At 35.9% G+C, this 244,118-nt stretch overlaps 15 protein-coding genes and 2 long non-coding RNA genes across 19 annotated transcripts; 7 read left to right on the top strand and 10 right to left on the bottom strand.

The window, feature by feature from the left end:
- The first annotated feature begins 806 nt into the window (after positions 1-806).
- On the top strand, positions 807-8,469 carry LOC125658724 (ankyrin repeat domain-containing protein 53-like). Its single transcript, XM_048890111.2, has 5 exons — positions 807-1,144; positions 2,902-3,101; positions 3,404-3,568; positions 4,727-4,895; positions 6,285-8,469. The coding sequence occupies exons 1-5, from the start codon at positions 959-961 to the stop codon at positions 7,170-7,172; spliced, it is 1,608 nt and encodes a 535-aa protein (XP_048746068.1). The 5' UTR covers positions 807-958; the 3' UTR covers positions 7,173-8,469.
- A 1,141-nt stretch (positions 8,470-9,610) lies between these two features.
- Positions 9,611-13,520, bottom strand: LOC125658730 (neuropeptide Y receptor type 2-like). The gene is made up of 3 exons (XM_048890120.2): positions 12,745-13,520; positions 10,669-10,736; positions 9,611-10,575 (listed from the first exon to the last, which is right to left on the bottom strand). The coding sequence occupies exons 1-3, from the start codon at positions 12,821-12,823 to the stop codon at positions 9,697-9,699; spliced, it is 1,026 nt and encodes a 341-aa protein (XP_048746077.2). The 5' UTR covers positions 12,824-13,520; the 3' UTR covers positions 9,611-9,696.
- Positions 13,521-16,343: 2,823 nt separating this feature from the next.
- Positions 16,344-22,790, bottom strand: LOC125658729 (uncharacterized). 2 transcript variants are annotated; one of them, XM_048890118.2, is made up of 3 exons: positions 22,541-22,790; positions 21,627-21,972; positions 16,344-18,420 (listed from the first exon to the last, which is right to left on the bottom strand). In XM_048890118.2, the coding sequence occupies exons 1-3, from the start codon at positions 22,631-22,633 to the stop codon at positions 17,738-17,740; spliced, it is 1,122 nt and encodes a 373-aa protein (XP_048746075.2). In that variant the 5' UTR covers positions 22,634-22,790; the 3' UTR covers positions 16,344-17,737. The 2 variants fall into 2 exon arrangements, with proteins under 2 accessions (XP_048746075.2, XP_048746076.1); XM_048890119.2 differs by having other exon boundaries at positions 22,460-22,658.
- Positions 22,791-28,355: 5,565 nt separating this feature from the next.
- Positions 28,356-59,419, top strand: LOC125658721 (uncharacterized). Its single transcript, XM_048890107.2, has 19 exons — positions 28,356-28,432; positions 30,877-31,114; positions 31,299-31,387; positions 36,104-36,210; positions 37,139-37,344; positions 37,710-37,893; positions 38,212-38,337; positions 39,130-39,265; positions 43,576-43,718; positions 43,816-43,932; positions 45,898-45,979; positions 47,307-47,422; positions 50,241-50,342; positions 50,539-50,655; positions 50,940-51,031; positions 51,165-51,324; positions 51,526-51,667; positions 56,190-56,299; positions 56,406-59,419. The coding sequence occupies exons 2-19, from the start codon at positions 30,924-30,926 to the stop codon at positions 56,658-56,660; spliced, it is 2,475 nt and encodes an 824-aa protein (XP_048746064.2). The 5' UTR covers positions 28,356-28,432; positions 30,877-30,923; the 3' UTR covers positions 56,661-59,419.
- A 2,352-nt stretch (positions 59,420-61,771) lies between these two features.
- On the bottom strand, positions 61,772-86,467 carry LOC125658722 (TATA box-binding protein-associated factor RNA polymerase I subunit B-like). Its single transcript, XM_056148454.1, has 15 exons — positions 86,315-86,467; positions 84,894-85,011; positions 82,779-82,882; positions 82,540-82,646; positions 81,776-81,884; positions 70,687-70,836; positions 70,415-70,530; positions 68,758-68,857; positions 68,293-68,422; positions 67,783-67,939; positions 67,486-67,532; positions 66,951-67,041; positions 64,672-64,763; positions 64,272-64,409; positions 61,772-62,539 (listed from the first exon to the last, which is right to left on the bottom strand). The coding sequence occupies exons 1-15, from the start codon at positions 86,399-86,401 to the stop codon at positions 61,929-61,931; spliced, it is 2,157 nt and encodes a 718-aa protein (XP_056004429.1). The 5' UTR covers positions 86,402-86,467; the 3' UTR covers positions 61,772-61,928.
- Positions 86,468-86,963: 496 nt separating this feature from the next.
- Positions 86,964-89,802, top strand: LOC125658739 (uncharacterized). The gene is made up of 4 exons (XR_007363787.2): positions 86,964-87,524; positions 88,124-88,284; positions 88,451-88,561; positions 88,752-89,802. It is a non-coding gene; the product is annotated as an uncharacterized LOC125658739 (long non-coding RNA).
- LOC125658738 (uncharacterized) lies at positions 89,710-91,543 on the bottom strand. The gene is made up of 4 exons (XR_007363786.2): positions 91,293-91,543; positions 90,860-90,993; positions 90,380-90,605; positions 89,710-90,036 (listed from the first exon to the last, which is right to left on the bottom strand). It is a non-coding gene; the product is annotated as an uncharacterized LOC125658738 (long non-coding RNA).
- Positions 91,544-91,595: 52 nt separating this feature from the next.
- Positions 91,596-105,943, top strand: LOC125658727 (ADP-ribosylhydrolase ARH3-like). The gene is made up of 7 exons (XM_056148459.1): positions 91,596-91,952; positions 93,418-93,544; positions 95,918-96,131; positions 97,550-97,773; positions 97,882-97,988; positions 103,357-103,439; positions 105,280-105,943. The coding sequence occupies exons 1-7, from the start codon at positions 91,787-91,789 to the stop codon at positions 105,484-105,486; spliced, it is 1,128 nt and encodes a 375-aa protein (XP_056004434.1). The 5' UTR covers positions 91,596-91,786; the 3' UTR covers positions 105,487-105,943.
- LOC125677965 (U4/U6.U5 small nuclear ribonucleoprotein 27 kDa protein-like) lies at positions 105,592-129,555 on the bottom strand. The gene is made up of 8 exons (XM_056148461.1): positions 129,527-129,555; positions 112,377-112,642; positions 111,839-111,871; positions 110,503-110,593; positions 108,837-108,913; positions 106,739-106,818; positions 106,596-106,657; positions 105,592-106,183 (listed from the first exon to the last, which is right to left on the bottom strand). Exons 2-8 carry the CDS (start codon positions 112,417-112,419, stop codon positions 106,129-106,131), a joined length of 441 nt encoding a protein of 146 aa, XP_056004436.1. The 5' UTR covers positions 112,420-112,642; positions 129,527-129,555; the 3' UTR covers positions 105,592-106,128.
- Positions 123,478-129,550, bottom strand: LOC125658720 (uncharacterized). The gene has a single exon (XM_048890106.2). It carries the CDS (start codon positions 126,750-126,752, stop codon positions 123,576-123,578), a length of 3,177 nt encoding a protein of 1,058 aa, XP_048746063.1. The 5' UTR covers positions 126,753-129,550; the 3' UTR covers positions 123,478-123,575.
- Positions 129,556-140,224: 10,669 nt separating the features above from the next.
- LOC125658732 (testis-expressed protein 36-like) lies at positions 140,225-150,346 on the top strand. 2 transcript variants are annotated; one of them, XM_048890123.2, is made up of 4 exons: positions 140,225-140,523; positions 142,943-143,083; positions 148,505-148,585; positions 149,339-150,346. In XM_048890123.2, the coding sequence occupies exons 1-4, from the start codon at positions 140,473-140,475 to the stop codon at positions 149,780-149,782; spliced, it is 717 nt and encodes a 238-aa protein (XP_048746080.1). In that variant the 5' UTR covers positions 140,225-140,472; the 3' UTR covers positions 149,783-150,346. The 2 variants fall into 2 exon arrangements, with proteins under 2 accessions (XP_048746080.1, XP_048746081.1); XM_048890124.2 differs by lacking the exons at positions 140,225-140,523; positions 142,943-143,083 and adding an exon at positions 145,129-148,406.
- Positions 150,347-153,332: 2,986 nt separating this feature from the next.
- Positions 153,333-168,855, bottom strand: LOC125658731 (lys-63-specific deubiquitinase BRCC36-like). Its single transcript, XM_056148460.1, has 7 exons — positions 168,616-168,855; positions 168,194-168,313; positions 165,120-165,207; positions 163,616-163,704; positions 157,906-157,970; positions 156,173-156,348; positions 153,333-153,587 (listed from the first exon to the last, which is right to left on the bottom strand). The coding sequence occupies exons 1-7, from the start codon at positions 168,718-168,720 to the stop codon at positions 153,439-153,441; spliced, it is 792 nt and encodes a 263-aa protein (XP_056004435.1). The 5' UTR covers positions 168,721-168,855; the 3' UTR covers positions 153,333-153,438.
- A 2,971-nt stretch (positions 168,856-171,826) lies between these two features.
- On the top strand, positions 171,827-181,504 carry LOC125658733 (ras-related protein Rap-2c-like). The gene is made up of 2 exons (XM_048890125.2): positions 171,827-172,636; positions 177,959-181,504. Exon 1 carries the CDS (start codon positions 172,086-172,088, stop codon positions 172,629-172,631), a length of 546 nt encoding a protein of 181 aa, XP_048746082.1. The 5' UTR covers positions 171,827-172,085; the 3' UTR covers positions 172,632-172,636; positions 177,959-181,504.
- A 7,576-nt stretch (positions 181,505-189,080) lies between these two features.
- LOC125658723 (uncharacterized) lies at positions 189,081-192,072 on the bottom strand. Its single transcript, XM_048890110.2, has one exon. It carries the CDS (start codon positions 191,539-191,541, stop codon positions 189,622-189,624), a length of 1,920 nt encoding a protein of 639 aa, XP_048746067.2. The 5' UTR covers positions 191,542-192,072; the 3' UTR covers positions 189,081-189,621.
- A 15,955-nt stretch (positions 192,073-208,027) lies between these two features.
- On the bottom strand, positions 208,028-213,086 carry LOC125660017 (glucans biosynthesis glucosyltransferase H-like). Its single transcript, XM_048891862.2, has 2 exons — positions 212,493-213,086; positions 208,028-212,309 (listed from the first exon to the last, which is right to left on the bottom strand). Exon 2 carries the CDS (start codon positions 212,277-212,279, stop codon positions 210,294-210,296), a length of 1,986 nt encoding a protein of 661 aa, XP_048747819.2. The 5' UTR covers positions 212,280-212,309; positions 212,493-213,086; the 3' UTR covers positions 208,028-210,293.
- Positions 213,087-237,839: 24,753 nt separating this feature from the next.
- LOC130049951 (uncharacterized protein F54H12.2-like) lies at positions 237,840-239,243 on the top strand. Its single transcript, XM_056148205.1, has 2 exons — positions 237,840-238,874; positions 239,004-239,243. Exons 1-2 carry the CDS (start codon positions 237,840-237,842, stop codon positions 239,241-239,243), a joined length of 1,275 nt encoding a protein of 424 aa, XP_056004180.1.
- Positions 239,244-241,464: 2,221 nt separating this feature from the next.
- LOC125651356 (uncharacterized) lies at positions 241,465-242,253 on the bottom strand. Its single transcript, XM_056148204.1, has one exon. It carries the CDS (start codon positions 242,251-242,253, stop codon positions 241,465-241,467), a length of 789 nt encoding a protein of 262 aa, XP_056004179.1.
- Between the last annotated feature and the right edge of the window lie 1,865 nt (positions 242,254-244,118).

Below are 244,118 nucleotides of genomic sequence, written 5' to 3'. Positions count from 1 at the left end.
ATAATTTTTCGACATTGAATGTGTTTTTATAAGGAATGAAAGTAACACTATCTAATTAAAATCTGATCGTTACTTGGCTAGCCTATACACCGGGTTTTTCCAGTGTAACGGTTATACAATTTTAATTAGATTGGGAATGAAAGTAATTTCTACATTTTGATTCGAAATGAATATTAGTTGAGACAGTTTTCATGGTTTAGGATCCTTTAATAATTATGAGTTGGGCTAAATATAAAACGTATAAAATGGGCCCAACGCACTAAATTAGGCCTATATGGTATAAATTGAGTAGAAACTATTTTCATTCCTTCTTTGTATCTATAATACTTCGAGAGCATGGATAGAATTTATCCTAGGCCTAACATAGGCGCAGCTTGGGTTCGAATATTACCGAGGTAGGGGGTCTGGGGGGCGCAGCCCCCCAGAAGCTATCGACATTTTAACAACGTAAAAGGTGGTTTTTTTTACCGAGGCAGCTGCCTCGGTTGCCTCAATGGAAGCTACGCCACTGCCTAATCCATTTTAAAAAAGAAAAGAAAAAGAATTTATGAAACAGGGCTGCGTTCAAGATCGTAGCGGCTAGTCTAGCTGCTAGGCTAGATATCTAGGTATGTATGAATTAACGCTTGTTATCCCTACATAGGGCTAGCCTAGCATATCGTTCAAAATCGTAGCGCTATAGAGCCCTACGTAGCCGCTACGATCTTGAACGCAGCCAATGCACTTTCCAAGTAAAAGTTCCATCGTTAGAATTTCCCGCGCTATACAATTCTTTACATTGATTGATAAATCCCGAGAACGACTTTCGGTCACTCAGGGCACCTACTGTAAACAATATGGCCGCCGATAGAAAGTGAATTTTTTCTGATAAGAATCAAACTTTTATAGAAGTGGTATGTAAACGTTTAGTATGGAGCCATTATATGTAAACGCGTGAGAAAGTTATTGTTCGGTAAAAATGTCAGGTGGAGATAAGGGTCAAGTCAGTGCAGACTCGCCACGGCCTCTAAGGAAACGACGAACTCGCATGGCGAACGACAAACGAATTGCGGATGACGAATTCATGGCAGCTGCCATTGGAGACGTGGAATGGCTAAGACAGAGTCTTAAGGAACAAAAAGGAAAAATTAATTTTGATAAAAATGTAAGTAAATCTCCCATATATGCTTGGCTAAAGGGTTGTCAAGTTCATGGGCATGTTTACAACCCGAATTTTCTCAGTCATTTACTTGTCAATGCTAAATTATATCGTGCTATTTTTCATCAATATTAGATATATTTGTTGTTGAAAATTACATTGCCAAATGATAATACATGCAAACTATTCATCATGTATATTTTCAAAATATTACTAGAATTTGCCACATGTGATATGAAGTTATATAGGCCTATATTGTAGTTATTTAAAGTACTTATTTATATACAACCATACACCAAATATTTGACACATACCTGTTTATCATATGAATCATGTGTAAAAATAATGAAAGCATAGTTTTCACATCATTCCTTGAAAGGAATGTACCGGTAAATCCTTTATTTAAAAAGTACTTTTATAAAATATATATAATTATAGATAAATGATGCATTTTCCATGATTTGTACATGTACTGATTATTCGTCATATTTTTAATTCTGTGTCATGGTATAAAATTAATTATACATAATCGTCAGTGATGATTCGTTATGCATTTAATTATGTAAGTCTAAGGACTTTTTTATACTCTACAAAACATTTGCAATGAGAAGGCAACATCAACTTAATTACTTTTTGGTAAAGTCTTTTGAGCTGTTGACATATATTAGGTTAATCTGATAAATTTCAGGAGAAAATTACTCACAATTAAAGAATATTTGTGACGTTAAATGTAAATGCCTGACCTTTGTATTCTTAATTCACTGCAAGTTAAATGAGTTAAATGCCAATTAGTAACATATGGGAGTTTTTATTAAATTGTTTTGAGAAATAAAGACAGTTTAGTGGTTCAGTTAACAATGCTATGTCAAATACTGTTAACCTCTGGTTCTTTAAATATTGTGTATGTAAACCTTTTGTGTGTCAATAAAACAAAACAATTCATTAAATAATAATTGTTTGCCACACGGGAGACCAGACAGTTCCTTGCTAATAGTTAAGTGTTTATCTTTTACATAGCAATCTACAGATAGTAATCAAAATTATGCTTGATGGATGTTAAAACATTCCTTATTTGATATACCTGCAGATCAATATAATTAGGACATTCATCTCTTGGTGTTAAGGGGGAGTAACACACCAGAGAAATTTGAGATGAATGAAAAGTGGAGGATATGTACAATAATATTTTGAAATTGAAAACTTTCAAATTTACTTTATTTAGTCAAAAATAAAAATGCAGTTTTAGTAGAAAATAATTTTTTTTAAATTTCAAACCCCTTCTGACTTTAAATTGTGATCTACCGACCAGTACTTGACATGTTAACTGACTTTCAGAGCTACCCAGCTAGGCATTCATATTTTAAAAAGAATATAAAAATATTGCTGATGTTTATATTTTCATTCATGTTTTAAAAGGAAGTCAGGCATTATGACAATTTAGTTATACCTCCTTAAAGATATTATTCTAACTGACTAATATTGTAGGTTAGTATATGTTAAATTTTATAATACGATTTTGAAGTTTTTGATATATGCTGTGTATTGTTGAGTTTTCATCAATGTATAGATACCTAATTAAGCTCTGCTGTAATCATGAGTGGAGGCTGAATGTCAAACATTTACTAGGAGCTTAAAGCTTATGTTCTGAAATTTGTCTGACTCATGTCTATGTGGTCTTTCATTTCTGGACTTCACCACATGCAAAAAAGAAAAAGGAGAAAAATGAAATATTGGGTCACTTATATATACATTTATGTAAACAGGGCTTGTCGGCAATTCATCTCGCTGCCATTCACGGACGGCTGGACTGTCTAAAACTGCTCATAGAGAAATACAAAGTTAACATCAACTTGTCAAGTACCACTGGCTGGCGAGCCATCCACTTATGTATCAGTAATCAGACAGGGAAGAGGGCCCTGCAGTGTCTGCAGTACCTCATAAACAAGCATGCTGACCCCTCCATGTAAGGTTTTACTCAGTCATTGTGAAGTTGTTAAAATTGAAAATGGTGTGATGTTTCTGGTTAAAGTAACCTGACAATTTACATTATTGTTTTTGGATGATCAAATGCATGTACAATGTACATAGAAATGTCCTGAACTATCATGTAATTTTGTGAACTTGCATCTGTATATGTATAATGTTGAAAATCAGATACTATTTGAAAACTGTACAAAATGCTACATGAATGTATATATCTGCATGTACAAGTATTCTGGAATGTTAATATATTCTTGTTATTGGATGGTATGGTTTGATTTGTAGTCCAAACAATGATGGAATAACACCCGTACACCAAGCAGCATCCGAAGGTCATGTTCAGTGCCTTAAACTTCTGATAGAAATTGGAGCCAAAATTGATGGACAAGATATTCGAGGCCACACCCCACTAGATCTTGCCAAACTCTGGGGACACAAGAAATGTGCAAGGTACTTAACTGTTTCCATTGAACTCTCTGTTTTATCCACCAAATACAAGATGGTCACCTTAATGCAAAAAATTGTATTATGTCTTCCCTCTCCGCATGGTTGCTTTATATTTGAGCATTATAGGTTGGTTTGACATTATCATGGCACATGGCAATCATACAGTTTGCCCTCTGACAACGACTACATATAAAAAATTCAAGATCCCCCCCCCCCTGAACTGATTCATATTTTCAAAATATGACATCACAAAGTTGTTGATGATTTTTTTTTTTTTTTTTTTTTTTTTTTAATTTTCCTCAAAAATTTACATAAATATAAGCTTTTCAGATTGTTTCTCAATTAGAAATGATGGGAACATATGCTGATAACTATTTAACTATTATCATATGTATGTAAGATTAAGGTATGATTATTGACATATACAGTATCTTAATTTGATCATGCGGGGTCAACACAAAAGACGAATTTGGCAAGACGAAGGAAAATGTTAGAAAATGCACATATTTGTCACTGTACAATTCATCATAAATATGAAATCTTTGAACGTTTGCATTGTGACATGAGATATTGAAGTTAAATGAACAGTACCATGTCCTGGCAAATTTGGTCAGTTGCTGAAGAATGAAGTAGAAGAAGAGTGTAGTTACAATCCACCTTGAAATAATTGTTATATTTTGGCTCTCTCTCCCATCATTTATTTATGTTTTCCCAAATAGTACTATACATATACCACTGTTTAAGAAGGCAATTTATGTCCCTATATTTATACCGTATAAGTAGCATTTTTAGCAACGATTTAATTTTGGTATTATTAGCGAAAGTGTTGAAATTGCTAAACTTGAATGTCACTAATATTTATTCCATATCAGAGGTAATGGCTATCTTTCTTGAAATTATAAAATCACTAAAGTCTCGCTAAATATATATCCCCATCATTTATGGACAAATCACTAAATTTGTGTCTCGGTAAAAAACCACTTATACACTACAGTATATGAAATGTACTACTTTGGAGGCAAGGAATCAAACTGAGGTTGATTATGCCTATTGCTGATTATGCCTATATATGATTATGTCTGTATATGATTATGTCTGTATATGATTATGTCTGTTGCTGATTATGTCTGTTGCTGATTATGTCTGTTGCTGATTCCACAGAATACTAGCTGCTGAACTGTGGCACCAAGACAAAGACAATGTTGCCAAGGAACTGGGACAGCTGAAGAAACTAAAAATGAAGCAAGTGCTAAAAGAGATGGAAGAACAGGATGAATTTAAGGCAGCCCAGGAGTACTACGGGGAGAAGGCTTACCAGGAGTGGATGCAGGTAAATATACTCACCTGTAATAGGACCCATTTGTTTACTTTTTGTGGATGCAGGTAAATATACTCACCTGTAATAGGACCCATTTGTTTACTTTTTGTGGATGCAGGTAAATATACTAACCTGTAATAGGACCCATTTGTTTACTTTTTGTGGATGTAGGTAAATATACTCACCTGTAATAGGACCCATTTGTTTACTTTTTGTGGATGCAGGTAAATATACTCACCTGTAATAGGACTCATTTGTTACTTTTTATGGATGTAGGTAAATATACTCACCTGTGATAGGACCTGTTTGTTACTTGAATCTCTTTATGTCGGGAAACTTTCATGTAAATTTCAAATTTTATGGTCCCCACCTTATTTGTGCCTTTTCTTGATTGTCTCCCCTTTGGAGGGAGCATGGTCCTTCATTTAAATAAACTTGAATCCCCTTTTGTGACGTTTGATTTAAATTAACCCAGTGGTTCTTGAGATGATTTTTAAAAGACACCACAAACTTTTGTCTAATTCTTGATCATCTCTTGGAAAAAAGTGTTAATTAAACTTGAATCCCCATTAGTATGCTTTGTAGCAAGTTTGGTTGAAATAAGCCCAGTGGTTCTTGAGAAAAAGACAAAGATGTGAAAAGTTTATGGATGGACATGTACAGTGCATATAGATAACCTGCATAGTCATAATTCTGAAATCAGGGCCGATCACTCTTACGGAGGTGTGCAGTGTACCAGTTCTCATCAAAAACATTCAACAAATATAAATTAATGGACTTTAATCCTCAATATTTTATTTATTTACCTATGTATATGAGGTAACTCTGTTGTTATAGATATTTATGCAAAACTTTAAGAAGGTTTAAATAAAATTGTAAGTAAATTTTTGATCAAATAATTATTGAATGCCTACTCATTTATGTGCAAGTGTTTAAGAATAATAGTATACACTTAATAGTAATATGAAACTGGTTTTTGTTTTTGTTTTTTATAAAAAATTAAAATTCTATTGCTTATTCTATATGTATGAGAAAGAAAAGGTAACTCATGTTACTGTCAACATAGAAAGGAAAGATAACTCATGTAATAGCAACAAAAAAGAAAGTTTTAAAAAAAGAAACAAACACAAAAAATAAAAAACCAAAGTTAAAAAGAACAACAACAACAAAAGAACAGCCTGCCTCATCAAAATTTGTATTTTTTGGCATGAGAAACCACTTGTTATGTTTTTTGGGTGTTTTTTTTTCCTCTAATGATTCATTTTATTTGTAATGAATGAGGAAAAGTATTCAACTTGAAATTGAATTTCCTTTCAGTAAATATATGTTTATTGGTTTTTGTTTTTGTAAGACATGCATATACTAATTATATATATACAAATGTATGCTTTTGATTGGCAGAAAAAGGGTCTTACAAAGTCACCAGACGATGGGAACAAAGACGAGACTGCAAAGTCAGAAGCTAATCAAAAGGGGAAACAAGGCGAGTCACTGATGAAACCCAACAGTAAAGTCCAACAGCCCAATGGAAAAAGGAGTGCCTCGGATAAAAGTAACATACATGTGGCTTTCCGCGATGACAGAACACCTTCTCCGTACAGTGGACGACGACAGACTGATGTTTCAGATGATCACGGTGCAGAGGATACCAATAAAGAAAACCAGACCGACTCAGAGGGGAAACCGAAGTTTCAGAGCTTTCTTAACCCTGACCCATGGAAGCTGGCACTTCACCCTCCAAAATCAGAGTATATCACCGACCTAAAGGACGAGTATCCAAGGGATGAGTACACCATGATGCCGCGAACCAAATCGGCTTATAAGTATTTTGATGGTAAGTTTGCTGGTGGAGAAAACACAGCAGAGGGTGATTTGAAAAACAAGAAACTGAAAAAAGATTTGCGGCAGCCTAATTTACCCAAAGATGTCATTAAACAGGGTCTATCCAAAGATCCAACACGCAATCAGCGACCAGTTCTATTCAAACCTGTCCACATGTTTGATGTCACTATGAAGAAGAAATATGGTGATGGGGTGAAGGGGAAAAGTGAAGTGTCGTTACACTTGTGTGATGACTTCTCATCAGTTGTGTATCAGAACAGTCTTCAGAGAGCAAATACTATTGATGTACTCACACCTCGGTCTGTGACATCCGACTGGCTCAGTGCCAGGTTTCCAAAGGACAAAGTTATACATACCCTCAAAAATATGAAAAATCCCACAATGTTCCCAAATATACGAGGAGAGGAATATGACATTAATTATGGAGATATTGCGACTTTCAATTAGAGTCTGGTCAGACATTAGTTTCAAAGTTAATAGACCTGCTAGCCACGGTAACGTGTATGCTGCGAAAAGTTGGATGTATGTCCATTGCTTCAATCTATTTAACCAAGACAAAATCTGTTGATTTGTAAATTATATTAATGTGAAAATATTGCCTGAATTATCAGTTTGTTCCCTCTTGCCTGTGGAGCCTCACAATACAATGTATTGTCTAACATGCTTGTATAGAATTATAGAGAAATTGTTAACATTCCAATATGTCCCTCCCTTCCCCTGCAGAAAAGGTTGTTCGAACTACATATAGGTATGTCAACAGTTTACCCTTGTTTACTTTCATGTAGCACGCGGGTATGTGCTGAATGTGGATAAAAAATCAGTAAGAAAAAACCAAAATCGAAAAAGACAGACTTCTTTTTCTTCTGAGAAACAGCAATAAAAACTTTATCTAGTTTGAACTTTTTTTCAGATTTCATGATAAAGGGAAACAAACTGCACATTAATTTGAGCCTTATCACAAGTATATAACTGTATAAATAATGAAAATATACATTCTACCAATGATTACGTTTATAAACCAAACCACTGTTGAAAACTTGTGGTTACGATTAATGCTATGTGTTTTGTGCCTTGGATGTACGTGTATTTACGTGTTCTAGATGCTGACATTGTGTCCACTTCAAAGTCTTTAAAAGGTTTATATTTATGTACTCTGTCAATAATTCTGTTTTTAAAGTTAAGTATCTCGAATGTGTCAGTGACCTAGCAGGTTGATTATAAATTACCCATCTTTAATTTAAGAGGTCATAAGTGTGATTCCGGAGGTCGCTCTCTTTCCTATGTTTATAAAAGGTATACTCTTCATGAGAAGATGGTAGTTATTATTTTATTTATTACAAGCCATGGATATGATTATTCATTCCAAGCAAATGCATATTTCGTATTTTGAAAAGGTACTGGTACACATGTTTGAATGAAATGTACATTTTTAAAAGTATATATTGCAGTACAAATGTATATGTTTGTTTTGTCTTGAATTTACTGTATTTTTGTTTGTTGTTTGTTGAAGCATTACAGATTTATTAGAGTGTTTTGAAGTTTTACTTGTACATGGTATATAATCGTTAAATTCTCAATGCAATGTAAAATATAAATGTTGCTTGATCAATTTTTAGCCATGATGTTCTTCTGTCTGCAAACTGTTACACATCTCTGAGGTTTTAAGTTTCACTCTTTCATAAGTGCAATTAAAACAAAGCAAAGTTAATTTGTTTCCATAGCTTTATTAAAACAGAGTAGTAAATTATTAGTTTGAAGATGTTTTATTGTAAAATCATTTAAGAAATAAATTTCATTTTTGAAAATACATGAGGGTATGAACTGCAACGCTTCACGCCGGCGTACGTCACGTGTTAGCCGGCGTACGTCACGTGTTAGCTAACTTGCTTCATGAAAAGTATGCTGGCGTGAAGCATAGCCGTGCATACCCCCATGTACATTGTACTTTCAAAAATGAAATTAATTTCTTATATTTTAAACCTGTCGGATTTCCCAGTCGTCAAAATAGACGTACTATAGTCTATATCTATCAATTAAAATTAGTACGCGCATTGTTCACATTTGCAACGCATTCCCGAGGACATATAATACAATTTGTAAAGGTATCGAGGGGAAAACGTTGGAAATGTAAATATTTACAATGGGATACGATCACAAGTTACAACAATTTACAACCTCTTCCTGAAAAAAACACCAAAAAACAACAACTTGTAAACTGGTTATATCAGTGTATGACAGGGCTTGAAACTAACTTTTTATGTCATCAGTCCAGCCTGATTGATGGGGTATAATTTCAACCAGTCTGCAGAAAATTTACCAGTCCACCAGAATTTTCCAGAAATAAACATTTTGTTAATGTTATTAAAATGAAATATGTAATTTAACTCAATATGCCTCAGACAATATTGTAATACTTATGTGAGATTTATATTTACTAATCAGGTGCGCCTGATATCTACAGAGGAATGCCAAATGCGCATTTAAGATTCATAAGTATATTTTCCAGAATGACGTTTTAGAAAATTGACCAGTCCCATCGGACTGACTATAACAAATGTCAGCCAGACTTTTAGCCACTCATAGACTGACGGGCATATGTTAATTTTGAGTCCTGTATGATGCGTAGTGTTTTAAGATTTTCACATATATATGCATGACCAAAATATATATAAACTAATACGGTATTACCTATTAGAGCTAGAGTCTCATTTAATACGTCCGTAACTCTTGCTTTCAAACTCAACAACCGACATGTGATTAATGTCAGCCATAACATGGTCACACATCACGACAGTGATCAACTTTTGATTGTTGTACATAATTAATATTATAACGGAGCAGATTCTCTATCAATATTCCAATAAATAAATAAGGATCCATAGATATACATTGTACCTGCATTTATTTACATCGTACAGCTCGTGGCACAGAATCGAATACTTTAATAATATAAACGGGAACAATGCTCTGACTACTTAGAACTTGAAAAAGTTCCATTGATAGTACCATCGTCCCGGTCAATTTTGTACGTGGTGGACGAATCATAATGCTCAATAAAACAACTGCACATATTTCGAAATTCGCGCTGAAACTTTGTGTTAAAGAACCCGTATATGAAGGGGTTCTGGCTTGTATTGGCCGATGCGAGGATGATGGTGACCGTGAATTGGGTGGATGTTATTTGTTTGAGGTAGACAGCCAGAAAACTGACGACAAAAAACGGCAACCACATCAGAACAAAAATGCACACTATGGCTATGAACATTTTAGTCAGGCGCACTTGTTTTTCGGCCCGCTTGTCCGCTCGCACATTTCTTGTTCGGGTAGAGGCAGATTTCATGACTCTGAAAATTTTGATGTAATTGTATAAAATGACGGCAAGAGGTAGAACAAAAAATAAACACACCATACACCCGAGATAAATGTTGACGTGAAACGATTCTGGCCACGACAAACCGCAGAATGTGTAGGTTAAGTTATTGAGTCTGAAAGTCATCTCTGATTGAGCAATGGCAACGGGTACCGGAAAAGCCACCGAGAAAATCCAGATAATGACTATAAGAATTACAGAGATATTCAGTGTGATTCTTTTGTCGGGGAGTGAACAAACATAATTATGTCTCTCTATGCTGATCATCATCATCGTTAAAATAGAACTGGTTCCGCAGACAAATTGTACGTAGGTCACCAGTTTACAAATTGCGTGACCGAATACCCACTGGTGGGTTATCCGTGTGATGAGAATAAATGGAATCCAAGCTGCGAATAGCAGATCAGCAACTGCAAGATTCACAATAAAATAATTTGTTGGTCGTCTCATCTTCTTGTTTTTGAAAACTGCCCACACTACCTGTAGAAATAATACTCATTTGTAAGTGTGTTCGAGAAACTTTCTGGTAAGCTCAATTAAACCATAAAAATTCTCACTATATTTAGTAATTACCATTGTATTGCCTGCCACCGCTACGACGAGGATGATAATGAGTATTGTAGCTTCTATTCCGGATTGTCCTGAAACAAATAATTATAGAAGTTAAACTGTGACATGCAATGAAACAAATTGAATCGATGGTGTGAGGTTTTCACAACTGCTCATAGAATAGCGTGATCCCTAGCTCGTCAAATCACTCGAGGACTGGTCAATTCTCTCAGTCAAATGGACGTCGAGTCCCTTGAGCAAAGTAAAACGAGGCAGCATTCGCCAATTTCAGATGATCACGGAAGAGGCATTGAAATATACTGCAATGCAGATGTACTAGAGTTGTAGAAAACGATTTTCAATTTATATCTTAGTACATTGTAGGATGACATATTTGAACATTTTGACAGATTTTCCAATATTTTGTCAAATCAAAATCTACAATATTGCTGTTCTGAATTAAAAAACAAAACAAAAAAAAAACAACAACAAACAAACAAACCAAATATAGATAAATAAATAAACTGAACAAAATGAAAAATGAGGGGAACGGCAACGTGACTAGAACTATCAATCAAAAACATTTTGATACACGAATTCTCTAACCAAACCCCATAATGCACTGAAACAATTTTTATCACATCTCGTCAGTATACAATTTCCATTCAATCAGAGACACAATCACACATTTCCCTGAAGGAGTTCTGTGTTTCTGAATTCTCTCCCGCACTTAATATTTACAACCTAACCCAAAGCGAGAATAGACAGACACTTTCTGTGTAAACAATGACGTACGAACTATATCGTATCTGATATAACAGAAGTGGGATAGGGAAAGTGTAAAATGGCCAAACTGTGTGTGGTTTTATGATCATCTCGTACAGATAGACACTCAGAGAATGAGATATGTTAACTTAACATCAAACAATATGGTTTGATAAACTTGTCAAGACTATGTGCATTGTAAAAGTTATTGTAGATTTGTGGAGGGAGATGTTCATTAAGGGAGATAGATCTGTGAATCCTGGTCACTTCCATGACGCCTGCTGCATGAATACAATGTAAAATTGGTCCACTCTAATTGTTTAAATTGGACATAAATTTTATGGGACACAATAAAATCTGAAGCTGTTAGGCGACAGATGAAATGCTAATTCTGACTCGTTGTTAGATATGACAGACGGTCATGTCGCGTGTACTATAGACATGTTTAATTATAGCAGGGTTCTGAAACTACACAATATTGTTATAGTTCGCGTAGATATTGAAATACAAATAGCATGTTACAAATAAAGACAAATATGTCTCTGGCACTGAATTTTATTTTTAAAAAAAATAAATGTCTAGTTTGTAGGTAAGTAATTCATCATAATGATGCGGATTAAGTCATTTTAAATAAAAATATAATTGAAAAATAAATTTCAATTCACATCCTGCTTGACGGAACAATGTGTCACTTTTAAGTATAGTGTTGTACTTTGGTATGTCAGAATATATGCCAATACTAAGAATTATGAATGTGAGATCAAAACTTTTCCTTGAAGTTCATATTTGGTTTCCCATTTCGTGAGCATTTTAAGTTTTTAAAAAAAAATATCCTACCGTAAGTTACTATTCACGTTTATGGGGGGTTGGGGTTGGAGTTAGTTAAATTGTAAATATACAGATATTCTTTCTATATATTCTTCGACCGTTATATAAAGGAAAATATCATATATATTTTAAAATTTCATTTTGGCGAAACCGATTATGCAGAATTAAATCCATGTTTACTTTGTTTTTCCATCTTTTTACATGTAATTATGTTGAATGCTCTTTTAGATATTTAAAAGTTGATAAGTTTATACATGAACAGAGAAAATATCAACGGTTTATCACAGACAAGACATTTGAAAATGCAAATACTGAATTTTTAGGAGTCAACATTTTTTTTTTTTTTTTTTTTTAAATCAAATCATGACGAAATCGACAACACACAACAAGTAGGCCTTGCATGTAATAAAATGATAAACGAAAAACTTACTTTTTATAAGTGGAAACAAATGAGCAATAAGATATACATTATTAGATATTGGTGTAAAATAATTAAAAAGTACTCACCTGACCAAGTTCTGTTGAATTCCGAAAAGAAAGTAAAAACAGATTCATTGGTCTTGGGGTCAATAAACGATAAATCCATGTCTTGGTTATTATTTTCAAAAATTTACAATTCACTTTTCAAAAATTATCAGAAGTAGAGGAGGAGCGAGTCAGCTTCCATTACTCGCTCCTGTCACTGCGGCCGTGTAGCGGTAACTGTGGTGATGGAACAAACAGCGAATACAATCTCATTTCCACAAATGATCCATTGATTTTGGAATATGACTGTCTTATAAATATTGTCCGAAGGCATTATTATTTGAGCTAATAAAGTAAAGGTTTACGAGGTTAATATTTAATCCTTGAATCCATATGTATGCTTAGTGTAAATAATTACCTTTAGATTAATTTATTGTTATTCAGAAAATTACCTTCAAACTCTACAAAAATTTACAAAGGTTACTAAAGATAATCTCCACAGACTTGGTTTTATACATCGGATGTACAAGGGCGTCAAATTAAACCAAAACCACGACTTCACCATGGAAACTTCCTGAATTAGCAAAAACATGTGATTATGATAAAATACATGTAATATTGAATAGAGTTACAAAAGTATCGCAATCTAAAAAGAAATTAAACTGTGTAGGTTTTTCTATTTTATTTACATGTATGTCCTACAACTTAATTTGCAGGCTCACAACAGTGGCGGATCTAGACCTTTCTGTGGGGTGTTTTGAGGCCGGAAAGGAGGGGTATGGGAGGGGGGAACCCCCTGCCATTGGGGGGGGGGGGTGTTCGGAGGGGGGGGGGGGGCTTCCCCGGGAAAAATTTTTAAGTGACTGATTCAAAGTGATGCATTCTAATGCATGTTCGACTGAAATTCTTGTTCTTTCTTCCTTTCATTTAAATAGTTATCATATTCTTTGTAAAATTTAAACAAACTTGACTTATTTATTCAAAATAATTCATTTTAATGCATTTCAGACTGAAATCCTGATTCCTTCTTGCTTTGATGCACAGTTATCGCTATAAAAAAAGAGCGGAGTGAGGGGGGGGGGGGTGCCGGACCCCCACCCCCACCCCTCAATCCGCCACTGCACAAGTAAAATTGAATTTATATTCTGTCAGTAAATCACCTGGACATTCGGAATAAAAGGGCAATATAATTCTCTCACCCTTTGTCACTTGTTTGTCCAAATCTTAAAAAAAATATAATTAGTCCGATTGTTCAAGCGAATCAATACTTCGTTAAGGAGTTTGACCTAACACGGTACCTTAAACACAAACCAAGAGTAAACAACGGTACGGACACCACCCGTCACATATTACATATTTGTAATATCAATATTTGATAACTTTAATTGCCTTTTATTGTTCCAGAACGAATGATTAAGCGGGTCACTTTGTCTGAAAGTTTGTATTATGCCAGCCATTGCCTGGGATGTTTTGCAACAGTTTACATAGCTCCATCCTCTTACTTATCAATATTAATGGTTGAAATTTAAAGTGGGAAAACTGTATTAATTTCCACTCAATATAGTTTAATTTAATTAATAATCAAAGAAAACGTGTATGTTGTCACCTTTTGTAAGATGTCAGACATAAAAAAAAAAAACCCAGATGTATAGATCAACAATGAACATCAGAAAATCACACATTTTCGTTAAAGAGAATGATAAAAATACATTTTAAAAAATGTTGAAATGACAAATCTTAAATGTCAGCAGCTTTAAAAAACTGCTAGTTCATAAATATGTATAAATTAATTTTGAATATTAGGGGAATCATTGTATAATAGACATGCAGTGAGGCAATCTCTCACCAGAAGGCGTATTACGCTGCGCTAGCGGGAACGATAACTCTGGGTAGAGATTGGCAGTGAGGAAATTCCAGCGTAAGAGTCATTGCCCTTGACAACATCTTTCAAATTATAAATAATTGAAATAAAACTTATAGAACTTTTTCAGTATCAATAGTTCACCAGATTTTTTATTTTATCCAGTGAATAAAATTTCCCTGAAAGATATATTTCTACCATGCGCAAAGTTTAATTAGATAAAGATTTTACAAAAAACTATGACATCACATGAGGATCGATCAACCTCAACAGCTACGAAAGGGACACCCCCCCCCCCCCCCGACTAAAAATTGATTGAAGATACATGTAGAAGAAAACTGAAAGCTGCCATAACACTAAAATCCTGCTGTCACAGATTCTAAATTTCATTTCTCGGCAGAATTTTTAAAGGTACAAATTAACTTTAAATTTTAATACAAAATTATGTTCAGCAAACGTCCAATCTAATTAAAATTAGATGTTGGATCCGCTTGCATACTCGCTACACAAACATCTAAAAACATCCCGTAGAGGGTCACGTCAGAGGTCAAATTCGGTATCACTCTAGACTTATCGACTTCAACAAACATTCAATGATTTTGCCAGCGGTGATTTCATTGGTCAATCGAATTTGACCTCTGACGTGACCCTCTACGGGATGTTGTTAGATGTTTGTGTAGCGAGTATGCAAGCGGATCCAACATCTAATTTCAATTAGATTGGCAAACGTCTTGATTAAAATATATTCAATTACTTCAGTATATGTTAATTTCGTGCTCCATAGATTTGGGTATCTCAATGTGCAATCAAAATTCAGATATCACCATCGAGGAAATCACATATGTATATACTTGTACCTTTAAATGAAGAAACACAGAAATTTCAAGATCTTACAGAGGTGCGTATGATCATGCACAGGGGTTAAGTCCGTTTTGGTATCACGAGTATGGGCCCAAAACAGGCATAGCCCCTGTGTGTATGACAAGATGTGGTTTTTTGCATCTCGGTATACCACTACTTTTCAGATGTCTCGCTTACGAAAATCATGAAAATAACCCAAAGTTTAAAGTTTTTGTGAAATTCTCCTGAAGCTGTGTGCGTTACATGTAGATATATGGGTGGGGAGAACCATGGAATTCAGGTTTTTCGTGAAAACCTTTAAGAGCTGTGTGTCGGTATCAAAGAAGTACTTTCTTTTGAACAATTTCTAAAAGTAGCCGAATTCCTCAAGGGAAGAGTGGTAGCATATATTGAATAATCAAAATTACTCCTTGTTGTGGGTTATTTTTTCATCAATGGAAACACTCGGCTACTTAAGTTTAATAATTTCCTGCCTTAAAATAATGATGACAATTGCATTCATGCATAAGTATTTATATAAAAGTGTTGATGGAATTTGTATATTAATCATACTGAAACCTAGAGTGTCCATGTATGTAATACTTTCTTTAGCCTATAATTCTGAAACTTAAAGGCTCACTGAGCCATTTAGGACTGAGCAAGTACTCTGACTATTTTGATTTTTAACACACCACTGACCCTTGCAATCACTGGCCTTGGTCTGTTTTTGTAACATTAAACGAAGTAAACAAGTTTTACTCTTAACCTTGAGAATCAAATAGGACCTCAAATCAAGGTGAGATTTCTTTAAAATCATCCAGTTTAAGCAAAGTTGAACACACAACAAACCCCTGATAAATATGGGTGTAAATTCAATAAACTTGTATACACAGGCGAAATAATAATCCCCGAACATACAAAAACACAAGAAACAATTTAATTAAATATGATTTTTTTATGAAATATTAATAATAATATTAAAGAACAATCAAGCTGTTGATTTCACAGCATGAACATTTCAAATGAGACAGATATATATTATATTGAATAATTATATAAACATGTGTATTTTAATAGACTCTGCCCTTATTTGATAATGATGATATACAACGGCCTATTCCGTTTAGTACATCTTTACCTATGTAAATGCATACATATATCATATTTCTGTGGTGTACAGCAACAGAGACAAGGGAGGTAACTTTCAAGTTTTTGAAATCCACATGTTACAATTTTATGAGATTATGAAAGCAACAAGTGATTAATTACATCAGATGTTCACCGCCCATAAATGTGACAAATGACATATTCAAATAACTCATCAAGTAAGGTTCTTTATAACATGTTTTGAGAACAAATAATGGTAGTCTGTTTTGTGAAACAGTCATTATACATACGGAATTTATAATTCTGATAATACAAATCAATGCTGACAACACCACTCACAAGGCTTTACACCAAACCTATATTTCCCAATATGAATCTACACTGAAATACCTTGTAATTCTTTATAAATGACAGTTTCAATATGGAAATACAAACTTATTCACTAACACCCACTTAGTGTTCACAACAGACTGGACCTAATACTGGTACTAACATGACTAAGAGGTAACCTGACATCTGTATTGGATCACGTGGCAGTGACTAACTGCACAACATAATCACATCCACATACAGAAACACATGTACATTGGAGAACACAGCATAACACAGTAAAATCAGAACTAATGTGAATTCGACTTAAATCAACTAGCTCAGAAGTTGGATAAGTCTTACTATGAAATCTCCTTTCCAGTACTAAAGTGTACAAAACAAGAAATGCATCAAATGATGATAATGAAGAGAATGACAATGAGTTTTCACACAATGAGAGGAAAATGTTATATTAATGTACATCTTCAAATGTAAATAGGACTAGAGTTTTGTCTATGTATCAAAAGAAAATCGAATATCCCACATAAAAGTTATTCTGAAACTGGAACTCCCTCAAGTTTTACATGCAGGCTTTAAAAAGATCAGACACAAAATATATCTACATTGTACAAAATATTTAAATATGAAGGACAGAATGCAATACTTCTACACAGGTCTGATTAATGTACGAATTCCATCAACACTTTTATATAAATACTTGTGCATGTATGCGATTGCCATCATTATTTTAAGGTAGGAAATTATTAAACTTAAATATGGCAAAATAAAAAATATAATTCAGTAGTATGAATTTATGAGTGATAACTTTTCAAAGAACCAATAGTCATACAAATAACTTTTCGATAATCATTTAAAAATCAGATTATTAAACAGTTCACTGTTAACAAAACATAAAAACTAAAATCCTCCAGGTGCCCAAGCATTGATGTCTTTATTTGTAATTTTCACTTGTGAAGTAGTTCCCCATTTATGAAATTTAGTGAACAGAGATTCTGAGCTTCGGGAGAATGTAGTCCTGTCACTGTGTTCTAGAGTCCTAGATTCAGTGGGTTTAACAGTGTCTTTAAAAGCACTTCTTTCCTTTTTCACAACAGGGACCAAGTCATAATCATGCTTAATCAAAGCATTGTCGCTACTGTTCTGCATTGTGGCACTCTCCTTTATTTTGTCAGGAACACTTCGCAGATGGTGCAGGGTTGAAGCCGAAGAAGCTCGTCGCAACTGTTTTGGTGACCCGGCAGGGGTTGGTGGAAGGGAAGTTGAAGATGAGCCAGAATTCTTTCTTTCCCGAAAAGAATCCTCCAAGAAGTCAACTTCTGTCAACGAATTTGCTTTCCTAAGGGTGTAGCTGTCCAAATGTCCTCTTTCAAGAGATTTGAATACTTCATTTGAATTCAGTAGATCAGAAAAGTTAGAAAACTGGGCACCAGTTAATTGTTGTCTCATGACCTCCGCAGAGAGGCTGCTCCCGGGCTTAGCTTTGTATTTGGAGCCTGACGACATAGGTTCTAAGACAGTGCCATCTTCTTTCAGTGGTAAGGGTGAAGGAGGTGCTATTGGGATGGTTGGTTCTGATAAACCTGATTTAAAATAAAAGAATAAGTAGAAAAGTGTATCTGAAGCAAGTGACCACACTATAAATAACACCAATGATGATAATTATGGCTACCCCAAGTAAAGACACATGCATGTACATGTATGTATTAACACGCATGTATTCATACTATCATTGGATACCTATCTCTGCCCAAATCAGGATTTGAACTCTGGACCACAGAATCTCTCTTTAGTCTATTTTGATATGAAGGCCAGCATGTTAACCCACTTGACCATCAATTATTTATTAAGCCACATCATGACATGAAATAACCTAGGCTACTTCAGAGTAGTAGCGAGACACATATATATATCAAACTGGATCAACAGTTAATTAATTCAGCACCTGCTTACTGGTATCTCACCTTTACTGGCATAAACAATGTACAATTATATTTATATATAAATAAGAACCTATGCATGTAAGTACATGACCTTAACTTTAATATAGTACGTACAATAACTAAATACTGTGCAGGAAGACAGTCGTGATTTCCTGGCATGAGTCATGGAATACTCAACACATTCATTATTCATCAATTTCAACTTGCTATTACTCGAGTACGTCATGTACCATTATATATATATACATACATACATCTATATATATATATATATATATATATATATCTATATCTATCGAATCAAACATTCAATCAATTACAAAATTTAATGTTCTCATTAGCAAATATCTCATTTTACTTCTCTGAAACTGTAAATCAAAGTGCAGCTATTTGAAGGTGGGCATTTTAACCACTAGATTAAAACATGATTATGTACATCACACATGCATAAACACATCTTGTTTTAGAATTCCTATACACGTAAAATATAAATTCCTTCATTACTGTGGCCCTTCATAAAGCCCAAGGAACATGGTTTTGAACAAACACATGTACACAACATGAAGATGCTTTAAGCTTGCATATCAAATTGACAAATGTACTACTCTAAACTTTAACCCACCCCACCCTCTCCCCCCAATTGTGGCCCCATCCTGGTCCCAAGGAGTGGCATACTTATATGATAAATAATGTGCATTCGTGTTCTTGAGAAGAATATCTTCTCACATATTTTGTCCCTATGCTATAGAATATAAGACGGACACAGGTTCAGACAGATTGACAAATAAACACAATTATTCTCCTCTGTGGAAATCACTATCAATTTCACAATTAAGTTATCATTGCTAAAATTAATATTACAAACAAGAAAACAATCAAAATAAATATATCACAAATAATTACTTGAATAAATTATTTTCATATTACACTGTACCTGCATATGATGATGCAATCCTTTATATTAAGTAGAAAATCCACAAGTGTGTAACCATTACAACTTCACCATTCAATAAACTAAACAACACAGATCAGATCATGATATAGTTGTGTCTGTTTACAAGTGTGAATAAAAAAAAACAACCCAACTACGCAATGATCTACGATGAACAGTTAAAAACTGGGGCAATGCCAAGGTCATTCCAGCAATGAGCATATATTATAGCATAAAAAATACTAGTAAATAGGGCATTTAAATTTTTACTACGTCAATGCAATAGATTAATTAAATGATGTTGGAATACTTAATTCCTGTTGTTTTTCTTTCCATTTATAAATTTGTAATTTAATTATTTTTCTCTACTTAGCTGTAGCCCGATGAACAGATCAATACAATATATTACAATCGTAAATGATACCACTAGTAATGATCGAGTACTTCTCATTTCATGGAATTCAGTCAAGCTATTAAATGGCTTTAATAGTTTACAACTTAACAATAATATTGTGATCGAATTGTAAATCATATATATATATATAATATATTTAGAATATGAAAATTTTTAGAATATATAATTTGCCCAAATTAGACCAAAAAAGTGTTGCATTTTCATTATCACCCATGTCAAAATTTGGATATAGGTCGATCGGTAGGAAGCAAATCTTACTTTTTCTCAAATTTTATCAGAGTACACAAAGAAAGATTCTGATCACAATTTCCATTTATTTGCAGGTACATGTATATTAACATGTACTGAGGGGCTCATTTTTCACTTAATGCAACTTTTAAATGCTTTGATACAAATCATCCACGAAGTATCAACTCAAATATGTCCAAAAAATGTTTCTTCAATGACCTCTTGATCAATTAAAAATTTTTTTAGGGTAGGAGGTTTAGGGTCAGTCGGGTAACCTGGGCTAGTAGAAACACAGCCATTTTTATTTAGGGTAAGCCTGGTTTGATCGCCGGTGGCCAGTTAGCTCAGCTGGTAGAGCATCTGACTAAAGATTCAGGTGGGCCAGGTTCAAATCCCAGTCTGGTTCATTGAGTTTCTCCCTTCCTGTTACAGTTATATAACAGCCATAGAATAATGAAAGCAAATGAAAACAGGCTGATGTGGCTTGGGGACTGCCTTCAAACATTAAATGGGTCCCCAATGAGGCCCAGGGACCAAAAATCGACCCTTGATGCTGGTGAACTTTAGATATTTCAAACATCTAGAATTTGATTTAAAGAAAACATGTTGAATTCTTTAATTTCATCACATTTCTACAAGGTGTCAAAATTAAATTAAGAATCATTTATTGCAAAATTTCAGTGCAGCCTAATTAATAACTTTTAACATATATGTACATGTACCAGCTAAAATGTTGTAAAAGTCTTAATTTACTCAAACTAAATGAGATTCATGTCTCCTAAAAAAATTCATATTCTAAATACCATCATATGCCAGACATGTAAATTGAGTTAATGAGAATTTTAGCTTCCTTTTCTGAATAATGAAGCGTATCAATGTATCGATCCATCTAGTTAAAAAAATTCAAGTTTAGTGAAGGCCAAATTTAAGTTCTGTGGACAGATAGAAGAACTAGTCTAGTAGTAGTACGACTTCGACTGTCAAACAGACCAGAACAAGATTTGCCCTATAAAAACCAAAAATGGACAAGCAGTGAAATATCAGCTCCCTAATTCAAGGTTGATATTGTAGTATATATAGGAGAGAGGAGAAAATCTTTGGCTGGACCGGGAATCGAACCCGGGACCCCTGCATTACTAGTCAGGTGCTCTAACCAATGAGCTATCCAGGCCGATATCCACAATCCGTATAGCCCTAATTACAACATTATCAATACAACATCGTCATCCAATCGACAAGCTTCAGATGCAGCATCACACAACACATACTTACCATTTGTACTGACTTTGGCACCTTCGAGCTCTTCATCCGATTCAGGAATGGTCGGTGAATTGTAGAAATTAAAAAAGTTCCAGTGATACTTGTTTCTCCTTAAACCTTCATCTGTCTGGTCAGGAGAACGGACATTTTGGACTTCTAACTGAGAACTGGAGATCGACTCCTGACACTCAGCAACAGACTTGGTCATTTTGGTTGATGCATATGCCATATTGTCATCAAATGGCATGAACCCTGTCCGCGAACAGTCGAGGGAGCTGTTCCCATGGTCCACGGAAAGTTCTGCCATGGTAAATTTTTCTAACGATTTGTCCTTTTCTGCACAATAATCATCCGCCTTCTGAAATTCATATTCATCATATAATAAATCTAAGGCATCAAATTGATGCGAACTTTCACACAAGTTACAGTTTAATCACTAGCGGCTCGTCACCATCTGTATTGATCATATTCTCTTTGTAAATACAGAATAGTCGGTATCATATTATTAAAAATTTAAGACAAAAATTTCGTGATGAGTTAGCCCATGTGGTTTCATATTAGATATATATATACATGTACATGTTCATTTTTAATAATTATAATTTTAGAACCAATACGGTTTCATTTCATTTCATTTTATTCAGATATAAAATATCACAGAATGTGATACATGTAGGATACTCTAAAGTGAAAGTAACACAGTGAGCATGGCCTATATCGTACGTAGAATTAATTGCCAAGCGGCCATGATAAAGGTCTAGAACATGCAATTTAATTGTCTCCACTTGAATTCAGACAGTCACGATTCATGACAAGTTACAACTAAATATATCTTATAATCTTACCTTAGTTTATTGGTTATATAAGGAGTAATCAAACCATTAATGACCAGTTAAGAAAAGGCTAGAAAATTCGCTGGACATTACCTTCACAATACACAACAGCTGATTAACACTACTGGGTCGGTCAAGTCGTTTTGGGGGCCACTTAGGGGAAAACCAAAAATGACTTCGGGTCATATCTCGAATTTTCAAAACGTTCTAGTTGCGCTACAACACCTGACATCGACTATGTATACTTGTAGAATACTGAGACTATCGAGTCTGGGAAGGGCAAGTGATTCGACGACTAAAAATACCCACCCTTTCTTCTCCTCAAATAAACAAGTTGAAGGTTGAGTTCGTGGGGTGATCCACGCGTCTTGTGTTAGTGACCTTATGGGGCTAAAGAATTACTCTAAGCCCAACACATTTATTATTATTATTTTTTTTTTTAAAAGATCTATGATGTAGGCCTAGTTATGCGACATTGAAGTTGGAACAACTGTAAGCATGCTAACTGCAGTAAATACAATTTTGTTAATTCCAGAACATGAATTAATCTTCAATCTTCTCCCTATTTTAAATTAAGACCCCCCCCCCCCCCCTTGTAACACTTTTTCATATCTATCATAGACCTAAAGTCTATGCATCCACTAGGCGGATCTATTTCACAGGGGGCGACCTAAACACCCCCCCCCCCCTTCCCCCGCCCCCTTCCTCTGCCAAGTGGGTTTGTGTTGAAAGCACCTCCAAACAGAGTCCTTATTTCTTAGTACATATAAGTTCATTATATGAATTAAATACGTTGAATTATTCACATATGGTCTGTTTTAGGGATTTATTTCAATATATACATAATATTTTTGGTGTTCGGCTGTGTCTGGCGGTAAAAATACCTACCGTTATTTCTTACCATAAATGGAACAGGGTCGCAATGGGGGAATAAACAATTCTATTCAAGGCGTTCTCCGCTTATCACTCTTTAATCTCCTATTCAAGGACACTGTCGGCCAGAGACATAAACAGTTCGGACAGTTCCAGGTACATTGGCCGAGGCTCAAGGCCAAGGCCCTGTGCAATAATTGCAAAGATTTGTCTTTGTTGCATAACTCAGAGGGCATCAAGGTTAAGATACGGTAAGGCTATTCACATGGGTATAATATCTGCATTGTCTGCCATACAAAATATCTGTTCCGAATTCATCAGATGAAGTATGCAATTATGTTTCTAAGATCTTCTCAGTATATTTTCATATTTTTGATCAATCATGTACTTAAGAGACATGTATAATTTCTTGACCAAAAGTTGCACGTACATACAGCATGGGTGGAAGAGAGAGTGAAACATTTATTACTAATATTGAATAATAATATAGCACTGCTATATATTCGAACCAAGTCCTTCAGTTCAAAAGGGGTGCGGATCAGAAACCATCGACTTGGGAAGATGACATTATACATGGAGTAGAAATCTGTAAAGGATTTGTCATAATGCATGTAATTTTTACGCTATTTATTATTCTTTTCTCCCCCCCCCCCCGATCTTTCAAGTAAAAACATTAATCCCCCCTCCACACACACACACGTACTCTTATTCCTTGCACCACACACTAGTAACTGCATTCTCTCACCAGAGTCATTTGTACTACCAGGGTATTTTCTATCATTTTCAATAAGGTGAAATTAATAAAATGACGCAAATTTTAAGGGGTTTTTGGGGGAAAAAAGTTTTCCCAATAAAGTAATTCAAGAAATCAAAAGATTTTGTCATTTATTTCTCCGGGAGTGTAAGAAATTATTGCTTCTTTTATCGTTTAGTACATTTTTCTAAACAAGATACGACGATTTGCCTTAAATTTGAAATCTATGAGTTGATGCTCACGTCTAGATACAAAATGAAAATCAGATTCGGAAGAGACTCAAAAATTGTATGTAAATTTTAATCAGTAATCAGATTGTCTGTCCAGACACGTCACGCTTCATGAGCATTCCTTGTGTAAGGGCCATTTGCAAATATGTATCATGGTTATATTTATGATACCATGTCATAGTAGAAGACACTTCATTGTCCAGTCCTTTGTCAGAACCAGAAGAAGGTACATGTATACTGGCAAAAAGGAGAAAAATTGTTACAGTAATACATGAAAATTCTAATTCAACAGTTGAATACAACGAATAATAATCTGATGTGTGTGTGTGTGTGGGGGGGGGGGGGGGGGTCTTAGAATACACGGCCCCGGGTTGCTACAAAACTTAGAAAGTGAGATTCTTCGTATATAATCCTGAAAGTGATCTCGTGTACGTTCTATAGACCTGGACACTATTCTATTTGAACCATGCATGGATTCCCTTATATATTTCGGATTCAGATTGCATGTACGTATTTGTTTTGTTTTGAACACATTTTATTGATAAAATCAAAAGGATTGGGAACAAGTTCTAACAACTTACAAGTCCCTCTCCTAAAATATTACAATTAATGTCATGCAAGGTTATAATTAAATGTACAATGATTAAACGAATCTACAAGTTTCTTCTATAAATTTATGAACAACTGAAAAAATATTTATATTAATTTGCAGAGGCAAATTGACATCACCGCATAATAACAATTTTGTATCAATATTAACCACGTCAAGCATGAAAAGGCGATTAAAAAGATTATAACTCTAGCTCTATAGTAATTTTTACAAGTAAAAAAGATACGATATACAGGACAGTTTTTAATGAACTAGATATGGAAATTAGTTCAAATTACCGAGAAAGAAATATCCGAAGCTAATGATCAATTAAAACGGGGGAAATATCATGGTTTGGACTATATTTTGAATGAGTATTTCATGGAATTTAGAGAATTTTTTGTACCATATTTGCATATTATTTTTAATCGAATCTTATCATCAGGATTTTTTCCAACACAATGGTCTGACGCTGTTATTGTGCCTGTTTTCAAAAAAGGTGACCTTCTGATCCAGATAATTACAGAGGAATAATTCTTGTTAGTTGTTTCTGCAAATTGTTTACTTCCATACTAAACAGAAGACTCGTCTCATGGGCAGCCTCGTATGATATTATTTCAGATGCACAATTTGCATGGTTTTCAACCCAAGCTAGGTACTACGGAGGCAATTTTTGCGCTTCATTGTCTTATAACACAATCACGCCAATAAAAAATAAAAAAAAAAACGATTATAGTGTTACTTCGTGGATTATAAGAAGGCATTCGATTCAGTTAAGCTGCTTACTATTGTTCTCTCCATATATGGTAGGATTAGAACCTGTGTAAAATCCTCTGGTCACATTTCACAATTTGTTGAAAATCACATTGGTCAAAGGCCGAGCGTGTTCCGATTGCTTTAAATTTTGATGTAGGCTGATGACATAGTGTTGCTTGCAGAATCGGTTATTGAACTACAAAATATGTTAAATACACTGCAAAGTTACACAGATGAATGGGATTTAGTTGTTAATGTAGCAAAAACTAAAATTGTTGTATTTAGAAATGGTGGAATGATTCGCACAGATGAGAAATGGGTGTATAAAGATGAAAGTATAGAAGTATTAGATCAATTTGTTTACTTGGGCGTTTTATTTAATTTTAATGGTAAATTTTTGGTAACGCAGAAACAGTTAGCATCACAAGGTCGCAAAGCATTATTTGCCCTTAAATCAACTCTAAAACAGTTGTATTTAAATCATTGTACCTTATTCTCCCTTTTCGATACCTATGTCTGTAGTATTTTGAATTACGGATGTGAAGTGTGGGAATTACATAAAGGACCTGACATTGAAAAGGTTCACCTGGATTTTTATCAAAATTTGCACTTGGTGTTCGTAAAAACACTAATACAACCATGGTATATTTTGAAACAGGACGTTTACCATTGTATCATGTTCGTATTTTGAGAATGTTCAAGTTTTGGTTTAAAGTATTGCAGTCTGAAAATTGTATACTTAATGCTGCATATGAATGTTTATACGATATCTGTGAAAATACAAAGCATACAAGTCGTAACTGGGCTACTTTTATCAAGGAACAACTTGATTGTTTGGGACTTAGTTATATGTGGCATGATCAAAATAACTTAAATAGCCATGTTTGTTTGCCAATAATACAACAAAGATTGAAGGATCATTTTATTCAAAATTTACATAGCAACATGCAGTATGAATCAAAATGCACTATTTACAAACATTTGGTTGATAATTTTTGCTTGTAATATTACCTAGAAAAATCGATTCCTAAATTGTACAAAAAGGGTATCTCCAAAATAAGGTTATCATCACATAATTTATCCATAGAAACTGGTAGACATAAAAATGTACCACGTGAAAAAAAGGTTTTGTAAACCATGTATAACTGAAATTGAGGATGAATACCACTTTTTGTTAGTCTGTCCTGTATATTGTCAGATTAGAGCTACATTAGTGAAAAAGTATTACTGGAGTAAACCCTCCATGCTCAAATTTATACAACTTTTAAGTGTGAACAATGTTAAAGAACTTCGTAACTTAGGAAAATTTATTTGTAAAGCTCTTGAACTAGGAACAGTCCATACTATGTAAATTGTATCGTCATTCTCCTTTTTTTTACTGTCATTATACTATTGTATTTACATCTGCTAGATGTCTTTGTAAAAATTGGCCGTTTATTTACAGCTTTGTAATTATTATCCATGTTCAATTTTGTTATAATGCTATAAGATGTATGTCTTTCGCAATAAAGTTATTTATTTTACATCTTCATTAATATGTCCATATGTACTTATGCTTTGCATTGATTTCAGTCAATATATTCCCTCTAATTTGATATATCGCTCTCTAATTTCTATGCAAGACAGTTTATAGTATCTACTGCAATGGGATAATTTGCAATGTAGGCACCGCTATGTATATGCATATAATGTACACGACAAAAAGCAATGTACGATATGCTGCAATATTTAATAGGATTATGCTATCACATATTTCGCACAAATAATTAAATTCATATCTAGATGCAATCATTATTATCATTCCATCATATATTAGAATCATTTTACTATACACTGCACCATTTACTGCAGAATTTCTCAGAAATTTTATTGTACAAGTGCCAGTATAAATTATCTTTTCTCACTGGGTATTTATAAACTTTATTTTATTCATTCATCCAATTCGACCCGGGCCCTATCGGGCATAGAAACATAAAAATGACAAAGAAAAAGACAAAAATAATGATTTGAAATAACAAAGTTGATTACATGTATATAAGTAAGCTGTTTAAGGTGGCTCACTACATCCTGAAATAGTTTCCCTAATCAGTACGAATTGATTTAATTATAAAAGATATGATGATATACAATAATTAAGTACCTGTACATAACCATATGCCAAAATGGCAAAAAATATACAAATTACTTTAGATAAAAATGCTTTCCCCCCTCTCTTTTATTGATTAACATTTAAATCACAGACTAATCATCAGTTACAATCACATTTAAAACACTTTGTGTCTAAAATATGAACAATAATATTTCCTCTGTTTCTTTCTATGTAAGAAAAACTTTTTAAATGTACATGTTACATTAGACTGTAATTATGCAATTTAGTATTGTATATATAATATTAGTGATATAATTATAGTACTCTACTTTTGTTGCGCAATTCAAAACATTGAAGTAAAAATTCACATAATCTTCTAGCATGAACAGCATTGACAGTTGCATAGTACTTTATAAATAACTTATAAAAGTGAAAAATAAATCTTTACAGGTTAGAAATAGTAAATAAATAGGATAGTAATAATATAGATATCTAAGTTTACCATAATCTAATTTTTTTCTTTCAGTTTTGATTTGCTACGTATTCAAACCGCTAGTACTTAGACCGTTTTTTCGGCTTTTAGTCGATTCCATCGCCAAAGTTCATTTGTAACGGGACTTCCGGTAGAGGTGGGAAATTCGATTTCGTTGTAATGCCACATGTCGACATGGCAAGTGATTTGTTTACAGTGAATGTAAGTACTTGTAATGTCTTTGGTTTTCCAACAGTTTTTCTCCTATAGATCCGGCAAACAAAGAGTAACTCTTTTAGTCTTAGCTGTTCAGTACAGCATTAGAAACCGGGCCGAGGATAGACTTTCATTTTCAATTAGAGACCCCGCTTGTATATTGTGTGTTGTTAGTGTGTTGTATGTCCTTTGATATGAGACTTCACCAGCTGTAGGCTAAGGACTACATATATAGACCTATACATGTCACTGGCCACTCACTCAGTACTACTACTAGGAGAACTACCTATATTCCGATAAAATGACAAGTTTTTTCTCCGAGAGAATTCGTACCCAGATTTTTTATAAAATTGACAAAGTTTTTCTCTGGAACTCGTACTCACATTTCTATTTGTTTAAATGACAAAGTTTTTCTCCAGGAGAACTTGTACCCAGATATTGATTGGTATGACTTAATTCGAGTTAGCTAGTCGGACCCGGGTATGACTTCTTCAGGAGAACTCGTACCCAAATTTTTGGGAACACTTCTAGTATACCGGTCCCCAAAATATGGCGCTAAAATGTGTGCTGCCGAAGGTGGTTTAGTATGTATATATACGATCGCGTTAGCGATCAGTAAAATTGCTAAAATGGAAAAAAATCACAAAAATAACCCCAAATTCGAATTCCTTGTTAAAAATGAAGTTTAAAAAACTGTTTTTTAAATCAGTTTTTTAAATCCGAAATGAAAAATAATGCAATAAGACGTACATTTTTTGTTCCAAAATAAATGGAAAAGGGTCACGTGCGCTTTGTATACGTAATTCTCATGAATATTTGTATGATACGACGTCACTGGTGTTGATGTAAACAAACTGAACAGCTGATTTGCGATGAAAATGCCTCTAAAACTGAATTTTTTTTTTATTTGTGCTGATGCAAGAGAGCTGATTCACTAGGATTATCAGTTTTGATAAATTTGGATGGCAAAATCTGTGGCAGCTGTGGCAACGGGAAATTTGGATTAAAGGATTTGTCATATTCAAGCGACGGATTTATATGGAGATGTTCTAACCAAAATTTCCATCAGGACTGGTAGCTAGTTTGAAAAGCACAAATTAACGCTGGATAAAGTTCTGTTAATAACATATATCTGGGTATACAAAGCTAGTAAAAGTTTCGTGAGACACGAACTTGAAATTGCAAGTCAAATTGTTGTTGATTGGTATAATTATTCCAGAGAAGTGCATGCATATTTAAGAGAAGAATTCAGAAAAAATAGGAGGAGTGGGAATTTTTTTGTTGTTGAAATTGACGAAATTTGGTAAAAAAAAAAATTCACAAGGAACGGAAAGTAGACGGTGTCAGGGTTTTTGGTGGCACTGAAAGGGAGACGAAAAGGTGCTTTTTTACAACAGTGGTAGATCGAACACGAGAAACTCTGCTTGAAATAATAAAAACCAAGATACAGCCCGGTACAACTATAATTATAAACGTTGTAGATCCCGATACAGGGGCACACACCAATACTATAGAATCTACTTAGCGTGCATTAAAAAAGTCATTACCGGTCAGCAGCACAGTTAAATCTCTGTACGATACTTATTTTAGTCAGTACTGCATCCGAAAAAAATATCTTGCAGACTGCCAAGATTCATTCCTTAAATTTCTAGAACTCATTAAATCTGTATATGACCCTCTCGATACTCGTACCCAACCTTACTTCGGAACCCTTGATTGCCAAACAACGACTAGTTCTTCAACCCCTCGATCTGATTAATGCAAACAACAGCTTATAGATGATTTTATGTTGTAAGGTAAGACAATTTTAACTACATTTGACTTGTCGGGGGCTGCCGCCCCCAAGCCCCCGCTTAGTATACTCAAACGCCGTCGGGCTTTTATTTTTATCGCACGATTTTCATTGCTCAGCATCCGAGGCGAAAATGCAAATGGCGGCGTGTTTACATTCCGCTTAGCAACGGCAAGGGAAAGAACTGTTCATGCACAGTCGCGTGCTTCTGGGGATCGGTATACTAGAAACTTCCCAATTTTTGGGTACAAGTTCTCCAGAAGTTCTTTATCATGCATGGTTTCATCCAAAAGACCTGTGACTCTCACTTCTAAATGCTGAACATTTGGCGAGGGAGCAATGTCGGATGTATATCTGCATCTTATGTTTGACTCGAACAATCTAATTATTTAAAATCAGATCTTCTCAAACCGTTGCACCTTCTCCGGTGTAACAGTTAGACAGAAGATCTGATTTTTTATTAGATTGACTCGAACAATGGCTTTTACATATTGATCACTTAATATGTGCACAGGTCATTTTAAGATATAAGACAATTTTCTTAAAAGATGTACTATTATAACTTTAATTCATGAATATGTCAATTTTCTGACTCTATGAGCAGACTTGATAAGCACACACCAGAAATTGCCTAAAACAGGCTGATTAAATTTTGTAGAAGTGATGGAGTCTACATCTCTCAAGTGATGAACAGCATAGGCAGTTATGGACACAGACTACATATTATTGGGAGTCATCCTAAAGGGGCATAACTCTGCACAGGATGACAGATGCCTGGGAGCTGTGAAGATCTTCACCTCGCAGATCAAGGAAATGACCTTGGGGCAGTTTAGGGATATTATCAAGAAACAGCTTGCCTATTTTCTGGAAAATCTTCAATTTTGCACCAAAGAAGGGTAAATTTTCTAGCACAAATTGAATTCCTCTTCTGTTACAGTTTTATTAAAAATGTATTCTTCCAGAGTAAGAGTCCATTTTTGGACTAGGTTGTATATATGACGAGGGTCGTAATTATTAGATCTCTTTTAGGTTATAATTGCACAAAATTGTATTTTCTGTATTTGTTGTGTGATGGTGTAGGTGGAGTATTAAACTTGATTTGGAGAACAGTTTGAAAATTCAGGATGTTTTAACAGATGAGAAAACTATTCTAGTACAAAGAAATCAAGGTAAGTTCTACATTTTATGTGTATCTGAACACAGATGTTTTATGTTACAGTGATTAAATATGCACCAGTTGAAGAATGTTACCGTACATTAATTTATTTCATAAACATTTTTACTTCACATGACTAATTAGGTCACCTGTGTCAATCAAGTGACCTATTGCCATCTGTTTTTGTCCATCGTCATGCATCAGTCGTAAACTTTTGAACATTTTCAGCTTTTTCTCTGGGATGGTTGAACCAATTTCAACCAATATTGGTATATAACATTTATGGGTCTAGGGGAATAAAAATTATGAATTTCATAGACTGGAGCCAGAGGCATGTGACTAAAGCCATAAAATGTTTTGTAATTTTCAAAAAATTTATGCCCCCCCCCTTTCAAAGAAGAGGGGCATATTGCTTTGCACCTTTCGGTTGGTCGGTAGACTACATGTTGTCTGCTCAATATCTTGAGAACCATTCACTTGATCATAATGGTATTTCATATGTGGATTGGTTATGAGTAGAAGAGGACCCTATTGTTTTTCAGGTCAAAGGTCAAGGATTAATCTAGTCTGCACATAGGAAGACACTGTTCACTTAATATCTTGAGGACCCTTTGCTTGACAGACATCAAACTTGGTACACTAGTACATCTTCAGGAGAAGATGACCCCTATTGATTTTGGGGTCACATGGTCAAGGGTCAAACTGGACATAGGAATATACTTTCCACTCAATATCTTGAGAACCCTTTGCTTACCAACATCAAAGTTGGTACACTGGTACATCTGCTTCTGTCCAAATTGCAAAATCTTCCATACCAAAACGGAAATTTAATAGGGAATGGTTGAGCTACGACTCTAAATTGGGCTTGATGTTTTGTGACATCTGCGGGCAATGTACACAATGTTTTCACTGAGGGGTGTAGCATCATGAAGTATATATTTATATTATTTATTATCTGATTTTTGATTTCCCTAATAGAATTTATCAAACAAATCAACTTATTATTTTAGAAAGAAGTGTTTAGGTATGGTAGCTGGATATGATTAAGTAATGTAACTGATTCAAAATGCTAAAATCAGTGTAATGAATAAAATAATATGATGGAAATAATTGTAAAGCATGAGATTATTTGCGCCGCGCCGCACCCCGAAAAAGTGGCGAAAGGGAATTTTGGTCCAGTGGGAGCACTGTGCACTGCACTGGTACAGCATAAGGAGTAGATGACCCCTATTGATTTTTAGGTCACATGGTCAATCCACTCTTGACATAGGAAGATACTATCTGCTCAATATTTGAATTAGTAATATTACTATGAATGAAATGATGCATGTGTATAGCCCTTTTCAATTTTGTACCATGGGGGGCATATATGTTTTACAAACATCTCTTGTCTTCATTATTTGTGGACGTGAAACTGTTGACATGATAGCAATGAGCTTATACTAAAACTGTGAAATTCATGGTCCCTGGGTTCAGGGTTCATGCCCTAGGATGGAGCTAAGTTGGTCATTTTGATTTATTGTAAATTAAAATATGTTATCTATAAAAAAAAAATTCTTTACTTCTGCACATCAAACAGTCAAACTACAGTTGGCATGGTTATTATGAACACTGAATCCACTTTGAAAACTGTAAAAACTCATTTGCCTTTTCAGAACTTTAAATAGAAAATTGCATTTTACTGTGATGTGATAAAACTTACTCTTCCATAAAAGAATTTTGAATAATCAATTGTGTGTGATAGTTACATACCAATATACATGTATGTATCACCTAGTACAAAGTATAAAGATGGAGATGAATAAAAACACACAGGTAACACAATCATTTCTAATGACCACAAATTCTCATACTCAGGTGACTGTTAAGGCCCATGGGTGTCTTGTTTTCATAAATAGAATAAATTTGATTAATTACCATTACAAGAATGGTAAAATATGTGACTGATATTTTACAGCAATATATTATTTTTAAAAAAAGAAATTTGTTAATCTGTGTTAAATATTAGTGCTATGCGTCAATTGAATTGTTTGAGACATGTAATTTATGCATTGAAACACAAGTTTTTAAAACCATTTTTGAAGTTTCGTGGTGAGTATTTCATTGGTGAACTTTCAAATTTACACACATTGTATATTACACCATAATATTAACAAGTCATAGGTGATGGAAAGGTGTTGTGTATTAAAGCAGAATGTGAAACTGCACTATTCACATGTTGAGGAATTATGGGTAAAGGACACTGTGTCTGAGAATTTTATGTGATGGTAGCATGATCGACAAATTGGAATTTTGGTGATACATTTATTCAGAATATTTTCTTACTGAAATTCATCCATTTCATCCTGTTCTCGCAAAGGTAAAGCTTATTTGTCACACTGTGTATCACGAGAACTTTATTTTTGCATGAATCTGTGTGGTTGCCACGAAGGAAAAATAAGCAGTCTGATTAAAATCATACCCCTTACACATTGTCATATCAATGAGTAAGGGGTCTGATTTGAATCGTATTGGAAAGGAATGAATTTGTATGTATATACATAATGACAGATTGAAATTTTGTGAAAATTATGTGGTTCTGATAAATCTGACAAAGTAAGGTCATGAAAATAAAGTCTCTTGAATTATAAGTGATTTACCGTTCAATATTCTGTCATGGGATATGATAATGAGAGGTGTTTTATACTCGTTATCATTGTATTAGTACAGTTGAAGTTTGGTATCTCGAATACTAATATCTTGAATACCATGTATATGTCAAAGTGATTCGGAAGTCCCAACTACTTATTCTCTAAGTATTTTACCCTTGATATCTCGAATTCTCGGGTATCTCAGTTTTTTTCTCGGTCCAATTGAGTTCAAGGTAACAAGGTTTCACTGTATTACATGTTTTCATGCATTCTGCTTACCGCACTTGTTATTTTGTATTCATTCACTGCTATATTCTGTCAGAGTATAGATAGGACAACACGCCCACTCAGTAAGCATGTCTGGTACTAATTTTGTTATTAACTTCTCACCTTTTACTTGCATACATCTAATGCTGTAGTAGATCACCAAATGGACATTAATTTTTGACAGCCTGCATTCCTTTGATATACACTGTACATGTACATTCATTTGGCATCTTGCATGCCTTAAATAAAAAAATTAAGTGTACTCAACATTGTATCATAACAAGCTATTGTAGACTATCAAGCAAGTTTAATGAAAAGCTGCTGTTTGTTTGGCTTCATTCACTGCATGTTTCACCATCATGGCTATGAGAATGATGCCATATATCAGTAAATTTCATTTACAGTAACAAAGAACATATCTGTGAATTTAATTGTATTAGGTATAGAACCATGGACATGATGGATCTTCAGCACCCCTTGCTTGTCGTAAAAGACAACTAAATGGGGCGGTCCTTCGGATGAGACCGCAAAAACTGAGGCCCCATGTCACAGCAGGTGTGGTATAATAAAGATCCCTCACTGCTCAAAGGCTCTAAGTGCTGAGCATAGGCCTAAATTTTGCAACCCTTCGCCGGCAATGGTGATGTCTCCATATGAGTGAAAAATTCTCAAGTGGGATGTTAAACAATATACAATCAATTAATCTATAAGATTTAAAAGACATCTGTGCAAAAATTTATTATACTAATGTATTTACATGAATATCATTAAAAGAACATTGGCGTGAATGCTAAATGTCATGCTATCTATTGAATCTAAATGTTGATTTTGCTACTAATTTATTCACACTGAACTTGAGATCCTTGTATCTTTTGTTCATACAACTGAATTAATTAATCTAATCACATAGCTAATTGGTAGTAAATAAATGAATTAGACATATGAATGAGTGAATTTAAAATGAATCCTTTTGATATGATTTTATTTAGGTAGACATGTGCAAATACCTATTTTTCCTTCACACACTTGTTCTCAGTTTGACACAGATGCCGTGTGTTAATTTTCAGTAATTACAAATTAGTCATTCAATAAGTGACTGTTTGACAAGTCAACAAACACATTCTTGTTGTCAAGTCAACAAACACACTCTCGTTGTCAAGTCAACAAACACACTCTCGTTGTCGAGTCAACAAACACACTCTCGTTGTCAAGTCAACAAACACACTCTCGTTGTCAAGTTAACAAACACTCTTGTTGTCAAGTCAACAAACACACTCTCGTTGTCAAGTCAACAAACACACTCTCGTTGTCAAGTCAACAAACACACCCTCGTTGAGTCAAAGTGACAGAATCAAGTTGGGTAAAAGTTTTATTTCATTTTGATTATTGAACACCAAGCGTACGTGTATTATATCTTTTCTTCATTTATTCATATTTACAATTTCCAATGATTTAATGATAGTCATTTCCTCATGAATGTGAACAATGTGCATATGAATCTTGATAAATTTTAACAGCTGGGAATTCTTCAACAGAAATGAAAATAGAATGTAAATATAAGAAATATATTTTATCTTTGAAAATACATGAGGGTGAGAAAAGCAACATTTCACACTAGCATATTTTTCATGAAGCACTAATGCGCTTCATGGAGTACGCAGACGTAAAGCATCACAGTTCATACCCTCATGTATATTTCAAAAAATGAAATTTATTTCTTATATATATATATATATATATTAGGGGTTCTTGTTAAACTGTGTTGGGGTCAGTTTGAGCTGTAGGGACCCGTGACCTTTATTCCTTTTACAGTCGTGTTGTAATATTTTCAGATGAACCTAAGATAGCTATACAGGGCACCAGTGGGGAAGTGATCGGTTTCGTGTTCTGTGCTGTGCAATCCAAACTTGATGTTTTGAGATCTTTGATTGTAGATGAGGTTAGTCATAGGTAGATTTTAGATTTATTGAGTACTGTAAATTTCTAAATATACGTGAGGAATTATTATTGTGTAATTTTGCGAGAAGCATCACTCGCGAATTAAAATTCCTCGCTTTTATTTTTATATAGGTAAAATACATGTAATGACTTGATCAACAGAGCACTCGTGAATTTATGTTCTCAAGATTTGACATATATACGAGTCATTTCGCGATGTTAGGTACTTGCGTAAAATAAAGATCTACAGTATTAGAAATGTATAATAAGTTGACAACAGTACCGTTAGGGTGAGTGCAGCTATGTATACATGCATGGATCCATAAATCCTTTCTAGGGGTCCATCTTATACTAGGGACCAACTTTGTTTCTTACATTCTACAACTGAAGTGCATCAGCTGCATGAATTAATGATCCCCCTGAAATGGGGGAGGGTGCGTGGGTGTGGCATCTCTCCTTTGTCAAAAGAACCACTTAGTCTATATAATACTGCTTCCTCTTCCACTCACCACCCTCCCCTTGCAATACCAATGTAGTTTTAGATTACGCATGTAGGAATCATCATAGTCACCTTCCTTTCTGTCTCCCACTCCATATATTGTAAAAGAGAAATGTTCAGCACACTAATGACATGAAGATTCATGATGACCAGATGGTGTGCCATGACCTTTATCCAAGGTCATTTTTCATTTTATCCAAGGTCATTTTTCAAAGATAAACATAAAGACGAGGTTTGAAATTTTTGTTTGAGTTACAATTCTGGAATGAGTTAGTGCAATGTGGCCCCCCTGAGTAAGGTTTTTATTTCATTAAAACAGCATTTTATTGGTTATAATGTGAGCACAAATGTACTTGAATTTTAATTGATTATGATTTCCACATCAAGTGAAATGAAACATTTAAGATCAATTACATCTTATATTATATAGATATTAGATGAAGGAAATGCTTCCCTCCCAGAATTTCAGTTTGTGGAGCAGAATGGCTGGCCAGTCAGTTCCAGACAGGAAAGCAGTCTCTCTGTCATTGATATCTGGACTGGAAAACATGTGACCATCAGTAGATCTCCACCAGCCAGAGTCTCTATACGCTGTAGGACTGATAACCCACCATTCAAGGCCAGGACTGGTAATCGGTAAGTATCGCAGTCATTGCAAGAAAGTGTGCCAAGATATGTGGCTGTAGATGCTTGTGATACATGTACTTGTGATTGATAGCAATACTTTTATGAATATTGAAAGAAAGAAATGTGAAACAATAGAAAATGTGTAGAAATTTTATCACTGTCCAAATTATATGAATATGTCCTCACATTTAGAAAAATTGATTTTCTGGAAAAATGAATGGCTGGGTTACATGATCAAAATTATCAAGAAGCAGGAGGGTATCATGTACCAACCCAGTTCATTTCTCGGTCAAATATTTTGATAAATATATCTTGGATATTAGACTTTATGTATCTGTTGTCATTTCTTTGTAATACACTGAGATGATTTGTAGCAAGCGCCACCTGTCATTCCGGTCCAGCAAAGACCTAGAGAGAGTCTCCCCGGCAGACTCCAGCGTGGGAGATTTAACGGGGTCAGTCAAGCAGATCCTTATCAGCTATGTCAGGGCAGAGGCTGCACAACATGCGCTGAGGCTTAAACAGGAGTTATCTGCTCTTGGATTCAGTGTGTACTTGGTGTGTATTTAAGAGTTGAGAGACAACAAACTTTGAATTATTCGTGAACACAAAATGAAATTTGAAATGGATACTTATGCATTATTTGAATTCTTAGGTCACTTGAGTGACTCGGGCAACCTATTTCGGTTGGTGATTGTAAATTGTTGTCAACATTTGGGCACAATCAATTTCTTCTCTAACAGTGATGACCATTTTTCATCAGTGGCAAGTGGCTGCTGCATTATTCATTAAGTTAGCTGTCAGATTTAAACAATTTGCTGTCAGATTCTGAAAGTAAATGTAGTGCTGAATACATCGGGGTCCATCTTGTTTTAGGACGTCCACGAGATTCGGTCAGGCCTGGACTGGCAGGATTCTCTGAATTACGCTGTCAGTAACTGTGAATTCTTTGTTCCTCTGGTCACACCAAAGTATGGAGAAACACAGTGGACAAACAGGGAGGCAAGTGATAAAACTACACTCCACTTTAAGTATCAAAATGAAATGCATTATGAAACACCCTCTGAAATTAAGTGTATTGAAAACAGGCAAAATTACAACCAAGTTCAATCCTGTATTTCATATTGTTAATCAGCTTTAGTTTGTAGCACTTTTTACTCATGATCTTCCAGTAGGAAAACCCCTGACATTCTCTTTCATGAATTATGTCTGATACAATGAGTCTGACTGATATTCTTATTGTTGAATTTTTTTTTTAATAATACAATACCTTATATTTGGACCAATTACAGTTGATTCACTTTTTAATATGATGACTTAGTCCTACTTAGGGGCGATATCTAAAGATCGATGTCGGATAAAAATCTAAATTCAAATAGTTAGGGGGAGGGGGGATAAAATCTCCCTAAGTTTCTGTCATCCGACATCGATTACACTCGAAATATTGGAAAAAGAAAAAAGACAAGCAACTGTTAAAAATCACATAATGATATTACATTTTAATGAAGATTTATACAGAGTGTTATCTATACTTGTATGTTTTTAGTTGTTAATCGATTAGTTTCAGCAGTCATCATATTTAGTTTTAAGGGGGGGGGGGGGGGGGTCTTTGTGAAAACTGTAAATTTAGTTTTTTGTCAGACATTGAACTTTTGATCTCGCCTCTTATATGTATGATTTTCATAGCACAGTCATGAATTAGTTCTCTTTCTTCACCACTAAAGCAGTTATAACATGGACCCTGCAAGAATACATCAGTACTTTTAAAACATGTTTGAATTGATTTTAAAACAGATCAAACTAGCTGATGTTTTAGGAAAGTTCATTATTCCAGTAAGCTTTCTGGAAAGCTGGCCACCCAAATGTTTAGCGATACAGTTTGCCACCACACAATACATTGATTGGAAGCCACAGAGCCAGATCACTGCTGGTAGGTCAAAAGGTTAGGGTACTGAGAGGTCACTTCTGAGACTTATACTATCATTTCCGATACTGTGTGTCTTTTCATGTGGAGAACCGTGTGTAAATCCCACTCATGAATTGTAATATCACTCACTGATTGTTTTGTTTTAATAAAAGTGTGTTTAGTTGACCATGCTATGCCATTCTATCAGTGATGATTGGTCACTAAGAACAAAAGTAAAACCTGTTTCATTGAAATGTACGAGAAGCCAAGAAATTGCATGACTGACCAATCAAAATGACACACTGTTATTGGACTGATAGTATGTGTCATACTTGTTTCTCATGAAACTAGACACTTTAGATATCATTTTGTATGGTGTCTGTCTATCCGTCTGTTTAGATTCAGTGATTGGGAAGGTCAGTGTGGTCCCACTAATTTTGATGGGTCATTTTCCAGATGAATGGTCTGTCTATATATTTTGAAGGGCTATTTTGTTGCAACACTACACATGACATTTATATTATAAGGAAATCTTATCTAACAACAATGCATTGCAGCACATTCAATATCAGCAATAGTGTAGCTTTTCTGTTATTACCATGTTGACATTAAAAATTGGAAGGACCACATTGATTAATGATATTCTTCATGATCACATGGCTTATTGTGTCGCCTGCGTTATGCAGTGGCGACATATAGGGATCACTATCCGTCATCCTGCGTCGTCGTCTGGCGGCGTCGTCACAAAAAATTTCTGTCACAGTTTTCTCAAGAACCACATGGGGCAACTCCCTGATATTTGGCACAGAGCATCAGTGTGGCCAACTGTATTGTGTAAGACATTTTCGAATCTGTCGCTTATCAACTTCCTGTTTACCGGGACTTCGAATTTTTTACAGCAAAAAAATTTCTGTCACAGTTTTCTCAAGAACCACATGGGGCAACTCCCTGATATTTGGCACAGAGCATCAGTGTGGCCAACTGTATTGTGTAAGACATTTTCGAATCTGTCGCTTATCAACTTCCTGTTTGCCGGGACTTAGAATTTTTTACAGCAAAAAAATTTCTGTCACAGTTTTCTCAAGAACCACATGGGGCAACTCCCTGATATTTGGCACAGAGCATCAGTGTGGCCATCTGTATTGTGTAAGACATTTTCGAATCTGTCGCTTATCAACTTCCTGTTTGCCGGGACTTAGAATTTTTTACAGCAAAAAAATTTCTGTCACAGTTTTCTCAAGAACCACATGGGACAACTCCCTGATATTTGGCACAGAGCATCAGTGTGGCCATCTGTATTGTGTAAGACATTTTCGAATCTGTCGCTTATCAACTTCCTGTTTGCCGGGACTTAGAATTTTTTACAGCAAAAAAAATTCTGTCACAGTTTTCTCAAGAACCACATGGGGCAACTTCCTGATATTTGGCACAGAGCATCAGTGTGGCCAACTGTATTGTGTAAGACATTTTCGAATCTGTTGCTTATCAACTTCCTGTTTGCCGGGACTTAGAATTTTTTACAGCAAAAAAATTTCTGTCACAGTTTTCTCAAGAACCACATGGGGCAACTCCCTGATATTTGGCACAGAGCATCAGTGTGGCCAACTGTATTGTGTAAGACATTTTCGAATCTGTCGCTTATCAACTTCCTGTTTAGTGACAAATACCATTTCAATAATTTACTTTTTCAACATTATACGTGATATATTACATATAGAATGAACTAGCAGGCGACACATGTCTTCCGGGGAAGACTTAATACTGCGTCCTTTCTGACTTGTACCCGACATTGAAACTTTGCAATTTTTGTTTGGGATCTATTTTTAGCCATTCGTGTAACCTTGACGGTATTCGGTCTTTACTGCATATTGATGGATGAGAAAAAAGTACATGTATATTAGGCCATATTTAAAAATATGTTTGTTTCCCCTCCACCGACCCTAAATTTCAGAGTAGAATACACTGTAGGTAGGTAAGTAAAAAGTTTTTTTTAGCCAGTAGAATTTTATTTTAGTATGAAATTCCCATGACCTTTAACAAAGACTGACACCAAAACGGCATGAAGCACATTATTCCATGTTTCCTCATCAAACTTGTAAAGTCAGTTATGATTTAGCAATTAGGGGAAGGTGTGAATATTTCAGACAGTACTCCATGTATTTTGGAAATGCTCGTTATCTAACCATTGAATATAGACATAGTGTACATTTATAACTGGACAAACACTCGGGTTTCATATTAAGATTTTTTCTGCTATTTATGCCACATATTTGAAACACTTAGATAAAGTTGGGTAAAATGTTGTAACTATGGACAATGGTGTTGTTATTTCGGACACATGGTGATACAACTTCTGACATTTAGTAAATTTGGTTGCTACCTTTTATATTGTGGTTCATTGGCATTTTATGTTTTTGTTTTTTGCACATTATGTTGATTTATATTTTGTAGTGATTTTTATTTCATTTATAATTTTTTAATCATATCGGTAACTTCTACCAGAAAAATAGTTTCAATGGAACTTAAATTTGCCGATCAAAGAAAATGGATGCTGGCATCTTTTACAGCAATGTTAGTGAAGGTCATATATTTATATCAACCAATCAGAGCTGAGTTACGCACGTGCATATAATTAGGTGTTTACCAGTTTGTAAATATATCAAGTTCGGAAATAAGTTTAGATTGAGAACAAATAACAATAGAAATGTAGGTATAATGCTTTCTTATTGACTGTCGAAAATATCACACCTTTCCAAAATCTCAACACTTTCCCTACTGAAGAACACAACTTGCACACCTGGATGCCCCGGAGTCTCTTGTCTCCCCACTCCTTGTGCAGACAACATTTCTCCATGTCGAAATAGCAGACCGCCTCTTTTCATATTATTTTGATTTTAGACGGAAACTACTGAAGATATAGAAACTTCTGGTAATTTTAGAATACTTATCTGTACCTGAAACAACCCAGAAATAAAAAAAAAAATCACCAAAATGACGGAGTAAAAACTTTGGGTCGGTGGGACTTTCTCAGACTTGGTCAGGCGAGGGGAAACAAACAATTTTTCTTTATTTTGGCCTTGGTAGTCTAATTTTATTTAACAGTTTTAAACCAATGTAATTTATGTATCAAATTACCACATCTAAAACGAAAGTTAAACAATTAGACAAGTCATACATAAATGTATTTCCAACAAACATCGTAACTGATTTTGCATTTTGTTGCAGAGAAGAATAGATTTATATGCCATTTTAAACTTCAATGCAACTATGGTACATGGTGTAAGCCCTTCCTGGTCACTATAGATGACATCAGTCTTTTACAACAACAAATTTGTTCAGTGGAAAATACTTGTGTAATCAGTAAAAGATGAATAAAAGATTATACATGTTTATGCTCTGTACATGTATTATAAAATGAATATATACGCAAATAATTATAAAATTGTATTTGTAATTAAAAAATTTATTTATTATACTTTCATGTAAAATACTCGAATCTGATTGGTCGAGAAGCATTTGAAAAAACATTGTTACCCTCTGAGAACAGAAAGCATGCACTCCCGGGTGATAGTATCTAGCAACGGGTAACAGCACTTGACAACGGGTGATATTATAAAAATTATCACATGTGTCAAATTTATGCGCGTACGGTTTGACGTAGATTGTTAGACGACGTCGTTTGAGCATTTGTAATAAACAAGAATATCCATATCGATTTACGAAATATCGCATGACAGTGATTGATCAAATGTCAACAAATGTAAGTTTTCTGCTTTGTTGTTTATATAACATTCAATATAATAAAACAAATATTGTATGTAGTGGAGGGTAACATTGAAAATTTTCACCCCTCGAGAAACCATTGTCAACCTTGGCTACGCCTCGGTTGTCAATCATTTTCTCGGGGTGAAAATTTTCAATGTTACATGTACCCTCAACTACATGCAATATTTATATAATAGCGCCCTATCAACATTAGTTCTCTGAAGTGCTTTACAAATGTGAGAGAAAAGATAATATAAAATCGATGTGCACATGTGAATAAAATATTCATAGTGTCAGAATCAAAATGCATAATTATTATTATTAATATATAGTGCCTAACGTAATGATATAATTACCCCAAAACATATAAAATAATTTAAAACAACCCTTAGGAATAATTAAATACATAGAAAGGACATAAGTATAATAACAAACTACAGTTCAAATAGCAAATGAAGGTGTTTTTTAAAAAAAAAAAAAAAAAAAAAAAAATATATCACACATTAAAAGCTAATCTAAAGTGATCTATGTTTGACTGTTTTAGTTGATGTGTAATATTTCATCCATAGAAATTGCAGAGGGACTAACTACCGCCACAGATATCAACATATGGGAACAACGACAGATCAGACAGGTGGCTTGTAGAATTAAAGATCATCTCAATAAAGCCAAAGAAAAAGCATTGTACAAGAAAATGTCCTTAGTTAAAAGGGTAATTTATTCAGTTATTAAAACCTGACCATGATTTTATTAGATTTTTTTTTGAATAATGGAATTTAATGTAAATGCAAATAAAAATTATTTTCTAGAAAACAGTAGTTAAGAGCTGTACGTTGGTTGAAGAAAACAATGATCAGGCCTCGCTGTATAACCGAGAGGGATGTCCACTGGTTGTTGTGTGTGTACACGTAAACCAAGGTCAGCTGGTAAGTTTGTGTTCACGTTCACTCCAGTACCACTGTTATAATGTCACAGGGGTAAGTTTGTGTTCACTTTCACTCCAATACCACTGTTATAATGTCACAGGGGTAAGTTTGTGTTCACTTTCACTCCAATACCACTGTTATAATGTCACAGGGGTAAGTTTGTGTTCACTTTCACTCCAATACCACTGTTATAATGTCACAGGGGTAAGTTTGTGTTCACTTTCACTCCAATACCACTGTTATAATGTCACAGGGGTAAGTTTGTGTTCACTCCAATGCCACTGTTATAATGTCACAGGGGTAAGTTTGTGTTCACGTTCACTCCAGCACCACTGTTATAATGTCACAGGGGTAAGTTTGTGTTCACTTTCACTCCAATACCACTGTTATAATGTCACAGGGGTAAGTTTGTGTTCACGTTTACTCCAATACCACTGTTATAATGTCACAGGGGTAAGTTTGTGTTCACGTTCACTCCAATACCACTGTTATAATGTCACAGGGGTTAGTTTACAATGTACCATACATTTTCAGATTTAGCTAAATGTTATCACATTCTCTGTTCAAAAGAAACTGATTGTTCTCTGTATAATGGAGAGTACTGATGTACCAGCCTTCCCAAGCGGAGGTTTGTTTTGCTCTTCCATCCTTCACACATTCTGTTTCTTTGGAGGGGGGGGGGGGTAGAATTACTCTACACAAATCATGTTTGATACTTAGCTATATCAAATTTGTTAGGTTCTTTGTGAGACACTTGAAAATCAGTGTTTGAAACTCACTCTAAAGTTAGTTAGACATGCAGGGCTAACTGCTTGTAAATATTGTAAGCCCTGCCAAGGACCTACTAGCCCTGAGGAAGTAACTGCCAATTTTAAAAGAATTAATCTGTCTTTTATCAAAGCAATTATGTGACTAGGACTCAGTTCTCATAACTTTGATTCGGATCATATATGATTTTATAAAATTGACGAGGTCTGCTCCTTGGCTTGTTATAACTTTGTTACCAGTATGATAAGTAAATTTGATACATCTAAATTTTAATTAGCAGAAATTTAATAAGTCCAACCAAGTGTCAAGATACAAAGAAATTTATTCACCCATGGCAAATTTATGCATCTGGGGTAGTTGGGCATACTGTTATTTCAAACACTGTTTTAGATTTTCATAAATGCAAGTGTCCTTTATATTTGGATTTTTATCGCAACCTCTCAGCAACAACCCCTTGCCCTTGGCTCGGTTTGTTTGATGTCATAACCTCCCATTAAGGAGCTTATTACTGTATGCCTAGTGACACATTTGCAGATACCGGTATTTCATCATCTAATTTCAGTTTGCTGAACATGTAATGTACATTGTAGGGTGAATTTGAATGAGACAAAATCGTTTTTATTGTATTTGGGCAAAAAATAATACTGGGAAGGGGGATTTAGATCTGTTTTTATATGATGATAAGAGAGGTTCATTGTAGGACACTTTAAATCTTCTCATTTAAATCTGTATTTCTGGCCTGAAGCTTTCGGTACATTCATTTTGTATGATTATGAGGTAACAACACACCAGTTATAAAGGGCATGAACTGGGAAAGGGATAATAACCATTTCTTTCTCAAAATCTCTCAATGGCATAGGAATGTATATTAATGACTAATAAAAACAATTAGTGTGTGCAAAATCAAGAGATACCCTAATAAGACTATGTTGATAACATATTTTAGTGTAAAGAAATACATAAGGAAGAATTATTGTCTTGCAAGACAATAATTATTTAATCACCAAAATTACATATTCATGCACCTGCATTAAGGCTAAAAAGTGTTTGAAATAACTAAATACTGGTGTTATTACTGAAATGTATAATATAGAGCAATTTTCATTGAATTCAATTTGTTGGGGAGAAAATGACAGCTAGTGCCTCTTTAAGATTACTGAATTGATTTCATATTTTGGAATTGGTTGTTATTTACAGAGTGCTGAATTAGCAGACTTCATAAGACATTTGGGTTATGAAGTATGGTGTACGAACACTGATAAAACAGAACCCAGGCATGGTAAGACAATGTTCATATGTACACATAGTAATTTTGTGTTCAGTTATACACATAGTAATTTAGTGTTCAGTTGTACACAGACATAGTAATTTAGTGTTCAGTTGTATACATAGTGATTTAGTATTCAGTTGTACACAGACATAGTAATTTAGTGTTCAGTTATACACAGACATAGTAATTTAGTGTTCAGTTGTACACAGACATAGTAATTTTGTGTTCAGTTATACACATAGTAATTTAGTGTTCAGTTATACACATAGTAATTTAGTGTTCAGTTGTACACAGACTTAGTAATTTAATGTTCAGTTGTACACAGACTTAGTAATTTAATGTTCAGTTATACACAGACATAGTAATTTAGTGTTCAGTTGTACACAGACATAGTAATTTTGTCTTCAGTTATACACATAGTAATTTAGTGTTCAGTTATACACTTAGTAATTTAGTGTTCAGTTATACACATAGTAATTTAGTGTTCAGTTGTACACAGACTTAGTAATTTAATGTTCAGTTGTACACAGACTTAGTAATTTAATGTTCAGTTGTACACAGACATAGTAATTTAATGTTCAGTTGTACACAGACATAGTAATTTAGTGTTCAGTTGTACACAGACATAGTAATTTTGTGTTCAGTTATACACATAGTAATTTAGTGTTCAGTTATACACATAGTAATTTAGTGTTCAGTTATACACAGACTTAGTAATTTAGTGTTCAGTTGTACACAGACTTAGTAATTTAATGTTCAATTGTATACAGACTTAGTAATTTAGTGTTCAGTTGTACACAGACTTAGTAATTTAGTGTTCACTTATACACATAGTAATTTAGTGTTCAGTTATACACATAGTAATTTAGTGTTCAGTTGTACACAGACTTAGTAATTTAATGTTCAGTTGTACACAGACATAGTAATTTAGTGTTCAGTTATACACAGACTTAGTAATTTAGTGTTCAGTTGTACACAGACATAGTAATTTAGTGTTCAGTTATACACAGACTTAGTAATTTAATGTTCAGTTGTACACAGACTTAGTAATTTAGTGTTCAGTTATACACAGACTTAGTAATTTAGTGTTCAGTTGTACACAGACATAGTAATTTAGTGTTCAGTTGTACACTTAGTAATTTAGTGTTCAGTTATACACTTAGTAATTTAGTGTTCAGTTGTATACAGACATAGTAATTTAGTGTTCAGTTATACACAGACATAGTAATTTAGTGTTCAGTTGTACACAGACATAGTAATTTAGTGTTCAGTTATACACAGACATAATAATTTAGTGTTCAGTTGTACACGTAGTAATTTAGTGTTCATTTGTTAGATGATGGCTGGGGTGTAGAGGAACGGGAGACTTTTCAGGAGAATGCTGATGATGCTGGGGTCATCATTGCCGTGCTGTCATCTGACTTTATTCACTCCAGGACCTGTCAACAGCAGGTATAAAGGGAATCAACAATTCTAACATTGGCATGCACTTTTGCAACACTTAGCCACTGGTTGCAGCCTTTTCCACTCCTCCTCTTGAAGCCAACACTTAAAAACAAATTGATTTCTCATCACTCATAAAATATCAAATTGTTATTATACACCAGATGAATGGGTCAGAAAGTATGGATAAATGGAATCATACAGTGTAATTATTATTAAAGTATAGAATAAGGATAAGCATGTGGTGGAATATAATGGAATTTGTAAAGATAAGTGAGGTATGAATTTGTGAAGATAAGTGAGGTATTAATTTGTGAAGATAAGTGAGGTATTAATTTGTGAAGATAAGTGAGGTATTAATTTGTAAAGATAAGTGAGGTATTAATTTGTAAATATCAAAAGACCTCATCTACAAAAATACTCAAATGAGAACAGGTACACATATTTCAATAAAAGAATCTTTGCTTTATATATGTCAGAAAAAATTTGATATACATTAAATGTAAAATGCCCTTTTACTACTAGTTAAACTGTTACAATTGTGAACAGAGAAAGGAGATGGTACCTCATTGTTAGGTTATATGATACAGTTGTACTACTGTGAACAGAGAAAGGAGGTGGTACCTCATTGTTAGGTTATATGATAGTTGTACTACTGTGAACAGAGAAAGGAGGAGGTACCTCATTGTTAGGTTATATGTTACAGTTGTACTACTGTAAACAGAGGAAGGAGGTGGTACCTCATTGTTAGGTTATATGTTACAGTTGTACTACTGTGAACAGAGGAAGAAGGTGGTACCTCATTGTTAGGTTATATGTTACAGTTGTACTACTGTAAACAGAGGAAGGAGGTGGTACCTCATTGTTAGGATATATGTTACAGTTGTACTACTGTGAACAGAGGAAGGAGATGACACCTCATTGTTAGGTTATATGTTACAATTGTACTACTGTAAACAGAGAAAGGAGGTGGTACCTCATTGTTAGGTTATATGCTACAGTTGTACTACTGTAAACAGAGGAAGGAGATGACACCTCATTGTTAGGTTATATGTTACAATTGTACTACTGTAAACAGAGGTAGGAGGTGGTACCTCATTGTTAGGATATATGTTATAGTTGTACTACTGTGAACAGAGAATGGAGGCGGTACCTCATTGTTAGGTTATATGTTACAGTTGTACTACTGTGAACAGAGGAAGAAGGTGGTACCTCATTGTTAGGTTATATGTTATAGTTGTACTATTGTGAACAGAGAAAGGAGATGGTCCCTCATTGTTAGGTTATATGTTACAGTTGTACTACTGTAAACAGAGGAAGGAGGTGGTACCTCATTGTTAGGATATATGTTACAGTTGTACTACTGTGAACAGAGGTAGGAGGTGGTACCTCATTGTTAGGATATATGTTATAGTTGTACTACTGTGAACAGAGAAAGGAGATGGTACCTCATTGTTAGGTTATATGTTACAGTTGTACTACTGTGAACAGAGGAAGAAGGTGGTACCTCATTGTTAGGTTATATGTTACAATTGTACTACTGTAAACAGAGAAAGGAGGCGGTACCACATTGTTAGATTATATGATACAGTTGTACTACTGTGAACAGAGGTAGGAGGTGGTACCTCATTGTTAGGATATATGTTATAGTTGTACTACTGTGAACAGAGAAAGGAGATGGTACCTCATTGTTAGGTTATATGTTACAGTTGTACTACTGTGAACAGAGGAAGAAGGTGGTACCTCATTGTTAGGTTATATGTTATAGTTGTACTATTGTGAACAGAGAAAGGAGGTGGTACCTCATTGTTAGGTTATATGTTACAGTTGTACTACTGTAAACAGAGAAAGGAGGTGGTACCTCATTGTTAGATTATATGTTACAGTTGTACTACTGTGAACAGAGGAAGGAGGTGGTACCTCATTGTTAGGTTATATATTATAGTTGTACTACTGTAAACAGAGGAAGGAGGTGGTACCTCATTGTTAGGTTATATGTTACAGTTGTACTACTGTAAACAGAGAAAGGAGATGGTACCTCATTGTTAGGATATATGTTACAGTTGTACTACTGTAAACAGAGGAAGGAGGCGGTACCTCATTGTTAGGTTATATGTTACAGTTGTACTATTGTAAACAGAGGAAGGAGGTGGTACCTCATTGTTAGGTTATATGTTACAGTTGTACTTCTGTGAACAGAAAAAGGAGGTGGTACCTCATTGTTAGGTTATATGTTACAGTTGTACTACTGTAAACAGAGGAAGGAGGTGGTACCTCATTGTTAGGATATATGTTACAGTTGTACTACTGTGAACAGAGGAAGGAGATGACACCTCATTGTTAGGTTATATGTTACAGTTGTACTACTGTAAACAGAGGAAGGAGGTGGTACCTCATTGTTAGGATATATGTTACAGTTGTACTACTGTGAACAGAGAAAGGAGGTGGTACCTCATTGTTAGGTTATATGTTACAGTTGTACTACTGTAAACAGAGGAAGGAGGTGGTACCTCATTGTTAGGTTATATGTTATAGTTGTACTACTGTAAACAGAGAAAGGAGGTGGTACCTCATTGTTAGGTTATATGTTACAGTTGTACTACTGTGAACAGAGAAAGGAGGTGGTACCTCATTGTTAGGTTATATGCTACAGTTGTACTACTGTGAACAGAGGAAGGAGGTGGTACCTCATTGTTAGGTTATATGCTACAGTTGTACTACTGTGAACAGAGGAAGGAGGTGGTACCTCATTGTTAATTTATATGTTATAGTTGTACTACTGTAAACAGAGAAAGGTGGCACCTCATTGTTAGGTTATATGTTACAGTTGTACTACTGTGAACAGAGGAAGAAGGTGGTTCCCTTGCTGATGGACGGTGTACAGATCCCAAGCTGGCTGGAGATGATGCTGCAGTCCAATAATTATACAGTAAGTGACACAATAATTATACCGTAAGTGACACAATAATTATACAGTAAGTGACACAATAATTATACCGTAAGTGACACAATAATTATACAGTAAGTGACATTTAGATAATCAATACATACTTTACATATAGGTAAGAAAGGATAACTTCATTTGCATCTCTGAAAATTTGTGTATATAAGTTTATGTATTTTAGTGTGTTGAAAAGAAGGATCATAAAGATAGCTTACCAAAATTACTACAAAAATTGTTGGACCCAAATGCAATACAAAGCTGTAGTGCAGAACTTCATGATGCCAGGGTGTCATATGCTGTAAGTTGTCTTTGTGTCACACTACAATCAATTCTTTATTCTCCTAACCAATAGTACAAAGGTAGTGAGGAAATACATATAAGTATTCATACAAATATACAATATGATGTATTCACAATATATACATACGGCAATGTAAACAAAGTTATTATAGAGGGGACAGAGTATAATGGATAGCTTTTAAGAATTTACTTAATTTTACACACACTGTTTATGAACCAGCTATTAATTTCATAACATGCTAGAGGTGGATGTTTTCTCATTGTGTTTAGATATAATCTTAGGTAAAGCAGTTAAATAAACTGTTGAAGAGCAGCCTGTGTGTCTACACGTGTGGTCAGTCTGCCTGCAGCACAGTCAACACGGATCTACTGAAGTATGAAATACTTTTCTGAAAAATCTAAATTTGAACAGATAATTGTTCTATCTTTGTTTCATATTCACCATTTATTCACTGACACTCTTAACTTATAGATATAGTACATGTATTACAATTATCTGTTACATAGAGTCCTGGGAAAGGTTCTCAGTGAGTTTGATGATGTTACCATGGTAACGGGAGGTGGGTACAATACAGAATACCTAGTTGGCCATGCTTTTCTGGAGGAAACTCGACGGAAACTCAAACCTCATCAAGTTTGGCATGTTCTCCCGGAGAGGGATAAAGGGGTTGGTGTTTTGCATATTGCGTATAATTAAATCATTCTGTTTAATGTATTAAAAAGCTATATACAACTTGAATAGAAACTTGCATAAAAAACATACCTACATGTAATTAAAACGGAGTCGAAAATTATCAAAGTGTATGGCAGTAATTATATTGTAATTCCAGTGTATGTGTAAGATACAATTATATTTATGACACCACAGGACAGGAGCAAAAATTACCCACAGAACAGTGATGGATCCTTTCAGGTGATCTCATTTGGTCACACATATTTCTGTGGTAATAGTCTAGAGGAGAGAGATCTCATCATTTCTAAAGCTGTTGAGGTCTGCTTGATAATTATAGGTAAGTTTTGTAGGAGGGGGAAAACTGAGAAAATTTCAAATACATAGACTTGTTGTTTTTGAGTGGATGCATTTTGTCATGTACTTGATTATAATGCATTTGTTCAATATTGTTAACTTTGCTTTTATACGCCTGCATAAAAATGTGGGCATATTATGCTATACTGTTGTCGTCCGTCTGTCCCTTTAACTTTGTCTTTGCAACTCCTCCTAAATCCTTTTGGGTGATTTTGATGAAACATGGTACAAAGAAAGATCACAATTTGGAGCTGTGCATATTGCAAGGGGAATGCTGTCCAATGATTTTTAGCTCACCTGAACCAAAGGTTCAAGTGAGCTTTTCTGATCGCTTTTTGTCCGTCATCTGTCTGTCTGTCCGTCTGTCTGTTAAACTTTTCACATTTTCGACTTCTTCTCCAGAACCACTGGGCCAATTTCAACCAAACATGGCCAAAAGCATCCTTGGGTGAAGGGCTTTCAAGTTTGTTCAATTAAAGGGCCATGTCCCTTTCAAAGGGGAGATAATCACAAAAATGCAAAAATAGGATGGGGCCACAAGGGGGGATCAAAGTTTTACATACAAATATATAGGGAAAAACTTTAAAAATCTTCTTCTCAAGAACCACTAAGCCAGAAAAGCTGAGATTTACATGAAAGCTTCCTGACATAATGCAGATTCAAGTTTGTTCAAATCATGGGCCCCTGGGGTTGGATGGGGCCACAATAGAGGATCAAAGTTTTACATACAAATATATAGGAAAAATCTTTAAAAATCTTCTTCTCAAGAACCACTGAGCCAGAAAAGCTGATTTTTACATGAAAACTTTCTGACATAGTGCAGATTCAAGTTTGTTCAAATCATGGCCCCCGGGGATAAGATGGGGCCCCAAGGGGGGATCAAAGTTTTACACACAAATATATTGGGAAAAACTTAAAATCTTCTTCTCAAGAACCACTAAGCCAGAAAAGCTGAGATTTACATGAAAGCTTCCTGACATAATGCAGATTCAAGTTTGTTCAAATCATGGGCTCCGGGGGTAGGATGGGGCCACAATAGAGGATCAAAGTTTTACATACAAATATATAGGAAAAATCTTTAAAAATCTTCTTCTCAAGAACCACTGAGCCAGAAAAGCTGAGATTTACATGAAAGCTTCCTGACATAATGCAGATTCAAGTTTGTTCAAATCATGGGCTCCGGGGGTAGGATGGGGCCACAATAGAGGATCAAAGTTTTACATACAAATAAATAGTTAAAATCTTTTTCTCAATAACCACCGAGTCAGAAAAGCTGATATTTACAAGAAAACTTTCTGACATAGTGCAGATTCAAGTTTGTTCAAATCATGTCCCCCGGGGGGTAGGATGGGGCCACAAGTGGGGGGGGGGGGGGGGTCAAAGTTTTACATACAAATATAGGAAAAAGCTTTAAAAATCTTCTTCTCAAGAACCATTGGGCCAAAGAAGTTGACATTTACGTAAAAGCTTTCTGACATAGTGTAGATTCAAGTTTGCAAAGGGTAGTTTGGGCCATAATAGGGACTAAGGTTTTACATGCAAATATATATGGAAAGTCTTCAGATATGGGCCGCTTGTTAAAGGAGTTGTGGTCCTTGGACTTAATTTTTTCTATTCAAAATACTTGGTCTTTGCAACTTCTCCTAAACCCTTTGGGTGATTTTAATGAATTTTGGTACAAAGAAAGATCACAATGTGGAGGTGTGCATACTGCAAGGGTAATGCTGTCCAATGTTTTTGAAAGGAGTTGCAGCTCGTGGACTTGTTTTAGCTCTTCTGAGCCGAAGGCTCAAAGAGCTAATCATATGTCCATATGTCTGGCGTGCAGTGTGCGTCAACTTTTTGGAAAAAGGGCTATATCTCAAGAACCCCTTGGCCAATTTTTGTCAAATTTGTCACAGGGTATCCTTGGCCCAAGGGCTTTCATTTGTACTAAAACTAGGGTTGTGACCCTTTAACAAGGGGAGATAATTAGGAAACTGCAAACAAAAGTAGTGGTTGCTAAAAAATCTTCCTTTCAAGAACCACTGGGCAAATTATCACCAAACTTATGCACAAGGATGAGGATAGGATGTAGATAAAAAATTGTTCAAGGCATCATCCTTGGGCAAAGGGTGTGGTCTCAAGGTCACTTCAAAGTTGACCTTAAATTTTGTTTTGTTAAAACTTTGATATTTTGCTTAGTATAAGGACTAAGATCATCAAATTTTGTCAGTTGATGCATCTTAGGAACTTATATCATGTTGTCTCAAAAGTAGGTCATGGTGACCTACTTTTTGAATTTTGCAGCTAATTATTATTAAATGGATTTTGATGTATATATCTTGGACACTTTTGAGCCTATGATCATCAAAAGTTGTCAGTTGATAGATCATGGGACCTTGAAGTGCATCATGTGAAAAGTATGTCACCATGACCAACTTTCTGAATTTTATGGCTAATCATTTATGAATACATATTAGGTTGTTATTTCAGATACTGAGAGGTTCAGAATCATCAAACCTTGTAAGTTGATGCATTTAGAGGCCTCGAAACATATTTATTAAATAAAAGTAGGTCACAGTGACTTAGTTTTTGAATTTTGCAGACATTCAAATTTCACATTTTCAATTTTAGATGCATATTTTGGACACTATGAAAGCTAGGATCATCAAACTTTGTCAGTTGATGCATGTTGAATCTTCAGAGTGTGTTGACTAAAAAGTAGGTCACTGTGACCTATTTTTGGATTTTGATGGCTATATTTGAATATTTCAGATACTATTTGACTTACAATCATCAAACTTTGTCAGTTGATGCATCTTGAGTCTTTGGAGTGTATCGACCAAAAAGTAGGTCACTATGGCCTTCTTTTGGAATTTGACGGCTATATTTGAATACTATTTGACTTGTCAGTTGATGCATCTTGAGTCTTCAGTGTGTCGACCAAAAGTAGGTCACCATGATCTACTTTTGGATAGTTACATTTAAATTTTCATGTACTATTTAACTTAACATCATCAAACTTTGTTAATTGATGAATCTAGGTTAATGAGAATTTTTGCCTGTTCTACAATGTATCAGAAGAGCGATTTTAGGCCCATGGGCCTCTTTGTTTTTTTTTCTATTCAAAATACTTTGTTTTTACAACCCCTCCCAAACCCTTTAGGGGATTTTGATGAAACTTGGTACAAAGAAAGATCTCAATGTGGAGATGTGCATATTACAAGGGGAATGCTGCACCACTATTTTTGAAGGAGTTAGGCCCCTTGGACTTGGACTTGGATTTATTTTATGCAAGTACCTTGTCTTCGCAACTTTTCTTAAGCCCTTTGGGGGATTTCAATGAAACTTATTACAGAGGAAGATCACAATGCGTAGATGCAGGGTTCGAAATTCACTTTATCAAGCACTAGTCCATACGGACTAGTCACTATTGATGTTCACTAGTCCGCAAAGCATTTCACTAGTCCATCCAGTATGAAAGGTGAATGTAACGAAGTAATCAATCTCATAACTCTTATACAAAGCAATACAAAATAGATAATTGGGCAAACAAGTATATCATATTAAATGATCTTCATTTTATTCAATAGTATTTAATGAAATCAAACACATCACAGTTGCAAGCAATTCAGTTTCTGACACCTACAGAAGAAAAATACCATCATACTTTATTTTGCATTCAAGATCTTCAGAAGCATACAGTAACCTTAGAGTTAATCCTTTTATAAACATCCATAAGTGCGTTCGAGGTTGACGTTCCCAAGTTCGAAATTTTTATCAATAATGACCAAGCCATGAGCTATAGTGTTACAAACTCCTGTGTTAGAGTCGCGAATGACGAAAACGTGTGCACAAACGTGCTTGTTCTTAGATCGCACTACTTGCAGTTCTTGCACCTCGAACCCGTTCTCGTGATGCGTACTCGGAGTTCGGAATTGGCAGGAATTTGTGCTCATTCAAAGAACGACGGTCTCGAACGCACTCCATGTGTTTGGAAGATCATAGTCACGCAAACACTTAACCATGCAGGTAATCGACCATAAGTTCAAACACCTAAGAGACTCAAACAAATCTTGCTAAAATCTTAACCAATTCAAGATTGATTTCTGGATTTTCACTAGTCCGTACGGACTAGTGCTATAGAGAGTTTACTAGTCCGACACGTTTTTTACTAGTCTCGGACTTACGGACATGAGGTAATTTCGAACCCTGTAGATGTGCATATTACAAGGGTAATGCTATCCCACTATTTTTGAAGGAGTTACAGCCCTTGGACTTGGATTTATTTAATGCAAAATACATTGTTATTGCAACTCCGACGAAATCATTTTGTGGATGATCCTTTCTTACTTGTTCAAATTCCTGGGTCAATAATGTATGCGGGCGTATCATGTATCGGTTTAGCGGTGCCCTATTTTTTCAACACAAATTAAAACATAATAAGAGTGCACCATGCACAATATCTAAGATATTACACTGACAACAAAATAAGCTGTCAATCACTTGTTGATTTATGACAGGTGACACAGATGTGAATTATGTAAAGCTGGCACAGAAGTTTTCATGGAGTGACCACTACGTGATACCATTTGTAATGAATATGGAAGTGGATGCTGGTTTTATTGAACAGGTACTTTATTACATATTTAAAGTAGTTTTTATATATTCAAATTAGCTTGATTTAATATACACTGTATGCATGAAACAACACTAGTTCAGTGCATTTTTTTCACCAGCTCTCCCATGGAATTTCCTGTGAAGATTGTCAGACCCTGAACAACACTGGACAGACACTAGAAACAAGAGCCTCTATATTGCATGATATTCTGACAAGAATTCAGCAGAGCTTGGATATGGAGCACACCGAGGAGGCAAGTCAAGAGATGGAAATGTGCCCTCCCCGAAAAATACCCAGGAATTCAAAGGACAGTGACACTGGCAGTCGGACAAAAACCTCACTGAAGAGTCTGAACACAATTATTCTGCAATGATACTTGTATATTTCTTACAAACTCAAATGACACATCTGGTGCTATAATAGCAGGTTGATATAACAGTTTGTGATTGTTTAATGGGTATATACTGTAGAAATAATGCTATTTAGTGTGTGTGAAATACACACAACAGTATGGCAATATGAGAAATTAGTTCCATTGTAGTGATACTGAGCCTTGTTAATTATTTCCAAAAAATCCTCTTACACATTACATACTGTATATTGATATCGTGTCTATGCAAATATACTTTGACATTCCTTTCTTTTTTTATTATTGTATGTCCATCTTTGGACATGAGGTACATGTACATATATGTATTATGGAGTTGTAATAGTTTCTAGGTTTGAGGGTTGATTTTTAAAATACAGTTGAAAGACCGACTAATTTGCATATTATTATGTCAGGTTCTCATGTTACATAGAATATACATGTACCAAATAGCGACGTATTAAAATTGTATTTGATCGTTTTGTGATTAGCAGTTCTAGATTGTTACCTCAATTTTACTGGGTTTTTTTTTTTTAAAAAAGTCATTGACCATATATATACATGTACTGTGTCACTGTTTTATAGATACAAACATACATATATCTAATATTTTTATCATGCGTAATTTTGCAATGATTTACACTTATTTATCACAAATTATGATTTATGAGTTAACTTTATTTTTAACAACACTATGATGATTGTGTACTGCATGTATCCGATAGCATACCAATATTGACATGTTCTGAAGTTAGTAATAAATCTGTTAATATTTTGCTACAAGGTTGTAATACATGTGGCACATTATTCAATTCCAATGTAATTTGTTGACCAGTGTAATATTTTTATGTACTACCCTCTCACTTGTTAAATGTTTAAGAGTGGGATTTACATATTAGCTTACTTGTTTTTGTATTCCTTAAATGTAGAATTTATTCAAAAAGTTCTGCACAAGAACTCTTACTGTGGCCTTCAACTGGACATTAAGATACATAAAAGATTTTCGTCTATTACATGTATATCAATCATTTTTATTCACCTGTGGATTCAATATATCCCAACGATCTTAAAAAGAAAAGTCTTCCACATCTGCTATACACTTTCTTCATATTTGGATGTTTTACAGAACGTACACTGTAGACTACACTAACAAATCAACTTAATGACAGGATGACCTCAGGTTCTCCATCATCAACTGTCTATATTTACATGCATGTAGGAATGTTCCATTATTACTTGCATATGTTGTTTATGTCTTCTAATTGATTCAATACGTGAGAGAGCATGTTTTGCATATAATCAATTTTTAAACTGAGGCAGGCTACTGAAGTTACAGGAGTTTCAACAGTCTTGTTTAGAGTCAGCATTTTGCAAAGTCTGTGGTTGTATATTGATCTTATTTGGAAATCTAACCTGTTGTTAAGCGAAATCTTTCATACACATTGATCAAATGCAGAAACCTGCATTTTATTTATTACATCATGTTCAACAAGAGAAACCTGCATTTTATTTATTACATCATGTTCAGTAAGAGAAATGTGCATACTATTTATTATATCATGTTCAACAAGACAAATGTGCATCTTATTACATCATGTTCAGCAAAAGATACGCACATCTTCATTACAAGTCACATACGAAGGTTGTTCCAAAAAGACGTAGACAGTGTTGATCATTTTCAAAATATACATCAGATCCAAAAGATTCTTTACATGAGAAAACTTTTACTTATTCTAAGCAAAAAATTTAAAATTTGAAATAAGAATTAAAAGAGGTAATTTAAAATGAGATGTTACTGAATAAAAAGGTATCCATCTACATTGTTGACTCACGAACAAAAATAAGTAGATATTTTCTTTGTACCATTCAATTAGATGACAGCCAATAGTTTCATATTAATTAAATATATCACATTCAAATTCATATCTATGGAATCGGTGATGTTTTTCATGTAATAAACTGGTTTGACAATCGCAGGACGTCGTAAACGGCAGAGATGTGATGTCATTTTTAAATGTACCTGTAATGAAATTTGCATGATATGACAACTTCAACAGCATTCTTGGCGCACGAGAAATCATAAAATATTATGTAGGCCGTGATTTGGGACAACCCTTGTACATCTTCAATGAAATACACTTAGATAAGGGTTTTTTAATATAGGATATATGGTTTTTTTTACCTATATGAAAAGATGCACTTTTTACAACTTGCATGAATCTAATGTGGGCCCATTACTCTTAGCAATTGAAATGCATACTTGCAATATGTTTAGTCATGGAGTGTCTATTTGATTGTTTGTGGGTTTTTTATTTTATTCAAATGTTTAAAAATTGTTTTAGTCAGTATTGTTGTTGACTGTTTTATGGATTCTGCTCTCATACCCTTGGCAATAAGATGTAAATTATTTTAATTATGTTTGGAATCAAATGCACCCAAGTCAGTATTGGGGTATGAATTCCGAGTTTGTATTTTTAAACCCAACATGTATTTTATCGCAGCATTACCACCAAACCATGTCTGGTGAGGGTAAATACAACACGACGGCTAAACGATTCATGACAATTGTGATGAATGACTAGGAGATTAAAACAATATTTCAGAAAAACTTGTGTTGCATGCATTTAATTGTTGCTTAAAATGCTTGAGGGTTTATTCTTATAGCACAGACAAAAGTAGAGATTGTTGAGAGAGTGCATATAAAATTTCTAACTATCTGTAGGGGGTGTAATTAATAATATACTGGAGTTCTTGGAGTATGAAATTCATTCTTGCACACCAATCTCTGAATATGTCATAGTCCATTTCTATATGCCCGTCTTTAGACGGGAAATATTATGGTACAGCGATGTCTGTACGTACATCCATTCAGGGTTTTCTGTTTCTAATTTCATTTTTCTGTCACATCAAGCTGAAACTTGCTATGTAGCTTCTTTGTGGATCACTCTAGGTCTTGTTGCAATTTTGATCCATTTCGACCTCTCTTGCAGGAGTTTTGCCCCTTTATTTGAAAATTATTGTTATATGGCGGGTACATAATTTGTCTGGCTAACTCCTCCCACAATTTTCAAGTGAGGACCATCTTGTTTTACAGAGTGTTTGTATGGATATCGGAGATGTGCAGGTGGCAAGGATTTTGATTTCCTTCAATTTTTGAGAAAATTACAGGTTGTTGAACTTGGACCATTTTGAGAAAATATTGCAAAGAGAGTACATGATTTGTTCAGTGAACTCCCATTTTCAAGTGAGAACCTTCTTATTTTACAGAGTGTTTATATAGGTAATGGTATTGAAGATATGCATAAGGCAAGGATTTTAATTTCCTTTAATTTTTGAGACAATTGCAGGTGGTTGAACTTAGTCCTTTTAAGGAAATATTCATATTATGCAAAGAAAGTATGTCACAGGCTGATGATGGCTGACACTACCTGAGGCAAAGTTCTACAAATGGCTTGAGAAAAACACCCTACGTGAACATTTTCACGGGCGTATGATGTACTATTTGTGGTATTCTTGTTAAGTCATTTCCCCAGATACCAAAGAACAGAGATTGGAAATTTAAATAAGAATTCTAGATGTAGTCCTTGGCCTGTACAAGACTAGTATTTTTGCCTAGTTAGAGGATGGGGCAAAAATACACAGATATCTAACCTTAATTAATCCAGGGTCAATGTCATTTTTTTGCAGTAAAACTATGGGGAGAAAATTACACCAATTAATTGCAGTTCTAATGCTATAAATTGTAGCATGTAGCGGTCAGCTGGGTTCGATCACCAGTGGCAGGATAGCTCAGTTGGTAGAGCAAAAATATCTCCAAATAATTGGTAAGAGATATATGAATTTATTTGGAGATATTTAATTCATGCAGTCCCTGATTTAAAAATTCAATTAAGCAACTCTTTCAAAATTGATTATGCAGTTTCTGAATGAAAACTCCTGACCATGATAATGTCGACACTGAATAAAAACTCATACTCGATTTTGTCCTGCTAATTGCTTTGGAGCAACATGTATCATTCTCCAACTGAGCTGGAGCTACATGTATTTTCTGATTCCAATTAGAGCTATACATGCATCAAACACTGAATTTAGAGTGCATTCTATTTCAACTCGAGAGAGCAATGCTGTAAAGGGGAAATATTCGCTTGTGTTTTATTTTCGCTATATTCACGATTATATTAACAATCGTAAAGCCATCGCTAAGTGCTGTATTTGGGGGTACAAGTTCATACATGAGAAGGGATTTATCTGGAAAATTTAAATCGTCGTGAAAATTACCAAATGATAAAAATTGCAAATTTCAGCACTGCGAAATTAAAACCCTTTGCAATAATTCAACTAGAGACAGTATTTAATCCACTTACCCAGTACATGTACTTGTATCAATAATTGAATTATTGCTCTCTAAATTAATCAAAAGGTAAGTCTAATTCAAAAGAGTTTGCTTTAACACAATTAGAATATACTCTTAATAAATTTAGAGAGAGTATAAATTTGGTGAATATCTCCAAATGAACAAAGGATCTTTCCAACTTTGCAGATCCTGTGCTCTGTACTATACATTAAATCTTTAAATTTTTTAAATGATATTTTGCATTACTTGAGTTCAGGAAAATTAACTTTATATGTGTTTTACAGTGTATATCTGATCTGACTTTAACATTTACAACATATCCTCTACCTCAAGGCTATGTGTATAAAGGGAGATAACTTGTACTAATCTGTTTACAGGGAAACTTTCAATAGTACTAGTGTGGGCAATTCCACCCCAAAACTATGAATTCTTGTACAATGGAGTCCTAGTACATATTGGAGCAACTTAACCTGCAATTTAATATAGGATAAAACATTCTTTTTGAAGAATTTATCGATGTGTAAACTCCGGACATTTTACTCATAAACTGAATAAAAGTGCAAAGCACTTTTATGTTAAGTTTGTGAGTAAAATGTCCGGCGTTTACACATCAATAAAATCTTCAAAAAGACTGTTTGATTCTTATAATTCAAATTCATTCACTTTATCAAAGATTGGAAAAATTTGAATAGCTTCCCCGCACTATGTTATTTGTTTTCAGGCGTGTATGAATACATCGCGTTTTCGGATTTATTGATGTATAAACTCTTGTTCAGCTTTATTTCTGTCCAATCAAAACAATTGTAATACATGTAAATAACATTGGAATTATTATAAAGAAAACGTGCTACTTTAACAATGTTTCTCAATGAATAATTCTTGCACAATTTTATTACATGTATTTCAAACAACCCGGGCCATTACTGATTTGCAATATTCTGCAGGAAGTCCCTACGATTTGCATTAGATTCCTCTGTATCAAACATTGAAGTCTGGAATTTCACCAGTTCAGATCTGAGACTTTCTAACGAACACTGAATAACTTCTGCACAGACTTGTATTAACCACTGAAGAGAAGCACTCTGATTGATTAGTATATGCATCGGATCAACCAATGGAAAACTTTCTTGCACACTCATCACAAGGTCTGAAATGTTTGATAATTTTTGCATATCAAATTTTCTGCTTCTTGACTTGCCAAGATTAATTATTGTTGACAATTTCTGCCTCATTTCTGATTTTTCTTCCCTTTGTTTCCTCTTCCATATCTCGGAGAATTCTTTGGAATTCTCATGGTAGGGATCATTCTCAAAGTCTTCCTGGAGTTCCTCATCAGAGCTTTCCAAGAGGGAACTGTTGATAGTGCTGTCATCTAAACCACAATTTTCTAGTTCTTTGACAAACGATCTGGGCTGAGTGATGTACTTCAGACTGTAGGATTTAAATGACACATTCTCTTGTTCAGCGTTTTCCCCGATTCCGTCGTCGTATGCCCCCATCACATATCCGAGTGGATCCTCCTCGCAGTACTCTACAAATGACAAATACCTATAGTATATTTAAGAAACAAATTTTACTTTTGAAAGCACATGATGGTATGGACTGCAGCACTTCACACCGGCATACTTCATAAAGTGCATAAGCATAGCTTCATAGTGTGATATGTACCTTTTTTTCGGTATTGATATTGTTGAACTTCAGTGACATTAAACTATATAACTATCGGGCAGGAAATGGCTGTTAATGCACCTAATCCTTCATACACAACAGCCATATCCAGTCCTGATAGTTCGATATTCTTTATCTTCACTGAGATTTAATATCAATGTTGAAATACATGCATCATGAAACGGGTATGAAAATTTATTTTCCCCAAAACTGATTCCAATTTTCAAATATGATGTCACAAAAGTGATACACTGTTCTGACGATATCACTGAATGTTGTACACATGTAATTGCTCATAAAAACTGCAAAATGTGTCTCAAGCCAGCAAAATCAAACCTGCATAGTTCAGAAAGAGTGTGTGCCTGAATGTTGCTTAAAGGTAGAATAGTCTCCTGCTAGATGAAATACAACAATAAGAGAATCTGAATTTTCAAGAGGAACATTTTCTGTTAAAACATCAGTAGATTAATTCACAGAGAGATTTGTTTGCCTCGGCACTGTTTTTATTGGTATAAAAGACACATGGGGGCATTATCTAAAGTTCTTGCTTTTATGAGTAAATTCTGTTGAAAGGATTCGATCCACAAACCACCAAATAGGTCCTAGTCTTAAAAATGATTGATTTTGATATGAAATATTACCAAGGATTTGTGCTATTTGTAGTCGTTTTTCTTTTCTTTATATATTCCATAGTATTCAAATACCATGTCTTCAAAATTAGGGTATTTCTGTCACTTTCTTCAATGTAAGGTCAAAGTTATGTAAGTGCTGATCTCTTTCATTATATCAGTATGTAATATACAGCACCTCACATATACAAAATAATTAAACAGCACATTAAGTATAAAAGAATTGAAGGTTTTTCCTGATAACATTTTGAATGTTATGTTCAACTTGAGTGTGCCAGTGAAAGTGCTAATTTTAGGAACTGCTACAATAATATCTAAAACATCTAAAATCAAAATAACACTCTAGATGAAAGCTTTGTCAAAGTGCTATGCCAATCTAATTAAAATCAGACTTCTTAGATCCGCACCATGTACTCTTACGCAGAGTAAATGGCACAGATCTAAGAAGTCTGATTTTAATTAGATTGAATGCTACATGTATGCAAGACTGCTATATTTTTATCACTTTAGACATTTTATGGTAAGGAGAATATGGACACAGAATGTTTTTATCACTTTAGACATTTTATGGTATTAAGGAGAATATGGACACAGAATGTTTTTATCACTTTAGACATTTCACGGTAAAGACTGATTTATTTTTATCACTTTAAGACATTTTATGGTAAGGAGAATATGGACACAGAATGTTTTTATCACTTTAGACATTTCACAGTAAGGAGAATATGACACAGAATGTTTTTGTGCATTACATATAATAATAGGAAGAGTAATGATCAATGTTGCTGGATAGGGAATCAGATCTGGGACTCCCGCATTTTCAGGTGCCCCACTCACTGACCTATCCACCAATACATGTATCCACTAACCACCGGCCACCTCACACCGTCACTTTTACAGTAAGATTTCGGATAGTGAACAAACGATATATATCAAAATAGGAAATCCATTTCACGATTTTCTCACTTGAAAACAGGAGATCCTTGTCACTCAGTGGTTTGGATTTCTTCGGACAATGCTTTTGAATTTCTTCGTCCAGTAAGTAGATCGGCCTCCTAATGGCTGCTACAGTGTCTTCCTGTTCTATTTTGTTTTCAGTACGGCCTATAGAACACAATAAAGAAGCCTATCTCTATCAGAAAGATGGTTCACAAACGGGATCAATTGTTTAACTTAAACCAAATTGACACTTATGTCTCAGAAGCAAACTCTCTACAACCTTATCATAATATTATCTCTTATTATCTAAATTCAGCTAAAAGCAACCAAAACAAAAAAATATAGATATATTTTTTTTTTACAATTCAATTCTTTGAAGGAACTTCTTGCATATTTGACCTTACTACAGTACGCAACAAAAGCTTACTTCTTGTATCTTTGGACATCTTCCTGACATTCAGCTTCAAAGATTTCACTTCCTTTACATAACTCTGTACATCCTTAACTGATCTTGGGTCACTGAAGACAATAGAGATCGATAACATTTATTGGTAATTTGATTTACAAAATTTATCAATTCAACTTACCACTCTTAGTAACTAAGACCTTAATATTGGAAGTGGTGACAGGCCAATCAATAGGGATTTTTGATACAGATACACCTGATAAGTACTATGGGGCACCAACTTTAACATAAACTCATATGATTGAAGATATCATCAATTCTTAGGTGGGCACACTTTGGAGGGATTGTTCTCTGTTCTGACATTGTGAGAATTACTTCCCATAACACACACCTAAGATCAATAAGTCTGTTGTTTGTTTTTTTCTCCTCAATCTTTATGAATGAATATAGCTTCTGAATGCTTTCATACACAGACACAAACAGCTGTTCTGCCAACTCACTTGTATCTACTTTAAGCAAAAGGAGTTTGCTCTCTTGACATTATGCAATTATTGTGTGAAACAATTGAATTGATCACGCATCTAATCAATTATTGTTCTCATCAATTGAATTGATACGTGCATAATTCAAATGATGAGAGCAATAATTGATTTCATATGCACATTAATTTAAATGATGAGAGCAATAATTGATTCGATGTGTACATTAATTCAAATGATGAGAGCAATAATTGATTCGATGTGTACATTAATTCAAATGATGAGAGCAATAATTGATTCGATGTGTACATTAATTCAAATGATGAAAACAAATTTAATTGATTTGATGCATGCATCAATGTGGTAGAATTATTGCTCACAAAATTTAATTTGGAGCTCGGTATAAATGATCTGATGATCTCTTTAATTCAATTGAAGAATGTTTTTGAGTATAACGAATTAATGCACACATCAATTCTTTTAAAGAGAGCAACAATTCAATTAAAGAAATAATTAATTCAATTGTTGATATGTTGAATTGAAGATAGACTGTATCTATAATTATATACAGTAGTTGCTCTCAGTAAGGCAATTATTGCACATATCAGTTGAATCTATATCATTAATTGAAGAGAGCAATTATTTAATTATTGCGTACATTACCATTATTTCGTCTCCGATTCCGTCCTGGTTTTAATATTTAGTATGTTCAACAAGATCACATTTTCTGCATTAACTTGGGCAACTTTTCAGTAAACAAGCACATTACTAACAGATATAGTGAATCCAGGCACATTTTAGCACCGTTTTTTAAAGTTGAGGGGTTGGAAACAAATGAAGAAAAAAGTGCTGTTATATTGATATGAAAAATCTTAGTTAGCAAGAAAAGCAATTCTGCTCAAACCCCGAAATCGTAAAAGGGGGAGGGGGGCTACATGTTGCATGTTGCTGCAAGTATATGTACGTTTCCGGAGATCGATTTATAAATAATTTATTGTGATTAATTATATCATTTCATAGCGGTCGGTTGTTTTAATGACTCTAGAAAATCTCATAAAGTAAATATCTAAATGCATATGGTGTAGGAAATAAACTTTTTCTTTTGTTTTATCTGCTATCAAACATCAGAAATTTAATCCAATAACTCATGTTTTAGTACAAGTACATTCACTTGCAACATTCTGAAAAATAATCTTTAAACCAGGCATATATTTATATATCAGAAATGAGTCGTCTTTAGCCATCACTAATTTGTATACAAGAGTTGCCCAAGTGACGCATAATTTTTGCCCAAGTGATGCATAATTTTCGTAACTTCTTTTTCTGAAGAGTTCCAAAATTTTCTAGTTCCGATATCCCGTATTGAATTGATGTGCACTACAATTCAATTGAACAGAGCAATAATTCAATTATTGCATGCATTTATTGAATTGGTGTGCACATTAATTCAATTATTGCTCTCTTCTATTGAATTCTAGTACGACCACATTAATTCAATTGATGATATCATCCATTCATTTGAGCAACTGTACAATTCAATCATAGTGCTTATCAATTCAGGAGAATAATTAATGCATTATCAATTCAGGAGAATAATTAATGCAATCAACTAAAACGTGCAATAATTCAGAATTGAAGATATCATTCATTATTTGAGGATATCTCTTATTAAATTGTTGCATGAATCAAATGAATTTATGATATCTTCAAATAATTTTAAAGATTTCTAATTCAATTAGAGCTTATGTTAATTTGGTGCCCCATAGAATACCCAGGTACTTTTCATTTTTGATTCTCGGTTTCTATCAATTTTCCACTTACAATTGGTTAGTGAGCACATTGGAATATGTCCCGTTTAGTTTGTGTAGACTTGTGTAAGACACCCACTGCTCCCAGCAAAACAGAGTGTGATCTGAAAAACATGGCAGACACACACATATATTAATGTTTTAGTGTGTATTTCAATAACTGTTCAATATTTGCATTTTATACAATGGCATGTACTGTAAATAACATGTTTTTTGCAAGAACACTATTTATGTATAATTTAAAATTTTATTTCTCGCGAATAAATTCTTAAAAATACATTGTAGAAGATTTAAGCAATAACTAATGATTCATAAAATTTGTCTTGGGGAAAAAATACATCATTGTATCCAAGCAAAAGTAAGGTATCACGAAATACAAGTGATCAACAGTAATCTGTTTTCAGAAGACAAAACTTTTGATGTTAGTGATCACGTTACAGTTTTCCAGCATTCAGTATTTACCATAAGTCAATAGATATCACCTGAAGTATTTACAATACATGTACATGTCAAAATATCTACTTCATCCTTTCTCTATGGCCACTCACCAAACCCTGGTAACTCCATTAACTCTTTTGCACATTTTGAAAGTTCCCTGCAAGAAAAACATGAGCTCTTACAAAAACATTGAATGAATCTTCATGACATTATATTTCCCCCCGAATATGCATCCAAATACACACGATACATGGGCTCTGTACAAGTTCATGTTCTCTTGTGTTGGATGAAAGACCTAACCCTCCCCTTCTTTTGTTTTCTGTGTATTCTACTGAATATAGATTTTCTAACTGCCTAAGGAGCGTGCTTGGGGAAATACAAAACTGAAGCACCGAACTGAGTCTCACCATTCCATCCTGTCATTCAGTCCCAGCAGCAGTTGAAGAGTCATAATAATACATGTCATAGCGATGATCTCGTTGTTTTCACTACACTTCTCCCCGTTCTCATCAATGTGGTCAGCTCTCATGAGATGTAATCGCTGAACAAAGCTATGGAGTTCAGCTGAAAAAATTGTCTGTTGTACACTTACACGTAATAAATGCACACACACACACGCACACAAAACTAAAAACTTCAACGTTGTTCCTAAGACACAGGAGCTGGGGGTTTTCTCTAATATTCTGATGTTAATCTCGTCAAATTAAGACTTTCATTCAGTGACATAAAAAGTGTAAAGGACCCCAGATCCCTTATCGCTACCTAAATATTACTGTCAACTTCAAATAATAAGGGCAATCCTGCATGCACAATGTGTGTAAAGATCCAGTGATAGAATTTCGTACAACATGCATTTAAAAATTCCTCTGTATATACTATGTACATCGTATTTGCTTTTCCTCAGCCATTGTAGGTACCTGGTAGATTTAGAAGAACTATAAACTTGCTGATCAGGATGGACGTCGGGACTAATATCATGATATCGTCTACACGAAGGAATTCTAGCAGTCTTTGAGCTGTTTTGTATATTTCTTCCACAGTAGGCACCTATAAGAGTAAATCCTCGCAATCTGTAGACTATTGTGTGTTAACATGTCCGGAGAATAATGTTTTCCAGATGAGTCAACATAATCCATATTGTATATGTGGACTTTCTGCCCATTTTACTTTTGCCCTCATCCTGAATGACCGGGCAAATCTAAATGTATTGATTAGTTACAAGAAAGTTGATACAAATGCTTTGGGGCAAATTTTAAGCAGAATAAAATCATTTTAAAATGTGTCTTGGTAAATATCGTTTGAGGCCAAAATTTCCGGTATACAGTATCCTTTTTTTTTTTTACAGAAACAGTACACATGTACCAAACTTATAAAATCAGTACCTTTGTAGTGAAAGTTTTGTTGTCGCAGGAGGAAAATTTCATATCGTGTGGCAGAGTCCTGGTGGCTTGCAGATAAGGTATGATCCCTTGTTTGACCCACCTATAGTTTGTAAAATCAATGTTACTTACGGTAAACAGACATAATAATAAAGTGCACTGCTAGGTTAAATGATATGCCCATCTGGAACTCCATGTACAGGATGCACATCTACATGTATGTTTGCACACTTGGAGTCACAAGCCAACATATGCAACAACACCATAATAAAATGAATATGGTAACAGACTTGAAGTTCTCTCTCAGTAGTCCAGGTTTGATGGAGCTACATGTAGGCCTTGTAGTGTGTAAGATACAATTTAAATATATATAGCCATTAAATTCCAAAATTAGGCCACTGTGACCTACTTTTGGGTTGCAACACACCTTCTTCTCAAGATGCATCAACTGATCAGATTTTATAGACCAAGTCTCAGAGTGCAAGATATGATCTGGACACAATTTGAGTATGTATAGCCATAAAATTTCAAAATGAGGCCGCAATGACTTATTTTTGTGTCATGACACACCTTTTCCCCAAGGTGCATCAGCTGACCCTGTTTGATAGTCTATGCCTCACATTGGGAAAGAGGTGACCTGGAAACAGAAAGCTAACAGACAGACAGACAGACGGACGGACGGAAAGGGAAAGTCCATACCATAATACAGACCATCAAAAGACGGGTGTATGAAAAATCAGGTGACATTATAAATTAAGTGTGACATTATAAATTTTTCATCAAGTTCAAACTGACTGGAAGACATACATGTACCTCATTAATAAATTCATGATTTGTGTAGTTATTTACTTGAAAAATTCTCAAGCTGATAAAGTCTTAAAGCAACACAAGCTGTAACTGACGGCATTTTTTCAACTATCCAATTATGCATCAATTAACCGCCATTGGTATAACTAATATAATCCCCGAGATGTGAAGAAAAATTCAGCAAAATAAACAAGGGAATATTGTTTGAGAGCACACCTACAATGAGCGTTTCGTATAAACCGCCATTGCGTCGTATACAGGGACATGGGAACGATGATTGCCGAACATAATCGTGTTGCTGAGACCGAGGTCATACATGTATACACAAAGATGGAAACTGACGTGAGTAACTACACGTTTTGTTTGTTTAAAATATTAATCGTTTCATGAATGACAAGAAGTACTATAAGTGTAAGAAAGAAACAATTACACAAATGTGCCACTGAAATGAAGGTTTGATAGTGAATTTTCTATAAAATTGGCATGTTAAATTGTTTATAATCTGACACGTGCTCAGTGCCTCTCTTTCGCTTTTTTCCGAACTAGTGAACTCCAAGGTCAATGCACATCGGAGTTTACGAGCAGGAATTACTGACAGGATGACAATGATTCATGAATTAACATTTTTTGCTAATTTGACGGGTTTATTGTTTGAGATTCACCCTGATTCTATTAAGATATATGTACATGTATTCAATCACATATATGTCAAATAGTTGTTCTTTTATTTTTCAATTTATTTACCATCAGTTACAGCTTGTATTGCTTTAAAAACTCAAACTGAATTCAATTTGTATCAGAAGTAGATTACAGTATTATAGGAAAATCTTGCAGCACTTCTTCTGATATTTACCTGACAATATCTGAAGCTGTGACCATACACTTCATTTTCCTCAAACCGAGTAAACAAAAGCCCAAAGTCCTGTTCATTCCCATCCACTGAATGTTCTTTCTTACGCTGTCCTCTTGCTAGGAATGTATGTATTGGTTTAAAATAAAAATATCTTTGGTAAAAATGTTATCAATTTACAAGATTGGTGCACATATATTGGTAATTTACTTGTGTATTTTATAATAAATTACACGTATTCTTATAGTAAAAGTGTTCCTTTCTATTGAACCTACAATCATGTTGCTTCTGTTTTCTGCGGTCCTAACATAATCCTCTGCATCCTCCTCCTCGATGATTGAGGAGACTGAGGAATCGTCCTCTAGAGGGTTATCTCCCTCATAGAACTCCTCATCTTTTAGGGCCTCCATCATCTCCTGTTTCTCCTTGAATAAAACCATAAATTAATCAAGTTCCATTTATACAAGTCACAACTTTCTTTGAAAATATCAGGTATCCAATATCAGTATTTTTTCATCTTTGAATTTGCATTGGCAACAAAGCTGTATAGTTGTGTATTCCAGACAGGGTAACACATGTGTGTTGTAAATTGAATACAAATTCAAGATTTAAGCCAAAGTGAACTAGTTCTAATTGTAACGGGGACCGTTACATATGTTCCCCAAACCTCCCCCAATTAAAAAGTGATGTCCTTGTGAATCTATAGCAAAAAATCATTTTATTTTAGCCTTTAATTACATGTAGTACGTTCAATATGGTCATTTCAGTACCAAAAAAAATGAAAGAAAGCGTTGCACGCGCATACACGCGCACGCGTGTATGATTCCGAATTTTTGTTGATGTCGTTCAACAGGCATTTGTATCATATACCCACAGTGTGAATTTCATAACGTTTCCACCAAATACAAGGAAGTTATAGCGATTTTAAAATCGTCCAATCAGAATTCAGCACACGTGCATGCACGTGCTGAGCAGTAATTCTAACCACAACAATTTGTAAGGAGTAACAAGACACATCTAAACCATTAATATCAATAGAATTTGATGAAAAACAAAAACGTTATCGTCCTTTAAAAATTGCAAATTTAAAAACGTTGCACGCGCATGCGCGTGTGCGTTGGCATTTTTTTCTTACACCATTATATAGATACACATATTGTCTACATATGCTGTGAATATCATCTCATTCACTTCATAAACAAGATAGTTACAAACGTTTTAGTATTATCCAATCAAAATGAAGCGCACGTGCATGCGCGTGCAAATTGGTAATTTTGACCATGCAAATCAGTTAAGAGTCTCAATATCTACCTATGATATGAATTTCAAGCCATTTCAATGAACAACAAAAAAGTTAGACTGATTCCAAAGTTAGCGTACAAATTTTGTAATGCGCGTGCACGCGCATGCGTGCACGTGCTGACAAAATAAATATTATTTTTCATATGTACAAATGATATACTATCATCCTATTTAGGTTTTATATCGCTTCCTTCAATATTCTGATTTTCCATTTTTTGTACCAAAATTGCAATGCACGTGCGCGCGCGTGCATGCACGTGCAGACAAAATGACTATCACTATGCACATCTACAAACGCTATACTATCATCCTGGAAAGTTTCATATCGATCCCTTTTGTAGTTTCTGAGAACACTACCGGACAAAAAAGTACCGGAGAAAAAGAATAATAATAATAATAACTAGTAATGAGTAGGTCTTCCGTTAGACCATTTCCGGTAAAGAGCTTTCTATTCCTATGAAAACCAGTTAAATGTATCAGAAAATGTGCCTTGACAATTAATGAGAAATGTATTATCGAATTTTTTACTCCTTTCTCGTAACTTCCGGTGACGACCGGAAGTACTATTCAGATGCTTTTTCCTATAAAAGACAGTGACTCTTTACTGTCTATATTCCCTGAAAATTTCACTTCTCTATCTGAAAGAGTTCTCAACAAAAAGAAGTAGACTAAAGAAAGAAAAAGTAGCAGGTTACTACCGACCGGAAGTCAATTTTAAAAAACAAATTATCAAAACTCTAGAAGTTGATACTTTTTAAGACATGTGAAAATCATATGAATGACTTCAAATATAAGCGAGATTTATGGGGACAAAGAGACGAAAAGTAAAAGGTGTTTTATCAAGAAACCGGAAGTAGTTGTTTTGACTATCAACAGACTCAAAATTCTTTTGACACTTTCAAAGAGAGTTAATAAACTAGTATAGGTTTCAATTTAAAAGAAAAAGTTTGAAATTTGCGATTCTTTCAATCACTTCCGGTGACGACATGAAGTGACGGTCGACATGTTCAACCCCCTACTGCACGCTTATAAACGGAGATTGATCATCCTTGAATATTTGATGAACCTATATTTGACCTTTTCCAAGAAAAATGCTGGACAAAATTCCTTTTGAGAGACAGAATATCGGCCATATTTTCCGACCGGAAGTGAATTTTGTAAAAACAAAAATAATTATAGCAAGGTCATTTCATAAAACATTATTCCTGAAAATTTCAAGAAAATATATCCAGCCATCTCTGACAAATCACTCGAAGAAATCGGAAAATCGACATTTTTTTTAAAAACTTCCGGTATAGACCGGAAGTGACGGACGAAAAAATTGAATGTATGTGTACAATGGACTAATGTTAGTTCATCAACTCGACAAGTTTCAAGCGTCTATCTATATTCATTATTGAGAAACTGAAAAAACAAGGCTTCAATATATCCACCCCATATCTCACGACCGGAAGTGAATTTTACAAAAATATTTAAATTTACTCTAGACATTTATAGTGTCTATAACATATGTAAAATTCAAATCATTAACTTGTTTTATGACCGAGATTTATGGGACTAAAAAATGAGAGAATGAATAGTCTTTCTTTGATATAACCGGAAGTTGGAGATTCAACTTCCGGTGGGGTCAACATTTTTTGAGAATTAGAACGAGATCTAGTAAACCGATATAGGTTTCAATTTGAAAAAAAAAAGTTTGAAATTGATGATTCATTTAATCACTTCCGGTGACGACCGGAAGTGACGGTCGACATTATCAACCCCCTACTGCACGCCTACAAAGTAAGATCTATCAACTCTGAAAATTTGATGACTGTATCTTTTACCGTTTCTGAGAAAAACGCTGTACAACGAAAACAGCTAATAAGCCGTATTTGCCGACCGGAAGTGAATTTTACAAAAATATTTGACCTTACTCTAGACATTTATAGTGACTATAATATATGTAAAACTCAACTCATTAACTGGTTTCATGACCGAGATTTATGGCACTGAAAAATGAGAGAATAAATAGTCTTTCTTTGATATAACCGGAAGTTGGAGATTCAACTTCCAGTGGGATGAACATTTTTTGAGAATAAGAACTAGACCTAGTAAACCGATATAGGTTTCAATTTGAAAGAAAAAAGTTTGAAATTGATGATTTATTTAATCACTTCCGGTGACGACCGGAAGTGACGGCGACAAAAAATACTACGTGCATGCACCATAGATAAGATAGATCTATCATCCCTGAAAGTTTCATTCGATTATCTTTTGTGGTTTTCAAGTTTACCCCCGGACAAAGTTTCTTTCAAAAACCGGAAAATCGGACGTATCTCACGAACGGAAGTGAATTTTCAAAAAATGAAAAAAATGCCTCGAGGTACCATCGTTGTCTATAATCTGTGAAAGTTTCAGGAAAATCCATCTAACGGTCTCGGAGACGAAAGGGAAAAAAAAAATAATAATAATAATAAACAGTAGAATCACTAGAAGGTCTTCCGTTGGAAACGGAAGACCTTAATAACTAGATGCAATCTCGTTGCGAGCAACGAGTGGGTCTTCCGTCCAATTTTAGATGTGAGGAGATAAGAATTTGACTGAGATTTTCGTTCATAAATAATGATACAAATATATTGTCTAGACGTACAATTTAGCTTCGGTAATGTTTTACAAATATTGATCATTTAAGTGCTATGAATTAAAGAATCTCTGCCGTGCTCGGCCACTAATGAAAGGGGTCAGCCTTTTTTTCGACAAAAAAGTTAATAATGTTATTTACTGCGATACAAACTCGACTGATCAGGCGAGTCATGTCGCCCGGAGGCCTTTTTTTTTTATCATTCTAGATATACCTCGCAAAACTGAACAAATTTTGTTCTACATGTCCTATTAAAATTTTCTTGAGAAAAAAGTTATTGATTGCGACATTTATGAGACTGTTAAGGCGAGTCATAAGGCCCGTGGGCCTTTTTCTTGATATCGTTTGAAAGATCTTGCAAAACTGAACAACTTTTGTTCTACATGTCTTATCAAAAGTTTTTCGAGAAAAAAGTTATTGATTGTGACACTAATCAAACTGTTCAGGCGAGCCATGAGGCCCGTTCGCCTTTTTCATGATGTTGTTCGAAAGATCTTGCAAAACTGAACAACTTTTGTTCTAGATGTCTTATTAAAAGTTTCTTGACAAAAATGTTATAGCTTGCAATAATAACCCAACTGTTCAGGTGAGCCATGAGACCTGCAGGCCTATTTATTAACATCGTTAGTTAACGCTTGCGAAACTGAACAACTTTTGTTCTACATGTCTTGTCAAAAGTTTCTCGAGAAAAAAGTTATTAATGTTATTAATTGTGATACAAATTCGACTGTTCAGGCGAGCCATGACGCCCTGAGGCCTAGTTTTTGATATCATTAGATAGATCTTGCAAAACTGAACAACTTTTATTCTACATGTCTTATCAAAAGTTTCGTGAGAAAAAAGTTAATCATTGTAATAGAAATGCAATGGTTCAGGCGAGCCATGAGGCCTATGGGCCCATTTCTTGATATGACACGAAAGATCTCAATAAACTGTACAACCTTTGTTATATATGTCTAAGCAAAATATTTACGAGTAAAAAGTTATGATTTAAAACGTGGAAAAAAAATGGACACTTTTTAAAACTCCATTTTCGACCCCTACCGAGCTTCCATACTAGGCACTTCCGGAAATTTTTAAAACCGATGTGCACAACTACAACATGTCGTCTAACATCACTGAAAATTTCAGCACTCTAGCTTTTATCGTTTTTGAGATTTTGGCTGGACAAAATGGTCATCTGAAAATCGATAAAAGGGGGATAACTTCCAACCGGAAGTGAATTTTCAAAAATTCAAAAAAAGATATAAACTTCAAATAGCAATGCATCAACCCTGAAAATTTGAAGTAAATCGGTCAAGCCATCTCTGAGAAATCCTCTGCACAAAATCGGTAAGGAAAAAAAAAAAGAATAAAAATAATAATAACTAGACACGATCTCGTTGCGAGCAACGAGTAGGTCTTCCGTCCGATTTGTTGATGCACTCGGAGTTAAAAAAAAAAAGAAAAGACAAATGAGTCCCAATTTAGTTTCCGACTTTAAGACACTTTAGATATAATCAATTTTTCATATCATAAGCTTCTGAAGCAAAGTTGCGGTGAAATTCGTTTGAAATTCGACTCTCCAGGCGAGCCATAAGGCCCGCGGGCCTATTTCTTGATGTCATTTGTTAGCCCTCTATAGACTCAACAACTTTAGTTCTATATGTCTTTACAAAATATTTACCTGTAAAAAGTTATTGAGATCGACCGATATCGACAAAAAATCGACTCTACAGGCGAGCCATTAGGACCATAGGCCTATTTCTTGATATCAATCGATAGATCTCGATAAACTGTACAACTTTTGTTCAATATGTCCTTACAAAATATTTACCAGTTACAAGTTTTTGAAATCGACTGATATCGACAAAAATCGACTCTACAGGCGAGCCATGAGGCCCACAGACCCATTTTTTGATATTGATCGATAGGTTATGACACATTGAACAACTTTTGTTCAATAATGCTTTTCAAAAAATATGTCGTTTTAAAGATATGAGGCGTCAAATATTTACGATTTTGGCCCTTAAAATCTCTAATTACGTAACATATGACCTACTTTTTGATTTGATAAGATCAAGCTCGTTGAGATGAACATTTCCGCTTCTACAACTTATTATAAAATATTAATAGTTTCTGAGACATTCTCAAAAACATTTGGACCCTTCTGAACCCCTAATTTAAAGGGCCAGCCCGTTTTGCTTGATATCGTAAGAAAGGCCTTGTCATTTTAAACATTTTTTGCTCAACAAGTATTTAGAAATTCTTTACCGTTCTCGAGTTATCTCTACAAGAAATATTTAGGGGCCAAACTGTAGCTCCCTAACGGGGCCACATAGGGAAAAAACGAAATGTACATATTGTTTAGATTATCATTCTGAACAACTTTTGTTCAATAATGCTTTTCAAAATATTTGTCGTTTTCAAGATATGAGGCGTCAATTATTTAGGATTTTGGCCCTTAAAATCCCTTATTACGTAACATATGACCTACTTTTGGATTTGATAAGAACAAGCTCGTTTAGATGAACATTTCCGCTTCAATGACTTATTACAAAATATTAATAGTTTCTGAGATATTCTCATAAACCTTTGGACCCTTCTGGGCCCCTAATTTAAAGGGTCAGCCCTTTTTGCTTGATATCGTAAGAAAGGTCATGACATTTCAAACATTTTTTGTTCAACAAGTATTTAGAAATTCTTTACCGTTCTCGAGTTATTTCTAGAAGTAATTTTTAGGGGCCAAACTGTAGCTCCCTAACGGGGCCAAATAGGGTAAAAACGAAATATGCATATTGTTCAGATCATCATTCTGAACAACTTTTGTTCTTTATTGCTTTTCAAAATATTTGTCGTTTTCGAGATACAAGGGGTAAAAAATTTATGGTTTTGGCCCTTAAAATCCCTTATTACGTAACATATGACCTAAATTTTTATATGAATAGATTTGGATTGTTGAGATGAACATATTTTGTTCTTTGACTTATACCAAAATATTAACGATTTTTGAGATATTTGATCTAGACTTTGAGCCCTTCTAGATCCCTAATTGAAGGGGCTAGCCCCTAAATCTTGATATTTTCGAAAAGATCTCGTAAATGTGCACAACTTTTGTTCTACATGTCTTAACAAAATATTTGCAAGAAAAAAGATATTGGAGATCAAAGGTCAAAAATCGCTGAAATCGGCGAACAATTTTGGCATCCATTTTTTCAGGTCCAGGCGAGCGTTTAGGCAAATCGCCTCCGGTAAAATCGAATCCCCCACAAATCTTCTAAAATGTTTACTCTAACTTGTGTAGAAATTTCAAGACTCTAGCTTCAAAACTAACGGAGGAGATGCGTGGACAACAAGGCCCTTCAAAAAGTCACTAAAAGAGAGATAATTCCTGACCGGAAGTGACGTGAAGCACGAAATTTTGCAAGCAAAGTCTCGTCACCAAAAGACATCTTTCCTGAAAATTTCGTGAAAATCGATCGAGAAATGGCTGAGAAAAACGCGTGTACTACCAAGGAAAATAATAATAATAATAATAATAATAATAATAATAATAATGAAGAAGAAGAACGCGAACAATAATAGTAAGGTCTTCCGCAGGAGACGGAAGACCTTAATAATAACTAGACACGATCTCGTTGCGAGCAACGAGTAGGTCTTCCGTCCGATTTGTTGATGCACTCGGAGTTAAAAAAAAAAAAAAAAGACAAATGAGTCCCAATTTAGTTTCCGACTTTAAGACACTTTAGATATAATCAATTTTTCATATCATAAGCTTCTGAAGCAAAGTTGCGGTGAAATTCGTTTGAAATTCGACTCTCCAGGCGAGCCATAAGGCCCGCGGGCCTATTTCTTGATGTCATTTGTTAGCCCTCTATAGACTCAACAACTTTAGTTCTATATGTCTTTACAAAATATTTACCTGTAAAAAGTTATTGAGATCGACCGATATCGACAAAAAATCGACTCTACAGGCGAGCCATTAGGACCATAGGCCTATTTCTTGATATCAATCGATAGATCTCGATAAACTGAACAACTTTTGTTCAATATGTCCTTACAAAATATTTACCAGTTACAAGTTTTTGAAATCGACTGATATCGACAAAAATCGACTCTACAGGCGAGCCATGAGGCCCACAGACCCATTTTTTGATATTGATCGATAGGTTATGACACATTGAACAACTTTTGTTCAATAATGCTTTTCAAAAAATATGTCGTTTTAAAGATATGAGGCGTCAAATATTTACGATTTTGGCCCTTAAAATCTCTAATTACGTAACATATGACCTACGTTTTGATTTGATAAGATCAAGCTCGTTGAGATGAACATTTCCGCTTCTACAACTTATTATAAAATATTAATAGTTTCTGAGATATTCTCAAAAACATTTGGACCCTTCTGAACCCCTAATTTAAAGGGCCAGCCCGTTTTGCTTGATATCGTAAGAAAGGCCTTGTCATTTTAAACATTTTTTGCTCAACAAGTATTTAGAAATTCTTTACCGTTCTCGAGTTATCTCTACAAGAAATATTTAGGGGCCAAACTGTAGCTCCCTAACGGGGCCACATAGGGAAAAAACGAAATGTACATATTGTTTAGATTATCATTCTGAACAACTTTTGTTCAATAATGCTTTTCAAAATATTTGTCGTTTTCAAGATATGAGGCGTCAATTATTTAGGATTTTGGCCCTTAAAATCCCTTATTACGTAACATATGACCTACTTTTGGATTTGATAAGAACAAGCTCGTTTAGATGAACATTCGGTTTCAATGACTTATTACAAAATATTAATAGTTTCTAAGATATTCTCATAAACCTTTGGACCCTTCTGGGCCCCTAATTTAAAGGGTCAGCCCTTTTGCTTGATATCGTAAGAAAGGTCATGACATTTCAAACATTTTTTGTTCAACAAGTATTTAGAAATTCTTTACCGTTCTCGAGTTATTTCTAGAAGTAATTTTTAGGGGCCAAACTGTAGCTCCCTAACGGGGCCACATAGGGTAAAAACGAAATATGCATATTGTTCAGATCATCATTCTGAACAACTTTTGTTCTTTATTGCTTTTCAAAATATTTGTCGTTTTCGAGATACAAGGGGTAAAAAATTTATGGTTTTGGCCCTTAAAATCCCTTATTATGTAACATATGACCTAAATTTTTATATGAATAGATTTGGATTGTTGAGATGAACATTTTTTGTTCTTTGACTTATACCAAAATATGAACGATTTTTGAGATATTTGATCTAGACTTTGAGCCCTTCTAGATCCCTAATTGAAGGGGCTAGCCCCTAAATCTTGATATTTTCAAAAAGATCTCGTAAATGTGCACAACTTTTGTTCTACATGTCTTAACAAAATATTTGCAAGAAAAAAGATATTGGAGATCAAAGGTCAAAAATTGCCGAAATCGGCGAAAAATTTTGGCATCCATTTTTTCAGGTCCAGGCGAGCTCTTAGGCAAATCGCCTCCAGTAAAATCGAATCCCCCACAAATCTTCTAAAATGTTTACTCTATCTTGTGTAGAAATTTCAAGACTCTAGCTTCAAAACTAACGGAGGAGATGTGTGGACAACAAGGCCCTTCAAAAAGTCACTAAAAGAGAGATAATTCCTGACCGGAAGTGACGTCAAGCACAAAATTTTGCAAGCAAAGTCTCGTCACCAAAAGACATCTTTCCTGAAAATTTCGTGAAAATCGATCGAGAAATGGCTGAGAAAAACGCGTGTACTACCAAGGAAAATAATAATAATAATAATGAAGAAGAAGAACGCGAACAATAATAGTAAGGTCTTCCGCAGGAGACGGAAGACCTTAATTAATAAGAAAAGTTAAAAATCAACAATAGAATAATAGAAGGTTCTTCCGCTGAAGACGGAAGACCCTAATAATAATAATAATAATAATAAGAAACAGAGTAAAAACAATATGTTCCCAAACTTTGTTTGGGGAACATAAATATTTCAATCAGCAATACCAATATTCTCACCAAGAAATTGCTATATGGGAAATACATATACAGTACAAGAGACTCTCGATAACTCGAAGTTCAAGTGACCTTAAATAAAATTCGAGAGATCGAGAGTTCAAGAGATTAAAATTCAGAAATTGAAGGTCCGACCGTATGGTTTAGATTTTACAGTAACCGGAAATGTTTACCAGCAAGATTATGGGATCGTTTTGACACATTTTCCTTCATATCTGTCAGGTAGTTAATTTGATTTTTTAAATAAAGAACCTTGTTTTGCATTACTAAAAAGATTTCAAAGTTTCTGTATTTATCTGTTCTTTCCTCATGCTAAGATAGGCGTACAAAACTTTCGATAAAGCTTTACTGTCGCTAACTAAACAGAGCACAATCTTATGCTAAGACAGGCGTACAAAACTTCCGATAAAGCTTTACTGTCGCTAACTAAACAGAGCACAATCTTATGCTAAGACAGGCGTACAAAACTTCCGATAAAGCTTTACTGTCGCTAACTAAACAGAGCACAATTTTATGCCGCTTTACACAAAGCAAAACTTCTAATACTAATAAATGAGTAAAACAAAATTATTAAAGTAACTTTACACAAAGAATAAAATCGAGAAATTTAACAAAATTTAACAGTCTGTAGATCTCTAAATTTTTGTCTCTAAATTAATGTCTCAAACTTACTCTCTCATTGTCAAGTCAAAACAAATTCTAGATTTTATTCAAGAGTCGAATTATATACACATTTAAATGGACATGAGACTCAGGCTATTATAGGGTGAAAACTGACCAATTAATCAATTACATAATCTAGTGTCCACCTCCTCAAAAAAGCAGGGGTGAAGTATCCCCTATGTGAACACCTAATTACCACAACCACACTAGTCTCCAGCATTCAACAAAATCCAGGTAAGGTCCAATCGGAAATTATGACACGCTTGGGTAACGGTGTGTATAAGCTACCACCACTTCAAGAGACCAAGAGTGAAAAACAATGAAACAATGAAATTTTTTACGGGACCCAACTTTACTTGGAAAGATTGAATGTTTGAGAGATTTGCTTAGTTATAAAGAGAGAAAAAATCGAAAACATGATTTCACTTCGAGAAATCGAAGTTCAAGCCATCGAGAGTCACCTGTAGTGTGTATCAAGTGAATATTACAAGTACATAACCACCATAATTTTTTTCTCAGTTTACAGTCCACACATTACTGTCTAACTGAAGTATATCATTTTCCAACTGAAGGGGCTGTACACAATTTGATTGACAGGTATCCTAATGCACCCAAGGTTTGTGATTGTACAGAACTTGTGTTTTGGATACAACAATTATCCAAAAGGCTGAAGTGTGTTTCTATCTATACCCAAGTCTTAGCAAGGGAATAAAAAACTGCACAATAAGTAGTCCTATGAAAATCAGATTGAATCACAGATACATGGAAGGTTCTGTCTATCATGTGTTTTTAAATCTTACTTGTTTCTTTTTTGATTTCTTCACAGACAACCCAAATTTCTGGAGATGAGTTAATCTGTATTTTACTGGAGCAATGATAGGGCATTTTATGGTGGCGGGATGTACTTCTCTGAAAAACAGAATTATCATATTATTCTTGTGATCTGTCCTAAATTTAGTCGAGTAAAACATCTGTCAGGCAAGCAACAGACTCGCCTGTACACTGTACAGAAACATAACAGATTTTATTGTGTAAACATACAAAAGGATGAGAGTAAAATACAATATGTACAGTCAAACCTCATTATCTCAAAATCAATAGGGCCAAAAAAAAAAGATATCTGAGGGTTTAAGATATTGATATATAAAATGCAGTTGGTATTTCCAATTAACTTAAACATATCAATGGTATTCGAGATATTGATGTCTGAGATATTGATGTTCATCTGTACGCTCAAACTGAACCATTATTTGTAATTTGATGAGTAATACTGATTTAATCAGTCTATCCATTGAAATGTAATAATTAAAGTGCCAGTATTTTTTCACAGAGAGAGAGAGAGAGAGAGAGAGAGAGAGAGAGAGAGAATCTAACTAAAATCAGCTTGATCTGCTCTTTTTTATATTATCACTACTCAAGGTGTGGCAATAACATAAAAAAATGAGTGGATCAAGGGGCTGATTTTAATTAAATTGAGAGCGAGGGAATGAAATATTTCCCCTACCCTCCCTACTTTACCTTTAGTCTAAAACTTTATTGTCAATGGATGCCTTTTAATGTGTACCTCTGTCTTTGGTAACCTGCAAACATTCGTCTCTGTTTGTCTTGATCCTCTGGGAAAGCTATTCCAGTGATGGAGAGATATCGACACCATAATTTAAAAACGACATTCTACAAAAAAAAGCTACATAATGACTAATACATCAGATAAAATTCAAACAATAAATAAAAATGGTGGTCTTTTCATACCAAAATTTTAATCTTTTATATATGGATTTTGATAGATTTAAAAAAAAATCTTACTTTTAATGTAGGATCTGCACCAAGGTCTATTAGGGATTTAACCTGTTCTTTGATGATTTTTTGAAAAGCTTCATAAGTGTGCCAGGGACGACCGGTATCTTTACCTAGAAAAAATATAAAGATAAATTTTGAGGCTAAAACTGAACTGTACAGAGTTCCCATGATACATGTTCCGTCTGTACGTATATACATGTATGCATTTTGTTTCAATTGAAAGCTCAATTATGAAGCACTGGATTATTATACAGCCTACTGCCCTTAAAAATAGATATAATGATCAGAATGCTTATATGTTGTGATACATATGTGGTAGTGTTGGACTTATTATTTTATTTAATTAATGAATCTATATGCAAAACTTCAAATTAGGAAGTATTTGTTTATACATCAATGTATGAGAATCCAGTCTGCTTGTGTGACCTAGATGTACTGAATCAAGAGTAGATGTACACATCTTACTTTGCATCGGCCTATTTGCACTCGTTAAGATGACATAGAAAATCTTGTTTGGTTTTGATTTCAATTCAAATCTGGTTCAAAGAGCCTAGTTCATCTGAATTTTTTCTGAGTTTCCATAGCGAAGGTACATCTACTAAATAGTGCTATGTACATCTAGTGAAGCCATTTTTCATTGTTCTCGTTTCTCCACTTACAATCAATATAAAATGTGTTGTGCGAACAAAACTTTGTGATGTCTTATGCATAATGTAAGAATTAGTAGAATGTGCGACATGAATTGTAGCGTGTGGTCCCTTTTCACCATCCCTCTTTTCACAGAAAAAAAACATCTATCTATTACACTTCTTCGTAAATATCAAACACTAAAGTATCTCCAGTAAGTGTACAGTCCATTTCCCCTGGATTAATTGAAGATAAAGGTAGAAAACTAAGTTTTAAATGAACTTGCTAAAGTTGTATGGCCCCTCAACAATTTTTTTTCCACCTAGTAAAAATGCTGTTAAATCATTGCACATACATATTTATGGGATATGTCATACATTATTTCACCTGTTTTAACAGATTGAATTATTTTATTTTAAATCGGTGTCTATACAAACAACTGTCGATCAGTCATGCAGGAATCAAGTGAGTCAGGTGTCCATTTCAGACTTTTAAAGGTACTCTTTTACCTGTGTATTTTGTTACAACAGTACCGTGCCATAAGGTTGAGAAAAATAAAATCATCAAATATCTCTTAGTAATTTGTTCTATGTTTTGCGATCTTTCAGTCTTCTTCAACGTTAAACAGTTGCGTCTGAATTATATACATTTACATCATGTTGGGTTTTCCCCTGACGCACATGGGACTATTTATAGAAGCCTAACATATGCATACTCTCTATATATATTTCCTTTTAAATGTTTTATTTTTAAAGAAAAGTCATTATCATAACTTTAATAAATGAACTTCGGATCATACAGCTTTAAAAGACCGAATGCCTGACATTGAGAGAGAGAGAGAATTTTGAAATGTATATTCTTTGTCGATATTAATCCAAATAACACAGGGATGTAACAACAGGAAGAGCGAAGGGCTGCCCCCATCCCCCATTCTGTGACATACATATAGTCAACAATACCGTGCGGACTGACAAGTGTTTCGAGCAGAAGCGTGACAGATTATCACATGGCTGATTTGATATTCAGAAGATCAAGATGAGGTCAATACAATTAAGTAAATGAGTTAGAAAAAGAATAAGTAGTTTGTGCAGGTTTTTATGAATTTCATCACTAAGACAAGATTGTCCAGTCTTGGCTTTTGGATATAATCTTCATTATTACAAAAAAGAATTATAATAGAAAAGAGAAATCTGGATAACCTTGTGCTTGATATAAACAAAGGCTTTAAAAACTTATCATTTGATGAATATTAATAAAGATAAACAAAAACAGACAAACCCGATTTCAAAAGACAGCATGGCTCTTAATGTTAACAAACTTTTCAGTAAAATAAAATGCCAAACCTCTAAGTTCAGGTATTAATGAACAGTTTGGGGCATTGTGAATTACATAATTCAAACTTTGATGTTTTAATAAACCATTGGGGGCCATAATGTCACAGCTAAAGTGAGGAGGTCCTTTGAAAATTATATAAGAAATTCTTATCATTCATACATTTTCTTCCATCTCTCTTTTCCTCGTTTGTTATAGACTGGCCTTTAGATGGTTTAATCTCCAACGTCTTTGATCGTGGAACATTGAATTCATCCTCAAACTCCTCTACTTGAAAGGCCTGAAAATTAGAAATTCAGTCGACTTATTAACTACTATTTCACAACAATTCCCATAATCCTCGAATCTTGCAGTGTAATCAGTACAGATACAGATAAGAAGCAGAGGCTTAACACAGAAATCAACCTTGGGCAATGGTTTCACCAGATCAACAGGCAAATAAACAAGAAAAAATCAAAGATAGATATACATTTAAAACAAGAGATCTTGTAAAGTACATATAGGGTAAAAAGGGAAACTGTTTCAGCCATTAGATAATACCGAGCGAAGCTCGGACAGGCCTTTGGCCCGTCCGCGAAGCAAGGCTCTAAATAATGTTATGCTTTGTTTATTAGTTGCTTCTACAGTTATTCGTGTTTTAATTTTGAATGCCAAAAATACAAGACTAATGTGTAATTTGTAATTCAAACACCCAGTTTGTTAAAAATGAATGGTATGATTATTATTGTTACAGTCTTTAGCCAATCATCAAACAGAAAAACAGTAATACGACTAAATAGATGAACGAATTCATGAGTTTCTTTAAATAAAATTATACGATATATTTACGCTTACTTTTTACACTTTGAATTTATTGGTTAATTTTGTTTTGTTTTAACTGTCTTTTAAATTGCAAACGGGTTGTATTGTTGTTTATAATTGTTTGATTTGAAAGAGAAAAATGTCGAGGCTAAAGGTGACGTCACAATTAATGCATGATTTACGTTGGCTGGCTTTATATTCCCCGCTTTAAATGAATAGGCGGATCCTGTAGAACTGTTATCTTCGAATATCCCCTTTAATATTTAGATGTTATTGGGCGTTTAGTGCAAGGAAAATTTCATGAATAATATATATTTTGAAATGAATTATTGTTTATAATTGTTTGGTTTGAAAGACGAAGAAAAAAGTCGAGGCTACATCTGATGTCACTATGCACGGTTTACGTCGGCTGGTGCTATATTCTCAGCATTAAAGGAATAGGTGGATCCTGTAATTATCCTCATAGATATCCCCCTTTGATACTGGGCGTTTAGCGCAAGGGGAATTTCATAAATAATACATATTTTTAAATGAATTGTAATTTACCGTACTGAACAGAATTATGACTATCACTTGGGACACGCCAATGACCACATCATGCTTCGCTCGGTCCAACGGTCACACCGTATATATATTAAAAGTATGGTGGATACATAATGTATATACTGTATGACTATGCCAGGGATTACTCATGAAAGCCACATGGTTTATTTCCAATGAGGTCCTTTATAATAATAAAAAAATAAAATAAAAAGAATATAAATGTTTGTGGCCTGTCAAACCTGAGATTGTGTTTGACAAGTTGTACAATAGAAAAACCCATCAATTTCTTCATAATCTTCGCCATCACACGTTTCACAAATTGGCATCGTGAAGAAATCATTACCGGATATTATTGTGTCGCAGCTAAATTTAGACTTGATGTTCCGACTTCTCATTACCAGTTCGTTGGAGTTATCGCGCTTTGATGACTCTTGTGCGTCATTGGTAAGAAATTGCACAAATCTCGCGAGCAAGTGCGAGATTACTGGGACATAAACGGAACGAAACGTACATAGCACACCCCCCCCCCCCTTTTTAAGAGTTAAAATACATGGTGTATTTTTAAATAAAATTACCATTAGTCAAACTGCATTTTTCAAATATTCAAATATTCTAACACTATCTTATTAAAGATGTTACATGTTTCTTAATTAAACTCCACCACACCTATTTAAAAAATTCCAAACAACGATGTTCTCTGGACATCCAAGTCCATCAATATTTTGTAATTTTCAAATTAGCTTAGATGCAGTTTGGAAACGCATTAGGTGTGTTAATTAGTGTTATAAACGTCTTTAAAAAATGCAGTGTGGCACATACATGTATACAACTTGTTCTAAAATATGGAGATTTCCGGGGGGGGGGGGGGGGGGGGGTACGATTACAAAGTCCATGCCATATGAACCTGTCCTAATTGTATGATAAAATAGAATATCTTCATAGTCTGACAGAATAACTTTAAAAACATATTAATCACATTTATTACAAGAAAATTTCTTGTGTTGGATGTGCATATAGGTTTTTCCCCTCACAGTTCTTGCAATTGATGCTTTATATCGGCACGGTCAGATTTGGCAAATGTAGTAGCTTCTCTCCCTCATATAGTTTAATAAGACCGTTTGTTTTCTTTTAAGAATAATCAATTCCTAAATTTGACTTTAGAATTTTAATCAGTGTTGTGGTTTGCAGTCGGTAATAATATGCATTCGATACCATAATTCATAATAAGGGTCTGTAAGTCTCGTTTGCTTTCATTTTCGGTTTTACTACTTCCGGGTACAACAACATGTGGAATATATAAAGTCGTAACAGAGAATCGGCGCTAATTTGTAATTTGGTGTATTGTTAAGCGATCGGCTGCATACATGAGACGGGGAAAACCCTGCCATGTAGTTTATTTAGGTTCCTAGTCGATGCTACAGTAAGGAAGCGGTGGATACAAAGATGTAGGTACGTAATATTATCACAATTCAACGAATAATCATGTCAAATTAACACACGTGGGTATAAACTGACAGAATATACTGGATGTGTTGTTTAGATATTTCAGAGGGGGTAGGCCTACAAAAGATTTTGACAGACGAACTGATAAAAATAAAATAATAAGAGCAAAAAATTACATGTACTACAATTTCATAAATGGGGGGGGGGGGGGGGGGGGGTAAGTTTTTCTTCGTTATTGATTTCAACATTTATTAACATCTTTTACTATATAATTCCCTTCTGTCTGAAAGGGGGGAGGAACACTTATTTATTGTATCAATATAGAAAAAATAACCTTGTTAGGAAAAGGGGAAAGGGTTGACAGGACACTCTTGATACTACTTGCCTTTATATAGGGTCCTGCATGATTAAATTTTGTATTGTGTTTCAAGAGAACTGGCATATATCTTTATTGTATAATTATGTAAAAGTGACACATGGCCTTGAAAAGAATGATTGTAACACTCATATTCTGTGCTTATTTCAGAAACTACAACTTTGTTGTGTAGTGAGCCACTTTAAGTCAATAAAAACAGCAACTTATGGTATATTACTTTTTTTCATAGACACAAAGTTACGAAACCTGCTGAAGCAGAAGCATCTGCTTCAAATGTACATGTAGGAACCGAAATTGATACTGCTACCAATATATCTGTACCAGACAACAATGAAGTGCATCTACATGATCACGAGTATTAACAGCATCAAACCCTCAACATTTAAAAAGGTACAGTGTACGATACAAGTATTCTAGTACATCAAACCAGGAAGTTACAACGGTTGTTAAGTTTAGTGTCAGGTGGTTTTTCTGTATTTTCTTCATTCTCATTTCAGTGTTATCTAAATTTATATGCACACCAAATACTATAATGGTATTGCTTTTGTTCTTACAGCTTCCCTTGAAGACTATGATGTTGTAAACTTGCAGTGAGAAATATACCTGCTTAATTAAAGGAAACCATCCATGACAATTGGGAACATCATAATTGAAAGACCCTGGAAAGGTATGTTTTAGCGGTTCGTTAAGGAAAAATGAACAATGCACTTTCTATACACTGACTAGTTATCAATTTCACAGGTCAGCGCAGATTTCACAATATTCAATTACCTAGTAATTTTAGGGGGGTATAAATGTTGCTGTATACACCATTTTCTGTGGATATTTTTCATATATTCATGAAATTTTGTTTGAAGGGATCATGAACACTGTTGGGAGTGTCCATTCAACTGAAATATAAAAGTAAGAAGAATTGAAGATTGCAATGGATGCAACAGAAGTGACCTAATATGACCAAATTGATATGAATAGCCAGTTTTTCGCTTGCAGTAATGACAAGAGTCGCCACAAAGAAAAGACCTTAATGTGTATTACACCTAATGCAGCTTATTTCCAATCTGTATGCTGGATACAAATCTAATTTGGCAATTGTGAACCATTGTGACATTTTAGAGAAGTTGCAAGTTGGTGATATATTCCTGGCGGACAAAGGATTTTGTTTTTTTGACAAACTTCCAAATGACATGACACTTAATATCCCATTCTTTCTTACAAATAAATCCCACTTCTCAAAAGAGGATGCACAACTTTGCTATAAAATTTCCAGATGCAGAATCCATGTTGGATGGGAAAATGAGAGATCTTTTTTTTTTTAAATTCCTTAGCCATTATAGATATTGATCTGACAAAATATTTCAGATTTGTGTGGATCATGTGAATTTGCAGGTTCCCCTTTTGAAGGAGATTGCAGATAAATCCTACAAACTTATTAGATTAATTGCATGTATATATATATACCTTAAATCTGCACATACCTGCCACATTGAATTTTTAAAGTTAAAAGTAATGAATACCATATATGCAATATAACTTTACTACATATTTATTTAAATATAAAGCCTTTTATATTCATATGAATATAAAGCCCTTTGGAACGTCTCCATCAGAATGAAATATTCTCGAGAGGAATGTTAAACAATATACAATCAAACATAAAGCCTTTTGTTCTCATTCTGAAGGTTTTCAAATCTGCATTATTAAAAAAGAAGTAAAATCCATTGTTTGAGTAAATGCATGTAATTGGATGATTTTTGTAAAGCTGGACACTGTGTCTATACATACATGTATTTTGGTTCATCTAAAATAAGAAAAACGCTTGTCTATAATGTTTATTCAATAAATATACATGTAATTACATAACTTTGATAGATGCACCACTGATATCATAATAAAGTATATGTACATGTGGTTATGTGTGTGTGTTTTAGACTGCAAAAATACTTCATTATTATAATTAAACTCTATCACGCTTAAAAGGTTGACATAATATATCTTTGTCAATGTGAATTATTTGAGTGTCACTAGGAATCCACACTAGCAAATCACAGCATTGGGTGTCTTTCAGGTGGTGTTGTCCTTGAATCTGATGCCAATATTCAGATTTTGTTTTGAGGTGCAGCGAATCATCCCTTGCATCACATTCTAAAATGGCAAATGTCATTACATGTATTGATAAAATATACCTGATTTACAAGTGCTCTGAAGAGTGGTGAAAGTATTATACTGCAATATGCATACTTATTTTGACATAGATGTACTGCAGTATTCAAAACTTGATGCAAGTAAAGTTTATAAAGAACATTAGCAGTTCAATATCACAATGAAGCCTAAGTAGTATATGTATTTCATTCATAAAATGTTACTTTAAAGTTATAATAAACTTGGATACATCCATAATGATATATATGAATACATATATGTACAGCTAATGTACATGTATTAGGTACACATACACATAATTGTTCAATCTATAAAGCTGACTTACCAAGAGGGAAATCCCAACATTTGCACAGGCCTCTTTAATTGTCATTGTTCGAGCTGAAAATGGGCACTTAGCCTCAATTAAGAATTTCAGGGGTTGCTGAAAATGGCCTGTTGCCCTGCGGAATGAGGATGCAGTTAATTCCTCCACTTTGACTGTGCCGACTTTGGATGTTTTATCCAACTACTGACGTACTTTACATTGAACAGTTTTATTTGCCTTCTTATATCTGAAAAATTCCAATATATCTACATGTAAAAATTTTATCTTCACAGTTCGAACCCATTTATTACCTACTTTGGGTATAGATAAGATAAGTTTATTCCAATTTTGGGCCCAGAGGGCATAACAGCAAGACAGTTTATAAAGAAAGAAATTTCTAAAAAAGAAAGAAAGTTTACAACATATAAACTTATAATTATTATAATCATACGATATAGATCCAAACATGTATTGACATTATTTTATCTTTAGATTGTGTACCTGCCTTTGAAAATTTGCTGTCATATGAAGATCGACACTTATACTGCCCCATTATGGGCATACTGGCATCAGACATCCACATTAATGATGACTGCACAATGCACAACACCTTTATCCTCAGATTCAAGGCATATCTATAAAATATTAAACAATCTTAACCCATCTGTGATGTAACTGATATAGATAGGCATATTTAATGCGCTTTGTTTATTGAATAAACAACTGTACACTGCAGGTGCGTAAATGTAGTATCGTTGTTCACCCACCCACCCACCCCCTTCCGATCTCCCCAGTACGTTCGTATAAATACAAAGCAAGTTTTATGCATAATCCGTTTTTATTTTCAAGTATTAATATACTTTCAATTGGAATGATTTGAGATTTAAAAACGTATCGTACATCTCTCTAGTTCATAGATTATGCTTTTACCAACCTGCTCTTTATCTGGAAGACGTACCCTCGTCGATGCTTGTACACTGGCGGTTATTACACGTAATTCGTCAAACACGAAGCGAAGAATCCTCGACCACTCCACTAATGCTTCAATTCCCATGTTTATCTCGTTAAAACCTCCACATAATCGATTGATAACGCTATATCTATGTATACCACTCTCTACATAGTGCAATCTGAGATGTTGATGTACCCGGAAGTTAATAATCTCGCTAAATCTCGGCAATCACATGACGAGACTTACAGACCCTATTACGCATGCCTAAGTAATGTATTTACATTATGTTGTCCCGGTAGCACGACTTTACGCGCCTTTAATTTGAAGAGTTCCACTAATGGAAATGATAAGTAAACCAGGCCAAACAACTGAAGACTTTTAAGATGATTGCATTCCTTTTGTATCTATGACTAAAACCGATATCATCTGTATACCTTCGATATCGAAAGCGAAACAACACCTGAAAAGAAAGTGAAATGTCAGGCGAATCTCTCCTATCGAAATTCAAAGGCGCATTGGTTGGTGCCGTTCTTGGAGATTGTATCGGTTCTGTATTTGAGGGGTTATGGGCAAGGAGTATTGCAGTGGAAAAAGTCTTGAAAAGTATTGACAAACTCGAGTCGGAGTTTGGTAATCACTCAGGTAACGAAACTTAGAATTTTTTTTTAGTTCACCTGACCAGAGGGACTGCATTTCTTTTTGTATCACTGGATTAACAAGAATACATGTACAAAAATAAGAGAGAAACAATTCAATCAAAGTAAATTTATCAACAAAAAAGAAAAATTTGAGAATTGACTAACAATTTCAACATTAATAGTTTTAACTTTATATATATACATATGTGTATATGCATATCGACTAGTTACTTGCCCTATTAACATGAATGATGTAGATATGACGTGAATTACATGTAAGTCAGAGCTGATACACACAAAATCTTGTATATAAATCGATCTAGATCATATACAGGTTTGATCATTACCGAACACAGAATGTTACATAAACATAAAGTTCATATCATATATTGCTCACTTAACTTAAATCTTTTACAGGTGGTATAGTGTGTCTTTATATAATATATTATATATATGTGACCTAACCTGTTCTATGATAATTGATTACTCAAGTTGCATCCCTGATCAAACTTTTGTCTATAATTGCCGTTTTGTTTCAATTTGTTTATTATCAGTACATGTTGTAACAGGAAGGTAGAAAATGCAATGGACCAGACCGACCGGGATATGAATCTGGGGCCCCTGAATCGCTAGTCAGGTGCTCTACCAACTAAGATATGTGGTTACCAGTGGTCGAACCCAGCTGACTGCCACATCCCTCTCTCCTCAAATGTCTTCACACCTTGAAGACATCAACCCAGGATCTTTATCCCCTGGCAGACAATTTCGCCTGTCAGTTCCAGAGACTGGTCTATGCCAGGCACCAAATGTAATAGGGAGGGAAAAAATGCAATTGAACAGACCAGGATTTGAACCCAAGCCCCCTGAATCCCCAGGGCTTTTTTAGGGTCTTTAGGGGTAGTAAAATAAGGCCCCATTCCCAATGCTAAAATCCTGGTATTTTCCCCATTATTTGCTTTAAAATTCGCAAACATTGAAAACATCAAAGCAGGGTACTCTTATTGTTCATAAATCTCCTTCACAGGCCCACAAATCAGAAAAAATAGAGTAGAGTCATTTAAAAATGTTCTTCTCAAGAACCACTGGGCAAGAAGATCTGAAATTTATATGAAAGTTTCCTGACATAGTGCAGATTCATGTTTGTTAAAACCATGACTCTGGTGGGTAGGTTGGGGTCACAATAGGGGATCAGAGTTTTACATGCAAATATATAGGGTAAATCTTTAAAAATCTAATTCTTTTCAAAAACCACTGGGCCAGATAGAAAGTACAAATTTGCATGAAAGCTTCCTAATTAACATAGTGCAGATTCAAGTTTCTTAAAGTCATGGCCGTTTGGGCCACAATAGGGATCAAAGTTTTACATGGGAATATTTAGGAAATTTTTTAAATATGGGTCAAGGTGACTCAGATGAGCGATGTGTGGCCCATGGGCCTCCTGTTCTTCTATCTAACAATCTTACTTTCAGAATCCCAAAATTCTGACAAGGAACAAAATGTGGTATGGGAATACACAGATGACACTGCAATGGCTAGAAGTGTGGCCAAGTCGCTGATCGAGAAGAAAGGTCTAGATCCTAAACACATGGCTCAAATGTAAGTGTTTATATCCATGTACAAATTTACTAAAGGTTGTAAACTTGATTATACTTACTAATTTAATGCAAAGGTAACTTTCAAATTTTGCGCATTTACTAAAAATCGTAATGTACCTTTTACTTATGATAAAATTTTCAGGTTCTTTGGGGCTGACTTAGACCCACATGTAACTTTTATAACTGCATGAAAGTATTGCATAATTGATAACTAATGTAGGAATTGTAAGAAATCTACAAAATGTTTGCATGACCACTGTTCAATCACTATACAATGTACAGTGTATGTTATAATAATATACAAGTTATATCAACGCGCTCTATTCTATTACAAGAAATAAAAAGACATTGCAAAATGCTCATGAAGATAGTAAAATAAATTTTGTTCTAATTTTATTATTGTATAGTACTAAAATGTTTCACACTGAAAAACAAAAATATATATCCATCCAGTACTGGTCTAGCAAACTACATTGCATCATGCTCAATGGCATGCTTTGTTATGATGCCTAATGCTCAGAGCACTTTGTGTGTGTGCAGTAAAAGATCTCATCCTCATTACTTGTGTAATATATTTTTTATCAAATGATCAAGTGATTAATAAAATGTCATTTCTATTACTGTATAATGTATAATGCAATGTACAGATTTTAACGTGTTGAAACGTATCAACAACAGAACAATGTGGATTGCTATTTTAAAGAGGGGGGTGGGGGGAGGTGTTAATGGTTTTGTATAATGTATACCTTTTCATATATTGCATTTGTAGCAATTTAAAAACTTGTTAATTATGTCTCCCTCTTTCAGTGGAAGAGATATTGTTTTTGTACTTTATGTGTGTCTGTCTGTCTGTCACAAAATCTTGTGAACACTTCTATATGGCTTATTGGATAGATTTGAAACTTTGTTCAATACTTCAATGTGCATATTGTCAGGGCAGGAGGATCCAATTATTTTCCTAAAAGTTATAGTGGATCTAAGAGGAGTGGAGGATGTTAAAATAGTTGTGAACACTTCTCCTCCTGCTTGGCTTTACTGATAGACTTGTACAATACTTCAATGCCATTTGGAGATGTGCATTTTGTAGAGACAGGAGGATCCAATCGTTGTCCATAAAGTTATAGTGGATCTGAGGGGTGGAGGGTGTAAAATAGTTTGTGAACACTTCTCCAGTGTTTCTTATCGGAGTTCATATTGTCTATGTTCCTGCTCATGCTTTCTCCTCCATACCATGCTGTACATTAAAGGGAGGAGGTTTCATTTGGAGCACTTCCAATATGGGGATCTGGGGAGACATTTGTTTTTCAGAAAAACAATCTCTAGTATTAACAAAGCTTAATGGAGATGTGAACCTTTGAACCCCTGTTGGTTATATGTGATATGAAGTACATATTTTTCAATGGTAAATTCTGTCATTTATGTTTTATTCGAATTTCTGCCTTTCAATATGGAATTTCTTTGAAATATGTTTCAGATTGCACTCAAATATTTAGATGTGTAAAACAATACCCTTATGACATCTATCATATACTTTAGATTTCGATATGATATCAAATATATCAGAAAGCATAAAGTACTATTTAATACTTACTGGTATTTCAATAAGACACATGTGTAAGCAGTAACCCCTCTCTCCATTTTGGATACAATTTTTGAGTTATCTAGGTTGAACATTTATATATATCACTTAACTACACAGTGAATTCGAAATAAGTAAGAAATTGAAATGTCAGATGTTACACATTGCTCATGCCTCTTACTTTTACACCTATATAGCTTTCACAAGTGTACCATATATACTTGCCTATAAGTCGGATTTTTGGGAGTTAAATGTTGGTCCAAAACTCTATGTCCGACTTATAGGAGTGTCCTAAGAAGATTAGTATTTTTCTGGATGGCGTAATGTATAGCCTAGTATTTTTTAAACAACAAAAACATGGACGAAATAAACAAAATAGTAACTGTTTAATTTGCTGAGAATAAAAAGTGAAATATCGATGTCATATCCCAAAACTTTATTGGAACACGGATAAATACATATTAAGAGTATTGATATGAAATTGATTTGTTGGGGAAAAATATCAAATATCGGCACATTTCTTAAAATATTATTTGAAAGACAGGTAAAAACACAAGAGCATTGATTTGAAATTGTCAACCGATTCTTGAAAAATGTTGGACCGACTTATAAATGGGTCAATGGTAATTCCCTCCAAAATAACCTAAAAACTATACAACCGACTTATAGGTGAACCAACTTATAGGCGAGTATATACAGTATATTCAGTCACCGATCATATCATTTTGTGAAAGATTCTTATAAAAACTTATATATGTAATGAACAAAATTTATTTACATTTATAATAAATCTAGGTTTTCGGAAGAGTACTTTAAAGAACCGTATCGAGGATATGGAGGCAGCATTATAACGGTGTTCTCTAAGCTACAGGAATCAAGTTATGTTGACCCCTATAAACCAGCAGCACAACAGTTTGATGGCAGTGGCTCTTATGGCAATGGCGGCGCCATGAGAATAGTTCCTGCTGCTTTATTTGCGTACAGCCAAAATGATATCAAGAATTTGACAGTTAGTATCCCAAAATGATATCAAGAATTTGACAGTTAGTATCCCAAAATGATATCAAGAATTTGACAGTATCCCAAAATGATATCAAGAATTTGACAGTTAGTATCCCAAAATGATATCAAGAATTTGACAGTTAGTATCCCAAAATGATATCAAGAATTTGACAGTTAGATTGTAACGTTCTTTAGATTTTAGACATAAAGTCATTGTTGTTCAACTCAGTATGAAATATTTCTCTTTGAATGTGTGTAAATTAAAAAAAAGATGTCTTTAGGATACTTCTATACTTCTCTTGCTGTTAACAATTTGACTTTCTTCTATTTGTATGTTGTTCTTTACTGATGCCAAATTGGTTTCAATAAATCTATTCTAAATCTAATCTAATCTACTGCTCCGTTTTGCACAAAAGAAAAATGAATATAATATTCAACATAAAGTTATGTGACAATATATTGACCTAATTATTTTCTCTCAACATCCTCAGTAACTAGCGTAATTCTCTTATGCATTGTAATAACCTGACCCAAACAAACACTGTTCTGTAGACTTCCTGGACAGTTTTTGTATATTTCGTCATGTGACCTTTGGATGCAATGTGTGAAGGCGGTCACCTAATGTAGGACACTTGTAGGAATGACCATATTTTCAACAGTTTTGTAATCAATTACAGTTGAAAACTTATTGTTGCTAATAATAAATTTGCTCTGAGCCTGATTTTCAGAATATGCAAAAATATTTTTTAGTTAGTAATGTGTATTGCTTGTTAATGAATGATGGTACATGGACAATTATCTGATATTCAATAAATTATTTATTAATTATTCAATGAATTAATTATTCAATGATTACATTACATTATCAATTAAATACCTGGCTATTATTTAGTGTTAATTTTAAAGTACCTGGCATGAGATAACATTTGCTAAGAAGCCATTGTTTTGAATAGAAGAAAATTTATCTGTATACATGTATATGTAAATAGCAAAATATGAGAAATTAGTGAGAGTATTAATAGATTTTTTAGTTTTATTGTTCTTGATTTCTGTAACAGAAATTTTAAGGTGGCTCACTACATCTTGAAAGAGTTTTATTAAATTAGCACGAAATGATTTAATCATGAAAAATATCATGATGTGTAATAAGTACATATGTCAAAAAGGCAACAACAAAAAAATATATAGAAATTTAGAGAGAGAAAATAATTTTGATACGGAAGCTGCAGTTGATAACCAGATACCTTATCCACATAGATATACACACAAATCGATAGATACAAGTAATTTCACAAAACATTTGAATCGCCATCTTGTGTCATAAAATGTGTAACTCTTGACGTAGTGAGCTACCTTTAAGAGGAGCTAGATTAAAAACCATATAACGGATTGTTGGTTCATAATGGGTTCCGTTTTGTTTTACAGGAATTAGTGGAACAGATCACCAGGATTACACATTACCACCCCTCCGCGGTGGACGGGGCAGTGTTTCAGAGTTACGCAGTGGACATGGCTCTAAGGGGACCAAGCGAACTAAATATAGAATCATTCTGTGATGACCTACAGAAAAAAATGAAACAAAGAGAGGAAAATGAAGGCAAAGATGCGAAGAGAAGAAAAGTAGAAACCGAGGACGACAAACTGCCCGCGTGAGAATTAAACATCGATGTTTATATGTCAATAATATTTAAAGCTAAACATACTATGGACTACACATGAGATTGCATTTTACTATCATGCTTCTTGTATTTGTTTAGGGTAAAGTCATCCTCGGAATTTCCATACACAAATATTGTAGACGAAATAAGGAAATATGCCATGCAGGATACTCTCCCCTCTAGTGAAGAAATCTTTGAAATCCTAGGTAATGTCATTTCCATGTGTTGCCTGTTTGGTGCAGCATTGCATTTGCTCGCTTTCTGCATTTAGTTTAATCAAAGTTTCGCAGCAAGAAATGATTTAAATTTACGTCTCCAACAACTGCCAGCGACCGGTGGATGTGATAAACTCAGTTATGCCACGGTGGAGAGACAATTATCAAGAGTTGATATATGATGAAACTTTACATATTGAGAGTTTAATTTGTTAATGGGTTGTTCTTGATTATATTATTCATTTGTACCTTCATTACTCTATCAAGGGCAAAAATATTCGAAATATTCAGTACGGATAGGATTCATGAAGCAGCATATATAATTTCGAAGTACTAGTAGTCAAAATGCTAACATGGACGAGAAAATTACCAAATTTGTTTTAGTGTATTACCACAGCATGTGGAATGGGTTTGTCAAATTTCAAAATGTTTGTTCAAGTTTCAAAATGTTTGTGTCAGTGCATGGTTTATTGTTTAACTCAAGGATAAAGAAGAGGCTCTGCAAAGATAGCTGTTAAATCAAATAACATTATTTCATGATAATCTGAAACATCTGAAAGGTCTGGATGTCATTTTATAAAAGAATTTCTTATCAACAATGTAAATATGGTGTATGGAATTTCTGTTGTAGGAGCAATCACTGCACATTTGGATATAGCAAACACTGGCTGTTTCACGGGGTTTTGACACAATCTGAGCAAACTGGTATACATAGTATATATACTATAAACTGGTGTGTGTGTGTGTATATATATATATATATATATATATATATATATATATATATTAAAAGAAATAGAATAAACAGTACACAAAGTTAAAAATTTAACGCAAGCGCTTTCATTTTATAATCCTCAGGCGTTACATTTTAAAATAGTTTTGAAATGGTTTGACGTCATAAAGGCGTCCTAACATTTCACGTACATAACGACGTCATAAACGAATGAAGGGAAAAGGATTTTACGTTAAGCATATTATGACGTCGTAGATAATAACAGTAAACATATTTTACAGTAAGCTATTGAGAGCCGGTTTTAAAGTCTTAATAAAGTGTCTTTCTTTTTCTCGTCGGGAAATAGTATTTTCTGTATACAGTTTATAAAACGGAAATACATTGAATTGTCCGTGGCCACACACATCTATATGTTCACTAACTTTAATTTTTCTGTATTCGGGTGCTGAAATGTGTTGTTTATGAACTCGTATACGAGTTCGCAGAGTAGTTCCAGTTTCACCGATATAATGTTTTCCACAGCCAGCACATGTTATAACATAAATTAAATTTTTGGTGGAGCACGTCATATCTGAATTTACCGTAAATTCCTTGTTGTTAAATTCGAACGAACTTCCTTCCCTTAAGTATGGGCACGTTCCGCATCGCCGATCGTCACATTTGGTAACGGTGAAAATTTTTTTGTTGGACTTTTCCTGAAAATTAGATTTACATAACAGTCTCCTAAGATTTTTCGGTTGTCTCTTGCTGTTGATAAAAGTATATTTCTTCATAATTTTCCCCATTTTTTCATCTGTTTTTAGTAGGTCGTTGAGTTGCCGAACGATAGGTGTAACATTAGAGTTCCTTGGGTTGTATGTTGTAACAAACGGTAAAATGTGTGAATTTGTTGTGGGATTGATTTTGGATTTATTGATAAGATTTTCTCTATTGAGTTCTCTGGCTTTCTTGATTCCGTCGTTTATAAGTTTGATTGGATAATTCTGTTTTTGTAAATAACTATTTAATTCCCCTAAACGTTGTTCTCTGGTAGGTTCTTCGCTAACGATGGTACATATTCTTCTGGCGAGGTTGTAAGGTATGGCACGTTTTGTGTGTCTTGGATGCGAGGACGAAAAGTGTAAATACTGGTGAGTGTCCGTGTGTTTGTAAAAAATATCTGTAATTATTTTATCCTCCTTTTTGATAACAGAAACATCCAGGAATGGTATACAAGATGTACTGTAATCCATTGTGAATTTTAAATTGATATCCAATTCGTTTAGAATGTTCTTAAATTTATTCAAATCCGTAATGTCTTTGTTCCAAATAATGAAGCAATCATCCAAGTATCTTTTCCAGTTTTGTCTTATATATAGACCGAATTGTTCATCAAATGATTTTTTAACTTTTTGGTATAATAATTCCTCTAAATAGCCGAGTGTAAGTGTGGCATATGTTGGAGCCATTTTGGTTCCCATTGCGGTACCTTTATCTTGAAGATAGTGTTTGTTGTTGAATGTGAAAACATTGTTTTGTAGTACAAGTGCTGTTGCCTCTAAAATAAAGTCTTTAGAAAAACGTTCATCTATTTGTTCTGGGTGTTTATCTATCCAATATTCTAGTGCTTGAAGTCCTAGTGGACAAGTAATATTAGTATATAAATTAACAACATCAAACGTTACTAATATTGCATTCTCGTTTACCTTATCAGGTAAGTGTCGTAAGAAATCTAAATCATCACGGACAAAACTGTTGACTTCATTACACAGAGGTTTTAATATAATGTCCAGCAAGTTACTAAGTCTTTGTGTTGGGGCGGATGGCCCCCCTACAATTGGGCGGAATTTCAAATCCTTGGGTCTAAGACAAGTGATGTATTCACAATTTTGAAGCTGTATTGCGTGTTTTATTTCATCCGATTTGTGGACTTTGGGTAAGCCATAGAAACAGCTTTCTTTCAAATCAAAATTTGTGATAAAATCCTCTTCTTTTTCAGTAAGTGATGACGGATGTTTTTGTATAATTTTTCTAATTTTTTGTAGAATCTTTTTATTTTGACTTTCATTTATTTCCGAGTAGAACTCATCGTTGTTTAGCATATCTAATATTTTGGATTTGTAGAAATCTGAGTCCATTATTACAACTGCTCCCCCTTTGTCAGCTTCTTTGATAACAATGTTTTCATCCAATGACAATGATTTTAAAGCATTCATTTCAGTTTTCGATAGATTGTTTTTTCCGGTGTTTGAATTATCATCAATGATTGGAGTTTTTAGTAAAACATCACAAACTGTATCTAACATATTATTTCGGCCTCTCCTTGGATTAAATTTTGATTTATTTCTGAGAAGGCTTTCTTCCAGATTTTTCTCTTCATCATGTTCATCCTCCTCACCAAAGAATTCGGCCAGTCTCAATCTGCGGGTGTATTCTTTAATATCTTTAGTTAATTCTTGGGTATTATTTCTCGGTGTTGGTGTAAATTTTAAACTTTTCGATAATAAATTTATTTCGTCTTTTGTCAAATGTTTGCTAGAAAGGTTGATTACCTTTGGGTCCACGGTTTTGGTCTGATGTTCTCGAATCTCTGGCTTCCGTTCAGTTTGCCTCCGCCTAAAAAATACTGGCTGCTTTTTCTTCCAATATACGTGGTGCGATGCGGAACGTGCCCATACTTAAGGGAAGGAAGTTCGTTCGAATTTAACAACAAGGAATTTACGGTAAATTCAGATATGACGTGCTCCACCAAAAATTTAATTTATGTTATAACATGTGCTGGCTGTGGAAAACATTATATCGGTGAAACTGGAACTACTCTGCGAACTCGTATACGAGTTCATAAACAACACATTTCAGCACCCGAATACAGAAAAATTAAAGTTAGTGAACATATAGATGTGTGTGGCCACGGACAATTCAATGTATTTCCGTTTTATAAACTGTATACAGAAAATACTATTTCCCGACGAGAAAAAGAAAGACACTTTATTAAGACTTTAAAACCGGCTCTCAATAGCTTACTGTAAAATATGTTTACTGTTATTATCTACGACGTCATAATATGCTTAACGTAAAATCCTTTTCCCTTCATTCGTTTATGACGTCGTTATGTACGTGAAATGTTAGGACGCCTTTATGACGTCAAACCATTTCAAAACTATTTTAAAATGTAACGCCTGAGGATTATAAAATGAAAGCGCTTGCGTTAAATTTTTAACTTTGTGTACTGTTTATTCTATTTCTTTTAATATTTTATACCGGACACTGTGATTTTTTTTAAAAACACAATTTGGATATATATATATATATATATATATATATATATATAAAATTAATTATATATATATATATATATATATAAAAGCACAAAAACCCAACAACACCCTACTTTCTTAAAGTGTCGGATTAACCAACAGTGTTGTGGCCTTTTCAGTGCTTTTATATATATATAATATATGTATATACTATGTATACCAGTTTCCTACTATTTATACCAGTTTGCTCCTATGGGATGTTTAACAAGTGTTTATCAGTGTCGGAAATGTCTATTAAAAAGCTAAACCTGCAGCCTAATCCAAGATCTGTGTGCTCTGTTTTACCAAGAATTCCTTTCCTGTTTTCATTCCCGGTATGCAAGTTTTGAGATAAGAGTTCACTGTGTCAGCATACTGTATATTTAGTACTCCTACGGTCAGTGAAAAAGACAAACAAACAAAAATATTAAAGTGACTTCATTCTGTTTAAAGATGTAACTGTAGGAAATATAAAATAAATGTTTTACCATCTTTATAAGCAATAACCTAGTTATAGTGTTGTATGAGGAACACAATACCATGATGTGATAAGCATTGTGTTTCTTTACTCCCTAAATACTGATTATTTCCTTTGTTTGTGTATCAATCACATTTGTCTGATAGAGCTAACCAAGAAAAGCTTATTGTGTACAGTTATGTATGTAGTGATCTAAGCATCCCATTCATCACATGTTTCATGTTCTTTTCATACCTTACCAAGGAAGCACATGTAACTCAAACACAACCTGAAACTCGTGTCTTCTCTTTCTTCCCTGTTCTTTACACAGTGCAGTGTGACTTCCTGTCTTATCCAATGCTACATTTCTCTCCCACTGTATGCAAGATTAGATAGGTCTCACTTGACTACTTATCATATCAAATTGGTCAAAAGGAAAATATCTAGCTTCAGCCTTGCCAATTTTGTACATTTCTGTTCAGAAGAGACCGGGCCTGCATAACCAGTACATGTGGCAATGTCAAAGTTTTTTGTGTATGTGAATTTTTGGTAGGTTCAAATGTTTCATATAATAATTTTATCCCAAGAAATGCCTTTTGAATATTCTCAGCAAAGAATATGAAAAGAATGTCAATGTACCTCTTTGGCATGCTCTGCTTTATAGTGATACTCTATCTGTAATATAAAAACTAATTAATCTTTTATGTCAACTTTGTAAACTATCCCTGTACATATTTTACTTTTGATGTATTCCGTTTCCATATTTGAGAGTTCACTATCAATCTCTACAAAACTGTATACTCGACAGTCTCAAAGAAATGAAAAGAACCTCTAAACTGTTTCTGAGACTGAAACTGAAGCCTACCTATCAAATGTGCTCATTATCTGTTACAGGGACTGACATTTCAGCCTACAGATCTGTTCCAGCCGCTGTCTATTCCTTCCTCAGGGCTTCCAAACACATAGACAAACTAGAGGTAAGGCTTCCAAACAAACAGACAAACTAGAGGTAAGGCCCTTCAAACACACAGACAAACTAGAGGTAAGGCCCTCCAAACACACAAACTAGAGGTAAGACCCTCCAAACACACAGACAAACTAGAGGGAAGGCTCCCAAACACACAGACAAACTAGAGGTAAGACCCTCCAAACACACAGACAAACTAGAGGTAAGGCACTCCAAACACACAGACAAACTAGAGGTAAGGCCCTCCAAACACACAAACTAGAGGTAAGACCCTCCAAACACACAGACAAACTAGAGGGAAGGCTCCCAAACACACAGACAAACTAGAGGTAAGACCCTCCAAACACACAGACAAACTAGAGGTAAGGCACTCCAAACACACAGACAAACTAGAGGTAAGACCCTCCAAACACACAGACAAACTAGAGGGAAGGCTCCCAAACACACAGACAAACTAGAGGTAAGACCCTCCAAACACACAGACAAACTAGAGGTAAGGCACTCCAAACACACAGACAAACTAGAGGTAAGGCCCTCCAAACACACAAACTAGAGGTAAGACCCTCCAAACACACAGACAAACTAGAGGGAAGGCTCCCAAACACACAGACAAACTAGAGGTAAGACCCTCCAAACACACAGACAAACTAGAGGTAAGGCACTCCAAACACACAGACAAACTAGAGGTAAGACCCTCCAAACACACAGACAAACTAGAGGGAAGGCTCCCAAACACACAGACAAACTAGAGGGAAGGCTCCCAAACACACAGACAAACTAGAGGTAAGACCCTCCAAACACACAGACAAACTAGAGGGAAGGCTCCCAAACACACAGACAAACTAGAGGGAAGGCTCCCAAACACACAGACAAACTAGAGGTAAGACCCTCCAAACACACAGACAAACTAGAGGGAAGGCTCCCAAACACACAGACAAACTAGAGGTAAGACCCTCCAAACACACAGACAAACTAGAGGTAAGACCCTCCAAACACATAGACAAACTAGAGGTAAGACCCTCCAAACACACAGACAAACTAGAGGGAAGGCTCCCAAACACACAGACAAACTAGAGGTAAGGCCCTCCAAACACACAAACTAGAGGTAAAGCACTCCAAACACACAAACTAGAGGTAAGACCCTCCAAACACACAAACTATAGGTAAGGCTCTCCAAATACACAAACTAGAGGTAAGGCTCCCAAACACAGAGACAAACTAGAGGTAAGACCCTCCAAACACACAGACAAACTAGAGGCAAGGCTTCCAAACACACAGACAAACTAGAGGCAAGGCTTCCAAACACACAGACAAACTAGAGGTAAGGCCCCCAAACACAGACAAACTAGAGGTAAGGCCCCCAAACACACAGACAAACTAGAGGTAAGGCCCCCAAACACACAAACTAGAGGTAAGGTCCCCAAACACACAGACAAACTAGAGGTAAGACCCTCCAAACACACAGACAAACTAGAGGCAAGACCCTCAAAACACAGACAAACTAGAGGTAAAGCTCCCAAACACACAGACAAATTAGAGGTAAGGTCCTCCAAACACACAGACAAACTAGAGGTAAGGTACATGTACTTAGGGAGTCCAAACATATTGGCAAACCAGAGGTAAGGTCCAATGGACATGAAACAAACATGGATATACTGGGAGGAAAGGCATCTTAAGAGGTTTGGCTGGGCCACAATTCTTGGAACTCTTTACTGTGCAATGTTTAATGGTTCCTTAATGTACTTTCTCCATCCTCAACACAACCAGTAAAACTGTTTTCATATAAACAAGATCATATGTATGCACCACATTATTATAATGTAAAGTGTTTTTTCTTTCTTTTGTTTTAGGACAGAAACTCATTCGAAAAGACCATAATTTTGGCAATAACACTTGGAGGCGATACTGACACTATAGCTACTATGGCAGGTGCCATCGCAGGAGCCCACTATGGGATAGAATCTATTCCAAAATCCTGGCAGGTCGGCTGTGAAGCTGTCGATGAGGCTTTGAAGTTCGCACAACAGCTCTACCAGATTTCAATATCTGATGAGTGACTTTACAATAATTTAGCGGTATCTTGCAACTGCCTTCAACCTACACGTCTGTGCATGAAGGATACTGTGTACCTCATATTACTAGATTCAATTCATAAGGACATGAACTTTTAACAATATTTATTGGTAAAACATATTTACACAATCTAATTAAAATTAGCTGTTTTTAATTAGATTGACATTCACACTTTATAATCTGTTGATAAAATGAAGCACAACAATGCAATGTGTGCGTAAAAAGGATTGAAATATTCTAAAATCCTGACAGGTTCAATGACAATCTAATTATCTCAGCAATGGAGGAATCTTTCACATACAGTGCATGTTCATTTATTTTAGTTCTCCATTTTACATGTCAGTGTTATATTTCACAAACAGACACACATGTGTATGTATCAACTGACTGTGATAATTTATACATAACCTTTCTCATAATGAAATAAATTTAAATAAATCACGGTGTGTCCACATTTTCTCATTTAGTGTAAAACTCATAACATTGAGTTATCTCCCATTTTGTTCAGGAAACAAATATGCAGAATTTAATCACTTGATGTTCAGCTGTCCAAACTTAAATGTAGTACATTATACTTGTAAGTTGTATAGACTGTGAAGACTACCGCTGATGAAGAGGAAGTAGCCTCAGGCAATGAAGTCTAATGGTCTATTGAATCCACCTCGTCTGTTCATGTATTGCCTGCAGTGAAAAAAAAAACAAATCTTCAATATTACATTGAGGTAGACGGGAAGCTTTTTACGATCAATGTTCCTGTAATGAATATAGTTTTTTAATTTTATGCTTCTATGTTCAGTTGTGAAGATGCAAAGTACTGTACAAGAAATTGAAGTAGAAGTGTACAATGTGGAAGCTTATCTACATGTACAAGAGATGTTTTGGATAGTAAAGTTCTACAGGAAGCTTATCTACATGTACAAGAGATGTTTTGGATAGTAAAGTTCTACAGGAAAAATCTTAAACCACATGTAGGTGTAGAACATTACGCAAGAGTCTAGATCTAGATGAATGGTACACTACAGTATGTGTGATGTACATAGTACTTAATACAGTATATATGTATCCAGTATAGAGAGAGATAAATGTTACATACCTATATCGTCTTTTCTTTGGTATATTTGCAACATAAATATCATTTCCATTTACTTTTTTACCCTGTAAATTAGAGAAACAATGTCAAAACTGGAAAACAGTAAGAAAATATTTAGCACCGGATAGTGAAATTAATTTCCTTACTTTTGTTGAGTCGAAGTTTCCAAACCCCATAACTTTCATCATGTCCACCTCATCATCAGGTAGTTCTTCCACCTCATCATCTGTAAAGGTAACTTTATATCAATATACTTTGAATTACATATTATATTTGATGATGGATAAAACCTACTAGCATTCATTGATAGAAATTCCTCCAAATATAAATTCAAGTTTCCACATCCTGAAGATAACTATAAATGCGTACATATATTCGCACATAAGTCGACCCCCATGCAGGTCAGTTGGGGAGGGGAAGGGTTCAGAGATTTTTTTGAGGAATTTCACATCGACCCTATTATAAGTTAGATTGAATTTTTATCAGATTGCTCGAGAACTTGCATACATCTTTTCTAGAAAGAGCCGTTTTCTTTGATCTGTAGATATGGTGATTGGACCTATAATTTTACCATAAAAAATTCAATCTCTGATACAAGATGCTTACTGCCTAGGCTATTTAATAATAGGGGTTGCTCATTGTCTAAGTCATCCCTCTATTAAGCATGGCCAAATAATTGGATGATCAATAATTATTGTAATCTAAATATAGAACAGGTATCTATCTCACTGTGGGTGCACCTTTGTTTTATAATGATGTACCATACTGCAGTCTGCGTATGTTTAATGACATTCATTCATTTTCATTCCCTCCAACCACAATGAAAATAGTACATGAGGTACAATACAGAAATTTCACGTATCAATACAAGTAACGTCAGAGGAATGATAAAGGTATGTAAATACACACAGTGAAATATGTACAAAAATATGACGTTTATTGTTGAGGAGAATCGACTTAGTATGCCTTTAAAATAAACATAGAGTTCTTTAAGGTTTTTAACATTACTGATTGACCAATTATATCGAAACTGTTAATAGGCTTGTTGATTTCAGCATAGTTTAGTTTATTTTTCATGCCGCACATGTTCAGAGGAAGGAATTTCAGTCTGCTCTCCAGCATGATCTAGTGTCGGTTAATGAAGGCACCCCCATTTAAAATGACTATTACAGGCCAATGAAAGAAAACATATCCACACTGCAAATTTTTATTAATTACGTGAATATCTAAAGCACTGGTTACATACAATAGAAAATACAGAATACTGATGTAATGCATGACCAGTTATCAGGCTTGTGAAATGAATGCTAAATGTTGACTTTAATCGAAATGTATTGTTATTTTTAAAAATGATCACCCATCATGACTTGTTACTGACTAAATCGACATTAAAACACTATCAAATATCACAATTTGTAAGTTGTGTGGCAAGAAAAACAAGAATATCAATGAAACTGATGGATGCTCCCTACTGTGTCTAACCTATAATGAACTAGTCTACATGTACTTCACATGACGAATGACACAATGATCAATAACTGTTGAAATACAGATTCTTTTTTATAAATATAAGGTATATGTTGAGTAACCTTACCTTTACAAATGACCATGAGAGTTCTTGGTCAAAAAGTCTTTTTCTTATCAATTTCTTAAGAAAGACTTAGGAGGTATGATCTCAGACAGAGGGACGGACAGACACAGCAGCGATTATACCCCCCACCCCCAATTTTCAGGGAGCATAAAAATTCTTGTAGAATGCGCGTATAAGTTGAACATAGACATCAGAGTCAAAATTTTACAACAATCCCCCAACTTTAATGTGAGTATATGCAGTTGTAATGAATTGCAATAAATACAATGAAAGAAAGCAGAGGCGTGAGCAAGCTCACATACCCCATGCTCCAACATTGCTTGTGAATGCCTCAAATAATGAATGGCAATGCTATGCATTACTGCAAGAACAGGACAGACGGATGCGAAATTCTAAGTTCAAAAGGGGCATAACTCCCAGAAAAATTATTGAATCAAAATTTCCTGGGAACGTGCACATCTACACAGTGCGTCCTTATTAAATACAAAGTTTCACGAAATCCTGTTTAGCAGTCTCAGACGAGTTGCGCTGACAAAAAAAGGGACTGACGGATGGGTCAAAAACACCCTCCGCAACTTCGTTGCATGGGGTATAATAACATGATCTCTTTGCATTAACGTGGAACTTCTGACACTGTGATTTCGGCCACTTACCAATTATAATCGGCTGTTGATAAACTGCTTTTTCTGTCTTCCCAGACTCCCTCTCACGATCTTTTTCTTTTCTTTCCCTACAAAGCCGAGATAATCATGTATGAAGACATTTATATACATCCAAATAATATTAAAAAATTCATGTACTTCCTATATTACATACAGTGCAAGTTAGTAAATACATGTCCTTAAAACATTCTTAATGATTGTATTATGCTTAGAAATACAATGTACACTGTCTCTTGTAATGACAGTGAAATATTCTACATTACAATCCCTGTTACATGTGATATCCCTAATCAATCTGTTGATTTACAAATCTCCTTTTAAATATATATATATATATATATATACCCACAAAATTACATGTTAAGCCTAATCAACGCTGGAATAGAAAACGCAACTAAAATTCCAATACAGGATCTCCGTAATCCGCGCCGAACCACTAATCCCAAAGACAGCGGAAACATTTCTTTTGTAGTTACACATAATCCCAGTAACAGAAATACACTTTTTGATGCTAAACGTTTCTTTCCAATTTTGGAACAATCTGACAATATGAAGAAAATTATACAACCTAGAAATATTATCATCAGCCGACAACAGGCCCCCGATCTAAAAAAAGATGTTAACCAAAGCCTATTTTACAACCCAGGAGGATATTACATCTGTTCAGAAATGTGGCGACCCTAGATGTGGGACCTGTACCTTTATCAAGGAGGGAAACAAAATCCAGCTTAAATCGGGAATGGAAATCCACGCCAAATTCTCAATGAAGTACAAATCGAAAAAATTTAATACTGTGCCATTTGCATGACTTCCAAAGAATTTTACAAATAGACAAACCAATAAATTAAACGCACGGATTCCTGTCCACAAGCAACAAATCAAAGATCAAAGTGTCTGTGATACACCATGCTGTGAACATTTTTCCGAATGCAAAAATGGAAAATTCATTTTATTCCCTTTTTATAAACTTCTGAGTAACAATGAAAATCTCCATTTAGCAAAGGAAGATTATTTCATCAAACTTTTTACACCTATACTTAATCGTTTATAGCTTTAAATGCATTTATTCTATGTACATCAATATTTATATTATATATGTTATACTGTTGTTTTGGTGCAATAAGTGCATGATTATGACATCAAATCGTCAGCACTGCTACCCTACGTTATGACGTCACAATGAACGTTTACTTTTCAACGTTACAATGAAACTGAAACATTCGAGACAAACTGCCTGAAGAGCCATAAGTCGAAAATACTAGCAGGAACTGATCGTTGATTATTATGTGACCATTTTGGATTTTATGGTTCTTTTAAATTATTCAACAACTGTGCCGATTTCTTAATAGATATATATATATATATATATCTGTAATCTAGCTACTTGGAGGTCAGAGTTGGTGTTTTATATATATATATATATATATAAATATAAAACAAGTACTAAATTATATATATATATATATATATATATATATAATATAAATATATATATATATATATAAAATAAAAAAATTTGAACACTGAAAATAACTTAACCGGTTACATTTTCAATCTTCAAGAGTTATGACAATATTGCTTAATAGCTAATTTTTCTTTCCTATACTATTACTTGTGTGGATATTTACTTATATTTTGGATTATATATATATCTTACTTATGCCTTGGTGATCTGGATCTGTGCTCTCTGGTTCTGTGAGGTGACCTGGATTTCCTTTTGGGAGATCTGGATCGACTTCTTCTGTGTCCTGAAGAATCCAGTTCAAACAGTTATTAATGTTAACATGTTTGAATTACAGTCAGTCTGATTAAAATCAAACCTCTCACTTCGCTCGATATACGGATAGTCGCTGTGTATAGTCGACTATCCGTATATCGAGCGAAGTGAGAGGTTTGATTTTAATCAGACTGGTTTGAATTATTGAAATGATAAAACATTATTTTTACAATGCAGAATATATAGGTGTACTGAATATCAAAATTGAGGTATCAATTGAACATTCACTACTGACATTGGTCTGGTAACATCGTGATGAAGGGGTGTTGTGTTAGGAGCTAGTGTATTTCAAGAAATATTTAATCCTACTTTGTGTCATAGTAAAATAAGGAGTTGGTATCTAGGAGTGCAGAAAGTACATGGCATATATTGCCAGCACACTAAGTGTAAACATTTCAAACCCCTATTTGTGACCCTGTAAAATGAACAAACATCCTAAACTACATGATGCTTGCATCTTGATTTGACAAAATGTACGTTTGTGGTTCAGTGGAAGATTTTTGAAGTATTATCCAACACATTTCTCTATAAAACTTTGATAAACTGCTATTGTGACCCCAATGGAGCATCAGGAGGTCGAGTCTAATTAAAATTAGATCCTACGATCCACTCATCTACTATCGCTACACATAGGTGTAGCGATAGTAGATGAGCGGATCATAGGATCTAATTTTAATTAAATTGCAGGAGGTCATGTTTCAAACAAATCTTAACCTCATTAGTATAGTCCCAACCAACGTCAACACAAAGCAAACTTAGTGACTTAATGTACAGATTGCGTTTGATTTTAGTGTCTGCTAGAGCGAACTGAAGAGCTGACGCGAAAAGAGTGGACTTTCTCTGTTGTGTCTTATATTGGTGGTAGAGATAAATAAGTCAATGGGTGGAGTTAAAATATGACATTCAGGATTAACATTTATACAAATGTGAGAAGGGGTACTTTCCAAGTGAACATGATTGAAAAACATCAACTGTTTGCTTTGGGGTGGGTTTTTGGCTGCCCTTGCTGCTAGGCGCATTCATTACATGACGTCCTGCTAGGCGCATTCATTACATGACGTCCTGCTAGGCGCATTCATTACATGACGTCCTGCTAGGTGCATTCATTACATGACGTCCTGCTAGGCACATTCATTACATGACGTCCTGCTAGGCACATTCATTACATGACGTCCTGCTAGGCACATTCATTACATGAAATCTACTGATCACTCACTTCTTCTTTCCCTTTCTTTTGAGGATCTCCTTTCTGCAAATATATAATAATACAAGACATTTACTAATATAGCCCAGTGCTAGACATCAAACGTACATATAAAATCTGAATTACATTCGCCTTTACTTATCTTAATTACCTTCACTCCAATGATGTAGTCTAGATGTAAGCATGTATAGAGTTATAACAATACAATGACCTCAAGATATGATCATGTGTTTTGCCATTTTGTAAACAACTTTTGTTTTTTGGTGTTTTTGGTGACAAGTCAAAGCTACATGTACTTGCATGTGATGTGGCATATATCCATTTTCTAAAGTATATTCCATTAAAAAGAAAAAGGTTATGCAATTTCACCAGTAAAGTAAACTATGACTAATCACTATTACACGAAAATATATGAATTTATCTGTATCGCCAGTCGGGCGTTCCACCATTGTTAATTTTTCACTGCTTTATTTTCAGTATCACCACCACGTTTCCGTGGATTCTGGAAATATTTCATTTCCAATAAATCATATTTAAAATTCTAAAATACCTCTCTTTGGAGACCTTGAGCGAGATCTTGATCTTCTTGGCATAGTGTTTGACTTTTAGTCAATATTAGTGGTTTACATCTAGAATCCCAAGCCAAGCCAAGTCAAGCAACATGTATATAGCGGACAATATCCTAGTGGAAGGAAATTGAATAAATTTATCGCCTATAATTTTCAGTATAGCGAGCCCGATAATATAAAGGAAGATCATGTTATATCACCACCGGTATATTGGGATGGAAGCATTTCTCTTGCCTTTATAAATGATCTACAATTAAAAAATAAATATGTACATACCAAGTTTCACCTTGTAGTTTGGTAGTGCAATGTATAAATCCTCGCACTTTCTGCATGAAATGAAGTTTAATTAATCATTCTCTCACCAGAGGGCTATTTTACGCTACAAGGATTCTATTGATTTATATATCGCACTTCAAAGAAAAATTATAAAGTCTGATTAATTGTCGTATAAACAATTTCATTTACATACCTAAATCCGACAGTTATGTAATTATAATATTTCACTTCTTACTTACACATGCCTACTACCCCTCCTGGGGCATAGGTCGCCGACAAGAGATCTCCAGGCGTCTCTATCCTGGGCCTTCTGTTCGTTCTGCCGCGAAAACGCGCCAGAAGATCATCTTCCACACCAAGTAAATAGGACAGGCCAGGGGGCCAGAAGTCAGCACTCACCTCCATCAATTGTCTGAGTCTGAATGTTTGTGGCATTAAAAACAAGCTAAATTATTCTGAATTTTTAGATTTGATAACAAAATTTGATATCATTGGACTTGGTGAAACAAAAACTGATGATGCTGACTCCATCAGCATTCCAAATTACACTGTGTTTACAAAAAATAGACACAAACTCTCAAAGGTTAGGTCAGGTGGTATTGTTTTAGCAGTGAAGGACACATTGGTAAAACATGTAAAAATTGTAAATACTTCATGTAAATATGTTCTTTGGTTTAAATTGAGTAAATGCATTGTTAATACCGATGAAGATATGATCTGTGGTATTGTGTACTTAACTCCAGAGGGTAGTAAATATACTTCTCATGATTGTTTTCTAGATATAGCGAATGAACTCATTTCTGTATCTATGGATTGTAAATATGTATGTTTGATGGGCGATTTTAACTCCAGAGTAGGTCAATTACCTGACTGGTTTTCTGCTGATGAATTTCAATTACAATTACACAAATGCGAGGATATTTTTAATACGGGTATTGAGACCAGAACCATGATATTCAATGATTTTCAAATACCTCTCCATAGGATAGTAAAATATGTACATGTAAATAATTTTGGATACAAATTGATCGATCTTTGTAAAAATAAAGATATTTATATCGTAAATGGGCGAGTTGGTGGTGATAGATCTGTGGGTGGTTTAACGTGTAAAAGTAGCAGTACTGTATAGATTATGTACTTGCTAGTGCACATATGTTCAAATTTATTCAAGAGTTTGATATTGTTGACTTCTGTAATTTGTTTTCAGATGTACACAATCCTATTTCGTTTTCTATTCTACCTGCTTCTTTAGCAGAAGAAAGGTGTAAGGGTATTGTTGAAACGCAGTCATGTGTAAAACTGTGGTCACTGGACCCAGCAAATAATTTTCCCAGGAACGTTGATGTTTCTAAGGTCAAGGACATAGAAAACGAACTAGATATTTTAACCAACATAGAAATAGGTAATGTTTGTAAAAAATACTGTAAACTTTGTACTTGATAAATTATGTGATGTACTTCTAAGTACAGCTAAATCTACATTTGGTATACGTTGTCAGAAAAATAGTTTTGAAAACAAGCGTGACAAACCATGGTTCAATAGAGAGTGTAGAACCGCAAGGAATAATTTTCATCTGGCGAAAAGACTGCACAATAAAAATGCCTCTTTAAAAAATAAAGCGAATCTTAAATTAGAAAGCAAGAAATATTAATATAAGCGAGTGATGGATACACATATTAAAAAGTATAGGAAAGACATAGCTCAAAAGTTAAAATTCTTGCGCTCTACAAACTCTAGAGATTATTGGAAAGTATTAAATGGTTCAAAAAGTGCAGATAAATGTGCTGTTGATATCAACTCAATGTATGATTTTTTGAAGACTATGAATGAATGTTCTGATAGTCATACTGAAGATGTACATTTATTTAGTTCTTCTGTAGACAAGCATGATTGTGATGATTTTTTGAATGTCAAAATCAGTGAGGAGGAGATTTTAGCTGCGGCTAAACAATTGAAAAATAATAAGGCAGCAGGCTTTGACGATGTATTGAATGAACATATTTCATCATCTCTGTCTATATTTTTGCCCGTATATACACAATTATTTAATTTGATTTTTGATAGTGGGATTATACCCGACGAATGGTTAATAGGCATTGTAAAACCGATTTTCAAAAACAAAGGCGACCCAACGAAATCTGAAAACTACTGTCCAATAACACTGTTAAGTTGTCTTGGTAAGCTTTTCACTTCTATTTTATGTAAACGTTTGGAATTGTATGTAGACAATTATAATCTTATTAGTGAAAGTCAAACAGGTTTTAGGAAAGGGTATTCTACTCTTGACAATATATTAACGTTGCATTTTCTAACCAATATGGTAATGTTTAACAAATAGAAACTTCATTGTGTTTTTATCGATTTTAAACAGGCATTTGACACTGTTTGGAGAAATGGGTTGTGGTATAAATTGTTAAAAAACGGTATTGATGGCAAGTGTTTTACATATATAAAAAACATGTATGATGGCGTTAAGTCTATGATATCCATAAATGGACAGTCGTCTGAATTTTTTAACTGTAAGATTGGGGTTCGTCAGGGTCAGGGTGAAAATGTATCTCCTCTTTTGTTCTCGCTTTATATCAATGACTTAGAAGAACTTCTTTCTAGTATAAACATGATTGGACTCTCTATTAATTCAAGTATACCAAACACTGACGAAAACCAATGTCTACTTTATTCAAAACTTTTTATTTTATTCTATGCCGATGATACAGTGAATATATCAGAGTCTGCAGTGGGATTACAACATGCTCTTAATGAGTTTCATTCATATTGTATTCAGTGGAAATTACATGTCAACGTCCATAAGACAAAAATTATGGTTTTTTCCAAAGGTCGACCTCCAAATAATACATTTTACTTTAATAACAAAGTTATTGAAATTGTGAAAGAATTCAAATATTTGGGTATAATTTTTTCCAGATCAGGATCGTTTAACAAGGCAAAAAAAACATTTATGTGAGCAAGCCCAAAAAGCCATGTAGATCTATGGGGTTATACGAAAACTTAGACAATATAATCTATCAGTTGATTGTCAACTTGATTTGTTCGATAAAGTTGTTGCTCCTGTACTTTGTATGGTTGTGAGATTTGGGGGTTCGAAAATCTTGACATTATTGAGCGAATGCACTTAAAATTTTTAAAATATATTTTCAACTTAAAAAGTAGTACTCCAAATTATATGGTCTATGGAGAAACTGGCCGCTTTCCTTTATATGTAACAGTGTATACAAGAATGATTTCTTACTGGGGAAGGTTATTTTTAAATCCAGATAGTAAGATTGTGTGTAGTTTGTATAAGTATGTACATGATCTATTCCGTAGAGAAAGTTATAAGAATTCTTGGTTATCTTGAATTAAAAATATTTTTGATCTTTGTGGACACTCCAATATATGGAATGAACAAGCATTTTTTAATACAAACTGGTTAAAAATTACTGTTGAACGACGTCTTAAAGATCAGTACAATGTATATACAGAAATGGCAAAGTGATATACGGGGGTCATCTAAGGGTGAAACATATGGCATTTTCAAAAGTGAATTTGGGTTTGAAAAATACTTAAATACTTTACCTAAAAAACTTCGAACAATATTTATTAAATTTAGAACTTCAAATCACCAACTCCCAGTAGAGACTGGAAAATGGTGTGGCACTCCTAAAGACGAAAGAACTTGCCATATCTGTAATACGGGTCAGATAGCTGACGAATACCATTTTATCCTTGAATGTAAGTTTTTAGAATGTTATAGAAGAAAGTATCTGTGTAGAAAATATTGTCACAAACCTAACTTTTTCAAATTTTCAGAGTTAATGTCAACTTCAGATCCTAATGTACTTATCAAATTGTGTAGTTTTATATCTAAAATATATGACCAATTCTGTCCTCCTTAACTCATTTTATTTATCTAAAACAACTCCCTGCTTTTTTCACGTGTATCTTGCATATATTATATTCTATTTGTAAATATTGTATATATTGTACCTCATGTAACATAATATGGTGTGAATAAATAAAGTAAACTGAAACAGCCTCCAGGTATATCCCATTTTCTTGGGGTCGGCATTGAGGTCTCCGTGCCACGTGTTTTTCGGCCTACCTCTATTTCTCTTTCCTTGGGGATTCCTGGTCGACGCCTGTCTTGTAATGCTTGACACTGACTTACGGAGTGTGTGGTCAATCCACCTCCAGCGTCGTCCTAGAATCTTTTCTTCTGCAGGGAGTTGGTTGGTTCTCTGCCAAAGGTTTTTGTTGTTGATTGTTTTCGGCCAGCGGATTTGGAGCACATCCTTCTCAGACAGGAATTTATAAAGGTCTGGACCTTCTTGAATGTAGCCACTGTTGTCCTCCTGGTTTCGGCCCCGTAGAGAAGAACTGACTTGACGTTTGAGTTGAATTGCATGATCTTGGTCTGAAGAGTCAGCTCTTTGGAGTTCCAGATGTTCTTCATTTGTAGGAATGCTGCTCTGGCTTTTCCTATTCTAGCTCTCACATCAGCATCAGTTAGCCCAATTTGTCGATGACAGTTCCCAGGTATGTGAAGGACTCCACCTCTCCTAGTACCTCATCTTCCAGCTTGATTGGTTCGCTGTTGACGGTGTTGACCTTGGGAATCTTGGTCTTCCCCTTGTTGATGTTTAGACCTACTTGCGCTGAAGTGGATGCTACATTGTTGGTCTTTTCCTGCGTTTGTTGTCAGGTATGGTACAGTAGTGCCAGATCATCTGCGACGTCAAGGTCATCAAGTTGATTGAAAGGTGTCCACTGGATTCCTGTTGTTGTGTTGGCCGTTGACATCTTCATAATCCTGTCAATAGCGAGCAGGAAGAGAAAAGGGGAGAGCAAGCACCCTTGACGAACTACGGTTTTCACCTTGAAGGCCTCTGTAAGCTGGCCTCCATGGACTACTCTGCAGGTCATCCTTTCATAAGAGTTTTTGATGATGTTAACTATTTTTCCTGGCACCCCATAGTGTCGGAGTAAGTTCCAGAGGGTTTTCCTGTCCAGACTATCGAAAGCCTTCTCATAATCTACAAAGTTGATGTAGAGCAGCGAATTCCATTCCAAGGACTGCTCAACAATGATGTGGAGGGTAGCTATCTGATCTGTGCGGAATCTGTCTTTACGAAAGCCTGTTTGCTGTTCGCTTAGGTGGGCGTGTACTTGGTCCTTAATTCTGTTCATGATGAACCTGTTGAACCTGGTAAAGACAGGAGCAGAATCCCTCGGTAGTTGGTACATTTACTGAGGTCACCTTTCTTGGGTATCTTTATAAGGTATCCTTTCTTCCAGTCCTATGGTATCTGCTCCACTTCCTAGATCTTTTCAAACAATGGAAACAACATCTCTACAGTGGTGTCTAAGTCCGCCTTTAATGCTTCTGCTGGGATACTATATATGTTCCTTCTCCTAGATCTTTTTTCAAACAAAGGGAACAGTATCTCTACGGTGGTGTGTAGGTCTTTAATGTTTCTGCTGGAATACTGTCTGGCCCTGCTGCTTTGCCGTTCTTCAACTGCTTTATTGCCTTATGTACAGATTTCCTGTCTGGTTGACTTGTTGCTGTCTATGGGCAGGTGTTCCTGGTGGTATGTCTGGTGGATTTGGTGGTGCTGATCTATTCAGCAGCTCTTCAAATTGTTCTTTCCATCGGTTGCGTTGCTGTTCCTCTTCAATAAGTGTCTTCCCGTCTTTGATTTTCATTGGTCTTTCTGGCTTGCTAATTTTTCCGGACAATTTCTTTGTGGTGTTGTACAAATCCTTCCTGCTTCCGTTTCTCGCTGCCTCTTCTGCTTCTGATGCCAGACTGTCGATGTAACTTATTTTATCATCTCTAATGCTTTTCTTCACTGTCCCATTTGCTCGAGTGCGTTCCTCATCTAACTTCAGAGACCTAAAATTTGTTTCATATTATCTCTGCTAAATCGTGTCAAAATCTGCATGCAAAATTTTTAAAAGTAACTAATCATTTATTGTAACTTTAATAATAAGATTGGGGGGAGAAGCAGATCGACTAAGCAAAATGACGGATCGACAATGGGACGGACCCTCTGGGAACCAATCTAATTAAACTTAGATCCTATGATCCGCTCATCTACTATCGCTAGTAGATGAGCGAATCATAGGATCTATAGTTTTAATTAGATCGATCTGGTGACGGATCGACCTGTCATCAGGATTATTGGGCACTAAAATTTCTCTTCGGACCAAAACAAAATATAGCGGAAATCTGCAGATTTTCTTCTTCTTATCTCGATCAGTTTTTTCTTCCGACGTGGGGACTTTTCGTGGCAATTTGTCTATAAACATGGGCGTCAGTTCCCAATCGCTCAAAACCACTTGAAGTTTTCTTCTCATTAAAGCTGTATGATCCGATATTCATGTATAATATATAGTTATTTTTGTACAGAATTACTTTAAAACATATTAATTATTTTTAAAGTTATTGACTTACCCTTAATTACATCCTTGAAAACATTTGCTTGTAAAAGAAAACAGGGAGAGGATTATTTTTAAAAAAAAAAAAACACCGTAAATTATAGTGGGTACACACAAATTATACGTTGTTTGTTAGACGTCTACAAATAGCCCCACACGCGTCAGGGGAATCCCAACATGATGTATGAAAGGTGAAAATAACGAGCAGTGATCAATCTCATAACTCTTATAAGCAAGACAAAATAGATATTTGGGCTTACACGGACCCCTGGACACACCAGAGGTGGGATCAGGTACCTAAGATGAGTAAGCATCCCCTGTCGACCGGTCACACTATATAACTATGCATGATTCACACGCAGTTGTCTATTTAAGACTGTATGAGATAGCGTAAAACGAATTAGTCAGAGGTATTTGATTTTAAACTTATGGCAAGGTACTAATTGTAACAAAATACACAGCTCTACACAGATAAGATCACCGATGATTTGATCGTCTGAACTGAACACGAGAATGCTATTTAAAATGGCAGAGTGACGGTTGTTTGTAAACACCGATTTAAATAATTTTTTGTTGTTGCTAAAACAGATAAAATAATGCATGACATGTTGTACAGCCTCATGGATAAGTACGTGCGATGAATTAACTGCGTTTTCACAAGGTGGGAATTTTTTTTTTCGAAATTCGGACCATACAGCTTTAAACTTTTCTAATAAGTGTTTCAGTTTTGCATCATTCCTAATCTTTTCTTCAATACATCGCTCTCCGTTTCTCTGATGGGCCTTGCCTGCTCTTCTGTTGTTTTGTGCTTAACCTTCCCTCAATGGGGGTGTCTTAATCAATGTGTTTATGTGATTTTTTGTCTAATTTGAGCACTGTTTATTCTATGTTCATCAAATATGAACACACAGTTTTTACACGACTCCTGCAGTTCTTTAGAAAAATTCCCATTGTGGTCAGATCTCCTTATCAATTCCCCACAATTCCGAGATCACCTGAGTAGCACACGTAGTTGCTTGGGTGCTGTGGGCCCGTAGTCTCTTTATGATCGGGATCGTTATACTGAAACGTATAGGCGATAAATTTATAGAAATTTCGTCATTGGCCGCTAACTACCGCTGCATCCGAAAATCGTACAGGAAACGTTTGCTAGGTATATAAAAGGGAAAACCGTTAACTGTATTTCTCTTTGTTTTCCTTTATCTATCTTTGTTTCAATCACAGTAATATATATACAAGACCCTTTGCGTAAAAATCGGGGGAAGGGGGTAGAATCAATTGACCAATGGCATTTTATAACATTTATGATGATACCAGCTAGCGTCTTTAATAGTAATATTCTAATAGTGTAGTAATATGCAACCCCCACCTCGCGCTCTAGATACATTTGAACTTGGTATGGGATATGTTCAAACCCGTTGATACATAAAACGCAATCGTTAGCATTCTAAGTGACGCGGGTCCTGTTTGATTTAACTATCAACTAACAGTATTACGTTGTGATAAAACAAAGATTTAGTGTTTAGGAATTTGAATCTTGCGTTGTGTGTTTCATTTTGTAATAAAGGGATCATGGGTTACAAAAATCACATGAAGCACCTTGCTCATACACACTGATAGTCTGGGAAACTTTATGCTTGCTTGTTTGATTTACGTCCTTTCCATATTTTTTCACTCAAATCGAGGCGTCGATCACCAGCTGTAGTGTCACAAATACAGACATATGTATGACGCTCAGGGCCGTATCACTGGGGTTCTTTCGTGCCAACGCCTGCGGAAGCACGTACGTTACCTCATGCGGAGCATTAGAGATCTATGTTTGACGAAGCCATGCAAGGTACGTGAGCGGGGAATCGAACCCACAACCTCGCGATTTAGGAAATAAACCTCTGTTGTAGCCACACCTTAATTGGCTCTGGGGCTCATAGTTTGAGCAAACTTGAATCTACACTACATGACGATGCTTGCATAGTGATTTGACAAATCTTACCTTCGTTGCTTTTGAGATGAAAATAAATCATGAGAGGTGAAGATAACGAACAATGATCAATCTCATAACTCCTGTAAGGAATACAAAACAAAGAGCTGGACAAACACGATCGGCCTCTGGATATACCAAAGGTAGGATTAAGTGCCGAGGAGGAGTAAGTATTCCCCGTTGACCGGTTACACACGCCGTTAGTCCGAAATATCTGACGTTTTCCTGGCTTTTTTATGATTTTGATATTTACCGTGCCAGGAAAACATCAGAACCGGCGCCATATTACGTAAACTGGAAATTTCTCCGCCCTCAGCTGGATGCGGCATTCTCGGGCCGATTTTAAATACTTGCGAGTCGAATTCAATGTTAAACTCATAACTAATCAATGCGCTTCTTGTACTTACTAATATTGATTTTATGGGTTCTTTCATCACGTAAACAGTCTCTTGAAACATTTCTACTAACAGTCAAGCTTTGTTTTGGGTCTCGTGACTCGTTCACTCAAATGATGTAGCGATATTTCGGTTGACTATAATTTTGTGCTCCTGTTATCGGATTTTGGAGTGATATTTTATTTTAATCGATATTAGTAAGAACAAGAAGCATCGATTTATTGATTACTTTTGAGTTTAACGTTGAATTCGACTTGCAAATATCTAAAATCGGCACGAGAATGCCGCCTCCAACTGGAGGCGGCGAATTTCCAGTTTACGTAATGGTACCGGTTCTGACGTTTTCCTGGCACGGTAAATATCAAAATCAGGAAAACGTCAGATATTTTGGACTAACCCGCCGTGAGCCTTATGTCTTGGTCGGGTAAACGGAGTAATCCGTAGTCAAAATCAGTGTGCCAAGAACGGCGTAACAATTAATTAATCGGCATCTAACCCAATTTGAACCAATCTCTATGTAAAGCTTTAGCCCATGGATCATTATTGAACAAACTGAATATTTAAAACATAACAATCTCCACTCTAGTCTCTATTTACGTTCACTGTCTCTCCTAATTGGAAAGGGTCATGACCATTTCTTTGAACAAATGAAATGTAATTCGATCCTCACCAAAGGCAATGCTCAAATTTGTTGAAAATGGGATCTCGGAGATGAAGTCTAAAATTATACTAGAACTGACTGACACAATTTTTGTGTGTGTGCAAAACTCGCATATCAAGTTTGTAAAATATCATCATTCCTTCAACTTTTAGCTCACCCGAGCCGAAGGCTCAATTGAGCTTTTCTGATCAAAACTTTCCGTTGTCCGTCGTTGGAGTTGGCGTCGTCATAAACTTTTCACATTTTTATCTTCTCCAGAACCACTGGGCCAATTTTAACCAAACTTGGCACAAAGCATCCTTAGGTGATTGAAATTCAAGTTTTTTCAAATGAAGGGACATACCCCCTTCAAAGGGGAGATAATCACACATTTAAAAATCTTCTCAAGAACCACTAGACCAGAAAAGCTGAAATTACATGAATGCTTCCTGGCATAGTGAATATTCAAGTTGGTGAAAATCATAAACCCTGGGGTTAGTGTTGGGCCACAATTGGGGATCAAATTTTTAAATGCTAAAGGAAGCAAAATAAATGGCATAAAACATCCCTAGATGAAAATGTATTAATATGAAAGGACATATCCGTCTACATGTACAAAGGCAAATGATAATTAATGAATTTGTAGTCAAGTTTAATAATTGATAAAAATTTTAGTTGCTAACTTGGAAATTATTTCCTGAACCAAGCTTGTTTTGCTCAAGCTTGTTTATTGCTAGGATCTGCTGCTCGGGTGAGCGATGTGATCCATGTCCCTCTTATTTGCATAGACATTTTCTATGTCAAATACATTTTTTTACTAATAGATATACTTTATTGATGGTATCCTTTTTTTTCCGTAGAAGATTTTAAAAAAAAAAAAGAAAAAAAAAAGAAACCTTATTTTACTACCAGTCATTTGCTAATTGTTTTTCTCCCTTGGAAATGCATATCTGAAATGCGCTACGTGCAAAGTAAATGGTGAGGAGGGGGACGATACTGAAGTACGTGTGCGTGATATGAGCACATCTAAAACCCCTAAACCCAAAGATTCGTGTACATGTACTCTATAATAAATTTAGCTGAAATTGTCCAAGTGACCCTTGAAATTAAAAAAAAAGTTTTAAAAAAATGTTAAAAGTTAGAACAACTCTAGACGGACGGGTTGAGTTACAGACAGACAGCTGGTTAGGATAATCTTTCTCAGTTCTTCACTCCGTCCATAGGACGTCTATCGTTTTAATTAACGAGAGAGCATTCGATCAAATTAACAAATGAGGGACCAAATTTGTTAAGGAAAGCCCACTGGGCTAAAGACAATAAAGCTAAATACAACCTTGTAAAATATATACTTGTTGACTTTGTCAAACTTTTATTACTCAATTTATTTTGAATTTTGATGTAGCGTTGCAGGAAAGCAGTAAAACTACATGTACATGGTTGCAGTCTCTAATTATGCTCGGGTGTTCTGTTTCAAAATCCCAAGTACGACTTCACAAAATAGTTTTATTCGTCTGCATTGAATTTGAATCTTTTCTGAGATTTCCTCCTTTGGTATCAATTTAATGTGTTCATTGGCAAAAGTAAAAACGTCTAGATATGGCAAAAAGAAGGAATCAAGTCTCTGTACATCTGCACATTCTCCTAGTTTTTCAAAAAGTTTAATTGTAATATCCAACTGATTGATATCAACATTGTCTTTTAGATCCACAGCAACATAAAAGAGACAGCTCTTCAGCATGTAACTAGATATAGTATCGTAAGCATCAACAATTTCCCCACCCTCCCAAGTGATATTCTTCGTTTCGGTCTCGGGTTCTGGAACGGGTTCCGGACAAACTGTAGATCTCTCATCAATGGCCTCTTTGCTGATATTCGCGAACTCTACAGAATTTTCATTCGTAGTTTCTTTACCGGGAATGTGGTCACCGTCTTCTTGAGTCTGATCCATTTCAGTGTTGTCATCAATGTCATCACCCGAGTCTTGTCTGATCGATGGGAAAGTACAAGTTAACCATTCTGCAACTGTCAAGTTTTGATTTTCCTCTCTAGATAAACTATCCATTATAACTGCATCCAGTGTTTCATTCTTAGGAATATTCGACGAGGGTCCATACATGATCCATCTGCTTGTATCTTTCTGGATGGACCGAATAACGGTGCACATTCTGGCCGTTAATTCTCTGTTTTGTGTTGAGAACGAAAGATCAGAAACTTTCAGTTGCACGCTCTCTTTTGGAACAAACAACTTACAACCTCGTAAAGTTTGGTCGATTTCAACAACGCATGAAGTAAGATCACGCAGCGCTCCTTGCTTGAACAGAATAGTCCCCTGAATTATCCCGGAACAAGTTTCCAGATCTTCGGCGTCCGAGATGTGCGAGTGTTTGGATCCCGAAGATTGGCTCACATCTTCACTTTCAACCTCGTCCTCATCGGATGCCATATCTTCACGGATATTTTCGATTGAACCGTTTGTGCTTGAAGAGCTTTCACAAAACAATTGTTCTATATCTAAATCTTCCGTAAATAACAGTCGTGGACAAAAACGATCACATATCAATACTTTGGCAGCAGCATAACTTTCTAGGAAGACATTACTCAGGCTCTTCAGGAACTTTACCTCGCTGGAAAATCTCGATATCCTCAAATATTTCCTCCTTTGTTTGTCACGCATCTCGGGTGGTTGGAACAAGAGAAAGCACTCGTCTTGTATTGAAACTTTTCGTACAGGGACGTCAAGGTCCATCTTTCTCATCTCCATTGGTATCCAATCCCCAGTTCTTACTGCAGGGACAACATCAATGCTAATGATTATGCTCTTCATTATCCGCCCACACCAGTGCACCTCCATGTTTAGAATTGGTTTGTCGAGTGGAAAGTTTAGGAGTCCATCAAAATAAAAAGCATTCTGGTTCCAGATCTCTGGTTCATTGACAGCACTCGTGAAAAGGTCTTGGAAAGTGTCTCGCACAATGTACGACTCGATTACATATTCATCTGTTGTATACTTGACTAAAGGATGGGATTCATGAAAAGATTTTAACTTCAGTGTTGCAAATCCACTATTCAGCGTATCTTTGTCTTGATAAGGTGCGCATTCTTCTGAAAAGAAATCTAAACAAAACGTAAAGTCGAACTCATCAGCCTCCCCAATTTTACTTCCATCTTCCGAACTTCCGGTAGGAAAAACCGTACATCTAAATTCGGGATCTGCTCTTCCTATAGAAATGGCAATTTTGTTCATCAGTTTTAATATTTCATTTTTAACTTCGTATGCCTCGGGCTCTTTGGCAGCAAGTCCCATTCTCGGTGAATTGATCAAATTCTTTAACAATTCTGAAGGATTTTCACGAAAATCCAAGACTTCATGCAAGGCGTTGTCAATATTTGATACATCTTCGTGGTAAATCAGTAGATTTACATAGTGCCGTTTAGCTGGATCCTTGAAATCTACTTCATTTGGATTGCCACTCAGCAAACTGCAGAGTTCGTAGTTTCCGACCCTTTTAGCCAATTCGGCAGGGGAGATGCCATCATTATCAACGACAGCAAGTGAAACACCATGATCAATAAGAGCTGACGCCATAATGGGAGCACCATACCAAGCCGCATAGTGAAGAAGAGATGAACCAAAATTGTCAGTCTCACGAACACTCACTCCATTTTCTAAAAATAACTGGTATAAAGGCTGGCGTTGCGATGCTTCTTCTGAAATGACCACTCCACTCCTTGGTGTGTCTTCAGGGGTGTACAGATAAACGTCCGTTATTGGTGGTCGCCCGAATTTGTCTCGGATAGTAAAATCCGCTCCATATTGCTTTAGTAAGTCAAAGCAATCCTTGGTAAGAACTCTGTAAAGAGCTGTCTGTCCAAATATGTCTCTGTTATTGACGTTTGCACCCGATTTGAGCAAAACTTCTGCTATTGGGGCAACTCTATCCAAGACGACGTCCATAAGCGGTGTAACGCCTATCTTTGACATTGTGTTCACATCGGCACCGAACTTAATCATTTTCTTGATTGTTTCAATATTGTTATCAACACGATTGACATACAACTGAAATGCTGAACAACCAAAGGAATCTTTCATGTTCAATAGACGTTTGACTGGACATGGTGTACATATTGTTCCATCCATGAAGTCATTGATAAATGATTCTGTTTGTTGGATCAAATCTGAAAAATTGTCATCTTCCTTCAGGCTTTCGTGGAATTCAGTCAGGAATCTGTAGAAGACTGTATAGCCGACATTGTTTTGAGCCTCTATGTTGAATTTGCCATTGGAGTTTGTTAATAAAAATCTGATGATTTCTGGTGTAAGATTGTCATAGCTGTAAAACACAGCATGAAGAGGTGTATCCTGGAATTTATCCTTAATATTCAAATCGGCGCCATTCTCTAAGAGAATTGACATTGCCCTTTTGAGCTTGTCCAGATCGTCAATGATAATTTTGTCAAACAGACAGTGCATGGGTGTATTACCTCGGCCATTTTGTGCATTGACGTCAAATCCACGAGTACACACTAACTCCTCCATTTTGTCCACATCACTGTCTTCTGCTGCTAGATGAAGAGGCGTTCTTCCCAAACTATCACGGATCCCGTAGGGTCTGTTTTCCTCACTCATATTGTGTCCTTCTGTATTTTCAAAGGACACTCGATTCTCAAGTAAATTCTACTTTCGGTTTGCAGTACAGGTGTTTCGAAATCCTATTACTTCACACACGTACGGAAGCCGATAGGTGCTAGGGTATATAATTCATATTCATTTAACTGGCGGCCGCCACTTAATTTATGCACATTATATACCAGACGAGCAATGTATGAAAAGGGAATAAGGTTAAAGGGCTTTGATGTACACGTGTGACAATATAAAAGTCTGCTCCCATCGAGCGTCAAGACTTTTCTATTTCCACATATTACACTCAATAATTTTAATATTGTTATCAACTTTTGTAGTTTAGTTGTAAATATTCTATCGTCCTGAGGAAGGGACAAGCTGTCCCGAAAATTTGACTAGTCACTGTTGTGTGTGTCGTTGGTAATTTTAGTGCTTTATATATATGTATACAATCTTTATTTGTTTCATTGTTCTTAACTAATACTTTAATTTTAACATTAGTTCAGATTTCCGGAGAAATCTAGCGTCTCACCAGGTGCTTGTAATCACAGCCATCAACTGAAACGGATGTCTTCAATTCACAAGGTGATGGGAGTAAATTGTGATATACTTTAAATTTTATCTACTTTAGATATTTAAAAAATATTCAATTACAATGTATATTATTATATGGACTCAAAAGTGCATGTTATTCTAAAGAAAAATAAGTGAAAGGTGAGATTTAAAATCATATGAATCATTTCTAGAATATATAACTAAATTTTTATTTGTTCGTCTGTACGTTAACTAGCGCTTCATGAGAAGTATTTTTTTATTTGTTCGTTTGTTCTATTGTACGTTAACTAGCGCTTCATGAGAAGTATTTTTTTATTTGTTCGTTAATACGTTAACTAGCGCTTCATGAGAAGTATTTTTTTATTTGTTCGTTAATACGTTAACTAGCGCTTCATGAGAAGTATTTTTTTTATTTGTTCGTTAATACGTTAACTAGCGCTTCATGAGAAGTATTTTTTTATTTGTTCGTTAATACGTTAACTAGCGCTTCATGAGAAGTATTTTTTTATTTGTTCGTTTGTTCTATTGTACGTTAACTAGCGCTTCATGAGAAGTATTTTTTTATTTGTTCGTTAATACGTTAACTAGCGCTTCATGAGAAGTATTTTTTTATTTGTTCGTTAATACGTTAACTAGCGCTTCATGAGAAGTATTTTTTTTATTTGTTCGTTTGTTCTATTGTACGTTAACTAGCGCTTCATGAGAAGTATTTTTGCTTGAAGCGTTGCAATCAAATATCCTCATGTATTTTTAAAAAAGAAATTACATATCTAATCTATATTTATATTCACATTTGTTGGAAAATTCCAGTCGTTAAAATTGACGTACTATATTTATCAAGATTCATACGCACAATATTCACATCTGTATCGCATTTTTTTTTTTTTAGGAAATGGCTTTCATTAATTAAACTGTTAAGATATCGAAGGCATAAAACATTAGAAAATGTCAATATATGCTAGTATTTACATTTCTATTGTTTTCACTTTTGAAATCTTTACCAATTGAAATGAATGTAAACAATACATGTATGAATCTTGATAAATATAGTACAACTATTTTAACGGCTAGGGAAATTCTTGCAGAAATGAAAGTAAAATGTAAATGTAAAAGATAAATGCCATCTTTTGAAAATCTGTGAGGGTTTAAGCTATAAACATCAGCACTTCATGCCAGTATATTTTTCCTTGTAGCGCTTAGTAACGTGCGGGTGCAAAGCGTCGCTTAGTAACAAAGCCCCCTGAAAATACTGAGTTCTGCCAAAACAAGACACGTATACTAATATTCTAGTTTTTTTTTGGGGGGGGGGGGTATTTCTATATTAAAAAATCATTTGTGAAGGGATGCGTCTGTTACACCATCCATCATTGGACTCTGTTTGTGTTTAGGCCCTATGTCATCACAAATACGTAGTGCTGAGCGTGAAGGGACATTCCTAATCTATTGTATAAGAGATGTGGATTTGTTACCATGTTGATCCCATCAATAAATCGATATTGATATATGGTTTTGTGTGTGTGAGTGTATGTGTGTGTTTAAGTCAACTTTTTAAATATTTCATATCGCTGATGGCTAATAATTTATTTTAACACGTAGGCGAATGTTTTGTAAGTCATCGAATTATAATTTTACGCTGTAATGCACAAACTTTAAGTACACAGGCCACCTACTGCAGGCCGGGTATAATTTAACAAGATCAATCTTATAATTGTCATGTTGTGTCTGTTGAAAAAAATGTGATTTGAATTTAGAGCACATTACTGCACCAGTGTTTTGTCACTGTACTGATTTTTGGACAATAAATGTTTATTGTTCCATATGTGACTGGAGTTTTAAAAAAAAAATCAAGGTCAAGGTCATACAGAGCATTCTTCCAAAACTGGCTGTCACGTTTGTGTGTATCGAGAGACTGAAGACTCGTGGATAGCTCAGTATTGGGTTGATTCTGAGTAAAGGAGTGCGATTTAAATTTATATTTACTAAATGGTATTTAGTGCTGAGGATTTATTTATTTACAATCATGTGCTTCAAAACGAAATGTGAAGATTGCGGAAAACCCACTTGGGGAGGTAAGAACTTTTGTAAATTTGTGTATACTAATTAACTAAATACACCGATATTTTTATGAGAATAACTTATCAAATTCTAGCTATACAGGATCCTCGACTTTTATTACAGCCGGGTATTATTTATACATTATATGGATGTCGTTTTACAAATCCTACCTGTTTTTATCTCGGGTTGTGTCTTATCTGTCACAGGATATACACGTATAACAATGATAAATGTTGTATCGATAAATTCTCTAAATACTTACGTACCTTAGTTGTATTCTATTCTCGGGGCAATGAATTGTCATCCCCACCCAGGATAGCCAGGATGACGGGGAAATACTACAAGTACCCTTTATACCCTCCGTAAAACCCCAAAAGGGGCATTAACTGCCAAAGTCATATCTGCGGAGTGTTACCAGAATGACTAAAACAGATTTACAGTTCATAAAAATCCCCTTTGACATTAAGAGGCACAGGCCTACATGTTGCCATGTTTTATTGTAATTTTGACAAAAGAAATCCTGATGTTTATAAATATACATGTAGAAATAAAGGCAGAAACATTGTATTGAAGTAAATAATTCATTGCAGACAAATTTAACATAATTTTCACTAAACGGTTGGCTTTTTTTCACTCACAAATTTATTATTCTTTATTTTTTTTAAAACTCACTCCAACATTTTGATAAGGTTTCAGAACTAAGATGTTTTCACTAAGCGCACGGTACTGGTGTCACTTTACGTTACACTTATAACGTCATAAATTGTGGCAAAATATAATCACGAAAGCAACGTCACATTTTAAACAAATTCATTATCTCTAAGCTGTAATATCATAACTAAAGCACATGCATGATTTAATGTTTAAAAATTGAAAATAAATCTTTGTACGTGTATAGTGTACATTCATAAAAATTATGAATTCTTAGAAATACTCCAAAGTATACGTACTGTATATATTTCACCGTGCCTACAACAGCAGGCATGTCGTATGAAATAAGGGTACCCGTTTCGGTAGGTTTCGTTTTGCTTCGGTAGATTTCGTTTCCTTTCGATTTCGTTTCGCATTTTACAGGTAACCATCCCATGAAATAAGGCTTGCAATTCTTATGAATTCTGAAAAATTTGAACACAGTAAAAAAAATCAGTTTTGGTTTTTTCTAGGATATATATAGACTTGCTCAAGTCTCTATGTTTAATAATCATTGCTCTCTTTAATACTTTTTATTAATGCCAAACACGGAAGGGGGAGGAGGGGGGGGGGGGTTAAAAACTCCCGTACGTTTCTGTCATCGATCTACATCGATCACGCTCTAGTGAAAAAAAAAACAACAACCAGCGCATAGAAAGTATATGTAGTTTTGCGCTTTATAAATGAATAATAATAATAACCACGGTGAGTTAAAGTGAGAGTTAAAAACTTCCAAATAATATTACATTTTAACGTTTTAATATTCACTTTCATTTCTGAATAAACAGTAGAAAAGGTATACAGAGTGTTATTTATACTCGTATGTTTTACTTGCGAATCGGTTAGTTTCAATATATATCATATTTAGTTTTGAAGGGGTGGTCTCGTGAAAACCGTGTGACTTTAGATTTTTTTGTCAGGTGTTGAACTTTTGATCTAATGATATTGTTATTCATATGCGGAAATCTTGATTTGTATTCGATAATCTTGATATCTATATGCGGACGGAAATTTTTATTTATATGTGAGAAATCTTGATATTCATATACGAATTTTTTTTATTTTAATCTACGAGAGAGAGAGAGAGAGAGAGAGAGAGAGAGAGAGAGAGGCTTCCTCTACTCTTCTGGAGTACCAACGCATGTGGGCGAAATATTCCAGGGGCAATCGCTCACACCCGCCAGAGATCACCTGGGTCCTAAATACAACAGTGAGGTTGTTCAACACGTCACTGATACTCTAACAAGATTTTGACATTCAATTCATTTTTATATGTGACTTATGTATATATCTTTCATTCATTGGAAGGGGGGGGGGGGAGGTACATAAGATCTAACACGCTATATATATCCACCGTTCTGGTGCCTGTGCTCACATCCACCTCCTAGGGAATGCTACAGGCTGGTGCATGTTGGAAACTGTAGGAGGGTCCACAGTTTGCTCTGTACTTGCTCTTTGAACCAGGTAACACGCAGGAGACAGCTGAGATGCGCAGAGATCTCTTCCCCCTTAGAACGTGACCACCCGTTCAGGTCCAGGCACCTATGTCCACATAGGGCCCCCTGTGTTGCCCCTACGATGGTAGTCAAACTGGCCGCCTCCCCAGTTCCCCACAAAAAATTGCACGCGACCCTTTCCGCCATATATGTCAATTTGCACCCTGTTTCTGATTACGATTAATAAATATTCAAATTTGTATCACTCTTGTTAATCCAGCTAGCTAAGCAGCCTATGGGGGATTACAGGGCAGTCACCCAAGCTTCGACATAGCTACTGGGTTTATTCAGCATATTAGGGCAAGGTCAACTATTCAATTCAGGCCAAATGTCTCACGGCTGGTAGTGCTGTATATTTATTAAAGTTTAATTTTAGCAGAGTAGCTCCTCTAGTTAAATTTAAGACATCCGAGGTCAGGTCATGGTCAATGAAGCTAATTCTTTTATCAATTTTTGAAATTATGCATTTCACCTACAATCAATAATGACTAAATCTATGCGTACATCTAGCATGTGTACATCAACATTATCAAATACGAATCAAATATTATGGAATATAAATCGAGATTTATATAATTATCGAATATAAATAACAAGGTTACCAAATGTAAATAAATAACAAGATTATCGAATATAAATCAAAATTTTCGCATATAAATATTAAGATTATCGAATATAATTAAAATTTTCTCATATATGAATAACAAGATTATCGAATATGATTAAAGAGTTTCGTATATAAATCAAGATTTGTATAATATTGCAACGTTTTACACACCGTAAGTGTATCTGTTCAATGCTGAATTTTTATATGCATACATACAGTACATCGTCGCAAACCACGGGTTATTGTTTCATTCTATTTCACAAACGTTTGTGAAATAGAATGAAACAATAACCCGTGGTTTGCGACGATGACATACAATAGTACATGCAACAAAATGTAGTCTGTACAATTGTCATTTGATAAAGTCAATTAAAGTATATGTACCAGATCTAGAGTAAAACATATCTATGAGATACACATGCTATAGCTTAAATACCTTGTATACTATTTTTAAAAATCATTTTAATTTAGATCATTCAAAAATAATAAAAGCAACATTTTACGTTTTAGCTAGACGTAGGTTGTGTACATTGACGTCGCGTCATTGCGCGACAAAATCACATGGGACATTTATTAAGTATCTTTTCGTTTTCCTAAATGGACGCGGGATAAAATGAAATGTTGTATATTCTATATAGTAAATTTTATGTACTTTCTGTAAGTTATATTCATTAAAATATTCGCGTTGGAATAATGCTTAGAAATAAGACATAAAATGGTAGAATTGTTTAAAAAGCGCGGTATTTGTAGAATAAGGACATTTCACTGGACACCGATAAAATCAATCTACTTCATGGATATACTCAGAATTTTATAATACTGGTATACATTGTGCTCTACGATACATGTACATTATAAATGTAACAAGCTAGGATAGTCAACTTCCCCCTGTATTAGGCGTGCTACTGGTCATGATGATTTGCATTTGCAGTCTATCTACAAACACGGGACACCACTGACAGGCACTGTCTTTGCCATTTTTAAGGTCGCTATATCAATTCTATGAACTAAATGTTTAAAGTAATTGGTTTATGGTTTTTAGATAAGGACGTCACAATCATACACCAATTCTTACGTTATTTGGGACAAAATCAATCATTTTATTAATCTGTGGATAAAGCGTATGCGTATTTCATGTAACGTGGGACAACGAAAAATGACGACATCTGCGTGTATTTATTGCTAATGAAATGCGTGTAAATTATATTTTATATAAGCTATTATCATTATTTATATATTTTCCTTGCCATTGATGTATAAGACTTTAATAATCCACAAAATATACAACTGTGTAAACATAGCGGAAACATTTTCTAATGCACGTATGAAAGTAACACCAGTACCGTGCGCGACGTCTTTACGAAATATTTATGTTATGTTTGATGAAGCTCTATTTGTCCACTAAAATCGACGTTCGTGCTTTTGTTTAGAAAATTTTAAAAGTGGATTTTGTATCGGTTAGTTGTTACGTAAAGAACCAGAGTGACGTCACCTTTAGAAAACAATGCGCACGTGAGCTTAGAAAAAAACTTCATAATTTATACCAAGGGCGCATATGTGAAATTTTGTTTGTCCAAAGCTGGCTCTTCATGTTTCTGAAAGAAACACAAATGGTATCTTTTATAAAATAAAAGAATACTTTTAAAAAGTCTGTATTTAAAGTTTTAAAACCGAGAAACTGAGAAAGGCTGTTATTTTGCCTCATATTTACATTCCCAATTCTTATTTAGATAAAATAGAAATTTTTGCAAACTTTTATCTTTCAGAAAACTTTGAACACAGCTTTGCGTGGACAATTTTCATTTCTTTATCACTTACGGATACCATGTATACCAGAGAGATAATTTGTGGCATGAATTCATATCAAGTTTGTCCCAACCTGAGTTAGATTTTTTTTTAAATCATTAAAGAGGAACTGCTTGGAAAATAGCCATTTTATGTAAGGATACCGAAAATTGAGAGAAATAATTTGTCATCTTTGTTATATATCCTAATTCTTTTAAAAATGTTCTGGATCTGCAGAACTTACAGTGTGTATATAACCATATTTGTTACCTTGAGTATGCATAATTTACCATACAGAAATACTGGTAAGTATATAATGACCTTGTGTAATGATTTGGAAGACTGATACATGAGATATATATATATATATATATATATATATATATATATATATATATATACACACAGTTGTATCGACATGTAAAATTCTAATGTACGAGTTCGTAGTCGCCTGAAAAAATCGCTACATAAATCTTGATGCATACACACTCAAAAGAGAAAAAAAAATTGCAAAATTTGATATAGCCAATTAACTTTGAACTTTATTTTTAAATTCGATCAAGTATTATAGCAAACACGAGGAAAATTGAATACGAAATTCACGAGGAAAATAGAATACCAAATTCTCTCTTTTTGTCACGTGTTTCGGTTGGGCTGTGAGAAATACACGTTTTTGTCAGATCATAGATTTCGACGCAGGAAATGAGCCATAAGGTATATATAATTCATCAAAGAACCTTAATGTTCCAGGTGCGACATTATCCCTAATTATGTCTCCCTGTAGGACACCGGGATTTTAATAATGTTCTTTGGAAGTGTATCCATCAAAATCTTTCTATTCTTTTTTTTTTTTTTTTTTTTTTGTCCGCGACATGTTATTAAAACTTTTTTTTTTAAAATTCAGTCTCCTCCGCTCTGTTAATTGGATAAATACTCTGTAACGCGTAGGTGTATGCATGGCAGCTATTTAAAGATATGAATAGACAATCGAACAAGCTACTTTGATGTGGCTGAAGAGTCGTCCTTTTGAAGTTAAAAAAAAATGGTTGATGAGTTATCCGCTGAATTATTCCAAGTTCTTTCAGCTTATAATATATATCTATTACCCGCAATTTTTAAGTTGTGGTGTAAATACGGAGTATATATTTTCTGCTTGTTTGTGTTTTCGCTCTATCAAACTGGGTTGATTGTAAACAGTCAAAGTCAGTGATAAACAGTCAAGATCACCGAGGACAATTTCAGAAATTCCGTGCTTTAAAGATTTTCAGTGTATTTTGGATCGAATTTTAATTACACTTACCGTCACGACACCTCACAGAAAAGTCTGGGTTACTATTGAGTTTTTGGTCTTTTTTATTTAGATTGTCATAAAATTGTTAAAGTGACGAGGTAAAGGAGATAAATTTTGAAAAGATTATCAAGTTTCCAGGGGATTCCGCTTTTGTTATTGAATTTAGTGTGACTTTGTCGACTTGATTTTTTTTAATAATTACATAATTATATAGTCTGGTATCCTTTTGTTCTCGCTACAGGTTGTGGGAACCACATTGAGAAAGCCCTGAAGGATGTCCCCGTCCACGAGAGATGTAAATGTCCGCGGGATACCAAGAAATAGGTGACGGTAGATTCACATATGTTAGTGTAATTGGAATTATAAAAAAAAAACCTGGTTATCGTTTATCTTATCCTTCGTTCTATCCTCTCTCTATCATTACATATACTTGTTAATTTCATTGTGAAGTAGAAATTTGATTTTTTTGTTTTTGATGAATTCCAGATTTTCCTTGCAGTGAATTGAAGATGAAAGACCCGTGAAGGAAATCCATGTTGTGAAATAACTTTTACAATCAATCTGCTGAATGTATCTTAATGTAAAGTTGAAGTACTTTTAATTGCAATTTGTTAATTTATTAAATTTGTTATGCGTTATTAAAATTTCACTCTTAAATAATATGTCAATTCTTACCATATATTGATACATCAGGAGTGGTCCTATATCAATATACCCGAAAAGGCTGCGCTGAAACCTTTTATTCCATATGAAATTAAATATAAAGGCCCTCCCTCTCCTCCTCACGCTTTTCTCCCTCTCATTTCCCAATCCTGACCTGCAAGTTCTTCTCTCTCACTTCTCATTCCTCTACTTTGTCCCTCTCTTTTCTCCCCCTTACTGTACATTCATCTCACATCTCACACTTTTCTTTTCATCACTTCCCTTTGCTCTTCCTTCTCTTCTTCCTTTATTCCCCCTCAATTGCCATTCCTCTTCCACATTTTCCTTTCTCCGTACATCCCATTTTCCTTTCCACACTTCCCATTCTTTTTCCTCCTCTTTCCTTTACCTTCCTTCGCTTACCATTCCTCTCCATCAATTTCCTTTTCCCCACTTCTAATTCCTCTCTATGCTTTTTCTTCCCCTCATTGCCCATTCTTCTACCCCCCTCTCTCTCTCTCTCTCTCTCTCTCTCTCTCTCTCTCTCTCTCGCTCTCAATTCTCCGAAACTTTCCTTCCCCTCACTTTCCTTCTTCCTTCCTTCCCAGTTATTTCAATTCTCCCTCCCTTTCCTTCCCTTTCACTTTCAATTCATCTCCTTCCTCCATCCCTCTTACCCCCTTCACTTCGAAATCTTCTCCTTTCTCCCCCTTTCCTGTCCCACATTTTTCATTACTTTACCTCCTTTCCATCATTTGTTTCCATTTCTCTTTTGCTTCCTATTTCTCGGTATTCTCCACCACTTAGTTCCTGCTTCCTCTTTCATTTTCTCCTTGTCTCTTATCATTTCCATTCCTCTTCCACCCTCCCTCCCTACCTTCACTTCCCATTTCTCTCCCACACTTTCCTTCTCCCTTACTTCCCACTTATCTCCCATCTCTCTCTCTTTCCACTCATCAGCTGTATTTTCCTGCCCCTCACTTCCACTCCTCTTCCCTTTTCATCCTGTCTCTTTCCACCACCTTCCATTTTTCAAATTTAGTGAAATATTCTCGACGGGGCGTAATCAATCAATCTTCCATTCCTCTTTTTTCTTTCTCTTTCCCTGCCCCTCATTTTCCTCCCCCACTCACTTCCATATATCTCCCTCTCTTCTCTCTCTCATTCCATTTCTCTCTTTCCTCTCCACTCACTTCCTACTTAACCCCTTCCTCTTTTTCTCTCCCTCGCTTGCTATTTTCCCCTTACTCCCTCTCATCCCCTTCCCACCAATTCTTCCCCCCTTTTCCACCCTCCATTTCTCCATCACCCCTAATTCCTTTTTATTTTATTTTTTCAATTTCCATTCCTCTCTTTCTTCTCCTTCCCCCTCAAATCTTATTCAACACCATATTCTCTCTTCCTTTCCCCCCACTTACTTTCCTTCCTCTTCCTTCTCCCTCCCACCTTCACTTCCCATTTGTCCCTTCTTTTCTTTTCAGGGGGGTGGGGGGCTTTGCCTGTTGAGCTATGTCTGTGATTTTGCCCTGAACTGGGACCTAACGCCGGTCCCTAATCACTTGTTTGTGTTGTACCCTCATTATGATGGAGAGAATCGATTAGAAGCACCCGTGGGTAACCGACGATGTCGCACACCAAACTTCCGCCAGAGTTCGTTCGCTATTCGTAGGTGACGTAATGAGGCCTCGACGGGGAGTTTGGTCGCGCACCACAACGTAAAAAACTTTCACGTTCTACGCGGCAAAGACGGCGTGATGGCGACGCCGTGTTTTTCAACAATCGCACAGTGCAACGTAAATAAACTTGAAAATCACGTTTTACGCGGCAAATACGGTGTCATGGTGACGCTTTGTTTGCCGTGTAAAACGTAAAACTGACTCATTCAGAAATGGTACTGCGCTGTATGGCACGCGTGCGTCTGTAGATCCCATAGGCTGTAGGTGTTTTGTACATTGTAATATTAAGGATGTATGCTACACCAGAGAAAATTTGATGTAGATGAAAAGTGGAGGATATGTACAACAATATTTTGAAGTTGAAAAATTTCAAATTTACTTTATTTTGTCCAAAAAATACAGTTTCAGTAGAAGGTAATCTGAAAAAAATTTAAAACCCCTGCCGGACTCGAACCTGCGACCTACAGTCCAGCAGTCGGTATTCAAACCTACTGATCTACTCGATTAGGTATTTTAATGGAAAAGGAAAAGACAAATATTGCTGATATTGATTTTTTTCATCCATGTTTTTAAAGGAAGTCAGCCATTATGACGATGTAGAGTACTACCTTAAGGAAAGACTGTGTTATTATAACACGTGTCAGTATAATAAAGTATTAAAATAAGCTTAACAACATAGGCCTATATAGATCTAATCATTGATAAAAAGTTTTCTATCCTTTACATAAATCATTATGAAGGACATCACAATAATTAGAATTCTTGAGTTTAAAATTCGATTAATAATAGAAATATAAATTCATAACTGAATTCTTAATATCAACATTTTTAATATGATCAATGATTCGAATAGTTGATACATAGACCTTGATATCAATAATTGCGTTCTTAATATCAACAATTCGATTTATTGAGACCGATGAATATGAAAAACATCTGATTTAATATTCAAGAACAATTTATCAATGCATGCACACTAATAGAAAAATAACATCCTAAAACTTTTCAGAATTTTTCACCTATAAAGTAAGATCCCAGAGCATGGTTTATAAACAATCTCAAAGTTAATGTAAAATTAATGTTTCGTCTGATTTTATCCCGGTACTGAACTTGTATTCAGAGTAAGTAATTTTTATTTAAATAAGTAAGTAATTTTTATTTAAAGTCTGAACTATATACAGGTAACAATAAACATGACCTAAGAGCTCTTTAACCGACTATATAGCATTAAAAAAAAACAACCACAAAGCACTAATGATATATAATTGCATGCATAGACATAAAAACAGAAATTTGAAATAAAACAGGACGCATACATGTATACAGACATCACAAGTCATGCATATATATACACAGGGACTAGCTATATTAAGATGCACATGCAGCACTGAAAACAGTTTGCAACACAAACATAAAAATATGGATACATACATAGACTAAATAAATATGCATACCTAAGAGACAGAGCCGAGTAAAAATAATACAGTTAAATTTGTACATGTAAGCTTAGAAGCATAGTTAGAAGTTAGATCAAAACTTTAAGATTTAGGCAGGAGAGGCTGGAATCTGCATGAGCTGCATTTACAATTTAATTCCCCACACCAATTTTGAATATAATTTAAGAATAGATTATATGATGTAATATTTCTTGCTTCGTTTGGCACAGAGTTCCAGAGCTTTGCTGCCTCATATCTAAAAGATTTTATCCCGTACCTGGTTGTTCTAGGTCTTGGTACTTCCGTTGTATTTGTATATCTAAAATTGTATGAATGGTTTTTTATAACTACTAGATCTTGTAAAACTAGTGGGGACATTTTGTTGATAATTTTGAAAGTTTCTAAAGCTATTGTTTGCATTCTTCTGGTTTTTAGTGAAGGCAATTTAGATTGTTTTAATAGGTTTTCGTAAGTACTTTTATAGTCACTATAGATAAACCTCAGAGCTTTTTCCTGAATCTTTTCAATTTTGCGGGTGTTTTGTTCAGTGCAGAAGTGCCATGTCAACGGGCAATAACTAAAATTTGACATAATAAATGAATGATATATGGTTAATTTACCTAATTTGCTAAGATGTTTGCCTATTCGTTTAAGAACATTTAATTGCCTTGCTGCCTTTTAACAAATATTGTAATTATTCAATTTACAATTTGATGAAATATGGTTAAAATTTCCCAATAAGTTCAAACAATCACTTAAGACCAAATGAGACCAAAAGCAATATCATTTAAAGAATAGCAATGAACGGGTTGCTAAACATTTTCTGTACTGTATAGTTATTACTTAATTAATTTGTAACACGTGAAAATCATTTTAAAGTTTCAGAAAATGATAAACCTTTTCCGATGCTTGAATTGAAGATTTGTGAATTTGGCTATATTTCGTTTAAAAAGACATTTGAACCAAATTGGTTCAATAATTCTTCAAAATACGTGGAATGTTGTGCCTAAGTTCTTGCAATCTTCGCCAGCAAAGATGCAAGCGGAATAACTCTGAAATTTGACGTGATACAATTAGGCGTCATTGACAACAGTCTTTAGTAGTGTAATAATATAAAGGTTTGTAATAAAAACTTTCCGTGAAAACACTAGATCTATTTCACAATGAAATAATCATTAGTAAATATTTATTAGAGTCACACACTGTTTTGCTCTTGTGTCTTCCGGATTTGAGTTGCCATGGGACTACTTGCGAGCGCGTAGAACTAAATTCACCATTGTGACGTAGCGCGATTGTCTATAGCTGCATACAGCGAGATAAGAGACGAGTGGGTTTTAAATTGTTAAACTTTTTAAACATTTCTAAAGTGCATTTCACTTTAGTCCACCGACGTGTAGTTTCATATCACACAGGAAAATGTGATCAAATTTGTGTCAATATTTATTGAAGAGATATATTTTAAATAAGAAAATTCCTGGAAAAAATATTATAAAATGGCACGAGGACGCCAGTTTGCTCCATCCCCGGCTTCTGATGGAATCTGGGTAAGTACTTTAATACAATGTTATCTTAGTGGTTATGTTTTGATTTTTCAAAATGTCAGGGCAGATATAATGTTGATCAAATATACTGTTTATATCAGTCTTATATATATGTGTTAAATATTTATTTGCTTTCACAAAGCTTTCTGTTATTCAAATACAAGTCAGTCCATAGCACAATGATCTTTCCCATTCAGCTACTTGCATGTGTATGTCACGACTAAGTATAACAGTTTTAGTTGTCCACTTTACTTCGTTTTAGTCGTTTGGAAACCCTAATCCACTGTTTATCTCAGAAGTCCTTAAACTGCAAGAGCTTTAAAGTGAAAAGTTTGCACTCTCGTCACATACTAATATATATATAATTCACGGTCTTAGTGAATAAACTGGACTTGAAAAAACAGTATGCTGTTCAAAACACAGCCAGTGACCTGTTCCTGATAAGCCATTTCATGTTTTAATCATGTCAGTAATTATAGAATATTATCCACGGCGTTGAATAATTGTCACAGCGGGAATAACCTGAGGATTTAATCATCGATATAGCGGTTTGATATCAAGGAATACTGTGTTGAAATCTTTTAATAATAAACCTAGTACGCCTTTTAAATTTCCAAATTAAAATTAAATTCTTGTTTGAATAGAATTTTTCTGTAAAATTTAACTCAGCATTTTAAAAATGAAATTTAAATAAAGTCAAATCACAAAAGCTAAACGCTTCATATGTGGCAATGGGAAAATATTTATCGAAATATTCATTCAGATGTCTTTTTTTTTCTTTTCTCAAATCATCATCTTTACACTTATGGCAAATCATACTACATAGACAACGTCAGGGAAATGACAATGAAAATGTATAAGAGCAAAATCAGACCAAATACAAACCAATATACCGGTGTAGGCTGTGGTGGATCTAGGGCCGAACGCACACACCCTTCTTCTTTATGATCCATTTTTTTTAAAAATAGATATATCTATAAAATATATATACGTCTTAGTTTGTTTTGTCAGAACTCGGTAGTTTGAGAAGGTTTTGCCAAGACATCCCCCAGGCTCCCAACCGTTTACCCCCCCCCCCCTCCAGAAATTTCTGGATTTGCCACTGATATGAGATAATATACTCGACGATATACACCATATTACTGCATAAACTACTTTCAGGGCCCAGTGACTTAAGATATATATTTCATCCTCACTTCTTCAGATGGAATCTGTTACATAGCGGGGTTTGATATGTGTCGTTTAATGTACACCAATACGGGATGATCTCCCCTGTTATCTTCCCTAGTAAGCATTCTCAATAACGTTATCAATGAGCGACGGATTATCGACAGATTAGCCTGGTGCTTCAGTGAAATTGAATCTCCTCAAAAGGTAGACTACCTGTGAAAATTTAAAAATTCAAGATAAGTGTTTATTTGTTACATTGAACACTCAGACATTTCCATATTTTTGCCATAACATTTGGATCATCAAAGACCCGTTTAAATAAGGGGTACTATACGCATATTGTCAGAAAGGAAAAACACTTTGCAATGTAAAAGAGAAGTGGAAAATCTTTGCATAATGTTTTCCAAGTGTTGGGATCACGCTTTCATAAATATTAAAGATATTCTGAATCAGTTAATGCAATAAAAAAAAGGGGGGGGGGTGTGATGTTGATACTAACGTTTTTCATCAATAAAGGAAATTGAGTTCACATCCCTGAAAGACATGGCGCAACGTGAGTTTTACAAATCCACAGGCCCTATTTCATTAATATAAATGACACACTGATTTTACTGAATTTAAAATCGATTGAATAAATTCCTGTAAATATAGGAACATTAATTCCTAAAAAGTGATACGACAAATCCTATCTCAATGTCAAGCCTTGTTCGTTTTGAGAGATTTAATGAAATCTGCTACAACCCGCCGAGGATCAATACTTCGGGTTTCAGTAAGCATGTACATAAGAGCTTTTGTATTAAAAGTGGTTTTAGCAAAACATTTAAAGTACGTCTTTATGCACACAGTATACATGTACATAACTTTTCCATCTTCCCCGCTACCGGGAAAGAATAGTTCACCCCTGCAGGATTCAATGTTTTGAAAAGTCTATGGTATATTACGTCCAAACGGAAATTTGAGGAGAAAAAGTAGAGAAAGAAAGGAAACTGAGAAATTCTAATCAGTAGGAAAAAACCGCCGTATTAACCATAAAAACATACATACTGTGGTGTTCTTAAGGTTTCTCAAAAATCCTGAATGGGAGTTTTGTTTTGTGTGATACAGTGTTCCAGAATTGTGTTTTAGATGAAGTTATGATCGTGACGACAAAATGCTAAATTGCAGAATCAAATGAATAAAGAAATCATTATCATATACCAGAATAAGTTGTTGTTTAAAATGAATTTATAATATGCTGATGATTTATTTTTAGTTTGGTCACCGCGGGTCTGAGAGCGCATATGGAGAGCGGAAGCGCACTACCAGTACCGGAGTGATGCTAACAGCGCCGTTCGCAGTAGAATCTGAAAGCAAACCAGCGCCACCACCACCGCCCTTCCGGTCTAAAACGGAGGTAACCATAGCTACAATGAAAATGATAAAGACGGTTCACAATTCTCAGTTTCTCGTTTTTCATCCGTAGAATCGTGAATTATTTATTTTTGAATTCATGCAAGCATGAATTACTATACACGTGTGGTTATTTGACAAAAGGATGACGTGCAGTTTGAAAATATGTCTGCTCACCATTTGTCATCCATACCATGTGCTTTTCTAAATAATAATAAAAAAAAAAATAAACATTAATATTTTATATTTCTACATGCATATGATGTTTTGAAAATGTCATTTTCGAGGTTTATTGCGATGTAATATCTACGGCACCTTTATACTCAGATAATGGGAAAATGATTTATGTGTTTCTGAAGTAAATCACCATAGTTCTAAGATAAAGATTTCATAGGAATTCTAGACCCTGCCATAGACAAAATGTACCAGATTTCATAGGAATTCTAGACCCTGCACCAGATCACGCTTTACGTTCGCAGATGAAATATAGATCCTCTTTATTTGAAAACTGAAAATGACGAGACCAAATTGCATTACCAGGCACATATTGGCCTATGCTATACTAACACGATGTAACCATTCGATAACAATTTCTTTTCAATTACGAAAACACAAATGAAGATTTCATGTTCTGTTCTCGGCAACTGTCGATTTACGTTATACAGTACATTCAAAATTAAATAGCAGTTGTAACTAGATACCCCTTATGTCGGGGAATATCCCAGGATTTAAATGTGTTGATACACTAGGACAAATATTTGAGTCCTTATCGCAGAGCACAGATTAAATAGAAATGAATATATACCTGTACTATGTACGAATCTTAATATTCTTGTCTTTTTGCCGATGAAGCACATTAAAATGCATCCAAATCTGCATAATATGAGCGATATAGGGAATGGCCATCAGAATTAGCACATGCAATTCGTTAGTTCCATAAATCTAGTTTGAGGATATGAACTATATTGAGAGATTTACTCGATCAACTATGAAATTCCGGGGATGACATTGGTTGCTAATATCTACTTTAATAGATTTCTATCAATCTCAATACACATTTATAACGAGAACTAAATGCGAGGAGCACAATTAACTCTAATTGATATTTCAATATTTGTCTCCATTTATTGCTACTTTCATCCGTTATACCTACAGTACACGACACGAGTTTTATACACCCCACCGTGGAAAGACCACGGAGGAAAATCCACGGAGATACACCGTGTCCTCCGTGTTCCACGGTGTGTGTTATTTGCGAATACACACAGCTGCTAAGAGCTTTGTTCTGGCCACGGGCGCCTTGCGAATGCATTGCAATTGTAAACAATGTGCGTATGAATACAAATAAATACATGTATAGTTTGTAAATTTTAACGGCTGGGAATTTCGACAAAAGTGAAGCTAGACTGTAAAAATACATCAGGATATGAACTGCAACGCTTCACACCGGCAGACTTTTCAGGATGCGCTTATAAATGCACTCTTCCTCAAAAATGAAATGCATAAATTCTTGATTCTACCAAAAAAAAAAAAAAAAAAAAAAAAGGAAGATGCATGACTTTTGCGTGAATATTATACGAATATGTGTGATTTTTCGTATGATTATTGAACGGTATTCGCTTAAGGAGGAATAGGCATGAGAATCACGCGCGCCACTTATCCCTGTGTATATCATCAATTTCAGTTCTCAGAGTTCGAAAAGATGTAAAATGTAATGTCAATGTAGTTAAGTGTTGAATTTGTCAGGCAAATATGACAGGCGCGTAGCCAGACAGAAAATGAAGTGTACGCAAAGTAAGGCAGGGGGTCTGGAAGCTCCTGGGTTTTATTGATTACAATCACCAATTTTTTGGAGTATACAACGGGTTTTTTTGGCTGTCAATTTTCGAAACAAACAAATTCAAACAAGACAGAAAAAGAATCACAGATTTGTTTTAGGAAGCTTGATATTACCAAATCACCAAATGTTAAATTGACACTTGCTTTACGAACTGCGTTGATTTATTTTTTAGTTGTTGCCGACAGGTGTATGAGTAGACACACATGGTATATATTGCTAATAACAAAGGGTATTCCAAATCCGTCTACTTAATGTACATAAATGGTGTACATTAAAATCGATTCGACATTTGCTGGACCAGGTATTAATAAGGGAATTATGGATACGTGTTCAACACAGACCTGTAATAATTCTGGTATAATAAAATACACTCAAAGTGCTAGTCCGAAATATCTGACGTTTTCCTGGCTTTTTTATGATTTTGATATTTACCGTTCCAGGAAAACGTCAGAACCGGCGTCATTACGTAAACTGGAAATTCGCCGTCTGCACCTGGAGGCGGCATTCTCGGGCCGATTTTAAATACTTGCGAGCCGAATTTAATGTTAAAGTTATAATTAATCAATAAAACGATGCTTTTTGTACTAACTAATATCGATTAAAAGAAAATATCACTCCGAAATTCGATAACATAAGCACACAATTGTAGTCAACCGAATTTTCGCTGTCGTTTGAGCGAACGAGTCACGTGACTCAAAACCAGCTCGACTGTTTGTTAAAATGTTTTCATGAGGCTGTTTATGTTATCAAAGAACTCATAAAACCGATATTAGTAAGTACAAGAAGCATCGTTATATTGATTAATTATGACTTTAACATTAAATTCGGCTTTTTAGGGATTTGAAATTCAAGAAGCTTTTTAAATTGGATTGAATAGACATGATCATTGGAGTTAATCATAAATCGGAAATACATAGCGCAAAGTTACACTTAAGGCAATAACATAAAAATGTAAAAATAATTTCTCTTTTTTTTTTTTTTTTTTTAGCAAATAATGTGTACGCAGTTGCGTACTTGCGTATAGGCAGCTACGCGCCTGTATGATATATGTCAATGATCTTGTACAGTATTATGAAACTTCAAACATAAAAAAAAAACTCGTTTGGAAACCGCAAACCACCCTCAATACCTCCTTCGCTAGCCAAGTGTTTACGTTGTAAAGAAGCGGAGCGGATCGTAAACCCTTGGCTAGCGAAGACGCCTCAATATAGGAATATCGAGAAATATGCGCGCAAGAGATCTTTGTGCAGTAAATTGGACGGAGCTTGTGAGGTCCGCTTCCGCGTAAATACCGAGGGTGGGCACGTTTCCCAAAATTTAGTCCATGATATTACTTTTTCATCATTCATATAGTATTTAGAAAATTATATTAATGCATTTATAATTCTACAAGGACACTTTTGTTTACATTTTAGTAGCAGACGAAGTGTTTACGTCCATTATTATTTGTGAAAAGATGTGACGCTATGTCGAGTTTCTTCCTTTACTATTTGATAGCAGATGCGACGTCACGATTGAAAGTAGTCCCAGATAATTTACATGCGGGCTTTAATGGCTCTGTGAAAGCCCGGGCATTATATGTACAGAGAGAAAAAAATATCAAAAATACATAATAACAGAGGTTATCGCTCTTTGTTTACCATCCCGACAAAAACCTCTTGGATCCAGGGATCAAATCCTTCCGTTTCGTGAAACTTTATACTAGTGAAATCCAGGCATTGCTTCTAAACTTAGAAGTAGACCGAAGACACAATGTATAGTAACGATATGAAGAGTCTTTATCCACAAATGATATCCATATTCCTTTCCCTATATCAACCATGGCCTTTCTTTCATTAGAGCCTATACGGTTTTCTTCGTGTCATTAGGGCCTACACAGTTTTCTCCGTGTCATTAATTTCGATATCGATTTATAATGTATGTAGTATATATTTTCGACAATCCCAATATGAGTAACAGGGCAAATGTAGAGGGAGAGAAGTGGGAACGGAGAGAGGACTTCATAAACGGAGAGAGAGAGAGAGAGAGAGAGAGAGAGAGAGAGAGAGATAAACCCCCTTTCCACCTCTCTCCTTTATAAATAGTTCTAGTATCACACGGGGAGACCGGTAACGGCGTACACATATATATAATAGGTGCTGACCCTTATTAATCAAGTTCATGATCATCCAGATGGGTATTCCATTGTCTTTTAAATATTATCTACAGATGTTTTGATGGACATTTCATGAAAATCGAGTGTAAAGGAGCAATTTAGAAAATATAGATTTCAAACAATTTTCATTTGAGTTCTTGAAAGATATTGCATTGTACAACATAACAGCACCTGCACAAACAACAGTTAAATACAGCAACCAAAAAAAAAAAAGTTAAAAAAATAAAGGAAGAAAAAACCCATTAATGAGATGATAAGGTTATTCTACTGTTATCTGATAGTCGATTGCTCTTGATTGTATATTGTTTAACATACCTCTCGAGAATCTTTCACTCACATGGGGACGTCACCATTGCCGGTGAAGGGCTGCAAAATTTAGGCCTATGCTCGGCGCTTACGGCCCTTGAGCAGGGAGGGATCTTTATCGTGCCACACCTGCTGTGACACGGGTCCTCGGTTTTTTGCGGTCTCATTCGAAGGACCGCCTCATTTAGTCGCCTCTTACGACAAGCAAGGGGGTACTGAGGACCTATTCTAACTTGGATCCCTACGGGATATGATAGTGGAATCTTACTATAGTTAATGTTTCATTTGATAAAGAGGGATCTATCAATATTTATTTTTACGTGATATAGAAACATCCCATGCATACGCACGTTTCTACTCGAACTGAGAGCTATGCTACATGTACATCCACTGTGTGTCATTTTCATTGTGCATTAATGTTCGGTTCGAAAAAGGTTCGTCATATTGAATATAATGTTAAACAGATAAGAGTGTAAGCCTATTGTACCTTAGTTTTTATAGATTATAGATTTGACAACTTGCAACTGAAGTACTTTTTCCTGATTTATCTACAAAATGCAGACCCAGACTACCCGTATCGAAGCAATTGAGATTTTCTTTATCCCCAAACAATCTGATAAGAGTGGAGGAATTGTGGGCCAAAAGCTATACTTGTCACTCAATTCGATGAAAAATACCTTCTGAAATAGATATCATACAGTCTTCCAATGGATTACGATTTCATTCATTGGTCGAAACGTCACGAGCTAATCAAGTGTTGAATATATTTAAACCCGCTACAGTTGAAGAATCTCTTTTACAAGCTTAGTAACAAAACGCCACAAAACCGCCCTTTAACATAGGCGGTAGTGTGAAAATGTGTTAATTGAAAAGGAAACAGTTCAATTCGATTTTTTTGAAATATTTTGAAATGAGGCTTGTTACGATTGGAATTTTTTGAAATTCAAAGCAATGGCTTACTTTTGGAACCAACGACCATATTCCCAAAAGGACCATGGGCGTGTTTCTCTACCGGGAATACACGAAGTATACATGCTATTAGTATTCAATTCAAATTTAGAAACTGCTTTAAAAAGGTTTTTTTTTAATACTTAACCTCTTTTGTTTTCATTTTTCTTTTACAGATAAACTACAGGACTAGCAACAAGTTTTCTGAACACGATAATAGGAACGCATTTCAGGATCACGGGGTTTACTTCGGTTCCGTAAGTATCTAAGTCTGCCGAAAATCAATCCAAAAAGTTAAAAAAAACAAGCATGAAAACAATAAGCACTTATCAATCTGGTAAAAATTCTTGGACAAGTTGCAGTCGTTTATAAACTAGGTCTTGTACATTGATTGATCGATTGGTATATATTGCTGATTCGGTGATATTTCAGCCATATTTTGGCAGGGAAAATATATACTACAAGATCCAGCTTGGAAGTTATGGTGTCTTTGTAGAAGAACCCAATGTTTTAGAAAGAAATTCAAAACTTGTTGATATATTGTTTGTATTCATTGAACCATTTCAAAGGTTAAAAAACAATCGCTCCTTAATAAAGGCAACACAACTCGTGATATATAAGAAACTAAAATCGTCAAAGTAGATTATCCGTCATTTTATTGTGAAGACATTTAAATATTTACAGACTATGGCAATTGTCATGTCTTGTCCAAGTTGTGATTATTTTTTACGCTGAAGATAGTCATTCAAAAAGTTTCTATATTGTTTGTTTTATATCTTTGTAAGATGCTACAAACATTTAAGTGTTTTGTATGTTAAATCCTACTAAAAAGAATTTCTAGCTTTGAAATGTCTGTGATAAACGATGTGTATCTTCTTGAGTAAAAATATCAAGCTAAAATACCTGGCTATATAAGTATACACATGTACATTTCTGTAAGTCATACGGGAATTCCATTCTTTATTAATTTAGAACTTATTAATGATATCCACGATTTCCAATTTTTTAAGGGGAGGGATGAAAGAACACTTGGCCGCAAAATCACTCTGCCCGAGCTTCGTCTCCATCACTCAGAAAAGACTTTCCTGAAACACCACTCTAGAAATCCAGTGGACGCAGATCTAAACACAAACTACAGAGTAGCTTACATTGGACAACCCACTGAACATCCACCCGTCCACCGGCGCTTCGCCAGGAAGTACAAGGAACCGGAAACCGGAAGTATAAAACTACAGACCACCACCACTGATTGGTACAAACCACCGGAGGTGCCGCACAGAACGTCCACACGTGTGCTGGCTGTGTCTCAGGAACCATTTCCTAAGCATAATCCGTGGAAATATTCAAACCATGGAATGAGAGACATCTACCCCCCTTATGAACGGAACGCTAAGCCTATAGTGAATAACCAATTTAACAAATATGGAGCCGCTTTTGCGGCTGTGAGTGAATGAGGGTCGTGGTATTGGTGATTTTTTTCTCTCTCTCGGAACCCCTCTATGTTTGTGATCACTTCCTTTACCCATACTGTGATAAAAAAAAAAACACACCTGTTTTTCAATTTCTAGGATATCCTCGATCTAGCACATTGCATTTTGTACTGAAAGTGCAAGCATCAATTTCATGAGTGCGTGCACTGGCGATGAAACTGTTCATTTATTAAGAATTTTGATCGTTTATGTTTTCACTACTCCTTTTGAGTAGCTTATCATCAGCTTCAATTTGTTTTCAAACGTTGTTATGTTATGGAATATCGTATGAAGAAATAATACACATAGAAGACAAAGCATTGTCATGCAAAATATGCCCAAGTCTTCGAAAGTGCGGATTGATTATGTACACGAATGGACTCCTAGATAACATCATTGAAGATATACATCTAGATTAATTCTTTGTGCACGTCCCTTCTCTTCTATTACATTTTAGGATCAACTTTAGTTGTTTTCAAACCTTGACATATATACATACATGTATGCACGTTATTGTTGAATTTGATATAAAATTACTACTTAGTTATCTGTACGCTTTTTTCTTCTTCTTCTGATGAATATACAAATATATGTGCGTTTCCTTTCCCCCCAAAACTAGAAAAGGTAGGTAGGTAAAACATTTCATTTTATTGAAACATTTAAATATGAAATCTTAGTTTTTTATACGGCCGTCGAAGACGGAACATATTATGGTATGGCGTCGTCCGTCTGTCCGGACCTTGTGGGCAAAATACAGACCATCGTCGCACGCCACGGCTGAAACTACGCTCTTGCCTTTCAAGGGAAGAGGAGCGTACGTTTCAGCCGTGGCTTGCGACGATGGATACAGACCGAACCGTAAGCTCCAGGATTTTACAACTTTGTACATTTGATCACCATGATGAGAGGAAGATGCATGCTTATTATTTTTCAAGATCAAGGTCATAGTATCAGTTAATAGGTAAACCTTATAGGCAGAATACAGACTGAACTATTGGGGCTAGGACTGTCAAACACGGTACACACTCCTTATGTCAAGTGGAGGAAACCTATTGTTTTTGAAGGTCAGAGGTCAAGGACATAGTAGGAGAACTTTGTAGGCAGGATGCAAACTGAACTGTAAGATCCAGGATATTGCAACTTGGTACATTTGATCACCATGATGAGAGGAAGATGCTTATAAATTTTCATGGGCTGGAACCGTCAAACTTGGTATACATACACCCATGCCAAATGGAGGATGCCTATTGTTTCTCAAGGTCAAGGTCGTAGTAGCAGGATACAGACCGAACCGTTGGGGATAGGTCCATCAATCTTGGTACACATACACCTTATTTTAAGTGAAAATATTACATAGACAGTACATGAAAGTATGTCACACCCTGATGATTGCTGATACTACTTAAAACCAAGTTCTGTAAATCATGGTGTAAGAAAAACACCCTATACTAGCTTTTTACGGGCGTATTATGTACCGTTGGCGGTACTCTTGTTATACGTCCGCTTTGAAAATATGTCTCTATACATTACAATTACTTTTCACACATTTTGAAGATCAATAGTAGTCAAAATATAAATCAGAGAAACTTGAATGCGAAAAAAAAAAAAAAATACAAATCAGTTTGAAAATTGCAGATCTTTATTTATTGCCAATAAAATCTTTAGGGTTGTAGCAAAAAAGTAGGTAGGGTTGGGAAACCGGAAACGCACATGTATTTTATTTTGGCCTGAGGAATTTACGTAGCACTTGATTTATATATAAATGAGTAGAATACATAATTTCGACCCAGTAGATGACAGTCGTATGGTATGTGGAGGACTGATGAAAGGCATGTCCAGGCACTAATCCAGAAATCAATACACCCCATTTACACCTTCCATTGAGAGACTTTTGAATATGAAAATCAACGTTCTAAATAATTCCTAAGTGCACACTGGCCAGTTTTTAAATGGATGAAGATGTACAGTTTTGTAGTTGCGGTCATGCATGTATGCTTGTGGCCATGCAAAAGAAAGTGATATTGAGTACAATCATTGATGAAAAGGCTCATTTTACGCCAAGTGCTGTTTGGGAACCTAAGTCAAATATCGGCGTGATTTCTCCAGTTGTCAACCCTCTGCTTTGTGTTGGTATCATGTTTTACACGAAAATGTCTGCTTCTATATATTGGCTCGATTACAGTACCATATCTTATAATTAATGTAAATGTCTGAAAATCCAGGAAGTGAATCGATTTTTCTGACAAAAGTTGAATGCTTTATTAATGATGACCATGCACGAGTTGGGACACAAAATGTTTACTGAAAAAATTGCGATTAATAATTAAAAATGAATGTTACATTTGCTTTCAATTTACATTTCTTTGTCAATAAATTCAATTGTTTGGCATTTAAAAATCAAGTCAGACATATCTTAATGAAAACGCTGCAAGCATTATTTCCCTTAGAAGCATCTGTATGTTGGATACCTTTTTAATTATGACACAACGTGTAATCTGATCCAATATGTTGGTATACAAACATTTTCGTATACAATATAGCATACCAACTGTATATTTTGATGTGAATATTGGTCTAGAAGCACGGACCTCCGCCAAAGGGTGCTGCACAAAGTTGTTGCCTGCTACCCCTGGCCAACATCGGAATACCCATGCCAGTTATGTGCTATAGCAAACCAACACACAACAAATTTCTGTTCTTCACGAACAAGTTCTACCTTTCATTTTTAAAATGTCTCCGAGGATCACATGAAGTCCCGAATCTCAAGCAAGACAACTTCCATGTTGCCTAACCATTGCATTGTACCGTGTGGCAAAGAGAGTGCCCCGTTGTAAAATGTTGTATTTACAGCCAAAAGTAGATCTAAATTAACATCACACATTTCGGAGTAGCCAAGTGAAGCACGCATAAATATTTTTGGACGAAATCTACGAAAGTAATAAATTATTCTAGTCCTTTGTATACACTGTAATACAATTCTACCCAAGGCATTCTCCAACTCGTCCTGTAATTAGTCTAGTCGTGCTGAGAGCAAACTCAGCTGACACTTTCAAAGTAGTCAACATAGTGCCGGCGTTACAATAACAGGAACTATAAGTCACAGTTATTACAGTACTATATCACAAAAAGGGGGTGGGGTGAAACCCCTCCCCCCATCTTACACAGTATTACGTAGCTGCAATAATGTAACCCTATCCAATTTTGTTTATTCTGACGTTTTCGGCAACAACAACAACAAAAAAAAATCAGAGAGGGCTACATTATTGCAGCAAAAGTATTACAGTACCATAAACAGCGGAAAGATTCTGGTGCATTTTCTCCATACAATTATAAGGCATCTTTTATATGATCTGAACTACTGATATCAATGGATGAAAAGTGAAATGAACTTGAGCAAACAAGCATGTGGCGTATTTCAAATCATTTCTGATCCATACCAAAATCCAATCCCACCTAAAACATATTTTAAAATAAAGAATTTCATTTGTGATAAGGAATGTTACAACATCAATTCTATACATGATGAAACACAAAATATAGTTTCTTCAAATGCATTTTATTATTTACAAGAAACACAGGTATATATATCTTCACATTCATAACAAATAACTGTTAAACAACATGTAATATAAAAAAAACAATTAGCTGCTATCGATGAGTTTCTGAATTTCTGCTTGCCTTTTTTCTAATTCTGCAATCTTTGCATTATTCTGCTCTAAGCGACTTTCGAGTGATTGTATTAATGGCCCATGCATGACTTCCATGATATGGCACAGCGACTTTGTAAACACTGCAAAAACAATAAACTGCAATTTTAATTTGGTACCAAAGGGAAGCAACTCCGAAGTTAGAATTTCGTATCTGAGTAAAGCACATTTTCCCAGGTTTAGATATAAAATTCCAACTCTTATACATATGAAAATATCATGACATTTTACAAGCAACAAGCAATGGCTGTTTTCTTCGATGCAGAATTTTGTTATAAATGAGGGTAATCAGTAATGGAAAGACATTTCACCAAATGTACAAGGCTTTGTATATTGCAGCCACTTGATGCCACATGTAACCCGCAATCTAATTAAAATTAGCTGTTTTGAATCTCCGCTACCGCCTCTTATGCGAGTACGCAATCTAATTAAAATTAGATTGATGTAACCCAGGACCTTCAAGTGGTAGCTATTGCATTAACAAACTTTTATTACAAATTTATTGAAAATTCCTCCTATCTATATTAATATTATCAGTTTAATTTTATGAAGAAAGAATGCTAGGTCCAATGAAAGGCATTCTCTGCAAGTAAAATTTTACCATAAGAGAAAACTGATCACAAAGTAACGATAGGCACCTAAAGTGTGTCTGGATTATTATAATATGGAGTATTTCTGATGGCACACTCTCTAATTAATAATTTTACTATGTATTGTATGGACTTGAAGGGACTGGTTCACGAATTTTGATAAAAATATTTTTCATTTTTGATGGTAAACATTAAAAATATAACTCATTCAATAATGACAGCCAAAAATTTTGACCTTCTGAATGCAAGAATAAAAGCAAAATTTTAGTCTTAAATCTGTGTTATGTAAACAAAGACTCGAGTCATTTTATGTATACAAACAAACAAGTCAAATATTGATTTTGTAATATAAAGCATCTTAATGTTGCATGGTCACAAATTTTATTTTAGATGACACATTTACCCCAAAAATGTTTGAAATGTGAAAGATATAATAAACTTAAATCGGTATCCATTTCTTTTGAAAATTTCGTAAAAAATAACATACTGCAATCTTTGTTTACAAAACAAATAATAAACTCTCTAAAATGAGCTTCTGTGATAATGTATAACTCTAATTTTTATGTGAACTCTTTTAAACACATTAGACAGTAGATTTTGATCCTTAAAAGTGAAAAAGAAAGATTCTGGGTAAAATCGTGAATCAGTCCCTTTAACTTTGCCCCTGTAATGACTCTAATTTTTTTAAAAGAACAATTTCACTTTATTTTGATCAATGTGTGTACAGATATCTCATAAAATTCTGGTTACATCACAGGCATATTTTACTTGGATTTGAATTTACTGTTAAAGAGTACTCTTCCAATAGTAAATTCTAACCTAGGTGATATAACTGTTTTGTGGGTTATATGACATCATAAATATAGTTCCCAGATTTTTCAACTTCGATGAAATATTACAGATTTTCCTACCATTTCCCTCTCCATTAATTATCAGTATAGAGTGACTTCACAAACACGATCCATTTCTTGTAAATAAGCATGAATCCCTCAAAGATACATCATTGGTAGAAATACTGTAAACCGACTTTTATTTGCGACAACTTTATTTTGTGATTCGCCAGTGAGGAACTGGTTCATGGCGACTAATCTTCACAACCAAGATAATCTGAAACGTACGTGATACATGAAAGGTCTGGTTTGCGGCAAGAAATATTCGTGATGAAGAGGTTCTTGTGAACCTCATGGAAATTTGTCACAAGCAAATAAATGTTGGTTTACGGTATATCAAATCAAATTCTCCATGTGCTCATTGATTTTGAAATAGAAAAAAATTCTTTAATGTGATGTTTTCAGTAATATGATGACAGTTGACGATATAAGGTGTATTAGACCTTAAATTTAAAGAAATATCAAGAATCTGAAAGTAAATGTCACCTAAAAATTGAAGTTTTACAAAAGAAATTCAAATTTTCCAAATTTTCTTGCAATTTTTCACATTTTGACACTCATCATAAAAAGGTTTTTACTTGCATGTATGTATATGTTTTTGACATCACAATTAAATGAAATGGTGTCAAATATGCCAGATCAAATAAAATACTTCAACATTTAACTTTCATCGTATGGTTATCATTGCCAATTTTTTGCAATTAATCAGTTTGACCTTTTCCAGAAGTCCTAATAATTATGATCTACAGGTAATATGTGATAGTGTGAGAGACAATCATGATCTGTGTGGGGGGGGGGGGGGGTTGTCTGATTTGAAGAATTTTACAGTTTAGAAATCAGATCTACCTCACAAGTGTTTTAACTCAACTGAGAAGCTTAGGGGAATAATGTTCAGACTTTTGACTATTTGGCTGATTAGATATACCTAGAATTGGTTTGGTTTATCTGAAAGGTTTGGTAATTGGATCTAACTTGAATCCTTTAGCTCATTTGAGGATTTTGGAGTTAGATCTAACTCATAGTGTTTTAACTCATTTGAGAATTTTAATACCAGAACTTAAAGTGTTTTAATTCATCTCAGGAGTTTGGAATTTGGTAATTAGATCCAACTTGGGTCCTCTACTTCACTTGTGGATTTTCGGCCCACCTGAGGTGTTTGGTAATCAGACTGGAGTTGCTTTATCTCACCTGAGGAGTTTTGGAGTTTGGTAATTAGATCTAGCTCGGGGTCAGCAGTGGCCTTCTTGTACTCCTCCTCTTCCTCCTGACAGAGAATTTTGGGAAGTTCTATTAGAGATTCCAGACAGGCTTTTCCTAACCCTGAGCTTGGGACAATGTGGAGAGGGACTTCTACTCTGGCGTACCTGTGATATAGAGAAACATCTAAACTTAAATTTGTGTATTAATCCGCTGAATTCCAGAATACGTGTAGGCAAACATGTCATAGTAATAATGCATACAGCTGTATTTTTGTTATGTTTTAATTCTAGCTATTTTTACTGTGTGCCAGATCTGTGAATATAAATATGTAGTGAATACTATAGATTACTTTAATGAAAAACAAATGTCTCCTCAGATCCCCAAATTGAAAATGCTCTAAATGAAACATGCACTTAATGGACTGTATGGTATGGAGGAGAAAGCATAAGCAGGAACATAGACATTATGAATTATGATAAACCATATAGGAGGAGAAGTATTCACAAACAAGAGATGTTTGTAAAACATTTATGCCCCCATGGTGCAAAATTGAAAAGGGCTGTACATACACTTCATTTAATTGATAGTAGTATCATCAATTCAAAATATTGAGCAGACAATATCTTCCTATATCAAGAGTGGATTGACCATGTGACCTAAAAATCAATAGGGGTCATCTACTCTTTATGCTGTACCAGTGTATCAAGTTTGGTGTCAATCAAACAAATAATTCTTAAAATATAGGAGACAATATATTACTATATCCAGTTTAACCCTTGAGCTTTGACCATGTGACCTCAAAATCAATAGGGGCCATCTTCTCCTGAATATGTACCAGTGTACTAAGTTTGATGTCTGTCAAGCAAAGGGTTCTTAAGATATTGAATAAACAGTATATTCTTATGTCTAGTTTGAACCTTGACCATGTGACCTCAAAATCAATAGGGGTCATCTTCTCCTGAATATGTACCAGTGTACTAAGTTTAATGTCTGTCAAGCAAAGGGTTCTCAAAGCAATATGCCCCTCTTTGAAGGGGGGCATAAACATTTTACACCCTCCACCCCTCAGATCCACCAAAACTTTAAGGATAAAAATTGGATCCTCCTCTCCCTACAAAATGCACATTTGCAAATGACATTGAAGTATTGTGCAAAGTTTCAAGTCTATCAGCTTTGCTATATCGGAGAAGTGTTCACAAACTATTTTAACATCCTCCACCTCTATTAGATCCACTTTAACTTTTAAGAAAATAACTGGATCCTCCTGTCCCAACAATATGCACATCTACAATTGGCATTGAAGCACTGTACAAATTTTTAAGTCTATCTGATAAGCCAAATAGGAGGGGAAGCTTTCACAAGATGTTGTGACAGACAGATGGAGGGCAGACTGACAGACAGACAGACAGACAGAAAGTTAAAAAACAGTATGTCTCCCCATGGAAGAGGGGAGACATAATAACATACACATTGTCATAGCATTTACATTACATGGACATAAAAACAGTGAATTTTAAACTGCGAGAAAACAGATTTATATAAGAAACCATATTAGCCAAGAGAGTATACATCACGCAAATACATGCAAGCTGTGAAGAAATAGCATAAAAAACAACTACGTTTAAATGAGTTTTTGAAATATTTAAAGATACCCTGAATGAAATTATTTTTGAAAGCATTATGAGATAGAATTAATCTGCAATGACAGAATTTCATCTTACTGAGGTGGGTATCCATCCAAGGCCTGATTTACCGACTGGAAACAGGTCAGTTGATGTCTGTAACTCTGTCAAGATGTAATAATACATGTACATACTACAAATCTGCAGAAGACATCACATGTAATCTAAATCAATACAATGGTAAATTAAGTACCATCAATTGATTCAACAATCAATGACATTTCATCTCATCTGTATGTAGGGCAGACAAAACAGCCAAATCTGTAACACAGACTTCACAGAAAACCTTGAATTGAGTCATTTCATGAAAGAAATTTCAATTCACTCCATGAATTGGTGTATCAAACACTCAAACTCTGGAATGATGCTAATTAAACTTTTACATCTGTTCCCATACAGGTAGCTCCAATTTATCCCAGTGATAATTGCAATGTACAGGTCAGACAGATTACATTTAAATTAATTGTAAGCAGATCATTAATTTTTTGCCACTGACTTACTCCCCCGTTTCATGGGTAGGTGTAAATTGATGAGTACAGAGCCCCCCCCCCCCCCCCCCCCCCTAAAAAAATCACCACTAGACAGTCAAGGCTTATACAATCTAATTAAAATTGGATCCTATGAACCGCTCATCTACTTTCACTATGTGTAGCGATAGTAGATGAGTGGATCATAGGATCTAATCTTAATTAGATTGCTGCTTATACTGCTTTAATTTCCTGTGAGAACTATTGCAATAAAAGTTACAATATCTTCAACTTGAAATTTGCCATTGGTATTAATGAGACATGGAGGAATTAAATTCAAACATCCATTGAACTTTGTTATTTCCTACAAATCATCCAAAAAAGTCTCCTTCCTCTAATCATTTATGACAAAATTAATGTAATTTGATCTTGTACTTTTCGCATCACATTAATGAGCGATATATACACATCCAAACAAATGTGTGAAAATATATTGAAAATTGAAAGAGACAATTTTTTTTTTTAAAATAAAAGTATTGCTACATCTTCCTAATGTCATCAAACACTAAGTCTTTTTAAAACTATCCATATTTAAATGTCAAAATCATAGTTATTGCTACACCCCCCCCCCCTCCTCAAAATCATTACAATTACAGTACAAAGAGACAAGATTTTTAGATCTGAAATAGATAAATAATCCAACTTTTGATGCTCTTTTGTTGATATTGACCAAAAACAAGTCATTAATTGTTTAATCATGCAGTGATATTTCACACATGTAAATGAGCTTATAGTAAATGTCAAGAACTTGTTCGAATGGTTCTCTGTACATACATACTAATAATTCAATTTTATGGTTTAATTATATATCTATAATGGCGATATATAATAATGGTAATATATAATAACTTGTACAACATAAACTAAATAATTTTATCCCAGATGAAAGGAATAGGTCAAATTCCTTGACTAATTTAAAATTTGGACATATAATGTATGCATTTACCATAGCGTGCACCTTGTAAAGAAAACAATTCAATGGCATCAGTAAGTTCATGACCTGTAGATACACGTACAGTATATGAATAAAGGTCTATCAGACTAAGTTCATTATACTAGATCATGTGTAGAACACTAAAGGGTCGTTAGATTTTATCACAGATTTAAGAATGGCTGAGAAAATAGCATGTGTGGTATGCTAATAAGACAGTCACATGGTCAGCACTTTAAGTCATTTAGGAAAGAAAGGATTTAAAGGGACTGATTCATGGTTTTCCTCTAAATTTTCTTTTTCACTTTTAATGATCAAAATCTACTGTCTAATGTGTTTAAAAGATTTCACATAACAAGAGATGTTTGTAAAACACATATGCCCCCCATGGTGCAAAATTAAAAAGGATTATACACACACACATCATTTAATTGAGAGTAGTATCATCAATTCAAAATATTGAGCAGACAATATCTTCCTATGTCAAGAGTGGATTGACCATGTGACCTAAAAATCAATAGGGGTCATCAACTCCTGAAGACGTACCAGTGTACCAAGTTTGATGTCTGTCAAGCAAAGGATTCTCAAGATATTGAACGGACAGAATATTCCTATGTCCAATTTGACCCTTGACTTTTGACCATGTGACCTTAAAATAATTAGTAGTCATCTTCTCCTGAAGATGTACCAGTGTACCAAGTTTGATGTCTGTCAAGCAAAGGGTTCTCAAGATATTGAGCGGACAGTATATTCCTATGTACAGTTTAACCCTTGACCTTTGACCACGCAACCTCAAAATCAATAGGTGTCATCTTCTCCTGAAGATGTACCAGTGTACCAAGTTTAATGTCTGTCAAGCAAAGGGTTCTCAAGATATGGAGCAGACAGTATATTCCAATGTCCAGTTTGACCCTTGACCTTTGACCATGTGATCTGAAAATCAATAGGGGTCGTCTTCTCCTGAAGACGTACCAGTGTACCACGTTTGATGTCTGTCAAGCACAGGGTTCTCAAGATATTGAACGGACAGTATATTCCTATGTCCAGTTTGACCCTTGACCTTTAAACATGTGACCTCAAAATAAATAGGGGTAATTTTCTCCTGAAGATGTACCAGTGTACCAAGTTTGATGTCTGTCAAGCGAAGGGTTCTCAAAATATTGAACGGACAGTATATTCCTGTTTAGTGTGACCCTTGAGCTTTGACCATGTGACCTCAAAATCACTAGGGGCATCTTCTCCTGAAGTCGTATCAGTGTACCAAGTTTGATGTCTGTCAAGAAAAGGGTTCTCAAGATACTGAGCAGACAGTATATTCCCATGTCAAGTTTGACCCTTGACCTTTGACCATGTGACCTCAAAATCAATAGGGGTCATCTTCTCTTGAAGATGTACCAGTGTATCAAGTTTGATGTCTGTCAAGCAAAGGGTTCTCGAGATATTTGACGGACAGTATATTCCTATGTCCAGTTTGACCCTTGACCTTTGACCATGTGACCTCAAAATCAATGGGGGTCATCTTCTTTTGAAGATGTACTGGCGTACCAAGTTTGATGTCTGTCAAGCAAACGGTTCTCTAGACATTGAATGGTCAGTATATTCCTATGCCCAGTTTGACCCTTGACCTTTGACCATATGACTTCAAAATCAATAGGGGTCATCTACTCCTTAGGATGTACCAGTGTGCCAAGTTTGATGTCTTTCAAGCAAAGGGTTCTCAAGATATTGAGCGGACATTATATTCCTATGTCCAGAGTAGATTGACCCTTGACCTTTGACCTTTTGACCTGAAAAACAATAGGGATCCTCTTCTACTCATAACTAACCCACAAATGAAATATCATTATCATCAAGTGAATGGTTCTCAAGATATTGAGCGGACAACACATGGTCTACAGACCGACCGACAGACAGACCGACCGACCGACAGGTGCAAAACAATATGCCCCTCTTTTTCAAAGGGGGGCATAAAAATTAAGGTTATACAATATCACAAAGGAGATCAGTTTAGAGAGTTTATAATTTGTTTTGTAAGCAAAGATTGTGGTATGTTATTGTTTACGAAATTTTCAAAAGAAATGGATATCGATCTAAGTATTATTATATCTTTCATATTTCAAGCGTTTTTGGGGTGAAACGTGTTATCTAAAAGTAAAAATTTGTGACTATGCAAAATTAAGATGCTTTATATTACAAAATCAATATTTCACTTGTTTGTTTGTATACATAAAATGACTCGAGTCTTTGTTTACATAACACAGATTTAAGGCTAAAATATTGCTATCATTCTTGCATTCAGAAGGTCAAAATGTTGGCTGTCAACATTAAATGAGTTATATTTTCAATGTTTAACATCAAAAATGAAAAATATTTTTATAAAAAATCGTGAACCAGTTCCTTTAAAAAGAGAGGCTGTCTTTTGAAACTATTTACAAACGTAGATTTTCGTATGCACATCTTACAGAGTTTTTTGTTTCATTTTATTCATAAAAAAAACTGTAGTATTGACATCTTTATTATTAAAATTTAACATGAAAATTGGAGCATGTATTCCTTTAAAGACCAAGATTCTTTTTTCTTTTTACACGTTTGGGTGCTGTGTGATGAAGGCAGCCATGCCTCCCACTAATCTGTGTACACAACAGACTACATGTAAACACAGGAAGTAGTGGTCTCAGTAAAAGTACATCATGATAAACCAAGCCTATCACGTAATTTGTAGTATGAATCAGTTGAAACTGTTTCCTTGATTCTAGTTCCAGTTAAGTGCTGTCATTGCTGCTAATCTTTCCTCATATAAATATAATTTTACCCTGTTTTAATTTGTCATTATCAAGCAAGTTATACATGAAAACAAGAAATGAACAATAAAGAAATACCGGTAATGTATATTTTCATATTTTTCAATCTACCTCATTGTTCTGCACATGAAATTTGATACACCAGGAGCTTACCCCCTCCCCTTTCTATGGCAGTAGTAAAGGTAGTGGATATAAAGGTTGAACTGAGGAATTAAATTGAAACTTGAACCCCCCACCCCACCCCATCCACCCACTCACCATCATCCCCTCTCCTAAGATGGTAGATTGGAACTTTGGCTTAAATCCTTTTGCATTTGTTTTTCTTTGCTTGTCAAGAATTTTTAATATCATGGTAAACTGATTTTCATAATTGGGTGGTTATTTCAGTCAATCAATACCTTATCTCACTGTTTTTCACAAGCTTGACTGACGAATGGCAACACTTTCATTTTAGGGCAGGACTTGATGTCATATTGCAAGTCAAACCAATACAAGTATCAACACTTTGCTGTGAATTACGTCCCTTTGCAGGGTCAGTCAAAGGTCAACTGGTGAAAAAACAAGTTTTCCTTCTTTATCTTGCAAAATGTAAAACTTTATTACTGTGAATTTTAGTTAATTATCAGGCTTTCATACAAGTTAATGGGTTGCCCCACCCTGGGGCATTATTGTAGTTGACTGCAATTAATAGAAAAATAACAGATGTCAAAGCTACAGATAAGAAAATTACAAAGGCCAATGTAGGGAAATATGATTTTTAACCAGAAGATGGCAGACAAGGGCAATAACTTGCACAAAGTGTAGATTTGTGTATTATGATAAAGAAGGCAGCCATTTTGATTTAATGTAAGCATATGAGGGTAATATAACAATCCAAATGTATAAGCAAATGATTTGGACTGTTTGTACATCATTATAGAAGTTTATCTAAACAGCCGATGAATTGGTGCAGTTTATCAAATCACTATAATAAAAGACATCTAACCCTAAGTACAATGTACAGGTTACCTAATGAATTGAAATTCTTTGCACGAAAAACAATTTCAATCTGATGTTTTTAATGCCATCCGATGTTTGAGTTTGGACTGTTCTATACCACAGACACTCCATTCATAAGATATCATTGGTCAATTAAATCAGCTGATGAGGTATTATGCAATTCATTAATGTCTGTGGCATTTTTACTTGATATTGCTGCTCGATTCACCAACACATTACTTGTCTGTAATTTGTATTTTCTTGAGTATTGTCTTTCTCATCTTAAGAGCATATGCATTTAATCTACATTTATTTTTTCTCAGAATCAGTGTGCTGTGGTCATGAAAAAGGGAGGGATTTGTATGTCTATTGTTCAAAATTCTTTCAAAATACATGTAAATATAGAAATACCTGGTGTAATGTTAACAATAGCAGATGTATATATAATTACTCACATAGTGATGTTAAAGTTGATGATCAATTCAAAATGTAGTGCATGTATTTTGACTCACTTTAGTAGATTTATCTTCATTGAAAACAGAAAATATAAGTCCAATAAACCCTTCGTCCATCATCTGATACATTGCTTGAGTTCTCACATCTACAAACATTCAAAGAATATATATCAATTGCAGGTAATAGTGCTTGATACACAGAAATTGTTTCAGCAACCAATACACACCTCCATGTAATCTAAAGCTTTTGTTGAGACAAAGTGAGAGTTCAACAACATCTCATGATCTGATCAGACACAGAAGCAAGATATTGCAAGAACTTCATGAGACTAACAAATACTGTGGAATCATTGAAATTTCTGGGAGCCAATTTTCATGGATTGTCAATATTGTACACTTTCGTTGGGATACCATTTTATGGTATGATGTCTGTACATTGAAACATATATATGATTTGTGTATTTAGTTGTGGTTTAGAATTTGTGGGATAAGATTACCCACGAAATCCATGCCTCCAGGAAATCCAATATTAAGATCTAAATCTAAAGTATCAAGATGAACAGAGAAAATTAATAAGAACTAATTCCATATTTACTTTACAGTTATCAAAAGTTGGGTGTTTCCACTACTTAACTTTAGTCAAACAAAAGACCCATGGGCCACATCACCGAAGCAGTTGAATTTTCCCCCTGTACATGTAAAACATTACATCCAAACCATAGCCCTACCCTGACCACCCAGAGTGTGTACTGTATCAGACAATTTGATTGAATTTACGCTATAGAACAATTGAAATATAATATGTAAATGAATTCTGTTCTATGGGCTTCAGTGCTAATTGGCTTGATGTGATATTTTGACTGATGTCTACACCAAATTTTGGGAAGTCCTTCATAATTCATTTTTGGAAATTCTTGCAGTACTCCAGCCAGATGTTGTGGCACAATTTTGAGCATTCCAGTGTCTTGCCAGCCCTAAACTGATATGCACTGAAACCTGGTATAAACATATTGCTGAGAAACCAAATATCAATTTCTGATATTGGAACCACAGGCCTGTAATTTTACATTACACCAACCCTTGTTGAAAACATGAACATACCTTCCAAACCCTTCTGAAGTTATAGATGAGAAACCAAATAACAGAGATCATGCTGTTTGATCCTCTAACAACATATGGAATCAAAGCCAAGGTTTTCATTTGACCTACCCATGGTGCAAATATGAACACATGATGGAAGCCTCAGCCCTGTATCTATCATGCTCATAACTTATATTAAGTTAAACTTATGGTTGCAGAGAGACAGACAGAAGGGCATAAAAGATGCCTCTTGATCTTGAAGGCATGAAAATATTAAAATCAAATGAAACCAATACCTTGTGGTTTTCATTGGTAAGTCTTTTATTTTCCATTCTAAACCTGACTCAGCCTGGAGATAGCCTTGACAGCATTACAGTACGTACCGACATGTGATGGCCAAACGGTGATGCCTGACAGCATTACAATACGTACCGACATGTGATGGCCAAACGGTGATGTATGACAGCATTATAGTACGTACCGACATGTGATGGCCAAACGGTGATGTGTGGATGAGAATGGTACCAGCCTAACACTCTCAAGGGTTTGTTGTACTGCTGGGCTAGTCTCTATCAAAAGCAAAACAATCAAACTTAAAATATACAGATGGACAGAGGACAGTTCAGTTCCACATCAGGAAAATAGATTCCAAACTGATATAACTTCTGTAAATGCAGACAACACATTGAAAGCAAACAAGCATTCTGAGAGTATTGCATTTATAAGCAATATATGTCCCCTACCAGCGCCCCCATTGATTGACAACTGTACTTAATATTCGAGGAAATGTACATTTGATGTTTGACCTTGAATTGTGACCTACAACACTGGAAGCAAGTCACCATGTTTACCAGAATTGAATTAGTGTTAACTTTCAAATTGATGTTTTGTTGTTACAGTTGACACATGTTGTTTTTATCTCGGATGAAATCGACTTAGTCAGAACTCTATAATTTTTTATTTCAATTAACAAACATGTAGCATATATTCTAAATGTCACACAATAAATATGAGTCTGATAACTATAATGATAGAAACAACCAAGAAAATTTGATACTCCTTCATTATGCGACGTACATGTACTGTTTGCCTAGTTTCGATGCAGAGCTTTCAAAAAACACCACATCAGGGTATCTGTGGGGGAAATATTTAAATCATCGTGCAAATGGAACACAAAACAACACACTGATATCACATTCATATCTACATTTTAAATACCCATAAAGGACTTATTATCAACTGTTTGAAGACTGATTTCGAATACTCGCGATTACAGTCAAACTGCAGGAATTCAGTAAATTGAGTACTGCTGACTGACCAGACTTCACTCACTGACTACAGAAAAATACTCTTGTAATTTAATATATTTTCATTGATATGATCCTTTTACGATTAATGAGCTTGATATGTAAAATTAATGAAGTGATATTTTACACAATCTGCAACCAAGTTTCGTCAACTGCCTCTATTCAGATGATGTACTACTTACAGCCTTTCCATTGGAACACGATCCCAATGAATATGAAAATGTACATTCTTTACCATCCATCCATCAAACATTACGAAATTCGAACTTAGTCTGTAGCTTGCCACTCTGAAGCTACACTGCAAGTTTCCAGTGAATCCTTGCAAGCATAACGTAAAAAGGTCTGGAAAACCAATGGGTCAGACTGAGAAGACAGCTATAGTCCCCTTCGATTTTACAAACTAGTAGGGGACTAATAAGTAAGCTACACAATTAATATGTCACTTGTGTGTGACAGCATAGTTGTTTCATCCCGTGGGGATTCGGGTTAGAAAAGATCCTCAGTACCCCCTTGCTTGTCGTACGAGGCAACTAAATGGGGCGGTCTTTCCGATGAGACCGCAAAAAACGAGGTCTCGTGTCATAGCAGGTGTGGCACGATAAAGATCCCTCCATGCTCAATGGCCATAAGCGCCGAGCATAGGCCTAAATTTTGCAGTCCTTCACCGGCAGTGGTGATGTCTCCATATGAGTGAAATATTCTCGAGAGGGACATAAAACAATATTCAATCAATCAATCATAGTTGTTTCAGGTCACAGAGTATCTTGATACATGATACAACTGAAATCATGGAGACTAGAAACATTTATCAAGATAATTTTTACATTGACTTTCCCGAGAAAAATACTGCTTTCCCTCCTATACCGTAAAAGTGAAATCTATTTTCAGGTATTATCTTTCTTGCTGTTGCAGTAGTTCTTCAACCAATGAAAAATAATGAAATTAAAATTTCCCCATACATTGATGTTCAGCAAATAACAATTGAATGTAGGATCTGTAAACCATTCATACTGTCATTCATAATAATGTGTGCAAATACATCGATTCTGAATCCTGATTTTTGTCTAATTTAACACTGAAATTGTGGAGTGGATGGGTTTTCCATCAGTTTATACTTAGCAAACCATAACAAAAGCTGACCAAAACAAACCATGGGTATGCTGTCCAGGTTTGCTTTGCATCAGTTGTATTAGGGCGGTCAAGGGTTAAAGCCCTGCTTGTACCTGGACATGCCAAGCAGTAGCCTTATGGTAAGGGTGCGTGTCTTGCAAATGAAAGGCCTTGAATAGATTCTCGATCACCTGTGCCTCATTAAACCTAACACATTTCACATAGGTCATGATTGTTTCTTTGCCAAGCACCCAGCATTACTAGTAACAGATCTTTTGAGTATGATCTATAAAATGGACGTCTCATGTCAATGCAGGCATTGGCATATAGAATTCTCACTGCTACATCTCTGAGTGCTAAGCATAGGTCTAAATTTGTAAAACTTCACATACAGCTGGTGACATCTCTGTAAGAGTGAAAAATTCAAAAATAAAACAAAAACAATAGTGAACTAACTGCTCACTTGCGGCAAATATAAAAGCTGACTCAAAGCTGGCTTACAAAGTAAATGTTCAACCCCACATATATTCTAAAATCAAAGCAAGTGGACATCACACTTTCTAACGGTAAACCAAGTAGTGGAGCAAAACAAGAGTCCTTTTTCTTTTTGTTAACTGGACCCCAAAAATTTTCTACTCCAAAGTAATTTTTATCCCTAGCCTAGCCATAACTAATTCTGTGTTGTATGTAGTATCACCAAGACAACTAGCTATCAATGGGTCATGTTGTCTGACATGTTTCATACCAATAGTTAGGCAGTTCTTTACACAATGATTTTGACTAAGGATTACTCTGTTTACCTGATCCAAATATAGGGCTCACGGCGGAAGTGACTGTTTGATAGAGGATGCTTAACCCTCTTAGGCACCTAATCCCACCTCTGGTATATCTAGGGCAGTCTAAATAAAATAGCCCCCAAGTTTTATTATTTGTTATGCCGTATTACAAATAATAAAACATAGGGGCTAGTTTTAATTAGACTGTATCCAGGGGTCCGTGTTTGCCCAACTTTCTATTTTGTACATTCCTTATAGGAGTTATGATCACCGTTCGTTATCTTTATCATTTCATCTAACAACCATTTTAACCTTAACTATATTAAGGAGAAAAGGGAATGGTTTTCATCAGACAGACTTACCTCTGCTTTACTAGAGGCATCAGAGAGCTGCTCTGGAGAGATTTCTACCCGGTCTGGCTGTTTGTCTGATCGTCTTAACATGATAACTGAGTAAATGTGTAGGGCTCGATTTTCATCAACCTAAATAAAACCCAAAGAAATATAGAGCGAGCTTCTTTAATACAAAACATGCCTCTTTCATAGGCTTAGCCTGCAGATTGCTCATCAATTCCATATATAGACCTATTTCAGCCCAGTGTAAGATTAGCCGGGCTTGTCATTTGTATATATGTGCGCTTTGTTTATTATAAAACCAAAATAGTATTTATTAAGTATCTTTTCTTTACTTTAACGGTTTTCTTAAATGCATATTTCCCATGCATGACCGGCTTTCAGCTGATCAGCTGAGAGAACTGGGTCACTGCGCCATTCAGTATATTTACCTCTCCTATGAGTAATCCCATTACTTCTTCTCTTTCTGTTGACAATGCATGTGTTAAACACACCATGTAGGCATCGGCCTCCAAATGCACACATTCTACAACCATTCTAATGTATAAAACAATCAGCGCCCAGCCAGTCAGTCCTCACAGCGACAGACCGGAAATCTCTCGGAAAGGAATTCTCGCCTCCACAGAGAAGAGTTCGTTGCAAAGGGCATAGTCGCAGTGGACGTAGTGCTCACTGCGTCGTGAGGAACAGCGTGCTGTGAATAATATATTTATTGCATGATATAGTGAGGGAAATTTGAAGATTTATCCGTTGCTCTCGGGGAATATGATTTTTTTCTGGGTGAATAAATCTTTAAAGTATATCTCCCTCACTATCATGCAATAAATGTATATTGTATTTCAACCAAAGAAAAAGAGTATTTTGTATACACAATTTCATCATGAATATTCAAAATAAAGGATTTTTTTTGGTAAATATCAATTGAAAGTTTGTTTTATCTTCTATGTACAGCTCAAACTCATCTAGGAATCATTGAACATAATCACATGGCCAAGGGTCAAACCTGACATAGGAATATACTGACCACTCAGTGTCTAGAAAACCCTTTGCTTGACAGACATTAAACTTGGTACTTCTTCGGGAGAAGATTACCCCTCTTGATTTTGAGGTCACGTGGTCGAAGGCCAATAACCAAACTGGACATAGGAATAAACTGACCACCCAGTGTCTAGAGAACCCTTTGTTTGACAGACATCAAACTTTGTACACTGTTACATCTTCAGGAGAAGATGGCATCTATTAATTTTGAGGTCACATGGTCAAAGGTCAAAATGGACGTAAAATATGCTGTCCGCTCAATATTTTGAAAACCCTTTGCCTGACAGACATCAAACTTGGTACACTGTTACATCTTCAGGAGATGACCTTTATTGATTTTGAGGTCACATGGTCAAAGGTCAAGTATTAAACTGGACATAGTAATATACATGTATTGTCACCTATATTTTAGGAATTATTTGTTTGATTGACACCAAACTTGGTACACTGGTACAGCATAAGGAATAGATGGCCCCTATTGATTTTGAATTGGTGATACAACTATCAATTAAATGATGCATGTGTATATAACCCTTATCAATTTTGCACCATGGGGGTATATGTGTTTTACAAACATCTCTTGCTTTGGGAGGTATATTCGGGATTTCCCTCTTGACCAACCATATATTTGCTTTAAAGCATGTATCTGTATACATGTAAATAAGTTATGACGCCATAACTTCTTTACAGAAACATTGCCTGTGAGACCTCCGTTTGTAAGGTCATATCCGGTCGACAGGGGATGTTTCCTCCTCGTATAGACACCTGATCCCACCTCTGGTATAGTCAGGGATCCGTGTTTGCCCAACTCTTTATTTTGTGTTCCTTATAGGAGTTATGAGATTGATTACTTTTCATGATCTTCACCTTTCATCCGAAAGACCCGTGATTCTCACTTCTAAATGCTGAGCGTTTGGCGAAGGGGTAATCATTATCTATCTATGTTTGACGCGGTCATAGCACGAGCGGGGCTTGAACTCCCGGGAATTCAACTAGAATTAGGACTTTTAATATTTTGTATCTGGTACATTTGTTTTCCTTCTGGGCCCAAAATTGGTAATAAATAGATTACTTACTTACATGTGCACGTACATTGCTCATTGGCATCGAGTCCCATTATGAGAATTTCGAATGCCAAGTCATCCACAACAAACAGTTGACAGAGGCCTTCAAAATAGACACAGGAGTCAAGCAAGGATGTAACCTATCACCAATGCTGTTCTCCTTGGAAATTGACTAGCTTATTGAGCGTGCCCCCCAAGGTAAGGAATACAATGGACCATGACCTCAGTATTAGATGATCAGAATTATGCGGACCACCTGAGATAACTGTCTGGCAAATATCAGGAGATACAGAGAAAGACGAAGTGTCTCAGTGATACAGCCAGGACCACAGGACTCAAGGTCAACCACAGGAAGTCTCAGGTACTACGGCAGAACGTCTCAACCAACGACCCTGTCGTGGCCAGTGGGAGGCCATTGGAGGATGTAAAGAAATTTGTATACTTGGGTAGCAAGGTGAGGACAAACGGTGACAATAGTAAGGAAATTAACACCCAGATATCCAAAGCCAATCAAATCTTCGCTGCGCTAAAGATCATTTGTAGATCCCTCGGTCTCAGCAACCACACAAGGGTCAGAATCTTCAAAAGCAATGTCTCCAGTGTCCTCCTATGCGGCTCAGAGTGCTGGAAAACCTCTACTATCATGGAAAGGAAGCTGGAGGTATTCCAGAACAAGTACCTGAGGCACATCCTCCTGATATTCTGGCCAAATATCATCTCCAATGAAGGTCTGCGAGAAGGTACGGGGCTGATCACCATGGGGGAAGGGGATACAGGAACGGTGCTAGCGATAGCCGGGGCATGTCTACTGCCTGCCATCCAGCTCGCTCCCCAGAACAGCTCTAAGATGGGCACCCCAGGGGAGGAGAGACAGAGGGCGGCCAAAGGAGACTTGGAGGCGAACTGTGGACTCCGCTTTGACTCGGCCTCCAGAGCAGCTTCAGACGGCGCCAAGTGGATGTCCATGCCATCGCCTCAAGCAACAGTTACCATGCTTGTACTACTTGAATATGTGTTTTGTGTGTCTTTTATGCATTGATAGATTTGATGGCTAACTCTCTGTTCATTATGCAGTGCAATATGTCTTTGTTTCCTTTTGTCATGTGCTTCTGTGATTTTGGACTTTGTCAATGTGCATCCTAATGCTCCTCCGTGGGCCCAAATTGGTTGAATAAAGATTCTGTTCTATTCTATAGCGCTTTATCTAATCAACACAAATACCCTAATGCGCTTTTTTTGTAAAACAAACTAACGCAACAATATTGAGGTTAACATTGCAACTAAGAATATAGTCTATATATGGTTTTTATTTTTACTATTTACATAAAATACCGAATTACAAATTAAACGCACGTTTAAAAAGATTTGTTTTAAGTCAGTATCGATATAAGAAATTCGAATTATTGGTATCGACAAACAATTCACGAATTATTTATCGATAATATGTAGAAAATTTAACCTAATATCATCATTAAAAAAAAAAAAAATTACATCAGGAAATATATCATACACAGTTGTGTGCCTTTGGTGAGCTCTTCACTACTGAAGGCACGTAAGTACCGTCGCCCACCCAAAATGGCGAGAAGGTGAAAAAGCCTATCCCTGTTTGTGAAGTTATATTTTCTTTGTTGCATGAAGGCAGCAAAGATAATAGGGAGGAGTTCTCGACGTGAATTGATATACAGGTTTTCACAATATGAAGAACTCGTTGCGATGAGTTTTTCAAGAAGTACTTTTTGAATCGTAACTTCTTGTCGGCACATCTTTTGTGGAAATTTCAAAGGGTAAATTAAGTCATCATGAGAGAGTACAAAGTGGTTGTTTTGGGAAGCGGTGGCGTTGGTAAGAGTGCATTAACAGTAAAGTTTGTGTCCGGAACTTTCATGGAAAAGTATGATCCAACTATTGAGGATTTTTACAGGAAGGAGATAGAAGTCGATTCGGCTCCTTCAGTGTTGGAGATTTTGGACACTGCAGGAACGGAACAGTTTGCGTCTATGAGAGATTTATACATTAAAAATGGCCAGGGGTTTGTCATTGTTTACAGTATCACAAGTCTCCAGACATTTCAAGACATAAAGACTATGAAAGAACAAATAATTCGAGTCAAGGGGATAGAAAATATACCCATGATATTAGTTGGAAACAAAGCTGACTTAGAACACCAGCGTGAGGTTCCACGCTCTGAAGGAGAGGCACTTGGACAAATGTGGGGGTGTCCGTTTCTGGAGACATCTGCTAAAATTACTCAAAATGTGAATGAGATCTTTATTGAAATTGTTCGAGAAATGAACACAAGTCCAGTGAAGGAAAAAGGAAAGTGTTGTAATTGTGTGATTTTGTGAAAAAGGTAAATTAATATTCTGCCATACATAGCATGCATACATTGGGTATTTTTCAGGAGTAGGCCTATTTGATACTAAGTCATGTGTACTATGTGGTGTTTTTCTAGTACATGTATTTATAATGGTGTTCCAATCATTGATTATTATAATAATAAATCAGTCGATTGTTGCCAAATTCTAAGCACTTGGTTTGCAACGACTTTGGTTTTTGAAGAATTTTCTGTCATGACCTATCTATTAACCTAAAAGTTTTGTTTCTCGTAATGGCGGTGCACAATGACATGAAAGCGAAAGCATCCCTACCCGGGGGATAAAGCAGGTTCAGATAGATATACTTTGATTCAGGCTTATAAATAAAGGACCATCCATCAAAGAGAATCTTGATACAAGGAAGTCCATGTGTGAATTAATATGCAGATAAAACCGCTTTCAAAGGCCATTGTTCCTCTGCATACATATGCGTATCATGTTTTCAATTGGATCTGATTAATAGAATGAATTACTTTCCATATTTTTCTTTGCTGAATTTTAATTATGCCGGATCATCATCAGTTAATGACATGTAACTTTGATATGCGGGGATATATAAAATGAAGCAAACGATATCCATTTTTGGCGTGTAGACCCTTTTAGAAATTGTATTGGCATTGATATGTAATTAAAGGATATTAAGATAGTAGAAGAATAACAAATAAACACAGGAAATATTCATTTACACCTTTTCAGCAATAGAAACAACAAAACGTAGAAATATTTATTGACACTTTTTCAGCAGTTAAATTACTTTATTATAAAATTTCTTGATGTTTGATTACTAGTTAGTTAGAGTTAACCAATCATCAATATGAAATTCCCATCACTAACATGTACGTATGTATATTGTCAATCTGATTAGAATAAGATCTTTGATCCGCTCCGCTATTGTTATGTTGCTACTTTGTGTATAACAATAACGGAGCGGATCAAAGATCTGATTTTAATCAGATTGGTATATTGTTTACTTTTTAAAAGAGAAAAATCTCAAAAGTCTTTTAAATCTTGCGATATCAAATTTTAAAAAGATGCATGTATTAATTAAAGACATTGCACAGACATGAATAATTGAATATGCATTTCCTGTTTGTTAATTATACAAGGTACTCAGAAATACAGGATTAGTTATCTAGGGTATACATGTATGTTTCTACGTACTATACAGTGTACATTGTCTGGTCACAGCAGTTTCAAATACAATTTGTTATAATGCAGATATTTGTGTGCATTATATGCTAAGAACATTTTTGTTTGTAACTCTTAATAATATGAAGGAATAAAAATCTGGAATGTAAAATAACTTAACTAAGCTTATGTAATTCACTAATGTAATGTTGTAGAATACTAGAACTTTATGACAGCTGGATGAAAGGGTGTTGAACTCGTTATTGAGGAACTAATTAATTAAGTTATAATATCTGTGGACAATTTGTGGGTCTGAGTCACATTATCATTGACTTCAATACTGATAATTGATGTATCAGAAGGAGAGATCATCCAGGACAATGCACTTTGTAGAAGTCAGTTAAGGATAAAGTTCATATCATGAATATTATATAATATTTTGTATACGTCTGTCTAATCGAGTCATTCTTAATAATGTTTACACACCAATCAGGCAATGTACATGTTGTATATGTCTTGTTCATTACATGCTTTTCTATATTCTTTATAATGCACCATCAGGGTTTTACCCAGCATGTAGATGTTACTACCCATTTTAAATTTAAGGGGAATTTTTGAGAATGCAGTCATTGAGCTTTCAGGGGATGGTGGTGGGGGACATCCATGGAATATAATATCCACAGATCATTACAGCCATATAGATTGATTGATTACCCATTGTATCTATATTGTAAGTCTGACAATTATAGAAAATGACTTGGAATATATAAAAAAATGATTTTTGTTGAAAATTCTCATACAATTTTGTCAAGTTTCTACAAATGAAGGGGAATTCTTTATCTGTGGAAGGGGAAATATCCATTTGTTGCCAAAGGGGAAAGGTACCTTTATTATACCGGTAGTAAAAACAACCTAGATAAATCCCTGAGCATACATGTGACACAGCTTTGAATCCATTTCAAGAGACTGGCCTCCAAAATGTAGGAGATTGTAGGTAATTTTTCTTGAATTTTTTCGAGAAAACCCCAATTTTCTGTATGAGCCTTGAGAAATTGTGCACTTCCTTTTTGAAATTTTGGTCTTGTGAGAGGATCTGGGAGTTTCTCGACTTCTCGCAAAACTTTTTTTGTATGCTCGTTTCTTTTGAGTTTCCGAGCTGATCTAGGATATATTATAAATGTGTATTTCGTGTATAACATACATTAAGTAGTATCAATTGTAACTTCAGGATTTAAAATTAACATCATTACTTCAATGTGGATTCCTATTCATTTACCGTATTTTATTATTTTTGATGGATTGATTTTTGTTAAATTGAACTGAAATTAATTTTCATCCTGAAAGTTCTTGAGTGTGTAAGTAATAGATTTATAAGAGATTATTGTTTATAATAAATCTGTAGAAGGTAACCACTATAAGATTTAGCGAAATATACTAGCTTTTGTTTTTCGGATGAGGATTCTCGTGTACAAATGATCCAAGAAGTTTTAGTCTTGTTCAAGTATACTAAGTGTAGGTAATCTTTAAAAAATGGTATTGTAGATGAAATTGAGCATAGTTGCTAGTTAACAAGTATTCGTAATTGAGCATAGTTGCTAGTTAACAAGTATTCGTAATATGTTACATGTATATATATATACTAAGTTTAGTAAGTTATTAGATGAAGTTGAGAGGAAGTGCTCATAAATTCTAGCTTATATTTTGATAGTAATCACCAATCGGATTTGGTATCAAAATATTTGCTAAAATTTAAGAGAATTGAACTTTATTTGTTGTTGAGTACACTACTGACGACGTGCATGTTTATTAAAATTGCTGTTCATCCGAGGCCAAAACTGGGAATTATTACATTAAATTATATCACAATTTTGCATTGGTTAGGTAATTAAGAGTTATTTTAAACATGTACATCATGTTTTGCAATTGTTTTAGAACAAAGCAAGCAGAGGAAAGTTTAGCATGTGTTCATTCTGAATAGGGGTGCAGAAAAATCACTCCTCCTTTTCCTTTTCTTGAAGATCTGATACAAAAAGGACTCATGAAATTTTTAAGGGACTCAGGCTGCTCATAAACCATGAGTCGGGGATTAGCCTTGAAAAATTCCTAGTGACAACCATGTATACATAGTATACTGTAACATATACTTCTAATGCATGCTCACACAGAAACTGCTTTAGGTTAGTAAACATGAATACTGCTTGTGGTATCTGCATGTATTTATATATATTTATAGAGAGAGATCCTTCCCACTTGAAACTTTAGTTTCCTTAAACTTGCCCAGATGGTTGACCAGGCTGTTTCCCTCTAGTATGTCTAGGAGAGAAATTCTGTGGTTGAGTGGTTTTTTAAAGATGGTTGAGCATGTAGAAAATTGTTTAGCATCTGGATAGTGGATGGTACCTTCACAGTTGTTTTTTGATATGGTAACTACCACACACCAGCATGTACATTTGTACTCGTAATGGCCAACTGTGCAGGAAATGCATATGGATGCCCTATACAAGAAACTGACAGCCATGTAACTAAAAAATAATATACTGTGAGTGTCTGCAATCCTAACTATATGTACATGATGTGTATTATGATGCATGTTGTACACTAAATCAGAAAACCGTAGCCATTAATGTTGTTCAAAATAGCAGTAATATTCAGCTTATTATGAAGGAATTTTAAATCAGTATATAGATAAAGGACACAGAGGCAGGTGATTTTCAATCTCCTTGAATCCAGTCGCAGGAGGATTAAGTTTGTGGTATGTAGTCAGTAGGTAGTGAGGACACCCGATAATTCCTGGGTATATAGACATGGACAGATCCTGTTTGTTCCAACTTATCACTAACCAAACATAAGGGTATCCCACTGGTACCCCAGGGAATAATTAATATATGTCCATTGTTTGCTAGCTGGAATAATGTAGCCCTCTCCAATTTTTTTTTCTTTTTTTATTTCTTGAAAATGTCAGAATAAAAAAAAATCAAAGAGGACTACATTTAATATTGCAGTTAATTGTTTGCCAATTCTTTAAGAAAAAGTTAAAAGTTACTGGTAGATTAAGTACAGTACTGTACTTGTGAACAGTAGAAATATATGGTAGTGATTACAGGCACCCAATGTTTTAAATACACGTATCTATAATAAAAAGAAATTGTCTTCCTGTAAACAAAATAATAGTTTGTTTTAGGAAGACATTTTTTTAAATTATAGAATGATATAAATTTAAAATGTGAGTGCCTCTGTTAATGATCTGGATCCACGAAGGTTAGTTAACTTTAATTGAATGTTAAATTGTCATTAACCTGGACATTCATATAGTGTTAACTTGATGTTACTGTCAGTTAAACTTAACTAGCCTTCGTGCAACTGCCCCCTGTATTATGAATTTGAACTTTCCCACTGGAGATTGTCAATGAAAGGTGTAATTTTTGTCTTACATTGTGCATGTTTAAAATAAGTTGCGTACAGCCACGTACCCCCTAGTGCCTCAATATTGGGAGTTCAGCAAGTCTTTTGTCTGTAAATTATCAATGAGAAAATTATTGCCCTATAATTAGGGTTTAGGTGGACATATATAACAATATGAATATAGATCGTAAGTTTTTATTATTGCTTATGTTGATTTGCCGTACTCTCTTTTTTCCCCTTGTATTTGGTCTTTTGATTGTCACTTTTTCTCTCTTCTTTTCTTAAGCTTGTATGCCCAACAGGGCCCAGAATTGGATTTGTTCTGTACATGTACAGGGGTATTTATAGTGCATTACTGATGGCTAGTATGTTTGTATACATACAACGAACAGATATACACAAACACTTAACATGCTTAAAGAATTTAATTATTTTGAAAATACGTAAGAGTTTAGCACCCAATGAAGAGTCGACAGTACTTCAGATTAAATTCTACTTTTAAGTTGACTCAACAAAATCACTTTCCTCGGTGATGAGTTGATTACAATCTATACTTGGGCTTCCTGTCAAATTCCTGCTAAATTTCTGTGATAGATTTTTCCTGTCGTCACAATGATAAAAGAATTTTTTGCAATATACGTATATATCTGTCAGATGCCGTGAGGCATTTTGTATAGTTCTTCATACATTAGTTATTTTTGACTACTATGATTTGCAATCACACTACTGAATAAATAAATTATTTAACAATTCATTTTATTTTACAGGTAGATGATAGTTGACCAATGACAACCAGAATCAAACAATATAATCCTGCCTGACTGTTTCATGTTGCCTGGATAAGTGCTTTTCGTTACCCCAATGATGAAACAATCAGCTGTGTTCATTCTGTATAACCATGGTGACATTGTACATGCATCTACCAACCAGGCAGGAAAATGCATACAGCACTCAAGTTTCTCTCTATACTCCTAAGTGTATTATGATGGACAATATTGTGCCTGTAGGCTTCTGAAGAAAACAAAAAATGTTATTCAGAATGCATTAAATCCAGGAATAGAGGATTTATATGATATTGAGAAATTGTTTAATTTAGATATACACGTATACAGCACATGCTTGGAACATTGATTGTTAAAAAATGGATGGCCTATGATATGCAGTGTATGTACAATTTACTTCTTTTGTTCAAGTGCAATTAATAATTTCTTATTCTGGTAGTTAAACCCTGGACAATACCCTGTAGATCCTGTGGTAGTTGTGATGATGTACATGGAAATTCAACCATTGGAAAACCACATATGTTTTGATCAAACCATTTCATATAAGTAATGGGGGCTGAGTATTCTTTATCACTAATGTGGAAGATATTGTCAAGCTTCCATACTTTCTATTTTGATTTTGTATGATATGTGAAATTAGTCAATACCGAACACCAGTTTATGTGATTGTTTTAAAGTCCACTTCAATGTGATTTCAGGAGCAGAAATATTTTTAGTATATTAGTGAAATTTATTTTTTATTCTGTCAAAGAATATATTGACAATTAGAATATCTCATTATTCCGTTAATGCACAGTACACATTAAAACAATTATTTTTAAAACCCAAATTATTCACCTGTAATCTCTAACCTGCCTCCCCTATGAACCCCTCCCCCCAAAAAACATCCAGAGACTTTTCTTTTGATACACATATTGATGACATAGTTGAACTATATGACTACCATGTATATTTCCAGTCTAATTGGCAATACCTTATTCTCAAATAGTACATCTGTATTGAATTTGAGTATTTGGTTTGTCTTCTGAGATGATATCCAACAAATTTAATACATGTATATAACATTACAAATTTATTACACACAAATGAATTTTTGAAATGGAATATCAAAATCTGTGACCTTTCTGGCCAAAATGTAAACATACCAAAAATACTTTGTAGTAAAATTAGATTTTTCTGAACATCAATTAATGAGGTGTTAACAATCAATGATGATGATGAAGATAGATTGTGAACGTTTTCTCTCTGAACACTGCATGGGAAGGTCTTTAGATATTCTATTGTGAAATTTATTATACCAGAATTAAAATGATAATATATATACATGTACATACGTAAGGTAACGGTATGTATACAATATATATAGTGTATAGTTACAGGCTTTAAGGAAACTGGGAATGTTAATTTATTATCTAAGTAAACTTTAGAGAACTTGGAATTAGTGAATAGAGAAGCCCTAGTTCCATTCTGTATGGAAATCCTGAAAATGAAGTAGTATTATAAACAGTTCTTTTTATGTGAAGGAGGTAATTTCAGCTGGTTTTGTAGTACGGCGCTGAGGATACAGCATGCATATTAATGATGGCTTCATTTACTATCGTGGCTACTTATGTAGTTTCTTTTCCCTCCAAAGCGACGTCTGTTGTTAATTTTGAGATCTGGTGGGTTGCATACACTTGTCAATATGTAACAACTTACTACGTGTACTCCGTGACATTTTGTATAAGTAGCGTGGTTGAAAATGGGTTACTGCATATTTTTTCGCACGCCCTCCTTCTTTATTTATATTACAGCTACAATAAGCAATTTTTGATCTATCAACGAAAACTTTGTATCGTAATTTTTTCTTCTTCACATTTTGAAGTACATTATTAATTTACGAAGCTTTTCCGGAATTGTTACGAGTTTATGGTTTCGATTTATTCCCCTTTGAACATCTTTCTTGAGAGATGAACCCCCCTCCCCGTTGGAATTGCACGATAGCACTTAAATACAGAAAGTCTGTAACATTTTGTGTCATTGAATTACATAATTAGTAAGGACTCATTTACAAACTACTTAAGTTTAAAATAGGGAAGAACTCTAAATCGGAAGTGTTTGTTATGATGTGTATTGCAATATAGTACTGTATTTTGTTGCCCTTTTAGTCTGTGATGGTAAAAGACAAAAACAAAACCAGAAGATTTTTGTGACAAAAAAATATATAATATTGATATTTTAAAAATGTTATTGACTTGATTTGTTTTATTCAAGCATATGTAAAAAAAAAAAAAAAAAAAAAATGTGTAGTCATGATTTAAAACGTGAGTTTTAAAGAGGAAGTTATTTGTACATACCAGCTGATGATGTTAATTATCAAATTTACATGTGGCATCAAGGATGCATGGAAATGTTTGACACTTGTGAATGGTTACATGCTATGCACCAGTAATCACAGAATCAGGTGTACCGTCATCTTCACAAGGCAGGCGTGCGAACCGGATGCTTAGCTTGGGAAGATGGCGTACTTTACACACTGTGTAGATTTTACCTGACAGGTAAACAAAGTATACACATTCTTTATACTTTTCTATCTCCTGTCCTCATCCGGGTGATCTAATGATCGTATGAGTATGATTTTTGTATGTCCATAACGTGAAATATTTTAGAAATATCAGTTATGAATGAAACAGTGGTAGTCTAGGAAGCCAACATGCACACCTGTAACTTTCATTTTAGTGACTGCTCAATATATATCACGTAGCTGTAGCTTGCTTGGCTAATATATTTATAAACACCCAATCAGCATTAAACCAAGGTCAAATGTCAATGGAGCTTCCTTTTTTACCCTTTAGTATTCACTGATGGTCACTTATATTTATTAATTTTTGTGGTGAAATTTTAATTTGAATTTATATGTCGCGTGGTAAGCAAACGGACACCTAGGGACCCCTCTTGTCTACCTGTGTGTTGGTCCACTCCGTAACGTCCTCGGGTACCCCCCCCCCCCCCCCCCCCCCGGGGTAGCTTTATCTACTGAACGTGTACAAAGTGTATTAAGCGTATTTAAAAGGTAGCACATGCATAATGAAGCGTTTGGCGCAATCATAAATTAACGATGTTAGATTTGCGCGATGTATGGGTTAATATATTTTTTATTTTTATGTAAATCATTACACTGTATATTCTACTACGTCAAAAGGCGCTAAATTAGTACTAAAGTAGTGTACACGGTTTGTAGGTCTTTGATGCAACTTTCGGTAACACGTTTTACGTGAAACACTAGCAATCACACGACTAGCAACTAAATATATATTCTGGAAGTTTTGTTTTACAATACTGATTTGATCAAGCTTGTAAAGTACCGTATATATATTGCTATCTCATGATTTGTAGTTTTAAATTATTGATATTCTGGTTATTTTCGTTTTGTACTTTTGTTTTCACCTTCTCAATCCCACGTGTACATTCATTGACAGCCATTGCTTTGTGTCAATGTTATTGATCATGTTTAACAAAAGAAAACCTTTATAATAAAATATGTACTCTCTAGTAGTTTGCTATTGTGATTTATTGATATCATATCATTTGAAATATTAATACAAACAAATTAATGAGTAGAGTCAACCTACACATGTAGGTTTTCTTGGTCTATCACCATGATTACAGCTTCGGGAATTTTTTGGTCACACTTCCTAATTTTTACGACCAGGGAGATGCACATAACTGCAGCCACGTTCCGGTTTAATTGTTAAATTAACACTTTTTCTTTGAATTTGGGATTGTGTTAAACCGCTCACTGACTTTTAAAATGACTGAAATGATTAGTAATGCATCAATCCCGCATTGAATTATATGTACGTGTACTCATAAGCGTGAAACGTTGGTGTTTGTTTCCGACAAATTGATAAATACTTGAAACTAATGATACACCTTGAAAAATGTATATTTTTGTTTTCCATTAATTCAACAAACTTTTGGAGGTAATGCTTCCTCAGGTCCCCCTTTCTACCCCCGTGGTTGTAGGAGGCGCCTGGATTAGTAATTTTTCAAAATGATATTAATTCAACATATATATTTATAACAAGGCACAGGATGAATAGAAAAAATATAAACCATCCAAGTATTTCTCATATGCAAGCAATTACAAAGCTTTTTATTTTAGATGTTATATAAGAAATCTATACACAACTGTCAATTTGGATTCGATAGTAGCTCTTGACGATCATACATATATTTCTTTCTATTTATTTATTATTATCATTTTAAAATATTTTATTCCAAATGAAATAAAAAGATTAGTTAATAAATTACGCCTTTATACATGTACATATTTCGTACAGGATGTTTACTGTGCTATATAAATGACGTACAAATTTTGATAGTGACTTCACGGATGTACATTTTCTGAACATGGTTATCCCCCCCCCCCCCTAATGATTCGATTAGATTTTCTATTTCACGGTAAACTTTCATGATGCTATTTGCATTTTTTGTTGTTACTTTATACCATCTACTTCTATCAAATTATTTTGAAGTGGGCCTAAAAGATGCAGTCGGTATTGCTTGCATGAAGCTTTTTGATGTCCTCAGTTTTGAGTACTTGTATAAGTGATTCGATGATTTTAAGTGTTAATGGTATTCAGATCATCAGCATGTTGCAAATTTTGATCTTCTTTGCTCATACGTTTTGCGTAGAAACTTCGGAGATTTTCGTTTTACTGGACATTTATCGACAAAGAAAATGTGCAAGATGGCAGAGAGTTGAACCGCATATCTATCCATGGAGATATGTATCCCGTACTTTACGAAAGCATTATGGTTGAATCGGATATGAAACATAAGTAAACTAAATATAATCTTCGTAAAAATAAGTGACTGTTAACAAAATAAGGATGACGTGAAATAAACATAAAACTTGTCATTGTTAGGTGTCATAGTTTGATTTCAATAAACTGATGTCAATCAGGAGCTTCAGGAAAAGCACCATATGCCCGTTTTTCTTCCCAATTAAAAACGATAGAGTGATAATTAACTTGCAGGACACAAAAGAAACAAAGACCCTGTTTAGAAGCTCTAGTTTTAGTCATGATCTGGAGTATATGTAGCTAACCGTGGTTCTCATTGAAAAAATTGAATTAAAAATCACTTCATCAGCTTTTTACAGACATTTAAGAATTGAATTTCGATTTTGAAAATACATGAGGGTATGAACTGCGGCGGTTCACGACGGCGTACTTCATGAAGCTCATTAAAACTAAGATTTAGTTCTTATATAATTACATTCTACTTTAATATCTATAGAAATTCCCGTCTGTTAAAAAATAGATGTACGAAAATGTACTGTATTTATCAAGTACTTTTGTATTCATACACGCTCTGTTTACAACTACAGCGCGTTCATGAGAAGATGGCTATTTGTAAAGATATGAAAGACAAAAACACTGGAAATGCAAATATAATACGATGACAGTAATTGCCGAAAAGGACTCTCTCTCTCTCTTCTCTCCCCCTCTCCCTATCAAATAATTTTGAAGTGGGTCTAAAAATATTGTCTGCTTTGTTTACATGAAGCTTTTTGATGTCCTTAATTCTTTTAAGTGATTGTTTTAGTGGTTCTATAATTGTAAGTGTTAAATGGTACATCATCACCATGCTGCAAATTTTAATTTTCTTTACTCATATGCTTTTTTACAGAAACTTTGGAGATTTTGATTTCCCTCAACATTTATCGACAACAAAATATTTGCAAAATGGCAAACATTTCACTCCCTTGGCCGTAAATGTTATATCAGCTATGATTCGCATATAATGAACTCCTTTAAAAAAAAATCATGAAGAATTTGATGAACTCGTGTAAATAGAAAAAAAAATCATTAGCAACTTTTTCATTCCAAAGGAAATTTGAAAAATCATTCATACGATATAAAGGAAGTTGGGACTGTTTACGCATTATAAACCCATATTGAATGAACCTTTCTGCCGTATCATATTCATATATATTTTTCATTGATAGACAATATTTTTCATTTCTAAAACAATGCATTATTAAATTGTAATTATAAAAAAGAATAAGAATACTATCATTATGACACGAATTATTGATGATCTATTCATATTGGTATAAACATCGGTGTAAACGTATATCACAGCACGGCTATTGTAGAGATCAAAGAAATGCGGTGTCCATTATTCTCCAATATATACCAGATAATTGAAATATTACAAAAAGAGTGATACATATAGTACACTTCCACAAGAAAAATAAATATATGTGTTTAAAGCTTACTTATGATACCATATCGGTTTTATGTCTCCGACCCGGTTAGACGTTTTGTGTTTTGTATTGCCTTAAAACAACTGTTACATGAATAATATCTAGACCTATTTTATGGCTTTTTCGCGGTCGTACACTAAAATCGATAACTGATCAAATAAATTAATACACAGTAGTTGTACAGGTTGCCAATCGGTTTGCTTTTTTATTCGTGCACGCGGTCTACATGGTCAGAGTTTCAAATATTCTTTATTGTTCAAAATATATTTTCATTGATTAATTGATTGTATATTGTTTAACGTCCCTCTCGAGAATATTTCACTCGTATGGAAACGTCACCATTGCCGGTGAAGGGTTGCAAAATTTCGGCCTATGCTTGGCGCTTCAAGTCTTTGAGCAGGAAGTCGTCTTTATCGTGCCACACCTGCTGTGACACGGGACCTCAGTTTTTGTAGTATCATTCGAATGACCATTCCATTTAGTCGCCTCTTATGACAAGCAATGGGTACTGAGAACCTATTCTAACCCGGATCCCACGGAATTTTCATGCACAAACTTTACAAAAGACTGAAGAATATTTTGACATCAACAAAATAGCAATCCACTGCGTCCCAAGATCGATACACGTGTACAAAATGAAAAAAAAAAACATGGTGATGCTCAGACAAGTTTACCCCCTTCCACGCCTGTGTAGGTTTGTTGAAGTACATGTGTGTTCAAAACAGATCAGATAAGCATACCGCATTGACATAAGTACGTCAACATCACACTAAATACTTGAAATGTCTTTTAAAATATCTAATCTTCTTCGTCAGGGAAATAAAAAAGGATAAAAAATGTATTCCGTATCGGAAGCTGCCCTGACGTTACGGATTGACCTAATTCATAGCTGTGTAAGGAAACGATCGGCTTCATTAAAAGGTGAAGATAACGAACAGTGATCAATCTCCTATAATGAATACAAAATTAGGAGTATAGAGCAAAAACAATCGACCCTTAGATATGCCAGAGGTGGGGTCAGGTACCTAGGAGGAAAATCACCCATGTAGACCGGTCACACCCGCCGCGAGCCCTATACTTGTATCTCGATCGGGTAAACGGAGTAATACGTAGTCAAAATCAGTGTTTATGTCCGAGTCGAAGCAGGATAGAAGAAAAGTTCTTTATTTCGTGGATGATGCAAGATAACCTCCTCGATTTCGAAATGTTGTTTGAAATATGAAACCCTTAGCTAACGCCTTTGGCTCTCGTATTTCAAAACAACATTTCTCGACCGAGGAAGGTATCCTGCAACATTGAATCCACGAAAATGTGTATACTTTATTTCTTAACTATTACGTGAAAAACGGTTAGCATAACTACATGTTAGTTTATACTCAATTCATTTTCTGTTTGCAAAATTTGGATATTTCCCGAATCACACAGCTACTTAGCTTTAGTTTCAGTACTGCTTTAAATTAGGAAATATACACGAACACATCCTTTTCGTTGGAATTCGATACTTCTTGAATGGCTATGAAAGCTATCCGCATAATGTTTTAAAAAATACAAGGAAGTACTTTGAATTTCATCAATTTTCATATATGAATCATAACACTATTACATATGAAAATTCTTTTACCATAGTGATTGCTTCCTGATACGTGACTGTGGCATATGTGGTGGGGGTTTGAATATAATAATTATGAAACGGAACTATCTATGAACTGCTAAAGAAATTTATAAACACCTTTCGTAAGAATTTATTTTATACTGTATCGAACAGAACAGTTTCCTTCCTCTGCATTCATAGTATATGGTTAGATAATGACTAATCTTCATATCGTCCCATGCCTAAACTAACCAAATTTCATTTTAACCAACCTAATCTCGCCTTAACTAATCATTCCTTACATTAATCAATCAAATACCGCCTTAATCAATAATTACCTTACCTTAACCAATCAAATTTCGCCTTAACCAATTATTCCTGACCTTAACCTCAACCTTTACCTATCAAATAAAAATGTGAAAATAAGATGCCCCACAAGGCAGGGCATATCCACTCGCAATGAGTGTCTACAAGCTTTTTCTATAAAGTCCTTAAGCTTTGATTCCACAATTCATAGGGATTTTTCTTTCTTGATAACAAAGCTACGTAAAAAATATCAAATCAATCGTGCAAGAAATGTGTCCTCCAGATTGTGTGCAAGCATTGTCTATGAAATCCTGTGACCTTGGCCTTTGGATTCCGAAATCAATGGGGTCCTTCCTCGTCCCGTGGGGATCCGGGTTAGAATAGGTCCTCAGTACCACCTTGCTTGTCGTAAGAGGCGACTAAATGGGGCGGTCCTTCGGATGAGACCGCAAAAACCGAGGTTCCGTGTCACAGCAGGTGTGGCATGATAAAGATCCCTCCCTGCTCAATGGCCATATGCGCCGAGCATAGGCCTAAATTTTGCAGCCCTTCACCGGCAGTGGTGACGTCTCCATATGAGTGAAATATTCTCGAGAGGGACGTTAAACAATATACAATCAATCAATCATCTTTTGATAACAAATGTATATGCAAAGAGCAAAAATGTGGCCTGTAGAGTGTCTACAACTTTTCTATGAAGTCTTTTGGTGACCTTTGACCCCAAAATCAACAGGGTTCTTTCTTCTTTGATAACAAAGCCACGCATAAAGTATCAATTCAATCGAGCAAAATGTTGCCTGCAGAATGTCTACAAGCAGGTGTTACACACACACAAACACACCCACACATGAACGGTCACGTTACTACATTTATACCTCCTATCGCAATGAATTGCGAGTGGACAGTAACGGACTGTGATCAAACTTATAGGGAATACAAAATCGAGAGCAAGGCAAACATGCAGATCCCTAGAAACACCAGAGGTGGGATCAAGTGTCTATAGGAGGAGTAAGCGTACCCTATTGACAGGCCACACCCACTGTGAGCCCTCTATCTCGATCAGGTAAATGGAGGATTCCCTATTGAAAATCAGTGTGAAAATAACTGCTTAACAATGGGTATGAAACACACCAGACAGCATTAGACCTAATCACAGATAGTACTAAATTGCAAATATTAAGATAGTAGAATTTGCGAAATGAAAAATAAAAAAAATATACACACGATTTTTACCACAAGAACAAAAAGGACCACGGAGAGTGGTACGCTTGTGTAAATCATAATTGAGTAAACAGTTATATCCTAGTTTAGTGCGAATGGTGTTGGTAAAACGTTTACCAAATGAAAAGTAAGATGGTGGATCGGAAACATTAGAAGTGTATGGTTGACATGGCTTCTGCTGTTTCTACATTTAATAAATTTTCAAAGTTTGACAGCGGCTGGTACAAAAGACGTTTTGAATAATATTAGATTACATCTTGGAACAATAAATTGATCTTTGTTTCGGGTATTGTACTGAGATATGATTTCATATTTTTCGGGGACGATATCGTATAGTCCAGACATATTTCCGATGTTAATTGGAACATCGTAGTTTTGCAACATAACGTCTTGTTTGAAAGTTTCCCAGCCAGTTTCGAAGTACAGTGATTCTTTGGATGTAAAATTAGGAAGACCAGTGACAACTCTAACTGCAGATAGTTGTACTTTTAAAAAAACGTTTTTCAGCGTCTTGTATGGAGCACCTATCCCAAACAGTTGAAGCATACAATAAAGGTTAGGTCTAATAAATGAAGTGTACAATTTAGAAAGATTTTCACCACCAGAGAATGTCCAGAATGAAAATGTGAAATGATAATGTAAAAACAAAAAATGTAGTGACTTTGATCGTAAATTAGTTGAACAAGGTTGTTGGAAATTCGAGGAGTGGGAATCTGGAAATTGATATGTTTGGGTCACTCTTCTTATGCATTGATGCTCTTTGTCAGTTTTCCAAAAAATGCGTTTATGATAAAGTAAAGTGAAGAAAACGAAGAGTGATCGATCTCGAGATCCTATAAAGAATATAAAATTGAGAGTACCGGTAGGGCAAACGTGGACCACAACAGAGGTGGAATCAAGTGTCTAGGAGGAACAAATCTAAAGTGTACAGCGACTGATTGAGCATTTTTTAAAAGTCTGTTTAATACTTGGGTAAATTTTTAGCTCACAAAGTACTAAAACAGAATAGAATTGTTATTGCGTTTTCTTTTCATTAAAGAAAGGTTGCAGTAATTTTTATCAATTATGACAATATGTAAGTCTGTTATTGATTAAGAGATGAACATACACCTAAGCTGAAGACAGTCTTCAAAAAAAATCTTTTAATTTCATTATTACACCAGTACTGATATTTCATATGTCACTTAAAGCCCTCTGGCATATATACTAATATCAATGTAGGCGCTTAAAGTGCAATGCATTGGAAATTCGATAGATGTAGTGTAACTTTAACACTGAATAATTGACGAGTTTTGTTTTATGCATCTAGCCAGGTTGATTTCACAGAATTTCCATGTGCATCATACGTGGAATTTTCTAGGTATATTTGCTTTGAAGTGAGACCATAAAATTAAGTCTTAGATATATTTGATTATCGTGTATCAATTATGCAGTTAAAAATATCAATGAAATAAGTACAACAGTATGAATTTCTTAGAGTATCTGTGAAACAAATATTATCAAGACCGCTCCACAAGGGATGCTTACTTCTCCTAGGCACCTGATCCCATCTCTAGTATGTCCAGGGGTCAGTGTTTGCCCAATTTCTTACAAAAGTTTGAGATTGATCACTGTTCCTTATCTTCACATTTTCATCAAGGAGTGCATATCTGACACAAATTCGCATACAAATTAGTATATTCTGACGTAGTCGATAGTTATTTAAATTCGCAATTATTTTGTTTTAGATCAACTAATTTGAATCAAGTTGCATTAAATACAATCGACTCACATGCTATACGTCAAACCTCATGTGAAGTATATCTTTTTCAAACTCACAGTTGTTATAGCAACAAATTGGCGTTGGTTATCAGGAATGCGTTGAGATTAAAATAGAGATATGGATTTGCGACAGCATATTTTAATTCTTGCATACAAGGCTTCACATACAAAACCCCTCAAATTAGAGAGGTATTTCTTCAATACATGATACTGAAAATTGTTCGAAAAAGGAGAATATGTACAAATTTCAATAGTATTTCAAATTGAAAAAAAAAGACTTATTCTACATGGTAAAAAAAAAAAGCAGTTTCAGTAGATGATCACCTGGAAACCCTGCCAGACTGAAACGCATGATGACTTACGCGTTAAGCCACTAAGCTAAACGATTAGGAAATGATATTCTAAAGGACAAGAAATTCATGTTTCGAAAAGGTTACCCCTCCTTTAAGATTAGAATTATCTATGTGCAGTTTGACCGGAACTCTTGTAAGAAATGATCACGTTAATATTTGATCATACTTGAAAAATGAATATTTTCCCACTTTGTGTACCAATCCAAAGTCTGTTTTTGTTATCACAGGCAAGAGACCAACAATCGTCAAGGTCGACGATCTTTCTGTCGAAGCGACCGCTAGTGGTTAGTCTCAACACAGAGTTGGAACCATTGTTTACAACATAGATCCGCCCCTCCGAATCACAACATATACCGCGTGGAATAAAATCCGATTCATCTTTGCATTCGGGACTATTTCCGTCAAAATAATTGAGCTGGTTTCCTTCGGAGTCTATGAGAAGTACCTGAAGAGATATCCAGTCTGATATAGCAAGCCAACTTTCCTTGGTGTTGACAGCAATCCTAGCTGGGTACTTTAAACCGTTTCTTCCCATTAACTTTTTTTCCGTCTCCATGTTCTGCATTTTCACCATCGTTGCCGAAGGATTTTCGCTGCAGTTATAGAATACGTCTTTTTCTGTTAAACCCACGATTAGCGTTTTACCTTTTTGATCTAAAGCTATACCACGGGCACAGCTTTTTGTACGAAGGAATGTTTCTGGTTCGGCGTTGCCATTTTTCTTTATGACCCTTTTCCTTGAATTACAGGAGATGTAAAGATTTCCCTTTTCGTCACTTGTTATATCGTCCAATTTGTAATCGAATACAAAAGATTCGTGACACCTGCCCTTCACATTGTACAGTTTGATCACCCCTTCATTTCCCATACATACCCAGGCTTGATCATCCTCCAAACAAGCAATTCCCGTAATAACAGCATCTTCCATTTCACAATCAAACCATTTTATGAGTTTGACATCATCATTGTCTTCTTTCTCATTGGCAATAGAAATGATTCCAAACAGATCTCTTACTTTCTCTTTCAACAAGAATCCCTCTACAAAGTCAAGATTTGCATTGTCCTTAGCAGGAGGTTTAACGGCAATGTTCTTCACTTTCTCTAACCTCTCGGAAAGTTTTGTACCGTGAATAATAATATCAAGATCGCTGCCTTGCTCCAAAAGCATATTGGAAAATTCATATAGCCCAAGATACTGCAATTTCATCTTTTCGACATCCTTCAGGGAACTATTGTCAGGGGTGTATTCCAATACTCTCTCGGAACATTCGTCGTGAATATCGTCCACTAGCTGGTGAAAAAATTGCGCTTGTTTCTTTATAGCCTCGAGTAACCTTTGTTCAGTATCTAACATATTGTTTTTAACTTTCTTGGCTTTTGTTTTTTCGTTTGACAACTTTTCAATGAAATTGATATGTTCTGATTTTTCAGTTGCATTTTCCAGGGTTTCTCTAAAATCTGCCACTGCGTCGGACAAATCTTTACACTCGTGGCTTTTATGCAATGTCATGTTGCAGTCGATACAAATAGGCTGTTTACACGTTACACAAAAATATTTCATTTCCTGTGTAGAATGCTGATCACAGAGAGCAACACTTTGTGACACTTTTCGGTCTCCTTTTTCATCAATGGTCACTATTCTATGATTTTTTGTTCCCTGTAGTTTTGAATGTATCCGAAGACAAAATGAACAATAATTCTGATCACACACGAAGCAGTAAAACTCGGCCCTTGTCTTTTCTCCACATACATCACATTTCAAAATCGCGTTTCCGTCTTTGTTGAAAAAGTACAAGTTTCTTGGAAAACCCTCCTCATCCTGCGGTATAGTACTTGTCATCCCACAGATGGTACATTCATAACTTGAGGTTGACCCCTTTGCTTCGATCTGGTATTTCAAGCATTCGTTGCAAAAGGAATGGTAGCACTCCAAAAGTCTTGGATCTTTGAAATTTTCGTAGCACAAAGAGCACTTAAGAGTGTTTGGGTTCTTTGGAGGACGACTTCTTTCACCGGTCTTCCCCACTCTACTTTCCCCACCGCTTTCTTTGCTTACTGCACTAGAACTCGGACTCGTCATCTTGAATTGGCATGCCAGCGATCAACACAGTTATGAGGCCAAAGACCTAGAAGCCCTTTGGTATTTTGAAACGTAAGTATAATTTCTTGCCATTTCACATTGAGTGCCAACTCCTCATCAGAAACAAAACTTGATATAACACAACGTGTATGATGAATAGGTATAGAAAAACGTTCCTTCGTAATTACACGACTGAATAAAACTTCCAAAAGACATGTTTGATTTTAATTAGTGAAGGGGAAAATGTTCAAGAAAATCAATCACCATCCCTCTCGACAGATTTACCATGCATTCTTTATCTATAGTGATATTGTTTTTCCTCTCTCATGAATAAATAACAATTATCACCTGCTGTGTATTAATTCAACCAGTAATCCCTTATATGTGATGCAAACAAAGCTCCCGTATTTCTATCCTCTTTCTCAATTCATTCCTCCCAATAATAGCATATACATTTCGTTTTGTATACTGGAAATCGTCCTTTAATCTATTCTATCCAACATGCCACATGGCTATAACGTGAAATTTACCCATTCCCTATTAAATACGAACGTTTTCCCTCCTCTCTCAATTCTCTTAAATTTTTCAATAGGCGCAACGGTAGGGGTCGGGTTGTTTTACGATCTAAAATATTGAACAATATCAGTTTCGTGGTAAATCATCATTAAACTGGAAGTAATGATTTTTTCTCTCGTTTTTACAGAGTGGACGACATATTTCAATCAATAAAGACACTCAATCTGCTTACTGAAAATCTTTGCTACATATCAGGACGGGTTTATCCCTTAATCAATCCCGAAATACAGTGATTACAAGGTACTCTGATGCTATTAAAAGTGCTATGTAAGATTTAAACACTGCAATCCCGTGGGGATCCGGATTAGAATAGGTCCTCAGTACTCCCTTGCTTGTCGTACGAGGCGACTAAATGGGGCGGTCCATCGGATGAGACCGCAAAATCGAGGTCCCGTGTCACAGCAGGTGTGGCACGAAAAAGATCCCTCCCTGCTCAATGGCCATAAGCGTCGAGCATAGGCCTAAACTTTGCAGCCCTTCACCGGCAGTGGTGGCGTCTCCATATGAGTGAAATATTCTCGAACGGGACGTTAAACAATATTCAATCAAGCACTGCATCCCATGTAATAAACTTAAGGGATTACGATTAATCGGCATCAGAACTAGCTGAGTGAATTGTTATAGATACAAGCAAGGTAAAATTATTATAATTTGGCATATTTTGAAAACATGCAATAATTTCATTATTGGTTGAATATAAAATCTCCATCTTCTACACTTTACGGACATATAATAGAATAGAATAACATTTTATGAGTGTAACTATCCTAAGCTCTAATGCTATTTTGAGAAACATCACATTAGATGTTAATCTTGCACTACATACAAAACATTCACAAACGATATCAAAATACACATGAGATATACATGCACGTAAGAGATCAGATAAATACACAAATATATACACAGCATAGTGTATAGACATACACATTAAATGATAAGCACATACATTGGAAAGTCACTGAAAGACATACGAAAATCAGCACTGATAGCAAAGCAACGTCACACAAATTAAACAAAGCAATTCGTGAGCTGCAACGCTTAATGTATCTGCATTAATAATTCCTTATCATTCCAATCACTAAAAGGCTTCTAAACTGACTAACTTTTCTTTTCTATCTCTGACAAATCATGCCATAGTGTTACAGCAATGTGATTTCTTACCATAACGTGTAGTTCATACTACTATCAGAATATCTAAAACAAAAATCTGTGATGCTTGAAATCATTGCGACATTATGTAAAACTTTGCTGTTTGAAATTAAGCTGGGGTTAAAACTCACGAATAACGGAACCAAGCATTTTAGCAGTGGCAGACTGTTCGACCAGCTATTGAAGCTAAAACAAAATCCTTGCTGTTAAGCTGTGGCACACTACACCGTAATTAAGAAAGGGCATAAGATACTGTTATTTAAACGTATATTTAAGTGGATCATGAAAGGTGAAGATAACGAACAGTGATCAATCTCATAACTCCTATAAGCAATACAAAATAGATAGTTGGTTAAACACGCCCCCCCCCCCCCCCCTGGACACACCAGAGGTGGGATAAGGTGGCTAGGAGGAGTAAGCACCCCTGTACATAATTCCTATATATTCTTATTATATGATCACTAAGTCTGGACTTGCAATTCAAAATATACTGACTCTATAATGATTCTATTTGATGTCATTTTTATTTTCCACAATGTTACGGATATTAGAGAATCACATTAAAAATTTACGACTAGATAAGATTTCAGAAACCCCGATCTTCATCATTTGACCAAAAAAAAAAAAAAACAAAAAAAAAAAACATTAAGGATTCTGATCTTAAATATTGATTCTGATTTTTGCTACAAAATGCCTGTCATCTTCATTTCAAACATCTGTTCAAATATTCATGATCCTCATACAAAATCCAGTTGTCAAAACGAATCAGCAGTGTTTTGTGACTTTTGTCTCCTAAGGTGGTGTACTTCTTCTCCATAAAAACAAGTTATTTGTCTATGGATTATGTCGACATGGAAGATGATTATGTTGACATACACTGTATGCAACATAGATTCATTTTCTCTCGGACTATCAAAAATGCGACTTTTGTATTGGTATAACAGTGATACGCGATTACCGACCATATCTGTCTGATTTGCATGCAATGGTTAAAATATATACAGGAAAAGGACCGACACGCACGAAAAAAAAAATGTAACCAATTCATTACAGACCGTGCAAGAGGACAGTCTGTTCTAATACAGGTTTTCAAAGTATACATGCGTTTCTGCATTATTAAAGTTTTTCTTTCTGCAGGATTAATGTGAATGTATTATTTCCAAAAGTAATGTGATACGCACTTTGGTATTGAAATTATTGTTAATATTAGCCTTCGAGATGTACAATAGCTAGAAATAAATCAATAGTCCGGGTTCAATTTCCCCCCATTTATTCATCCATGAAATACAAAAAAAAAAATAAAAAAAAATAAAAAAAAATAAAAAATTAAATTAAATTTAAAACAAAATAAATGGGTGTAGTGTTTAGCGGATGCAAGACTATTTTTCAGATTCACATATAGCGAAAATACGGTTATAGCGAAGTGAAATTGATTCCCCCAACAATTTATTTCTATATTCTATATATAAATCTGCGTCTATAACGAACACGGATATAGCGAATTTACGGATATAACGAAGTAAATTACCATTCCCCTTTAATTAAAAATGTACTTAAAAATCACCTTTTATAACTTTTTTTCCCCATTTTAAACTCTTTGTGATTTCTGACAATCCCTTTCCTTTGCCATAAAAGATCCACACTTGTTACGAAATTTAAAAAAAAAAAATGAAAACGCAAAACAATACTTAAACATACGTTTATTGAGAACAAAATAACGACATGGTGTACGATTGATAGATTTTTAAAAAAGGCATAGCCTATATGTATTACACACAATTTTGTTGACATTTTTTCTCTCGACATGTGCTTGTGTGATTAAATGATCCATCAAAATAAATCATCTTATATAAATCAGTGTGTAATATTTCTTGTATAAAAATATTTTCTTTCTCGAATATTTAGGCTTAATTTGTCTTAGAGACAATACAAACGCAAGTATATCGATTGCTGCTTTATTATATAACTGATATCCATGTAGAACAAATCAGTTTTATAACGAATTCGTTATATTTGAATTATGAATTCGCTATATGATTGATTGATTAAATATTGTTTAACGTCCCTCTAGAGAATAATTCACTCATATGGAGACGTCACCACTGCCGGTGAAGGGCTGCAAAATTTAGGCCTATGCTCGGCGCTTACGGCCTTTAAGCAGGGAGGGACCTTTATATCGTGCCACGAGACCCGGATCTCCACATAGCGAAATACGCCTATAGCGAATTTGTATAGAGTGTCCGCAAAAATTCGCTATATCAGAATTTTACTGTAATATATTCAAGTGTTCTTGTCTATGTAAGGGGAGTTGAGTCCTGACAAGTCAAAACTCCAGGCAGTGAGCATTTCGCAAATTCTATGGTCGTTATAACAATATAGTTTGCCCAATCAACCTGTCAAATGCTGTCTGAAGGGTATCATGCAAATTGTTAGATCGTTCTTTACACACTGATTTTGACTATGAATTGCTCCGTTTACCTGAGCAGATCACCTTAAGCACTGCTTGGAGTGATGCACGATTTTTGGTTGCACGCAGCCTGACTGAATAAACAAACAGATAGATAAAAGAAAACATGTTAAGGAAGTGTGCTACACCAGAGAAATTTGATATGGATGAAAAGTGAAGGATATGTACAATATTTTGAAATTGAAAAACTTTCAAGATATAGGTCTCACGGCTTGTGTGACCAGTCGACAAGTGATGCTTACTCTTCCTAGGCACCTGGTCCTACCTCTGATATATCGAAGGGTCCGTATTTGCCCAATTCTTAATTTTCTTTTCCTAATAGGAGTTTACATTTATCACTGTTCGTTATCTTCACCTTTTCACATTTGAATCCTAGTAATGAAGGGATGTACAAAATGCATATTGTCAGTGTGGTCCGATAAAAATCAGAATGTCTTTCATCTTCTGCGGCTCGATATCTTTGACTCCTGTGCCAAGTTGTTTTATTATACTTTCATATAAAATACTCGAATCGGATTAGTCGAGAAGCATGTAGGGCTTACGGCGGGTGTGACCGGTCGACAGGGGATGCTTACTCCTCCTTGGCACCTGATCCCACCTCTGGTGTGTCCAGGGATCCGTGTTTGCCCAACTATCTATTTTGTATTGCTTGTAGGAGTTATGAGATTGATCACTGTTCGTTATCTTCACCTTTCATTAGAAACATAACATTTCCCTCTGAGAATAGAAAGTAAGCTCTCTAGGGTGATTGTATCAAACAACGCGTAATAATATACGGTTAGACGACGTCTTTTGAATGTTTGTAATAAACGCGAATACCCACATTCATATACAAAACATCACATGACAGTGATTGATCAAATGTCGACAAACGTATGTTTTTTCTGCTTTGTTGTTTACATAACGTTCAGTGTAATAAAACAAATATTGCATGTAGTTGAGGGTGACATCGTCTCGTTCAACCAGACACTCGGCTGTCTCCGTAAATCTCCGACGAGAAGAGAGTCTGGTAAAGACACGCGATAATAACTGTTACTGCTAATTTAGTTTCTGTTGGATTCTCTCTGACACAAACAGTCAATTCCGAAATTTGATGCTAATTAGTGTACCCTTCATTAGTGATACTAATGGGAAAATCATTACTACATGTATAATTAAAAAATTACGCTCTAATATCAGCTGGAAACTGTACTTTCACTTTTGCCTCCTAAAGTAATTTTGATAAAACGGTTTTACCATTTCCCGTCGGTAGAACAGCAAATAAATCCTTTCCTTTAACAAAAGTTTTTATAAACACTCTAGTTGTAAATCCTTAAGCTTAAACGGCAAATTCAATCTATTACAAATTTCTTCGGTAGTCGTTATTTTGAAGGTGTGTTGAATCAACCAATCAAATTAAATACCGAAATTTTGGTAAGCCTCGTTCTGACGTTACAAACGTTATTGCGTATCTTTACCAGACTCTCTGCTCTTCGGATATTTACGGAAAAAGCAGAGCGTCTGGTTGCACGAGACTAAGAGTGACATTGAAAAGTTTCACCCCTTCAGAAACCATCGGCTATGCCTCGGTTGACAATGGTTTTCTCTGGGTAAAAACTTTCAATGTTGCACTGAACTGCATGCAATATAATGTTCGTTATCTTCACCTTGTACCTATATATTCTTGTTTATAACAGATGCTGTGTTCCTTAGTAAGTTAAAGTTAGTTGTGTGGTTTTTCTCTGACAGAAGTTTGTTTTGGAATTGCAGTAACGATCCTTTGGGTAAAGTCAGATTTGTTCATTTATTGGAATTGAATTGCTCAAACTTCTGATGATGAAAGAAAAGATTGATTAATTGTATATAATTTAATGTCCTTCTTGAGAATATTTCACTCTTATGAAGACGTCACCATTGCCTGTAATGGGCTGCAAAATTTAGGCCTACCCCGGTATGCTCGGCGCTTTCGGCTTTTGAGTATGGATGGATCTTTATTGTGCCATGCCTGCTGTGACATGGAACCTCAGTTTTTGCGGTTTCATCCAAAGGACCGCCCCATTTAGTTGTTTCTTTACGACAAGCAAGGGAAATTGAGGATCCGTTCTAACCCGGATCCCCACGGGACGGAAAGAGACGAAAAACATTTACAATGAAAATCAACAAACCCTAAAAGTGCAAAAGAAAGGTACTGCGTTTTTTTTTTTGACAGTAAAGGAAAGGCGAAGATAACGAACAGAGAGACACTTTATTTTTATTTTACACGGATTTCCGCAGAGAGGATGGAACGCATTTCAAAAAACGTTAATTCACTGGATACAACTTTCCATGGCATACACATGCAAACAGATATTTAAAGTCACCTCCAACAGAAAATTTCATATTGTGAACAATTCTTCGTTCACTGACTGTATCACATGTTTCAAGAATGTTTCATCTGAAGCCAAAAGATTGTAAAGGGGGAAGTGGTTCATCATCCTTTTCACCTCAGACACGGACTTGAAAGCATTTACACCAGTTTGCACCTTGCCATTCTTACCACTAAAATATTGAAATTTCTGAATATTGAAATTTCTGATTCTAGACCTATTTGTAGACACAAATACTGTTGAAATATTGGAGGTTTTTGTTAACAGAATTACCTACATGCAATGTTGAATTCAATACTATTGAAATGTTGTTTGCTATTGGGTAACTCTTTTTTGAGCGATTCTTGTGTTATTGTTACCACTGGAATAATGATATAATGAAAGTTGAAGATAATGAACGATTATTAATCAAGATAATGAAAGATGATCAATCTCATAACTGCTATAAGCTATACCAAATAGAGAGTTGGACTAACACGGACCCCTGGATACACCAAAGGTGGGATCATGAACCTAGGAGGAGTAAGCGTCCCCTGTCGATCGGGCATATCAGCCGTGAGCCTTATATCTTGATCAAGTGAACGGAGTAATCCGTAGTCAGAATCAGTGTGCCAAGAACGGCCCAACAATCGGTATGAAACAAGTCAGACAGCATTTGACCCAATGACAGGTTGTATTGGCAAAATAGATTGTGTTAACGACCTTAGAATTTGCGAAATTCTTACTTTAAACGAGACAGTTGAAACTCCTGCACATCAACTTATTTGTCAGTAGCCTGCCTCGATTTAAAAACTTATCATACGCAGAACAAAGTCTTGCATATCGGATCAGTTGAGAGATATAAACACCACATGCAGGTGATAATGGAATATTGGAAGTTGACGATGGAGAAGCTGAAATCATCCCGTTTGTCATAAAACTGAGTTGTTAGTTCGCCGTTAATATCTATTTTCTGTAAAATATCTAAGTATGAGGCAGACATGAACGACTCTCTGGTGTCTTTTATTTCGAGTTCACAGGCATGTAATAATAATAATAAATGCATATAATGTTGAATTGAGTACTAGAGTTAACCTGATTCCGTTAGTGACATAAATAATAAAGTCACTCTCAGAATCCTGTGAACCAATATCTATTAATAAGGATGTACTTTGGCCATAAAAGTTCTGAAGAAACGGGGAATGGACCATGATAAAATTGTAAACCTATAGGCGACAAGTTTCCAGTTTATCATTCATCTTAAAAATATTGGAGAAAGTAGTATTGTTTAGACTCAAGCATCACTTGAAATCAAACAACAGGAACCATTACAGTATGCATACTAGTATTACTCTACAGTAACTGCATGGCTTCGTGTCCATCATGACACCGTATCAGCACTTGACAACAACTCCTGTACGGCCTTACTGGTGCTTGACGTATCGGTTGCATTCGATGGTATTGACCACTCCATCCTGCTTAGACGTCTCAACTACTCCTTTGGATTATTTGGAGCAGCGCTGAAATAGATTGAGTTTTACATAACTCAAAGAAGACAGGAAGTTGTCATCAGCGGAAGTGCATCGAAAGATCTAGAGCTTCGTTTTGGTGTACTCAAGGCTCAGTAATTGGCCAGTTTTCTCCAAACCTATCGGCAAAAATTTGTTGTGATCAGGGAATATTGGTTCACTGTCACACAAATGATACACAAATCTGCTAAACCAAAGGAGGAGTGATTCCACTTGAAACATCGTCTGGAGGAGTGCTTGTCTGGCGTCAGAAGCAGGATCTGTACCAATCTACTCAAACTGATCCACTACAAAATAGAATTTATTGGTCGTTCATCAAACAGTCACATTAAAGAACTATCAACAAATGCATACCGAATTGACTTTGAAGGGGCGGTTATTTCACGAAACTAAATGTGTGAGTTCTTTTCAATACATCACTAAGCATGGAGAACCATATCAGTGCAGTATCAAGATTATACTTTTTCCATCTGCTAAATATTGGTCACATTCGCTCGTTCATAACAGATGATGACTGCAAGACACTGGTCATCGCTCTAGTTACATAAAGACTAGATTGATTGAATATTGTTTAACGTCCCTCTCGAGAATATTTTACCCATATAGAGACCTCACTACTGCCGGTGAAGGGCTGCAAAATTTAGGCCTATGCTCGGCGCTTATGTCCATTCAGTAGGGAGGGATCTTTATTGTACCACACCTACTGTGACACGGGACCTCGGATTTTTCGGTCCCATCCGAAGGACCGCCCCATTTAGTCGCCTCTTACGACAAGCAAGGGGGTACTGAGGACCTATTTTACCTGTATCCCCACGGGACTAGATTATGGACATGTGAAAAGGTAAAGATGATGAACAGTGATCAATCTCATAACTCCTATAGGCAATACAAAATAGAGAATTGGGCAAACGCAGACCCCTGGATATATCAGAGGTGGAATCAGGTGCCTAGGAGGAGTAGGCATCCTCTGTCGACCGGTCACATCCGCCGTGCGCCCTATATCTTGATCAGGTAAACGGAGTTATCCCCAGGCAGAATCAGTGTGCCAAGAACGGCCTAATGATAGGTATGAAAGAAGTCAGACAGCATTTGGCCCAATGACAGGTTGTATTGGCAAACTAGACCGTTATTACGACCATAGAATTTATTTTTCCATGAAATTTCTGATTGCAACTCCAAAGGATCCAACGTGCAGTTGCAAGGATCGTTACTCGAACTAAAAAGCAGGAACAAATTTCTCAAGCGTCTCGCGTTATCTGATTGGCTCTTCAATATTTCGACCCTCTCGGTCTTTTTCTTAGCAATGAACGAAAACACATTTAAAAATTTTCAACGGCGCATGGTTTTAAAAACGAAAATGACTAATAGAAATATCAATTCAGATTATTTCATGGTAAAGGCTAGTTTTGATACATAACACATAACTTTATAGAATCAATCATTTGAAGATGATAATCAATCGAAATTAATTAAAGCTGTAATGCTTATCCGAAGTATATTTTTGAAAGATGACGCAAGTGCAAGCCAATCAGATAACGCGAGACGGAAAGTGATGTCACAACCTCCTTTAAGCTGTGAATGGACGTAAAAGCTCGGGGACGATGAGATAAATGGCAGAATACGACCAATAAAACGGATGACATGGGATTTAGATGAAAGACGTAAGTAGAACTACATTAGCCTGAGGAGATAGTCGCAGAAATTCCTTCGCTAAAGTTGATTTTTACCCCGTGAATCCGTCTTGAAGCAAGTAGCCCCCTGTTTGTTTACATGATTTGTTGCACACCTTTACATATATTAGTATCTCACAAGTGGTCATCTCAAAAGCTTACAGAAGGTTGAAACTGACTATTCAGAACGACTGTTGAGGGTGATCAGTGGGGGAAATAACATATTTTGGATAAATTATTGGTTCTGTATAAAAATAATTTCTTTATAGAAAAGGGCGGTATGTACATAAGATTTATAAAAGCTATCCACACTTCAGGTGCCAGTGTAAACATCCCCTGTCGACCGGTCACACCCGCCGTGAGCCCTATATCCTGATCAGTTATCCGTAGTCAAAATCATTGTGCCAAGAACGGCCTAACAACAATCGGTATGAAACACGTCAGATAGCATTTTACCCTTGCATTTATCTCATACATGTGGTGTATATTGCAAGTGAGATAAAACATTAGCTTTATCACACGCCCGTTTGACATAGCACTTCCGGTCCGAACTACTTTTAACACTGTCCCCGCTTGGATGATATATTTTCTGTGTTGATGCATTTCGATGGATGAAATAAAGCGTATAACTTGTTATTCTGTATTTATTTTGAATTTCTTTTATAGCAAAATCAACATAATATTGCTCCCACTGACATAATGCATGTTACCGGTCATAAAAATGTCAACTCGATCAGTAACTAGATCTACTCAAGAATTACGATCACAAAACAAAGAAATGTCAACATTATTATCATCGACAAGGAATAAACCGCCAACTGAACAGGCCTAATCCAAAGCACCACGACATGCTGCGGTACCAAGCATTCACAAGCAGTCTCTTACCTGGACATGCTGCGGTACCAAGCATTCACAAGCAGTCTCTTTTCTCTGGAGCCATATATTGAATGTAATAAATCTCAACAGCTTTACTTACGAAAGTGCTCAGGAATTACTCTCGCCCTCAGATCCAAAGAAACCACGTGAATAAAATCCAAATACACAAACACTTCTACTTTTCATTGTAAACTGTTGAACATTCTAATAACGTGGCATTAAAATATTACTTTCATCGATCTTTGTTACACATGTTTGTTTCAAAATGACGGCGGCATCAAACTTTAGCAGAAGGTCAGACCTAAGTCAAAAAATAAATACTCGGTCAATAGTTATTATTTTGTTGGAATGGTTGATTGATTAAATATTGTTTAACGTCCCTCTCTAGAATGTTTCACTCATATGGAGACGCCACCACTGCCGGTGAAGGGCTGCAAAATTTTGGCCTATGCTCGGCGCTTACGGCCATTGAGTACGGAGGGATCTTTATCGTGCCACACCTGTTGTGACACGGGACCTTGGTTTTTGCGGTCTCATCCGAAGGACCGCCCCATTTAGTCGCCTCTTACGACAAGCAAGGGAATACTGAGGACCTATTGTAACCCGGATCCCCACGACCATTATGAATTATAAACTATAATGCCGTCTAAAACAATTTTCATCCCAGGTTTTTTTTTATAAAAATGCCATTTTGTATTATACATGAATCGATTATAAGCACACTATTTACAAGCCATTCATGATTGCCTCAATAAATATTCCAGCTTCACGGCTTAGGCCTGTCCAATTTGTAGAATTGTCCTTTTCCTTCCTAGCATCCTGTTGGTCATTCTTTTCAGGGGTAGACCCTTGATGTGGGTTGGCATGTACTCCGTCTTCCATCATACTCTGGTATTTCATTCATTTATTCGCTCAAACCTCAATGGAAATGGTACATGAGGTACAATACAGAAATTTCATGTATGAATACAAGTAACGTCAGAGGAATGTATATAGGTATGCAAATAAACAAAGTGAAATATATACAGAAATATGTACAAAAATAAGTTAAGTGTTAGGAGAACAGACTAATTCGTATATCATTAAAATAAACGTCCACAGGCTTTTAACATTATTCGTTATTTTAAGCAATTCTTTTCCGCTCCCGCAACTACACCTGGGACAGCTCCGTTTGATTTGATGGCAAAAATCGTTCCTCTAGTACCTTGTTTAAGGGTCTATAGTTACATGTACATCTGTCCCCTACTGGCAGATTTCTAAGAACACTCTGTGCTTGACCCCGCAAAGCGACAGCTAAATACATCGGGTCCCCTTATCAGTGAACGTCCATTTGTTTAATTCCGCACAAACCTCAAAATGGGACCTAAAATCCACCCATGATGTACCCCCATCGAATTTATCAGGCTTCACAATGTCGAATTTACGTTTATCAGCCTGTGCAATATTTTCAGGTCGGCTTGTGGTAATATTTGTTTCATTCCTGAATGGGAAATCATAATCAGACGTTTTAGCAGGATAAGGTGTGCTGGTGAGAGAAAACCTATCTGGCTTCTTATCCGTCGTTCTGCATAATTCAGTGAGATTGTCAGACCTGATGTGTTTGGTTGGGCGGTTGTCCTAACTGATTCAGGTCTTGCGCCTTGTCCCATATAATCTTGCTCAGCTATTACAGTTCGCCTACTTTCAAGTAAGCCTGAATCTCTAGCGACTGTTTGACTTTTATTAATACTACCTGAAGCTTACTTATCTCCTGTTCCAGTGCAATCATTTCAACATCGATCTCACTCTCAGCCCTATTGGAAAGTTTTTTTGTGTTTTCCTTTTTTTTTTTTTTTTAAAATACACAAGCCAAATACAATAAGCAAATAAGAGATGCTCAAGTTTAATAAACATTAATTCTACTCCAAATCCCACCGCTGCCACCAAACTCTGTAACGTATTTGCCGAAGTACTAACTATACTTTAGATTCGTACCTAACCAATTCCAGGATTTGGGGTGAACTAAAGAAATGTATTCACAAGCTATATTTATATATAATGATTTCCTATTGATTAGACTATTAATTTTAGTGTCCTGCCAAAGTTAACAAATACTACCGCCTAACCTTACCTAGATGTAGGCTGTAATCAAATGTTTAATGATCCCAATATTAAATTTATTGGGAGGTCTTAATTTCTAAATGAAATGCCGGGCCCTGTCGACCTCGGATTACCACATATACTGTGTGCTGCCTTGTTCAGGATGGAGAGTGTATGCGATAGCCCTTAAAATAATGCACTCACTGTAGATTGCCTTATTCAAGACGGACAGTGGGCACAGCAGCCTGGACGACGGATCTGTTCAGCCAATTCAGACGTTAACTATGGCTAGCCTCTCTACTGAGGTCAGCCTCTCCGTGGCAGGCCTTATAAATACCGAAATGGCCTTCCAAATTCTCTCTCTAAACAGATGAACGGGCGAGGAATTACACTTTATTTAATTTACAAACTTACACTGTTTAAACTTTTCTTCGTCCTCTTCCCTCGGCTGAACGCTAGCAACAATGACACTGACGACTGCCGATGCTCCATATCTATACCCTTTTATCACGTGACATTAGACATTGACTAATAAAAGAATCTATTTGAGTAGACCTCAAAATTCCGGAATCGTTACAGCGTTAACTAGTACTTATGTATCAGTAAGCCGAGATCGATCGCTGTTGGCCAGATAGCTCAGTTGGTAGAGCATCTGACTAAAGATTCAGGCCCCGGGTACGAATCCCGATCTGGTCCGTTCATTTTATCCCTAAACCTGTTGCATCTACATTGTACATAGACTATATATGTAGGTATCACACCGGTAATTATTTTCACTATATATTACTACAGAGGAAAAAATTCATTAAAAATCAGTTTACAGAATTGATGCCGAATAACGCAGTCAGAAACGTTCTATGTTACCTATCTCGTCTGCCGACACCAGAAAAACACCACCCTACGCGGCATTTTCGAAAATAAATTACCCGCAAACAAGACTACCCTCAAATCCACGTGTTTTTCACATGTGTGTAAACAGCCGGAGTACACCTCAGGAAGTAGCCTCAGCTACCAACAGCAAATAGTTCCTTTGTATACACTTAGTTATTTCTACAAATTACACAAAATTTCCTAATCAGGGGTGCAAAAATTAAGAGAAAAGAAGAAGAGGAAATGAGAAAAATCGCGCAAGGAAAAAAAATATTTCTTTAAATATATGGAACTACAATTGACTAAGTTCATTTTGATTGGACAATTACCGGTGTGATACCTGTAATCTTTCTCGATTGTTTTATTTTTTAAATACTGAATATGTTGTAAATGTTCAGTAAGTTATTCCCATGCATAGTGCACTAGGGTAATTTATTTCACGGGCAATTATAATATCGCTTGGGTTCGAATTTTCCATTAAAGAGTCCAGGTATAGAACTCTAAATATAGGGTATACCCCATCTTCCCAAGTCTAGGGTTTCTGATCCGATCTGCTCCACATAAACAAACATATGTGGAGTGGAGCGGATCAGAAACCCTTGACTTGGGAAGATGGGTATAACCTAGTCCGTCTATGAAAAAACTATATTCACAATACTAAAACATTCTTCTCCATATTCTATATTCATAAATTATCAATAATTAATCGACATTTTTGCTAAAGTTCTTCCCGAAATGTTGTATACTTCCAAAGATAAGCAGAAATTAATTAAGAAAAATACATATTTTTTTCTCGAATTTTGCCTGGGCCCTGACATTGTGCCACTGAACAAAATGTTTGTGCATTGCAACAAGCAATTACGTAGACTCTGCATTATTAGATATCCTTTTAAGCTAAATTACTTACCCCAATTCATAAACCGTCTGTAATAGCTTCAAGTGACCGTATAATGTAAATCTATCAACACTTTCATTCTCACGCCATTCGACCACAGCCACTAATTACCCAAATTGACTTCATTGTCATAGATCGTCAAGCACCGGTGTTAATGTGGTTTGGATTAAAATAAGCAAAATCTTTCTAAAGACCTGTTATTGGCATAATTTACGTCCTATATTAAATCATCATTAATATTGGAGCCTCTAAATCGTTTAGGGTCCTTTCATCCGATTTGAGTAATCAAAGAAACCGGTCAATATGACCATGATAAATGATATATACACCGGTAGCAAAGGCTCAAACGATATAATTGCCTGTAATTCATTAAATTTTTATATAGAATGCTATATAAATGTTATCATTATCATCATTATTACTATTTTGTTTATTATTAACAGAATCAATACTTGTCATTACAGTCGCGTGAGGATCCGGGTTACAATAGGTCGATCCTCAGTACCCCCTGCTTGTCGTAAGAGGCGACTAAATGGGACGGTCCGCGGATAAGACCGCAAAAACCGAGGTCCCGTGTCACAGCAGGTGTGGCACGATAAAGATCCCTACCTGCTCAAAGGCTGTAAGCGCCGAGCATAGGCCCAAATACAGCCCTTCACCGGCCTGTCTCCGTATGGGTGAAAGATTCTCGAGAGGGACGTTAAACAATACACAATCAATCAATCAACGTGCCATTACACTCAATATCTTGATTACCAGTTCTTGCAATATATCGATTTCTCATCACATAATGGTTCTCGAGAAATTAAATCGCTTATTAGCTTCGCCTCGCTGTCTATGAGATCGATCAACCCGATATATATCCGAGGACAGTCAATAACAAACCCGATATATATCCGTGGACAGTCAATAACAAACCTGATATATATCCGCGGGCAAATAAAAAACCTGACAAGTAATTATGTCAACATGCAACTTAATCATGTTGACGAGGAAGAAAAATGCGATCGAAAACGATTTTTTATAGAATATCAAATGTCGCCAGCGTGTGACGTACAACAGGTAACTTAATTATGTTGACAGGAATCTTAAAAATTAATGTTCACAATTAGATATGATGAATTATTATATAGTATGAGCGATTTAATTATCTAACATGGCTTTTTCTCTCATGTTTTATTGTAAAGGCGAGGGTAATTTGTTTTATTTATCAGACCCAAAAATTTAAGAAAATGACAGTTGAATAAATCATTGGGAGCGTGGAGATATTATATTCTATATGCAACAACTAAAGAATGTATACATTCTTTAGAGACAGAAAAGTAGGCGTCACGGTCAAGGTTACATTCATTTCAAACAAAACGACCTCGAAAGACAAAATTATATACTATACAGTTTGTGTCAAGCGAAAGGGGACCTTCAGAGAAAATTAATGTCCCACGAGACTACAATCTTTCCACGATTAATGTCCCCCCCAAATGTCTTAAAAATATCGTGCGTTTGCTGTTAAATAAGAGCACTTCTTCCACGAAATGAGCATGCGGAAATAAAATCAATAATTGTACAACATGTGCACAGGCTTCGAAGTTACGAGTTTAAAAATTAGTATAACTTGAAACTAACCAAGGGGTCTGTGATTTCGTAAGAAAATCTCCTAAAGAATGTGTAATCGGAGTTCAGTGACAATCGAAGATACAGTTAGGGAAATTGGATTTATTGCAACCCCCCCCCCCCTGAAAATTAATGTTCGGAGTATTCAGACTACGAGTTGAGGACTTCATGGTATCCATGGAATCGAGATTGTCAAGTGTAGCCAACGTTCCCACGTGTTTTGACGTATTGATTGTTAGAGTTTCGGGTTAAACTTGCATTATGTTTTAGGGACATTTGCGCATGTGAGATCATATGCTCGAAAAAAATATGTTTGAAGAAATGCAACAAACCTTGACCTCATAATGATTTCCACACAAATGTCAATTGCAGCTATTTTCATCTGACATATCATGCATCTGTACGAGTTCCTGAAAAGGTATGTGCCGTGATGCGTCTTGCTGGAATTCATAGGAAATTGAATACCTCTGATTTGTAAAGCATCTCTGTAGGGAAAATATACTGAATGTAAATATTGGAACATTATGGTAAAGAAAAGAAAGACTTCAAGGTACATGTATTCAGGAGATTGAACAATTGTGAATGATTTAAATCAAGATAGATGTTAATTGTTGAATAAGGATGAAAGTGAAAAAGATCAAATTCACATGACTGGTAAAGGATTAGAAACCGATCTTTTTACACTTGAAACTTTTTGGAAGTTTAAGAGTTCTACGCCCTTGATAGAATAAGTTAAATCTAATTTTCTAATACTTATCAGCGACAAATGATTAATTCTATTGAATATTGTTATAAAGAGAAAGTTTATGTACCTTTTAACTAATACACTGTAGATTTGTAAGAAAATACAATTTGTTTTAAAAATATTTGAATGAAACACTCTCTTCCTATTGACTGCAGTTTAAGATTCATTGTGAAATAAATCAAGCAGAAATCACAATTTTGTAAATTTCTATAGTGGATTAGTTTTTAGAATTTAAAATGCGCTTTAAAAATGATAAATCATGATTACAAATTTCACACCAACCATTCATTATACATGAAATTTGATCGTTTTACATTGACTGTCTCGATCTTGAGTGCAATGAAATGATGATGTGTTGTTTCCAACTTCTCAGTTACTCAATTGTAAAATGACAACAACAACAACCAAAAAAAAAAAAAAAAAAAAAAAAAAAAAAAAAAAAAAAAATTCTTGGTTTGGTTTGAACATAGTTTATTGCCATATATATAATGCACAATTCGGGACTGGACACTGGTTTTAAAGCATAAATTGCCCTTTCCTTACAAATCCAATACATAGAAACGTTATCTACACACATCACATATAATCAGAAATACAAAAATAAACACATTTTTGTTCAAAATGCAATTGTGGCCTAGTTTTTAGTCGCTGTTCCCTAAACGATTATCAGAATTATATTCTGTACTACAGCTTTTCGAATTTGCAAATCTTTTTAAAATACGATATCAAAAAGTAATGAATTAAATTCCTTTGTGGCGGACGGAACATTGAATTGGTTAGTGAGTCCTGATTCACTGTATTCCTGGCATCAATGTTGGATACAGAGATCATACATTAGGTTTCATATTTCTAAATAGTCAGGAACCATTCAAGTTATGTTTTATGCACAGTGTTTAGACTGATTGCTTTTCTCATGCTGCTTAGAGTTTCCCAAATCTGTTTAGAAATAGAGAACATCTCTTGAGTCCAGTGTTGTCAGGTCTGTTACTTGCAGCACTTAGATGGAGTTGTTGTAACATTTTAATCCAAACCTGTACATATATCCTTACCAGGTACCTAATAGGTATATATAACCGTTGTCTAATACATAGGTACAATATAAAGAGAAAATGGGTTGAAACAAGGCTGAATTTATTTATTTTTTCAGACGCCTTGGGTTTTCTTTTTGTATTCATAATGTTAAGACGCTCGCTTCACAACCTAGAGGTTCAAGTCCCGGCGACTGCACTGAGGCTAAAACGTTTGGAACGGGTAGTGACGGTTCCCTCGCTATGCCACCGGGGTTAGAACTGAGAGTCACGGGTCTTCCGGGTGAGACATCATGCAAACACCGAGATCCCATGTTAATGTAAGGTAACCTTCATAGCTATCAATCTGAGCGTTATGGTATAAATTGTAGCGCTTCACTACAGCTGGTGACATCTCAGTAAGAATAAACATTTACTACAGGAATATTAGAAATAAGAAGGATCAAAGAACAGAACCTTGTGGACTACCAGCATGCAAGGAACAACCATCTTACCAAATCTATACAATAAACGGTGTGTTCTATCATTAAGATGACTTGGTCACAAAATGTCATGCAACATGATTTTACTCTCATCAATATATTTCTATAAATTATCATATTTACCGCTCGCGGCAGCTGATGGTTAGATGATAGTTATCAAAAAGTCTGATTATTACACAATTAGAAAACATGTTTGATAGGCATCGATTTATATACATGTACTTGTATACGAGTTGTTATTTTTAATACACTGAACATTTCAATCATTTCAAGTTTAATCTATGTATGGTTTTGGGACATACGTGTTATAACAATGTATCACACACAGTCCTGTAAATGTTTTGAAAAGATAAAATGAAAACTATACAGAACATTTTCACATTATTTTAAAAACAGATTCCTATACATATATATCCAAGTTTATGAACTTCGAACATTTTTTTTTATATCACACAATTGAATATGATTTTTTATTTATAGATTCCAGTTCCTCAGTTGACCTATATATACCTGGAGCATGTGCTGATCCTGTAGCAATTTCTACATTTGAAGTATAAAAATGATGATCTTCATTTTTCTTCAGCGGAAGTGACGTAACACCCGTATACAATGGCAGGATAAATAATGAGGTTAGCAATGCCAGCAACAACACGGCTTGTTGAAAAAATAAAACAATGATAATGCCACAAATTAAAGCAAAAACAGAATATCCCCAAAGGTGTTTAAAACTTGAGATAAAACAATTGGAAGCCCTAAATTCATCCTCTACAGCTCTTTGAGGAATCCATTTAATCTTGGCGCCTAGATTGGCTTGTATGGCTTTGACAAGCCTTACACAACCCACTACTGCCTCTGGTGTAAATTGTAAAATGGAAGCAATAGTTTCAACGATAACCTGTTTATAGTTCTTCTTGTTGCAAATTGCAAATTTGGGAAACAAAAGAACTAGAAACATTACAATTATGATTGAAGCATATCTGTAGCGAAGGTGAATGCTGACGTGAATAATGATATAAAACAATAAGAAAGGCTTCATCATCATCTGTCTCAGAGCAGCATAAGCAATGAAACTGCTCACAAAATCCAGATACGATTCGGTGCGAAGTCGAGTAGAGTTGAATTTGTCCCCTTTCATCTTCTTTTGAATCCATCTCATTGGTTTTCCTAAAGCATTCTTCCAGAAATACATCGCTAGTAACACTTCTCCTCTATTCCATCGTCTTTCTCGAATGTTCCAGGTGACAAAATTAAATGAAGGTGCTTCTAGCAAATGTACAGATCCTGCGTACAGGGGTTGTAAAAGAGCTGCCTCAAAAGTATCATGACTTAACACGTCGATCGGAACGCGTTCTATTGGATTTTCTCGAGTTCCAATCACTCTCTCAATGTAAATTTTATTTTTTATCATTGCTTTCCCAAAGTATGCCGACTGTCCGAGTAGCTCCATGACTGCATTTGTCATAGGTTCGTAAATAGTCTGTCGCATTTCTTCTATATGCATGAAAATCGTGTCTGTATCATTGCAATACAGTTTGATGGCGGGCTGTATGATTCCTCTCTCGGGATTTGCTGCAGCTATAGATAGTAACTCGTGCACACACCCATCTGGAACACCAGTATCTCCATCTAAAACTAAAGTGTAGTCAAATTTTCTGCCAAATATATTGTTGACATCTTCAGATTCGTGAAATAAAGGCTCAGCATAAGCTCTAGCATCCGTGCCGTAATATGCACCGTCACAGTATGTGAAAGCTACGTCATCTCCCTCTGAAAGAAGCATAAGATCCTGATACTGTCCACACTTGCGTAGCACACGACTGACGCGATGTACCACCATAAACTCACGTGCGAAGCGATCACATATATCATGCAAAAATTCTGTAATAAACACATTTTTATCCACATCCTCATACAATTTCCACAAGTGTTCCATGCGTGCGGAATTGATTGAATCAAAATCTTCCTTAGCAAATGACACGCCCTCTTGAAATAAACAATCATATATTTGAGACCTGTATTTCTGGACTACCTCTATCTCATACTCTTTCAGTTCCTCTGCTCCAGTAGCGCTTACCAACACCGCGGACACATTGGGACTCAGATTACCCATGAATGCCTGGAACATATTATCAAGACAGTCATCTATTTCATCTGTGCTCAAAGCAAGAAGATTGTAGTTTAAAATGATAGTGAATCTGTCACATTTTGCTTTCGAGGGGTGTCGAGTTTGCCCTCCTATCAACAATGTAGCCACTGTTTGCATAGGAAACTCCATGACGCTTCCCTGTAAAACACCGAGGACGACGACGATGATGATAGCGTTGATGTAGCTCGTTTTGCTCCAGTTGATGTTCAACACATTCAAAATGATGGCGATGAAGGACAACAATATCCATATTCCAAAGAACAAAAGTATTCTTTTGCTGTGCCTCATCTTATATCTCTACGTAACTTCCAAAACAACCTAAAAGTTAGTTGATTCATAATTAATTGATTACTCGTATGTTGCCGCTAGCCGCCCGAGAAAACATGTAAATTTAAAACACCGGACAAGGTAAAATTAATTAGTAAACAAACGAGAAGATTAGAATTATGTTCATTATAAAAGTGATCACAAACCTGAATTAAATAAAAGTATTTAACTCACCACGATAGTAATTCCAGTCGTCTACGTTGAAATTTAATGGGGCAGCCACATTCTTTCAGGTATGCTACACAGGAAATAAATTAGTTACGTAGGTAACTAATTAGCACATACAATGTGTAACCTCTACAGACGAATGGTCAAACCTGTCACGGTGTACAAAGACAAGTAGCGAAACACAGAAGGGCGTACATCGGAACGGACGATCCATCACCAGCAGGGAAAAGTCACAACAGGGAGAGATTTTCTCGTGCACGAAATCTAAAAAAAAAAAAGAAACAATGAAACTTGTTTAATTAATAAACCGTCCCCACCTTGCAAAACACACAGGAGACGAATGACGTGTGTTTGCCTGTTTTACATACTAGCGGAATCAACTGTGTGGATAACTCGTGTTGTATTAAATTAATTTTTCATCGGAAATTGTTACTCATTACCTCAATTCATCGTGTAGGCGAGACTAAGGATAACCCCCCTCTACCCATGATCGATGATTTTATTTTGTGTTCACAACAGTTCTACATATGCACTACAGTACACATAACTTAGTAGATCAAAAAATGGTAAGTAAACAGTATGCGCATTGTGACACACTTGCATTTCTAATCACAGCTGCACAATCTTAATTACATTAAAAATTCATAGTAAGAATTTTTTAAATTTCACTTTCTAACCTTGGAAGAATAATCTGAATTCTTAATGATCCTCTTATATAATCTATATGAGAAAACGTGAACTTTATATAATGTCGCGGTCATCTATTTGTATGCAAAATTCAATAAAAAGGACAAAAATGTAGATTTTCATCTTAATCATTGGATTTGAGCGTGGCTGGAGGGAAATATACTATACAGATAGTAGTAAGAAATTCGTTCCAGGGAGTTGGGAGTTGGGTTTACGAGTAATTCTATCATAAACAATAAATAAGAATTGTAAGTGGCTATATGTTTACTTTTTGTCATTTCTCGCTTAATTGATAATTATGTGTGGAGATCTAGAGTTTAAAAACCTGGTCAGATGTTTTACGTCAAAGCGGGACACCGCTAGAATTAAAAACAAATATTATCTACTACCAACATATACTTCTATTTATACGTTTCCAGTAAGCATAAAAACGAAGGAACACCTGTATTTCCAGTTTACAAATGTCCCTGCTATTGAATTGAAAACCAGTTATACTTTATAGCTATTCTATTCATATCTAAAGTATTCATACCAAGAAGAGGTACAGAAATGTTAATGAAGTTGAACTTAACATATATTTCATATTTAAGCCATCCATTGAGAGATTTATTGGTTATGTAATAGTTCACATGATATACACCTTCACCTTTCATACAGGAAGATTTAATGTTAGAGGGTAGACATATGAATAAAAAAGCTATAGAATATAACTGGTTTTCAATTCAATAGCAGAGATATTCACGGCTTTCATTAGTGTGGTCCCTATCCTGCCATTCTGTTTTTACATTTCGCTATTTTTGATCTAGACAAATTATAAGCAAGATTTGCAGATCAACGTGTAAAATGTACAGTTTTAAAGCGTATAATTTACAGATTAATGTGTAAAGTTTACTGCTTAAGTTATAGATTTGACAGATTAAAATATATATTTTACATAAATAAAAAATTAAGTGGTTTTTGGCACTTATACGTTTCCGTACTTCATAGATTATGACGTATGTCAGAGAGAGAGAGAGAGAGAGAGAGAGAGAGAGAGAGAGAAACTCGAAATTTTGTTATCATGAGAAAAAACATCTCGGAATACGGAACATCGGTATTATTATTTCGTCTCTGATTCCGCTTGGTGGTGGTGGGGGTGGGGGTGTATCTAATATGTCCAATTGTTTCAGTAAGCAAGTGAAGCAAAATTTTCGTGACTTCTTTTTCTGAAGAGTTTCACATCTTTTAAAGATCAGGTATTATATCAAAAGATTATTCTTTATTATATTTGACTATTACAGGTTGGGAACAATTTCCCTATATTGATATGGTCCCACTAAAGCATATTTTTAGGTTCTATATAATGATGATGTTTATTCCTCTGTAAGCATTGAAACAAAATGATCACTCCCAGGAAAAGAAATACTGAATGTTAATAATGATAGTAATAAGTATAAGAAAAACACAGAAAAATAGAAAGACCCAATAAAAGGATTCATAACAGAATGTAAATTGGAGCATGTCTACCTGTTGAAATATTTGTGCTTCGACAATGACAAAGTCATGCAGGAAGTAAGCATGTTCACCCTTTTCTAACAGATAAGAGTTCCACTTGTATTTAATATTACGCGCATTTATTACGAGATTTAAGAACTACTTTCGGGTGACCCCAGGTCCTACTTGAGGGTACGAACTATCCTGATCACCTTTCCTATCAGGTCCATATAATTTTCAGCCCCGGTTACATTTAACCTTTTTTATCAATTACATTTAAAACGTACAAAAGCCGATTAATAACAAGGAAAAATAAACTTTGTCTGTTACTATATGGGAAACTATCTCGAAATTGCGAGAAAAATATAAATTTCAATTTAATTTTATGTAAAATAATTTTCTCGTAATTTCGAGATCTTTTCTCGTAATTTCAAGATCCTTATTTGAAATAAAGAGATAATTACAAGCACTTTTTAACCTTGATTTTCACTGAATCACAGGAAAAGAAACAAGTAATTAGGACGCAACAACCCTGACCTTGGAAAATCTGATAAAGTTTAGATATAAAGCTGGTGTCCATTAAAGACAATTATTTCTAAAATCCTAAAAAGCATTCTTATTTTAATATGTATACACATATATGATAAAACACTGTAATTCCACACCCTTAAATATTGAAATCGCCTGACCAAGAACAATGATTATTGGCATACATTTTAAAGGGGACTTGCCATGGAAAATATCGAATTCGACTGCTGACGTAGAGTACACTTAAAGTTTTTGTTCAAAATCATAAACAGGTTAAAACTGCCTTACATGTACATGTATATTATATATATATTTCGAACAATTTGTAACTTATTCGTTCTTTCTTTTTTTAACAAGAGCGAGATTTATTTGTTTGTTGCAAGTGACATATTTGACTTATGACGATCTCTGTAATAAACAATGATAAATATGTCACATTAAAATGTTAAAACACAAGAAACAGGACACGCTCCGATGGGTTCTAAATTTTGAAGAGGACTTAAATACTCTATATATGCATGAATTCAAGAAAAATGATCTTACAGACCTCACTTGGAATTTTTGCAGGTTTGTTTACTTCATCCATGACTCTATTCCTAAGAAATCTAATGATTAAAACATTTGAAAAACATGTTCTGTCGCTGTTTTCGGAGACAAGTGGTCATAAATACATTCAAGCCGGGCACGGTTTTATACATGTAGAAACTTCGAGATTTTTTTCTTCATATAGTAACAGACTGACATATTTTATTAGCCGAGTTGCAACGAAGTTGAACTCGGCTATTGGTTTGGTGATGCGGGCGGGGGGTGGGCGGGCGGTTGGGCGTCAACAATTGGTTTTCGGATGATAACTTGAAAAGTTTACAATCTAATCAAATGAAACTTTGATATATTGTTGGGTACAAGGTAAGGAAGACCCCTATTGATTTTGGAGAAAAATGGTCCAAGGTCAAGGTCACAGTGACCGAAAATAGAATGAAAATTTCAGAAACATTTGGTTTCCGGATGATAGCTCAAAAAGGTTAAATCCGAATCAACTGAAACTTTGATATATTGTTATGTACCAGATAAGGAAGACCCCTATTGATTTTGGAGAAAATATGTCAAAGGTCAAGGTCACAGTGACCGAATATAGATTTAAAATTCCCCCAAAATTTGGTTTCCGGAGGATAACTCGAATTTTTTTATAATTTGAATCAAATGAAACTTGGATATATTGTTGGATATCAGCAAAGCAAGGCCCCTATTGATTTTGGAGAAACAAAGGTCAAGGTCACAGTGACCGAAAATAGATTGAAAACCTCAGACAAATATGGTTTCTGGACAGTAACTCGAAAAGTGTAAAACTGAAATTAGTTCTTCACAATTATAAATATGCCACATTATTCCTGACTTTACAATGTATCCCATGCAACTCGGCTTATGCACCCCTGGGTGCATATATTGCTTTTTTTCCCTTCCTACTAATTGGCTTTTGTACATTTTTCGTTACTTAGATTTATTTCTCTTTCTAAACTTATATATCTGATAATATGTATTTACATATTGTAATAAATCTGGATCCTTTGTCATTTGCCTGTACTGTACACAGTGTATACCTATGAGCCACGTGACTCCTTTGATCAACAAACCAGGGGCGGATCCAGATATTGCGGTTACAGGGGGGGGGGGGGGGAAGACTTTATGAGACGGGGAGTCTGAGGGCCGCCTTGAGGCCCCCATTGGGTCTAGGGCGAAGCTCCTGGATTTTACAGATTTTATAGGGCTTCAAATATGTCTCCTATTTAGTCATTTGTACTATTTTCTATCATTTTTCATAAGGTGAAATTAATAAAATAACGCAAATTTTAAGGTTTTTTCGAAAAAATTAAGTTCTTCCAATAAAGTAATTTTAGAAATCAAAAGATTTTGTCATTTATTTCTCCGGGAGTGGAAGAAATCATTGCTTCTTTTATCGTTTAGTACATTCTTCTAAACAAGATACCATGATTTACTTTCAATTTGAAAATTTAGGGGGGGGGGGCGGGGCGCCGGCTGCACCCCCCTTAACCGCCACTGCAAACGGTTACTGAAATAAACCAGATAAAGATTCCATTCAGGGTAGCGAAAGTAACTCACCTATGACCGTTCTAGATCGTCACCTAAGGCTGAGTAAATGTAATTGATTTATCTAACATGCGTTTAGTATGTGGATATAGACGTAAACTTTCTAAATAGAACTCTTACAAAATGGATGTGTAAATATGTACTACCATGACGCATGTATTGTTTCCCCATTTTAAGCTTTATGTGGTATTTCATAATTTTGTAATGGTATACATGTATTTCCGGTCTTAATTACTTTCGTGCTAACTGCCTACTTGATAAAAGGTGAAGATAACGAACAGTGATCAATCTCATAACTCCTATCAGCAATACAAAATAGATAGTTGGGCTATCACGGACCCCTGGATATACCAGAGGTAGGATCAGGTGCGTAGGAGGAGTAGACATTCCCTGTCGACCGGTCACACCCGCCGTGAGCTGTATATCTTGATCAGGTAAACGGAGTTATCCGTAGTCAAAATTAGTGTGTAAAGAATGATCTAACTATAGGAGCTCTTCAATGAAAGGTGAAGATAACGAACAGTGATCAATCTCATAGCTCCTATAAGCGATACAAAATAGAGAGTTGGGCAAATACGGACCCCTGAACACACCAGAGGTGGGATCAGCAGGCATGCTATCGAAGCCATCTTAGTCCTAAGTGACGCCATCGAATCTGTCCTAACTTAAGATATATCCTAAGAATTCTCCTAAAGTTAAGACATCACTAGACACGTCCTAAGATATGTCTTAACTTTGTTAATACTTAAATGTGACTGCCTCCTATCTGTATGCAAGGGAAAAGAAGGAAAATCCAGAGAGATCGTTTCTTACGAGATTACGACAATCACTTAGATTACGTGTACTTAGATGTCCAGAGCATCGTGATTAAATAATACCAACTCACGCGGCAAATGATGCATGATACACGTGCTTTGTTTAAAAACAACCTTCACCGGCCAACAATGAGGTCACGTTCACTTCCATTGTCTCGCCAAATAATGACAGCTCGACTCTTTTGTCATTCTCTGAATGCCCTTTTGTTTTCCAGAGATCGTCGCAGACATCCACAATATTTCAAAACAAAGCACAAAAAATGCAATTAATGCTGTAAAAATTTTTTTAGTCTTATTTAAGAAGTTGAATTTAAATAAATTTTTATAATATTAGCTCGTACATCTCCATACAATTTTACACGTTAGGATAGTCCTAAGAGAGCTTCTATGTCCATCCTAAGATGTGTCTTAGGATCATCCTAAGAATTGTCTTAAACATATCTTAATTAAGTCTTGTCTTAGGACTGTTCTTAGGAAACCTTCGATGGCATGCCTGCTGGTGCCTAGGAGGAGTAAGCATCCCCTGTTGACTGGTCATACCCGCCGTGAACCTTATATCCTGATCAGGTAAACGGAGTTATCCGTAGTAAAATTCAGTGTGCCAAGAACGGCCTAACAATCGGTATGAAACATGTCAGACAGCATTTGACCCAATGATAGGTTGTATTGACGAACTAGATCGTTATAACGATCATAGAATTTGCAAAATGCTGACTTCAATCGAGACTGTTGAAACCCCTGTACCATCAACTTGTTTGTCAGTAGCTTGCCTCGATTTAAAAACTGCCCATACGTAGAACAAGCTCGCGTATCGAATCAGTTGAGGGATTTAAAAACCATGTATACATTCATTTTAGAAGGCATTTTTTTCTGATCACCTAAATGTACATCTTTCCCCAGTAAGGAAATATACACTGATTCTTCAGTACTTCACCACCAACAAAACTCTTTCTTAAACACAATAATTCTTGTATGGCATGCTGCTTGTATGTGCTTCTGTCAAGTAACGCAGAGTAAATAATTCCGGTACTTGGAATAAAGTCAACCACGGGGAGGATAATTCCACTTGAGTGAGTTTATATACAGAGAATTTGCGTTCTCTTTAATTGCCGTTTATACAAAGAATTATTGAAGGAAAATGTATACAAGTATGCAAGTTATGAAAAGAAATTTGAAAGAACGAAAAGAATAAAAAATAAAAGTGTGGCGTGAGGTGGATTCGAACCAAGACGAAAATGATTACAGCATACACTACCAGCGGTAGTATTCTAAGAACAAGTAAAAATCATGAGAATATGAACCATCTTTTAAAAAAATCCTCTAATTTCTGTTGGGTTTTCATGAATTTCGATCCCAAGGCAGGGATGCCCTTGAAATATTTTAATATGTAACCTATCAACATAATAGGCCTATGGACCATATCACTCGCCTGAATCACCTTGGTTCTGTTGTTGTTCCGCTATTGCGATTTTTAAAAGATATTTTGCAAATTATACTCCTATGAAATTTTTGACCTCATATTGTAGCTCTAACCTAGACTCATAGGGTCACAACATACAGATCACAAGGTGAAACATAGTTCCAGGTATATTAAAAGGGTGTGCTTTCTTAAAAGTGGGTCAAACATCGAGTTCAAAGGTCATGACATGAAATGAAAGGCCTTGCTATAAGGGATATATACACAAAATATGAAAGATCTACCGTAAATAGTTCAGGACATATTGAATAGGTCAGATTTGTATTAAGATTAGGTCACACTTCCTGGTCAAGGTCACATGCCATTGCAATAGGGGATCAAAATTAATAGCTGATCAATACTGTATATAGGAAAAATCTTTACAAAATATCTCTTGAAATATCTAAGCTAGGATTTTCATATTTTGTATATAATTTTTTACGACAATACCGTTCATGTGATGCAATATTATATATTCCTTATAGCAAGACCCATGAACACACATGTTAATGACTATGGGATCTTCTGATACTTCTAAATAAGTAAGATAAAATTACCCGTACATACTAGTATTACATACAGCTACTTTATTTAAACTCTTCGATGTCAGCATCAATGCCTGACCACCAGACATGTCTTCCAGCAGTTACTTTCATTTTCACTACACCCAAGCGTCTTCAATGGATCATAGTAAGATTTCCTTATGAAGTAGTTCAGGAATTATGACTCGAATTCTCCAAAGTAACAAACCCTAATGCACAGCAATCTCTTGTCTCCGTGAGAGATAAGGATGCAAGTCTTTATCCGTGATATCATTCTAGACACGCATGATTGCTTCCAACACACCAGAAGGTACTGGGGCTCGTGCAGTTCTGTGCTTCACTTCCTTAGCTGATACAGGTAAGGCCTTCAATTGTGTCAAGAAAAATATGTGCGGAGAATCAAACATTTCTGACCCCGATTCTGTTTCTCTAACATCTGTAGCTAACGGTAACCGAGACCGTCTACGTATCAGCATTCCCATGTTGTTTAGTTTCCGTACTCGATAGAGTAATCCTGTCCTGAAAAGAACAATGCATACCGTTACAGTCTTTTGGCAGTGGCAAGTAGTATAGCACCCTTCTGTGGATGAAACATGTGTATGGACACCAAAGGCTTGTGATCTGTAACGAGTGAGAAGTGGAAACCTTCAATTTGAAGGCAAACATAAAGAAATGTTACATTTTCAGTGTTGAAATGTGTTGACACAAGATAGACAGACATGGTCTTCACAAAGCAGACAGAAAGCGAAGGCAGTAGTGGAAGCTAAGAGGCTAGAGAGAACATATTCAAGTTTGTTAAAATCATGGTAGAGTGGGGCCACAATAGGGAATCAAAGTTTTACATGCGAATATATAAGGAAAATCTTTAAAAGTCTTCTCAAGAACCACTGGACGAGTAAAGTTGAAATTTACACATTAGCTACCTTACATAGTGCATATTTGAGTTTGTTAAAGCCATGGCACACAGGGGTAGGATAGGACCACAATGTCAATTAGTATGGGCAGTGGCCCTCTGCCACATAGCTGGATGATTATTAGTGTATTGAACCGGAATAATGCGTATTGATGGTAAATAATTCCTGATGACCCTATTTCTATTTGGAAGTACGCATTTCTGAGTTCAAGTATTGTGAAATGTTTTCATTCCAAAAGCTTAGAAAATATTTCATCCACCCGAGGTAGCGGGTACTAGTCTACATTGATACACTGATTCAATGTCATCTTGAAGTCACCACATATTCGAACAGATTTGTACTTTTGGGTACTACAACAATCGTAGTTTCCTCACTCACTGTGACCAACAGGTTTAAGGATTCCTAAGTTCTGGAGACAGTTGGTTTGAGCTCGTCCAAGTAATGGACCGCCTTCATGGAGTACATAATATAAAGGTAACACTTCTTCTGTCCCCTTCAACATAACAAGTACTTAGACAACACCTAGCGGGTTTATGGTTTCTCTGGAATAAGTGCGGACCTTCTGTACAACTCCATCTTTATGGTTTCCTTTCACTTTTGACTTTTTCCGAATAATTTCTTTGGTGTTTTCACTCAGTTTGTAAATGTCCATACTGATACTCATTAAATTACCGTCATCTTCTGCAAGGAACTATGCTCTCTTTTGGTCTTTGTCTAGAATTGCTAACCGTCTTGTCATGACATACACGTTAGATGTGGCCCTTTCCCCACATTTTCTGCAGTAATGTTTGAAATGGCAATCCTGCTGAGGATGACCCTCCTTTCTACAAGGATAATACTACGTCTCTGGTTTTTTTGGGTTGTTTAGTTGACCTTTCTGATTTACAGATTTAGCTTGGGTTTTGTTTACATATGAAAATCTTGCACCTTTTTGGAAACTGTTTATCCATATTAACATATAATTCTAGTACTTTGTTAATTATCAATTGGGTGACAGTGAGTAACTTTTTTTGAATGTGGTGACAATGCAGTCCACAAACCAAACGATGTCTCATTATATTATCTAGAGCTGTTCCAAACGATGTCTCATTATATTATCTAGAGCTGTTCCAAACGATGTCTCATTATATTATCTAGAGCTGTTCCAAACGATGTCTCATTATATTATCTAGAGCTGTTCCAAACGAGGTCTCATTATATTATCTAGAGCTGTTCCAAACGAGGTCTCATTATATTATCTAGAGCTGTTCCAAACGAGGTCTCATTATATTATCTAGAGCTGTTCCAAACGAGGTCTCATTATATTATCTAGAGCTGTTCCAAACGAGGTCTCATTATATTATCTAGAGCTGTTCCAAACGAGGTCTCATTATATTATCTAGAGCTGTTCCAAACGATGTCTCATTATATTATCTAGAGCTGTTCCAAACGATGTCTCATTATATTATCTAGAGCTGTTCCAAACGCACAATGTTCTCACTGATAACTTGTGTACTGGGTGATAAAGTTTTCTGCACTCTCGTCTGGTCTCTGGTCCCTTTTGCGGAAACAGATTCTCTTTGCTATAACAATTGGTCTTGAACTGAAAAGGTTCTTAAGCACTTAACTACGATTTCCTGATACATTTTTATCGGTTGGTTTGTCTGACGCGGTCAGATCTCTCAACTAACTGTACATGGGGCTGCCTATTTCTCTCAACAACAAATGATACTTTCTCGCCAGAATCTACATCATTTGCAAGCAAATATTGTTCTAATCTGTTTACATAAGGTTCACACTTCTCTCTTGAGTCATGAAAAGTATCTATTTTACAAATAAACGAGGTTGTCATGTTGGGAAACGTCGGGTCACCCCGTGAATACAGGCTTGCAAGTTTTGACGCTGTTGCAACGAAACTGGACCCATACACAATGAATGTCCAGATGAAAGGTGAAGATAACGAACAGTAATCAATCTTAATGACTTTACGATTATTTCGCTACTATGTGTTGTGTATTTAGATACGTTGAGAAAAATTATACAACCACGCCAGTAACCGGAAACTGTCATGTTTTTTTTTATTACAAGGTACGTATCATACAGAGAGAGAGAGAGAGAGAGAGAGAGAGAGAGAGAGAGAGAGAGAGAGAACCGTTATAAATCAGTGACCGCAATTAGAGATAAGCGATAATCTAATTAAAATCAGATCCCAAAATGCGCTCACAATCGCTACAATGGAGTATACGGCGCGGATCTAAGAAGTCTGATTTTTATTAGATTGAGATAAGCGACTGCTACTATTAATCAGCATGTAATATTGTTCTATTGAAGCCAAAGAGTTTACAAGTACATGTATGTTATTAGGCTGGATGAAATTTCTTGGCATGGTCATGGTTTTTGTTTATTCAGCTAAAAACACTCAAATTAGCATATGTTTATCCCAGACCGGCTTATTTGGTCAGTTTCATTGCACATAAAATCTTTCCACAGCATTGGCGTAAAAATGCGTATTGGCAAAAATAGAGATTGTGACCCCCAAGGAAGGATATCATAACATATTTGGAATCGTTGTACTCTATTGCCTGTAAAAATTATAGAGTTCTATCTTTATTCTGTCTTATTTTATTGATTCTCTAATAAACCACAAACAGGAATTTCGTGAAACAATTTTCCGGATTTCCATATCCTTCAGACATTGACCGGTATAGTTTCCGCTTGATAGGCACTCACAAAGTAGAAAGAGGAAATTGTATATAAGTTAGAAAACAATCTATTATATATGCTCTATCGTGAAATCTGTAAGAAATTAGAAATCGTGTTCGATGCGAAACTTTTTATGAACTGTCAATATGTTAAAAAATAATTCCATACATACCTTTATACCTTTTTACACACTTAACATATTACAAAATTGGTCCTCAGTACCCTTTGCTTGTCGTAAGAGGCGACAAAATGGGCGGTCCTTCGGATGAGATCGCAAAAACCGAGGCCCCGTGTCACAGCATGTGTGGCACGATATTTAAAGATCCCTCTTTGCTCAATGGCCATGCCTAAATTTTGCAGCCCTTCACCAGCAATGATGAATGTCTCCATATGAGTGAAATATTCTCGAGAGGGACGTAAAACAATATACAATCAATCAATCCGCGGGTCTAATATTTGGCGATTTGCTGGCTGAAAGGTATGCTAATAATTTTAACGGAATAAATAATGGTGGACAGGGAAGAGTTATCTCTGTTTCAACTACTGAAGTCGCAATTGGATGCATATTAGGCGATTGAAATTTTGATGGAAAGCTATCTAACCTCTAAAATAAGCCAAAATTATAACCCCGTGGAAAAAAAACCCCGTTATACGGTAGATTGAATCTTGTTACATAACCTTGTGTTCAAGTTTTTGAGACCCTGTTTTAAGTTATTATGTATAAATGTATGTTTCACGTGGAGGGCCCTAGGGAGGAATAGTGCGTGCACTAATCAGGTCACCTTGAAATAAAGTTTTATTATTATCATTATATTATTATTATGGTATACCCACACACCAAATATCAAAGGCCTATGTCAACAGACAAAAAAAGTTATGGCCCGGACAAACTTTGTATGAGAAGAAGAAGAAAAAGAAGCGTAAGAATGTTCGTTTTGTGCTAAAGAAAAGGAATCAATAGAGCATGTTTTGTATGACTGTGGAAATGTTGTTTTATTTTTCAAGAATCTGCAGTCCTGGGTTAGGGACCCCCCCCCCCAGTAAATATTGTTGTTGATAAAAAAAACCCTTTTTTGTTGGGTAGCTGAGAAAATTAAATGATCAATTTGATTAATTATCATTTAAAGTACTTTGTATATTGTTGCAAATGTAGAGGCAATCCGCCTTTGTTCAATAACTTTGTTACCACTTGGACAAATGTGTACAAAGTAGAAATGCAGTTAGCATGCATAAATGATTATGCATATGACTTTGAGAAGAAAGGAATGCATTTCATGAATTAAAAGATTTATAGACTTTAGATCATCCGGAATATATAATATGTAATTGTATACTTTAACCTATGTATCCTCAAAGTTATTATCAATGTCATAACAATACATGTACATTTGATACCTTTAGTTTGTGACAACCTATAAGATTAAAATTATCTTTTACAGTGTACATATGATAATTCAGAGAAACTTAATTCCTTTCTAACCTTCTTCCTCTTCTTCTATCTTTGAATGAATGCCTATAAATAAAATAAATATTTATTCGGTATATACACACATACAAACATACATAAATACCAAGGATAACCCATGAAAGCTCGAAATGGGGTCCTTTGATGCACAGATGTTTGCGCTAGGGGGGTCATTTATGTAGGAGGAAACCGGAGTACCCGGAGGAAACCCACGTGTCCGAGCGGGCGACCGCCATACCCTCTCACATACAACCACTGCCGATCACGAAGATCAAACTCGGGTCGCAGCGGTGAGAAGCGAGAGCGTTACCTCTGCGCTACCCGGACACCTATGAAGAGTATTTGTGTGTGAGTAAATGGTAGATAAAATACCCTATCCCCTCCCCCCCACTAGTCAGGTGGGTTTGTAAGGGTATGATGTTAAAACCCTGACTGTCATTATGTGAATAAATGTTGTGTGAACCTGAAAAATAGAAGAAGTCACACTAAAACAATATGGAGACATAATAATGCACTTTGAAGAACAATCAATTTACTCAACTAAACTAAACATATCGGTCAACCTCTGTTTTATAATTAGAAAAAAAAATAGAAGTAGTATTCTCTTGATCACACCAAATATATCCTGACCCTATATGGTAGAAATTTTGTTTAATGCAATAGGCCCAATTTTGCTGCAATTTTTCATTTTACAACAGTTTTAATATAACTCATAGGAAACCTCCCAGTTTCAAAATACATCGAGGCAGAATTTATGGGTTTTTTTTCGCACCACTAAAACAGATTCTTATAAACTCTAACTGTACCTTTGTACATCTCTGGCATACTTCACAACCATAATTCAGGATACTTGCTACATAGGTATCAAAAAGTGTTAATAATATTTCTGTGTTAAGGCATATATCTTAAACTTTTGATTTTAATGAGAATATAGCTTTTCTACCTTGTCAGTCTAACTGTGTTTGCGTACAATTGTAGTTACCGTAAAAGTTAAATAAAACACCAAGGTATACAAATTTGTCAACAACTTCAATTGGCTGACTATTCAGATTCCTTTTTTTGTTGTTGGTATTTTTGATTTTACCTCCATTCCTAAGAAAAACAATTTCTGTTTATCAGTAACAGTAGTATAACGCCTCCCGATAGGGAGTTCAACTGAGTGCACTTTTTATGCAAATGAGGTCAAGCAAGGGCGGCTTTTGATTGGTCAAGCGGTGTCGGGGTCAACGGAGTGGTTCAATATCTAGGACGGGGTCAACCCCAGCAGGGGTTGTAGGACCCGGTGAATAGGCTGGCCTATGGCCGCTGGTCTAATTTTAGCATGCGGTACTTTCGCTTTGAGTTCCTGGAATGAGTTCCTGCTATTTTTCTGAAAATAAAATCCAGTGAAATCCTGTGAAATCCTGTGTATTAAATCTAAAAGAATAACACAAGGTTTTAAGTTGACATGTTTATTAAAGAACAATTTAATTAATTTAGAGTGTTATAGACGTTGTGAAAAAACCTGCTTTTCTATGACGTCACAATAAGTATATAAACGCAATACACAATTCGCGTTATCACTTTCGACATCATGTCAGACAAGTTACCTACTGGACTTCCACGGAGTTATATTGAACAGCGATTGAGATTTTTGAATGATCAGCTGAACAGACAACGGCAACGTGAATTACATCTCCGCAGAGAGAATCAACGGCGATTACAGTATTTACAGCGGGGAGGGGGGAAAAAGAAACTCATTTCGGATTATTACAAAATTCAACTGGAACGAGGACGTCAATCACGGAAATTTAAAGTCAAGGAAAATGTCTACAATGTTGCCTTCAAGCCTATTCCAGAGAAAGAAAATACAGCCTTCATTCGTCGCCTCTTCCGGGATATGTTAAAAAATGTGAAACAGGAAATGCAGTGCAATCCTAATGATTATCTACGTTTAAATATTCGGCACCCGTCTCTGGATTCAGCTATTTGGTACGAATTTACGCAGTCCAATCAGCTCAACGAGGACAAAATTCTGAACAAAATAGAAGCCGTCCAGCAATCTAAAAAGGAATTCCTAATCACCGACGGGGCAGTGCAGATGGATTTTTTCCATGTCAAATATCCACAAGGCAGCGGGTGCACTAAGAAAAAACATCTGCATGTGGAAAAGGAAAAATTCAAAAACTCCAAGAGAGCGATCGTTCGCATTCAAAATCCTGAGGATTCTCTCTGCTTGTCCCGGGCTATTGTGGTAGCACGTCTACACAGCCAGAAATCAAACGACCCGGCATGGGAAACGAAATGGTTACGCATGAGAAAAGGGGATTTCAAAACTCTCGACCAGAAACGAGAAGCGATAGCCTTGATGGAACAAGCTGGGTGTGTTATGAACCAGCCGTGTGGGCCACGTGAATGGGAGCAATTACAGCACGCGCTCGCCCCACAGTATCGATTGAAAATATTTCAATTCAAAACGAATACAACTCGTTTACGACTGGAACCTATTTACAAAGGACCGGGGCACGGGACTTGTTTGAATATCCTGCTGGATAACGAGCATTACGATGCCATTGTGTCTATGACTGGAGTGACGGAAAACAAATACTATTGCGATTATTGCGATGTTGGCTACAGTCACATTGAAGATCATCGGACCGTCTGTCCTCATCGATGCTCATTTTGTTTAGCCGATACCCCCTGTACCCCGGACGGGACTCAGACGAATTGCCCTCATTGTAAGGGATTTTTCAGAAAAGCAGCTTGTTACCAGACCCATTTAAAACCCTACAGCAGTAATACAATGACCACGGTCTGCAGTTTAATGGGGCGCTGTAACCAGTGTCAGAAATGGATGTCCAAGCAATTATTAAAACGCCACGCGTGTGGGGGTCAAACCGAATGCCGCATCTGTCACAAAGTCGTCACCATGCCTCATCACTGCTTTGTACAGACGAAACCCAAACCTAAGAAAGAAAAAGAAGAAGAAGAGGAGTTGAAAATATACATTTATTACGATTTCGAATGCAGTCAGGAAAACGGTATTCACATCCCCAATTTATGCGTGGCAGAACGTGTGTGTCAACATTGCGACAGTGTGGATATCGACAAGCCCTGTTCTCATTGTGAATGATTCGGATCACAACGCCGCTTCCTATTTCAAGGACCCGACACGTTAAAACAGTTTATGGAATGGCTCTTACAGAGCGAGACCGATGAGCAAGGCCATGTGGAACTCAAACACGATGAAGCCACCATCATTGCCCACAATTTCAAAGGATACGATGGGCAGTTTATTTTGAATTACCTGGTTCACACGGCGTGTATCAAACCCACCGTCATCCTGAACGGGAGTAAAATCTTATCCATGCAAGTCTTGGGGTTGAGATTCATCGATTCTTACAACTTTTTACCCTTTGCTCTTGCCAAGATGCCCTCTGCTTTCGGATTAACGGAATTGAAAAAAGGATATTTCCCGCACTTTTTCAACACGACAGAGAACCAGCAGTATGTGGGTCCTTACCCGGCCGCTCATTTCTACAATCCTGACGATATGTCCACCGCCAATCGTGAAGCCTTCTATACTTGGTACCATCAACAAGAGGGCAAAGTCTTTGATTTCCAGAAAGAATTCTTAGCTTACTGCATCTCGGACGTGGATATTTTACGCCGGTGTTGTGCCCATTTCAAGTCCACCCTGTTTGATCTGGTGGAAGTAGACCCCTTTCAAGAATCCATCACGTTTGCCAGCACGGCTAATTTAGCCTACCGACGAGGATTCATGGTTGAAAATACCATCGCCATCATTCCTAATATGGGCTACCGGCCAGCACGACGATATTCAGCTAAAGCTTGTCGATGGCTCGCCTGGCTAGAACATCAACATCACTGCATACGACATGCTAGAAATGGGGGCGAAGTCACGCTTGGACCCTATACAGTAGATGGGTATGATGAGGAATCCCGTATCGTGTACGAATTCTATGGCTGTTACTGGCACGGCTGTCCCACATGTTTCCCGAATCTGTTGACTGACATGCATCCTCATCGTGTTCAGCATACGTATCAAGACCTCTACCTGGACACCTTAAAACGAGCCAGTGCTTTAGAAGACCAAGGCTATACAGTAGTGAGCATATGGGAACACGAGTTTGATCGTCAGACCCAGACCAATCCCGACTTACAGGAATTTTTACAAGGAGTCGATATACAAGATCCTTTGAATCCCCGTGACGCTTTGTACGGAGGCCGGACCAATGCTACACGACTGTATTGTGAGGAGGGTGACATTCGATACGTGGATGTCTGTTCCCTGTACCCGTACGTGTTGAAATACAAGCCATTTCCCGTCCAACATCCCCAAGTCATCACCAGCCATTTCACCGATGTCAGAGACTATTTCGGACTCATTCGTTGTCGTGTCTTACCACTCCGAGAGCTGTATCACCCCGTATTACCTTACAAGACCGGGGGCAAATTACTCTTTCCCTTATGCCGCACCTGTGCGGAACAGCGCAACTTAGGACCCGACGAGCGGTGCCAGCACACCGATTCTGAACGCAGTCTCACTGGCACCTGGGTGACCACCGAACTTCACAAAGCATTAGATCTGGGTTATCGTCTCGACCGCATTTACGAAGTTTGGCATTTTGAGAAAACCAGTGAGCACTTATTTCGAGCGTATATCAACACCTTTTTGAAAATTAAACAAGAAGCTTCCGGATTCCCCGAGGATTGTCAAACAGCCCAACAGCAGCAACATTACATTGAGGAAATTCAGCAACGAGAAGGTATTGCCATGAACCCGGCCGACATCCAGAAAAATCCGGTCCGAAGAACCATTGCCAAACTCTTTTTAAATTGTTTGTGGGGAAAATTTGCTCAACGATTACAATTACCCAAATCCCTGTATCTCACGGAAGAAGAAGAATTACAACAGAAATTACAAGATACCACTTTAGAAGTCAAAGGCATCGAACTCTTAGAAAATCGTGAACGCCCCGAATGTGATATGATGCTGATCAATTATCAGGAGAAAGAAGAATTTTTAGAAGACTGTCCCTTTGGAAACGTGGTGCTGGCGTGTTTTACAACAGCTCATGCTCGTTTACATTTGTACGAGACGTTACAGCCTTTGGGAGAGCGTGTCTTATACTTTGACACGGATAGTATCATCTATCAGCACGACGAGAGCCAGTTCAACCCGACCATTATCAACAGTTTAGGCGGCTGGATCGATGAATTGGGTGGAGATCGTATCATCAAGTACATGTCGGGAGGCCCTAAAAATTATGCATACGAGACCCAGGGGGGAAAATCTGTCTGCAAAGTCAAAGGATTGACACTCAATTATCGTGCCTCTAGAGTGGTGTCTCTCGATACGTTGGAAAAAATGTTGAAAGGAGAAGAAGAAGAAGTCCATGTCCGTTATCCGCACTTTATTCAACGAACCCGCCAACATGATGTGCGAACCATTCCTCTGGTGAAGAAATACCGCATGGTGTATGATAAACGTCAACGTATTCATGACTATGACACGCTGCCTTACGGGTATTAAAAAGGAGATGCTAGAGAAAACCATCAGTCGGCAAAAATGACGGACTACGAATCACTACATAACCCGGGTACACCACGTTATGCTCTACTGTCAGATCGAGTAGCGTCGTTTGAAAATGCTCCCGAACACTTGCAGAAGCTATTACCTACCATTGCAGAAGCGGGATACTTTTACAAAGGGTACGGGGATAACACATGCTGTTTTTATTGCAACTTTGGACTTCACCATTGGGGAGCTGTCGACAATCCTTGGATACAACATGCTTATTGGTATCCTCACTGTCCTTACCTGAAGTGTAATAAGGGTAAACAATGGGTACGCCAAATGTTCGACGCCGTTAGCCGAATGCGAGACACGGGGAAGGATTGGGGAGACTTGTCTGTAGACATTGTGGAGAATCCGGCTACGACGACGGAGAAATGTCATCTGTGTTTAGAAAGAGACTTGAGAATAGCTTTTTTACCTTGTGGTCATTTATGTACTTGTGCTATATGTGCTACGGGACTGAAACAATGTCCTATTTGTAGACATAGTGTTGAGCAAGCTGTACGTATTTTTATTTGTTAATAAATATGTATGATCCCATGAACTTGTGTCATTTATCAAGATGTATACCTACGAGACACTTGAGCCTTTTCAGTTGAAACATGAATTTACCATGGTGGTGGCCGGACCCTCTAAATCGGGTAAAACAGAATTTGTCAAACAGCTGGTGCAAAATACGCAGTGGATTGCACCGCCTCCCGAAAAGATAGTATGGTGTTATCGAGAATGGCAGTCCGCGTACGAATCCTTACAGGACAAGGTCACTTTTATCCGCAATATACCTCAAGACGATGAGCAGATAGTGGCGGATCTCAGTACGCGTCATCTACTCATTTTTGATGATATGATGGGAGGTAAAGCCATCGAATCGATTGTCGACTGGTTTACGCGCAAAGCGCATCATCGAAATACCAGTGTCATTTATATCACACAAAATCTGTTTGATCGAGCAGTACAACATCGTACCATCAGTCTGAATGCTCACTATCTTGTGCTGTTTAAAAATCCTCGAGATAAATCACAGATTGGGGTGTTAAGTCGGCAATTACAAATGCCGCATTTACTTCCAGCCTATGAGGACGCCACCCGTGTACCTCACGGGTATTTACTAGTGGACTTGAGTCCTCAGACGTCGGACGATTTAAGATTAAGAAGTCAACTCTTTACCAACTTGGCTGTGCACATGCCCCCGAGAGTATAAATAATGTCACATCATGGGCAGGTGTATCATTTGAAAGACAGTCTTCACCATGGGTAGACCTTCCGCGAAGAGTAAATTAGTCAAAACGTTACGCCGTTTACAACGGGAACGGGATCCCGTTCAACGGAGCCATCTCATTGAATTAGGACGTAGAGCCTTACTCAACTGGTTTGCGATGGGAGCTCGAAATTTATTGCGAGGTGTCTTACCAGGCAATAAAATCACTCAGCGGTTCATTCAATCCCATCGCCAAGACTTGAGTGTCATTGCCGATAAGAAGACCAATGAAGAAGAGCGTAAAAAAGCCATTTTGAAACGAGGAGGCGCCGGATTCTTAGGAGGGACCATTATCCGTCATTTATTCAAATGGGAAACAGGCCGTAAACCCCGTGGGGGACAACCCAAGAAAACCAAGAAACCACGGGCTAAGAAAGCTAAAAAATCGCCTCAGAGAATTCCTAAACTCATTATTCGCTTACCTAAGAAGACACCTAAGAAGTCCCCTAAGAAGTCCCCTAAGAAATCCCCTAAGAAGACACCTCTCAGGATGAAGAATCCGTTTCCCAATTGGGCTCCAAAGAAAACCCCTCTCATTGTGAAGATGCCGTTTCCCAAGGCCACTCCCCCCAAGGCCACTAAAACGTTAGCCAATCTGAAAGCCGGATTAGCTCAAAAGAAAATGGAACGACCCATGCATGGGCCTATAGGAAGTTCCAGAACCAGTGATACTGCTCTACCGAGTTTTGCTCATACCTTTGGAAGCATGAAATTTCAACCCTTAACCACCTCAACACCGGTTCAGGTGCAAAAGAAATATAAATGTAAATTTTGCCCTCTGGTCTTCAATGCGAGAGAGAACCGCAATCGTCACGAAGAGACCGTCCATCACAAGCGTTTTGATCCTAAACATCCGAGTGCCATTGTCCTGGACTAGGTATAAAAAGGAGGGGGAAGGTGCCCCACCCTTCATTACCATGGCTCATACGAAGAAGTGTGAATGTCGATTACGACCTCATTTACCGCTCTTGCAGACGTTAGCGGGTCCTCACTATTCCAGCAAATTAAGGACAGAGGTGTTGAAACATTGTTCCAATGACTGCATTTTAAAGATTTGTGAGATTGTGTACAATCTATTAAAAGGGGTGATTCCTCTCAATCCTACTCAGAAGCGACAACTGGGTCGAAAGAAACACATCTTAAGACGCTTAGTCCAGCCTCAACCCGTGAAAAAACGACGAGGTATACTCATTCACCAAAAAGGATTGGGTTCGTTTGTGTGTGGCAAGATTTGTAAGAAATCATGAGTCGAAAAATGGTGTTGGTACCGGAAGCGATGCTCAACGAATTAAAAGGCAAATTACCTAAACCTCCCGAATTTACCTCGACTATTGGTTTACGCAGTGATTTGGATGAGATTGAACATCGAGATGATTTAACCGAGAAAGAAAAAGTGGGGTTGTACGGTCATCAACTTCATCGCTATCGTCAATATTTACAACAAGCTCGACACCCCACCACAACGACTCGGCCTTCCTCAGCCAGTGCAGTCAGTGCCGCCTCACCACCCTCAACCGCCTCAGCACCCGATGACTTGGAGGAACAGATTATCAAAAGCGTCAATAAACCGGGTCAAAAGAAAGCAGGTTTATTACTCGATCATCTCAAGAAATCCAAAGTGGTGACTTGGAATAAAGAAGGAGAAATCAGCTATAGAGGACGCAGGGTTCCCGATTCCAATATTGTGGATTTAATGACCGAAGCCCAACGACAAAGACCCTTAAGACATCGTGATCCCCCCGCGGGATTAGAGGAATTTGCTCAAGCGTTAAAAGAGACTCATGCTCCCAAAGGATATTTGACCAATCGGGATGTTATAAAAGCCATGGACAAGCCCGGAAAAATCAGTACTCCTAAACCTATAGAAGAAGAAGAAGATGAGAGCGGATTTCAAGAAATCTCTGGTTTTGACCAATCTTTCTATGAAACTCCCAGACGAATGATGACCCCTAAAAATATCAGGGAGGCTGGTAAAAAGACATCACGTGAAATTGGAAAATGGTTAAATCTACCATGAAAGCAGAACAGATCTTACAGCGACTGTATTACGATCCCAAGACAGGGTATGGGGGAGTCCAGGCGTTGTATCGTCAAGTGCGTCAATTAGGACACAAGATTACCCTGTCTCAAATTCGAGAATGGGTGAAAGCTCAAGATACCTATACCTTGCATAAACCGATACGGAGGAAATTCAAGCGACGACAAACACGAGTGACGGATATGGATGAACAATGGCAATTAGATTTAGCCGATGTCTCCAGCTTGAAACAAGACAATAATGGGTATACGTTTTTATTATGTGCCATTGACGTGCTGTCTAAATATGCCTGGGTCGTGCCTTTAAAACAGAAAACGGGGAAAGAAATGATACGAGGCTTACGACGGATTTTTCGAGAGGGACGTCGCCCCGTGCGCATTCAGTCCGATCAAGGAAAAGAATTTACCAATAAAGAATTTCGTCAAGCCTTCAAATCCATTCATTTCTTTACGACCCGTAATGCCGAAACCAAAGCCAGTATTGTGGAACGTTTTCAACGCACGCTGAAAGCACGTATGTGGCGATATTTTACACGTCATAAAACACGACGGTATGTCGATGTCTTGGCCGATCTGGTGTATGGTTACAATCATACCTATCATCGCAGTATCCGGCGAGCTCCTGCTCAAGTCAATGCCAAGAATGTCTTGACCGTATGGAAAACCTTGTATGGAAAACAGAGTGCCGATACCACGAGTCGCTTGCAAGTGGGGGATCGTGTACGCATTAGTAAAGCCAAACGTACGTTTGAAAAAGGATATTTACCGAATTGGACCAAAGAACTGTTTACCATCTCTAGAAAAGTGCCAGGACGCAACGTCTATCGCATTCAAGATGATCACGGGGAAGAATTAGAAGGAACCTTTTACGAGAAGGAATTACAACAAGTGATTAAAGACGATGATGTCTATGAAGTGGAGGAAATCTTAGGGTATAAAAAGCGGCGTGTGGGAAAAAAAGTCATTTCAGAAGTCAAAGTGCGTTGGAAAGGATATCCTCCCAGTTTTGATTCATGGATTCCGCAAGCGGATCTCATTCGGCCATGACCACCCAGTGGACTTTCTTGGGTGAAAAAGTCCCCCGAGCAGAAATTGTGTATTTTGCACAATTATTCCTGTGTTTAACCATCATTATCACCTCGGTCGTCATGTTAGCCTTAGGCGATCCCAATCGCGATTTTTGGATGGTGACCTTAAGTTCTCTCGTAGGCTACGTCATGCCTAGTCCACAAATGACGTTAGCGAGCCCGAGTATAAAACAGGAGTCCCCTTCACCTGAGAGATCAGTTCACCATGGCTAACACACAGTACGCCTGGAAACAAGAGGGAAAGAAAACGGCATGGTTTGCGGATAAGCAGATGTGTTTGATGCATTGTAAACAACACAAAGTGTTAGATCAACCGGTGTACTTGTACAAACGGATACTGATACCTCACGGATGGTCAGCCTTTATCATGAAGACTAAATATCAAGAGTTTCGTTGGAAAGTGAAAGCCTTCTGGGGATTGATGGGACGACAAGACGAATCCGATTGGACCTTAAATGATAGTTCTTGGTTTGACAATTCCGAGGACTGTCTCCGACATTTTAAAGACATGATCAATGAAGGTTATGATGTAGCCGATTGCTGGGGAACCCGACACTATCTGGTGATGCGACGACGCTTAGTCCCGAGACGAACACTAGAGTTGGAAGACTCTTTTCTACAATCGTTGACTTGTGGTGGTGGTCGCGATCAAGAAGAATGACATGTAAAATTGTGTATTAACATTATGTTGTATGTTCAATAAAATATGAAAATGTTCATTGTGTTATGAGTATAAATAGAGAAGGAAACAGAGACAGGGTCTCATTTAAGACATCATGGCTGGAGGAGAAGGGTTTTACATGACTCTGTTGAGTGATGGGTCGATGGAATCGTTTCCGACGAATACGACGGCTCAATTTAAAACGTTATTGCCACACACCATGGACTTAACGGATGGAGAATGGGAAGTCGGATTGACCGAAATGATGTACTCGGCCAACTTACAAAACGTATCGGATAGCGAGGCTTATGTGGACGTTCTCATTCCAGATCCGTATACGCAACATGTCAAAGATCCCAACACTTATAAATGGGAAAGATTTAAGACAGAGAATATGGGCAAAGTCACGATGGCCGGGTGTGAGGTGGTGGTCCCCTGGGATCTGACGCCATGGTCCCATCTCTTTGCGGGAGGGGATAGTTTATTTCCCTTCGATATCATTCGCATTCACTTCCGACCCGGAGCTTATACACAACCTTTGGCGTTAATCAATGAAATCAACGCAGCCTTAAGGAGAACCCTGTGGAAAGTATGGAGCGAGTTAGGGAATCCTAACGACGAGGGGAACAACCAGCTCTTAGTGTATCACCCCGAGTACGATCGTGTCGAGTATCAGTTTAATGGGAAAGCACTGAGATCCACCCCCATGTGCATTCGTTTCCCTACGCCCTTAGCGTACAAGCTAGGTCTGGATAGTGACAAAATGATCCTGGGCGATGAAACCATGACGAAATGGATCAACGTGAATTACTTGGGGAACACGACCATGGATGTCTACGACAATCTGAAAGCCATGTATGTGTATTGTGACATTGTGGATCCTCAAGTGGTGGGCACCAACAAATTGAAATTATTGAGAGTCGTCCCCTGTACGGGTCAATACGACGATCGACAACAAGCCCGTTGGGAACCGATTCGAGCCGAATATTTGAAACTGAGTAAGAAATATTTCGATACCATTGAGGTACACATCATGAATTCTTTAGGGCGCCCTATGGGCTTTTTAAATGGGCGCTCCTTAGTCAAACTTCATTTCCGCAAAGTGTATTGAAAGATGAAGTACCATCGAGGAGTCAGACGCCAGAAAGGACACGGAATCTGGTTTCTCATTCCATGGATTGCCAATGCCATTGTGGGTCAAGCGGGTCAAGGAAAGAAGAGAAAGAGACGGCGTAAAAAGTATAAAAAGCGGGTGTAACCCCTAACGAAGTTCATTTACATCAAGATGCACTACCATAAAGGTTTAATACGGCAGCAGGGTCACGGGCTTGGAGCCCTGTTGGGAATAGCTAGCAAAGTGGCGGGTCCCCTGATCAGCGGATTATTAGGTGGAGCCCCCGCACAACAACAACAACAGCGTCCTGTCTATCAAGAGAGATATTATGATTACGACCGCCCTTATCGCCCTTATCGCTCTTATCAGAGGAGACGACGTAGAATTCATCCAACAGAAGAATATGATCCAGAATCTGAAAAGCAGAAGGGAAAAGGATTTTTCACCGATTTACTCAAATCGGGGGCTAAAAGTGCCTTAAAGGCTGCTGCTAAAACAGGGATGGATGTGTTAGATAATAAACGATCACTCAAAGACGCTCTCAAGACACACGGTGCCCAAGCCCTGAAAGAGACAGCAGGGTATGCCCGTAGGCGAAGGTCTCGAAAAGCCCCATCCAAACGAGGAAGAAAAGCACGCACAGGAATACTCAGGAAGCCTGGAACCACGACCCTCAAAAGAAAACAGGTGGGAAAACAGGTGGGAATACAGGAAGGAAAAGGATTTGTTAAAAGAAAACAACGTATCTTAGCTCGGGGAGGGCCTCATAAGAGACCTAGGAAGCAACCTAGGAAGCGATCTAGGAAGGGAGGTAGGAAGCTAGTGAAAAGGGGTAAGCCAAAACGCTCTCTGGATATTTTCGACTGAGAACCCTATAAAAAGGGAGTGAGAAGGAGCCCAGAACACATTTGATCCCAGTTCACGCTGAGTAACACATCGTTCCAATATGATGCACCGAGAATATTGCGCTTGTGGCACCGATAGTTTAGAACTGTTTAAAGTGCCCCCAACCAACGTCACTTTAGAAGATTCGAAATGGATGGAATATTACCCCATTTCCAGTACCCTCAACTCGGATACGGCTCCGATTGAATTTGAAATCAAAGGACAAGGAGATGAATATCTGGATTTATCTCAATCGTATCTCCAGATGGTCTGTAAATTCACGAAAGCCAATGGAACGAATCTCACAGGAGGCCATTCGACCTCCACCCCCGTGAATAACATTCTCCATTCCTTGTTCAGTGAAATGGATGTCAGTCTCAATGGAAAAGTCATTACCCCGGGGACGGATACTTATCCCTACAAAGCGTATCTGGAGAAATTGTTGTCTTATGCACCCAAGACTCTGGAAACCCAGATGAGAGCCTGTAGCTTGTGGGAAAAAGATTCGGCAGGACATATGGATGAGGTCAAATTAGAAGCTCTGGCTCAAACTCCTATCGAATTTGCAGTAGTGTCTAACAAAGTCAACATCGCGGCCGTCATCCCGACTCCCGAGTATCCGGATGATTCCAAGAATGTAGGGTTGAGAAAACGTCACGAGAAGATTACAGACAGTAAGGAGATAGTGTTGATGGATCGATTACATCTGGATTTGTTTGAGCAAGAGAAATGTCTCCCTAATGGCGTGGATGTCCGTCTCCGATTCAATCGCGCTCGACCCCAGTTCTACATGATGACCGATGCCGGGAGTAGTGGGAAAGTGGTCATTCAAAGTATGATCTTGTGGGTGAGGAAAGTCAAACCTGTGCCGAGTATCATTAATCTCATCAATCAGCAACTGAGTACTCAAACGGCGAAATATCCATTGAGACGAGTGGAAGTGAAAACCTTCACCATTCCTAGTGGCACCCAATCTAAAATCACCGATCATCTGTTTCAAGGACAGATGCCTAAACTGATCGTGTTGGGTTTTGTGGACAATGCGGCTTTTAATGGGGATAATACCAGAAACCCCTTTCATTTCCAAAATGAGAGAGTCAAGAAATTAGAAATCAGTATCAATGGAGAAATGATGGAAACCCGACCTTTGGAACCTAATTTCACCGACGATCAGTACCTGAGATCGTATTTGAGTCTGTACAAAGGCTTGGGAAAATTAGGCCAGGACTGGGCTCCGGACATTACCCTGGAAGAGTATAAAAACGGTTACACCCTCTGGTGTGTGGATTTCACGAAAGATCAAGAAGCCCAGACGGATAAATTTCATCTCATACAGACGGGGAACTTGAGAGTAGAAGTGCAATTTGCCGCCAACGTAGCCAGGACCTTAAACTGTGTGGTGTATGCCGTGTTCGACAATCTGCTAGAAATCAACAAACAACGAGAAGTCAGCATCGATTACTAAGAGAGAGATGGATACTCAGCAATTGAGAGATGTTTTACAACGAGATTTAGGACCGGCGTTTGCAGGTGTGTATCCTCGAGATGTCATACCTGAGCTGTTACCTCATCACAAAGCCATCGTGGTGAATACAGACCCTCACGATCGCCCTGGAGCGCATTGGGTCTGTTTGTATTTGAGTAGCCCTACCGTCGAATATTTTGATTCTTACGGATTACCTCCCACCCATAAAGACATCCAAGACTTTATTCAACGCCACGGAGAGACTTGGATTCATAACACCCATTGTTATCAAGATTTGAATACGGATGTCTGTGGACAATACTGTGTGTATTTTTTACATCAACGCCATCGCCATAGAAGCACCGTACGAGAATGGTTACTTCCCTGGAAAGGCACGGCCTTACAACGCGATCGTTTTGTGGCTGATTGGTTTAAAGAGACCTTCCGAAAACCGAGAACCCATCAAGGACAAACTTGTCAATGTCAAAGACTGAATGTATTGTAAACTATGTTATTGTTATTGTTCATAGTTGGAGTTTAATAAAACGTTGGGGAAAAAAAATTTTTTTTTTCTTGTCATTGTAATCAACCATGTCTTTTCAAAAAGAATGGGTAGCCCTGAAAAGGGTTGTTTTCTTTCTCTCTCTGTTCTTGGTCTTTTCTCTTCTTCTTCTTCTCTCTTCTCCTTCTCTTCTTCTCTGTCCCCCTCACTGTCTGTTCTTCTTCTTCTTCTTTCTTCTCTTCTTTTTCTGCTCCTCCGGGGGTTGCTCGTGGTCAAACACAAAAACAGGCAACCACCCGTGTTTAAAAAAACAATCTCCCCGGAGGCCGCTGCACCACTTCCAACTCTGCGTCCCAGTTTTCTTCTGGCGGGGGCAGATCCTGGCTCATGGGTGGTGGGGGAAGAGCCTCCCGTGAGGCCGGCGGAGCAATCTCTTCGTCCCAATCCTCCTCGCATTTGTAAAAATAATCATTCACTGTAGGGTCTGGTCCTACTCTGCGGCTCATGTCTCTGGTTCCTTAAAAAATCGGAATGCCAGATTTTGACGTTGCGCTCGTTTTAAAAAGGCGAGAGCGCGGACGTCCTCGAAAACATCCCCTACCTCAGATGGCTGACGTCATGTTGATGACTCATCAAAAAACACTATATAAATAGGTCACTTGTTACCATTTTTTTCAATCATGTCGTTTGAACGGTACGCGGATGGTGAGAAAGATGTACTAGTGTGTGGGTATTGCCGAGGACCTTGGAGAACTTGTGGCTGTTTTCATTATAAAAAAGAAAACATCCTGGCCAAACATAAGTGGATAGAGTATATGGCAGAGCTGAATTATTGTCCCTTTGTCTATAAATGTTGTGGTCACACTAGAGAACCCTGGCTAGCGTGTAAGTGTCCGCAGCATTGTACCATCACCCCTGAAGAAGAAATAGCACATAAGGACTGTACCTGTGAGATCTGTCAGGAGTTTAGAGAGCGCTGGACTCAGAGAAAGTTTAAACCCCACCTGTTTCAACATTGTCCTTACAGTCAAGAACCCCGGTCAACGTGTACCTGTGAGACCTGTCAACCAGCATGTCGGTGACGGATCTACGAGGAGATGTATTATCACTACCTTGGGTGGATGGTATTGTACAACAATGTAACTGTTTAACGGTGAAACCTCATGGATTAAGTCAACGTATTGCCGACCGATTTCCTTGGGCTAATCTGTATGCGACCCGACAACCTTTAGGACGGAGAAATTTAGCTATAGCAGCGGATCGAGGAATACCGGGTACTGTGTGTATTATGCCTCATTCTTCTCATCCTGATGTGATCTGTTTGTTAGCGCAATGGGATTACGGGAGAGGCACTCAACGCTTACCCCTGTATGCCGATACCCCCGAACAACGTGAACTTTGGTTTCAACAATGTTTACAGGAATTAGGCACTTTGTCTTACCAGACTTTAGCGTTTCCTTATCGTATTGGATGTGGATTAGCCGGAGGCAATTGGACTCATTATAGACAATGGATTTGTGACTTTGCTTATCAGTATCATAAACATGTTTACATTGTCAAGAAAATGTAACTTTATTATAGCTTTATTCTACCTATTACTTGTGTTAATAAAACTTTTTTAAAACAAACTTGTGTGTTTCTTGATTTTTGCCATAAAAAGTGTCTTTTCAAAAAAGTTGGTGGCCCTGAAAAGGGCCGTTTGGTCCTAAGGACCGACTTTCATTCCCTGGTTCCGGTAAACCGGCATAACGGGCACCGTCCCCGGGTGTGTCGCCGCTCCTGTAACTCTTCCACGTACGAGCAGCAAGCTGGGCGCTGCCCACATCCCCTGCACGTGATACCGGAGTGTACCCTGTCTTGCCAGCAGACAGGGCACTTAAACCAGATAGGAACCGCCCTATCTGCCCAGCCAGGGACAGTCATAGGGTGGTTCGTCGGGGGATGAGTTGCCACCGGTGCGTGGGTTGGCCTCGGTGGTGGAGTCCTCCCTGCAAACCGGATGGTAGGTGGTGGGGGTCTTGCAGGGGCTGCTGGTCTCGGTGGTGATGACGTGCCTGCCACCAACAGCGACGGACTCTGGGCTGGACTGGGAGGTGGTGCGGGGGACGGTGACCTCGGTGAATACTCCACCGGTGACGCTGGTGAGTCGCTCATCGGCACCGGGCTGTATTCCTCCGGTGCCGATGGGATCGCTGGTGGTGGTGTAGTAGGCGTCGCCGGGGAGTAAGGTGGTGGTGGTGAGGGTGGTTGTGGGGCCCGTCGGCGCGGTCTCGTAGCCGTGGAGATCCGGGCGGTGCGGCGGCGGGGTGCCCTCCCTTCATACTCGGCCCGCACCCGACAGATGATCTCACGGACCCCACTCTGGTCGAAAGGGGAGAAGGTGCTCAGGTCGTTCTCAGAACGCACGACCCAATTCTCCCCTACCCGTTCCTCAGCCACCACTAGGAGCCGGTACCGAAACCCAGGCAAGGTCTGAAAATTGTAGAGCGGGTCTCTTCTTGCAGCCATTCTTCTTTCTTCTTTCTTCTTCTTTCTTCTATAAAATATTCAAAAGCTGTGCTGGATCACCAGTGAAGCGAACTGGCGAGTGCGCCGGTATATATCAGGAAAGCGCGGACCTCCTCGAAAACATCCCTCGCTTCGGAGACGAAGGCAAGATGGCGGCCGTCAAAATGGCGGATTTGTGCTTTCGAGCAGAGAGTTTTTGCTCATTGTCTTTTTCTAGACATTCGATATCTGTGCAAGGTAGATTTAATCTGATAGATTCTGAGACGACGAATGCGTTAAACTTATTTTTATTTTGCTACGTCGCATAGTTTTCAAAGAAACAGCGGTTAAAGAGGTTCAATGTTTCTTCACCACCTCTTTAAAAATTTATTTCTCGACCATGTACATCCCTAAAAACATCTCATAAGGTCTATTCGATAGAAAACACCTTATTTGATTCGATTTTCACTCTACCTTTAGGATTTTCTGGATTCCTCAACAAATAAACCCTTCTCTGAGAGACTCAACCAAACACAGCTTTCGTGTAAACAATTTTATTCATGTCACATATTTCAAATACATAACTCCCACACACAACACCAATGCACATGTCTTTTTAAAATAGGGTCCAACATTTTTTCCATTTCTCGAATCCTGCGTTGAAATCGATATCGATCAGCGGCTACAGTCATCCAGATACTTGTCCGGTCTTCTTCGGGTAACAGATACACTTCATTATTGTCCAGATTAAAAGTCACACGTTTAACTTGACGTACAACTCTCGAAGACATCGTAGTCTGATTTTCTCGATTTCTGCTCTGTCTGTGGGTCGAATTCGTTTCAATTCCTGGCCCATTAAATGAATCAATACTAAGGCTTGCGGGGTGATCCGGTTCTCGATCAAATACTGACAGAGACATGGATAGTCCTTTAAGCTGATGGGAAATAATTCTTCTCGCAGATAGTGTAACACAAATTCAAACTGCCAAGAATGAATGTCTGTGAGATAATCCAATACATAAGTTATCGCTTTCTCTGTGATGTGGTCACTGCTGGCCATCCTCCGGGAATAAATGAAATGAATTAAGTTCTTCACACTTTATGTATACTTCTCGAAGCCAGTCCTTGGTGATACTTTCAATCTCGGCGGTTTTTTCAGGCATGCGTTTCTTGAATTCCTCCCCCAGGACATAAATTAACATCAATCCCGCATCGTTATAGAGATTGATGTACACCCGGTTCCGTAGATCTGTATATTCGTCCAGAGTCATTGGAAACACCCCCGCTATCAGATAATTTTTAACAGCTTGAAACACCGTATCGTCTTGCATTTTCTCCACCCATTCTAATGCATGGTTATGCGCTTTTTCTGCGATGTTGTCACTGCTGGCCATCCTCCAGGAATAAAGGAAAAGAAAAACGGTTAGGTTTTTTTATACACCTTTTCCAACCAGTGATCGGTAATCGCTACAATCGCCCCAGTCTTCTCAGGTTCCCGTCGTCTAAATTCTTGCTCCATGGTATAAATCATGATCAATCCAGACTCTCTGTTCAGGTTGTCGGCTATATGCTTGCAAACGCCGGAATATTCATATAAGGTCATAGGAAATTCCCAAAAGATCAACAACTTCATGGCAAATTTATATCTCAACGGCTGTTTTTCTTTCCAGTCCTTGATACACTGTAATGCAGCGCTACGAGCGTTGTTCACCGATTCTTTGTAGTCCTTGAAATGCTGTAATACAGCGGTAAGAACGTTGTTGGTCAATTCAGCCATGATGATCAAAATGAAAAAATTCCAAAACGTTCTTGTTTTATAACACGACAGCCATTCCTTTCATACGAATCAGTTCCACGAATCCTTTTTGTAAACAATCGCGTAAGAT

This window comes from Ostrea edulis, chromosome 9 (assembly GCF_947568905.1).
Source record: "Ostrea edulis chromosome 9, xbOstEdul1.1, whole genome shotgun sequence".
Classification (NCBI taxonomy): Eukaryota; Metazoa; Mollusca; class Bivalvia; order Ostreida; family Ostreidae; genus Ostrea; species Ostrea edulis.
The sequence above is the reverse complement of the archived record's forward strand: the minus strand, read 5'-3'. Positions and strand labels throughout refer to the sequence as shown.

What these genes read in the sequence shown, in the direction of transcription:
- LOC125658724 (XM_048890111.2), top strand. Translation starts at nt 959, where the DNA reads ATGTCAGGTGGAGATAAGGGTCAAGTCAGTGCAGACTCGCCACGGCCT. An exon ending in AAGCATGCTGACCCCTCCAT is followed by an intron (nt 3,102 to 3,403) that starts GTAAGGTTTTAC and finishes TTTGATTTGTAG; the next exon opens with TCCAAACAATGATGGAATAA. An exon ending in CTTACCAGGAGTGGATGCAG is followed by an intron (nt 4,896 to 6,284) that starts GTAAATATACTC and finishes TTTGATTGGCAG; the next exon opens with AAAAAGGGTCTTACAAAGTC.
- LOC125658730 (XM_048890120.2), bottom strand. Translation starts at nt 12,823, where the DNA reads ATGGATTTATCGTTTATTGACCCCAAGACCAATGAATCTGTTTTTACT. An exon ending in ATTCAACAGAACTTGGTCAG is followed by an intron (nt 10,737 to 12,744) that starts GTGAGTACTTTT and finishes TATTTGTTTCAG; the next exon opens with GACAATCCGGAATAGAAGCT. An exon ending in CGGTGGCAGGCAATACAATG is followed by an intron (nt 10,576 to 10,668) that starts GTAATTACTAAA and finishes TTATTTCTACAG; the next exon opens with GTAGTGTGGGCAGTTTTCAA.
- LOC125658729 (XM_048890118.2), bottom strand. Translation starts at nt 22,633, where the DNA reads ATGACCCGAAGTCATTTTTGGTTTTCCCCTAAGTGGCCCCCAAAACGA. An exon ending in AGCTGTTGTGTATTGTGAAG is followed by an intron (nt 21,973 to 22,540) that starts GTAATGTCCAGC and finishes TATGAATTTCAG; the next exon opens with AAGGCGGATGATTATTGTGC. An exon ending in TGCCAAAGTCAGTACAAATG is followed by an intron (nt 18,421 to 21,626) that starts GTAAGTATGTGT and finishes ATTTTAAATCAG; the next exon opens with GTTTATCAGAACCAACCATC.
- LOC125658721 (XM_048890107.2), top strand. Translation starts at nt 30,924, where the DNA reads ATGGACACAGACTACATATTATTGGGAGTCATCCTAAAGGGGCATAAC. An exon ending in AAGGCCAGGACTGGTAATCG is followed by an intron (nt 37,345 to 37,709) that starts GTAAGTATCGCA and finishes GATGATTTGTAG; the next exon opens with CAAGCGCCACCTGTCATTCC. An exon ending in CACAGTGGACAAACAGGGAG is followed by an intron (nt 38,338 to 39,129) that starts GCAAGTGATAAA and finishes ATTTTAAAACAG; the next exon opens with ATCAAACTAGCTGATGTTTT.
- LOC125658722 (XM_056148454.1), bottom strand. Translation starts at nt 86,401, where the DNA reads ATGCCAATTTGTGAAACGTGTGATGGCGAAGATTATGAAGAAATTGAT. An exon ending in CTTGTCAAACACAATCTCAG is followed by an intron (nt 85,012 to 86,314) that starts GTTTGACAGGCC and finishes TCTAATTTTCAG; the next exon opens with GCCTTTCAAGTAGAGGAGTT. An exon ending in CTGAATGACAGGATGGAATG is followed by an intron (nt 67,533 to 67,782) that starts GTGAGACTCAGT and finishes TTTTTCTTGCAG; the next exon opens with GGAACTTTCAAAATGTGCAA.
- LOC125658727 (XM_056148459.1), top strand. Translation starts at nt 91,787, where the DNA reads ATGTCAGGCGAATCTCTCCTATCGAAATTCAAAGGCGCATTGGTTGGT. An exon ending in AGAAATCTTTGAAATCCTAG is followed by an intron (nt 97,989 to 103,356) that starts GTAATGTCATTT and finishes TATCTGTTACAG; the next exon opens with GGACTGACATTTCAGCCTAC. An exon ending in AACACATAGACAAACTAGAG is followed by an intron (nt 103,440 to 105,279) that starts GTAAGGCTTCCA and finishes CTTTTGTTTTAG; the next exon opens with GACAGAAACTCATTCGAAAA.
- LOC125677965 (XM_056148461.1), bottom strand. Translation starts at nt 112,419, where the DNA reads ATGCCAAGAAGATCAAGATCTCGCTCAAGGTCTCCAAAGAGAG. An exon ending in TCAACAGCCGATTATAATTG is followed by an intron (nt 106,819 to 108,836) that starts GTAAGTGGCCGA and finishes TTACCTTTACAG; the next exon opens with ATGATGAGGTGGAAGAACTA. An exon ending in CCAAAGAAAAGACGATATAG is followed by an intron (nt 106,184 to 106,595) that starts GTATGTAACATT and finishes TTTTCACTGCAG; the next exon opens with GCAATACATGAACAGACGAG.
- LOC125658720 (XM_048890106.2), bottom strand. Translation starts at nt 126,752, where the DNA reads ATGAGTGAGGAAAACAGACCCTACGGGATCCGTGATAGTTTGGGAAGA.
- LOC125658732 (XM_048890123.2), top strand. Translation starts at nt 140,473, where the DNA reads ATGGCACGAGGACGCCAGTTTGCTCCATCCCCGGCTTCTGATGGAATC. An exon ending in CCTTCCGGTCTAAAACGGAG is followed by an intron (nt 143,084 to 148,504) that starts GTAACCATAGCT and finishes TTTCTTTTACAG; the next exon opens with ATAAACTACAGGACTAGCAA. An exon ending in ACGGGGTTTACTTCGGTTCC is followed by an intron (nt 148,586 to 149,338) that starts GTAAGTATCTAA and finishes CAATTTTTTAAG; the next exon opens with GGGAGGGATGAAAGAACACT.
- LOC125658731 (XM_056148460.1), bottom strand. Translation starts at nt 168,720, where the DNA reads ATGGTTGTAGAATGTGTGCATTTGGAGGCCGATGCCTACATGGTGTGT. An exon ending in CGTTTGGCCATCACATGTCG is followed by an intron (nt 163,705 to 165,119) that starts GTACGTACTATA and finishes GAATGTTTGTAG; the next exon opens with ATGTGAGAACTCAAGCAATG. An exon ending in ATGAAGATAAATCTACTAAA is followed by an intron (nt 157,971 to 163,615) that starts GTGAGTCAAAAT and finishes ACATCTTGACAG; the next exon opens with AGTTACAGACATCAACTGAC.
- LOC125658733 (XM_048890125.2), top strand. Translation starts at nt 172,086, where the DNA reads ATGAGAGAGTACAAAGTGGTTGTTTTGGGAAGCGGTGGCGTTGGTAAG.
- LOC125658723 (XM_048890110.2), bottom strand. Translation starts at nt 191,541, where the DNA reads ATGACGAGTCCGAGTTCTAGTGCAGTAAGCAAAGAAAGCGGTGGGGAA.
- LOC125660017 (XM_048891862.2), bottom strand. Translation starts at nt 212,279, where the DNA reads ATGAGGCACAGCAAAAGAATACTTTTGTTCTTTGGAATATGGATATTG.
- LOC130049951 (XM_056148205.1), top strand. Translation starts at nt 237,840, where the DNA reads ATGATGCACCGAGAATATTGCGCTTGTGGCACCGATAGTTTAGAACTG. An exon ending in TTCATTTCCAAAATGAGAGA is followed by an intron (nt 238,875 to 239,003) that starts GTCAAGAAATTA and finishes AAATTAGGCCAG; the next exon opens with GACTGGGCTCCGGACATTAC.
- LOC125651356 (XM_056148204.1), bottom strand. Translation starts at nt 242,253, where the DNA reads ATGGCTGCAAGAAGAGACCCGCTCTACAATTTTCAGACCTTGCCTGGG.